This window comes from Canis lupus, chromosome 18 (assembly GCF_048164855.1).
Source record: "Canis lupus baileyi chromosome 18, mCanLup2.hap1, whole genome shotgun sequence".
Classification (NCBI taxonomy): Eukaryota; Metazoa; Chordata; class Mammalia; order Carnivora; family Canidae; genus Canis; species Canis lupus.
In genome coordinates this window covers 22,011,382-22,299,739 of record NC_132855.1, presented here as the reverse complement: position 1 = coordinate 22,299,739, position 288,358 = coordinate 22,011,382, and the positions used below count along the sequence as shown (strand labels likewise).

Here is a 288,358-nt window from a genome sequence, read left to right as displayed (position 1 = left end):
GCACTTTGGAAAGTGTAAATTGTTCTGGTAGAGTAGGATTATCACATTTCTTAGTGGCTGTGAATTAAAATTCTCACTTCAGTGGGTTCAGAACTTCTCAAAACGCTGTGCTCAGGTGCATATGAGAACACCAGAGGAACCTTAAAAATTCTGTATATAGGTTTGACCTCTCTACTTGAACTCCAGAAAGTTGGCAATGTGAACTCAGATATGTCTCCATTTCTAGAAGTACAGAGTCCAAGGCTCTTACAAAAATTGCATGTTTCTTTTCTTTTGTATTTTTGGAGTCTTAAATCACAAAAGATCACTCAGCTTCCGAAGGGAACTCGGTGAATTATGATCTTCTGTGAACTTGCTGGCAATGGGCTCTCATATTAGAAGAGTTAGTGGTTGAAGATGACTCAAGAGTTTCTCCACACTGATTTGGGAAAGCTTTCTGAAAAATACCATCACATCTCTCTCCAGCCCTGGAAATCCTTGCTGCCACGTTTTGTCTGATCCCTCTGATGTATTTAGTCCCAAGGGTGACATAATGACATCACTGAGTAAATTCTTTCTAATTAACTGCCCAAGGGTAAACATAATTGAACTCAAGTGCTCCGTATTTTGAAGGGTGTGTACTGTTATCTCTGTATGATGGTATTGGGGCAAGTGAGTTCTAAACACAAACAGATCATTCTGTGTGCTGGTTCACATCTTTGCCTCACATTACCTAATTCAACTTCAGTTACACTTCAGAGTAGAATAAATGGAAGTTCATGCTCCTAAATACACAATATGGACAGATGCACATATCAGTAGTTCATATGTTAAAATGATGCTTCTGGCATTGATAAAAATGTACCTATGTGAGAAGAACTGAGTGTCTAATTATAATTGAAATATCTACAACAGTATAGTTAACTTGGATCAATTTTAGGTGAGGGATAGGGTTCAAAACTGCTTTTAGAATTAAAAATTGGAATTTTTTTTTCTACCAGTGAAAGTTAAAACTGTGGAAATAAAGCAGTGGAGAAATAAATGATTCATCTAGTATCATTGGGGAATAGAAATGGGATTATATTTCACAGGGCTGAAATTTTGGGGGATTCTATTGTTTTCCGAAAAAAGGAAGGGTAGTTGGGTAGTTTTTTTCAAGCTCTTCCCCTAGTAACTCAGAAATTTATTAACCTGCTCATTAAAAAAAAATGATGTCTTAACAACCTAGTATTAATTAATTTATTTACTGTTATACTTCTTGGTGTCTGTCATTTTCTCTTTGCAATAGGTTCCCTAGTCAGGCCTCACTGAGTGACAAACTCAAATTTTGTAAAGACAAAATTTTTTCTTCTCCTTTATCTTATTAACTGTAACAGTTACAGCTGATGTATAGTACATCTTGAAGTCACCTGGAAATTTATTATTGTCAAGAAAATTTTCTATTAACTTGTTCAGTCTCCTGTGGTTTATCAAACTCAGGTCTCTTCAAATGAGGTGAAAACAAATTCTGATTATGAATCAACTGATACCCTCCTTTGTGTACAAGAATGACAACTGTCTCTGAGGCCAGAAAGCCTTGTTCCCACACTCCGTAAAATATGCACTGGCTGTTAGAAGGAGCTTCTTCTTCCTGTAGGGGACATGTTCCTTATAAAAGAAGGTATAGGAAGATGAAGAAGCAGAAACCCTGCCCCAGGATCTGCTGCTCTCAACCACTTTTATGTCCCACTTTTCTTCAGCAGTAAGATGTTCCACTGGTGGTCCCAGATGAACCATGCCTCCTGGTGCTCACCATTTATATATTCCTCTTCCATATTGACTCCAGACTTGGCCCATGCAACTTGACGTAGACCACTTGGCAAGTCTTATCCAAGCAGAAGCTTCATAAACACTGACATTTTACTCCCTCTTGGAACCGTGAGACCAGCATGCTGTGGGGAAGCCCGCACTAGCCTCATGAAGAGACCACATGAAGGAGAACTGAAGTCTCAGGCACTTAACCCCTGGAAAGTCATTTGAACTATCCCAGCTGAAGCCCCAGAGATTGTGGAAGAGTGGGGAGCTGTCTCTGCTGTTTTCTGCTTGTTCTCATCCAAAAATGGTGAAAAAAAACCAATCTGTATTATTTTAAGCCACTAAATTTGGAAGCGTTTTTCTGTTGCAGTAAGTAACAGACAGATTAAGTATAAAGTAGCACTTAAGGGCTGGGATTCTGAAGCCCCCTTGCCTGGGTCTGAACCCTAGCTCTGTCATGAACCTGCTCTGTGGCCTTGAGCAATTTACCTATCACTCTGTGCCTCAGGTTTGTCAGTTGCAGAGTGACACTAATAGTAGTACCTAACTACTTCATGGGTTGCTGTGAGCATTATATGGGTTTGTACATGCAAAAGCACTTAGATCACTACTTGCTACATAGCAAGCACTGTACATGTGTTAGCCGCCATGTTTCTAAAAAGAGGCTCTCAGAAAGACTGGCTCAGTCAGTAGCAGCCAAGGCATGTGAGAACAGAGGGACGTCCTCCATAACTGGCTTGTTGTGTGCAGTCACCGGAGTTGGTGCATTAATAGTGCTGTAATGAAGGGCTGTGATTCCTTCCAAGTCCCTTCCCTTTTGGAGACTGTTATGTTTCAAAGGAGGGAGACCCCTATGTGGTTTTGTTAACACGAAAAGGAAGGTACAAGGCCTGAGTCCGGGTTTGGACTTGCCCTGGTGGATTTAGCATTGTTCTGGATTAGCTCCATGGTGTTGAGTAAGTTGAGTGAGTAAGTCACTTAGCCCATGTGGACTTCAGTGTCACATCTGTTAAAAGAGCGAGGGTCAGACTTGCTGGCCTCAGAGTTCATGGTGCTCTTTTCTAATGGAATGATGATAGTTCATATGTTAGGTGGGCCTAATACCTAATGAGGAGGTATTTGGGGCAGATGAGTACCTCATACTCCTTAGATAATGTCAAAGACGCACTACAGAAACCATACCCTGCCCCCGCCCTACCCAGCATATAGAATTGCTGTCTCCTAGCCTAGCACATGCTCCTGCTTCAGCTATCCTTACATCCAACTTCAGTATCTATATCACCTCCTTGCCTGAGGCAGCAACATGCCTCATTGACCATTGTATTCTCAGGGGCATTACTTAGTAGGCACTCAGTAAAAATATTTGATAAAAGAACAAAGTAAATCACCCATGATTGTCCTGCTTCACCTCCCTTGTCTTTCTGTTGACTTTCAGGAGGCAGAAGATGCTGGGAGGAAGGTGAACAGCCCTAGAAGAGGCCTAGTAGGGCAATAAGGAATTGGAAGATAGTCCTCTGGGACTTTGAAAAAAGTGCAGATTGCTCCCACTCTTCAGAATGTTCTAGTTCTCTGTAGGTTCAAGGAAAGGTCTTTGGAGTTCTTCAAATACAGAGTTAGGGTTGATAAAAGCCCAATGTGAAGTATGTTGCAGGAGCAACCACAAAGCTTTCAAGCTCAGGTCTTTCCTCTCCCTTGTACAAGACCACATATGCAAACCTCAGCCTGATCTGGCCACAAAGAGCAGCGAGCACTTTACAGCATGTGTTCTGTTGATTGAGTTATTCTCTTTACGAAGTGTACTTTGAATGCTTCCATTCAGTAAATTTTTAATAGATACTAAGCCTCATGCTAAGGGTCTGTTAATTTATTTATTCACTTATTCATCTATTTCCAGTGTTCATAGGACTTTCGTTGGGTCTCATTGGAAAACACAGCAAAATGCTATTATGAAACTCTGCATTATTTTACCAACCTGTTCTGTCAAACTTAGTATTCCCATGTGAGAATTCCTTCTGACATTTCTTGGGACATTTATATCTTTGTCCGAATCCCCAGAAATACGCTGATTGCGTGTTATGTGTCAGGCATTTTGGTAGGCACTGGGCAAGGGCTGTAAATAAGACATTATCCTTGTTTTCACAGAGTTTGCAAAGTACGTCTTTTAACCTTCTTGATAGCGCTACATATAATTGTTCTTCCCATTTCACAGAAGAGGAAGTTGAGGCAGCAGTGGACATTGGTCTGTATGTCCTTCTTTGGTCTGTATGTCCTTTATTATCAGAGTTGGAGATAATTCAACAAGACAGCTTTTGTTTTGAATTCAATGTATACATTTCCACAGTCTAATCTGTACTCTGTGAGATAATATTCCATTTCCTCGCTGCTGGGGGGATTTGGTGCTCCAGGTCACCTGGCCAGGATGATAAGACAAGTGAGGAAAGCATGCAGTCCCAAATGATACATGTGGTGTCCCCACCCTAAGTTCTTGTTGCTAACACACCCTATGTGTTTGCTACCTAGGGAGCTTTTTGCTGAGACTTGTTCTGACAATGCTGAGCATAAGATTTGAAAAATTTATAAAATGAACATCTGTGAAATTATGAAAAAAATCTGGATTCATTTTCTGCTTGAATAAAATCCCGATGTTTTTGTTTCTTTTCATTTTGTATGAGAAAATGCGTACCATGAAATTAAGACCAAAGACAACATAAACATTCTGGGATGTTTCCCTCATCTTCTCCTGTTTGGGTAGTCAATAGACTATTTTCCAAGCCTGCTACATTAAGAGCATTATATGTGTTTTGGGAGGAGGGGGTTTGGTTTAATTTCTTCCCTATATTTGTTGAAAATATGTTACATGTAAGGCACAGTGTTCTGTGCCATAATGGATCATTCGACTTTCAGGAGAATTGGCAATGACTTTGGGGAATATTGGCAGCTCAGGTGTGTGTGAGCAGAGCCTTGAGAGCAAGTTGGCTTTCACTAGGTTGAGATTTTGTATGGATGGACACCCATTCTCAGGGCAAAGGTATGGGGCAGAAAAAATGCAGTTTGTGTCCAGACACTAGTGTAGCAGGCCTGGAGCTTCGAGGTCATGGGACTGAGGAGGAAGGGAGAGAGTCTAAGCTGATTGGGTGGCAAAGTAGACTGCATTTTGGATGACAGTTGAGGAAGGAAATGATTCTGTTACCTAGTAAAAGGGAACAGTTGCAGCAATAGCAACAAGGAAAAGGAGGAGGAGGAGGAGAAGGAGGATAAGTAGTCCTTCCTGGTTTGTAATCTCTATGGAAATGTTTACAACATCACATGAAACTCACTTTGGGGGACAAAGATTTAGAAATACAAACAAATGGAGAGTTTGCAGGACTTTCAGTTTCTAGCTTTTCCGTGGTCTCCTGGGGGTGATTCAAATGGGCTATGCATGGCCAGAAAGACCAAGAAGGTCCGGTTCAGTCCTTGGTTGGGTTTGTAAAGGCTAAGTCCTTCCTTGTTTATCACCCAGGTTTGAGCAGACGGGAGATCACTCTAGCTGGTCTCTGGTACCCAGACACTACTTTCCTGTGGTCCCATTCTGCACTGGATTTGTAGGCCCCAGCCTGAAACTGACTTCAGTTTCCCAGAGATCTGACCCACCAAGGGTCACCAAAGCTTTGCAAGGCTCTCTGAGTCAGCAGTTGTCAAACTTTTTCTGTTTCTTTTTTAGTAGCGGAACTGTTCTTTTTAAACAAACAATAAATTCTTGGAAAAAGCCAGCTATGTTAAACTGATAGATGTAGCACTGCCGGCTGAAAGTGGAGATGAGGGGCTGCACGAGTCCTACCCCTAGGCCCACTTCTGGTGTTCCCTGAGTTCAGAGGGTTCTGTGGAACATGATTTGGACCCCCTGTTCTAGTCCCAGTCTTGCCAAAATCAGCTCAGTGACCAGAATGAACTGGATCCCAATGAAGTCCCCAGAGGTTTTGGTATTAGGGAAGAAAGATGCTGTTTGTATGGGGCTAAGGGGGGGGGTGAGGGTCGGAGAGCTAGTGGTGAGGTTTAGGAGAAAAGATGGCTGATGCATCGTTTTTCCATGCTCCTTGTATTTTTGCTGGGCACCATTTGGAAATACAGCAAAGTGCTATTACGAAACTCTGCATTATTTCACTGATCTGTTTCCCCTGTCAAACCTAGTGTGTCCATGTGGGAATTCAGCTCCAGCATTTCTCAGGAAACTTATGTTTTTCTAAATCCAAAGAAAAAACTGTCAAGAAATTGGGGAAAAGGGGAAAAAGTGTAATTCCCCTGTGAGAGTTAAAATTTGGTGATCAACAGAGCAACTACTGATCAGAAGGAGTCCATGGACATCAAATTGAAAGTGAGAGCAGGAAACATTAACATGTGATTTGGAGGTTAAGGTTGACATTTCCAGGAGCCTGGTGAGGAGCATAAAGGAGAAGTGTCACAATCTAATCAGCCAGGCTTGCTTGTAGCTGAGGCCATTATCAGTATGTCTCTATGGGCCAGTCTGCTGCTAATGGTGACTCATTCTTGCAAATAAAAGAAGTATTAATAAATTTATATGCATAGTATACTTTCTACAAATCTTATGAGTGGTGTTCCAAGAAATAATGAGTTTTGGAAGCAAAATGAGATCTTAAATTGGCAATATAGACTTTGATTCTGTTTAGTGCTATTAACTTTGCTAGGAGATCTGAATGTTATTTAAATACTAACCAATAATGTTTGCTGATGTTTTCCAACATTCTAATATTTTCTATAGGCTACAGTTTTTTGTAAATGTTGCTAAAGTTAATATTTCTTATTAATTAAATAATGTTTAAGATATCCATGATAATGAGTCAAGTGTATGAGGAATTTTGAAAGGATTTGGGGAATTCCAGAGAATTCCTGCAATTCTAATTTTATATCCTGAATTCTAACTAATATCTGTAAGGAATTTGGAAACAAGTTGGTTACAATCTTGGACTTGAACTATCATTGATCATTTAAGTGGTCTCAAATCATCGAGATGGATCAAACTTGATCCATTCTATGACAGTGAATTAGCAAATATTTCTCTTTAAATCTAACTTGAAGCTTGCATGAATATTTACAATTAACTTAAGAAATAGGGATCTTTTAACTATTAAAAATGGAGGGTTCCGAGTTTTTTTTCCTGAAGAACGGATGAGTTCTGTAATACTCATAAAGCTTTCATACAAAATGAGCTCCTAAAGTCACTTGGGAAGTGTATATATTTACCTGTGATGTGTGTATGTGTGTGTGTGTATTCACAGTGTAAATAAAGACAGCCAGGCTTCTATCCATCTGAAGTCAGAAAAGCAATACTTTAAAAAAATATGTTGATTTCTCCTCAGTTCTGAGTCACAATATGGAGTTTCAACATATAAATGGTGAACATAGGAACAATTCAAGCATTGGGTTGAATTATCCTTGTGATTTGATTATAATGTGCACGTTTGAAGTAGAACATTTATCATATGTCATTGCTTTTGACTGGCTTTAAACCACAGCTCTACTAAAGGCTTTTTATTAAATAGGTTTTAGTTTGATCATAAAGCAATTCTGCTTCCTGAAATCTCATTTGTCCAGAGGAGCATCACATATTTATACTTAACATTTTGGGGTCAAACAATGGAAGGAAGGTGAATGCTTGAATTATTGCACTATTTATAATCAATGGTTGCAATAAAGCATTATCTCTAAACTTGACTATCACTGAATATGGTCTTCAAAAATATATTGGTCTGTCTGTTTTATAGCTGGGAGAGATGCTGTGTTGACTTTTGCTTCTGCCAGAAAAGGAAGGAAGAGATTTCTATGATCTAAGTTGGAGTCTGGATTAGATGGAGAGAATGAGCTTAAAAATAAATTAACTGGAACTCTGTATTTACATGACTTTTGACACCATTTGCCAAATATCCCACCAAAAGTTCTAACACTTTCAGGTCAGACTTGAGATTTAGGCTTAGTCAGCTCCTTGTATCATGCAAAAGCCAAGAATTAAACTTGGGGGGAGAATTATCCTGACTAAAGTCCGTCAAAGATGTTTCTAGATAAGGAATGGTTTTAAGACAGGGTAGAATGAGGAAAAAGTTTTACAGAACTTGCTCACTGTTACAAAGCAATAAAATAATGGTATCTTTACTATTTATTTCTTTGAAGATATGCTAGTCAATTCAACCTTTAAATGAATATGAACAGATCGTGAACAGAAATCTATTATAAATTATTAAGTATTTATTATCTATCATACCACAGCCTTTAAAAAATTTCAGTATCATCTAATTTTCAAAACAAGAGAAGGTTATATTTTGTGAACAACTTGCAATTCCTTTTGATAGTGATTGGAAAGCCCCTAAACATCCCTGGATCAGAGTAGAAAAACTTAGAGCTAAGAAATCCTTTCCGTATAGTTTGGGGTTATAGTGGGGGTGGGGATTACTCTGTTACATATTTCTGCACTTTAGATGGATGCAGTAGACCAACCTGATTCAATCTGTTTCACATGTTAGGAGGGGGGAATGGGAACTATGTTCACTGTAATAATTCTTTTTTTTTTTTTAATGACAGACTGTGGATTTCAGAGCAACTAATTTCAAATCACTAATTTACCAACAGGATATTACTTGAATGGTCAGTCAAGGACAAAAAGATGTACTCTGAGTCAAAGAGCACTCAATCACCTTCGGTTCTCTGGGGAACAATGGGAGTTGTAAATAGGCTGAGAAAGAAAGATTCAGATAGACATAGCAGATGAGGGGAACAGTACTTTTCTCCCCATTGGAGAGAAAAAACATCCAATTAGAAATAATGGAATTATGAGCTTTTTAGACCAGGAAGTAATAAGAAGCTTCATTTAATCCATTATCCCTGGAAGATGCCCAGTGGGGAAGAGTGGTACTTTCCAGGACAGGCGTGGACCTTCGTTTTGTTTTGCAAGATGGTGAGAGAGAGGAAAGAAAGGTGAACATCCTTTTTCTCTGTGTGTGGGCTCCATAGAGCTTCCAATACTCACCTCTGTTGGTGGCTGCCAGGGGCATTAATAGCATTGCTTTCAGGCTCTTGCAACCTTGAAAAAAGGGGGTCACCAGGAAACACTTTATTTCTCGGGAAGACCCAGACACCCAAACTTACAGGCCTTGCTCTTCCAATTCAGCTGTGGCTGGATATGAGTTCAGATACAATGTCAGAGTAGGCATCCAAGGATGTGGCAAAAGGGGAAAGGGACCTAAAAGTCCCTATCTCCTTGCCATAAGGCCCATTACAAAGCTACCTTAGTTTAAAAGAGAGAGTGGCAAGAGTGGTTAAAAAATCAACATGAAAATATTTTAATGATGTCAAATATGATTTAAATTAATGTCCTATCAAGATTTCAGAAGTATAAATATTTTTTCAATGAAATGCACAGCATAGTTCTCATGTTTTCCTCTCTGCCTGCTCACATAATTCTTTCACTAGGAATTATGAAAACAGGAGGAGAATTTTTTTTTTTTTTGCATTTGTTAGGTGCTAGAGATCCCTAAAACATGGGTTAGACATCTATGGATTACTTTTATAACATGAACCAGACCCACCCTTTTGATCCAAAAACACAGAGTTGGCATTTTTCCCCTCAGTCAGATACTGTACAGGCTAATCTAGAATTGAATATATCTTGGCCAATGTGACAGGCTGATGAGCTTATTTTTTGTTCTCAATGCCAACAAAGGGCAAAAAATATTTGCTAATTATATAAGTTAGGGTTCAGGGAAAGTAACTATAACCAGGAGTCCCCAAAGTGCAGCGAGTGACCTGGACCAAAGCTTTTATGATCTGGGCTGATGGGCAGTTATGCTCCATGCAGCCACTCAGACATTTATTTTAGTGCCTGTCTTATTTTTACTCTGTCAGAATGTGGGGGCATTAACTTTGTCTACTAAACCAAAGCCATGTCATAGATGTTTATATTCCAGCTAATGGGACGGAGAAAAATCAGAAAAATATCCAAGGCAAGAAATTTCCTTCCAACCAAGTGAGGCATACAAAGCCCACATCACCTTTGTTTCACATTCTTCTGACCAGTACTTAGTCACTTTCATTCCATAGATACACCTGACCACAAAGGAGGCTGGAAAATGTGATCTCTACCCAAATGAGTATATGCCTGCAAGAGAGAACAGTAGGAAACAATTATGGAGACTTTGTTGCCATTATTCTAAGGTGGCTTAGAAAGAAAAAAAGGCTTCTTTTTTTCCCCATGATAATTATTTTAAGAAAATCTTACAATAATTATGTTCTGAAGATCAGCATGATCATCTGTTTTTCCAGTTTCTCTAGGATATTTGAGCTTAGCCACCACTAATTACACCCACATACACACACACACAGACACACACACACACCAGACAACAAAACAAAAACTCACATGAAGCAAATTTGAAAACATAAAGCCATGGTGTGAGTTTGACCTTCCTTAGAAAGGAATCTAGTAGAAAGAGGCCTTGATGTGTAATCAGGATCACAAAGATTTAGATCCAGCCTTTATTCATTCGATAAGTGACCCTGAAAAAAAATAGGTGACCCTGAGTAAGTAACTTAACTTACCCAATCTTCATCTATAAAATGAAGAGATTGGACTTGATCTATTTCGGCTTTGAAGATTTCATTTACTCTTAAAAAGATGTCATGAACTCCCACATGATAATTCTTGAGCATTTAGAATCTGTTGACTGAAAAGACACAGAATGAGAAAACAGTAGGATTAATTTAGTAGCATTTTCATTTCATTCATCTATTGATGGGTGCTTAGGTTGCTTCCATATGTTGGTTATTGTAAATAATGCTGCAATAAACATAGGGATGGAGTGTATATGTCTTTTCAAATAAGTGTTTTCATTTTCTTTGGATAAGTACCCAGTAGTGAAATTTACTGGATCATATGGTATTTCTATTTTTAACGTTTTGAGGAAACTTCACATTGTTTTCCACAGAGGTTGCATCAAGTTACATTCCCCCAACAGTGCACAAGGGCTCCCTTTTCTCTCCATCCTCACCAACACTTGTTATTTCTTGTTTTTTTGATACTAGCCATTCTGACTGGTGATATATCATTGTGGTTTTGATTTGCATTTTCCTGATGATGAGTATTGACATCTTTTCATGTATTTATTGGCCATTTGTATGTCTTCTTCAGAAAAATATCTATTCAAGTCTTCTGCTCATCTTTTAATTAGATTGTTTGGGGTATTTTTATCAAGTTATATATATATATTTTTTTCCAAGTTATATAAGCACTTTATATATTTTGGATATTAACCCCCTTAATCAGATATATAATATGCAAATATCTTTTTCCATTCATTAGGTTGTCCTTTTGTTTTGTTGATGATTCCCTTTGCTGTGTAAAAACTTTTTATTTTAGTGTAGTTCCAGTAGTTTATTTTTGTTTATATTTCCCTTGCCTGTAGAGACATACTCAGAGGAAATAATTTATCCTTTGTCTCATGAAGAATCCACTGGTAAGACCTAATTCCTTAATTTTTCATAGCGTGGTTAAACCGATCCCACTTTTTTCCCATTTCCATTTTTATTTTTTTGAAATGAGTTTCTTTGAGCTCAGTAAAGTTTTGATTCATTATTTAGCTGAGTTCCCCTTTCCCTTTTGGCGTATATCAATTCTTACAGATAATTTCTGCCTTTGTGAGTTTTCTTTTGTGGCCATTATTTTTTCCAATTCCAGTTTCATGTGTCAAATTTTGCAGATCCTAATTCTGGGGAGGAAATTTAATTCCTCTATCAGTTTAAATCCATACTAGTCTTGTCTCATGCACTTTAGCATTTGCTGATTTTGATTTTGTTTTTAATATTTTTATAGACTCTTTTTGTCTTCATTTATTTAATTTTCTGAGTGTTTAAAAAGATGTGACTGTTTACTATTTTGGTCTATTTTACTGTGCAGTTTTGGCCTTTGTCAAGCTTATGTTATTCATTATGCACTGGTTAATTTTAGCATCCAAAGCTAAGATCACTGATAGAATAAAAAGGCCCAGGGTCAGGCTGCATGGTAGGATTAACATACTGCAGGCCTATGGTTGAGTCCATATATCAGGAGGGAAAGTCTTCCTTTGTAGAGTTTCACATGATCAAAATTTCTATCTCAGACCAACAAGCAATATCTTGCTAAATGTGCTATGTAGGAGACATTCCCATTAAAATCAGGAACAAGAAAATGACACACTATTCCTATTACTTATCCTTCTTCTAAAACAGGCAAAAGGATTGGTGTGATGAGATCGTGAGTTTGAAGTGCCGGTGAGCACTGAAGTGGAAGAAGTCCAAGAATCGAGGATATGCATTTTAGAGGTTGGAAAGGGAGCTGGGACAGATTTTTAAATTGGGGATTTTAGAGATAGAAACTGTTAGTGAAATCCTGAGAGATTTCAGGGATCACTCAGAGAAAGTAGAGATCCTGAGGAAGAGAGGGCCTAGGATGGAAAGCTAAGGAATTTCAACATTGATTGTTGAGACAGAGGGGACCCAGAAAGGGATTGTGAAAGAGAGATAAGAGGGAATTGAGAAAACTTGGTGTCACAGAGGAGAAGAGATTGAGGAAAGGAGTAGTGGTCAGGGGTATCGGAAGTTACAGAGAAGCCAAGAAAGGGATTGAAAGGTAATGGATTTAACATAAGAACTCTAAAAGTATTCACACCCAGAAATCCCACTCTAGGAATATGTCCTCCTAATTGAAACAAACTGGATGAAACGTTTACGTATAAGTGTTTGTTATATAGCTTTGTTTGTAATGGAAAAGAAAAATGAAAAACCTAAATGTTCAACCTCAGGAGTCTTTTAAAATCATTTTACATAGCAGTTAAAATCCTGTCTTTGAAGGCTATTCAATGGAATGTGAAATAGATATAAATATACTAAAATATTTATAGTGGTATCTGAGCATGGAGGTTATAAACGATTTTGCACTTTCTTCTTTATGCTTTTTCTGTATTTTCTATAATATGGACATATCTAATTTTTTTGACATATCTAATTTTATAATTGAAGGGTAACATTATTTAGAAAGGTTTTTTGTTTTTTGTTTTTTGTTTTTTTTTTTTTAGCAGCTAGAGGATACATTCTTGCTGACTCGACACAATAAGCTTTAATTAGTTTTTTTCTGGCAGGATAGAAACAGAAATCCAAGCTACTGAGAGAAGGACTAAGTTCAAGAAATGACTATCAATTTATGTAGTACATTATTTCTAAAGCTTAATTCTGAAGTAAGGATGGCTAGAATCTTTGATAGTATTTCTGACCTACCTGCTCCTCTCTGCTCCTTGATTTTGCCTTCTATTTGGAGAATATTTTGCTAGTTGTTCTGCAGAGTGACAAGGGCATGGTTTTCATCGATTGATGTCCCACCAACTCTTACTTATAACTGAAATCTTTGCTTATTTGCTACTGGTTCAAAACACAAATGAGAGAATTCTTGGGGTAGCCAAAATGCAGCAATCTAACTGAGCAAAGTCATACTGGTCGAAGTTGGTGTTGAAAAAGTACAACCAAAAGGTTTTCGAAATGGGGGCAGGCGAGTGGGAAATGAGAAATGTTCTCCTATATTGTTACAGCATAATGATGAATTGCTTTTGCTTTTCCAAAACCAGGCTCGAGCTCCTCTGTTCACCTCCATTATCTGCTGCTAGTCTCCAAAGGCATATTACCATATTAATTCATTGTGTTATACAATTTGGTCAACTAAATGAGCTTACCTTATGCCCTCTTAATGGCATTGGCTTTTAATGTTGGTTTCGTGGGATACATTTAACAAAACAGATGTGTCAAGGAAATGTATTTAAACTCAATTTGGTTTTAAAATGACTAGTGGTCTCTTTAATGAGCCAGGTACCGGGAGAAAAAAGAGAGAGAGAGAGAGAGAGAGAGAGAGCATTGCAGGCAACATATTGTGATAAATGTAGAGTATAAATGCTGAAATATCCCCAATGCCCAGCATGATCAGATGTGTTCTGGAAAGAAAGTCATGCACTACAAATGTGCCATTACTAGATCTAAGCCTTCTTCTTTGTGTGTGTGTGTGTGTGTGTGTGTGTGTGTGTGTGGAAAGGATAGAACACCGGTTACTTAGAAAAATTGGCCTGCATGTGAGTAAGACTGAGATTTAACTGTGTGTTGTAAATGTTGCCATGTCACTGACTCAGTGAAACAGCCCGAAAAAAAAATGTGTAATAGTGGCCTGAATGGTGAATGGCCCATGGTATTAGTTCATGCTTGTAATTCAAGTCTAACAATGTAGTAGAAATTTGAGTTTAGAGCCTCGTATACTTAGGTCGGAATTCTCACTTCTTCACTTTACAGCTAAATGATTACAAGAGAGTCAATTCACCTATTTAGACCAGTTTATTTATATCTAGAATGGGGCAATAATACTGTAACCTAGAGCTGTGAAACTTAGCAACAATGTAGGGACAATGGGGGTATATTTATACCTTTCTCTGTATGTATGTGTGTGTATAAAATCTTTCTGTAATCTCTATATCATCAATGTACCCACTTCATAACAAACCCTTGATTTTATGGAATTACTAGGCCAGTAGCTGGATTCATGAATTCTATTCCCTTTATAATCTTCAGTTGGCTCTGCACATTCAGAGTGACTGGCCACAGAAAAGCTCATCTGATTATATCTCCCAATGTGGTGGTCAGGATGGATTGCTGGCCAGTGAGGCAACCCAAGCAATTGGCCTGACCTTAAGGGGCCGCCAAGACCATTAGTCTGGACTTAAAACATCCTGATCCAATGGCTACATATTGACAAAACTAATGATCTCTACTTGGAAAAATAGCATAGTCCATGTACTTTCTAGGATGATATGATCAATATTTTTTTCTCATGGAAGTTTATAGTATCCAAGGTACATTTTACCATATTTTCTCCCTTCATTCTGACTATAAAAATTGTTTCCTAGGTGATGACATAAAAGGAACAATTCACATTTTCAACTTTTTTTTTTGGCCTCTTCTCCCATTATACATACACCTTAGGTCATTTGAACTACTCTGTCTCCTCCAGACAGCCTAAGTTTAGTTCTCACTTCTAAACTGTTATGATGCCATTCACTTATCAAAAGTATCTGCGTTTTTATGAATGCCAGACATTGTGCTAAAAGGCCGGATGATATGATGATAAACAGCATAGTTTTGCCTTCAAGGTGCTTATACACCAGGAGTGTGACACTTCTTCTTAGCAGATTTCTGCTCACTCTTTTATATGTCATTCCAACTCTTACCCATCTCTTTAAGTGCAGGTAAATTTGTGTCTCTTTAACACATTGCTGGAGGGCAAATTAGTGAATCTCTATAGAAAGCAATTGGGCAATATCTAATAAAATTAAAATGCACATACAATTTGGTCTAAGAGTTTCATCCCCAATTATTTATCCTATAAATATATTGTACAGGGTTCAAATACCTATCCACAAGGGAATTCATTGCAGGAGTGTTTGTACTAGGAAGATACTGAAAAACCATCTAAATGTCCATCAATGATTGACTAAATTATGGTGTATACATACAACACAAAATGACAGAGTCAATAGAAATAATGAAAATCTCTGTATCTACTAATGAGGAATGATCTCTAAGATCTATTGTGAAATGGAAAAGTAAAGGGCAGAAGAATATGTAGAGTGGTCACAAGCTGTCTAAGGAAAAATAAATAATATGTACGTTTGTAAATGTACAGAAAATCTTTGGGAGGTTGCAGAAGAAGCTGTTACCTGTAGCTGTCTCTGGGAAGGGAGGCTGGGCAATTATGGGACAAGACAGAGAAATGTTACTTTTCATTCTACACTCTTTTTACCTTCTGAAATTTACACTTCGTGCATATATTATCTGTTCAAAATAATACATTCAATTCAGCTGTAAAAGTTCTGACTTAAAAAAAAATCCATAAATAAACAATCCTTTTGATCTCTTCAACCTAGAAATTTCTTCCTTCCTCTTCAAGCAGGCAAAGTGGTATTTCATATTGGAATCTGTTATTTTCTGCTGTGAGAGACCTCTTTTACTGTTGGAACATTTAAAAGTGTATCAATGTTAAACAGGACTGCATACAGTATAATTTGGATTGAGTTCAGCATGGATGATGGCATTTCTGCTGGACACCATAAATGACAAGCAGGCACTGGTTCATGGAAGGGGAAGATTCTCACCTGGAAGTGGGAGGGAAATGAAGGATTCTGCAATGCAGTTGATGCCTAAGTCTCCTCCCAAAGGCCCTAAGTGGTTGCAGTGTGACCAAAGCTTCTGCATGGAAGGCAACAGAACCTTCTTAGGGAGAAGAATTGTTTTCATTCCTTTCCTGAACAGATAGTATTAATCAGGAAAATACCTTGATAACCGTATCAGGGATGGACGATGATGTTCTGAGGGCATGGATTAGAAGGAGATCACAAAGAAGTATCTAATCAGCTCTGTCTAGAAAATGAATAGGAGCTCAGAAGTAGGAAAGAGTAGGGGAAAAGGGAGGCAGAGGAAGGCAGAGAGGGATCCTGGAGCCAAGTGGCACTGGCACTACAGGAGACTGAAACTTAAGGAGAAAACGGGCCAATGGGCAATTCTTGATGCTGGGTTGATTGGAGGACCCCTGAGAACAGGAATATTTATTACTGTAACTTCAAATTGTCTTTGTTTCTGTCAGTTAAATGCCATTTGCTTTTCCAGTTGTCTGGTAAAGTGTGCTGCTACACACCAAGTGCTTTATGTCAGCAGGCTTTGGTGAAATCTGGGCAAAGGCCTGGACTCCATGACTAGATTGGGGAGTATGGGTGGGCAACACAGTAGCAGGAGACTGAGGGAGGATCAGGGTACAACAGGAGCTCACAGCCAAAAGAGACCATGAAGATTCAGTCCCTGGGAAGTCACAGAGAGCTACGTAGGGTGTCAGGCTCTGCAGGAAGGGCGATAGGAGACTTGGGACAATTTTATAGTTTTCAAAGGATACAATCTCAGTCACACATTTTATGATGTGAAAACTTCAAGTGAAAAAGAAAAAAAAAAAAAAACAGTCATCTGGAAGCCTGAGACTTTCAGGCATTTAGAAACAACCAGGAGATTGACTGCATTTTCCACTATCCATGACAACATCAAACTTGCAGGGAAACAGCCGGGAATCATGTTAGGGTTGGCTCTGGTTTAGTCTGTACTTTACCCAACAGAGAATTCCTTAACATTCTCCAACTTTGACATTTGCCTATTGCACACACCACTATGGGGAGGTAAGGTAAGTTTGTTCTGAGTTGATTCTTACTATTGTCCCAGTGTTTCTTTCATACGCTACAACACAATGTTGAGATTCTCAGATGAGCTTACATTACTTTTTGTAGAACTTTGCAAAGTAGACACCTGCATCTATCCACATATTTTGTCAAATGAAGTATTTGGACTGCTAAATGTAATATAAAATACAACAATCAATAAAAAAAAAAATCTGTTTTAAGTTCTTCCATTACTTTCTCCATGTTTCCCCAGAGTCTGTTACAAGGCCTTGATATAACTACAATCTGTAAATGCCAGTCCTACCCCCACTTTCAATAATGCCATTCATCCAAGAATCCCAAAGCGTTTTTTAATAACGGACTCATTAATCCTCATAACACTCCTTCATTTGACACATGTAACTCTCACCACATGATATGTTGGTACTTACTCTGGATTTAATTTAACAGATTTTTCCCCCCGTTGTGGGTAGTCATTTACATTGACCTCATTTTAGCTGAGTTATCGCTCAGATTTGAGCAAGTTTGAATGGCCTCATCCCAAAATGACATCTTCTGGCAGATAGAGGAAAACCATCTTAAGAAGCAATTATTATTTTTTTTTAAGGAGAGGTTTCAGCAACAAATGGCCCTATAAATAAACAACTGGGTTTTAATCATGAGCTAAGAGACTGAGACATTTTGCCATTTTATAAAAATGTGAAATTGAATGAATTTCAGAATTCACGGGAGAGAGAGAACAGGCATAGCTGAGACTGAGAGGCTCTTTGTAGCAAGAACTTAACCTCTCATCTTATCAAAGAATTTCATTTTTTCACATTTCCTTTTTTTATACTTGCCCGTTTCATCACTGTCCTTTCTGTGGTAGTTTTCTGGGGTTAAAGTCCAGCAACAGTAGCTATCCCAGGGTGAGGTGAGCTCAGGTCAATTGTCCAAGGTGTGGCTCATAGAACGGGTTTAGAGGTAGGGTCTGACATCTATTGATTCAAGTAAGGAGACAAGGTAAGTCCAAGGAGGAAAAGCATATGAATGAGAGTTGGTAGGCAAATGGGAAATTAGAGTCAAGAGATTGACAATGAGGTAGCATGTTGCTGGGGAACTCTGAGCCAACTTTCACAAGCAGCATTCTTTTGGGACATCCTCTACCCAGTGGTTATTCCTCCATCACTTTTAAAAGGCTTGACACTCTGAATGAGACCTCTCATAAGATGACTCTTTCCTGTGGCTTCAGCTATTACCTCTGTGTAGATAATTCTCAAATTTCTCATATCAGCCTCTACCTCCTAGAGCAGTGATTCTTAACCATATCAGACCCAATACCTTCCCCCCCCCTTTTAAAAATATTTTATTTATTTATTCATGAGAGACACAGACAGAGACAGAGACATAGGGAGAGAGAGAAGCAGGCTTCTCATGGGGAACCTGATGCAGAACTCGATCCCAGGACCCTGGGATCATGACTTGAGCCAAAGGCAGATGCTCAACCACTGAGCCACCCAGGTGCCCCCCAATGCCCCTTTCATAACAAATATTTTATAATGTCCTTTTTATTATTATGAAATTCACAAATAACATAAATTACCTATATACATAATTTTAAAATACATAACTCTAGTATAAAAAGTAAAGGAAAATTAATAATACAGTATGTATTTCTGCATGCAAATCCTTGCATGAAATTATACCAGAAGACAAAATAAAGTGCCAGAAGTCTGTGCCTTACCAAAAAATCAGGGATGACACAATTACGAAGCCAGAATATATGGGTGTACTATTATCAGCAACTCTAATATCATGACTAGTGTTGCCATTGGTGGTATGACTTTATGAAATGGTCCATAGATCTTGGTCAAGTTTTAAGCCAAGCAATGTACAGTCTACCACTGATTCACATGACAGCTGCATGCCAGGAAGTTGGTGTACATTAGGAGATATAAAAGTACTTTTAATTTATATATAAAACAGAATTAGATTCTAGGCTTAGATAATTGAATTTTGTCCTATGTCAGTGGTTCTCAAACTTTTTGGTCTCAGAATCTCTTTACATTCTTAATCATTATTGAGGACCCCAGGAGCATTTGCTCATGTGGGTTATATCTATTGATATTTACTCTATTAGAAATTAAAACATAAATTTTAACAGTATTTATTATTTATTCTAAAATAGCAATAAGACAATTACATGTTAAGATAAATAACATTTTATTAGAAGTAACTATATCTCCCCAGACAAAAGACAATTTGGTGTGAAGAATGGTGTGTTTGACAATTTTGCAAATCTCTGTAATATCTGGCTTATCAAACACAGCTAGACTCCCTTATCTGCTTCTGTATTCAATCTATTACAATATGATATTTTGCTTGAAGTTTTTGAAGAAAACCAAGCCTTATTCAGATATGTAGTTGGAAAAGGCAGAAGTTTGGTAGTAGACTTTTCAGGTATTTGTGGATATTTTTCTTTGATAAGACACAAAGCTCAACAAGCTATAGTTTCTTTTATTTATTTAGCAAGCTGTGGTTTCTTTTTTTTAAAATAAGATTTATTATCTGAGAGAGTGAGCAAGCAAGGGAGAGAAAGCAAGAACAGAAGGAGAGGCAGAGGGAGAGGGAGAAGCTGAGTCCCTGCTGAGCTGGGAGCGGACTCAGGCTAGGTCTTAGGACCCTGGGATCCTGGCCTGAATCAAAGGCAGATGCATAACCAACTGAGCCACCCAAGTACTCCCAAATGATGGTTTCTTAAGGGCTATTCAAAATGAGACCTGAAATCCTATCAATGATTCTTTTAAACTCTGTTATATTAAACCCCATTGATCTATCTTGCATTTTGAATGAATTTTTTTGATTTTGTAACATTGTACATTGATCATTTGTAAAGTATTGGTTCACCGAGTTACACAGATATCCAAATGTTGACACATTTTATCATACAAAATCAAAAAATCACATTCATTAATATTGCCACCAATCTCATCAGGAAGGGCTTTAAGTTTGAAAAGTTAGCAAGCTCATGGTGGCAGGTGCAAATTTCCCACAATTCTAATTCTTGCTTGAATGCTCAACTGTTATCTGTTATCACAGATAACAACTGTACTTTTTAGTTGTTTCCTTGAAAATGAAAAAATTGTTTATTTTTGAGAAAATGGTCTGCAAGATACTTATCCGAATAATCATAATTTGTCTGCCTGTTGTTTTTTCAAGTAAAACTGACATTCCATGAAAGACACGGCAACTCAAATTGTATTTTGATATGTAGCATTTTGTCAAAGTAGTTAAAAGGTATATACTCAAGAATTGAGATTTAATGAAGTTGATCAATTTTATTGCTTCAAGAACATTCTAAAGTGAAAATAGAGGGTGTTATTGTTTTTGTTTGTTTAACTGCAAGTGCATGGTGATAAAGAATGCAGTGATCATTAGTGCAATACAGGTTGATGCTATTGCCTTGATGTGTGCAAGACACCAACATTTTTATCCATCATTCCTTTTTGTCTCATCATTGCACATGTCAACTCAGAAAAACAGGCAAATAATATGATGTATGACTATGAAAATGGTTTAGACCTTGATTATCCCTATAATGGTCTAGGGGATCTCCTGGGGTCCCCAGACTGTACTCTGAGAACTATTGTCCTACATGGATATCCAGGAAAACATGTGAAAGTCACACAGGACAATTCACTATTGTGTTTGTACTGTACGCATTGTACACATCATGGTATCTCTGGTTCCTGTCCTCTAATGTCAGTAGTGCCTTGCCATCATTGTGACAACCATAAATGCCTAGAAATTTTTTCAATACCCCCTAGGGGCTGGAGTGACCCTTTAAGAACTACTTCTCTAGAGTCTTGATCTGGGTTAGCCAGTAGACCAGGAAACTTTCCATGGGAATACCAGCCTGCGTCTGACATGTACAAACCAAACTCATCATTTCTTGATAGATGCAAACATGTTACAGTTGTAAGGGCCTATAGGGTTCACTTAGGTCCACCCTTTACAAATGGAGAAACTGAGGCACAGGAGAGCTAAGTGACTTCAAGGTCATAAGAAGATTAAAAATGACCATTATGGAATGATGGTTCCATTCCATCATGTTTCAGGCATTTTATGCAGTTTCTATTGAATCTGTAGCTATTTTCAGCTTTGTTTTACAAAAGATGAAAATGAGACTCAGAGATGAATGGCTTCACAGGGTTTATGAAACTGGTAAATGGTAGAATGAAGACCTTGAAACCAGGTCTCCTGGTTCTAAGTGCAGTGCTCTTCCCTCCCTGCCATGCCTGATCTACTCTTCTGCTTTCATCATGCACATCCAGTGAGATCCTGCCTTCATTAAATTGTTCATGTTCATCCTCCATTTTCAGTGTTGTCCTTCAGTTTGTGTCCTCATTTCCCCTGATTTGGACTTACTGCTTCCTAGCAAGGCATCCTGACTCTGCTCTGTTCTCTCTTCCCTTCACCCTGGATACCTCCTCTGTGCTAAAGTCATGGATCAGGGCTGGATACCCAGAAGGGAGAATATGGAGGAGATACATGCTGAGGAACCATGAGGATAGGCGGATCTGGGGACTTGTACCATATGATTTAAGGGAAAAGGATGTCCTATGTTTTTGCATTTCATGTGTCAGCAATTCATGGGGTCAGCATTGTTACCTCATTTTAACAGGAGGAAATGGTAAAGTGAGACATGCCAAACAGCTCATGTAAGGTCACACAGCCTGCCACTGACAGCTGGGAACTTGGACCCTGACTACTTATCTCAAAAGCCCTCTTCCATTCACAATTCCCTCCAAGAAGGCATGGGGAATGATGTTCAGGAAAGCATTAGGATTCCTGCCAGGCCTAAAAGTGAGACAAATCCAAGTTGAATTCTGGCTAAGAGTTGGAGGATGTTTGTTTAGCACCCAGTTCAGCCAGAAGAGGATGAAGAGAAGATCCTGGAGCTGGTTCTCCAGGATATGTGCCAGGGAAACCAAACCTGGTTGAAAGTAAGTTAACGTTAGCTGAGCAGATCTAGAATTATGGATTTATCATGCTTCTATGTGTTTATAGAAAATTGATTTTGTTTTTTTCCTTAGTTTGCTAGGAAAACTCCCTTTGGAAAAGTCAAACACTGCCTTCCCAGCACTGAGAGGAAACAGAGTATCCCCATACCTTGGCAGGCTAGAGACGAATCTTGGGGAATCTATAGAGGCCTGCATGCTAGAGGCATCGAAAGGCAGGTCCTAAGGCAAGCAAAGCTGAAGAGGAATTGGGGGCTTTGAGATGGATCCTCCTGGGCTGGTGTTGCTGTTGACATACCCGCCACATACCTACAACGCGGGTCAACTATTTTCTTCCTCTCCTTTGCTCCAGTGATGCATACTTCCCCTGCCCCCAGCTCTCTACTTCCTCTATTTCTAGTTTTATGGGATAGATTTATAACTATTGAGTGAAAACATAATGTGTTGTTAAGCCCTTTGATTACCTCCTTTCTGTAGTCTCTTCAAAATGGACAAAAAGGCAAGAAACCATACAAATATATTTGCCCTGGTCCTTTCAAGAGAAAGAAGTGGTTAAAAAAAGTCAGTCCATCAACAGTTCAATTATTCTTAGTACACTTGGGACCTGTCCTTACCTTTCTCATACCAAAGGCTCTTCTGGAATCACATTGCCTATAGTGAGCCCACACAGGGGTTTTCATGGTAATGACTCCCATGTTTTAAAGAGCAGGGAACTTTACCTTAAGGGAGACAAGGCACTACTAGAGTTGGAAGCCCTGGTTCCATTTTCCCCAACTATTAAAAAAAAAAAAAAAAGTGTTAACTGGCCAAGAATACTATACAGACTTTCCCCTTTCTCCCTCTTCTGCTTCCTTACTTCCTTACTAGCCAGTGTTAGAGAAGCTAGACCATGAGCCAGGAAAATTGGAGTTTGACAAGCTCAAGTTATGAGGAGACTGGTGCTCAGAGCAGCAGGAGTTAATCAAGGCCCCAGAGGTCTTCTGGGTCCCATCCCTGTGCTCCTGCTGTGATGTTAGCTGCCACCAGGGTGAACAGAGATCCTGGGGCAAAGGCTCCCAGGCAGGGAGAGACAACACTGTCACATGAGGGAAGAGCTTTTCTGAAAAATATTAAAAAAAAAAAAAGAAAAGAAAAAAGAAAATGGAAGTGTGGACCATGACTTTTTCTCTGGAGAAATGAATATAACAGGTAATGGGTACATTCAATTTAACACAGCAAGCATTCACAGATCTATACTTGGGCCTGGCCCTCTGGTTAAAAATGCAGATTTCTGCGCTCTGCTTTTCCAGATTAAGGTTTAATGCACAGTTTTCCAGACAAAAAGGATCAGCTGGTGACATTTGCTAAATTGATTAAGTCCTCTGTCCCCTGGGAGCTCTGACTTAGTATGTATGTCTCAGTTGGGCTGGAAAATCTGAATCTCAACATCACAGGTGATTCTGAATTTCCAATGCCAGTGGTCCTTGAGCCCACTTTGAGAAACTATGAATTGACTTCATTCAATTACAGGCCCTTTTCAATTGTTCCCTTACCTCTGACTATGCAAACCATTTGGAGTATGTAGACATGGATTAAAAGGATCTTCTAGAAAAATCCAGAGGTGGCTATATTCAAAGATGAGAAAGGTCTGGTAGAGTGTTGGGATAAATGTAATCCCCTCTTGGCTTCACTTCAGAAGGCTTAAAAAAAAAATCTTTAACTGTCCTTCAGCGAGAATTGTTTTAAGGCCCAGAGCCGAAGCAGGAGCCCCTTATTCCAATTTGACTTGAGTTGCAGTCAGACCTCACTCTGGGCCTCAGCTCTGATTATGGGATGATGTGGTTTTAGGAACGTGTGGGATTTATAGCTTGAAAATGCCAGAAAATCAGGAATTTAAATCCCCCCCTGATTTATGCCTACCTTGTCAAAGGCTCTAGAGCTTTAGAAATGCTAAATGTTTGAGTGAAGCTCTGAAGGGTGAGCTGTGTTCTGCTTTCAGCTGATTATTATTAACAATGGTTGCTCCTAAAGCTTTAGTGGCTCTCAGCTGTAACCTTTAGACTTGGTCCATTCCTGCTTTGTGAGGTGTTATAAATTCCATGATTAAAAAAAAATTATAATAGGAACATTCTCTGACTTTTTAAAGCCAGAGACTCGTTTCCTGGGAGATGGAGGGTTAAGCATCCTTTATCTCTGCTCACATATCTGAGCTGCATTTTTGTTGAATGCTGTAAATATGCAATAAGTTTTCACTAAAGAATAATTCTTTACCCAAGAAGAGACAAATACAAGTGTATTCATTTGTTGTCTGTAATTTTGGCTGCTCATTAAGGATCCAAGAGCATTTGGTGCAGAAAACCGGACCCTCCTCCTCCACACGGTTACTGTAAATGATTTAAATCAATCCCTTTTGTGCAGCATCGGGTACAGGAAGCACAATATGTAGTGACTAAATATGCCATTTAAATTCTTCTCAGGCAAAGGTTAAAAGAGAGGTGGGCCAGGGGGAGTGTGGAAAGCTGAGATTGGCAAGGTAGCTGGATTCACATATTTTTGATAGGTTTCTAAGATACATGTGTCTTTTTCCAAAGCAAATGCATTCATGCCTGAGAAAGAAAACAAACAGGGAAAATGTTAGCTCTTAACGCTAGTGAGCTCATGAGAAATGCCAAAAGAGTTGTTTGTGCCCAGCCACAAATATCAGGGTTTCTTTATTGTTGAGCTTTGATGCTCGGCATCGGGCGGAATGTTTCCATGACAACTAATAGATGTTATGTTTATTTACTGACTGGCAGGGAATGACAGTGTCAGCAACTGACATTTTAGTTTCTTTCTCTTCTTTTTCTCCCCTGTAAAGATTTGTTTTAGTCGATGAAAACGGCAACGGCATCTTCCATTTTATTTGTCAGAGCTTCCAAGGCACAAGTAAACAGCCGTTTAATTTGATTCAGTTATGCCATGCAACATCCTTTATAGGCCCGTTGCCTTCAGGGCTTGGGAGAGTACTTCGCAGTGGACAGTAGCTGGTGAGATGATTTGCAAAGTGAAAAGCACATTTCAGGTTTTATTCACTTGAAAACGATCTAACAACCGCATTCCGAGCTGTCTAAATTCACATAGGTCTCATCAACGTTCCCGACATTGCCCATGAGCCTGTTGACTGATAGGTGCCTGCCAAGGGTCGGGAAGACTGGTAAGGGGACCAGCACCCCCCTTGGCCGCGGTACCTCGCGGGGTGCCAGTTACGCAAGACACGGTCCCTCTTACCTGCCTGTGGCTTGTCGGCCCCGTAAATTATGGGCGGTCAATTTTTAATGCTGAACCGGCTTCCTCCTACTATCCAGCTGGTGTGTGCTCGAGGGATATAAACCAGTGTTAGCATTTGCTTTAAGAAAACACAATTAGCAAGGCAAGCTGCTGCTGCGGGCAGCGGGGTGGGGTGGGGGGGAGTCCTATGACACATGCGACAGCAGAGCATTGGCTTCTTCTTGGTCCCCGTTGTGTGTTATCTGTGCTGCCCTCTGATTGATTTGAGCAATTGACACGCGCTGCGCTTCCCGCTCCCAAGAGATCTCCCAAAAGCTTTAGGGAACCAAGTCAATATGCAACTCTTAGGAGCGCTCAAGATTTTATTGCCTGAAACCCCATTCCCTGATTTCCTAGGTTTCGGGTAGAAACTAGCTTCTCTCATAGAAGCTTCATCACTTGCTTACACTTGGCTGTTGCAGACCTGCATCTCACACTAGACTGTAAGCGGCTTGAAGGCCCTGGCTGCGTCCTACTGGATTTTTGTATCCACAGCAGCTAGCACAGTTTGGGGCCCAGGAAACTTTTGGGGAACAAATGAGTAGTGAGTGAGTGAATCATCACAACCCGGCTCCTGAGTGGAGTCAGGCATCCTGTCCACTGATCAAACTGCCATCACAGCACCCCTCCCGTTATCATCTGTTTCTCGTTCTGGGGAATGAATGCATGAATTATTATTTTTTTTTTTTTTTTGTTTTTGTTTTTGTTTTTTTTTTTTTTTTTTTATTGGTGTTCAATTTACTAACATACAGAATAACACCCAGTGCCCGTCACCCATTCACTCCCACCCCCCGCCCTCCTCCCCTTCTACCACCCCTAGTTCGTTTCCCAGAGTTAGGAGTCTTTACGTTCTGTCTCCCTTTCTGATATTTCCCACACATTTCTTCTCCCTTCCCTTATTTTCCCTTTCACTATTATTTATATTCCCCAAATGAATGAGAACATATAATGTTTGTCCTTCTCCGACTGACTTACTTCACTCAGCATAATACCCTCCAGTTCCATCCACGTTGAAGCAAATGGTGGGTATTTGTCATTTCTAATAGCTGAGTAATATTCCATTGTATACATAAACCACATCTTCTTTATCCATTCATCTTTCGTTGGACACCGAGGCTCCTTCCACAGTTTGGCTATAGTGGCCATTGCTGCTAGAAACATCGGGGTGCAGGTGTCCCGGCGTTTCATTGCATTTGTATCTTTGGGGTAAATCCCCAACAGTGCAATTGCTGGGTCGTAGGGCAGGTCTATTTTTAACTGTTTGAGGAACCTCCACACAGTTTTCCAGAGTGGCTGCACCAGTTCACATTCCCACCAACAGTGTAGGAGGGTTCCCTTTTCTCCGCATCCTCTCCAACATTTGTTGTTTCCTGCCTTGTTAATTTTCCCCATTCTCACTGGTGTGAGGTGGTATCTCATTGTAGTTTTGATTTGTATTTCCCTGATGGCAAGTGATGCAGAGCATTTTCTCATATGCATGTTGGCCATGTCTATGTCTTCCTCTGTGAGATTTCTGTTCATGTCTTTTGCCCATTTCATGATTGGATTGTTTGTTTCTTTGGTGTTGAGTTTAATAAGTTCTTTATAGATCTTGGAAACTAGCCCTTTATCTGATATGTCATTTGCAAATATCTTCTCCCATTCTGTAGGTTGTCTTTGAGTTTTGTTGACTGTATCCTTTGCTGTGCAAAAGCTTCTTATCTTGATGAAGTCCCAATAGTTCATTTTTGCTTTTGTTTCTTTTGCCTTTGTGGATGTATCTTGCAAGAAGTTACTATGGCCGAGTTCAAAAAGGGTGTTGCCTGTGTTCTTCTCTAGGATTTTGATGGAATCTTGTCTCACATTTAGATCTTTCATCCATTTTGAGTTTATCTTTGTGTATGGTGAAAGAGAGTGGTCTAGTTTCATTCTTCTGCATGTGGATGTCCAATTTTCCCAGCACCATTTATTGAAGAGACTGTCTTTCTTCCAATGGATAGTCTTTCCTCCTTTATCGAATATTAGTTGCCCATAAAGTTCAGGGTCCACTTCTGGATTCTCTATTCTGTTCCACTGATCTATGTGTCTGTTTTTGTGCCAGTACCACACTGTCTTGATGACCACAGCTTTGTAGTACAACCTGAAATCTGGCATTGTGATGCCCCCAGATATGGTTTTCTTTTTTAAAATTCCCCTGGCTATTCGGGGTCTTTTCTGATTCCACACAAATCTTAAAATAATTTGTTCTAACTCTCTGAAGAAAGTCCATGGTATTTTGATAGGGATTGCCTTAAACGTGTATATTGCCCTGGGTAACATTGACATTTTCACAATATTAATTCTGCCAATCCATGAGCATGGAATATTTTTCCATCTCTTTGTGTCTTCCTCAATTTCTTTCAGAAGTGTTCTATAGTTTTGAGGGTATAGATCCTTTACATCTTTGGTGAGGTTTATTCCTAGGTATCTTATGCTTTTGGGTGCAATTGTAAATGGGATTGACTCCTTAATTTCTCTTTCTTCAGTCTCATTGTTAGTGTATAGAAATGCCACTGACTTCTGGGCATTGATTTTGTATCCTGCCACGCTACCGAATTGCTGTATGAGTTCTAGCAATCTTGGGGTGGAGACTTTTGGGTTTTCTATGTAGAGTATCATGTCATCGGCGAAGAGAGAGAGTTTGACTTCTTCTTTGCCAATTTGAATGCCTTTAATGTCTTTTTGTTGTCTGATTGCTGAGGCTAGGACTTCCAGTACTATGTTGAATAGCAGTGGTGAGAGTGGACATCCCTGTCTTGTTCCTGATCTTAGGGGAAAGGCTCCCAGTGCTTCCCCATTGAGAATGATATTTGCTGTGGGCTTTTCATAGATGGCTTTTAAGATGTCGAGGAATGTTCCCTCTATCCCTACACTCTGAAGAGTTTTAATCAGGAATGGATGCTGTATTTTGTCAAATGCTTTCTCTGCATCCAATGAGAGGATCATATGGTTCTTGGTTTTTCTCTTGCTGATATGATGAATCACATTGATTGTTTTACGGGTGTTGAACCAGCCTTGTGTCCCAGGGATAAATCCTACTTGGTCATGGTGAATAATTTTCTTAATGTACTGTTGGATCCTATTGGCCAGTATCTTGTTGAGAATTTTTGCATCCATGTTCATCAGGGATATTGGTCTGTAATTCTCCTTTTTGGCGGGGTCTTTGTCTGGCTTTGGAATTAAGGTGATGCTGGCTTCATAGAACGAATTTGGAAGTACTCCATCTCTTTCTATCTTTCCAAACAGCTTTAGGAGAATAGGTATGATTTCTTCTTTAAACGTTTGATAAAATTCTCCTGGGAAGCCATCTGGCCCTGGACTCTTGTGTCTTGGGAGGTTTTTGATGACTGCTTCAATTTCCTCCCTGGTTATTGGCCTGTTCAGGTTTTCTATTTCTTCCTGTTCCAGTTTTGGTAGTTTGTGGCTTTCCAGGAATGCGTCCATTTCTTCTAGATTGCCTAATTTATTGGCGTATAGCTGTTCATAATATGTTTTTAAAATCGTTTGTATTTCCTTGGTGTTGGTAGTGATCTCTCCTTTCTCATTCATGATTTTATTAATTTGAGTCTTCTCTCTCTTCTTTTTAATAAGGCTGGCTAATGGTTTATCTATCTTATTAATTCTTTCAAAGAACCAACTCCTGGTTCTGTTGATCTGTTCCACAGTTCTTCTGGTCTCGATTTCGTTAAGTTCTGCTCGAATCTTTATTAACTCCCTTCTTCTCTTGGGTGTAGGATCTATTTGCTGTTTTTTCTCTAGCTCCTTTATGTGTAAGGTTAGCTTTTGTATTTGAGTTCTTTCCAGTTTTTGAATGGATGCTTGTATTGCGATGTATTTCCCCCTTAGGACTGCTTTTGCTGCATCCCAAAGATTTTGAACGGTTGTATCTTCATTCTCATTAGTTTCCATGAATCTTTTTAATTCTTCCTTAATTTCCTGGTTGACCCTTTTATCTTTTAGCAGGATGGTCCTTAACCTCCATGTGTTTGAGGTCCTTCCAAACTTCTTGTTGTGATTTAGTTCTAATTTCAAGGCATTATGGTCCGAGAATATGCAGGGGACAATCCCAATCTTTTGGTATCGGTTCAGACCCGATTTGTGACCCAATATGTGGTCTATTCTGGAGAAAGTTCCATGTGCGCTTGAGAAGAATGTGTATTCAGTTGAGTTTGGATGTAAAGTTCTGTAGATATCTGTGAAATCCATCTGGTCCAGTGTATCATTTAAAGCTCTCGTTTCTTTGGAGATGTTTTGCTTAGAAGACCTATCGAGTATAGAAAGAGCTAGATTGAAGTCACCAAGTATAAGTGTATTATTATCTAAGTATTTCTTCACTTTGGTTAATAATTGATTTATATATTTGGCAGCTCCCACATTCGGAGCATATATATTGAGGATTGTTAAGTCCTCTTGTTGAATAGATCCTTTAAGTATGATATAGTGTCCCTCTTCATCTCTCACTACAGTCTTTGGGGTAAATTTTAGTTTATCTGATATAAGGATGGCTACCCCTGCTTTCTTTTGAGGACCATTCGAATGGTAAATGGTTCTCCAACCTTTTATTTTCAGGCTGTAGGTGTCCTTCTGTCTAAAATGAGTCTCTTGTAGACAGCAAATAGATGGGTCCTGCTTTTTTATCCAGTCTGAAACCCTGCGCCTTTTGATGGGGTCATTAAGCCCGTTCACATTCAGAGTTACTATTGAGAGATATGAGTTTAGTGTCATCATGATATCTATTCAGTCTTTGTTTTTGTGGACTGTTCCACTGAACTTCTTCTTAAAGGGGAATTTTAAGAGTCCCCCTTAAAATTTCTTGCAGAGCTGGTTTGGAGGTCACATATTCTTTTAGTTGCTGCCTGTCTTGGAAGCTCTTTATCTCTCCTTCCATTTTGAATGAGAGCCTTGCTGGATAAAGTATTCTTGGTTGCATGTTCTTCTCATTTAGGACCCTGAATATATCCTGCCAGCCCTTTCTGGCCTGCCAGGTCTCTGTGGAGAGGTCTGCTGTTACCCTAATACTCCTCCCCATAAAAGTCAGGGATTTCTTGTCTCTTGCTGCTTTAAGGATCTTCTCCTTATCTTTGGAATTTGCAAGCTTCACAATTAAATGTCGAGGTGTTGAACGGTTTTTATTGATTTTGGGGGGGGATCTCTCTATTTCCTGGATCTGAATGCCTGTTTCCCTTCCCAGATTAGGAAAGTTTTCAGCTAGAATTTGTTCAAATACATATTCTGGCCCTCTGTCCCTTTCGGCGCCCTCGGGAACCCCAATTAAACGTAGGTTTTTCTTCCTAAGGCTGTCGTTTATTTCCCTTAATCTATCTTCATGGTCTTTTAATTGTTTGTCTCTTTTTTCCTCAGTTTCCCTCTTTGCTATCAACTTGTCTTCTAGGTCACTCACTCGTTCTTCCACCTCGTTAACCCTCGTCGTTAGGACGTCTAGTTTGGATTGCATCTCATTCAATTGATTTTTAATTTCTGCCTGATTAGCTCTAAATTCTGCAGTCATGAAGTCTCTTGAGTCCTTTATACTTTTTTCTAGAGCCACCAGTAGCTGTATAATAGTGCTTCTGAATTGGCTTTCTGACATTGAATTGTAATCCAGATTTTGTAACTCTGTGGGAGAGAGGACTGTTTCTGATTCTTTCTTTTGAGGTGAGGTTTTCCTTCTAGTCATTTTGCTCAGTGCAGAGTGGCCAAAAGCAAGTTGTATTGGGAAAAAGAGAAAAAGAGAGGAGAGAAAGAAGGAAAGAAAAGAGAAAGAGAAAAAAAAAGGGAAGAAAAAGAAAAAAAAAAAAAGAAAAAAAAAAAGAAGAAAAAGAGAAAGAAAAAGAAAGGAGAAAAAAAGGGGGTGGGGGAAGGAAACAAATCAAAAAGCAAAACAAAATAAAAACAAAAACAAAAACAAACAAACAAAAAAAGAACCACGGGGCAGTATCTTCTGATTCTGTGTACTTTAAGTCCCTTGGCTTCCTCTGGAAGTTGTCCGTCCAGCTGGTCTTCTGGGGGAGGGGCCTGTTGTGCTGGTTTTCAGGTGTTAGCAGTTGGGGGAGCTGCTGTGCCCCTGCCTGGTGCAGGGCTCAGTGGGGGGTGTTTACCCCGTGAGGCCGCAGGAGGAACAGCCCCAGTGGCGGGGCAGCTCTGGAAACCTGGATTCAGCTCCGGCAGGAACTCCGTCTGCAGGGCCTGGAGGCTCCGGGGCGGGGCCGCTGATGTGCTCAGCTGGGGCAGGAGCGTCCTTGCTGTCCTGGGCCCTCCCGGCCTCTGCCTGTCCCGGGGGAGGCGGGATCCTGGGCTGTGTCCCGGCGCCCTGTGCTCCGGAGCCTGCGCTGGTGGATTCGCGCTCCCGGGCCGCGCAGCCCCCTCCGTGGAGCCGCCGCCCGAGCCCCTCCGAGCTGCTCCTGGAACCGCGCAGCCCCCTCCGCACGGAGCCTCCTCCTCTGCCCGAGCCCCTCCGAGCTGCTCCCGGGGCCGCGCAGCCCCCTCCGCGGAGCCGCCGCCCGAGCCCCTTCAGCTGCTCCGGGTCCCGCCGGGTCCCGCCGTGCGCGCTGCAGCCCTTAGGGAGCTCGGCGCACTCTCCTGGGCGCGCAGTTGCTGTTACTGTCCCCGGGAGCCCGAGGGCATCCCCGCCCTCCTGGGTCCTGCTCCAACTCCCCGCGAGCCCCTTTCCCCCGGGAAGGTCGGTGCAGCTCCTGCTCCTCCGGGACGGGGCTCTCCTGTCCTGGGGACACTCGGCCCGGCCTCAGCCCGGCTCCTCGCGGGCCCCTCCCCCTTGGAGGCCTTTGTTCCTTTATTTCTTTTTCCCCGTCTTCCTACCTTGATAGAAGCGCGAACTCTTCTCACTGTAGCATTCCAGCTGGTCTCTCTTTAAATCTCAGGCCGAATTCATAGATTTTCAGGATAATTTGAAGGTTTTCTAGGTAGTTTGGTGGAGACAGGTGATTTGGAGACCCTACTCTTCCGCCATCTTCTATTGCTCGAATGCATGAATTATTGTCCAACATTTGAGAGCCAACATTTCTCAAGAGGACGTTTTTCTGTTTTGTGACATGTGCGTGCACGCACATACAGAATAATCCAACAGAAAGATAGCAAGGGAAAGGAGCAGAGTCTGATGAGATCGACATCCAGCCAAGGAGATTGTGGGAGACAAGGAGAAAGATCTAGAAATTTGGGTTTTCTGTCATGAGATAGACAACATCTCTGGGTCTCATGACCTCACCTCTAAAATGAGGGGTTTTGACCAGATGAACTTTTCCCAGATTGTGTTACAGTAGACACCAATGTCTACAATATGTTAATAGCTCTTCTGGAGCAACCAAAACCCAATGGAACAAACAACTCTGTAGAGCTAAATTAAAGAAGAATACCGAGAGCCCCATGAGTAAGTGTAGACCAAGTCTGAGAGGTCTTTAAAGATATGTGACTTCTATGATTGTTCGATCAGGAATCTTCTTAGAGGGAGGCCATGGGCAAAAAATGATTTTTTTCAGCCTTATTTGATAACTAAAACAGTTTGCTTAGAGACATCTTTAGACATCCATGGGGCACTGGGGTCCTGGATGACTAGTGTGGTTCTTTCCCCAGAGGAAAATGAGTTTAGTTGATGGGAATTCTGATTCATGCTCTAATTTTGTCAAGGTGTTACTTAGATTTAAAAAAACTCATATTTCACCAACACAATAGAAATAGGGCAGAGACTTAGAAATTTGAGGCAATATTGTAGGTAATCATTAACAAAAGCCCTGCACTAGTCACTTGTAGTTTGTCTATATTTAGATTGTTCACTGATAATGGTCAGGTCACCAATTCACTGTAAGTGTAGGCCAAGTCAAACAGAGGCTTTGGATAATAGGTGATTTCTACAACATCTATGATCGTTTAGTCAGGATCCTATCAGAGGAGGCCCATGGGATCTTCAATATTAAAGGAGGAGGAAAAAGATTAAGAGTAGTGTATTTATTTATCTTCCCAGACAAATACATGGAATTTGTCAGGGAAGAGGGGAGGGAGAGGAAGGTAACTAGTATTGAGTAACTTCTACATGCTAAGCATTATTCTGAGCATTTTGCAACTGCGCTGTGAGGTATCATCCTATTCCTTTTACACATGAGAAAGCTGAGGTTCGTGATGACATGAGGGTCATTAGATAGTGAGGGGCAGAGTCTAGATTCAAACCCTGGTATGCTATGATATCAAAGTCTGTGAGCTCTCCATTTTGTTCTGCTGAGAGGAAAGGTGTAACCTGAGAGAGTTATAACTAACAATCCTTAACAGGTCCTAATGAAGTCACAGAGATGATAAGGTCATCATGGTTTGATGGTCAGGGGCAGAATCAAACAAGATGTGGGGTTTGAGCTGATTTTTGAAGAAATAGATGATCTAGAGGTGCTTTTGGAATTATGATTAAACAAAAGAGCCACACTACTTCTGGTGCTTTGCAGATCTCTGGCCACACAGTGATCTCTGAGAGAGATCAGAGAGGTAAGTAGAAGGGCTAAGTCCAGACATTCAGGGGACACGTCATAGCCAGTACAAATTCATGGTTCTCAGGATGCGGCTGCTATAGACTGAATGTTTATTCCTCTCTTTGTCCCCACCAAATCCCAGTGTTGAAACCTAATCCTTAATGTGCTGGTATTTGGAGGTGAGGCCTTTGGGAGGTGATTAGGTCATGGGATCAGTACCCTTACAAAAAGACACAGAGAGCTCCCTTGTCACTTCTTCCATGTGAGGACACAGCAAAAAAAAAAAAAAAAAAAAAAAAAAAAAAAAATGGCTATCTTGAACCAGGATACAGACTCTCACTACACACAGAATCTCCTGGAGCCTTGATCTTGGGCTTCCCAGCCTTAGAACTGTGAGAAATAAATTCCTGTTTTTTATAAGCCATCTAGCCTATTAGTGTTTTTGCTGTAGTAGCTTAAACAGACTAAGACAATAATAAAATTATAGATATCCTTGGGCTCTCTGTTGTTGTCACAACAGGCTACTTCTACTTGAGCTCTCTGTGGCAGAGTTCATGATCTGGCTATGGAGTGTCTCAAATAATAAGGTCATACGGTGAAAAATAAAGACATGGAAACTCAATTGGAAAATGGGCAAAAAGAAAGAATTGTCAAGAAAACTCTAGTAATCATACATTTTTGTCCCTTCTTGCATCTACTACAGTTTAAATTACTCCAAATGGACCCTAACCATGGCTGGTCTTACACTTAATATAGCTGAGAAGTTCTGGTGAATGCTATGGAATCCTTCCCCCCCCCCCTTGGAAACAATGTTAGCTTTATTTCCATATGAACAAAATCAATAGATTCTGGTTAAATCTAATTGCTGTCTCCCCTGTCCCCTATGTGGTACCTGTTGATTTTTCTTTTACAGTGCTTATGGTTACTCTTCCGTGACACTATTCCAGCTATCAGAGTACCATATGAATAATGTATAAAATCTTTAAGTAAGTCTCAAAGCATTTGGAATCTGAGTTTGGGGGCACAAATATTGTACTTTCAAAATGTTAAAATTTTTCCACTTTAACAGACTTCTAATCCCCTCCCTTCTTTATTGAGTGCAAATACAAATTAGCCTTAGAGTTTTTCTGAATATATATTTTTTGATGAGCATTTGGCATTACTTCCAACAGAGTCAAGGCTTGGAAATGTTGATTACATCATACTACTTTGGAAGTTGATGGGCATTTTTCAGGCAGTCTCATCCAGGGAGTTTTTAAACTGTGCCCCATGAAACCAGATGAATTATCTGGAGCTGCCTTGGAGAACTCCATGCTACTACAGAGAAGCAACTCCTACCTAACCAATTTTAGTTATTATAACTCCTTGTAAGATTTCTTTTGAAGAATGACTCCATAGCTACATGAAAGCCTGGAAATGACGCATTTAGTCTAATATCTAGTCTAACCCTTTATCCCAAGTGAGGAAAAAAAAATGAGGCCTAGAGAAGGCATATAACTTTCTTTCAAGTGGAATACTAGTAGCGAACTCTAGACTGGACCCCACTGGGCTCATTCCCCATTGTATCATTTTACTGCTTTGCAATGATGTTTATCAAAGGCCAGATTTATTGGATGTTCTTGGATCAGAGTCACACAATTTTAGACCCTAAAGGAAACTATTTTTCTCATGGTATTGTCCCAGAATAATTTGTCTTGTGCTCACATGCACTGTGAACATACTAAGCAAGATACACAGAGTAGGCTAAGATGGGCAGGAAAAGGAAAATGGTAAATGGCTGCGACTTCTAACAATTTCTATGAACTTCAGTGTGAAAAATATTATTTCTGATTTTTTAAATATCATCACCACACTCCTAAACAGTCTTCTCTGAACTGCAGGGTGACAAATCATGGCAACTGTATTTCCCAGACTCCCCTTCTGGGGTGGGTGGGGGGGTTTCAGTTACATCCCACCCAAGGGCACATTCCTCAGAGATTTGGAAGGCAGAAGGAAAGGAGAAGCTATTATCCTCTTATAAGCATGAGCAGACAGCTGATGTGAGATTTTGCTGGTGGCCATGGCTTGGTTTAGAAAATCTTCCTAAGAATCATTCTCTTCTACACTGTAGGCAGCTAAGGTAATTGGCAAGGACTTCTAACTGCATTGCACGTCTTTCTGAGAATCAATTATGTTCGTGCTGTAGAAGTGGAGACCACTGGTGATGGCTTCCCAGCAATACCATATTTCTGGATTTTCTAAAAGTGGCCTTCCTGAACTAGTCTTCTCTTCACTGTCTAATAGCTGCATATCCTCTGATTCCCTGTGTTAAACATCATCCTACTCAGAATGTCAAAAGCAGTTTCTGTTTTCTGGATTGAAGCCTTGTAGTTTCAGAAATTGATTTCTTTAAGGGAAGTGGCATGGTTGGGGGGTATTGTAAGTGGGTAGCAAGGAAGTTGATACCAGGAGCTGGAAAGAGACAGCTTCCAAATGTTGTTTCATTTCCAGGAGGCCATCCTCAGATGTGGTCAAGGGCAACAATGAACCAGGAAGAGCACTCACGGGTGGGGCCAAAGGCCCTGGAGAACAGTGGGCTGAGGACTTCATTCCAGAGAGCAGAACCTAGACTACTAGTCAAGGCACTTTGCCCACTCTAGTGTTGGGGGTCCTTTAGAATATTCGCTCCATGGGACCTCAGAATCCTTACAGTTCAGTGATTGACATGAGACTTTCCTTCTTCCTCTTCCAAATGAGAAGGTTCATTAGTGCTGTTCTCAATGTGTTTACTACCCACTGTGGGATGTATGTGGTGGTGATGGGCCAGCGGGTGAAGCAGGCAGCTTTTCCTTTTAGTTCATAGCCTTTTAGGTCTAGAGTGGTCTTGTTTAGATCTGATAGAGAAGTCTGCACATCTCTCAGAGGTTCAGTACCCCAACTTTGGACTCCGTGAGTGGATAGGACTTGAATTGCCCCTCTTGGGAGAAGTGAGTGTGAGTTGTATGTATTGGAGAAAGAATTAAATGGCTATTTGGTGACTAGAAGCTAGAACTAAGGGAGGAGTCTGCCATATGCTTAGTGATTTTATTTCATTTTGTTTTATATTTTCAGTTAAGAGAAATTCTAGTTTCTGGTTTCCTATTCAGTTTGGTTGGTACATCTGATTGGTTTCTAGATAGTGGAATGTGGGTTGAAATGATGTGAAATGATATCAATTCCATCTATTGCATAAAAATCCCTAAATAATCAATCATTCGTTCTTTCCCCTTCTTATGGCAACCATTGTGTTGCTGTTGAAAATGTTCCTGGAATGTGGGTTGAAATGATGTGAAATGATATCAATTCCATCTATTGCATAAAAATCCCTAAATAATCAATCATTTGTTCTTTCCCCTTCTTATGGCAACCATTGTGTTGCTGTTGAAAATGTTCCTCTCTTGAGACAAAAAGAATCTGGATTTTGGGACATTGTTTTAAGGAGAGCTACCTCTTAACCCACATCAGTCTGACATAAATGAGAAGAAAACCTTCATGGGGATAAGTTACCAAGGTTTTTGGATTGTTATAGCGCATAGTGTTTCTTGTCCTGATTCCTGAAGGAACTTAATAACTTAACATAATAACATAGCACAACTTTTAAGGATTTTAAAATGGAATCAGGATGAATCAGAATACCCACCACGGTCAGAAGGCCATGGCTTCATTCTTGTTTTTTTCAAGTAGGGGTTCCAAGATGTTTTAATTTTTGGATATACTGTTAATTTCCTGAGAAATCTGGAAGAAGGAGGTATTTCCTCTACTCCCAATCCCTCAAATAGATACCTTTTTTGAATTTTGATGGTGAAAGAACAGGCTTTAGAAAAGAATTCCTCTGATTATGATGGTCAGAGATCAGATGGAGAAACAAAAGAAGGACATGTTCACAGAGCTCCCAAGAATGATTGAGGTTCTTCTGTGCTAAGCGAATGTTAGTTTTGTGGACCACCACACTGCTGATGCGGACTCCAGGACACTACAGTTAAGTCCCAGCTTGAGAGAGTAAATGCAAGACTATGGGTTGAGGGGAAGCAAGGAAGAAGTGACACAGGAGGCTAGCTGGAGTTAGTGATGCAGATCTTAGGGACATTTAAAAATGTTGTGAAAATGTTGTGAAACTCACAATGGAACTTGCAGCCTAGGCATATTTTGCCTTTTACAGAACATAACATGTATGTTTTCTTTAATAATGAATGTAGTATTTTTTTGACTGTAGAAGACTAAGGAATTATAGAAGAACACAGAGTAGAAAAAAATCATAATCCCCTACCCAGAAAATAATCGCTATTATTTTGCTCTGGTTCTTACCAATCTTTTAAATTAATATACAAGTATTACACTTAAAAACAAAATTGAAGTACTTTAAGGATACTTTGTATTAATTAGTATAGGCCAGGTTCTGCTACTATAACAAAAGATCCTCAAGTCTCAGTGGCTTATAATATCAAAAGTGTATTTCTCATTCATGCTACACATCCCTTGCCTATCAGCTCCAGCTTTGCTTCATATTATCTTCATTCCAAGGACCAAGGTGAAGGAGCAGCCTCTGTTTAGAACAATCAGCTAGCAGAGAGAAAAGAGAAAATGACAGATCATGCACTGGCCCTTAAGCTTCTGCATGGAAGTGACACAGGACCTTCATTTCATTTTGGAAAACAAATGAATGGCAAAGTTTAATATCAATGGGCAAGAAACATAATCCTCACAGGCAAATATCTGTGAACAATACTACTTATGCCACTGAGCTAGTTTAATGTTCTACACTCCTTTGCAAGTATTAGAATTGTTATAAAATTAACGTGATGTTGCTTTCTTGATGTGAGAATTTTTACACATCTCCTGCCTTTGATTCTTCCCATCTTTGTTCTCATTGCCATAGGAAGGGAATGGTGGGGGATGGGTTGGAGATACTTCCACCAGTGAAGATGAATTTGTTACCAATAAATGACAACAGGATCTACGGGAAAATTTTAGAAGTTTTTAGAAGTAAACCCAAAGCATAGAAATATGACCAGAAGAAAATTTCGATTATATTCTCAATTCAAGAATTAACCTATTCAACAGAAATCTTCAATAAATGATGATCCTTACCTGGCTTCTCCACGCTGAGAGAGGGACAGTTTCCTGGCACCATGGCAGCCCTTTCTAGCAGCTGGTTCAAGGGTCCATATGTAATCAGAGCTACTGTTTTGGGTTCAGATGCCCACATCTACCTATCTCTGTCAGCCTCCCACCTTCTCTTCTCAAAGGCTCTGCCTAGGGGGTCAGGATGCAGCTTCGTAAATCTGAAATCACCTGCTCATTTTCTCGGTACCCAGCTGTTCACGGAATGGTTTAAGAACAGAAGGAAAATGTCCATTTTCTAATCCTCCAAGCGCTTCTGGCCCTTGGCTTCATGGGCATCACCTCCTGTGCGGAGGAGGGCATGAAGCTCACTCACCATCCATTATGTCCTCACTAGGGCCCACAAGTGTCTGCCCAGAGACAGGGGAACATTCATAAAACTACATGGCACCTCCTCATGTTGCCCCTGCCCCTGGTTTTCTAATTGGCATGCTGAATGCCTGGGCAGCAGAGACTATCCCTATTTTACATTCATTTTCAGTGTAGTAGAGATCCACTTATTTGCAGACAATAACAAATCATGCTTTTCCTTATCTTGCAAGTGTGGTTTGACTTCCAAGTACACCCCTGGTGTGCCCCCATGAGCCTCCTTTGCTCAACTTGTCAGGAGGTCACCTTTGTGTGGAGCCCTAGATTTGGACAGCCAACAGGCACCTCTGGCTTTGCACCATGTTTTCTTTTTAGCCTGTGTCCGTGTCCACTGTCCCTGTTGTCTTTCTTCCTAGTTGGCCTCAGGGGCTGTTTGCTTCATCTATTTATTATTCAGTAAAGAGTGTACACGTTTTGCATTTAATAAGCCACAGAACACACAAGGCTTCTTACTGAGCAGGAGTGGACTATAGATCAGCTGCCCTCTCCAGAAGGCAATGATTAGCCTTCTTGTCTCCCACTGTCTCTGCTGGACTCTCCAAAACTAAACACAGGTCTAAAACACAACAATGTCCTTTAGCACTTAGTTTTTAGTCCTAGTCCTCTAAAGAGTTTTAATATGCTTTAAATTTTTTAATATACCAGCAGCCAAAGAAAGACTTCCCAAGCTGTGTGATTTCTTGATTTGAACACAAACTCCAAAAACAGGGACAGAGTTTCTGTCCATAGTACATATCCACAAATTTGACTTTTTTCTTTTCAAATGTCCTGCCTTCAGTAAATGCAGTGAAAGAAGAGAATTCGAATAGCACTGTCTGCAAATATGGGCACTTTTTAGGGAGGCAGTAAATTTGGTGTCGATGGAAGATAGATCTGGAATTGTGTGAACATGGGCTTTAAGGATTACATAGGGTTAGCCTCAATGCATTTTATGTTACTATTCAATCCTGAGTTTTTCTGAATCTATGTACACTGTGTTGCCTTGTCAAAATGAGCTACAAAGGAAAAAACAAACGGGAGAGCAGTACCTAAGACAAATTGTTCCTTTCCCTTAGGCAGTGCTCTATTTGGTTATCTAAAGAGTAGCCTTCTGAATGCCTGGAGTTTATCTTTGGCTGCAAGACAAGCAAACACTGGGCCTGGAATCAGGAGAGTAGGAGGGGGAATAACAACAAAAAGACCCCTTGCCAGGAATGTAGAGGAGGAGACAGGCAGAGCCAGCCCCCTGACTGGCACTGTAGGGTTCTGAGGCCTGGGACAGCTGTGGAGCCCATCACCTCGGGAGGGAGGGTTTGCTCTGCCCCTGGCTTTCTGGCTCCCACCCTTTCTGCACATTTTCTCCAGCTGAGTTCATTCTTGGCTGGTCCTCATTTAAAGGCAAGAGAGCCAGGTGCTGGGGTGGAGCCATGTTAGAGACTGGAAGTTTGTCCACCTTTGTGATATTAAAGCTAAGGGAGAGAATGTGAGATGGAAAACCTAAAGGAGTCTTGATTCCATTCTGAAGTAAGCTCTGGAATGACTGGCTTTTAAAGGAATAAGATGGTAACTTCAAGAATAGTTTTTTGAAAGTTGCAATTTTGGTCTCTGCCAAGGCAACATGCCCCTGTGTATTGGTGGATGTTTGCTATTTGCTCTTCTTTGGCTGTGTGTAGGAGAAATAAACGGCTTTTGTTGCCTGAGAAAGATTTTTCAAGTTTCTTGGCCACCCTGTTGCATAAGGACTGTACTCCAGGATTTGTGTAGTTGAGAAATAGGCTTGATCTCATTAACACTGTTAGTGTAGGGGAGATAGGGAATAAAGTCATGTACTAAGCTATTATAAAACGTCAGAAGCCAAAGAGTTTACTGGTGTCACTGGAGATTTGAGAATAAGGGTCTAACCAGTTTGGATTTCTCTCTCTCTCTCCCTCTCTCTCTCTCTCTCTCAAGACTCCTAAAATGTTGCTGATTCAGGCTCTTCCCTGGCTACCAGGTTAACCAGATCTTGTCTTGACCTGCCACTGACTCCCAATAGTTAACTCTTCCCAATATAAATGAATCTATTCTCTCTGACTACTCCAGTTGGCAACTCTGCATCTTAAGCAGAACCCAAACCTAAGTACTCAGTAATCCAAGATTGTTCTTGAAAAGCTGAGTGGGAGATACACTATTTTCTATTTTTTTATAGTTGTTTTCAGGAAAAGAGAGGTATTAGTTTTATAGCAATAGTCTAGAAAGGTTGAATTAATGTAGGATTAATATTGATTATGTTAAAAAGCTCCAAGTATGGGGGAAAAAGCCATTGATTGGATTTTAATATATCCAATTAGTATAAGTAAGACAAAAGGATAGGAGTTACCGAGAGACATATTTTGTATCAAACAAAGAATAGTTTTTGATGATGGAACTGTTCCAAGATAATGGACTAATTTGGCTAATGGTGGGCTCACCTCATTCAAGGTGTTCAAGCAAAGGCTAGAAGAGTATTTGTACATTAACTAGTTTTAAGGTGTAAAAACAGCAATGAACATTTTACTTGAACTAAGGAGTTCTTAATCTGTGAACCTCACAAACATGCATATAGAATTATTTTTAGGTGCACATTTTTAGAGGAGTTTTTTTATTATAATCTCTTTCATATTACAAACCAATTAATTAACTCTCCATGTGAAGAGTTAACTTCTCTTAAGCTGTCAGGTCTTTATGGCTCCACCTTTAAACATGACTGTTCCATTAGGGATCAACAGACAATTGAGGATAAATCCTAACATGAAAGACAGAAATAGGGATCCCTGGGTGGCGCAGCAGTTTCGTGCCTGCCTTTGGCCTAGGGCGCGATCCTGGAGACCCGGTATCGAATCCCACGTCGGGCTCCCGGTGCATGGAGCCTGCTTCTCCCTCTGCCTATGTCTCTGCCTCTCTCTCTCTCACTGTGTGCCTATCATAAATAAATAAAATAAAATAAAATAAATAAAAATAAAAAAATGAAAGAAATAAAAATAAAGAATAGAGACAATAATGCAGGGAAAAGTAAAAAGAAAAAAAAAGAAACAACAACAATACATAACTCATTAGTATACGCAGAGAACTAAGAAGATATTTCATGAAACAAGGAACTGGCGACTGTATAAAAGGAATGTTTAAAAGACAAAAAGGAGCTCTTGGGCATTAAAATTCTGAGCAGACATGAAAAATTCACAAGACTTTCAAGACAAGGAAATCTTGAGAAAGTTGAAAAAGGACAAAGAAATGGAAAACAGGGAACCAAAAAATAGTGAGGATTAGTCCAGGAGAGTCAACATTTGAATAAAAGAGACCTGGATTAAATAGAGGACATTATCAAAGAAAGAATTCAAGGAAAAATTTCCAGACCCAAAGAATGTGAATTTCCAGGTAGAATGGGCTCGACAACTCTGGCCTTTGATATGTTTTTTTTTTTTAATAGATTAAAACAATACCAATGCCAAGGTTTATAAGTATAAAATTTCAGACTACTGGGTCAGAGGGAAGATCCTAAGTTTCAATAAAAAGGAAAGGAAAAGAGAGGAGAGGAGAGGAGAGGAGAGGAGAGGAAAGGAGAGGAGAAGGGAGGGGAGGGAGAGGAGGAAAGGAAGATAGAGCCAAAAAAAAAAAAAAATCCAAAAAAATAAAAAAACAAAATAAAAAAATTTAAAAAATTAAAAAATCCAAACAAACTGGAAATCATATACAAAACACTGGAAATCAGAGTGGAATTGAACTCTTGAACAATATAAATGAGTAAACCATGGATTAATGTGTTTATTCATTATAAGAGGAAACTTATTTCACCCCAGGATTTTTTGCCCAGCCAAACTATCACTTAGATAGTGGTAGGGGTGATGTGAGTGCTAAAGGTGGTAGGGGTGAGGTGAGGGCAGGAAAGTGGAGATTTTTCATATATTAAAGATACTGTCCCAACAGTGACTAATGTCTAGAGAGCATATACTCCAGGGCTGCTGAAGAGACGTTTGCTGGGGAAATTCATGGTAACAGCATCAGTAGCAGGTGTAAAGTTCTCCCTCTGCCCACCACACTTGGAGAAAGAGCACATTCTGAGCTAAATGTCAGACTGGAGAAGGTACTCAGTGGCTTGGGCTTCGGGGCTTTTAAACTGCATGATTAAGGAAGCATCAGTACATCCTTTGTGTAATTAGAGGTCAGGATATAATGGTAATAGTACTTGGCAGAAACTTATTTCCAGCCCTCTTCTGCCAAGACACTATTTTTAAGTGGAGATAGCATCAACCCCTCTGTTGGAATGATCAGGGTGCTAGGATCAAGCCTTGAGGTTGCAGCTGTATGAAGAGGCAAGTAGTGGTGGGCCTTATGTCATCAGTGTTCATGGTAGTAAAGTACCAGCCCTTCTCTAAATATTATTGAGGATCAGCATTGATTGCCCGAAGCACTAGGCTTACTCTGTTTTAACTAAGCTTTGAAGGAAGTCAGCACTTCCTGGGAGGTCAGTTTGTAGGATATCAGTCTTAGACAAATTATCCTTTTCCTCTTAGAAAAGCTCAAGGAGTTTGCTTCACATGCACCATTTCTGAGAAGACTATTGTATGATGTGCTCTACCATGTTGAGGAGGTAAACTAAGAAAGAAGACAACACACAATCCAAGAAAAAGGGGTTACATACAGGAGACGGAAAGATAATTGCAAGGATGACAGTGAAGGGATATCCCCAGAAGGACAGCTAGGAACAGCTAGAAATGTTCACATCCTGAACAGAAGTTCACAAGGGTGAAAAGGAAAAATCTATGGGTTTGGAGTTGTTTGTTTTACTGCCATTTAAAAAATAAATACATTTTTTTCTGTCTGGAGTCATGAGCCATATTTTTTTCTTTCAACTCTTAAATAGCTAACGTGAATGGAACAAAGAGGGAAAAACCAAAGTTAAATACAAATCCAGCCATATGTCAGGAGGCTCCTTTTTTGGTCCCCAAAGTTCTTAGAGCTTGTACAGACCCTTGGCTCCCTTCACAACCCAACTCCCTGAGAGGAGCTCAATATCCTTTGTAGTTACCTTTTCAAGGAAATTTGGGGAGAATGACATCAGCAAAAGAGTCAGATTAGATAATGTGAAACAGCTGCCTCTCTACCCCTTCAGATCAACTCCTTTCTGGAGTACAGGTTGCAACCTTCTGCATGCACAAAAATAATCTGGAGAAATTTTAAAAATGTATATATGTATAGATTCCTGGCCTCAATTGTAGATGGTTTAATTCAGTGAGTCTGAGTTGAAGCCCGATTGTCTGCATTTTTAACATAGAGGTGGTTCAACTATGGACTCACTTGGAGAAAACCTGCTTGAGAGATTGGGCTCCCAGGATTCAGAAGATCCACTTATGATGGAATTCCATGAACATGCTCCCTTCTCATTAATCTCACCCAGCATCATGGAACCTGCTCTCAGTGAATAAAGTTGTCATTTCCTTAAGGATAATATGGAGGTCTCCTAGTTTGGGAACAAACTTTTGAGGAAGAGAAACATCTCGTATGTCTGCTGAAGACTGTTTTATAGTCCTAGAGTAAGCCTCAAAACTATTATGCCACTCGTGTATATATATAATTTAGTGACATAAAAGCAAACAGACAGAGGGCCACCTGGGTGGCTCAGTCGGTTGAGTGTCTAACTCGGTTTCAGCTCAGGTCATGATCTCAGGGTCCTATGATGGAGCCCTGCATCAAGGTCGGGATCTGCTCTCAGAGAGAGGTCTGCTTGAGGATTCTCTCTCTCCCTCTGCGCCACACCCCCCATCACTCTCTCTAAAATAAATAAATATTTTTTTAAAAAGTGATCAAACAACATTACAAGTAGAATTCCCTGGAGAAATTATCTTGCTTACAGCCCAAGTATCTGATAATATTCATTTGGTTTCAACAGAGGGCTCAGTTTTCCTCTTGTGGGAATCTAAATCCCCCTAAACTATTTTTTTTTTTGTGGAGATCACCCCCACAGAAACCACTGCTACTACTCCCCACAGTGCCCCCAAACCTCATTCTCCCTTGGATCTTATTACTTCCGTTAAAGCACTTACTTTCTGCTTTATATAAGGGCTTTGTATGTGTGTTTGTCTAACCAGATTATAGATACCACAGGGATGGAAGATATCTTTTTAATTTGTATCAACTATAGAAAGTACCTGATGGGTGATGACCTAGCAGGTAATGTATCACTATTGACTGAGTTAAATTACATAGTTTCTACTCATTCAACCTCAAGAACTCCGGTGAATATAATTCACAGTAGTTTGATGTTTTTGTACTTTAAAATTAACATTTTTCTCTGGTTAATAGTCACAAATAACAAAGAATGGAAGTGTTTTGTTGTTGTTGTTGTTGTTTTTTACCAAGAGTAGAGTTTCAAAATGAAAATGAATTTTAGAAATAACTCCTTACAGAAACTTAACTGGATTATATCTACCCTTTCATTATGAAAAAAATGGTAATAATGAATCACTTCTCAATTTTTATTATGCTTCAAGAGTCCCTTTTCTCCACTTTTCCTAATGCAATAATAATAATATATAGAACAATATGGTATATTACTACTAATACTATATACCCAAGGTGAAATTGAGAACTGAGGAAATTAGGTAACTCATGCTTCCAAAACTTTTCTTTAGCTCCAAATATAGGGATCTTAAGTGAAAGGTGTTCTTTATTTTATTTTTTTGGCCTCAATTTTCTTTTCTGCATTAACACATCCAAAAGTTTATCATTTAATAGTCAATTCTCAACATTTATGCATATCAGACAGCCTCTTAGATGTATCTGCATGGGTTTCAACCTACTTCCTTTGTACCCTTGCACTCTCTTTCTCAGTGGAGTCACTATGGAACTACTCAGGGCTTACACATGCTTAACTAGCAGTGCAGAGTAATTAACGTCCCCTGGGACAAACTCCTGCCTCATGGAGGGTGGGAGCTGAAGCATCAATTCTTCCCTATGTTCCCCTTGAATGGGTGGTTCAGATACACCATCTATAATCCTGTGGCTGGTTATTTGGTTCTGGAGGACCAAGTCACCATTTACTCCTATGATACGTTCTTGTACTGGTATTTCTTCTTTCCTTCATCTCTCCTCTTGCCCTTCATTCTTGTTCCCAAAGATTGTATCAATCAAATGCTCACATGTATGCCTTAGTTCCAGGCTTTACTTTCTGAGGAGCCTAAGCAAGGATATGAAAGTTGAGAGGAGTGGTGGGGAGATAAATTGAAACAAAGTCCATTTGATCTTGGTTCTGGAATTGGTGATATTTTTCCTAGGCCAATATAAAAATACACTGATATTACCTAGCCATATGTACTTGGTGACAAAAACAAACAAACAAAGAAACAAACAAACAACACTTTGGATTAGAATTTTGTCCCAGAATGTTATCAGAGTGGCTAATTCACATTTAGATAATCTATGGATGACCATATTCACACTAAGGGAAGTGCTTCCTTTTTTTAAAAAAAAGATGTATTTATGTATTCATGAGAGACACAGAGAGAGACAGGCAGAGACACAGGCAGAGGAAGAAGCAGGCTCCATGCAGGGAGCCCAATGCAGGACTCCATCCCAGATTGTAGGATCCCACCCTGAGCCAAAGTCAGACACTCAACCACTGAGCCACCCAGGCATCCCAGGGAAGTTCCCTCCTAGAAAAACAAATATGTAAGATGGTAATGCAGGACCATGAACAAAGGACACAATCAAATAACCCACAAACAATTCCGTATGACTCTCGAATCTAATAAGCAGGTACTTACGAAAAAACTGCAAGGCCATTATGACACCTAACAGATTTAACAATAATGAATAACAAGATCATGCTTGCTTGTCTTACAGTTTGGATCTAAACAAGGTCCATACATTGCATTTAGTATGTCTCAGATTTCTCTTAATCTGTGTCAACCCCTTTTCTCTTTCAAATGCTATTGTTTGTTCAAGAAACAGTCATTTGTCCCAAAGAATGTCTAGATTCTGAATATGTGTGCAGTTGTCCTATTGTCTGTCCTTCAAAATAAGATGGAATACAAAAGAAAACTTCTTTAAAATATTATCGGATGACCTTTATTTTTACTTGACGAAGATTCTGTACACCCTATTCCTTTGGGGATTAGTAGTCAGTCATACTTAGTAAAAGCTGTACTTAGTAATTCAGTGATGAAATCTATATTTTCCTATTACTGGAAAGTAATAGGAAATTTTAGCTCAATCTTGACAGCTATGCATTTATAATTTTTCAATAATCTTTCTGCTCATATTTTAGAGAACCAATATTTTTTAAATCACAAATAATATGATTTTTGTTGTTGTCACCAGAATCTTAGAATCCTAGACTTAGCAATGGTTCCTGGAGGTCAACTATTCTAACACTTTTACTTTACAGGTGAATAAATGTGGGCTCAGAGAGCCAACTGAAAGCACATTAACATCACCCAGCAGGTTAAGGGCTCTGGGCCCAGAATCCTAGACTCCTGATTACCCAGTCCTATGCCCATTCTAATGGCCACTGTACTCACCCACTGGTTACAGACTTACTTGGTCTAGGTGGCAACACTTCTGAAGCCAGGATGACTCTGTCTTTCTTCTGCCCAGTGCCATTCTGTATGAAATAAGACATTAAGCATAATTCTGGGTTTAATTCACAGTTATGCTGAACTAATACTAAAATGTATCTGAAAGGTTGCTGAATTCTTGGAAGACTGACTCTTGCTTTGGGCAATACACTGTTCTTTTCATAATTATTTCAAAATATAGATAATGAACTCAGTCATTCTACCATGCTGACTTTCATCATTTCCAGTTAATATTTCTGAAGATCCATACAATTTAAGAGAGAAAAATAGGAATATGAACTACCATGAAACATGCATAAGTAATGATAATGATGATTTCATGAATAAAATAGCCTGGACTTAGAGTAAAGGTATTTTCTCTTATAGGAATTGATGGTACATCTTAAAGCCTTTGTCAGCAAACTTCTTGCTAATTTATTTGAAGTAAATTAACAAATGGGTCCTTTGGAAGGCAGCTTCAGCTGAATCCTAGTCTGGAGGCTATATCAAGGCTTCCTTATTAGTAGCAAGGATCTCTTTACCCCCACCATCTATGACATTCTGTCCTGGAAGGCTGTGCTAGGTTCAGCCTTCAGTGAGAAGTGAATCCAAGGAGAATGATGTTCTACAGAACATTCCAGTCCAAACTCTAGCTCTTTTATTTAATGATTGTATGACTTGGGACAAAAGTTTTGAAACTATTTCAAGCTTCAGTCTCCTCATCTAGAAATGAGTTTTTTTGAGAATCAAATGAAATAATGATTGTAAAACTCTCAGCATAACATCTGGCACACAGGAAATAGTCTATTACAATGAACTCTTATTACTATCGTCTCCTACAATGAATGAGACTTTTCTGCTTATTCAATTAAAATACCATGATGGCCCATTCTGGGGAGGGCTGAACAGCACTTCATTTTGACAAGCTGACATGAGAGATGAGATGCATCAAAAATAAGTACTAAGTTCATTCCCTCTCACCCCCTGAAGTATCACAGAATTAAAGAAGGGTTCTGCTGATTAAGAGGAAATATTTTAGAAGCTCATGAAGGCATATCTTTTTCCAAAGATTTATTTATTTTTTCATGAGAGACGGGGGGGGGGGGCGGTCAGAGACACAGGCAGAGGGAGAAGCAGGTTCCATGCAGAGAGCCCGACATGGGACTTGATCCTGGGTCCCCAGGATCACGCCCTGGGCTGAAGGGAGCCCTAAACCACTGAGCCACCCTGGCTGCCCCTCTATTTATATTTTATAAAGCAAGAGCTCAGAATCTACTCTTTTAAAAAATCTTAGCAAAACCTATAATCCCTACAATCATCTAAATTCGTGGGGCTATTGATTTATTTAGTTTGATTTATTGGTTTGGATTAATTAGTTGGTGAGAGTGTATTGAAAGGAGATTAATCTCTTGATAAGAACAGTGCTAATGTTAACAGATAAAATATTAGACACACACTCTTATCCATTAAGGGAAACTGGAGGAACCTGGGTGGAAGCCTATTATTTGAGGATTGAGGAGAAGCAGCAGCCCTCACTTAAAGCAACCCAGAGAACCTCATTATGGAAGAAAGAAGAAGAAAGTATGAAAGAATGAACACTAGTGATGAGTGGGTGTGTGTGTGTGGAGGGTGGTCATGAAGCCCGACCATTTATCACATGAAATATTGGACTGTACTGAGGCTGGGTAACTTTGGACAGTGCAAAGACCCTATCCTTACTCCCTGAACCTTGGGGTAATCTTTAGACATTACCATTAATTATTTAGACTCAGAAGACTGCAAAAACATCTTGATTCATTGGCAAAGTGACAAGCATATGGTGTGTTTTGCAAAGCCCTCGCTTTCTGTTGAGAGGAAGCTAACATTAATTTCTTACAAATCCTACAGGGACTTTCCAAGCCAGCCGTTGTTAACATAGTTTGACATCGAAGTTGGAGAGCTTGGAGGAGTTTTGAAAAATAAGTTAGATACAAATTAGTAGCTTTATTCAGCCTAGTGACAAGGAAGCTTCTGAGGCACCATAGCTTTCCCACAAAGAGCGACAGAGCATCGGACAGCTTTGCAGCTTGATTGATAGTCAAGGTGGCAGGTCTATTTAGTGGGTCCTACAAGATGGTACTTGGAATCTGGTGTTTCCTGCAGTGCTTGGCACTCTGACAGTCTTGGCTCAGGCAAGAGTCCCGATTCAGATTCACTAAGCATGTGGTGTGATCATGGTCAGGGCTGCCCTCTGGTTGAGGGAGGCGGGCAGCCGGCCCTCTGCCAATACACAAGCTGTTAGAGGGCAGCCTCCAGGGAAATGTGAAGGGGGGGTAGAATGAAAGGGGAGGGGTGTGGTTGTATGCAAAGAAAGATACAAAGAACTCCTCTTAGTCTGTAGCCCAGATTCTTAATGTTATTTGGATCCCCTCTGACAGGGCCTCAAATTTCTCCATGTTCTAGGGATAGATGCGTTCTATCTTCTATCCAACAATGAACTCTTTCTTAGTGACTCCCTGGGCAAATAATTCATTTGCCCTCAGCTTCTGGACTTCCTCAAACCTCCATCAGAAAGGCATGGTAACACTTGAATTTTATTTATTGAACAAATTTATACAATATAATTTGCACAAGAATTCTGTCTCTTGTGGCAATAAGGGCTTAGCAATTAAGGCACAAATAAACAGAGCTTTATTAGGAGTAACAGGAAAAAAGACTTTGATGCTACTAGCAAACAGCAGATGAAGATAATGAGCTATTTGGTTGACTCAGTCTGAAATAGAGTGGGAAAGCAAGAGGGAACGGAGTCCATTTGGCAATTCCATCTTCTCTTTAATTGGGAATTAAGGAAGAGGGTGTGAGCAGGTGTAAACAGGATTTAGGTAAAAAATATTTGTCGCAAGAGAATCTGAAGTGTCTACCATGGGCAAAAATGACCAATTCTGGATGTTCATTGACAGTTTGACCTCTCCAACCAAGGAATAAAAATTCTTCCTTGAGAAAGGGTCACTTGGTCCTTTTCAACATGCTTCAGGCAAATCCACCCATAAATTATGTCAGGGATACAAGCATAGGCATGTTTTTAAAAAGGCCTTCTTTTTTCATAGTAAAGGCTTTTGTATAGTGTGGTCATATAATCATTCTCCCATCTTCTCCAAACTGTACACTGCCAGTTTTGTTATTATTTCCCCACAAGTGCTATTTCCCAATTGTATAATCACGTGTTAGATGGATTCTCCCCATATTTCAGTCCCCTTCATATCGAAAGTCTCATACCGGATCCAGGAGATTCTAGGAAAGTGCTAACTACCAAAAGCAGGATGTCCATCCAATTCATGACTCTAATATATCAGTTTTGCTCATTTGTGCTTTATCTGTCCTGATAAACTCTCATGGGATCACTGGTACTCCTCCAGGCTCAAACTCACAGCCTTTTCACTTTTCTCATGTAGACACTGCTTTCCAGCTGCCCGAACATCTTCTTTACAAACTGGGTGCTCGCCATCATGGCAGCGGTGTTTCATGGTTCCTCTTGAGACCCTGACACACCTGTCTGACAGGTTGGGGGCCAGCAGGGAGGATGCGAAGAGTTACTCCTGGTCCCTTAATAACCATTTCCTCTTCTATGCCTTGTTCTTCTATGCCTTGTACATGCAGTTTCTTTGTCTTGGTATTTCACCCACAATCCCTTCTTCTCAATGGAAATCTCCTACTCTTCCCCGGGGACCCAGCTCAAACGTCATCTCATTAAACCTCTATGATGGATGACATACTCCTCTCTACTTTCTATGCTTGCAGATGCCCTTAATGTTTAATCCCCAAGTGGAGGTCTAAGAGGGCAACGAAAGGGCTTTATTTAATTTTTTTTTATATTCCCAGAAGTTTACAGAATCTTTGGCACGTAGTAAGTGTTTATAAATGTTCACCGAACTAATTAATCAATTAATGAAATACAGGAGTTTGGACAGAATTGAAAGTCACTAACATAGGGGTATGTTATACTGCAGGATACCACAAAAGTGGGTCAGAGAGAGAGGGGGAAAAGAGCAAGTGGCCAAGAATCCAGCCCAGAGGAAGCCTGAGAGTGTGTGTATGTGTGTGTGCATGTATGTATATGTATGTGTGTATGTATGTAGGAAGATGACTTTTGTGTGTATGTGTGTGTGTATGCATGTGGGAAGATGAGCTCTGTGTGGTATGTGTGCATGCATGTAAGAAGATGAGCCAGCAAAGGAAGCCAGGCTTTGCCGAAGTGCTTGGAAAAGCACTGCTCTGATGGGATTATTATTTTACAGATGTGGAGAAAAAGAATTTCAAGAAAGGAAAATTTTAAAAATAAAATGTAAACCCTGGAATAGGGCTCTGCATGTTCGAGCCCCTGTCCACCCATACAATTGAATATCCTGCCTCTCTTCTTCACTCATTGGCTTTCTTTCACTGCTAGCGGCATCCCAGCTCCCTCCTGGCTCACAGATTTGGTGCTCAGGGCTTCTCTGCCTGCAAAGCCCCCGTGGCCCTACTTCTCTCAGAGATCCCATTCTTATTCTGAGAGCTTCACTGAGACACCCTCCACCCAGGCTCTTCTCACCACTCTTCCTTCTGACATGAGCTCCCATTTTCCTCTCCTTTTCAGCTGCCTACTTATTTCCTTCAGTGAACTGATCAGAATTTTAATTATTTTGTTCATGTCTACGTATATTTTTTATCTGTCCCCAGCATGTGACCTCCATGAAGGATGAAGCTTAGTGAGAGAAGATAGAAAATAATAAAATAAGGCAGAAAATAAAATAAAATAAAATAAAATAAAATAAGGCAGATCTGGATCTAGCTCCCTATCAGAGCTGTGTACTTATGGCAAGAGGAGATTTCTGTGTCCACTTCACCAGTGTCCCCGCGCCCTCGCCAGTTTCCCTGCAGGGCCAGGAGGTGGGCACTATCTATTTTAGCTTCTTACTGATTTTCATAGGCCACCCTCACTACTTCTCTGCCAGGAGAGGACCCTTTCAAATCCATCTTAATCCATTAGAGATGAAGGCTCCTTCCCCTAGGAGAACTTTTTAACTGTGCCTTTTACTTCCTGTTCTTGCCCTTTTTAGTAAAGCTAAGCTGGAGGGCAAAGATCTCAAGGATGGTCCTAGCTCCAGGAGATCCCTGCAGGAAGCCGCACAACAGGGAGGCTTCACTGCTATTCTGGGCTCTGGAAATGGAATAGTGGGTTGCATCGCTTCCCCTCTGCTGCTCTGCAGGGCGCATGTAAAATCTCTGCAAACAGTCCCAGTGTGCTTATAAAACCTCAGGTCACTGACAATTGTAGTGCTCATTTGCTGTGGCCAATTTAGCACTAATAAGCTGAAACTGGGCTTCAGGGATTTGTTTCCATGGCATGTAAACTCCCTTTAGAAACACATTCCCCAAAAAAGAGATTGCAACCTAATAGATTTTTTTTTTCTTTTCCATTTTTGTAAACTGACTTGTAGCCCATTTTGGAAGCATCTCCCCATTAGCTGAATCACTGCTTCCATCTTTGTCAGTGTTTGTATTCCACAAGGGGGCAGCCTGCCTGCTGTCTGACTTGGGGATGAGGGATGGAAAAGCACCAGAGCCCCGTGTTCCTCACTGTCTGGGGAGTGTGGGGAGCGACTGTGGCTTGCTGGGCAAATCCAGTTGCTTTCACATCTGCGCAGCAGACCTGGGTGCGTGCACACAGCTCAGGCGGCTGAGGGCAAGCCCCATTCCAGGGTACCCAGGTGGGCCTTCATGCTCTTGTCTCTGGGGCCCTGTGCGGGGCTGCCCCTCGGAGAAGCCCAGCTGAGGCACACCCTGCCTCACAGATGGCTGACAGCCTCCCCCCAACTCCACCCTGCTGGGAACGAGCCCTCTTGGAAGCCATGGATCATTCCCATGGCCTTAAGTCAGAAGAAACCACTCCATTTGTGACTTGATTCCCAGTGATTTGGAGGCAGGCAACAGGCCCACAAAGCATCACACTCACTTCTCCCTCATGGTAGGAGAGCTGCTCAACCATCAGGCCTCACAGCTTCTATACATTTGGAACAAACAGAAAAGGGCTTCTCTTTCTACAAGCGTGAGTGTACCTCTCTTCCAAAAGACAGCCCATGCGGGTTTATGAGACCTTCTAGACTTATCTGGCTGCCAGCTTGAAGTTCCTCTGCAAACACTGACATGTCACATTTACCCAGAATAAGCGGTCCTGGCGTTCCTTCCAACCTCCTTCAGGCCCGGGGACGCTGAAGGAAAAGCACCCTAGTTCCAACTAAAGCAACATTTTACCAGAAATCTGGCAGGCTCATGGTCTCCCCGTCCCCATGGGCTGATTATGGAGCGCAGTCGCCTAATTGTTTGTGATCTGCCGAACCCCGTTAGGAGTTTGCTCGTACTTTGGAAGTTCTGCCAAAACTTCTCTCTAGTTCTGGGCAGAGACACCCAGAGACACCTTTGGGGCCAACTTTCTTTCATTACCTTCAGCTAAAATGCAAGCTGTCCTGAGAGAGAGCGGGGAGTGACTGGGGGAGCGGGGAGGGCCAGGCTGGGGAGGCCAAGGGATAAGTTCCAGCTGAGAGCCAGCTCCACTTTCTCAGCTTCTCTGTTAGAAAATCCCCACTTTGCAGTCTGTACTTCATTATCTAGGAAAGGTGGCTGACAGGCTCAGGGTTCAGGCGAGGCACTCAGACACCAGAAGCCATGAGGACAGTGGCCACTCATCCAGGCGCCATAGTGGTGATGGTGCCGCTGCTAAGGCATCTATTCTTCCTGGGTGGTGCTGTTCCTCTGGGATGGGAGGCTGCTATGAGATTGACAACTGCAATTTTCTTCCTAGGAGGAAGGTTCATTGAGTGTAGTGTGTGTGTGTGTGTGTGTGTGTGTGTGTGTGTGTTTGTGTGTGGTGTAGAGGTGTGCGAAAAGGAGAGAGAGAGAAAAAGAAGAGAGAGAAGAGAAAGTGTGTGTGATGTAGGGGTGTGTGAGAGAGACAGAGAAAAAGAGAAGAGAGAGAGAGAGAGATTGGTGATAATGTTGGTGTGTGAGCTGCCATGATTCTTAACCGAACCATTTCCCAGCCCCCTAAGTTTGATGCGAACTATATAGACTACACTGGAATCAAATTATTGGCGGTGGACTAACGCTGCCAGGTGTTTGGCCTCTGTCTGGTCTGAGCTTCAGGCCCCCTCTCATTGCTCACAGTCCTTATCCTCCCTCATTGGACAAACCCCCACCATGCCCAAGGCACAAGCTGCCTCTTCCTACTCTAATGAATGATAGCATGTACCGTATCCATTTATGCCCATCAAGGGCATAGCTCACATCCTGGCTGCTGCTGAAAGGGAATTGGCAAATAAAACAAACACCTGGTGGCCAGATCTCCCTTGCTGTGGTGTTGTCTCTCTGACCCAGCTGGGAGGCGGGTACTAGGTGGTTGCTGGGTGAGTGGAGAGATCCCTGCACTGAGAGGAAGGCCAAGTCCGCCCCAGGAGGTCAGGCTCTCTCCCTCTGATTCCCAGTTGCTAGACTATCTTCACATGCAGTGTGGTCTCCTGTAAGGGAGAAAGAAATCCTTCTGAGGAAGAAATTGGGAGGACTGTATGTCATTAATTCCTTGGCCACTGGCTAGCAGTGTCAGCCAGGTAAATTATTTTCCACATTTTTGTTTCATTTTTCTCCAGTTTCTGCTCTATTCCATCCCCGCTCATCTGTGAAAATGGCAGCAAACACTTCCTTATGAGAATGTGGTGAAAATGGATTATGTGGTTGGTGCATTTGGAATTCCGCAAAGGAAATGGGCTGCAAATCCAGATCTCATCACAGGGAGACCAGAGAGACAGGTAAATTCTGCTGCTGAGAGGTGACGAATTTGCTGGTTAGTCATGAAATGCTCATGAGATGAGGCTTGGCTTCATTAGGGGCCCTGGTTTTGGATGTTTTTGTATTTAAAGGGGGCCATTGGCCAAATGGCAAGAGCTAGCATGGCGAAGGGTTGGCAGCATGGCACATGGATATATTAAAGAATTTGGGGGATTTATTCTACAGAAGATGAGAGTGAGGCAGGGACCAGTGTTTGAGCTTTTGAAAGACTGCCACTTAGAAGACAGATTATAGTTGTTCTGAGTAATCCTCAGCAGGTAGAAGCTAAAAGGAGCCAAAATTTGAAACTACCTAAAGGAAGATATTTCTAACCATTAGAATTGCCCGATTGTCCAATACAATTCAAATGAATATGATCAACTGAACGCTGATCATACAAAAATGAATAAAACCTTGAGGACTATGCTTCCTAACTCAGTGATTTCCTGTGTTAAGTCCAAACCTCCCAATGATTATATTTAAATCACCACCTATCGAACAAGTAATCTCCATCTCTGCTCCTCGAGCAAATTTGTTGGGTTACCCTTCAGGCAATGTGACCGTTCTCAACACTGTTCCTATTCATTCCTCTATACTTCACCAGGAATGCCTTGCCCTTTTTGGGTATGACTTTTAGAATCTGTTTTAAAACCTTGCTTTAACCCCAGTGATCTTTTTACTTGCTCAATTTCAGCTACCTCCGTAGCCACTCTGTTCAGAGCTGCCACATCATTGATTTGATTGGTCAGCTCTATTTATTTGGAGTGCCACAGTGGAGAGGACATCTCCTGCCTGTCCCCACCTCTACACAGAGAGGGCCATCCATGAGCTGTGGCCTGTGGCTCATTCTGTAGAAACCCTGACATCCAGCTGATACAGAATCGTCAGCCTCCTAGCCATCAAAGCCATCACAAGATTTTTAGTGTTTCAAAGATTTCACTGAGGGAGGTTGCAACATGAATGCTGGATTTCACCAATTTTGATGAGTACCTAAGACCATAGCCCATTCAGATATTGGACTTAAGCCCACTTAGAATGTAGGCCAAATGAGCTGATAAATACGTATAATAAATTTAATGCATAAATAATAATCAATAAGCGATTGATGTTCTGCTTTGATCTGTTTTGATCACTCATTCAACAAATATGTACAGAATTCCTGTCACGTTTAAAGACCCGGGGCAGATTAAAAACATCATAAGACATGGCACATGCCCTGAAGAAGGGTTTGTGATATGGGCACTCCTGGAATTACTTTGGAGGTGCCATACCATAATGGATATGAAAGCTTTTTTTTTTTTTAAACTGTGAAGCATTTATAAGATGTGTCTCTTATTTATCAGTAGGAAACCCAAACCACAAAGTGTGGCATTTGTACCATTTCTGTGTTTCATTTTAAGGGGCCTTAAGTCTACTCACACAGAATTATTGTTAGTACTGCGACCACATTGGGCTTGTTGAGGGACTGAGGCTTCCTGGTTTCCTTTCCTAATATCTCCAGACCACAGAAGCATTGAAACGCACCTGAGTCTCTCTGAGACCATCACTTCTCTCGCATTAGTCACCCTTCGCTGCTTAAGCAGATGCAGGTGCAGCTCTTTCTCTGCCTGCTGTGATCATCGGTGTAGGCTCTTTCTTCTACGTCACTGAAAACGTGATGTCATTACCGGGTCCCTCTTCTACACACCGCATCCTTCTATTTCTCTAGCCAGAGGGTGTTCAGCTGGGCCTCTGCACATCGAATTTAAGTGAAGAAAACTCTGTAAACAGAACGTTGATCAAATTGCTGCAGTGTAGCTCTTAATGAACAATACGGAATAATGACATGAACACCACGCATTCCCATAAAATGTAAACACTATTTTAATGCTACCATTGCAGCCCTTCACTTTAAGACATCAGGCCCGGGGTCAGGGAGGATTCAGTCTGTCATTGAGTGACCTCTGCTGGTGATGTTGGGATAAAGTTGCATTTAAACCTTCGGATTTAAAAAGAATGCTAGGGAATTCTGAAATGATGGCCAAAGATGCAGTGGGAGGAACCTCCGCACACCCGTGTTCTCTTCTGGCACACTTGTTTGGCTCTTAGCATGTGTGCTATGGCACCATGAAAATCAACTACTCCTGGCACGACCCTGTGCAGGATTATTGGGACCATCTCAGAGAGGAGGAAAGTGACTGTCTGAGAGGTAAACAGAGGTAAACTCACTGGGTCACACAGCTAGGAAGTAGTAGAAGCAAGACTCCAACTCGGAGCCTCCTGGCACCAGCACAACCTTCCCCTGTGCTGAGAGTCCCCACCTGCCTCCAGGTGCCTTCTCTCCCTGCTCAGAGAGATGCTGGCAGGCTGAATAAGGACGCACCAATAGGTCCTCACACAAGGGGCTGCTTGGGGAAGGAAAGGTTCTACATAGAGAAGAGATGTTACTTTCCTCTTATTATCTCCATAATAAAACAAAACAAAAAATCTGCTCTTGTCTTCCTGGTGCTGTGGCCCAAGGAGCTAAGCCCCCATGTTTGCTAATGTGAACAGTTGTTCTTTATTCATTTTGGTCAGGGATTTTGGTTTCATCTCCATGGTCAATTTGGGTCAAAGTTTTGGCAGATCATCTTAGTTGTACAGCTGCAGGTATGAAACTGCATTTTCATCGCTGTGATGAATAATCATGAAAAGAAGCAAGCCAGCGACTTTTGGGGGGTGCCGTGATGGTTAGCACCTTGTGCTTGCTGGTCAGGAATTTGCAGCTCTGCAAAAGCAAGTTAAAACGGGGCGGGGGGTGGGGTGGGGTGGGGAGGAAAAACCACCAGTACTAACACTTCCCTGGTGTGGGATGAATGGGTGGTGGGCAAGGGAGGGGGTGATGGAGTCACAGAAAGGGTGAAACCTAAGTCTCCAAGAAAAGTGGGCCTTCAATAAACAGAGCAAGATGGAATGAAGAGGAAACCCGACACAGGTGGGGGCAGATGGCCTGCTGGGAGGCTGGAAGGAAAGCTAGCAGCTTGAGGTGGCAGGTTAGGTGGAGGTCCGTGGTGCTGGATGGGGAGACTGAGGCCAGACTGCAGCAGGTGGAGAACCTGGCCAGGGGTTTACCTTACTAAGATCCCTATTTTCTCATGATTTTAAGGAAAAGTGGGGAAGCTTTCTTTGTGGGACAGGAGCTGGATCTGACGTTGTCTTGCAGTCTTTGCCAACACTATGCATGTGAATTCAGATGTTTTAAAAGAAGTTAAGTAGCTGTTTTTAATAATGCCTCCCGTTATTCATTGATAGTATGTGCCAGGCACTGTGCTCAGCACTTTATAGGCATTATCTCCTTTTATTCTCCAATTTTTCTGCGAAGCAGATACCCATATTACCCTCATTTTACAGATGAGGAATTTTAACGTCCTGGAATGCACACATGTGCACTAACCATATATATGCCTAAGTTGCAAGTCTACAATGTTGGAGTTCAGCTTTTCTTCATGCCATACCCCTCTGTATTTACGAGGGGTCATTCATTCTTCAGAGGTCTAGGAAAGCATCCTCTCCAATGTGGAGTGAATCTCTCTTTTCTAGGTAGAGACAATAGTACAGGAAAAGGGTTAAATGTTACACTGAGTATTTAGGACAGTATTAGGACACTTAGGTAGACCTAACAGGTTTTTTTTTTTTTTTCTTTTTCTTTTTCCCTAAGAATGACGTTTGTGTGTAGAGCTCACATCTTTCTGAGGGAAAGGAACTTATAGCTGCCATTCTGAAAGTTTCCAGTTAGTGGCACTACTTCATCAGTGATTCCACACCCTTTCCCAGGGTTTGATGGGCTTGGGTGAAATGCAAGTTCAGAAAAGCATAATATGCACATATTTTCTGATCTATGATTTTATCAGGATCCATGATTTTTCACGACTAGATTTTATGAAGTCATACAGATCAGAATAAATCAAGAACTTAAAAAAATTAAACTGTTTTCAACAACATTCAGCTAATGTTTCAGAACTGCTCTGAAGCAATTGTTACAAATTTAAACCCCACCACAGTTTGGGGTGAATTCTCTCTTATTGGAAATGGAGTGTCATATACAACAAGATTATAATGTTGGAGCATAAGCGACAATACCAAACAAATATTTTATAGAGTAAACGGGGAAAGTTACCCCCCTCAGACCAAGTATAAAATGAACTCTAATCTTTTAAAATCAGATGAAAACTTTACTGATAAAATGAAAGCTTTCTCTTCAGATACATAGCCACAAACTTCAAGAGATTTTTCTTTTTGATTGTAGCCTTATCTTTCCCCCTGAAAGGCCTTTGAAGGGGTATCTTAGTATTCGTCATATTAGTGAAAGGACCTGATTTGGGTCCTCATACATGTTTCCAGGCCAAATGGTTAAATATTTGATGTTTTTGTACCACTGTTTCCTGAGGATCTTGCCTCTCCTTTGTTTTATTAGCAATACCCGGCATACCCATGGCCCCAGAGAAGGGGCATTGCACTGTTTATTCTCTTGGAAGCAGCACTAAAGCATTATTTCCCTCCCCAAACAATGTTTCTAAACATTCTCTCTGATTACACAAAATTTTTCGTCTGTCCAGCTAACCCATATATTTTAAGAGACATTTTCAAACAAGTATGTTCAGGAACTCAAGTGTTCAGGGACAAAATACAGCCCTCTGTGCAGCGTCTAGAAGTTAAGTTGCCTCCTAATAAATATACAGCATGTGTAACTGCGGGCTTGGGAGGTCTGTTCATATTCGTGGGAGTTAACAGCATAAATTCCAAGGGAATTCAGAGAACAGACACTTAGAATAACACAGTAAAGTCGCACTAACTGCAGTATACTCAACACAGCCTGTTTAATGTGGTGTGATTTTTATTAGGTAATGTGTTGCACATTAAGCCAGAAAACAAAAACAACTAAATAAGCAAAACTTGGGATAATCTCTTTGTAAATGTTTAATGGAAACAAAGCTGAGAAAACCACTCATCTGAATTGGATAACAAAGAGATTTTGTGTGGGGGTTTTCCCAGCCGTGCTCTGCAGTCTGATAACTGATAATCAGCAATCAGGTTTCCAGAATTCCTTGTCTACTGCTTTTAACTGACGCTCTTCACAGTCATGATGAGCACAACTCATGCCAGTGGGACACTTGCTCTCTGCCAGAGCCCCCCAGTGTCGCCCTGGGAGCAGTTTGTATTTCTTGGTGAAGGTTATCGTTATTTACCCATGTCATGGGTCAGCAGAAGAAAACCCAATGCCTTAACAGGGTATAGGGCCGTCGGCCTCTGTGACTTGCCAGTCTGGGGTTCTACAGTGGATCTTACTCTAATCAGAAGTTCGGCAGCTGCCAGGCTTTCCATGGAAATGAGGGGTGGCCTTGGTGGGCTACTTGTACTCATTGTCTCGATCAGTAAAAAAATTAAACACAGGGATATGCTTGCCTCATTTGCTTCACCGACTGAGCTGAAAAATCCAAAGTGAGTCTATGAGGAATGTATACAAAAATTCTTCTCTTTTTTGTTCTCTCCATATCCCACTCCCCTTCATTAAAAGTGACTGGGTATCCTGAAAAATGCCTTTCATTTCATGGTAAGTAGATAAAACTTTTCCACTGTTAATATTCTGCATCAAAAACCATTATCCCAGTGTCTTTTCTGGAATAAACCCTTGTAAACCTACCTCCCACGGAGAACATAAGATATTGAGATTAAAAAATATAGATAGATGGTTAACTCTACTGCATTTATTAACGAGCTCCCTATTAGATAATGAAGGAGCCTTTAAGAAGTGAGGCTCATACCCACAAAGAAAGGATAATCTTTGTAGGTACTTTAGTATGGTGTATCATTTTGTGTTCTATAATTTTTTTCGTTTAGGGAAATACTTTCTAGTAGTCAGAAATGCACTATTTACTTTTCTAATGTCCAGTTAATGCACATTATCCATAAGTGGGAAAAAAGTAACTATTAATGACACCGCTGTGAGTGGTCAAGGTGGTAGACGTTTTTACTCTTAACTGCACTGAATGGCATTCACTATCAGTGAGGTCATTATTTTGCCCTTTCAAAAGTAATCATAATAACCTGGTATAATTGCTTAAGATGCAATTATACCACACACAAAAATGCTAACGATATATTAACATCTGCAGAGGTATCTCCATGGTCCCAAAGCAGAAAATTCATGAAATCTTAAAATCTCTCAACGCGTTGCCCGCCCTTAAAGAAAGTTTATATCAGATCTCTTAACTGCTGCTGTATTTTTCCCTTACAGCTTTCACTTAAATAACTAGGGGTGGTCATCAGACAATAAATTCTCTCTGATATCCCTTCCAATTTCCTTCAAGATGGAGTGCAGCTTGCCCCTGAGAAATTTAAAACGCTTTTGTTTGTTGTGGCTTAAATTGCCTCCTGCTTTTTTTTTTTTCTGGGTAGTTGCAGCTGATAATAGTAAGAAAAAATGAGACTGCTCTAGAGAATATACCATTTAAAAATATATTTTCACCACCCTTATTCCCTTTCGAAATAATGTTTCTGTTAGTGATTAAATAAGGAGTTTAAGAGTGGGTGTCACAGTGTCTATAAATAAACTTGAGAACATGCATTATAAAGAGCCATATTTTTACGATCTCATCTCCACTAAACAAAACAATATTTTCTGGCACCTGTACACTCAGTGTTTCATGTAGTTCTTATTATGGAATTTCCTTTCTCCTTTTGAGATTGAAGATAATTACTGAATGTGATAGAAACTTTATAGCTATTAAAAATAGAACAGAAAAATGTTACCAGACGGCAAGTTGTTTAAAATAAATATGAAACAGGACTTGAGTCCTATCTCCTCAAACTCTGCCTTGCTTTGCTGGATTCCAAAAAGATGTAGGTTTCTTTCCTCTTGATTCTTAAAAAAAAAAAAAAAAAAAAAAAAAAAAATTTTTTTTTGAGAGCTTAGGAAAATGTGAGTAAATCATTGCTTACATTTGAGTTTAGTAGGAAATCTGGCTGTATGTAGTTGTTTTGTTTAAAATGGCTAAATATTAGAATTTTCAGATGGCTTAACCTGTCCTCATCCTTTTCCGACCGACTTGAGCTGTGCTATTAGTGAGATTTGGATTGGTTTAAGTAGAAGGAAGGACATCTAGAAAATAGCGGTGAAGACAATAGTCATGGGCCCCCTCTGACCTTTCTCATTTATTGCGAATTATCAATTTCTATATTACTGGATGAAAAAGATGAGATTGGAAATGAAATCAGGTGTGTGGAGCATCTGTGGGTATTTTGTTCCACTTAAGTTTGCTATGGTCTTCAAAAAATCCTGGTCCCTTATATGTTTAGTACTGGGACTGTGATAACGGTAACATGAGTGGACAAATATATCCAATTACACAAAATTGTTTACATGAATTATGTGCAGTTTTCTATATACAAACCCTATCTCAATAAAGCTAAAAAAAAAAATCCTGTTATCTTTTTCCTAAAGTTACCAAAAATGCGCAGATCTTAAAAGAATAAAAAAAGAGTGATAGCATATGGTAAATCTGCAGAAATTTTTGCAGTTTAAATCTGAATCAGATCACCTTTGATCATCTCCAAATTCATCCTTTTGTAGTTCAGAGGTAAGGCCTTTCTTTAAGGTTTCATAATAACATGGCTTTTGTTTTGTTTTGTTTTGTTTTATCAGTGTAAATATAACATCTCTGCCAATGCTTTTGTGTGATCGTTAATAGTCAATTTCAGAATTGCTATAGCAAAAGAGGGTCCAGCTCTGGTCAAGTTTTAAAATGTGCAATGTGTTCCTTTTCACCAGAGTCAATGAGCCTCAGTCTATTAAGTTTCAGATTTGGAAAATACGGGCCAAGCTGTCCTTCACCAAACACAGAAATACTTTTCTGCTTTTCTTAGCTAGCAGTCCTTGAGCATTTACTTCGTGCCAAAAGTTTGCTGAGCAATTTAAATGCAATACATCATGAAATCCTTAACAACTTGGAGTTAGAAATTAATGGTATTCCTGTTTTACAAATAAGGAAGCTGGGGCTCTAGTGCCCAAGTAACGTATTCAGTGTTGCACAGCTAGTAAGGAGTCAGAATTTCAACTCAGATTAAGGGTGACACTTGTGGGGCACTTGGGTGGCTCAGTGGTTGAGCATCTGCCTTCAGCTCAGGGCATGATCTCGGGGTCCCGGGATGGAGTCCCATATTGGGCTCCCCGTAGGGAGACTGTTTCTCCCTCTGCTTGTGTCTCTGCCTCTCTCTCTGTCTCTCATGAATAAATATATAAAATCTTAAAAAAAAAAAAAAAAGAGTGACACTTGTGCCATACTCTGTTCAGGTGATTTACCTGCATTCATCTCATTTGATCCTCAGTTGAAATGATCTCCAGAGGTGCTTTTTTATTCCCTTTTCACAGATAAGAAAACCAAAGAGAACTACCTGTGTTGGGCACCAGTGTGTACCCAACAAGCAGGGATGCAGGAGGCAACGCTTGCTTTTCTACACTCAGCAGGCATGCTCAGGGTGGAAGCATATCTCCATTTGACTTCGTGCTGCATGTTGTCATGGCCTTGTCCTGAAATGTGACTCTTACCATGGAATAAAGTGATGCAAGAACACTGGAGACTTCCAGGGGCAACTCTATGGCCTCCCCATTCAGGTCTCTACTTCCTACACCTGCTTGTCAAAACCCAGCAGCCCAGCTTGGGGACAGGTTGTGAAGTTTGGAACTCATGGGCAGGGGTATTCTTGAGGACACTGGACCTGACTCTGCCTACCGGTAAAGCTTGCAGGTCACCCACTGGTGCAGTGCTGGTGCTGCCCATAGGGTTGTGAAAGGGAAAAATGGCCCTGGGAGTTTTGCCAAATGAGGACAGCAGGAGCAGATCCTTGGCAAAAAGAAAGACCTGGGAGTGAGGGGTGGGACGGGGTGGTGGTGGGGGGGGGGGATTGGTTTTTTTGAATAATTACAGTGGCTTTCAAGAAAATGTTAGCATTTATCTTACCACAACATTTGCTTCATTGAAACTGAGCTGTTTTTCTCTTTTCAAGGAGATATTGAGGGAGCTCTGAACTCTGTGGCTAATGTTAACTTTTTAATGAAAACCCTCGCACACTGTGTCCCAAAGGCAGAGCCCGTGCGGGGCTGTTGTGGAAAGCAAGCTAAACGAACCGCTGCTCAAAATTCCAGGAGGTTAATAGGCAAATCAGCCCAGGAATGGGGAAACCAGCTGCACCCTCCTCTTTCCCTGCACTTCTCACAACTCAAGGCATCTGGGCACCATCTTAGTGCACAAATATCCCATTTTTCAACTTCTGGGGGGTTTTTGGCTAAAGGAGCCATTTGTTTTTTATTATTATTAATGGCATCCTCTTCCTGACAGGCTCCAGACAGCCTTGCCAGTTCAGACCACTGAGGTGGGCTGGGAGGTAGAAATCGTGATCCCATCCCTTTCCTGACTGAAGCCGAAAGGTCACGTCACCCCTTCATCCTGCTTCCTACCGCCAGTCTGCCAACGGGACTGGAGCACTGAAGGGGGTGAAAATCAGAGAGCTTTACTTAACAATTCAAGACCCGAGAAACACCCCAAGGTGATCAAACCATGGGTTCTCAGACTTTCCCATGGAGTAGCAGCACCAGGCAGTTTTCAAAACACTGATACTGGGTCTGCTGCTCACTCCTGACCCCCCACTCCCTGAGATTCTGATCCAGTTGGTTTGGGGTGCAGCCTGGTCGTGAGATTGGAAAGAGCTCTCGGAGGGTGGGTGCGGGGGGGGGGGACTCTAAGGTGCAGCCACGTCTGAGAACCACTGGTCAGGCCCAAAGTGAATTCTGCAGCTCTGTACGTTGATAGATATTTCCATCTCCTAAACATTACTGATCGCTCTCCACAACCCCGCACCCCAGCCTTCACCAACCCCTACCCCAAAATAAAAAACCAAAGACAGAACACCATCGGGATGGACTCGGTTAAAGATGTTTTTGTTTCCTTTGACCGCGGGATTTCTCAGAGCTTTGAATATAGTAACTCCCATTCTTAATCCTCAAGAGGGAGTAGGGGAAGGAAGTACTTCCCACATCTACTGGGCTGAATCTGAGTCACATTTTTCAGTCGAAATTTATCCCTTCAAAATTTGTAACTGTTTTACAAGTAAAGAAAAATCAACTAAATAATGATTATGAAATTTATTCATAAATAAATTAGTGAATTAGTGATCCACAGATCCCTGATCCTTGGGAAATGTTGCTTCTAATCTAAGAAATCAACCCTATACTGGGGGATTCACAGGCTCCCTGTGTACGGAGCATATATGACACCCATAGCAGAGGCCACTTTTAACACCTCGTCCTCTATATAACAAAATTACTTTCTGTAATAAACAGGGATAATCAATAATCATTACTTTGTGGTTTCTTTTTTCTTTAGTTGTAAAAACAATGATAAATTTTAGAAGGATAAATTTCAGTTGAAAAAATACGATTCAAATTCAGTGAAATCTGTTACGCTTAAACCAAACTTACCGAACAAAAGTTTTACACTTCACAACGCATACTGTTTCACACATTTTAAACAAATAAAAACTCCAAGTAATCACCTAGAATGACAGAACTGAAGTAATCAAGTTCTGTTTGTTGTCTTCAAACTCACTTGCTATTGTTGTTTATTCCAAACCTCTGTTTAGGAGTTTATAGTATCGTGGAGCTAGAGATACAGACTGAGCTCAGATCATTACAAGTCTAAATCATTACAAATATCACAAATACTCTAAGTGGGGGCACTTGAGTGGCTCAGTGAAAGGTTGAGCATCTGCCTTTGGCTCAGGTCATGATCTTGGGGTCCTGAGATCGAATCCTGTATTGGGCTCCCTGCAGGGAACCTTCTCCCTCTGCTTATGTCTCTGCCTCTCTCTTCTGTGTCTCTCATGAATAAACGTAAAATCTCAAAACAGCAAAAACAAACACTGTAAGTGATGACAAATAGTACACATATTCCAGGAGCAAATGCTAGCATGTTGTTGAATCCATGTGTGTTGGACCCGACTGTATAACTGGGCGTTTTCATATTTAACTTTCATGTAGAATGCAGTGTTTATTAAGAGGTAAGTAATAAAAATGTGCTAATTTGAAGCGTGTGTGTGATTTATTTATTTATTTATGTATTCATTCATTAAAATCAATTGCTTAGAACTTAGACCCACAAAACATTTGAGGGGGAGGAGAAGCATTTTATTGCTGACCTTGTCCAGGGTGGATGGAACATGATAACGAAAAAGTGGGCTGACTTTAATCAGTCTTGTTATTGTTTGAAATTCTCTACAGACGATGCACCACCTTAGTCCTTACCCCCAGGGCAGACGACTCACACTGCTTCATCCTTGTACATCACTCTGTCTATTCAAAGTCGCTGAATCTGACAGTGGAAATTAGAACTGAAGCCCCGATCTCCTGATTCCCACATCAGTACCTTTCTGTGTTCAACATGTTGTGAATAATACATTTGTTTCTGAGAAGGTTTCAGGAACATTAGGTTAAACTTCCAAACCACTCCATAATGAACAATAATGGCAGCATGAACTGAAATGTAAGAGTCAGCCAAAATGCCTATTAGTCCATTTGGTCCTGTGTGTATTGAGTTTCAAATCATTTCAGCTCAGAGGTCTGGGTGACATGTGTCCCTTTAGAAAATAGAGATTGCTTTAGCTTTAATAAGAAGAAAATTGTTATTTCATTTTATTAACAAGAAGCTTGTATCATACTGAAAAATTCATTGTCTGTGTTCAGCTTGAATATTGTATTCATTATGTTTCCTAATCTGTGTGATTACTACCTGTGTAATTTGATGTCTGGCATTTGCTATCGGAATTTTTTCAGTCCATTATATTTCTCATCTTTTTTTGTAATGGGGGATAAGATTGGGACATGGAAAATTGCAGCAGACTGCCTAAGGCGAATTGCAACCAGCCGGCAGCTGGATGGAGCAGCAAAAGATGCGAAGTTACGTGGGGGAATCCGAGAAAGGTGGCCTCTAGGTCTATGGTCTGCCGTGACAGCCGTAAATAGGATAGAGAATTGGCCAGTTTTCCAATGCGGTGATTGGCCGTTCCCAAATCATCTCTAATAATCTGGATTGGCCTTAGCCATTCAGTGAAATTATTAGGATAAAATATGTCGGGTGTAAGTGGGTAAATGAGGTGGCTGCTAACAGAATGTTACTTAGACTAACAGAGGTAAAAGTAGGTATTGAGACAAAACCAATAAACTTGCAGCAAATTATTTTTAGATAAATATTAAGCGTACACATACAAATCACAGAACAACAACAAAAAGGATGCAAACTATCCTTTTCTCTCCATTTTAACTATAAGCAGCCACCTCATTTAACATAATATGGGTCAAGTGGTATATCATAGTGGCAAGAGAATGAGCATTGAAACCAGATATAACTAGCTGTGAATCCTTGGTCTGATCCATACCACAGCAAATTAGAACTTGTGTTTCCTTTATGTAAAAGGGTGACTCTAATCTCTACCTCATAGAGCTATTATTAAATCACATTTTAGTAAGCTGTATATGGTTATGTGTGAAATATATCTGTCTCTCCAGACCATGGATCATAAATGCTCCTTAATAATGGATCGGAATTTTTATATCCTAGAGGCAAGCTGGACATCAGTTCCAGAGCATTTGCTTGGCAGTGCATTGTCTTATCGACATTCAAATAGAAATTTCCAAAAATCTCCTGATCAGTATGGCAATCTGGGCAGGAGTGCACCTCTTGAACCTTCTACACTTAGATTTAGACCTTGCTTTGTCTTTTCCCATCTATGACCTTGGAGATGTTCCTTAATCTTTTGAGCCTTAGATTTCCCCCACACTGCACAGTGAGGAGAATGATCGCACCTACCTTGCAGGTAAGGTATTGCTACAAGGATTAAATGGGTTCATATGTGTGAATTGCTCAGTGAAGTGCCTCATGCATATTTGTTCTCTATCATTTTAATATTATTATGTGACTGTAATGGCAGGATTTTTTTATATTGTTTTGTTTTTGTGTATTTGTTTGTTTCTTTTGATGAACTGGTTCATCCCCTCCATCCTCTGTTTAATTTGGCTGCTGGAATCCAAATAGGCCTTGTCATTAATGGCATCGGTAAGGATGCCTGTGTCTTCTGCTCTTCATTTCTCATGTTCTGCTCTTCCCCACACCTTTACTATCCTGTGTACCTTCTTTCCCTGCACATCTAGAATGTTGTTTTTCCATGATATCCAGGATTTCACAACAGATATTGGGAGAAGCAAGGAGTATTACTTTTTCTTCTACATCAAGATCACAATTTCCCACTTGCTGACCCCATGACAACGTGGGGGGCAGAGCCAAGCCTGGTTGCACCCAGGAGACCAGTTCTGGGGCCATCAGGTGAAGAGCTGCTTCTGCTTGACCTTCATTGGGAGACCCTTCCCCATTAGCAGGGGAGCCAGCCCTCTGCATGGGCCTGTGCTCTGATCTCCCACTTCCTCTCCTCCTGAAGAAAAGGGTGGGAGGAGACATGTTCCTGTTCTCTACTTAGGTCCCAACTTCTTTTAGTGAGATTGTGAAGGGTCAGCCACGTGGCCCTTTCACTCATGTGCACTCTCTTCCCCACCAAAGCCATACTCAGTCTGAGGAAGGGACCAAAATGAAGGTTTAGGAGAAGTTGGAGAGGATTTCAAATGGTGCGCTAGCACTTAGCAGCTGCATGACTCTGAGCAGACTCTATGACTCTCTGGGTTTCAGTTTCCATGGCTGTAGAAGGGAGACAATAATGCCACACACTTTCTATAGCTATTTAGGGAATTCAGTGAATAATGTATGCCATGTTTCTTGGTACATTGTCTAGATACACAGAAGGAACTTCCTTCCCTTTCTTTCCATTCTATCTACATTCTGTTTTTCACATGTTCAAGTTTCTGAAATTGGTTTATAATCAATGATCTTATGATCATTAAGACCTTACAATGGAATACAATAAAAACTACCATTTATTGGTGGCCTAATATTTGTAAATTATAGTTGGCCCTTAAGCAATGCAAGGATTGAGGCATTGACCCCTGGTGCAGTTGAAAATTCACATATAACTTTTGAGTCCCCATAAATCTAATTAGTAATAGCCTACTGTGGACCAGAAGCCTTATTGGAACATAAACAGTGGATTAACACATATTTTGTATGTAATATATATTATATGCTGTATTCTTCCAAAAAGTAAGCTAGAGAAAAGAAAATGTTATTAAGAAAATCATAAGGAAAGGAAAAGATGGGGGCATCTCGGTGGCTCAGTCTGTTAAACATCCGACTCTTGGATTTGACTCAGGTTATGATCTTGTGACCATGAGATGGAGCCCTGCATTGGGCTCTGCACTCAGAGCAGAGTCTGCTTCAGATTCCCTCTCCCTCTCCTTCTCTCTCCGCTCACTTTCTCTCATAAATAAATAAATAAATAAATAAATAAATAAATAAATAAATAAATATTTTTAAAAATAAAATACATTCACAGTAATGTACTGTGTTTATTAAAAAAATTCCATGTGTAAGTGGACCTGTGGACCTGTGCAGTTCAACCATACATTCTACATTTTATCTTATTTAATTATCCCAATAACCACATGATGCAGATATTATTCTGTTTTGTTGATGGAGATGTTGAGGTTCAGAGTGGTCAGCTAGGAAAAGGTAGTGCTACAACGGACTCTAAAGCCAATACTCTTAATGGCCCCCAATCACTCATGTCAGCATCACCAAAAATTGTAAAGCAAGGGAGACTTGTCTTTGCCAAGCCCTTACCTCTTTCACTAAAGCTCACCTGTCTCCCCTAGCAATTCTTTAGTCGAGATCAGCTGAGGTCGAGGGGCATATTGCAGCTGTTCCATATGCTCCATAAACATTCTTCATTTCCTGCTACCCATTCAACTGCATTGACCACATGCCCTGGAATCAACTGAGCTGTCACATATGGTCACTACTAACTTACCTGGTCAGAACTGAAAAAATATAATAATAAGGGCAAATATTTATGTAATACTCTGTGTTTCAAGCTCTGTTGTAAGCACTTGTCATAGAACCCATTCAACCTCTTCACAGCCCGGTGAGCTAGGCACTAATGGCACAGTGTTATAGATGAGGAGGCCGAAGCACAGAAAGGTTAATGACATGTCCTAGTCATACAGCTGGGAAGTAGTGGAGCCAGGACTGGTTCCCCATGATCTGGCTTCAGAATCCGTACTCTGAAACTACTTTCCAGACTGCTTTTCTGTCCCTTCTGAAAAGAGGATTCCTGTAGGCACAATATTTTAACCAAATATATTAATCTAAAGATGTAGTTTTCAGCCATGGGACAGGATGTAGGAAGGGGGATGTTCTCCAGAGCCATCATCTTGTATTTTAAATGGCTTTCTGTAGGAAGGCTTGGCATCCTTTAGACAGTGACATGTCTGTCCTTATCTTTGAGACATCCTGCAAGACTAGGAGCATGCTCAGGGCTAAGACCATGTGTAGGTTATCTTTTTGCCTCTCTGACACCTTACCCAGGGATCCCTCTCTAGCCACGCCCTACTACTTCAGGCTTTCGTGGTTCTCTCCTGGATCACTGCAACCATGTCCTAATTCTTGGTCCTCTCCTCATATTGCATCAACCCCTGCTTGAAAACAGCCTGCATGATGCTTTTCACAAATGCTATTAAATTATGAGGCTAATCATATCACTCTCCTCAAATTCCTCATGGTCTATAAGAGTTTCTCCAGTTGTGTTCCTCTGGACGTTATTGCTATGAGAAATATTAAGGATTTCAATAGAGAAAAAATACCATGGATAGTTTTTATGATGAAATTTGCCAATATTTCTAAAACTATGCAACACATTTGTATAGTTAGTATTATGCAATTACTTACCTTTAAGGAACATACATACCCAAGAATGTGAGGAAGGTCCATGAAAAATCCCATTACAATTACATTCCAGAGATTTGATCTAAGTGTAGGTGCCTTGACAGCATTTGTCTACTCAAAGTTGTATCAGATATGATCTATGTGGTGCTGGTAGATCTTTTACACAACTTGCCTTAAAATTTCAACATATGTTTGTGATTTTATCTAGTGAATGCTATATATGAAAGAGATCTAATAGAACTTTCTGTGATGATAGAAATTTTTTATATCTGCACTGTCCAATATAGTAGCCATTAGCTACCCTTGGCTATTGAGCACCTGAAATGTTCACAATAAAACTGAGGAATTGAATTTTAATTTAATTTAATTTTAACTAATTTAAATTTAAATAACTCTGTGGCTGATGACTGGTGTATTGGACAGCACAGCTATAATATATGAATTTTGTGAATCAACATTTGATCTTTTCTTGAAGCAACTAATTTAGCGAGGTGGCCTTTGTTTGCTGTCTTCTTTAGTCCAGGCTGATGTTCCCTTGGCAAACTAGCTTCATCTCATGTTATTTTCTGCTTTGTTTTAGTCATATTGAAGTTTTTCTTGTTTTTCATACATATTCTGTTCTTTCTTTCTTTGCTACTTTGCTCACTTCCCCATCCTCCCCCCACCCCTTTTGTTCCTACTTATCCTTGAGATTCAGCTCAGGTGTCTAAGTCATCTGCCATCACAGTACTTATTATTATTTTTTTTTTTGCATATCCCCAACTCTTAGCAGATTGTCTATTTAAACCCAAGGATAGTATTGAAATCTATACAGGAAAAGTATTTCTCTTGTGGTCCTCTTTACAATGTAGTTTTTGTTGAGCATCTTTCTTAGACGAATAGCGATAAAGTATTAGAAATTAAAACAGTTCTTTTCCTCTGCTATTTCTCCTTAGTGCTTCAGAAGAGAAAAGCTGTGTGGAATACACAATGTGTTAGTTATCTATTGGTGTGTAACAAATTAGCAAATTAAAACAGCAAACCTTTATGATCTCAGTTTCTGTGGGTCAGGAATTTGAGAACAGCTTTGCTGGGTGGTTTTGGCTCACAGTTTCTCATGAGGCTGCAGTCAAGCTATCAGTTGGGGCTGCCATCATCTGATGGTTTGGGGAAAGATCAAGTTCTAAGCTCACTCATGTGGTTGTTGAAAGGCTTCAGCTTCTCACTGACTGTTAACTACAGAACTCAGTTCCTTGCCATGGGGACCTTTCAGTAGGCTACCTGACTGTCCTCATAATGTGCAGGCTGGCTTTACTTAGAGCAAGTGATTCAAGGAAGAGAGAGAATGAGAGAACCAGGATAGAAGCCCTAGTCTTCTGTGTTTCAGAATGACATGCCATCTCTTTGGTCTTTTGCTATTGGCCACACAGACTAACCCTAGTACAATGTGAGAGGGGCTACACAAGGCTATGGATGCCAAGAGGTGGGGATCTTGGAGACTGACTACTATCCTTCTTAGTTGCACTATTACTGTATGATTCTCATTTAAGGGTCACTGGCTATTATTTTATATTATTTATATTATTATTATTATTATTATTATATTATTATTCCAATAATAATGCTGGAATTAATGAGTGAGAATGCTCCCCAATGTTTCTTGAGGTGTCAGGCCCTCAGGAACCAAACCTGTCACAGAGGCTTCTTGAGTGTGGACACAGATGAGAAACTCTCAGGCAGAGGTAGAGCTGCCCTCAGAACCCCCATATTTGTCATGAGATGACACTTCCCAGGCAGTATAACCTCTCACTGGTTCCCGTTGGCCAAAGTCATTACTCTAGCTTTCTCATCTATTAAATGGGTATGCTAATATTTCCCTAGTTACCTAACAGGGCTAGTCTGGACCCAAGGGGAGAATTTACTGGAAGTGCCTTGTTACTTGCTCAGTGTTTGACATGTTTGGTGAAACTGTGGTGGGCCTAATGCACTAATTCTGAAGACCACCCCTTGGTCCCCCTCCTCATCACACCTGCTTTCCCACCATCATGTTCCTCTCCACAGGGCCACACGTTGCTTCTACTTTAACAAATCCAACCAGACCAGCTGTTTTCTTTTGGTATTTTTTTATTGCAGTTAAAATTCCAAGGGCTGCAGGGGGAAAGCTGCTGAAAACACCACAGGCCCCGGGCCTCACTTCAAAGCAGCTTTCATCATTCTTCACACACTGTTTTCAGGACCCTCGTCTGTTCTCTCCCAGGAACCAGATTCTCCTGGAGATTTTCCTCAGTGATATCACTATTTACAGAACTCTGGCCCTGGACATCATGTTTATATCTGATTTGTACATGTCCACATGGCCCATAAAGTTTATAAGGGGGTTAGAGAGCTTTTCCTTGTTCATAAATCTTTCTCTGTGGCCTCCCTCTAGGAGTGGGAAAGAGGAGGTAGGAATGAGAGAAGAAGGGGGCATGAGACTGAGAGAGAAAATGACTAGAAGCATTAAGCTCTCCTCTTTGGTCTTCCCATCATTTCCCTTCCTTAGAATCAGTTGGATAGTAGAACAGAGATGGTGCATGTGAGGAACTGAAAGCTGGCTGCCATGGGTAGACCAAGTACGTGTTCCACATCTCCCTTTCATCATCTGTGAAGCGGAGATAATAACAGGCCTACTCATGAGGTGGTTCTGTGGATTCAACAGGGTGAGGGACATAAAGTGTTTAGCATGGGCCATAGGCAATAGCAAAAATGCAGTACATTTTAACTGAAAAAAGTGACAAGGGTCTTCAGTGCAACCCATGTACTGCTTTGTCCGTAGGCCCCAGGCATCACACACTGATAACCTAGCTGACTCTTGAGTTGTTCTCACCCTAAAAACCTGGCTGCTCAGATATTCTTCCTGCAATGGGCAATCTGACACCCCCAAGTCCCCAATAAATGTTGCTATGGAAACGACACTTTTCAGACACACTTTGTGCATTTTTGAGGCTAAGATTTGTTTTATTTCAAAGTAGATATATTATTGGGTACAACTCCATGGGTGGCTATGTGAACATTTATGAATTTTAGGAGAAAGCATTTCAAAAATTAGAAATGAACATTTCATACATACTTTCCCCCACTCCAACCCCGCTTGGAGCAGGAAATGTCTGCAGGCCAGTGAAGGTACACTGGAAGAATAATAGATCAATAATAATTCACCACTGGCCACACGAATTCCCTGGGCAGTTTCAACCAATTGGGGTTCAGGAAAGTCATTATAGGATGTGTCTACCCAGGCAAGGCAAAGGAAAAAAAATGTGAAATTATTTTTTGAATTGCCTCCATCAAAATAGGGGACTTGAACCAAAAGAAGTTTGATTCCTGAATTATTTACAATTGTCTTGACGATGTTCTCATCTCTGAAATCTAAATGCTACCTCCCCAACCCCCTAACTGCCGTTGGCTTTTATGATGTAGCAAGAGTGATCTTATGAAAATGTAAATCCTAGTAGCCAGTCCTATTTATAAACCTCAGTGGCCTCTCATTGCTCTTAGGTTAAAAACAGATCAGCCAAATGTAGTCTTCTTGACCTGATCTGACAGGGCCATGCCCACCTCTCCAGGCCCACTGCACAGCTCACCTGAGCTCCTTCCCAATTCCCAGCTTCACATGCTCTTCATTTCCTCTGTCTGCCTTCTCTCAGTCTGCAAAATTTTCTCCTTCCTCCCTTTCTCTACTTAACTCCTACTCACTGTTCAGAGCTTCTTCTAAAGACCACTTATTAAAAAAAATAACAAAATAAAATAAAGACCACTTATTACAAGAAGCCTCCCTGACATTTCTTAAGGCCCCCTAGACCACCTGGAGATTTTCCAAGTGGATTTTCCATGATCTGTTGTGTATTTATTTGTATGACATCTGTCCCTCCTATTGGAATGCAGTTTGCTGAGAACAGGGGCTTTATCTGCCTTTTTCACCCTCTCATCGCCTTGAACAGTGGGTGTCCTGAGCCAACTAGAGAAGCACTTGTTCCCCGTATCAGTGGATATCCACCCATTTCTCCATTTTGCAAGGCCTTAATAAGCAGAATGTGGTCTGCATCAAAACACTGTTAGATGCAGAAAGTCCCTAGATTGCCTAGAGTAATTGAATCAGAGCATTTTGGCAATTGAAAGGAAGTTGGATTTTATTAGTTCAACCTTTATATTATAGATGAAGAAGCTAATGAGCAAGCAAGGCTAAGATCACACAACTATCTACCTGCAAAGTTGAGACTAGGATATAGTCCTAAAAATCTTTATCATGTGTAAGTTCCATTAAGCTACTGAATCCCCCCAAAAGCCAAATAAATGCATAGTTCAGACATAGCTGTAATGGTGAATTGTCTGTGTTGCCCTCTACCCACCCCCCCCATCACTTGGCCAGCTCCTGTCCCTCCCTGAGAAGACACAAGCCTTCATTACATTATCACTCTCCCCCTGTTCTGATACCACCGAGGGCCCTTCCTTTGAACTCCGTGTTGCCATGGCAACTGCTCCTTCATGAACATCAACATCACTGCCTACAATTGCCTATGCTGAGGTGGATGGCTGCCAAGCAAATCATAGGCAATTTTTTTGAGTCAAGAGGGCCGAAAGCCTCAGATCAAGTTCAAATTATTTGGAGGATGTGTGTGTCAGGGACACTTAGCATCAGTTCTGATGGGAAGGCAGATAAAAGCTTGATTTAGTATGAGGGTAGGGGAGGCACAGGGCAGCTCAGCCTCAGAGCTTGAAGAGCTCTTCCAGAAGCTCTTTGATGTGAAGGAGATGTTGGAAGTTGCGTAATTCTTGCAGGCAGTCCAGACACAAAGGCTGTTCAAACAATGCAGAGGGGCCAACTATGCTGAGCGCGCTTGTTTTGTCCTTCCTTTCTCCCCTGCTCTCCTCCCCTTCACGCTTCCCAACAACCAGGATCCAATATGTCCCAAGGAGAGAGACATTAGTGTCACAGAAGTAAATTTACAAGGCTGTTGGACTTGGGGTGTAATAGTAGCTGTGAGGAATTCTGTATATTAAGAGAGGTGGTCACCACAGTTATAGCGACTAGTCAGGGGTAGCCTAAGGCGAGTTCTGATTGCTTGGGACGGAGATCTCCCATCTCACAAGAGAGAAACAAATGCCTTACAAATTGGTCACATCCCATTTAGCTCATATTAATTTACATCACCAACCCCCAGGGCTAGCAGGCAATATTTTTCTTCCTTTTGTTTCTCCTCCCCATCCCCCAAGTGACTTCCTCTTTTCTTTTCTCTTTCATCCAATAGTGTCGGCCTGGCTGTTTCTAGTTTGCTCCGATTTTATTTTCCTATTTAACTGTTGCGCTTGCCAACCCCCAGATCTTTCGCACTATAAAACCCGTGCTACACATGCCCCCTCGCAGCCTGCTTTCCATCAGCTTTGCCGAAATCAAGTTGCTGGATCAGTCCCGTGTGTTAGCAGGATAATAACTTTCCTTAGCAGGACAAAATGGTGCAGAGAGAGTGTTGCCTTTTCTGCTTCAAAGGCTTGAGAGATTCCTTTAACCACAAAAATGAGAATAGAACGTAATGGATATACAAGAGTCCCATGATGGCAATCTCCCTGCTGGAAATGTTCATGAATTACCTGTAATTTACCTCAAAATGTACCATATGTTGGACTGCAAGATGCACTTTTCCTTTTTTTACTTAAATGGACTGCTATTTAGAACACTCTTTTTTCCCCTTGACATGGGAATAGATGTTGGGAATAGGTTGGGGGGAAGTACCCCACAGAAGTTTCACAAATTAAAGTAGGCACATGTTATCATCTGAGTGCTTTGTACAAGGGAAAGAAAATGGAATTAGGTGCATTTCCCCCTTAATACACCATCAGCCCCATAGGGCCAGGGTGAGATTAAAGATACTTTTGGAGGGGAGAAGGCAATGAAGCACCAATTCACCAGTTCCCTTCAAGCGTTTCATGCAAAGGGACAGAAATGACAGACCCGTCCATGGCTTGATTTATGTAGTCAGGAGACCTGAGGAGCAGCTCTGCCAAGATACAGGGAGGCCCCACTTTCCAATTGCATCGGATGCCCCTGCTTTTTGCTGTGTCCCGGGCAGATTTGCCATGTGCTCTCTCTTCCATGTTCACAGTGATGGCTTATTAATATATATTTCTCAGAGTGTCAGAACTTTTGCTTCTTCAAATTGTTTGAACACCCTCAGAATCTTGGTTTCTTTTTCCTGTGAAGCTAAACAGATGTAGAGGGGAAAGAGCCAACAATGGCAAACCTTATTTTCCACCCAGAGCTGTGGCCTTGTCACTAGCCCCGCCACATCTGCGTTTTTGAAGGGAAATGTCATAATATTGCTAATCAATAGGAAGAGTGACAGGCCCATTTGTCAAAAACAAGCCAGCACTGCAGCTGTTGTCCTCCTCAGTATCTTTCTCTTGGGCTTTGCAGAGGGAAGCCCAGGGACGGGCCGGCCGTATGTCTGGCACAGCCCCCTCCTTTCCTGGGGGACAATAGGGAGCCACTGGGGGAAAACAGTAGGCCATCCTGATGCTCTGTACAAGTTGGGCAGAGTACAATGGCAAGGGCTGGAGAAGAAACGTGGAGTTTCTAACAGTGACGTGCAAAAGCAACCAGACACCCTGCAAGGGGAGAGGATCTGCTGGATCAGGAAGTCTATTGACCCTTAATCCAGGGAGTGCAGCTGTTCATGTGTTTTTTTGGAGCTGCAGATGTTTCTTGCTGGTCTGCTGGTCAGAGGGAGGAGCAGGTCATCTCAAAGGAGTGAGATGGAGGCAGGGGTGGCCTTAGGACTCAAACTTCATGACAAATTTCATCTTTGCTGTGGACGGAAGTGTAACCAGAGGGTGGAAAATGGTGGCAGGGCAGGCTGTAATCTCTGCCCCACCACACACTAGCTGTCCTGAGCTAATATAAACTTGGATGGGCAGGACTTGCCACAGCAATCAGTTCGGTCATGCGTGGGGTCTGGGTGTGTGCTGAGGTGACAGGACTGAAGTGGCCTTTCCCACCCCACCAAAATAATTTTTAAATTAGGAAATTAATCTTAATCAAGTCTTGTATCACTAGCCTTAGTTGGCTCAGATTATTGTTATGGCTTTTCATGCTTGGGGAGGTCCCCAAGACCAGTAATTTAGTTCTATTGGTACAAGGGAGCAAATGCTGATGTTAACACGGGAGACCTAAGAAACGTTTATAGCATTTCTTGCCAACTTGCACCTCGCCTCCTTGCTTCTTCTTGCCCTTTAAGGAGAGGTAATGCCCTAGAAAATGTGTCTTTTTCATAAAGTCATCCCAGTTTGGGGCATTAGTAAGCAAAAAACATCCAGTTTATTTTTTTTAATTTTTATTTATTTATGATAGGCACACAGTGAGAGAGAGAGAGAGAGAGAGAGGCAGAGACACAGGCAGAGGGAGAAGCAGGCTCCATGCACCGGGAGCCGACGTGGGATTCGATCCCAGATCTCCAGGATCGCGCCCTGGGCCAAAGGCAGGTGCCAAACCGCTGCGCCACCCAGGGATCCCAACATCCAGTTTAAAGATAAAAGTAGTATTGCCCTTCTCTTCTCTGGTATATATCATTCAGAAAAAGGTGAAAGCAAAAAGAGTATCAGGGAGGAGTATCTTGCTAATTAATAGTCCAACCCTGAAATCAGTGAATGAATATCCATGTGTTTATAAGATCTCAAGCCCAAATGCTGTTGGAAAAACTTGCTTGATTAAAAAAAAAAAAAAAAAAAGACAGGATTTAAAATTCTGTAACACATTGTTATAGACTGAATTGTGTCCTACCCCCCAAATTCATGTGTTTGAAGTCTTAACCCCCAATGTGACTATATCTGAAGATAAGATTTTTCAGAGGTAAAGTTAAATGAGGTCATAATGGCAGGGACCCTCATCTGATAGGACGTTGGCCTTATGAAAAGAGGTAAGGATCTCTCTCCCTCTCCCTCCCAGGCCCCTTTCTGTCTCCTGAGAATATAGCAAGAAGGCAGCCATCTGCAATGCAGAGAGAGCTCTCACCAGAAACTGAATTGGCTGGCATCTTAATATGAACTTCTAGCCTCCAGAACTGTGAGAAATAAATTTCTGTTGTTTAATCCACCCAGTCTATGGTATTTTATTATGGCAGTCTGAGCTGATTAATTAACAAACATTCTCCTCCAAAGTAAAGAACCCTTATAATAACATTCCAGGCATGGAAAGCTTGCAAGTGGAGACACAAGTATAGGATAATAAGATTGATTTTTAAAAAACATATGAAAATATCCATACAATTGAATGCAATTCTCTATACAGTAGTTTACTTGGAAGACCCCGTGATGCTGCCTTTGATGGAAATACTTTTGGGGAGTTTCTTTAAGAATTCAGAATCAGCAGCACAGTCTTGAATATCTTCAGTAGCGACATGTTCTTGCTTTTAAAGGTGATGGAATTTCATTTTTAAATTTATAGGTCATTCAGAACGAGTCAGGGAATCAGGCTGACAATCAGAAGTAGGTTATCATGGTTAAGTCAACAACAGGGTGTGCATGTGCACTAATAAGGCTTACACCTGTCTTGGATGATCATTCTGAAAGGGTAGCCTGAACCATGATTGGTCAGGGGAGCACTGTAGAGCAGAAGGTTGACTTCTAGGGGAACGAATCCATGCTTGTGAGTGCCTTGCTCTGGTATCTCAGGTGCTTTCAAGTTTATTTCATTGCATTTGGTCTTTACAACATCTTTGGGGGCAGATATTTTCATCCATGGAAAGGCAGCCCTGATTTTATTGGGTAAACTCTGGTAAATTTGTTCAAACAAAACAAAACCCTTGTTGATATTGATAAAATGGCAACCACACACAGGCTCTGGAGAAAGTGAATTGTTGAGTCTCAGATCAACCATTTACAGGCTTATGGGTTGTGTGATCTTGGATCAGTCACATAAGCTCTATGGCTCCTTTCCCTCATTTGTAAAATGGTGTGTGGTGGTGGAGTGCTAAGTTAAATTTGATGAAATAATGCACATAAAACACCCAGAACACTGTTGATATATGGCAGGCATTCTGTTCATGTTAGTTCCCTACTCTGTTGCCTTCATATTTAGAGAGGAGAGCTGATGTCCAGAGGCAAGGCTTACACAGTAAATAATCACAATGTCAGCTTGACAATAACCTAGAGTAAAACAGAAGGTGCTTCTATCCTACTTGTGAGATATCAAAGGGAAGGACCCTATAGTTTGTACAAATGGCATTGAATGACTTTCCTTTCTCCATGTGATAGTTCTGTCCCCATTTATTTAAAGCCACCATTTGGAAGCTTTTCCTTTTATCCTATCACTATGTTCCCACTCCTTCCCTTGCTTCCTATTAGGGAAGACAATATCGACATGGCCTTGCTTTGGATCTCTGCACTTGGAGAAGAGTTTTCAGCCTAAAGACTTCTTTCCTACTGTGCAGAGCTGACTACATTATTCTTCAAAGGAACATGTCCACGATTATGAGGTAAAGAGCGATAGGAAATAGAGTGCTGACCAAAGCAGAATGTATGCTAAGAGACAGTCTAATTTTTCTTTTGGCACTTGCTTTCTTCTTTGGATTTTTGTCTTCACACACTTGTCCCAAGTCTTATTTTCTTCTGGATTATCAAAAATAGTATATCAGTCTAACATAATTGAAGGCACCTTTTGGGTTGTCCATTCATATGTCTGGGCTCTGGCACCTAGAGCTTCTAGTAAGTGACGGTGGAGGACATAATGGCATATTGAGATCTTTGTGTGATAGAGAAGAGTGGACATTCTGAAAATAGTTCTCTTCTAGAACCTGAAGGAATATTCTCAAGTGATAGCCTATGCAATTCATACTCTCCCCTGTAGAATTCTTACCCACAAGCAAGCCCTACTGCTATATCAAGGCAATCACTGGGGAATCGTTTAAGAAGTTTTCTATGATGTGAAATCTTTCAGATTGGGAAATGAACTAAAGTTACCAACTTTTTTTCACTCACACCATCCTCTCCAAACAACTGGTGAATATTGTATTGTCAAGCACTAGGTCAATCGATATAAAGAAGATCTAGCTTAAGGAAAGAAAGGTGAGGATCCAATGTGCCACATACTCTCTAATGAGGAAAAAAATATCTGGGGGTTAAAGTGATGTGGAAGGTAGTGACATGGTACACTGTGCATGTATACACCACATTTAAACCTTGGAGTCACACAAAAATGTGAACCTCAGCACTACTGTAAGACACATCAAGACTGAGCCTCAGTCTCTCTGTGCAATAAAATAACACCTACCTATTGACCAGGACCCAGGCTGTCTCCATCAGGAAGCTGGGATGTATGCACTACTATTTTGTAATAATCCTCTATTTCCATGATGCCTGCATGGCTCCATTGGTTGAGCATCTGCTTCTTGATTTTGCCTCAGGTCATGATCTCAGGGTCTTGAGATCAAGCCTGGCCTCAGGCTCCTCACTCAGCAGGGAATCTGCTTGAGATTCTCTCACTCTCTCCCTCTGTCCCACATACCTCTCCAAAATAAATCAATCCATATTTTTAAAAAATTATTAAAATAATCATCCATTTCCCCTTAGCATGACCAATAAAATGTGGGAGACTGATGAGGCTTTGTTAGAGTAGTAGATGCCAATTTGCAGAGTCCGAAAGAGAACCTGTCATATTTATAGACCTACTTTTACAAAATTCTTTAGAAAACCAAGTTTTAAAAGAAGTGTGTATAAACCTGCAGAACTAACAAGTTGTAAGATTTTATAAGGAGCTGCTATTATTTGGAAACACGTAGTTTGCTTAAGAAATTGATGGAAAGGGATCTGTACTTGTTTTATTCTTAAGTGGAAAAATTCCCTAAAGTGCGTTTACTAGCAGACTTTTAAAGAATTAAGTTGAACTGGAGAAAATGAGCTGGGAAGTGAGACGAATGTGGGGTTAGCCATAGGGTATGCTCTGGTCTTCCTCATCAGAAAGACCAGGTTTGATACTGTTCAATTGCTTACTGGGGTTCTCTATTCATATATTCACATTTGCTGCACCCAAAGGGAAGTAAACAGTGGCCCTGAGGTCAGCAAGAGGGCTAGAGAGCTTGTTAAAAGGATGTCCACTTCCCCTTAGCCCATGTTTGTTCTTGGGCTAAGTGATCTTCCAAATGTTGGATCCCACAGCTGTTCACTCTGCCCACTGCCACAGGTGGATGCCCACCACCCAGATGTCTGACAGCCTAACTGGACACCATATTCTCCCCCGGCTATGGGAGTGTAGAAATGGTTGGATGAGGAGGTGAAAAATAAATCCTCCACCCTGATTCATCCAAATATGCCTGTCCTTTTTTTAGCTGTCAAAAGATTGTGCCAATGGTGTCCAAACTGTGCATTTTCATAAACTGGGGATCTTTTAAAAGTCCCAATGCCATGTTCAATGCCCAGGCCACACCACATACCAATTAAGTCAGATGTCTGGGGATGGAAGCCAGGCATCAGTGTCTTTTAAAAAGCCGTGGGTGGGGCAGCCCCGGTGGCTCAGCGGTTTAGCACCGCCTTCAGCCCAGGGTGTGATCCTGGAGACCCGGGATCAGGTCCCACGTCACGCTCCCTGCATGGAGCCTGCTTCTCCCTCTGCCTGTGTCTCTGTCTCTGTCTCTCTGTCTCTCTCTCATGAATAAATAAATAAAATCTTAAAAAAAAAAAAAGCCCTGGTTGGTTCTAATGTGCAGCAAAGTTTGGGAAGCATTGCACTAGGTTTTACACCCAAGATATTATCTCAAGAGGCTCATGAATGTATTTCAAGCACCCGACACATGGTAGGTATTTAATAAAAGAGAGCTCCCTTTTCTATTAGTAAAAAAGTTTGATGATGATTATGATAATAATAATAATAGTAAGCCCTTATGCATGTAGGGCACCTTATGGTCTACTCTTATGTACATTGTTTGTTTTAGCTCTCACCATTCTGCCATGAGATGAACATGAGTACATGGACACTTACCTTTTCCATCTTAAAGATAAGAAAACAAAGGCTTAAAAATGGGAAGGGACCTTCCCAGGCACAGCCTGGCCTAGAGCTGGGTCTTCTGACACCTGGTCCAGTGTTCTTCCCACAATGCAACACTGCCTCTTTGCTCAATGAGCCTCCGCTAGGTAGGGGAAGACCCATCCATGCACATAAATGCATTGAGAATGCACAGTGGGTAAAGCAATCTTCTTTTCCTCCTTCCTGGACATAGCCCATGAACCAGACAAGCAGGCACAACATGAGAAGCTGGGTAGATTAGAGAATAGACCAGACCCCCCAGAGCCTACCCCTGCTCTGTCCATTTGCTACAAGTGAGTGGAAGTACAAGTTGAGTCCACTATGCCTGGCTGCTGGGGGTAGGTAGGTCTAAAGGGCAATGCTCCTGCATTCTGCCCAGATCTACTCGGGGTGCTTCACAGTTAAGTCTGTCCCTGACCCTGAAAGACAGGTGTTTCTTCTACTCCATTGTGGAAGGGCAAGTGCAGGAGTTGAGGAAGGGACTAGAAGCACTAGTTCTCATATTATTTGCTCCCTTATAAGATGAAATGGGATCGAGTAAGCATAATGATGGGAGATAGGGTTCTCTGTGGAGAAGGTGGAATATGAATCATACCATATAAATGATATTGGAAGTTGGAGTCGTGAGGGTGAAGCTGTGAAGAGAGAGTATTGCGCTCTGAGGGAGGTTGCATGAGGGCATAAGAGCCAACTTAGGTCTGAAGAAGAAGCAGCAGGAACCAAACAGATGAAGTCTTTGGTGGAATATCTTCTGGTTCCCTGATCCAGAGTGTACGCAGTGGTTTTAGAATCTAGAGATTGGGTTGAATAAATATGATATGGCTAAGAGATTACTGGCTAATCAGGCTCAGTTAAAAATGCCTGCTTCGGGGGCAGTAATGGTAGTCCAGGATCGCAAGGATGTGTGACAGGTGCAAGCTGGCTGAACCAGCCCTTTTGAGATATGCTACTGTTTATTTGCTTCTGAAATGCTGGTGAGAATGAATACTAAAACTTTGAGGGAAAGCTTTCATCAAAAAACCATGGGAACAATGTCGGCTTGAGACAGCAAACCCTGGGCTTCAAGCTCAGCCTTGACACTTACTACGTGTGTGATCTCAGACATATGACATTGACATGTTCCCTATACAGCACAATTTCCCCCAGTAACATGTGGACAGTAGCACCCATTTTAAAATGTTGTTCTGAGGTTTAAGTGAGATAATGCATGCTTATGAGGAGTCCAGCTCCTTATGTAGAGTGCATGCTTAATAACTGCAGTCATGTTCGTTATTGTTTTTACTATTATTACTAAGACTCTGGGATTCATCCTGATGTGGAAATGTCTCTCAGTGATTTTTCAGGGTCAGAGTACCTGGCACAGGGGGATCCCCGGGTGGCTCAGCAGTTTAGCACCTGCCTTCAGAGTACCTGGCACAGAGTTGGACTCAATAAATATTTGTTGAGTTGAAATTATTAAAAATTTTTAGAAAGCCTGCTTTATAACCATTCACCTTGCCATTTGTCCATTGATCTTTCCAGTTAGGAAGGGTAACTGGAGGGGATTATCATGGAGGAAGTTTAAGCTTCATGAAACAAAGGTCAAGAGGTTATTATTCCTGAGTCTTGATGCCATCTTTCATAGAGATGGAAATAAAATGCCGAGCTATAAAATGCTGGAAAAACTGCAGTCAATTGGCATTTATGGGCCTCAGTCCTTCTACTGTGCTACCATGTGACCTTGAACAAGCTCTGAACCTCTTTGGATCTCAGTTTTTCCATTTATAAAATGAAGATGAGGGACACCTGGGTGGCTCAGCGGTTGAGGATCTGCTTTTGGCTCAGGGCGTGATTCCGGGATCTGGGATTGAGTCCCACATCGGGCTCCCTGCATGGAGCCTGCTTCTCCCTCTGCCTGTGTCTCTGCCTCTCTCTCTCTCTCTTTCTCTCTCTCTTTCTGTGTCACTCATGAATAAATAAATAAATAAAATCTTAAAAAAATAAAATGAAGGTGAACTTCCCTTTTTACTTATGATTTTTTTTTTTTTAAAGAAAGTGTAAGAGCAGCATAGGAGGACGGGCAGAGGGAGAGGAAGAGAGAGAGAATCTTAAGCAGACTCCACACCCACGGCAGAGCGCAACTCAGGACTCCATCTTACAACCTTGAGATTATGACCTGAGCCAAAATCAAGTCAGATGCTTACCGATTGAGCCAACCAGGCATCCCTTTACTTATAAATTTACGTAATTCCTGCTTCTTTATTTAAACACAATGAGGAATTTTACCATTTTTCTTTAGATTCTATCTCCCTCAAAACAATATTGAATAGATCAGAGGGGTGTTTTTAGTACTCCTACATCCCTAGGACCTTGAACAGTATCTGGCATCTAGTAGCTGCTCAATGAATACTTACTGAATAAATGAATGAACAAATATCTGCATGTAAACACAGGTTAATAATGTTGTGATATAGTTCTCAGGAATAGTTACAGACCTAGCCTTCTAAAATTTCCTATTTTTGAGAGACTCACACTAAGGTAAGATGCACAGAGAAGGCAGATATGGATAATAAAGCCTGAGCTCTGCTTCACCTTTTTCTACATTGTGATGTGCGCTGCAACAAGGGATGTCTTCTAGGTAAAGTTCATCTAAACCAGTGCAATTTATATTTTAGATGGGGCGATTTTTGCATTGCGCGCAAGTGTCCCATGTGATGTAAGAGATTTAAACGTCAGCACAAACCCCAGTCATTTGCGTCAACCAAAAATTCTCCCCCAAACACAAATATTTCTGGACACCCCCTAGGAGCAGTGCACACCCTCCCATGGAGAACCATTGATCTTTCCTCTGACTGGTTTAGTCTATGGATGGAAATTGCTGCATGTCCTCTCATCTTTACTGCAGGAATTTATAATTTAGTGATAAGTTAGCCGTAGTATTAACTCTGGTCCTTCCTTGTTGGAATGACTAGCCGCATAAAAATCATGGTCTTATGGAATGATCTGTCCTTTCTTCAATGTGAGGAGGAAAACATTACTGGAAACATCGTTGCCCTTACCCTCCCATCTCCCAGAACGGTAATGATCAAATCCAAAGTGATGAGCTTGTGCAGAAGCTACAGGAGTGTTGTAGAATTGCTGTGATTATCCATTTGATATCAACTTTGAAGCCTGAACTACCTGCGTTATGAAAACTCCATTGATGCAACATTACTGGTAAATTTTAAGCTCAGATATTCCTAATGTTGTACAGATTTTGCTTCTAAGTTGAATGGACCTCCCATTGCATCTTTTGCCATCCCAGTGGGACCTGAATATTAGGCACTAATGCTTCATCCCTAGTCCTGCTGATTTTCCATGTGGATGGAGTTTCACTAGTGTAACACTTCCAGCCAGCTCTGTAGGAGAGGTCTAGAGTGGACCAGTTGTCTCTGTGAATGTGGAATAATTATACTTAATCCTGGGTAATTGTGTTTAGTTCAGCATTGGGAAGCCAAATTGCCACAGGTATGGGCTACATATTCTCCAACTTCTGCATTATCAGCAGTTACAGTGATGTTTTTGTCTCTTTGTCTTTTACTCTTTTGTCTTATTTTCACTTGGCTCAGAATTTGGAAGAAGAAGGATCTTTAGACCCCAACACCAGATACGAAATTTTGTACTTTAGAGATCGCATCCATAAACACTCTGATTTACAAAACTTTAGGATTCTAAAGAATTCTACGTAACCCTGGCATTGTATTGGTTAGAGGTTCAGCTCCATGTTAGTGGCTTAACAAGGGTAGTTGGTATGGTAGCAATGCTCAATAATGTCTGTAGAGGTTCTGGTTCCTCCATCTTCTTACTCTGTTTTTCTCAGCAGATTACTCTCAGGTACATGGTCCAGAATGGCTTGCCACCAAGTTTGCTGTCCCAGAATGCCTGAAGAAGGAAGAAGGGAAAAGGGTGAGTTTGTCTTTCCCTTTGAGAGAGCAGTGTAGAACTTGTCCACTCATATCTCATTGAACAGAACTTAGTTATCTGGCCATACTAACTGAAAGGAAGTCTAAGAAATGTATCTTTTATTCTTGGAGACTATGCACTTAAGATAAAATTGAATCACCGTGGGAAAGGAGAATGGATATTGAGAGCTAGATGGCTCTGTGGCTGCCTCTGCCACAGAATCTTTGTCTTGAACTTCCAGATCAAACCTTGAATTCCCCGTCAATCTAGAGAGCCCTCTCCTCTTCCCAGAATCAATGGGATGTTGTTGTTTACTTTCCAGGGGGTACTCAAGAGACTTTTGCTGGAAACTCCTTTGCTTATCTTTAAGTGATTGGGTTCTCCAGGGCTCTTAAAATACCTTCACTTTTTAATTATCTTTCCCTGGATGGTCTCATCCTCTTTCATGATTTTGATTTTCGTCTGTAAGTTGATGGCCCACATTTCACTCTTCTTTCTTGCTGCATCTCTCTTACTTAGGTTTCTTTTTGGTTTAGATAAAGGTTTTTCAACAGATCATGGAATAGGGTCAGGTAGATGAGGAGCCTAGGAAGCAAAATTAAGGAGACACCCACCCTCAGGTCATGCAAGTGGCTATCTCCATGGCCATAGTCTTAATACCCATTCTCATTAGCTTTCCCTCCCATTACTGAAATAGTCTCCTACTTCATCCTTGTTTTCAGATTTTTGCCTAGTACAATTTACCCCCATGCAGCTACCAGGGTGCTCTTGCTAAAACTCAGATTTGATCATGTCTCTTCCAAACTTTAAAAAAAGTCCCTCCACACTAATCCCCCCTTATGGCTATTGATGACTTATAGAATCAAGTTTAAAATCCTTGGCTTGGCATAAAAGACCCTTCTTCACACTCTCTCCCATCATAAACAGTCATACTATTCTACTTTCTCTCACCAATGTTCATTCACTTCTAGGTCATTTGCCTTGATTTTTATTGTTTCTTTTTACCAGGAAGGCACTCTTCTCTTTCTCTATCTGGAAAACACCTATACATCCTTTAATGATTCTCTTTGAATGACACTTCTCCAGTGAAGCCTTCTTTGATCTTTCCAAGCAGAATGGCTATTCCCATAGGCCCTTGTGCATATCCCTATTATGACCTTTATGACATTGTGTTCTACTTATTTCTTTTATATGTTTCTTCCAGGAGACTTTGAGTTCCCAGAAATAAAGCATGTCTTATTTAACTCTGTGTTGCCTATTCTTAGCACAGTGCTATGTAGGAGTGACCGATGAATGCTTACTGATGGAATGGATAGATAAATGAATAACTCACTGCTTATGGAATCTATAGAATGCATTCCAAGAGGACTGGTTGAATGGATTTTTGCATCTAAAGTTTACTCATGCCCATGTTACAGTTGCCCTGATATAAATGTGATCTAGTAGATTTGGCTAGTAGTGAATTTTGATTTGAATTCAGGTCCGAGGACTTCCTCTGCTCATCAGCTTCTGCATCCTGTTTTTGTTTTTGGTGGGATGACTTGTAAGTATTATGCGGATGCTAAAATCTTTCCTGAATCCCCAGTGCTTCTTACCAAGTAGTACAAACCATTTTGCAAGGCTCACACTAGAGAAGAAAAGTAAACTTTTAAGCCAGCTTCCAGCACAGAAAAACAGACAGTCCTGGTAAAGGCTTTGAAACATGAATTGCTGACCTGCCTGCACGGAGGAATCAGATATTTAGAGCTAACAGAAGAGATGATTCATGGCACGACTTCAGTGAGAACACAGTGCTTGGAACTTCCATTTGACCACATGCACATGCAGTAAGACATAGGAACCATTAATCTGTCTTCACACCTCTTTCTCACCCCGAATGAAAATTGTTTTGCCTAGCAAAAGAGGTGGCTTGGCCAAGGGGAGACACATTGGATTATGTTTCCTGAAGAATCTATGTTGTTATAGTGAAAAGACAGCAATAACTTGCCAGGGATTCCAGGGGAGATCATAAGACCCCTCGAGTCCCACCATTCTGCTACTTTTAGTCATGGAAGTAGTGTGATGAAATTTAATAGGTGGTAGAGGGGCTCAGGTTACTCATATGTGGGACTAGTAGGGTTTTCTCTCAAAATAGGGAAATCTGCAATTTTTACACTGTCACAGAACAAATGGATCCATGACTGATGTTATACAATTTATGTAGCTGATTTCACATAATTTTCCCAGTCAGTTCACATTTATGACAGTTAAAAAGCTTTTCTCCTACTCTGAGATTTATGAGGTGGGATGGAATTTGCCCACCCACAGTCCCCAATGCTATGTTTCTACTCCCAAAGACAATTTCCTCTACTTGACCCATTTTACTGAGGAGGAAACTGAGGCTGCCAATAGTTCAGTGTCTTCATCCAAGGTCACGTAGCTGGCATGTAGCACAGTAAAAACCAAAGCCAAGTTCCACAAGCATGTTTATTCCAATAGTTAGGATTCTGCATGAAAAGTGATATGATGCCCGATTCTCCTTTTTAAATTTTTTTTTCAAAAGAAATGAGAATGTCTCCATTGCATAGTAGCCATTCTGTCACTATTGTCTATTGCCCATTTTGCATGGTAGTTGCCCACCATGGAGAGAGTTAGGGAAGCTCTGTTCATTTTCTGCAGATTGGTGGTAAACCCTTATTTCCATTCTCCAACTATCAGCACACTGGATTTTACTTGGTGGGCTGGATATCGTCCTAGCTAAGGTCAGAAAGCTTTTGATTTATCATCTGAAAAATGAAACAGCTAAAAAAAACCTATAAATTGTCTCAAATTCTGACCAGTAATAACCTGAATGTCCACCCAAGCCTATTTCACACTGAACCCAATGAGTTCTTTTCTCCCGTTCTCTAACATGGCTCTCTCAAAAGATCACATGCTGAGGTGTCTTAAGTCACATTCTCAAGAGGTAAAAGCTGAGGTGCTGATTCTTGAGCAACAGTTTCATTGAGGGACTTGCTCACAGATGAAATATGTAAGAGAATGAGGGAGGTGGTGTAAGGTAGAAACAAGCATGACAAAGATTGCAAAGTGGGCTCTTCCAGTTGTCTCACCTCAGCCTGACCCCATGGGAGGCCCCAGAGTACGAATGGTCATTCCATTTTGAGGAAACCAGGCTGGGCTTCCAAATGAATGGATCAGTCAGTTTTGGGGTTGTGATTCCTCCTAGGAAGGGGTGGTGTAGAATGTCCCAGGCGTCTCTAACTATGCTGTCCAGCTGGCTGCTGGCAAATGGCTGTAGCAGGGGAGGGTGCAGCTGTGAGTTGTTAGCGACCAATTTGTACAGCAGCTGGGGGATGGGTGCATCAGGAGAGGGATGTGGGGAGGGTACCAAGAGAATATACCAAACGTTGCTGTTCTTTCAAGGCCCTAAAGAAGAAAATTATAATTGCCCATCACCGTGCAAAACAAGATGTCAGCTTCATTCAAGATAAAGCATAATTCATGGTTTTGTTTATTCTGTGATGGCATAAAAGTCACAAACCAGACACAAAAAAACAAAGAAAACATCAAAACACCACCAATGGAGAAATATGTTGGAACCATGTCTCAATGGGAAAATAACTGTCTTATAGAACCTTGACGTTTGGGTAAAAATGGAAAATTCACTGTGAAATTCCCTCAATTCCAGAGTTCTCCTGGCTTCCTATTCCCTGTGATTCCTTTCGGCAGTGATCACAGTGACCCTGCTTTTGACTTAAATCCTGAACAAGAGCAACCTGGGACTCAGGACCTGAGCAAAGAAAGCAATCTTTGGGGAACAACTGGTTAATCTGTTCACTCTCTTGCCTCAATGGCATTATAAGGAAGGTGGCTTTGGCTCCTTGTCAAAATATGACATAAAGGAAAAACTTCTGCCCCAGAGTCCCCAAAGATGAAGAGAACCTAAGGTAGAACGTTTATGATACGTTGAGAACTGTACTAGCTGTCTTGTTCACATGGATTCATTTCATCTTCAAATAACTATTTAAAGATGAAAACCATAGAGATGAGCAGTATTTAAGAGGAGCAAGATTTATTTAAGAGCACTTCAATTTACTTATTATTTATTTAAATATTTCTTTAGGTGAGCAATAATATTGAAACAATATTTATTGACGTTCAACAATGTCAATACATACCAGTGCTCAGATCAAGCAGCAATTTTATAGTGTTTTTCTTACCTCCAATTCTTCTTTGGATATATAGTGAATGTTCTAAAAAAAAAAAAAAAAAACAAAAAAACAAAAAAAACCCTTGTAATGTAGGGAATAATACGATTTACTCGACAGGTTTGTCAGGACAACTATAATTGGTAATATTACAAATGTGATAAACTTTTGACTCTGTTAGATTTATCTACTCAAAGAAACCTCGACTTTATCCTGAGCCCCTACTCCTGCTGGTGTTAGGGGAGGAGATGGGGATGAGGAAGAAATACCACACCAATTCAAGGTTATTCAGTACCTTTTGGTTTAAGGCCATCATTTTCAGGTCAGTATTCAGCCAATATGAGTATCAGCTGCCCACTGGGGCCTTCTTCCCCTCTCGAGGGCCCTCTTTCTTAAGGCTTCTCATAGTCTACACATGATGCTAGGGTCTAGGTGTCAATGACTCTGTTCTGGAAAAGGGTGAGGGCTTCTTCGATAATGAGGCATCCTTAAAATTCCAAATAAAATTCAATTACATTTTTCTTGTCTATACAGTTGATGTATATAAAAAATATTCCTTAGGAGAATGGGAAAGCAAAAAAGCCCCCTAATTTAGTTAGTGTGGCTTTTCTTTGACCCAATTCTCTTACATGTTGGATGAATTTCTTTTGCAAATTGAATAATTTTCACAAGTCAATTACATACATTCCCTCAGCCCGTCTGAGTGTAATGAAATAGCTTAATAGAATAAAACAATAACCCCAAGATGATGATGTTGGCCATTATTAAGTATAACAATAGGAATTAATTATGACAGCAGAAGGGATAATTGATGATTTGGAAAATGGATTCTAAAGCTCTTTTCTACTGTGACTTCAGAGACATTTCAAGAGCTACTTGACTTTCTGAATGCTTTGAACAGGATTATTAATAACATGTTTTTTTCCTTAATTCTTTACATTTGGTTAGTTTGTTACAAAACACTGTCATGTACAGAATCTTGTTTCTAATTTAACCAACACTTAGATAGAGCTTGCTATGTGCCAGGCCCCATTCTGAGCACGTCACACATATTAACTCACATGATCCCCCATACTGACTCTGCTCCGTGACTCTGGTTGCTCTTTGACAAGCTGAGGAAACTGAAGTTTAGAGAGAACGGGAGCTCATGCGAAGTCCTCCAGCTGTGAGGTGATGAAGTGTGGATTTGGATCCAAACTGCTTCTTGAGTCCTTGTTCATCACCACAACAGTATCCTACCTACCTCTCAGTCTTATAACCAACCTACAAAGTTTGGTTCCATTTTCCTATAGATAAAATATTCCCTAAAATAGAAATGAAGTTATTTGCCAAGAAAGCAGAGCTAGTTAGTATATGTGAGAGCTGGAATTCAAACCCTTGCCTCTACCCCCAAATCAGTACACATCTTGAGGTGCCTTTTGAAGCAAATTTCTTGTACTCCAAGTGTTATGTACTATTTCTAGAACATGGGAACATTGTGTAAAAAATAATATTATGTTTCCTTTTTGGAAAAAAATTGGGCAGAAAATTTGGAGGGCCACTGAAAACATGTGTAATTCTTTTAAATTAGAAATACTGTTAATTTAGGAATATAGACTCAGAATGTTTGAGCTAGGGGACCAAATTGTCTCCTAGAAATTCTTATATTTACAGGGGATGAAATTCCCTGGGGGAATTTGTAGTAATGCAGGTTGTCAGGCTCTGACCCAGGGATTCTCAGTCAGGAAATCTGAAGTCTTAGGAATTGGAATTTTAACAGACATGACCAGGTGATTAATACAATTTTTTAAATGAGGGATGGAGATACAGAAGAGTGAACTCACCTGCTCTGATTTACTGAGATGCTAGGTAAATCAAGACTCTAAGGTCAATGTGCACTAAGTGTATTTTGGTTTGTTCTTAAGATGACATATATTATTTATGAAATTCAAAGATAATTTATTTTCATAAGATCACAAATTCACTGATGCAATTTATTCTTAAGTGAGTTAAAGTTTTCTTATAAATGAGGATAAAAGCTACTGAATTTTGCTAAATGTTATTGAGGTTTTGCAACTTAATGAAGTGCCAACCCTTACTCTCCACCCGCAAGTCTAGTTTGATTATATCAACTCTAATGCATGAAATAATGCATGAAATCAAATATATGCAAAATTACTTTAGAAAGACAAAATGGCTACCTAGAGATATATAGAGAGATAGACAATAGCCAAATCAATGGCAGTAGCCCCATGTCATAGAGATTATATCAACAGAAGGATGGTGTCTGCATGGAATATAAGAAATGAGAATTAGAGATACAAAAAGGCTGGAAACATTCAGAACTGTATGGTTAACAGGAAGCCCTGACTCTACTCCATTTAAGGTGACCCCCTTCCTGGTATGTCTGCCCAACCAATAGCCCCATTCTCTAAGCCCTCCCCACCCACGATGGTTGGTTCTATATTTGTGGCATACCACTTTGGCCTCCTAGATCAAAATTGTTTGGTGGGGTAGGCACTTGACACAGAACTGGTGCAACCAGATTCTCCATCATAGAAACTTGTAATGGGGATTCAAAGACTCATTAGTCTCTTCTAGTTGTTTTGTAAACTCAGGAGTTTCTGGAGCCAATGTGGAGAAAAAGGTGCCTTAAAGATAAACTTAGGAGAACATGAAATACAGCCTCTGTAATCTGTGGGCCTTGGACACTGGCTTCTGAGTCACACCTGAGAAATCTAAGGCACATGAGATTAGCTGAAGAGGTATATGGTAGCAGAATTAAGGAGTGTGGTTTGGGAAATAATAGCCCTCCCAGAATTCTTGGGAGTAAAGGATGCAAGAGTGTTGCCCAGACAAGAAGTAGACCATGGACAAGTGAGAGCCAGCATGGGGTTGTCTTATGTCCAGTCCCAAAGGGCTACCTTGAGGTATGAATAGAAAATGGAACTAGATTGCTAGCAGCTATGTCAGTTTGCTAGGGCTGCTGTAACCAAGTACCACAAACTGGATGGCTTAAGACAACAGAAGATTATTCTCTCACAGTTCTGGAAGTTAGAAGTCTGAAATCCAGGTGTCAGTAGGATCATGCTTCCTCTGAAGCCTGTAGGGAAGGATCCTTGTTTGCCTTTTCCATAACTCTACTCTCTGCCTCCATTGTCACGTGGTCATTTTCCCAGTGTGCTTCTGTGTCCAAAGTTCTCTCTTCTTATAAGAACACCATTTATACTGAATTAAGGGTCCATCAAACTCCAGTATGACCTCACCGTCACTTACCTAATTACATCTGCAGTGATTTTATTTCCAAGTAGGGTCACATTCTGAGGTTAGGAATTCAGTTTATCTTTTTTGGGAAAACACAAGTCAACCCATAAGAGATACTGAGATGCTGAGTTAGGACTCTTAAGCAACAGGCATAAGAGAGACTCTTGCCTATGTATCTTTTGTTAAGGGAACAGAATGCAGACATACTACTTCTTCTCTCCCCAACTCCATTGCCCTTAATGGTGGGGTGCTGTTATCCCCATCAATAAAAACAACAAACAGGCACCAAATAATGTTGCAGTAACTTTCCAGGAAGAGTATGCCTGCTTCCCTTATCTCTCCTCCCTTTCCCTACTCCAACACTGGAGGGTCAAACCTGCTGCTAGAAGGAGAGAAACTCATGGAGAGGAAATTGAGAAAATTTGACCCAATCTGCTTTGGACATCAGGCTTCAAGCCTGTGAGTGAGTGGAGGCTGGGGGAGGGGAGAAGTGTCAGAGTGTTGGTTATTATATGTCATTGGACATCTTCATTACTGAACTGAGACTGTGTTTTTCCATTTGAACTGACTGTAGGACTTTTTTTTTTTTTAATTTATTACTTATAAATGGCCAGAGAAGTCATTTGGCCTTTCTGAGTCTTCATCCAGGAGCAGAAGAAGAATCAGACCCATGGAATTCAGGCTTAAAGCGACAGAGAAAGACGAAAATAAAGGTAATTGATGCTTACATCTCATGAGCTATGCTTGCTTAGCATAATAGTTCCACATGGTTCTCATTTCAGTAAATACCTTTACATTCTGGCATATATTTCAGCCTTCCATGAACATGGTTAATATTTATCTTTGCTTTATTAACTGATTTATATTTGATACACTGGCAAAAATCTGGTTTTATTTTGCGTTTTTGTTTTTTTTGTTGTTATGGTCTGCAAAACTAAATAACTAGTAACTCACCCAATATAACAGGATCTATATTTAGGTGGCCTGCCAATAGGTCTTGCCCTTCTGTCTTTTTGCCTCTTCAAGTTCCAACACTAAGTAGGTAAATGTTCATTCACTTGGTCATTCCTCCAGCATGTATTGAACACCTGCTTTGGTCTATGTACCATTTCAAGCTGCTGAGAGAGGGTGGAGAGCAGAACAGACATTGTCCCTGGCGTCATAAATGGAATATTCTAGTGGAGGGAGAAACTGACAGATCAAAAACTATAGCCAGAGAGAGAACATGTCAGGTGGCAATATGGGAGCATATTAAAACAAAAGAATTATGATTTTGGAGTCAATGTCCTTTATCAAGTGAAGCAGATTAGAATACTGTCTATATAGTTGAAAATACTCAAAGACAAAAAAATAAAAAACACCAGACTTATTAAGTCTAGTATCTCCCACATAGAATCAGATGTTCTCAGTTTCTGAGCTACCATTTTTAGAAATAAATGCCTGATTTTTAACATCTTCCTGGATTTCTGAAATGCAACTATAGGCCCAGATGAAGTCTGACTTTTGTATATTGGTTACTATCTATCTTATTCTTTCTCTGGTTTCTTATTTTTATTTCAAAAGTAATAGATGTACATTAAAGAGAACCCGAGGAACGCAGAAAAGTAAAAGAGGAAATAAAAATCGCCTCTAATCTCACCTTTATATCTTTCTTGATTTCTGATATTTCCAAATTCGTACTCTCCTTCAGGGGAAAAAAAAAGAAGAAATTGAAAATGGATTGGAATCAAAATTAGCAGAGGCTGTGCCTATGCAGAATTTTTATTGTTATGTAGCAGGAGATACAGGCACTAGAGCATTCTGGTTGTTTCTGGACTTTGGATGTTTTACATTAATGCTCTGTGTGAAAATACGCTGTTGTATTCTTTTGTATTTTTTTTTAAGATTTTATTTATTTATTGGAGAGAGAGAGAGAGCACAAGCATGAGCAGGGGGAGAGGGAGGGGAAGAGCCAGAGGGACTAGCAGATTCTCCTGCTGAGCAGGGAGCCTGATGGAGGGCTCTATCCCAGGACCCTGGGATCAAGACCTGAGTCAAAGCCAGACTCTCAAACCAATTGAGCTGCCCAGGTGCCCCTGTGTTCTTCGGTATTTTGAATCATCACATCCTAATAGAACTGGAAGGATCACTGAATCTAAGAGTTTTTCATCCCCAAACAACAGTGCAAATCATTAAAGATCTAAATCATCACGTGGACTTCAAGAACAAAGGGAATGGGGAGGAGAGTGTCAAATCATAATTATTACTGTTCAGAACAGAGAGGATATGAGGAAGTCAAAAATTCAAACTGGCAGTTTGGAAATAGTTTATAATCTGGGAACCTGAGGCTGAAGACTCGAGGGGCTGGCTGCGAGTTCCAGGCTGGCTACGACCAGGAAGATGGAATGCCAGCTGCTTCAGCTTCCGATGCCTAATGACGTGCTTTGTGCTGATTACTAACTTCTAACTTCAGTACTTCATTTAAATTTTTTGTTTTCCATAGAAACAGTAACCTTTTCCAGTTCATCTTAATAAGACTTTGGAGGGCCAAAGTCCAGTCAACTCAGATGTAGTGACTTATGGGAAGTTTCATGTAGATTCACTATTGTATAGTTTCAAGAAATAATTTTGGGGCAGTAGAATCGATTATCAATATGTGATAAACATTGATCTCAACATGGGAAAATGACTTCCCGTCTGCATTTCCCTTCTCAGTATTCTCATGTGCACATTTTGTGCACGCACAAACATGCACACACATTCCTTGAGCTCTCCTTTCCTTTCCTGTTTCCTAGAAAAACATTTTAAAAGCTGAAAAAATATTTTGGTGCTTTTGGAACAATTTTCCATTTGAAATAGCTCAGCAAAAGGCCTGCTACACCTGACAGACCTTTGGAACACACTTTACTTAAATTCCAGATTTTTTAAAAAAGGTCTTACTACAAAGAAAGTGGCAAAGGCCTACGTTGATGTTAGGAGCCTGAAGACAGAATTGAGAATCTGATCTGAAAATAGCCCAGAATCAAAGCAATTGAAGCTGTTAATAAGACTAAAGATAATAATGCAATGTATAGGAATCAGACAAAAATGATTTTAAAAGGAGTTTCAGTCTTATTGTATTGAATTGTCCTCCTGTGACTGCAGCTGCTCTTATTAGGTATGAAATAAAATATGTTTTTTTTAAAAAAGCTCTTGATATTCCTTATCTTCTCAGCAGTTTAATGAAAATTGAAAAGACGACACAGACTCTCAGGTGAGTTCAGCTGTATCTCTTCCCTTTCTCTTCCCCACTCCATTCTTGGCCAGTCCAGGACATTATTAGGATATTTTATTCGATTTTCTTTCTTCACAAGCAATGCATTATGTAACTATCAAGTGATGTTTAGGAATCAATTCCTGATCTCTCCTGGAGGTCAGTCAATGACACCATCTAAATTGTCATCTCATTTCTGTCTTTAAAGAGAATCCATCTATTTCCTTTGAGCACACAGAGATTTCAGAAGCAGGTAAGATACTAAACCATTCATGAACAAGATGACATTTTTTCTCATCAAGACTGTCAGACTTTGCTTTTATGGGAAGATGGACTTAGTTATTAAAAGTGTCTCTTTCATTTAAAGTTCCAGTTAATATGCTATTAACTCATCTCACCTCTTCATTGCGAGTCTTCTTCATGTCTCTCAGTTACTTTTATTTTGGGAGTAGAGGGTATGAATGGAGTAGTAAGGAAGTAGGGGATGTAGATATGGAGAAACAGGCTTAAAATCAGTATTCTGATGTTCAAATCAGGGGAAGCTGTAAATTGCTGTATATTGCTACTGCATAAGATAGGAGGTAGATATGCTAGGAGTGCCCCAAGCAGATTTATAGGATAGAGGTAATATCCTAAAAGTTAATAGGATAAGAGTAAAACTGTAGTGGCAAAACTTTGAAATTGTGGCTCAATGATCGACAGAATACTTTAAAAGTAAAAAGTTTGAAATACTAACATATCTACCGTTAGTGCTCACAATCAAAGTGTCTTTTTTTCACGTGCACAGTCGGTTACATAAAGTTTTATTTCTCCTGAAGATCCCAAATCTTTCAGAGCCAGACTTAAGTGTTATTTTCAGAAGGTTTGGCAAAAACTTCAACAGCCGTTGCATCTTTCTGAATGCTTGTGTTTCCAATCAGCTGGGGGCCATTTTTAGGTTTCCAAATTAATAATTTGAAAAAGATGCAATGACTATACATAATGAATTTATCTTGTCTGCAGAAATGATTCAAAACAGCAGTTGCTACACACAAGTTGGTCTCATTAAGCGAGATTTTGATGCAAGAGCACAGGTACTGGTGTCAGCGCTGCTGTTGGGTAACTACTTAACTGTGGAAATAATGGCAGAGCAGAAGGTGTGAGAGAGCATTAACACTGATCGTTATTCTGCTGGGGGTTTAAGCGTCTCCACTCGATTTTCCCTTTCTTTTCCATTTGGAGCAATGTACTGCACTTAAGCAAAATTCCTCCGGGGTTGCAAGAAATGTAATTGCATTTTTTTTAAGGAAGGAATTTGCTTTACAGAACATTCTAAGGTATTTATGAAGATCTCTGTAGCCACCCTTATCTTACTCTATTGTCAGTTCCATCTCTTTGTTAAAATATCCTGATGAATGGTTTTGATATGCAAATAACAAAAAGGCAAAAAAAAATAAAATAAAATAAAATAAAATAAAATAAAATAAAATAAAATAAAAACCAACAGAACAGCCACACTCCCACCAAATAAACAAAACCTTGTAAAATATCTGGGAAGAAATAAATTTCTTTGGTGAACCTTTTCTTGATTTTAGTTAAATGTAATATTCTCTTCACCAAGTCACTGTATTAGATACCAGGCAATAACTTGATGATATGAGAAAATATACAGCAAGGCATATCCACAGGGGTTATGGAAAGAAGATCTGAAGGTCTCACTAAGACCCACATCAAGCCAGGGAGGAATTCCTGATTCTTCATGCACATTTCAGAACAGCTAGAAGCTCTGGATTTTCAGTGCCCAGAGTTATAACTGACTCTATAGACACAACCCTTGTCCTGTTTAAGTGGACAATCCAAGGGAAAGCCATTCTTGTTTTCAGGCTGATTCCACATAGGCTGTATCCTGCCACTCTCCCTTTGACCTGGTCTTTGGACACTGAAATGCAAAGGTAGCAACACCAGGCCTTCAAATCAAAAAGGCGCGGTGGCATGTAGCGGGGAGGAGTCTCCAGAAAAATTTCCCTGCTAGAAACTGCCTCATGAAATGTTGACCAGTGCTGGATGTGGTCTTGACCCTTTTTAAAATGTTTTCCTTTTATGTGATAAAATATGCATAACATAGTATTTACCATTTTGACCGTTTTTCAGTGTTGAGTTCGGTGGCATTAAGTATATTCACATGATTGCACCACTTCCACTACCATCCATCTCCAGAACTTTTTCACCTTCCCCCAACTGAAATCCCCAAATCTATTAAACACTAACTTCCCAGTGCTCCCTGCCCCTGGCAACCACCCTCCTGTCCCTATGATACTTGACTCATCTTGCCAGTGCTGCTAACTCTTAAGTATTCCTTGACTTCAGGAACTTTTTGTTGTTTATTTTAAAAACCCATCAGAGAAAATGCACAGCAGCTGGGGAAGGCAAAACCTCCAGGGATCCATTTGAAAGAATGATTATGCCAATAATAAAGCTTGTAAAAGGAGCTATCATCCCCGAATGAGGCTCACCTAGGCTATGCCAAACTTAAAGCAACGTTTCTGCTTTGAAATGGCCGGTGATAGCACATTTAGGCTGCAAACGGGGGAGGAATTCAATCACCTGCACCCAGAAAGCCAGCACAAGGAAATGGATGTCTCTCGGATCTGGCACCCGGTTGTTACCAAGAGAGGAAGCATTTGTTCTGGAGTCGTTGTGGCTCAAGTAACACGGGCCTACTGGTTCATTTATCTTGGTTTATCTAATTACCAGACCAAGGTGAAGATTTGGAATGGTTTAAAACCTAGCAATGAATCCTTCATGGGCCTTGAACTGGATGCGGTCCCAGTTCCATGAATGAAATGCAATGTTTTTCTCCATTCTGTCCTCTCCAGTCCTCCCTAGTGCCCCCACCTCCAGTAGATAAACAAAATCAGGATTAACAGCCAACTGGGAAAAGTCTGATTCCTGGAAAAATGCTATTTTCTTTGTGGCAGAAAAGGGCCATTTTACCTGAATTATCTCAATAATTATTTCAACTCACCATTTCCCTAAGCCTATGCGGCTACAACCCAAAGTAAAATTGTACTTCTGGTCCCAGGATGTCATTCTGGAAAGTCTTGCTTATAATGTATATATTTTAAAATTTTAACAAGTGTGCAGAGTTTACACAAGGAACAGAAATAAGCACATAGGGACATAGGTTTCCTGCAAAGAAAAAAGAAAAGCCTAATTCTCAGAACAATTAATTTATCAGCCCCATTGAAACATGCAGTAAACCATTTGTAGATGCTCTTCAGGGGGACTTTTCAATGACTCAGAGGGCATGAGTTCCCAAGTACATGCCAACCAAAGACAGGACATCGGTTTCTGTTCCCATGTGCAGTACTGGGAAACTTCCATTAGGGTTCTAGGGAGATTTCTTTCTTTCTTTTCTTTTTTTTTTTTTTTTTTTGAGATTTCTTTTAGGACACGAGAATAGCTGAAGATATGATTTCTTTTTACATATGGATATTGCTAAGCACTCAGGAGCTATTAAAGGAAAAAATACATCATAAAAATGAAAGACTTTGGTAGGTTTGATGTCATGTATTAAATCATCGTCTCAGCAGAGTACATTTCTCTAATAGATTGGCTGGGAATGAGACAATAGATTGATATGTTTTGATATGGGGAAGGAGTCATCCAGGTCACAGGAATGTCCCCCAGGAGGGCAGAGTCTTTGGGGGTCTGCAGTAGGGAGCATTGTTGAAAGTCGGGGTGGGGATTTAAAGTGATGAAGGGATATGGTGAGGTTTCAAGGGAAGCTATGCCCTTCTCCTCTCCTCCAACTCCAGGGCTGTGTGGCTTTGGCAAATCTTTACAAGACGCTGCTTGGACTAGTCCAGCAGGACTAATTCTGCAAGGCCACAGGAAATGGATATGTCCAGAGAACTGTGGGCATGCAGAAATCACCATGCAGAAAGGTGATTAGTTGGAAGAAAACCTGGGAACATGGGGTAGGCTGTCACTCTGAGGCCTGGTTGCCTTGGGCCCCAATTTCTCCAGCTCTGAGATGGGGTTCACAAGCAATGAGGAGAGTTCCTAAGTTTCCTTAGGAAGGATGTGAGAGAGGAGCGCCTCTCTCGTTTTGCTCTATATTGATGCTTTGTGAAGAGAGGGGTCGATGTGTATAAGTCGTGGTTCATTAGGTTGGTTTGATACCAGCCAATTGGAACAGTGGCTTCTATTGAGAGAGAACATGTCCAGGCCATGTGTGGCTGCCTTCTGGTTTGCCTCACAGTATCCCATCCAGTAGGCCTCTGCTAAAGGACCTGAGGTTTCACCCTCCTGACAACCCATGCTACATGAGTGATAGAGCTAATATGGGAAAAGGTTTGTTTAGACCACTGTCCTCCAAAATGTGTGCTTGGAAGCCTTGAGACTTATCAGATCCTTGCTTTAGGCCATCTACATATGATATAAAAGCTGGATTGCTAATTGACCTGTGTGTAAGGAAAAGGAGTGTGTGGGTTAAAAGCACAAACATGAATATGAGATAGACTTGGGTTCAATCTTTGCTTCTACTGCCTACTCAGTGTACGACCTTGAGCAGATTACTAAATGTCTCTGTGTCAAAAAAGAAAAAATGTCTGTGTCTCAGACTCCTTATCTCTAAAATAAGAATATTGTTATACTTGTGTCAGGAGATCGTTGTGAGAATTAAATGAGATAAATATGTAAAGCACTTGATACAATGCTTGGACTAGGACCTGGGAAGGCGGATATTCTTATTACCCTTATTTTATAAGAAGAAAATTGAAGCTCTGAGAAGACAATTTTTCCCAAAGAGCTACCAGGTTAAGTGTTATTATCCTCTTACCAACAGAAAGCTTTAGTTACTGGCTCATGATCACAATCTCTGGCCTTCAAAACTAGGTGTGTTAGAATGGAACTACTGAGGGCAACATCCTAAATCTTCTCTGACCTTTATGAAAATATCCACAAGCAGCATGATCCATAGGGTCCTTCTCCTCCTCTACTTTTCCACAAAGAGCCATTGTGGAAACTGAGTCCAGGCCTCCTTGCTCACAGGGCAGGACACAAGGAAGAGAAGAGAATATGGAAAATTTCAAGATACAGGCCTGATACTCAAGAATAACAGAGCCCATTGGAGCCTGTTTTTTTACATGGGCTTATTTATTAAACAAGAAATATTTATTCTGGAGAATAAATGATTAGACAAGCATCAATTCCATCCGATAAATAGATCATGCCTCACTCCTATTTGAAACTTCAGACAATCATCTGGTTTCTTTTTCTATTCAAACAAGGCAAGTGATTTTTGTAATTTTTTTCTATTGAATCGACCTTTTCTTTTTCTTGTATAACTGAATCAACCAATTGTTTCAACATCTTGAATAACAAGCCAATGTCTGAATCTCCACATGGCCTTTGTATTGACTGTCATGATACAAGTCCAACTAATGAAACATTTGCTTAGGTTGGACTTCTTCACTGAATTAGATCTTCCCACTCTCACCTCCCTCATCTCCTCTCACCCCTACATTGAGTTGACCATTTCTTTCAGTAAACCTACTAAATCAGCAGGTTGCCATGAATACAATCTTTTCCCCCCCTACTCCTCAGTAGTCACATAACCTCATCTCAATATCTCAGGTATCCTACTATCAAAATTCAAAAATTGAATTCTGTTCTTTACTTTCTATTTCAAGATAATCCTGGGAAATTAATGGGATATGTAATGCAATTGAAAAACTATAAATTCACTTCCTTAAATATGCTTCCAATATTAATTTATAATAGATATTTGTATAACAATTTAACAGTGGCACTCAATGCTTATTTGTTCTATTGATTTTCTTCTGCCACAAATGCACTGAAGTGCGAAGTATTACATACAACTTGCAGCTTGTTTTTGCAGTCTGTGCGGGAGAGAATCATAGATAGAGCTATTTAGTCTTGGGATTGGAAAAGATCTAAAAGGTGATATTGATGAGATATGAGTATTAAAATCCTGTCAATTTTCTGAAGAGGAGACCAGATAAAGGGAAAGCATTTGATTTCTAAATAAACCCATCTCCCAATACTTAGCACAGTAAAGAGAAACATATATGTTTATTAATTATAAATGCCACACAAAAGAATCTTTGGTATATGATATTAGCTGTATACACATAACATTACAATAGGGCCCCATTTGCAAAATGGTTCGGTGTACTGAACACTGTCATTTATTTCCTCACTGTGGTTAGTATGTGTACATTTTATATTTCAGAAATAGAATTCAGGGAAACTGTCCTTTCTCTATATTGTATTCACCAGTAATATTCTCATCAAAACTGCAACTTACCAAGAAGTTGTCAGAAAACATAACCAATCACCTTTCATCTTGAACACACTCCTTCAGACCTGCCCCTAAACTGCTCCTCAGAGAGCTCTGCTAGGCACAGGGTGCCTTCTTGTCTCCCACGGTGCTCACACACGAACTTTAGCACCACTGCAAAATATTTCCTGGTGTAAGTACATCATAATAAAGAGTAGTTTGAAGTGGAAATAAAACAACAACAGAGAATGGAGTCTATAGTTTAACCTTTTTCCTGTGAGATGTTTAAACATCTTTTTTCCCCCAAACATTAAAGACTTCAAAAATACAGTTTCAGGGGCGCCTGGGTGCCTCAGTGGTTGAGCTTCTGCCTTTGGCTCAGGTCGTGATCCTAGGGTCTGGGATTGAGTCCCACTTTGGGCTCCCCCATAGGGAACCTGCTTCTCCCTCTGCCTATGTCTCTGCCTCTCTCTGTGTGTCTCTCATGAATAAATAAATAAAATCTTAAAAAAAAAGTAGTTTCAAGTACTTATCCAACATGTAATGCATGGAGTCGAAGTCTGTCTTTCCTGCCCACCCTCTGCCATCCCTGCCCTGGTTCTTGCCTCAGGAGGAACCCCTTTTCTCTTTCCTATGCTCTATCCTTGTCAGGTTACTATCTTGCCAACTCTTTATTTTTGTTTTATAAGCCACTATCAGTTAAGCCTTTCTCAGAATTCATTCAAATGCCAATATTTTAAGGAAAATCAAGAGTTTTCCTATTATTACATTAATATATTTTTTCATTATAAAAATTTCAAAGCCAGAATATAGAAAGAAAATAAAAAATAATTTATTATCCTATACCCCAGAGATAACAGCTGCTCATATTTGGTGTGGATCATTCTACTTTCCAATCTATATCCTTAGCATTTTTATGCATTTTCCTGTTGTACAAAATTGGAGTTATCCTACATGTATTATATAAAGACATTTTCTCAAAACATTGCATATTTTTCCACCACAAAGACTCTAAACCTTCCCTATGCCTAAGAATCACCTGGAGAAGCTGTTTAACTGCCTCTTTTCTGCAGAGAGACCCTGACCCAATAAGTCTGGAATAGGATCCAGGAGTCTGTGATTTTAACAGGCACCCCTAGCTGATTTTGATACTGTTCTTTCTCAAACTATACTTTAAAAAAATATGGTTCCACAGCATATTTTTTTATGGCCACATGGTATTCCATTGTATAGATGTATATAAATTTCATAATTCATATTATATTAAAAATTCTCATTTCAGGTGTTGCACAGTGAAGTAGAAGTAGAGTGATAGGAGGGAAAGAAGGCTCTGAGGTCCCCAAAAACTTAAACTGGTTTTATATGTAGGTTTAACATACTCATGATATCACTTTATTCAAACTACTACCCTGGATAAATCCCAGAAATGAGCAGGTTCTCTCAGAAGTAATTTTTTGGGTGAATTCAGTTGGGGGAAATTACTTTTGAAAAATTTTATGGAAATTAAAACTTTTTGCAGAATCCAAGTGTAACTCAAATATATTTATACCAAAAAAATTTCAAGAAAATTCCATTGTTCTAAGTCCTTCTTACCTCTTTCCCTACCTAGTTCCTCATTTATGACTGACTCTTTGTACGTTCATCTGTAATAATTCCTCTTTGGATTTCTCCTTATGTATATGTCATTCCTAATGTCTGTCCAGAACTTCCTTATTCTTGATATCTCACTGTCTTATAAACTCCCCACCATTCCTCTCTACCATCATCTTTCTGTGGGTGGATGCCATCTATAACTTTTCAAGGGGTATTAAAAAACTTGACAACATAGTAAATGGGTGCTTTACCTAATGTCTGGTTGGGATAAGGGAGGATGAGATAACACCAGGAGGACCAGGAATCTGGTTTTCATGGTGGATTAAGCAGCTGACCTTTTGTTAACTTTGAAGGCCACCCATATTTCAAGTCAGCAGCCACAGAACTCTTGAGAACATTGCCTTCCAAGGGGACTCAACTGACTGGCTTAACCTCTGCCCCTAGTGGAGTTCATTGTTTACCATCTGTCTGTTATCACAGGCCTTACACAGACAGACACCGTAGGCTTAAGGATGACCCATAGCAGCTGGCAAGGCTAATGGGGGCAGCAGGTATCTGTGAGCACTGTCTATAGATGACATATTGCTAGGTTTAATCTTTGTTTTAAGCCCTTCAATTTTAAACAAATGAATTTGAGGAAAACTATTTATCTTCTTTTAATGTGTACAAAATATTCTTCAAACATAGGTATATTGGCCAAAGAAAAGACTAGAGAATACCCATAAGTCCAGACATGATGATGATGATGATGATGATGATGATGATAATGATGATGATAATGCTGATGATGATGCTGATGCTGATGACTATAGGAAGTTCCAAAGGGTTGAGATGTTTAGCCAGTTTATAGGAGAGGCTCCAACTGTCTCAAGAAGAGGCTCAGAGAATCTCAGTAAATTAGCCCTCTGAGTGGCCTGTTTCAAACATCTTTACTTTTCTGACAATGAAAGCTAATGTGCACCAGCCTTTTCTATATGACTCCACCATCTCTAGCCCATTTGTATGAGCATATTGGACCATTTGCCCTGATGCCAGACAAGGTGGCAAAGAAAGAACCAGCTATCCCAGGCATTTTGCACATGACCGCATAGCCCTGAGAGGAGGTTACATATCAGAGTGGCTTAAGGAACCTACCCAAGGTAAGACAGAGAAGGCATAACCAGAATTTGAACCCAGATCTTATCTAGCTCCCAAATCTCTCATTTTTCCATTCTCTTCTTTTGAGTCTTTCCTTTCTACACAGACAGTGTGAAATTAATGGTTTGTAACTGCTCACCACACGTTATCTTCTTTTTATAACAACAGCCTGGGTTATGTTTAGGGATTTACCTTTTCTTACTAAACACAAGCTGATGGAACTATTGATTATGATGATTTGCCCTTTCTAGGCTAATTAGATACTTCCTTCCAGAATTCAAGTTGCTTGGTGAGCAAAGCATTAAAAAGAATGGGACACAACTCATCCCCCTGCATTCCAGTTGTTGCTGTCCAGACCAATTCTCTGAATTCCCTAACATCCCTCCAATAAATACCACATTTGCTTTTGTCAGCCTGAGTCGGTTTCTGTTGCTTGCAAACTGGGAATATAAACTGAAACTTCCTTCCAACTCTGAATATGTTAAAGTAGCATGTTTTCAAAACTCATCTGATCTTGGGATTCATCTAGACAGTTATAAATAATCTAATTTGGCATTCTCAGGTTCTACCTTAGGCCCATCAAATCAGCATTTCCAAGAGTGAGGCCTAAGAAAACTGCTTTTTTACTAAGCTCCCCAAGTGATCTATTTTTTTTTCTAGAAAAATAAATTTAATTTTTGACACACTTCTCCCTGATTTTTGCATTCTCATCCATCCCCTGAATGGATCCCCTTCCCTATACTCTGCCTCTCCGATGGACCTGCCTCTCCATTTCTTACTTTTCCCATTCACTCTATTTTTGAGATCTATTTATATCAAGGTGCTGCATAGAATTTTATGATTTGCATATATTGCATTTTGTTTATTCATTCCTCTATTGATAGGGATCTATTTCCAATATTCCATTTTTTTCCCAGTACAAACAATATTATACTAGAGATCCTCCTTGGGTACTCCTATGACAGTATCCCAATGATACATATACCAAGGGTGGAAATGCTAGATTATAGGCGTATACACATACTTATCTAAATTACTCCAAACCATTTTTCAGTAAATTGCACAATTTACTATACAGGCATGAAGTTTACTGTTTCTTCCACAACTCCAATGGTGCTTCATATTATCCAACATCATTTTTTATTTTCCCAATCTAGTACATATTAATGAGATCTTATTATTTTAATTTTATTTTCTCTGTTTATTGAGTATTTGTTTACATGCTTATTGGTTATCTAGGCTTACCTGCTATGCCTACTTACATTCTTTGAACATTTCTTCTCGGTTTTCTTTTGTAGCAGACAAAAGTATATTTTCCAAAAATGGTGATAGCAATAGTTTCCATTCCATATTCACTTCCAGAACTTGGCATTTTCCAACAAGGGGTCTACTTCCCCTTCCTTGAATCTAAGTGGGACTTTATATCTACCTTGATTAATAGAATTTGGTGAAAAATTACTGCATGTGTTTAGAGGTTAGGTCATACAAAGCAATATAACCTTCTCCCCGCTTCTCTCTTATCTTTCTTTCTCTTTTCTTTTTCTCTTCTTGTCCTAGAAACCCAGCCAGCATATTGTGAGGAAGCCATACCACATGACAACACAGTGTTAGATGTTTCTACCTACATCTCTAGCTAAGAATTCAGCTGCTAGCTCTCATCAATTGCGGCAAATATGAATGACTGGGCTTTAGGATAGGGGTTGGCAAACATCTTCTCAAAGAGCTAAATAGCACATATTTAAGCCATGCTTAGTTCATGGGATGTAGAAAAAGAGGATTTGCCCTATGGGGCTATATAGTTTGCCTCCTCTTACATGGTTCCTGTACCCTAAACTTCAAGATGTTACAGCTAAAAGTGAGTGGAGCAGAGATAAACTGTTGCCATTCAGCCCTACCCAAGGTGCAAATCTATGAACAAAATAAATGTGTTATTTGAAGCCATTGAATTTGGAGGTAACATGTTTTGCAGCCATGGTAACTAGGTAACCTAGGGCTTTTTCTTGCTGATTTTAAGGAGTTCTTTATTGGCTATGGATATTAAGCATTTGTGAGTTTTACATATTGTTAATGTCTTCAATTTGTTAATTTTTTTTATCTGTGATGATCTTCCTTAAAGTAGAAATCTTCACTTTTAGGTTATCAAGATATCAAATACTAGCTGTATAATATTGGGAATATTGTTTTAGCTTTTTTACCTATTAAATTTACTTAATCTCTTCTTGTGCTGTTCATATCTATTTTGGTATCAGAGTTATATTAACCTTAAAAAATTCATTGAATATATAATCTTTCTTTCTCTCCTCTTCCCAGTATGTCTCTTGTTTTATCTGTTCTTTGAAAATTTGGGAAGCCTCTCCAAGAAAAAATGCTTTGGGAAGCGTTATATGGGATAGGGAGATAATTACTATTTCAGCCTTTGTAAATGATATCAGTTTGTTCAACTTTTCTGTTTCTTTAGGGTCACTTTTAGCATTTTATATTTTTCTTAAAAATTTGCATTTGCATCTGGGTTGTAAAATTTACTGGAGTGTGGTTGTTCATAATAATCTGCTTGTAAGATTTTTTAAATCTCTGCTTTACCTGAGGTTGTCTCTTTCTCATCCCATATTTTGTTACTTGGGTCTTTCCCTTTTCACATCATCAATTTTACAGTAAGTTTTGGTAGACATACTAGTGTTTTCAAAGACTGAATATTTATTTTTTAAAATTTAAATTTTGTTAGTTTGCTAATTTCATCAATTCTACCATTACCTTTATTTCCTTCTTTATGCTTATTCAGTTGCTTCTTTAGCTTTCTTTATTTGAACAATTACTGGTTTAGTTTATTTCTTTCTTTTTTTTTTATATTTTTAAAATTTAAATTCAATTTGCCAACATATAATATAACACCGAGGGCTTATCCATCAAGCACCTTCCTCATTGCCCATCGCCCAGTTACTCCATCCCCCATCCTCCCCTTCCACAACCCTTTGTTTATTTCCCAGAGTTAGGAGTCTCCAATGGTTTTTCTCCCTCTCTAATTTTTTCCCACTCAATTCCCATCCTTTTCCTTATAATCTCTTTCACTATTTCTTATATTCCACGTATGAGTGAAAGTCGAAGGATGTTGTGATTCCTTCCACAGAGCTGGTTTATTTTCATTTCTTTTTGTTTATGATAAGTGTATTCAGATTAATAATTTCCCTTTAAGTATCACTTTACCTGATTCCCACAAATATTAGTATATAGTGACTTCATTTATTTTAATTCTAAGTGTTTTACACTTTTTCTTGTAAATGATACTTAACTGGTTAGTGTTTACAGGCAACATCATCTGCATCTCCATAGGACACAACTTGTATGTTTAAGGGCAAAAGCCACAGAGTCTGGTTGGCCTTACCTGGGTATGCCCTTCCTGTGTCTAGAAACTCTCTTAACTCAGTAACTTCAGGTAATTGTAGGGCTCATCTCATTTGTTTTTGTTTTTGTTTTTTTCTATCAAAAATCATTGTCCTTCATTGCCTTCTTTCCAGGATCTTAAAAACTGTTGGTTTTATATATTTTATTTTGTTGTTGTTCCTATTGGTGTGTGTATTGTTTTTTGGTTTAGGCAGGAGGGTAAATCTGGTTCCTGTATTACATTTTATTTGAAAGCGAAAGCCTATTTTTTCTTTTTTTTTTTTTAAAGTTTTATTTATTTAAGTAATCTCTACACCCCATGTGAGGCTTGAAATCACCACCCCAAGATCAAAAGTCACATGCTCTACCTACTGACCCAGCAAGAATGCCCCTGCTTCTTTCAATCTGAATACTGTATAGTGTTCCTTTGTGTGACTCTTCCATAGGCTGGCCATCCTCTCTCCCATTGATGGGCTTTTGGGCTTGCATCCAAGTTTCACTACCGTTAGTAGTACTGCTTTGAGGCATTCCTGTATGTCCTTCTTGGTGTGTCTGTGAACATCTCTCCTGAGTTATAGATTTCACAGAACCCATAGACATGGTGCCCTGGTTTGGGGTGTGTGAGTTTAGGACCATCAAATTGGCCAATGAGTATTCTGCAGGAAACTTCTCATTTTCTCCTCTGGGGCTGCTTCTTCAGCCAGGGCCACATCCCACAGGTAGGGATTTGATTAACCATCTTACTGAGACTAATTGTCCTGATAGTTGAGGTACCTTCCATCAGCCCAGCCTGGAGGAGTCTTGTCCCTCCTCTCTGGCCTCACAGGGCATGTAAGGAGCCTTCTCCAATGTCAGTGGGATTGCTTTTCTGTTGCTGAGACAGAATGGGGATGGCTCATAAAGCAGTTTTACCACACACAGAGCCTTCACTCTAGCCCTTGTTCTTCCTCTGGCTCTTCCAGACATGGAAGGTAGGGGTGGGCTGGGGATCTTTGGGATCAGAAATTTGGTATCAGATTTTAAGTCTGGCACCCCAAGTTGAAATCTGACACAGGGGCAATAGACTAACCTTGTATGGGTTCACTATTTCTAAATGTTAGAGAACAAATAATAACAACAACCATTTAATTTTGGCTTTCATCTTCCTGTTCATATCTTTCTTGTTTACTTAAGCACGTAGCCTGCTGACAGCTGGCAAGCTCACAGACAGAATTAGAAGACAGACTAGCTCTGATTGCCCTGGGGTTACTTCCTTAATGAAGTCCTATAAGGAATTCCTAGCTGTCCCTAGCTGGCCTTTGCTGGAAAGCAGTTATAAAGCCTTCACATTAGCTAATGTTCAGTGTCAGCTTTGCTCTCCCCCAGCAAACCCCAGTGTACCCCCTTTCCCCACAACCACTTGAAGTATAGAGATGAAAAGCCTGAGTTCCACTACTTGCCAGTGGCATGCCTCTCAGCCATCTTCAAACTTTTCCCCATCTGTAAAATGGGTATAGTGATCATTCCTATCTCACAGTAATTTTTGGAAAGATTAAATGAGAAGCTATCTCCTATTAGCACTTAGTAGAGGAGTGGAATGTTTTAAGTGCTCAGTAATGATTAGCTCAGTGATTCTCAGCCGAGGTTGATTTTGCTCACAGGGGCATATGACAATTTTTAAAGATATTTTAAGTTCTCATACTTTAGGGAAGCAGTGCTGCTAGCATCTACTGGTTAGAGTTCAGGTATGCTACTAAATGCCCTACAATGCACAGGGCAGTACTCTCAACAAACAAGCAGATTATCCTATCTAAATATCAATAGTCCTATGATTGAGAAACACTAGGCTAGCTTCAAGTATATTATTATTTCTGTGGACATATCTCTTTAGTCTGGATTACCTTTATGGAGAGTAGACCACTAGAAATGGAAGAGATGTGAGAAATTATCAAATCTTATCAGAGTATGTTATCTAAACAAGTGGATGATCATGGAAGTGGGATCAACTTGTATACCTCTTGATCAAAATTTCCTTATTTTACCCTATAATATGTATTCAGCTTACTATCTATAAGAGTCTAGAACACTATATATAGAACACTATATATATATATATATATATATATATATATATATATATATATATATAAGCTTTATTCCTTTGATCTTACAAGGTAAACTACTGAGTCCTGAGGTTTCCCCTTTTTTAATGGATAATGTTTATGTAATTTTTTCACTTATAAAAGTAGTGCTATGAAAAAAAAAGTAGTGCTATGCAAACTTGTTACTTAAAGAATTGCAATTCACCATTCTTCTTAACTCTGCTGAGCCTAATTTCATTCAAAGTTAGACCAGATTCCATAAGCTCAGCTTGGTGAGGATGCCAACCCATTGAAAGCTTTTAATCAAGTCAATTCATATTTATTGAGCACCATCTATTGACCCTAACCATGCTAAGTGTGGAGAGATAGTAATGGATATAGTGAATACATGGCCCCAGGCTGGTGGGGGAGATGGATTGTACAACTAATTGTCAGTGTGATAAGTGTTATGAGAAGGGACAGATAATGTGGAGATTAAATGGAGTCCTAGAGGTGCAGGAATACTTGCTGAGGAAATGACATTTAAACTTGTCACATGAAGGACATGCCAAGTAAGAGCCTATGGAGACTGGAGTTGAGGAAAGGCAAATTGAAAGACACATATTAAGGGTTGTACTTGTTCTAAGTGTTCTCAATTTGGAGTTGGCCCCATGGTTGTATTGTTTACACCACTTAAGAGAAAACCCACTCGTATGCACGTCCAGCTCTGCCCAAGTTTAGATAACATTTTACGTTCAAAGAAAAATCATATATGATTAGCTCTTCCTTAAAAAGCAGAATTTTACAATCTAGCAAAATAAGAAGTAATTATGCACCCTTCTCCTGCCTTTCAAAGTCCTCAAATGTTAAATGTCTTATATCTTCCTTCTAATGGGTTTCTTGTTTTGCTTATTTTGTTCAGCATAAATCAGAGCTAACACAATCCCATTTTTAATAGCTCTCTTTCAAAGTCTGTTGATATGCCAGTTGGTATGAATTGTCCTAAATGTCCTCCCTCATGGGCAAAACTCATCTGTCAAGATCTACAAAATGATATTTCTTGCTTCTGGGAGACATCTCTGTGAAGCTGCCAAGGAGAACTCTGCTAAAGCTGCATGCTAATACACCAATGCTCTGTAATCTCATATTTCAGAATTTTTGGAAAAACACAGGTACTGCAGACTCACAATTAATAATGAAAAGCAGTTCTTTCCAGTTTGACCTAGAGGTGAGCTTTGCTATGAGTGCAGGGTTATCAAATTCAACAAATAAATATATAAGGCAAATTATTTTTTAGTATAAATATAGTCTATACATGGGATATACATACATACACTAAAAAACCATTATTTATCTGTAAACCATTATGAAGTGTTAGAAAAGTGTTCATTCATATTCACCTTTGGGTCATTGGTCAAATGTCATTTTCTCTGTGATCACTCCCTGACCACCCTATTTAAAACTGAGTGACTCCCAATCTCTCTTTCTTGCCTTTGTTCCCTCCATAATACATCAGATTATATGTATTTCATTTATTGATTGTCTTATCCTCTAGAATGTAAGCTCCTTGAAGGCATGATTTTTTTTTTAATTTTAGTTACTACAATATCTTCAGCACCTAGAACAGGCCCTGACATGGTAGGTACATAGTAAGTAGATGTTGAAATCATCCATCCATCCATCCATCCATCCATCCATCCATTCATTCATTCACTCATTCATTCATTTGTAAACTATTGTGGTTAGTAACATAGATTCTAGAAACCCATTGACTTGAGCTTGAATTCTGGCTCTACATTCTATCTGTTGTGATGTCAGATAAGTCATATTATTTTCTGTGCCTCAGAGGTTTCCTCCTCTGTAAAGTAGATTTTAGAATAGCACCCCTTGGATGGATATGCTTAAAAAAAAAGATGATGTCTGTAAAATCCCAGCATAGTGCCTAGAACATTGTAAGATTTAATAAATGAAATTTATTGCCATTTAACAAATATTTGTTGAGCATCCTTTTTATTTTACAGAATTATCTGTGTGTTGGGAGAACCACAGTAAGCAGTGCGTGGTCTTTGCCCTTGAAGAAGTAAGAACTTAGTGAGAAAATATAGAGACATACAGTTGTAATAGATTATAATAAATGCTGCAGGAGTGGTAGCAAAATGATCTATGAGAGAATTAGGAGGGCACCTGACCCAAGGTTGGCAGAATGGAGAGAATCAAAAAAGGTTTCATGGAAGAATTGGTATCTCTCTTAAAATAATATTTGTAGTTAACCAGAAGAAGATGAGACAAGGATGGGTAGATAGAGAAAATATTCCAAGAAGAGGGATCTGTAGGTATCAGAGTCCAAAAGCAAGAGCGAGCATATGACTTACATGTTGGGGAAGAACAAGTAGATCAATGTAGCTGGATCATGGAAAGAAGAATGAAGAAGGGGAGAGACAAGAAATTAGCTTGGGGACCAACAGACCAGATCATGAAAGGTCTTAGAAAACTTGTCAAGGAGTTTAGGCTCTAACCTGGGGAAAGGAGCACCTTTGAGGCCAAGATTTACAATTTAAGAATCCATCTATCTATAATATGACAATTCGAGGGATTAAAGATAAAAGGGAAGACAGTAAGGAGATTTTGAGTAGTCATCCAAAACAGGGTAGCCCAGGTGGCTCAGTGGTTTAGTGCCGCCTTCAGCCCAGGACGTGATCCTGGAGTCCCGGGATCGAGTCCCATGTCAGGCTCCCTGCATGGAGCCTGCTTCTCCCTCTGCCTGTGTCTCTGCCTGTCTCTGTGTGTCTCTCGTGAATAACTAAATAAAATGTTTAAAAAAAAAAACAGATGGGGGCCTGGAAGTTTCATAGGGGTGGGAAGAAGTGACTTAGATGATAATTAGAGGGGTAGAATAGAGAATTGGAGGATTGATTGTCTCACTGGATCTCGACATAACTTTGTAAAGGACCCCTGTTTTCTATGGATATTTTTTCTTATAATGCCATTGCCTTATTTTTGTATCAGTGGAATGCTGGCCTCATGGAATAAGTTGAGAAATATTCCATCATCTTGAATTTACTGGAGGAGTCTGTATGGAATTGTTATTATTTCTACCTTAAATGTTTTGTGGATTTCCAATGAAATCATCTGACCCTGGAGTTCTCTTTGTGAAGATGATTTTGACTACAAACTTAATTTCTTTAATAAATATGGATCATTCATTCAGTTTATATATTTTTTTTTCTTGAGTGAGCTTTGATATTTTGTGTCTCTCAAAGAATTTGTCCATTTTAGCTAAGCTGTCAAGTTTATATGTGTAATGTTGTTAGTTATATTCCCTTGTTTTCTTTTTAGTATCTGTAGAGCCTGTGATATTGCCACCTTTCTCGTTCTTGATATCGGTAATTTATCAGTCTAGCTAGAATTTAAACAGCTTTATTGATCTTCTCAAAGAACCAGGTTTTTTTCATTGATTTTCTTTATTATTCTTAATTGATTTCCGCTTTGACCCTAATTATTTCCTTTGTTTTGGTTACTTTGACTTAATTTGCTCTTCTTTGTTTAGTTTCTTTCTTTCTTTCTTTCTTTTTTTTTTTTTTTTTAATTTATGATAGTCACACAGAGAGAGAGAGAGAGAGAGGCAGAGACACAGGCAGAGGGAGAAGCAGGCTCCATGCACCGGGAGCCCGACGTGGGATTCGATCCCGGGTCTCCAGGATCGCGCCCTGGGCCAAAGGCAGGCGCTAAACCGCTGCGCCACCCAGGGATCCCCTTTATTTAGTCTCTTAAAGTAGAAACTCAGGTAATTGATTTGAAACCTCTCTTCTTTGCTACTTTGGCATGTATTATACATTTTCCTGTAAGTGCTGCTTCAACTGCTTCCCACATTCTGATATGTTGTGTTTTCATTTTCATTCAATTGAAAAAATACTTTGTAAATTCCATTTTGATTGATTTTATGAATCATGGGCTGCTTAAGAGGTGTTACTTGATTTACAAATTTTTAGAGATTTTCCAGATATCTTTGTTACAATTTCTTTTTTCTTTTTTTAATATTTACTTATTTATTTGAGAGAGAGAGAGGGAGAGAGCGTGCGTGCGCACACACGAGTGGGGGGTGGGGCAAAGGGAGAGGGAGAGAGAATCCTGTTTTATGGCTCATATTATGGGGTATCTTGGTAAATGTTATGTGTGCACTTAAAATGAATGTATTCTGCTGTTGTTGGGTGGAGTGTTCTGTATAGGTTAGTTCATGTTGGTTGACAATGTTGTTCTAATCTTTTATTTACTTGCTAATTTTGTCTAGTTGTTTTATCTATTATTGAGAAAGGGTATTGACATCTCCTATTATTGTTGAATTGTTTATTTCTTCCAATGTTTACTTCCTGTATTTTCAAGTTTTGGTAATAGGTGAATATATGTATAAATTGTTTTATATTTTAAGTGAATTGACCCTTTTATTATATAAAATGTCTCTCTTTGTTTCTAGCAATTTTTTGTCTTATATTCTGTTTTTTCTGATACTAGTAAAGCCATTCTGGCCACTGCATTGAAATACCTGAAATACAGTTACTATGACTTTTAATACCCTTATCTACTATTTCTAAAATCATTGTTGGTTCTCTGTAAGTTTCTATTAATTGATTATCCTCTTCATTATGGATAGAGTTTTTCTCCTTTTTGCATACCTGTAATTTTTTATTAGATATCATATATTATAAACTTTACTTTTTTAGGTAGAGGATATTTTTGTATTCTTACAATTTCTTGAGCAGTTCTGGAATGCAGTTAAGTTACCCAAAAACAACTTGATCCTTTTGGATTGCTTTTATGATTTATTGAGCAAATCTAGAGCAATACTCAGTCTAGGTCTAATTATCCCCCATTACTGAGGCAAGATGATCCTGAATGCTTGACCACGTGCCCCTTGAATTGTTGGTATTTTACTCTGATTGGTGGGAACAGGCACTACTCCCAACTTTGTGTGAGATGTGGGCACTATTTCCTCTTACCCTTTTGGATAGTTCTTCCCCCACCCTCAGATATTTTCCCCACATGAATACACTCACTTTTACTGTGTTGAATGCTCAAAGGAGACTCTGCATATGTCTAGGATTTTTTCCTATGCAGCTCTCTCATTTCCAGTATTTTGTCTCACCAGCAATTCTTGCTTAGAGTCTCAGCATTATCTCTTCAACTCAGGTAGTCCCTTGGATTCTCTTTGGGTTACATATTTCCTGTGCCATCATCTAGAGGCTTTTTCAATGGCAATGACAGGACTCACATATTTTTCCCCATCTCTCAGAGAAGACTGATATTTGTTGCCTGATGTCCACTGCCTTAAAAACCACTGTTACATGTGCTTTGTCTTTTTTTGGAAGAGAGAGAGTTTCAGGAAGGGGATAAATCTGACCCCTGTTACTCCATCTTGGCCAAAAGTAGAACTCCCTTATATCTTATTTTGAATCTCAAGAATTACTGTATTTTACTCATAAATACTTTAGTATATATCTGTAAATGAGGAGAATACTTTTAAAAATATACAACCACTATATCATTGTCACATCTTTTAAAAATTGATAATAATTTGTTAATATACATTGTTCAATTAGCTCACAAATGGCACTTTACTTTAACCATTTTTATGCTTGAATCAAGATCTAAACAAGGCCCACACCTTGTACCTCTTACCAATAGGTTACCCTTACATCTCCCACCCAAATCTCACACTCTCTCTGTGTTTATTTTTTGAAGGACCCAGTCTCTGCCTAGCAGAATTTCTAGCACTTGTGATTTTGCTCACTACACCCCCATATTTCTCTGTCCTTTGTATTTCCTACAAATTATTAATGGATCTAGAAGCTTGATCAGGTCCAAGATTCATGTCACTTTTTAATGTGCTTTATTAGCTCTTTATATTTGAACTATTTATGATTACATTCCTGAGAAGACTGCAGGTAAGGACTATTGTAAGTTCTACTACCCTTCCTGGGGCTCCTCAGTGCATACCTCTGTGAATCTACTTTTTTACTTACTACATCTAACCTCAGATCATTCAGTCATGTCTAAAAAGAACAATTGGATTTGGCATAAAGATTAATATGGGAAAAGATAACCCAGGAAATTTTAAAATATACTGAAAACAAAATTCTAAGTGGAGTTCCCTAGAAAGGACATAGCAAAGGAAAACTGGAGATGGCTGAGTTGAAGCTGGCCTGTGAATTTCATTTTAGATTTTATTGTCCTAATTTATACATCCATAAAAATGAAATAGGTCATTACCAAGTGCTTAATTTTCAATGTAAGTCATAAAAATATGTACACATATAATACAGCCTAAGGTAGAGTTGGGACTTTCATTCCAGTCTCAGGTGATCTGATACCCATAGGATAAGACTGGTGAAAAATACTGTTATGTTTTATTCCTTCCTTCCTTCCTTCCTATATTTACTTACCCATCACTTCATATAATTAGCCAATAACTTAGCCACACATCCATTCATGAGTGAAGGTGGTGGACACAGGCCACCACTGATGCATGGAAAGAGGGCCTTCTCCTTGTCTTGAGGAAGATGGGTGAAAAGCATACACTATCAAATGTTATAAAAGAGGATTATAAAAAATTAGTGTGGGAGTCCAAAGAATGAAGTGACTTATCTACCATGCAAACTCATGAAAGATTATCTTTTTCCCTGCTTTCCAAATTTTACTACTAAGAGCATGTATAACTTTTGATTATCTCATAAAAAAGAAAAAAAACTTAAATCTGTTTGCTGCAGATGCTCTTTATTTTCTAGTTCTAACATTTCTAAGATTCTGAGTTCTGAGATCTCAGAGATAGATTCTGTTGGTATGACATTGGTATGACAATGTTGTTAGCTCAGGGTTATAAATATTTACAGAAATGATTGTGATTCAGTGTAATTAAGAGGTGGGAAAACAAGGGAAAGCTCATAAAGGGCAGGGATGAAATGTGAAGACCTCATGGGCCATACTCAATACCCTATCCAGGAGACATTAAATCCAAGAACACAAATGTAAGATTCATCATCTGTGTGTATCCCTGAGATCAAAGACTATAGATGACATTTACTGAGCACTTACTATGTACTGTTTTAAATATTTCATTTATTAAATCCTTACAAAACCCTTTGGGGTGGTTTTTATTATTAGCTCCATTGAGTAGGTGGGGAAACTGAGGCACATGGAAGGTAAATGAGTCAGAGCTAGTATTGACAGAGATAGGATTTGAACCAGGAACATGTGATACAGGTGTCACTCCCTTATGTATATATGGAGGATGACAAGTCCCAAGAACTTCAGGTGAGGGGCTGGAAAGCTGCTAGTGTAGTTCCAGTCTGGGTCTGAAGGTCTGAGAACCAGAAGAACTGATGATGTAAGTTCCTATCTAAGAGCTGATAGGCTTGAGACCCAAGAAGAACTGATGTTTTAGTTTGAGTCTGAAGGCAGGAAAAAAAAAAATGATGTCCCAGCTGCAGGCAGTCAGACATGGAGAATTCCCTCTTATTCAATCTTTTTTGTTCTCCTCGGGCTTTCGTCTGATTAGATGAGGCCCACTCATATAAGAGAGGGCAATCTGCTCTCCTCAGTCTACTAATTCAAATCTCATCCAGAAATACCCTCACAAACACACCCAGAATAATGTTTCACCAAATATAAGGGTATCTTGTGGCCATCAAGTTGACACACAAAATTAAGCATCACAGTTGGAAATAGAATCCTCCACCATCACTGATATCCAACCACGTCCCTCTGTAATCATTAACCTAAAGTCACACCTTCTACATAATTTATAACTCTGGATTTATTGTAGCAGCAAAGGGGGTATAATTTATGGACCCTAGAACCCCACCAGCCACTTCTCAGCTCTCAGTGGGCCTACATCCTCCAGGTGAGCTGATATTGGTCCTTACCAAAGAAGTCACTATATAAATTACAACATTACATTATAGATTTTATAATTAGCCTTGATACTGTGATTTCAAAAGTCACAGGAGTCATGATTACATAATTGGTAAGGTGGTAGTAATATATTTCCTCCCAAATTTAATCACATGAAAGAGATATAAGAGTTTTAACCTGTGGAAGATATACGCATTATTTTTGTGTGTGTGTGTGTGACCATGATTAGGCTTTCAACTAGCATTTTAGTTTCAAAGCATAAACTGGCCTATGCTGTTCCAAAATCCAAAAGGAGAAGGAGAAGGAGAAGGAAGCTCTGCATACTTGAAATAAACTCACTAAGTGACATCCGGCTGCCACTTAAATTGTCAAAGTCCAAATGATGCAACCACAATGCAAATAAATTACAAAACTATAACTCAGGCAAAGACAGAGGATTTTATAAAGTAGTGACAAAAAACTGCACCTTTGAAAGGCCCTTGGCAAAAAAGAGTCTGTAAAGGGTTTCTTTAAAGTTAACAATTTTTAAAAAGAATTTATTTATTCATTCATGAGAGACACAGAGAGAGGCAGAAACACAGGCAGAGAGAGAAGCAGGCTCCATGCAGGGAGCCCAATGCAGGATTCGATCCTGGGACTCCAGGACCACATCCCAGGCCAAAGGCAGATGCTCAACTACTGAGCCACCCAGTAGTCCCTAAAGTTAACAATTTTAGAAGAGAATGGGATAGTAGCCCCAAAAGAGAATGGTTTGATGTCAAATGATTAAGATAGACCTTTGAGAGAACTGACATCCCCAAATATCTCTGCAAGAATGACCTGTTAATGATCACACTGAGAAAAAAGAATATAACTCAATGAGCCATATGGAAAAATTATATCTCTCCCTCAAAAAAAAAGAGATGACAATTGACAAATTCTTCATCTGTTCTCAAAACTTATAGTTAAAATTGTAAGATTAAATTTGATGAATACAATAAACTTACATTTTGTAGTATTTAGTTTTATTTTGAAGACAGGATCACAATCAAACCTTGAAGTTTAGATCCAGTTTAACTGGGAATTCTTTTTCTTCACCATCTAATCTTTGGATAACAAAATTCTATCAGGTGGGCCAAAATGGACACGACATTTCAATGTGCATCCCTATGTTAGGGTGGCCGCAGTGGTAACTTACTGGAAGTCAAGTGTCTGCTCGCATCTTCTAGGTCTAATAGGTAGTGATGTCTTTTTTCTCTAAATTCTTGGGAATCCTGCTTTCAACTTGGTTTATCTTACCTTGTATATTCTTATCTTATATATTCCCTGATGTATTATGGACTTTCCTCAAAAGGTCGTATTCTTTGGTTGTCCATTCCTAGTTAAGAATAAATCAGAAGAAAGGTGCCAAGAGTTCTGTGTGTAGGATGATGAACTGCTAGGTTTCTTGTGCTGGGACTCCTCCCTTCTAGTCTGGAGGGCCTTGGGGCTCACCTGTAACTCTAAATCTTTCCAAAGTGCATATACAAGTGGCAGTCCTTCCATTCTTCTGAGAAAACAAACCCAAATCTGCAGTAAAAACACTGTGTGGTTTTATTTGTCTTCTAACCTTGCCTTCTCAGACTATTACTTCCTTCTTACTGAGTTCTATGGCTTCCAAGCAATAAAAAAGCTGACCCAAAGAGCTCTGTTTCAGGCTCTGCTTCTAAGTGGCTGTGTGACCCCAGATGGGTAATTTAACTGGCCTGGACCTCAGGTTCCTTACCTGTAAAGTGTGTAGACTGGCCTAGATTTCTAATATCCTCTTCAACTCTAGAAGTCTATGATTCTGAATGAAATTCCTAAGGCATTGATAGGAGAGATTTTCCATTATAAGGTCCCCACTCCAGACACTTCAAAGTGTCATTTATTGCATGACCACCCCCTGGCATGCCTCTTCCACCCTCCTATGCTTCATTGTGAAACTGGAAGTTCCCCCCCACCTCGACCACTGTGTCCTCTTCTTCCTATTTTCCTACTCAGTGCTTTCCATTAGCTCATTCTCTGATTCTTGAAAATGATTCCATCATGCCAAACAAATTCCAAGTTTAAGCCCTCTCAAAGTCTTTTTTAAGCTTCTTACCAAAGATATAGATCTTTAGCTTCTCAGAATTCCCATGGAATTTTGTTCATAAACTTTCATTGAACCCAATAATACTTTATATTTCAAATATGGTTATTGTGAACAAAGTGCATTTCCACTTCTACATTCTAATGTCTTAGAAGGCAAGAATGTTGCTAATTTACTTTGGTGTGCCTTCTTTTTCTCCCAACCCCTAGTGTAGGGTCTAGTTTGAAGCTTAATCATGGTCCATTGAAAGAATAAATGAAGTAAGTGTGCAAATCAATAAAGAAAAAAGTGAGTCAATGCCTTTGGAAAATCATCTATAAGAGTTTGGTAAAAAAGAAAAACAAAATTAAGTCGTTACATACAGATAGAGCACAGGGAACAGGTTCGAAAAAAACCAAGAAGGTCAAAGGGGGTTTGGATTCCAGAATTTCTCTTCCTCTACTTCTCAGAGATACAAAAAGAAAATGTTAGGACCCACACTCGTGGCCAGATTGAGACCAGGTGCCAGGTCTAGGTCGGCTTGCAGTGGGTTAAAGCGACATTCAGTTTTGTCGGGAAGTCAACAAAACTATGGAGCAGGTCACGCTGAACTCTTAAGCCATTAATTCCCTTTGCTCTCTCCCTTTCATCTTCATGGGCTTAATTGTAAATTATTCCTCATTGCTGTGGGCTCTGTTTTCTTTTCTCGAGTTTGCTCCAGTGATTAGAGCCACAAACAAAAAGTACAAATGCTAAATATCTCCCTGTGAAGTTAAAAATAAGAAAGTCCAAGACGTCTCATTTAAAATAAACAAGCGTTCCTGAAAGCCACCTGGTTATTGCTGTGGTTACTGCTGGTTGGTAGTAATTTTATAAATTGCATCTCTGGGCAAATAGAGCAATAGGTTAAAAATGGCAGTAAATTAACTTCCAAGAGTTTTAATTAATAGGAGGAAAATAAAGAGCGAGATAAATACCTGGATCATTTCTATGACCTGGTGATTCAAAATAGGTATGACTCGTGTTTGGGATGGTTTGATTCCCCTTGGAAGTTTTGGAACATGTAAGTGGCAGCAGGGCAAACCTGAGGCTGAGGTCAAAATTATTATTATTATTTTTTTTTTAGTGCTTGGATGCATATAAGGCAGAGATAGCAAACAATTTTCAGAAGAGAAATCGCACAGCATTTGGCTTGGCGATCAGTGGTTCTATATAATAGCAACATCACTCACTCATAACTTTGTTTCAGTGGCTGATATTAAGAAAAATTGTTGCTTGCAATATGATGCACAAGGCTGTCAAGATCACACATACATGGCCTTTGGTGTGAAAATTATTTCGCTTTTATGGCATCAATTCAGTAGTGCAAAGTTCATAAGTTTGTATTAGGAATATGAGGGCCGCATTACATCACAAGAAGAAAGCAAAACCCTGTTACTGAGAAAATTTAGGTCCATCTTCTGAAATCGATGTCTAGGTCCAGCTCATGAGTCAATGGGAATTTTTTAGAAATCAGTGTCAGATATAGCTCATGTTTTGAAAAGGTGAGAACTTCAAAGAGGATTGATTCAATATTTCTGCTAAAGGTGATTGCCCAAGCCTCTAAAATGACAGGGACCCCTAATTGCATCCATGTAGAAAAGCTGAATGCTCTTTTGAGAAAATAATCTTGGACGAGACTGGGTAAACTGTGAGGTCCAAGATGGAGAGGCTTATCTCAGGGAGAGAGCTAGGTTATTGCTTAGAAGAAAAAAAATAAAAAAGAATGATAGTAGCATCATCAACCTAATACAATAAGTACTACTTTGAGGAGAAGTTTGAAAATAAACCAATAAAGACAAAACTGAAGCCAATCATTTCCTTATGAGAGAAAAACAAGTAGCACTAAATCCCAACACCAGTATCAGGAAAGCCATTGGGGAGAAGGTTTCTGTGTGGATGTAGTTTTGGGGTTCAGCAAGAAATCAGGAGCAGCAAGCAGATAAGTGGTGACAATTTCTTGGCATTTTGCCTCTTGATCATGTGCTGGGAAATAGCTATTTCTTTAAAAGGATCCAGCTAGAGAAGAGCTACATCCAACTCTCCACGCTCCGCCTCTCAAAGCAGAGAATGGGGAATTTTTTGTTAGATGTCCTAGGTTTCTCTTCATTTTCTTCATTGTTGAGTTGAAGAAGCCAAGGGAGTGGAATAGCTAGTCTTTTCATGGTGTAGCTGCAATTAATAAGAGCTGAATTAAAAAAAAATTCTAGATAGAAAACATACCATGCAATATTGGTTTCCGTAGTAGAATTCAGTGATTAATCACAAGTGCTCATCACAAGTGCCCTCTTAATTTATTTTTTGTTAATATTTTATTTAAATTCAACTTGCCAACATATAACACCCAGTGTTCATCTCATCAAATGCCCTCCTAAGTGCCCTCTTTAATATCAATCACCTATCTACCCCATCTCCACCCATCTCCCTCCGTCAATCCTGTTGGTTTCTATTGTTTGGAGTCTATAAGAGCTGAATTTTGAAACATACAATGAGAAATGGTGGAATCTGCAAAGAAATTGCTCTGGGTGGGGAGGGAAACCTCTCCAGTGTATCAGGCATTCTGGTCCCCAAAGCGAGATGAATCCAGAGTTGGTTTGGTTTGTTATTCTCTTTCACTTCAGAGCCAAACAACCAAGAGAGAGCTAGACCTCTCACCCTCCCATCACAATCAGCTCCTTGTCTTTCTCTTCAAGGACATAAAGCACAGCATGTGCAGACTGGACTGGGTGTGCATTTTTTTTGACCTTCCCAGTTGAGTCCTCCTGGGGCACATGGCACATCTCTCCACCTCATCTCCCTTCTCCCCAAAGTGGGAAAGATGAAAGGGACAGTGAAGACAGACTTGAAGCCTTTGTCAGCTTGGGGCCTTGTCTACTGCTTGATGGGGGCCAGCCTACTTGTTACTTGGAATCTGTCTTCAAAGTGCTGCAGGACAACGTCTCATAAAGACAAGGTTCAGCTCTGGAGGCAAAAGCTGAAATTGAATAGCTGCCTTACAGTACACACACGGAGTCCAGGAGTGCCATGGTTAGCAACTGCAACAGGTAGGCATCATTTTGATAAGAGGATCCTGAAGGCAATATAGGAATCAAGAATCTTTCTAATACTCTCAAGATGATTTCTATATGTATCTGCAGCATGTCCCCACATTCTCTTTTGAGGAATCAAAGTGTTCCAAAGTTTCATTGTCAGGCTCCTTTTATATCAACTTGAAAATGATTGAAAGATACCTGTGTGCACCAGGAAACCTGAAGTCAGTGCTATTTTTATTGTGGAAACCATGAAATTTATCCCATAGGGACATTAAGTGCAGAAGGATCTGAGAAACTTCTATTAACCCACTTTCCTTCTTCCTAACAAGAGACCCCTGAGTATAAACAAAATATCATGAATGCGGTAGAAAATGCAATTGAAATAGCAAGAGACTTCGCTCTAAGAAAACAGACCTCTTTGGTTTAATGACTGGGCAAGAGTTTTCAAGGCAGCCTCTTTTGGGTAAAGACCAGACACTTGCTTCTTGCGTCTATTCTGTGGCATCCCATTTTTAAAAAACAGAAGCACTTTTGTTTCTTGGCAGGTAGGAAAACATAGTGTATAGCTGTTATTGTTTTCATTTATGCTGCATTCCATTAACCCAACTGTTTTTTTTTTTTCTGGAAATATTAGCAGCCCATACGCGAAAGGGCTATAAGGAATCTGTAACCAGAGAAAACAAGAACATTCAGAGCTAGTCTTGTAATAGTTTTATGCAGAGTAAGGAGTGGAGAAGGATAAGCAAAGATAGAACAGAGTCTTTGATTCCAAAGAGGATATTGAGTACAACAGCCTCACTCTCCATTACATGGTCACCCATTAAACAGACTGAAGCTGACTATCCCTATTTCCCTTGTAATGCCATCAAGAGAAAATTGTACGTTCACACCTCCACTTTTCCCTACATTTTCACCTTTACCTGCCCTTCACCAACACTCACATGCTTATCTCTTAGACTAAAAGAATGGTGGCTCTACCAAACTGAGAAGCATATTGGAAATAAATTCATACAGCAGAGTATGAGATTGAGAACAAGCAACTGGCTAGGGGAAATGGACAGCCTAGACCCTCCATTCATTGTCGCAGCTCTTTCTCTGTGTGTCAGAGGGACTTGGTCTTCTTGTTTGGGGTATTTCTTTAAACTGCTGCCAAATTCACCATGCCATTTCCACAGAGATTCTAACTCATTTGTATTTCAGACTCAGAAGGGAATGCTTACCTTCCTGGGCTACCAAGGGAAAGCTGAAAGAAAGGGGGTGGTGATATACGTAGGGAGGGAACCAGAGAGCTGACTGGCCTGGTCCTTTGGGTTCTCTGCCTGCTTTCCTGTGCCATGTGCAATCACTGAAACCTGATTTTCATTTGATTGAGGCCTTTGATTTGATAAAGTCATTCACCCAGAAATGAGTTTCAACTCACACTGCTGTCTGTGATGTCATCTTGTCAATGGGTATGCAAGATCCTTAGAAGGCTTTGGGATGTAGCAGTTCTTGCTGGCATCATCTGTTCTTTGCAGAGGCATTTCTGTTACACTTTCATTTCTCAGGGAGAGCATGGTGAATATTAATAAGAAGGAGAGTAATAAGAAGGTAAAAGTAATTGCCCAATAGCCCTCAGAAATGGCAGGGTTCCATGGAAATAGGCATTCTCATCTCATATCCCAGCAGCCACAGCAAGTCTGGCACATGCCTGGAGACCACATGAGCTATATTTCCTCAAAAGGTAAAGATCCTTTGGGATGCAGGAGCATGAGTCCCCAGGTAAAAATGTAATGTCAGGATTGATGGTAGCATGGCCCCTGCTGGGAATACCAGTGAGACAGGTGCAGCCTCTGTTCCCAGTCCACTGCCCATGTTCAGTTCACATTCTAGAAATTAAGACATTTCCATTTCTCTCTGTATGTGTCACTTCCTAAGCCAAGAATAAGTATCTTTTTTTGTTTGTTTGTTTGTTTGTTTGTTTTCAAGAATAAGTATCTTATCTTGATTTCCAAAGTACACGTTCACTCCATAGCAACAAGAGAGGTCTGGGCTGGAACTCACCTCCCACTCTGTCACCGGTCTAACCTTCATATCACAGGACACACCTCTCTGTTGGCACCGATTCACTAAGATGGGCTTGGCATCCCAGTCAGTTAGTCCACAAGGGTGAATGGTCCTTTCACCTCATACAAATAACAAAATAATAAATAATAAAAGAGCACCAAGATGCCACATGTGCAAATTCCTATCCAGAGACTTCTGTCAAGGTCTGAGAACAGGTGTCGGGGAATTTCCTGAGGAACTTGGAGTCCTGGAGCCAGGTTGGATCAGCCTTGCTAGAGCAGAAAGGAAAGCCTTCCTTGCAGAGTGAATGGTGTACATTAATACACGAGATTGCTGGTGAGGTTGGTGAATGCAATGAGTGGGAATCAAGATTCACTTGAAAGTTAGTATGATCTAGTGATTCAAGAGGTTAAGAACACAGGCTGTGGCATCAAAACATGTTCTGCATGCCACTATTAGGGCAGTACTTTGATCTTGGGCCAGTTACTTAACTGCTCCAAGATCTATTTTCTTCAACTGTAAAATATGGTTACTAAGCATACTACCTCATGGGGTCAGAAAGCATATTACCTATGAATGTGAAATTTTCAGGTAGTGCCTGGCACAGGGAAGTTCTAAGTGAAAGTTAGCTGTTAATATCAGGACTTAGTATTTTCCAGTGTCTGTCTGGCCTGAGGGTGTTTTCCAGTGGATGGAAGCCAGCCCACCCCACAAAGCCTGTGATCCTTTGGGATGCAGGAACTTTATGAGTTCCTGGAGGACCTGGCTAGGTAGGAGGAAACTAGAATACTGTGTGAGGGTAAATGTTGGAGGCTTCTCGATAGCAGTCCTATGTAATGTGTAAAAAGAGAGTCAATTTCTAAGCAAGGGTTCAACAACACGCTTACAGGGATCTGCTAGGTTCTCAGAAATTAAATTATTTGTAAAGTTTTAAAAGTTGGTTGATTCCATATAAGAGCTTTTTTGGAGGGAAGGAATTACACTGATAAGGCAAGATTATTCACTTTTGTTGTAGGCTTCTTGCAAAAAAAAAAAAAAATTTTGGGACGCTTGGGTGGCTCAGCAGTTGAGCATCTGCCTTTCTGCCTTCGGCCCAGGGCATGATCTCAGAGTCTCGGGATCGAGTCCCACATCGGGATCCTTGCATGGAGCCTGCTTCTCCCTCTGCCTATGTCTCTGCCTCTCTCTTCCTCTGTATCTCATGAATAAATACATTTTAAAAATTAAAAATAAAAAAATAAAATAAATAAGCAAAAAAAAAATACCAAAAAGAAAGTGCATGACCATATTGCATTCATCATTTGAAAAGCTTTAATATGTAAATATCTTAGAGCTAATGAGGAATTTGGCTTATACATGGCTTCTGAATGATGCTGAATTATCTCACACTATCTGTTCTTTTGGGTTTATATTGATACAACTTTATTGTTTAATTTTGTTAAGAACTTCTAATTTATACATATATGTATTTGTTTTCTTCTATATGTCTGGAATAGTCCTGAAAGGATACACAAGAAACCATTAACAGTCGTAACTTCTGGCAAGAGACACAGGGAGCTTGGGGCAGAAGGGAGGTTTTTTTCTTCTTATACAACTTTGTACTATTTTCATTTTTTTTCTATGCGTGAGATTCAGTTTTCCAGTAAAAGAGAATTTATAGAAAGAACTGCATGAGAGACCAGATCACAGGAAAGCAGGAAGGACTGTTGGAATCATGAGGCCCAAATCCTGCTACTCCTTGTTGCTTATGGGTTACAGATGTTGGAACCTATGCTTAGAAATGGAGAGACTTCAGCCCTCTTTATTTCCAGGCTCAGGTAGCCTCTGGGTCAGCAGATGTCAACTGCCTTTGGAAACATGAGCCAACAGGTGTGCAAAACACAGAAGCCATGGTGGGAAGGCCCCTGCCCCAGCACATGGGGCTTGTTCCTTTAGCATTTAAGATTCTCTCTGGTCCTACCATTTGCCAGTCAAGCTGTCGGGTCAGAGAAATGTGGATGAGAGATATGTCACTGCCCCCATGGCTGCTAAGGAAATTCCAAGTTACACAAGGTTTGTTGGGAATGTGGACTTGTTTAACCTTAGGCAAGATGGCTGGGGCAGGGATTCAAGCTGAATCTGCATCCTAAGAACATAGAGTCTTCTCTCAAGCACGCTACAGAGGTAGGGCCAAGGATGTGGAAGCAGTTTGTAAGCCAAGATCACCACACAAATGCAAGGGCTTGCTCTTATTATAAAGGCTTGGGGGAAGGCAACGGGAGAGGATCTGGCCCCTATAAAAGATTTCCCCATGAACATCAAAGAATCAACAAGGGGGGTGGTGGGAGGAAGACAAAGGTAGAGCTTGGAATGTTGGCTCTTCCTCAAAGGCACTTCCTATGCATTCTCTTTGCTGAGAATCAAATCCAGAGACTCCAATGATAATGATTCTCATTTTTATTACCATTTTATTGTTTGGGGTTGGCTCAGCATTTCTTCCCCCACCCCCAAAGGCATTTGAGTGAAGATGAAAAGTGCCAAGTTAATATCTTGATAGAGCCAAGCCCTCTTTCTATAATCAGAGTCTTGGTGGACAGATGTGATGCCAGCTTGCTGTTGTAGCTCTGCCTCCATATGTCTTTGTAGCAAGGATAAAGGCATCCTGATCTTGTGGGGCCTGGCATTTCTTAGTGGAGGGACAGTGGAAAGAAATTTTTCAGTGTTTCTGTCCGCCTAATTCTGGCTGTGCTCAAAATACGTGAGGAGAAATTCCCAGAGCAGACAGGTAGTAGAGATTTTCACTAAACACACTGGAATGAACAATACTGTGCCTGATAAGGTTCATTCCTTGGATACTGGCTGAGTGTTGATGGAGAGAGTCATCTATGGCTGTGACACAAGATGTCACCACTTGATGACTGTAAACCCAAACCTGATGCTGCTTGACTAGAGGGAGGTACCATGAAAAATGGGAAAAGCAAATTAAGCAGAGAGCATTAAAAAGAAACTTACATGTTAAAAAATATAGGCACTTAATGGTCAAGGGATTCCTATTTGGTGACTACTACTACTAATAATAATGGTAAGTTACCAACAATAATAGTTGCTACAACATTTTGCAGAACAAAGGGGAGAACAACATTTACTGAATGAACAGAGGCATCATTCTGTGACCTATGGGTCATATGCGGCTCAACTGCCTGAGAATTTAGCAAAAATCTTCTATGTATTTGTAAGGCCTGCAAAATATCTGAGAAATTTGACCCAATTATGGAAAAAAGTAAACTCACTTGCAGCAGATTGAGTGTTTTCTAGTACAGAGAGGAAAGAAAGTTTTCAGTAGAATTAGTGAAATTGAAGGAAAAGTTTGCATACCATCTTCCACTTCTTCATTCATTAATACAACCACTGCTGTAAAGTTTGCAAGCCAGGATAATTCTTTTTTTTTTCAATCTTTTTTTTAAAATTTTTATTTATTTATGATAGTCACAGAGAGAGAGAGGCAGAGACACAGGCAGAGGGAGAAGCAGGCTCCATGCACTGGGAGCCCGATGTGGGATTCGATCCCGGGTCTCCAGGATTGCGCCCTGGGCCAAAGGCAGGCGCCAAACCGCTGCGCCACCCAGGGATCCCCAAGCCAGGATAATTCTATGTTAAAGTAAAGAATGTGATCCAGATTACTAATCTTCTCCCATTTGACCCTTAATCATGGCTAATTTATGGGATATTTGTCAGAAGTAAAAGCCAAGACAGTACCACAAATTTTTTTTAAACCTCTGTATGGTGAGATGGTAGAAATTTGTTGAAAAGTTTTATTTATTTGATACTCCAGACCATGAAAGTTTCAAGAATTAAAGGGTTCTGAGACAATTGACTTGTTTACCTCCAAATTTATAAGATTACTTTTTCTTGCTGAGAGGGCACAGCCTCCAGTGCTTTGACCTTGGAAGTGAAGGAAAATTAAAAGAAGTCTGAACACCTCACCTTCCTTTTATCTATCAGCCAAGTCAAATGAATGTTCGGAGAGAGCAGTTAACAACTGAGACCTAAATTCATTTCCTTACATCCTCAGCTAAGAATATCAAATAATTAGAAAGCTATTTTGTTGTTGCTCCTTATTTGCTTTTGTTAAACAAGTCACAGTTTCAGAAGAGATTCACAAATTTATGTGGCTTTGGGATTGTATTTAAATTTCTATGTCTCCTCTTGGAAACACCTCAGATTTGTCTGAATTATGAGAGTGGCAAAGTTTCAAGGAGTACGATTAAGCTAGAAATTCCCACAAAAAAGGACACGGTATCCTTGGAATTCCAGATATCAATCTATAAATGCCAGTACTACCACTCAGTGTTTGACCACATGTTCCATGTGTGGGCACTATTTGGGCTCTCTTAGCTCTGGGCAAGACTATTCTCTCATTGAGCTATGGATAGTTATGTAAATCTAGAATAAAAATTGAAATACTTTGTGCCTTGACATATGACCACGTTTTGGAGACTAGCTCCACCTGTTAAATACTAAATGTGGCACACGTTGTGGGTTGCCTATTACTGGGAAAGAGAGAGAGAGAGAGAGAGAGAAGAGGAAAGAGAATTGGATAAAGGAAAGAAGGAAGGAGAGGAAGGAAGGAAGGCATTTGGTTTTATGTTCTTGTCTTTATACTGTTTTAAAGTACTGTACCATAAAGTACTATAAAGTACTTTATACTGTTTCACTTAGTTCTTTATCATATTCATATGTATCACTTATTCAACCAGTATTTATTGAAAGTCTTCCAAATGAAGGCTTACATGGGTGTCATGGATGGGTAGCTGGGGAGTGGAACAGCAGAGAACAAAGATGAATCAAATATCTTGCCTTCAAAATGCTTGTTACCTAAAAAAAGGAGTTTATCAGTCAGCTTTTGATATGTTATGCTATTGTAACAAACAATTCCCCAACCAATGGCTTACAAAGGCGGTTTATTATTCATGCTCATATCACCTACAGATCAGCTGGTGTTTGCTTCATTCTGGGACAGGCTGAAGGAGCAGCCTCTATCCAGAGTATGGCATTTACATGTCAGGTGGAAAAGGAGAAAGAACAGAGAAGGAAAAAGGCACAGGATGGCCATTAAAGGCTATTTTCCCATCTCATTGGCCAGAGCAAGTCACATGGTAAAGTGTGATGCAAATGTGAATGTACTTCCACATAGAGGCATTCACTGCAAGTCATACAACCACAGGCTGGAACGTCTGCTCCTCTGGCAGGGCAGGCAGCAAATAATTGGGAACAACGATGCCATCTACCACGGGGAGATAAATACAAACACACGCAATGCACATATAGGATACATACACTATAGACAAACATCATATGGTAGAGAGTGGTAGGACTTTCAAGTGTAGGGGCATTCCTCAGCTCTGCCACAGAGAAACAAGCTACTTGACTCTGGAGAAGGCTCTTAACCTCTCTGAGCCTCGGTTTTGTCACCTAAGAAATTAGGATAATAGTACTTAACTCATAACTTTGTGGGAAGGATTAAAAAATTCTATTCAAGTTAGATAGCAGAGACCTTGTACAATAATTATCATTAAATTCTTTTCTCCTCCTGCGTCTTTGTATCCTCTTCTTTCACCTCATCGTTCTTGTTATTCCATTTCAGAACAACAGGGCATGCTTTGTGGGTAATGGCTTTGAATCTGAGGCTCAAAATATGGGTGTGTTTGAACAGGCAATAGGGGGATTTACTCTACTATTCAGTTTTCCATCTTTAACATGGGGATGATAATAGTAATTGCCTCTTATGGTTAGTAGGAGGGTTAAATGAGTTAATATAGAGAAACTGATGAGAACAGCACATGGCATATTGCACATATGGTAAGTGCTTTTTAGCTACAAATACACATATGAAGGGGCTGAGAGTGTTCAGGCTGACAAGACAAAAACAGCAAAAGCCAGGGCAGAGGAAAGCTTGAGGGACTCACAGGGAACAGGGTCTAGATATACTTGCTTGCGGCCCAGTATGGGTATGAAGTCAGGGGTGATAGAAGATGAGGCTGAGGAGGCACACGGGTGCCTGAGCATTTGGACTTCATTCCATTGGCAGTAGGGACATAGTTTGGGCTGTTTCAGGACAATCACTAGTGTCAGTGTGTAAGACAGGTAGAAGTAGCATACACAGGCACCTGGAAGGCCTGGAAGGAAAATGCTGGCAATCCTGGTGATGTTCAAAGACAGCTACCCTAAGGCAGAGATAGAAAGCGCGGAGAGGAAGGGCTTCAGCGTGAGGGAGCATGGCAGTGAGGCCAGCAGACCTGGGACCTGACTGGGTTGGTTGGGACTGGGTGGGCGAGCAGAATGGCATGGGGGTGGGGGAACGGAAGTGACAAAAATAAGGCTGATATTTCAAGTCCTGTTGAATAAAAAAGAGTTATTTTGTAGACAGGAGTTAAAGACAATGAATCTAGTTTGCAATATTATATTACTTGAAAGTAGATCCTTGAAGGATTCTTTGGGGTTAATAAACATCCCTTAACAAGCAACTTGGAAGTGAGTGTTAAGATGCGGCCTGTCATTTACTGATAATGTGAATATTGTCACTCAGATATCCTTCGAAGCTTGAAACAGGATCAGCTGTACTGAAGACTTTAGCCAGGAGGCTGAGAAAGGAGCTAGGTAGTGGGACAGGTGTGTGTGTGTGTGTGTGTGTGTGTGTGTGTGTGTGTGTGTGGAGGGGAGGGGAACTGTTTGGAAGTGGGACACTGGGGAGAACAGAGCAAGGCCAATGATAAAGACACAAAAGGGGAAGAGGGACTATGCCATCTTCCTGAAATATCAGCCTTTTATGTTTCCAAATGAGATGCAGATTTCTACAAAACAATGGATAATATGGCAAGAATTTTTGATAAAAAGAATCCATATTCCTAATCCTAGAAAAAAACATTAGGGCATATAATTTAATTTTTGCAGTGGTAAAATTATAGATTAAAATTCTGTTTCCCTTCATTTCCTGACTTTTTCTGCCTTGAGCATGTATTAGTTTTATAGTATAAACATTAAATAATAAATTCTATGAACAGGGGGAAAGAAACTATCCCTGCCATAAAGAACTTGAAATCTGCCCCCCGCCCCGCTTCCACAATTTATGCTATTGTTTTGTGACACTTGAAACATATATTCTAATAAAAACAGATGTGCAAACAATCTTTTGGCAAGCAACAGATTCAAAGATTGGGGACTGCCTGTAGCTGATTACATTGCCAGTGTGTCAGAACTAGGGTTTTAAGTTCAAAATGCTTGCTAACAGAAATCATTACAATACACAGGCTAGGTTGGAGGGAAATACCAGCCTAAAATTTGGATACATTTAAAAGAAAATGTTTCAATGTGTTTATATTCAAACTCAGCCTCAAAGAGGTAACCTTTCAACTTAAGAGTCATTTTGGACAACTGTTCTTGAAATTGTCTTGTATATAAAACCCAATTGGTCGTGACTATTGAAAAATACATTACTTTTTTCTTGTAGCCAGAATATGCAGCAAATGAGAGCTCTCTAAGTGATTTGGCAAAAAATTAATCTTCAGACTGCTTTAATATGGGAACTGAACTGTTTTGATTTTCCTCCTGTCTTTGATTCCTGAGAAAGGTAGACTGCAGATATTTCCTTCAAAGAGGGTTTGGAGATTAAGCCCTCCCTGCTTCTAGAAAATAAGGTTTTGGTGTTTGTTTGCTGAAGAGTCAAGGGAATTGGGTGTATAGGACACAGTGGAAGGCCTTGTAAATATGGTGGGTAGATAGGGGCTTCTCCTCAGTCAGAAAAATATTCCCTAGGGTCACAGAAAGATGTCAGTGGGTCTGGTGCAGTGAGGAAGAGGGCCCTTCTTTCTGGCAGTGTTGTGGGGAGGTGGCAGGTCTCCAAAAGGAATGGTTTGGGAAACAGGATCATAGGTCTAGGCGTTTCACAAGTATGGCTCTGAAGGAACCAAGCCAAAGGAGCCAGTGGTCTTCCTAGGGACAACCAGAATGGCCTTATTATAACCATCCCCTACTTTCCCCCTTGCCTCCAAGCCTTGACCCTGCTTATGACAATAGAAGCTAGAAATACCCCTGATGTGGAAAGAAAGCCCCATCTTCAATATTTCCTGGCAGGATAAAGACTGGGCATTGAAATTAGGTAACATCATAGTTAATATGATATTTCTTGCACATCTAACTTTGAGGACTGAGGGTGAGAAAAACAAGGACACTGTTGAATAAAGGAATGTCCAATGATTTCCTCTTTGGAATGTGCACAAGGGATTATAAAGCTATAAAAGAACACAAGTGTGATGTACCTGCTGAGACCCCATTCTGGACTTTCTCGGCTGCCAGGAGGGTTGGCCACTGAAGACACAACCGTGATCATTTCTGGGCATTGCCTTCTGCCAGAGGAAGCTGTGTTGCCCTCTTCACAGGGGCAGCCAGGGTCTAACAACTGACTGATGCAAGGATACAAAGACCCAGCCCTTGGCCTTGGAACTGTGACAACTCTGCAAGGCCATCTCAGTTCCAAAGATCCCAGTGGGATCAGTCAGCCAAGGCCTTCTGTTGCAAGTGCTTTCATTTCAACCTCTCCCTCAGCCCCATCCTGCTACCTGATATATGGTCTTCTTAAGTCTGCTCCCCAGTGAATTTCCTGCATGCAGATCTCTGCCTCAGAGTCTGAAGGCGTCTCTAGGAAACCTGACCTAGGACAATAAACTACCCTAAACCTTTCCCATCCAATAACCCTGACCAACGATAGACATATTTTGCATCATTTTTTGGTAATTATTTAAGGAAGTCGATTTTGGTATGACTTTCTTTTTAGTGAGAGGGATTCTTAGATTGTCTTAATAATGAAGAATGAGGACAAAAGTAAAAACATAAAAAAAAAAAAAAGGTAAAAACTGTGAGGTCATCGAACTTTCTTTTCTTAGGGACACAAGCCAGAATTGCATTCTAGATGCTCATTTTTAATAAGCCAATGGCCAAACAAATGTCAAACACCAAAGAAATGTACTATACAAATGAATTAATAAAATGTTGACATAATATTTTTAAATCTCCCAGTAGATCAAAAGGGATCATGTTTTCATCAGGTGTTCTTTGAGGTCACTGTGGAATTCTCTCCCATTACTCCAGGCCTATGTGAGGCTAGTCACATAGCTTCTACTGAATCCAGTAGGGGGAAAAGCAGGAAACTACAAAAAGAGAGGAGGTAGTAAGCAATTACTTATTTGCGATTCTGTATGGTGATAATTCAGTTCTTGATTTCCCCGTTTTTAAGTGATGAGTGTGGATTGACAGATTTCTAAATTCAGGAATAAAATCTTTGAAGTGTAAGAAGTAGACATTTGATTGAAATTTCCCAAATTTTAATTCTACTTCCTGTAACCCTTCCCATTTCTCCTTGAGGAAGTAAGCCAGGAATGTATAGCCTACTTGAAATAAACATGAGAATATTCATTTTTATTATAGTCAACCTTGTTTGGACATGTGCAATTTCCAAAGGCAAATGCCAACAAAAATTCATTTTCAATGGCTTGACCTAACCACCAGTCTAAAGAAGGAAGAACAAGTTGGTCCAGTTTTCATTCTATGGTTCACCTTTTTAAAGTATTTCCTTACGTAGAGTAACTGACTCTATAGCCTGAGACCATACTTCCTATTCTATCAGCAGCTATATTCACCCCCTACAAATGATGAAGGAAATACCATTTTACCATCACTAGCTGATTTGCATCCAATATTCCCAATCACTCTTTCCTTATTCCACATTATATTGTTGCAATTATTTCTCTTTTCGCTCTATGCCTCATGGTCAGCCATTTATAGGAAAACAGTGATCTGTGAAATGGGGTGGAATGTTGTAGAACTGAAGAATCAGGATTCCTAGGTTCTTATACCGATTTGTGTTGCATCACTTCACTTGCTCTCAGCTTTGTTTTCTTATCTGTAAAGCAAAAGTATGACATTGCTCTCTTTCCTGGCACTGACATTTATGGGTTTAATATACTTTGGAAAAGAACCATTCTATGGCTTATATGTAGCTAAATTCTCAAGAACATATAATGGGGAGAGGGTGATTTTTTTTAGAACTACATGATGATGATGATGATGATGATTATGTTGGGAGGTCCCCAGACTACCCCCCGCCCAGGTTCCATGATTCACTTGGAAGATTCACAAGACTCAGCATGTAGTTATATTCACAGATACGATTTATTACAGTTAAAAGAAAGGAAGGAAAAAGGCACATGGGTAATGTCCAGAGAAATTTGGCAGAAGCTTCCAAGGCTCTCTTGCAGGGGAGTCATGTGGGATGCACTTAATTCCCCCAGCAACGAATTATGACAACTAATGTACAATGCTGTCAATCTGGGAAGACTCTGTTAGAGACTCAATACCCAGGGTTTTTACTGGGCTTGGTCAATAGGCAGCCTCTGCCTGGCCTATACCCAAATTCTACCCTCCAAGAGGGAAAGCAGGTATTTAACATAAACTGTACGGTTTGTTCAAATAGTTTAAACGTCATAAGCCACTTATTTAATGGTGGTGGGAACTGCTATGGACTTGAATACATCCCTCCCAAATTTCTATGTTGAAATCTAACATCCAATGTGATGGCATTTGGAGGAGAGTACTTTGGGAAGTGCTTAGATGATGAGGGTGGAACCCTCATGAATGGGATTAGTGCCCTTATGAATGTGACCCAAGAAAGCTCCCTTGCCCCTTTGGCCATGTGACTGTACAATGAGAAGATGGCTATGCAGGAAGCAGTTTCTCACCAGACACCCAGTGATCCTGGACTTCCAGCCTCCAGAACTGTGAGAAGTAAATATCTGTCTATAGGCCACTCAGTCTCTGGCCTTTTATTACAGTATTTAAAATACACAAGGACCCTCCTGGAATCTAAGTTCCCAAGGGCCAACCCTGCAAGCAGGTTTATCACAAGGATAGCAACGAGACCTGCTGTATTGACTCTTCTCTCTCCACAGTTACATAGTATGTTGGTTTCTGAAATCACTCTTGGATATAGACACTTGTATATCCTGAGTTAAGTAAAAACCAGTATTAAGTAAAATAATGTTTCCAAATAAGGGTTTTTTTTTTCCATTGGAATACTGACATGTTTATTTTTTTAAAAACTTGGAAAATTAAAAAAGATGAAGAAAGAAAACATTACCTATATAGTAGCAATTCCTAAACATAATTAGATAATTATCTTCCAAATATTTTGGACACGATTATCATAATGCTTATTTAAATTATGGTTTGCTCTTTTCATTAGAAAAGAGAAAAAATTTCATATTATTTCAGAGCATTTTGCAGACATCAATCTGGAATGACTGTATTCCATTGTATCATAATTTACATAATCAATACCCTTTTTGTCATTTGTCTATATCATAAGTAACTCTGTGGTGAATTTCTTTGTGTGCAAGACCATTTCTGTATTTAGAATTATTCCTTAGGATGCATTCTCAGAACTGGATTTATTAAGTCAAAGGTTATGAATTTTTAAAAGACTTGCTATCTCTGGCCAAATGGCTCTTTGGGAGTTGTAACATTTGGGCATCTGCTAATGAAGTATTTCTCTCAAATGAAATGGTGCTTTCATGTGTTTTTCTCCCAATGCATATCTGTGGTATTTTTTCCTTTTCACTTTTTCTCCCCATTGACCTCCTATATTATCTAATTATCTTACCACTGGGGAACTTCTTTGGGCAAAGGCACAGCATTCATAAATGTCCTCTTTTTAAAAAAGCATTAAAAGGGATTGCCTGGAATTCCCGTCATGCATTATCACAGACTAATTCATTTGTTTTCTGAGCAGATAGAAAACAACTTCCCCAGGTTTTCCTGGGAGGCAGAGAGGAGGTGAGAGAGGAGAAGGGGAAAGTCTGGAGTCCTGGGAGATCATCTGTAGGGTGGTTGGATGGTGTACAAGATGGTACAGTAGGCCCTGGGCAAATGAGAGAGTAAAAGTTGGATTCTGAAATACAAAATTTGAAAATCTATCCAGAGATCCAGCATAAGCTTTATGATGTCTTGCTCAAGAATGGATCTGACCAGGGAGGTGGTGCAGTTCACAGAAAGTGGGCTTGGAGTTGGACAGCTGAAACTGGAGCTCTTGCGCCATTGCCTGCCAAATGTGAGCCCTCAGCATGGTATTTCATCGTTGGCCCTCGGTGTCCTCGCTGGTACAAGAGACTGTAGAACACACCCAGCCTACCTGATAAGGCTACTGGCCTCAGGTTCAAATTTGGTAATGAATGTTGAGGAAATTACTGTGCAGAGTGCCTGGTGCATGGGGGTATATTGAATCAATGATTATTGAAACCGAGGGGGAATGATGGGTGAGAAAGTCCTTTGTGAGCTTGCAGGGTGGTGAAAAAGCATAAGACTCTTCACCCCTTCCTCAGCTTGGTTGTAAGCATAAGGCAATAGTAACCATTGAAAATGGTGGTTTTTAAGTTATAGCAAATGCCATACTGTTTTCTGTTGCTAGGAGCCAAACCAAGAATTCTTCTGCTGGCAATAATCTAGTTTCATTGTGGTCAGAATATTTTCAGTTGGGAGAAAATCCTACAGCACCTTACTATTTGCAATGTTGTTGTTTATCAAAATCACATATACTCAAATGAACAAAACTCTCCTGATAAATTAACAATAATTAAGTTCATTAAGATAGTGTGTTTGTTCCCTGGTAGTGCGCATATGTGTGTTTCAGCTTTCACACAATTGCAAAAGTTACAAAATTTAGAAAACACAGAAAAGTATAAAGCATCAAAACTCCATCTCCCAAAGGCAACCACCATGAATAATTACCATTACTCCCTTCCAGCATTTTCTAAAAAATATTTTTATTTATTAATTCATGAGACACACAGAGAGAGAGAGAGAGAGAGAGAGAGAGAGGCAGACACAGGCAGAGGCAGAGAGAGAAGCAGGCCCCATGCAGGGAGCCTGATGTGGGACTCGATCCCAGGACTCCAGGATCACGCCCTGAGCTGAAGGCAGATGCTCAGCCGCTGAGCTACCCAGGCATCCCCCTTCCAGCATTTTTTAAATTCAGTTTTGAAATCATCAGTTTGTTCTCTAGGCAACATAGTAAAATAGAAATAGTGTTTTATTTTGGATTCATGCAGAGCTTGTTAAAATCTGGCCTCTGCCACCTGCTACCTATGCCATCTTAGGAAAGTCACTTAGTTTCTCTGAGGCTCATTCTCCTCATCCATAAAATGGAGATAGTGATACTTGCTTTCCAAGTCAGGGTTCATCAAAAATGTGTATAAAGAATTAAAATGCACAATGTACATAGATCAATTCATAAAACCTGTAGCACACACAAAGCTATAGACCATACCCAGAAAATAAGCTATAGTTCAAATTATTTGTAAGTAATGTAGCAAATAATTTTTATATGTAATAGATACCCATGCTTATATATATCAGCTAACACATGTGCACAGAGGGATGCTTTCTAAGCAATGATAATTCTATCATAAGTATTCAATAAAACAGTAAGGTCTGGCAGAGCTATCTCCATGCTGAACTGCTGGAGGTCAGAGGCTCAGCTGTCTGCATGTAAGAAGGAGGTGGTGTGACTATGAAAGACATCACCTCGGCAGTACTCAGGGCATATTGGAAACATAAATTTTACTTGTAAATTTATTCCCTTCCTTCCAAGAGAATTAAACGATATGGACTCTTCAATACAATTTAAAACAAGATACAGAGGGATAAAATCAAATGGAAGCATTCCTCTGACTTTACAGCATTTATTGAGCACCTACTATGTGCTAGGATAACTCTCTGGGTACTAGAGGAACAGGCAAATGAGACTGCTCTCTCCTCAGGGAGCTCCCAGGTTAGGAAATGTTTTCTCAATGTGTAACCTGAACATGCCTTGTAGAGAATCAGCTAGAGTGCTTCTGAAAAATAAAAAAAGGAAGATTGTTCATCCCTTGCCTGGGAGCCCTTCCTCATCAGAATGCTGAGGGTCTCCACAATTCACCACCTCTCTGGTCAATGGACAAGCACCATGGGGAGACAGACTTAGCTACAGCTCGTTCTGAAGAGATGTTCCAGTGTAATTACGGCTTCAGCCGTACATTACGGGGGTGTTAAGAATGCAGACTTTGGAAACCAACAGACCTGGACTGTTTTGCTGACTGGCTGGGAGTTTGGTGCAGCCTTCCAATCTCTGGGAGTCCCTATTCTATCAGTGGGTCTACCTGAGTGGTGTTGCGTTATGAGACATGACATCCTATGAGAACATGCTTATGCACAACCTCATTCATAGGATGTGCTGGAAAAGTGGTGGCCGTTGTCATCATCCACCATGAAGGCAAGTGCAGTCGCACCAAAATCTGATTCCTACTTTGCCACCAGTTAGATCCTTAGATCCCAGAGCCACAACACAGACATTTCTGGGGCCAAGGTCATTTGAGGCTCTGGCCAAAACCCTGCCCCTGGAGCCTGGCCATTAACCCACAACCACTAAGAGCTGAGTTCACAGAGACCTGGCTGGGAAGAAAGAGGTCTTGCTCTCTCTCCTTCCCTCCTTTGCCTCTTCCCCTCCCAGTTCTCCCTCCCATCCTGTTCATTGGAAATGATGCTCCGCACCCCCACCCCAGGACACTGCAGGCGCAGAAACCTGTTACCAGCTTTGTCAGATCCTGGAATGGCAGATGGATGCAGCCTGCAGCCTCTTCCTGCCTCCAAGATGTCTTCATCTGTCCTCCCAGGACCCCGGCAAAATGCTTTTGGCAAAAGCAGGCGAAAAGCATAAAAATTAAGTATAAGGTGCTGCATTCCTGGGGCTTTTATGGGTTTGGATGTGTAATGAGGGTTTAACGGCAGTCAAGAGGCAGGTAATTAGGAGCCATCGCCTCTGATCACCCCTGTACACAGCCCCAGATAGCTCCTCAACACCTCCCGAAACCTTGTTTGCTTTCTCGGAGGCAGGAATCCCACAAGGTCTGCACATTGCCAGCTGTCCCGCTAACGAACTGCCAGCGTGCTCCTGAATGGGAGCGCTCCGCCTGGCCAGGCTCCCCAGCAGCCCTCGCTGTCTTCCCCAGCCTGATTGCCTTTATCTGGCTGGTGCAGGAGCCGCTCCTAATCACGCTGCTGCTGGCCTCCGAGGGTCAGACACGGGACCATCGCTACCCAAACAAACGAGGAGGATGTCACCTTTGGGGGAGACTGATAAGCAGTTGGCAGGCTGGCCACGGGGAAGGGAAGGCGCCAGCAGCCAGCAATCTGCAAAGGCCGTAAATATGTTACGCTCTCAGCGGGGAGACGGGCGATATAGGCACCAAGAGGCCTTTGTTTAATGAGCTGTCAGAAAGCAGGCATGAAATTATGTTTGAAAACATGTGCAAGCTGCAGAGACAGAGCGGGGGCCTATAAATGGCCCTCTTCCTTCGTGCTGGATGTTTCGAGCATCTTATCAGTCTGAGAACTGTCATAGGATGAAAGCTATCATTAGCAAACTAATGGTGTTTGAAAGCTACAAATTTTTCTCTCTCTTCTCCATTTTTGACTTAAATGGATTATAGAAAAAAAAGTCTTAATGGTTTTTTTTTCTTTCTTTCTTTCCTTGGGATTTTGGTAAACATGCAAATTGGAAGAGAACCAAAAACAAACCACACACACACACAAAATATCTCTGGAAGAATGAACGAAACGGTTTTACTTGGAGTTTCTGCTCAGAACAACCAGCTTATGTGCTTCCCAATTCTGTTGAGACTCTGTTCGGAGAACTCTAATGTACCTCCAGCCAGCATTTTATTTCAATCAGACTCGTAAAAGAAAGCATAAATATAAAATAAATGGCTCTCCTCTACTCTGAGTATTAGAATTAGTGGGTAGGTATAATATCACTTCCACCATATAAGCTATCAAATAGTAGAGGATAATTTTCCAAAGACTTGAAATTATTCTTGTGGGTCACATGGCCATGAAGTTTATTTCTATTAAGGGTGACACTTAAAGACTTTAAAAAATCTGCCAAAACTGAGAGGCATCACTGATTCAGAGCATATTTGGGGCCCAGTTCTTAAATTCTGAAATGATGTATGTGGCTTGGTTGCCATATATGGATCTTTTCCTCTCAATGCACAGCAGACCTGCATTTTCTGCCTGCAGTCAAACCAGGCAGCCAGAAATGACTTGCACAAAACCCCTTTCCCCTTAAGATGCTAACCAAGGCCCCTTCAGGAGAGGTGGCCAAATTAGCAGGGACTAGTCTCCTGGGACCATATTGTCCACAGACTGGAGAGTGGCAAACTGTTGTCCTCTAGCTTTGAGAAGAAGAGGAAGGCAAGGTCTTGAGTTGGAAATCATAAAGTTAGATTGAAAAGGTCAAAAGGGAGTAAGGTTAGAGAAACAAACTAAAAAAAATAGAAAAAGAAAGAAAGAAAGAAGAAAGAAAGAAACAGGGATCAAAGCAATGCTTTTTGAGGCACATTAAACAATAACTACCATTCACATGATAATTTGTCTTCCTGTTCCTTATGCCTATCCCCAACTTGACTTGCTGATGAGAGATCAAAGAGTAATGGACCTGAAGTTTAGTGCAAGTAAAAGGTGGCAAGGGACTCAGCTCCTGACGGCCCAGAGCCTTTACTCCCACCCACTCAGAATCATCCTTGAAAGCATTCTCTAGTCCCTCTCTCTTGAGCATCCACAAAGACTCTGAGCACAGAGCCTGATGTGCACAACATACTCAATCTGAGGTCCCATGCAGGAGGGAGAGCTTCAGCCCAGAGGAGATGAGAAAATCAAGAAAAAAACAAAATGAGGAAGAGGACAGATATGTCCAGGATATGTTCTTTGTCCAGAATGGGGACTGTGAACAAAGGAAACCATCAACAAAATGAAAAGGAAGCCTATGGGATGGAAGAAGATATTTGCAAATGATATATCCAATAAGGACTTAGTATCCAACATATGTAAAGAACTTCTATAACTGAAAACCAAAACCAAAACCAAAAACAAAAACAAAATAATCTGATGAAAAATGAGCAGAGGACCTAAAGAGACATTTCTCCAAAGAAGATAACCAGATGACAAAAAGACACATTAAAGGTGCTCATCATCATTCATCATCAGGGAAATGCAAATAAAAACCAGGATATCTCCTCACCTCTGTCAGAATGGGTAGAATCAAAAAGACAAGATGAGTGAGTGTTGGTGAGGACGTGGAGAAAAAGGAACACTCGTGTGATTTTGGTGGGAATGCAAACTGGTGTGGCCACTCTGGAAAAGAGTAAGCAGGTTCTTCAAAATTTTAAAAATAGAACTACCCTATGATCCAGCAAACCTACTTCTATTTACTCAAAGAAAATGAAAACATTAATTTGAAAAGATACATACAACCCTGTGTTTATTGCAGCATTATTAACAATAGCCAAACTGTGGAAACAACCCCAAGTATCCATCCATAGATGAATGACTAAAAAAGATGGGAGGTACACACACACACACACACACACACACACACACACACACACTGGAATATCACTCAGCCATAAAAAGAATGAGATCTTGCCATTTGCCACAACATGGATGGATCTAGAGCTTATAATGCTAAGTGAAATAAGTCAGTCAGAGACAGATAAATACCATATGACTGCACTCATTTGTGAAATTTGAAAAACAAACAAATAAGGGAAAAAAGGACACAAACAGATTTTTAACTCTAGAGAACAAACTGGTCGTTGCCCGAATGGAGGTGGGTGGGGAAATTGGTGAAATAGGTGAAGGGCATTAAGAAGACACTTATGGCAATGAGCGCGGAGTAGTGTATAGAATTGTTGAATCACTGTATTATATACCTAAAACTAATGTATTAGTTACACTAGAATTAAAAAAATAATAATAATAAAATAGAAAATAAGATGACTAAGGGAAAAAAAATCACTTATGAAGCTCTTCCCCAAACTTGAAAATAAAGGGGACAGAGAACTAAATATACATTTTCCTTTCCTCCTCCTCCCCCTCCTCCTCGTCCTCGTCCTCCTCCTCCTCCTCCTCCTCCTCCTCCTCCTCCTCCTCCTTCTTCTTCTTCTTCTTCTTCTTCTTCTTCTTCTTCTTCTTCTTCTTCTTCTTCTTCTTCTCTTCTTCTTCTTCTTTTTTGGAGGGCGGGGAGAGAGAGAGAGAAAGAGAGAGAGAATCTTAAGCAAGCTTCACATGGAGCCTAAGTGGGGCTCAAACTCACAACCTTGAGATCATGACCTGAGCTGAAATCAAGAGTTGGACCCTTCACCAACTGAGACACTCAGGTGCTCTTGAATAAACATTTTTCCCAAAAAGACATACAAATGGCTACAGGTACATTAAAAGATACTCAATGTCACTAAATAGGGAAATGTTAATCAAAAGTACAATGAGATATCACTTAACATTTGTTTGAATGGCTGTCATGAAAAAGACAAGAGATAACAGTTGGGACTGATATGGAGAAACCCTGTACACTGGGGGTGGGAATGTAAACTGGTATAGCCACTATGGAAAACAATATGAAGGCATCTTGGGAAATTAAAAATAGAACTACCATATGATCCAGCAATCCCATTTCTAAGTATATATCCAAAGGAAATAAAAACAGGGTATTGATGAGATACCTGCACTCCCACATTCGTTGCAGCATTAATCACAATAGATAGAATATAGAAACAACCTAAGTGTCCCTCAGTGGGTGAATGGATACAGAAAACTTGGTACATATATATAGTAAAATTGTTTAGCCATGAGAAAGAAGGAAATCCTGCCATTTGTGGCAACATGGTTAGATTTTGAGGGTGTAATGCTAAGTGAAATAAGCCAGACAAATACTACATGGTTATTACCTATATGTGGCATCTATTGAAAAGTCAAACTCATAGAAGCAGAGTAGAAAAGTGGTTGCCAGGGCTAGGGGTTGGGGGAAAGAGCGAGAGATTGATAAAAGGGTGCAATCTTTCAGCTATAAGACAAATAACTTCTGAGAAACTTGATGTAAAGCGTGAAGACTATAGTTGATAACACTGTATTGCATAATTGAATGTTATCAGTTTCTTGAGTGTCTTTCCAAAGTTTTGTTTTGTTTTTTAGTGCATATGTAAGCAAGTGTTTAGGACTTTCATGTGTCCATCTTTTTTGACATTTAAATCTCTAATTGTCAATGGGAATTTATTCTGGTGTGAGAAACAAGATATAGATTGACCTTAATTATTTTTCTAGAATAAAATCCAGTCATTCAAACATTATTTATTATGTAATCTGTCTCCTAATGATTTCAAGTGCTACCTTAATCATAAGTACCTATAGGTGCATACGTATCCTATATGTAAGTATTTTAAATTTCTATGTGTATTTTAGACCATTTTGTTACATTAATTTTCTATTTGTATGTCAATACCATGCTCTTCTTTATTATTATCTATCTAGTTATTATAGCCTTATACTATGTTTTAATGTCTGATAGTGAGGTACTGTTTTTTTTTTCTCAGAAACATTTTCATAATTATTCTAGATATTATTGTTTGTTCATTTTTCACATAAACTATGGAATCAGCTTATCTTGTCAAAAACTATTCTAATACTTTTATTGTAATAGATTTATGAATCAACTTAAGAAAATTAATATATTAATGATATTGAGCCTCCTGTTGCCTTCCTACTAGTTGAAATCTTCTGTCTCACTCAGGATTATTTTAAAGTGTCATTCATGAGTATCTTCTAAAGTTTGTTTTTAAATATCTTTCTTACACTTGTTACTACTGGACATGAGATCTTTTATTACATCTTCTATCTGTTGCTTGTTTTTAAAAAGTCTTTTAAAATTTCTGTATGTTAACTCTGTACCTAGCCATTTTACTGATTTCTTTTATTGTTTATAATAGATTTTCAATGGATATATTTAATTTTTACAGATGTGTAATCCTATAATGGTAACTATAGTTTTACTTTCTTTTTTATTATATCTCTAATTTCTTTCTCTCACGTCATTGTATAGGTTAGTAGCCCTAGAATAATCTTACGTAACAGTAGCAAAATTGAGATGCTTGTATTGAATTTATTAAGAATGAAATTTGAATGAATACTTAATTTTATAAAATCAGATTTTTAAAACCTCTATGAGATTAATTATATTATTTTCCTCCTGGAATCTATTAATATGGTGAATAAGGAAATAGATACCTAAAAATTGAACCCTCTTTGCATTTCTAGAATAAATCCCACTTGATCATCGTGATAGAGAATTTGCAGATAGTCTTTTCATTATCTTAATTTTCAGAATATTTAATAATTTTAATTTGGCTTTCTACCTTCACCCAGATTACTTTTTTTTTCCACCCAGATTACTTAAGAAAGAATTATTAGTATGCCAGGAGTAGGAAATTTTTTTTTACTGTTAAATTCCAGTTTTATAGCATTGTGACTAGAGACTATTGTTTGCACTATTTTTTTTTAAAGATTTTATATTTAGTTTGAGAGAAAGAGCAAGTGAGAGACAGAATGAGTTGGGAGAGAGGCAGAGGGAGAAACAGACTCCCCGCTGAACAGGGAGCCCAATGCGGGCTCGATCTTAGGACTGTGGGATCATGACTTGAACTGAAGGCAGATGATTAACCAACTGAGCCACCTGTATGCTCCAGTTTGCACTATTTCTAATTTTTGGAACTGATCAGCATTGCCTTCCCTTATAGATAACTATCTCACAAACTCATAGCCCCTTAAATTTCTTACACCTTTTCTTCTCTCTTCACTCTTAGCTGATGACCTTGCTTCCCATGTCACTGGAGCACAAAATGGAAATATTTGAAAAATAAGTTCCACCAACTGCCACAACAATATCTTCCTACCTACCAGGGTCTGGACTGTATACACTGTTGCCCCTCCCCTTCATTTCTAACTCAAAGGCTTCATTTTAGCAACTGTCTCAGCTTTTTCCTATATCAACAGTTTCCCCCCTCTCCTCCCACCTCCCACCAGTGCACAACCATACTGTTATCTCTTTCATCTTAAAGACAAAATGCAAACTAAATTATCCTGTGTTTTTCTCCTCCAGGCACTGCCCTCTTTCTTTGCCTGCTTCCTCCCACCTTCCAGCAAAACTCCTTGAAAGGCATCCAGTGTCAGTGCTTCCTTTTCCTGTCCTCTTCTCATTTAAGCCAATTCAGTTGGATTTGACCTCTGTCACCCCACCAAACCTGTAGATATGGGAGAGCTTGGTTCTTGTCTCAAAGAGTCAAAGAATGATCTTGTGGACAAAGGAGAGTGAGTAAAAGGGATAGAAGTTTATTAAGCAAAGATACAGAGAAAGCTTTCACAAGTGAGAGAGGTCCCAAGAGGGTTGCCACTGAGGGCTTGTAGAGTTGGTCTTTTATTGAGAGCCTAATCGGGGAACCCAAATCCTTTTAACATTATCTACTAATATCACCATTGAGTAAGGACTGGTGATAGCATCTTAAATGCCTTAGTTCTTTGGGGTCTGGTTATTCTTTCTTGGTCACAGATGACTGTCATAAAAAAGACAACCTCTCCGCCCACACCTAGGGCAAGATGGTCTGGTTTGTTCCCTTATTTCTGGTTTCCTTACACCTCAGCATTTTTGGGATTTTTGTGAGCCTGCTTCCATGGCTCCCTACCTAGGCCTGCCTAGCCCCATTTGTCCCTAAAACTCACTGTCCTTGCCAATGACCTCTAGGTTGCTAAATCCAAATCTTGGTCCCCAATGAACTTGACTCTCAATAACACTAGCGTAATTACTCCAGCTTCATGCATGTGATTTCTTCACTTGTTCTCCAAGACGATACACACTTCACCTTCCTTCAACTCCACTGGCTGTTCCTTCTCAGTCTCCTGTAATAGTGCTTTTACCCCTTCACCTCATAGCATTGACATGTCCCTGGCTTGGTCCATGCATCTCTTAATCTCTTCCCCTCTCTCTATACTCACTCCCTGGCTGATTCTCTTCCAGTTCCATGATTTTAGATAGCATCTATTGTCAAATGATTCTGAAATGTATGCCTTCAGCTATAACCATTCCCTTAAGTATTAATTCATATACCTAACTCTCAATTCTGTATCTCCACTTGGATGTTGAATGGTTGTCTCAAATGTATCCTGCTCCAAACTGAAATCCTGATCTTCTACATCCCCGGAACTAGCTTTACCCACAGCCTTCACCATTGAGGTTAATGGCATCTCTGCCCTGGTGTCTGACAGGCCGTCAGTAATTAGAAAACATGAATTTCTATGCCTAGATGAGTGTTTACTGGAGCTATAGCAAAGGTTGTCTTATTGTCAGGAAAGGGTGGGGACTGTATCTCCATATTATAATTCTCTAAAGCATGAGCTAACTTTCACATATAGGGTCATTAAATCACCTTTTTTCAAATTCTGCTATAATACTTTGACCTGCAAAAGACCTCATCTTTGTACATTTGGGGACTATTCTCTTTCCTAATTAAAGTCAGATGGTTGGCTTGTGGTTGTTTTTTTTTTTTTTTTTTTTTTTTCTTTCCTGAGCTGCCTTTTAACAGCTGTAGTGTATTGCCAATGAGTTATCAGTGGACAGATATGAGATTCCTTTATGATGTTAAATGACATATTACAGCATTTTTTCCACAAACTACAAAAGCTGAACATCATGGACACTATTAAATCTTATGCAAGAACTCTCCTTTCTAAAAAATACATGTTGATTTCTAAAATATAGCTGTACAATGTTTTTTTGGCTATTTTCCTAACATATGCTCTATTTCATGAGAAATATTTTTATAGAATTGGATGATCTTTTTTTGTCTCAAATTTTTAGACAACAAACAACAGCAGCAAAAAATCTGACCTTAAATGCTGGAATGGAGGAACCATAACTAATTAGTTTAAAACTAAGGCCTACTAATATAATTATTGATAGGCAAGAGTCATCAACAGATGCCTTGACTGCTGGATAATATGTTGCATAGTCTCAAATTATTGTCATATAGATAACTTATGAATTACAATGGAGAGAACAGAAGGATATCACCTAACTAAGAGGTCCAAATTAACATCATTGCTGACAAGAAAGACTGTCAGTGCCTCCTGATATGGTGGGGAGGTACATAACATCATTTATTTAGTATTCTTACCAAAATGTTTAACTTGAATATAATCATGAGAAACAAAAACAAAATCCAGCAACAATGATTCTGCGGTTATATAGGAAAAAGTCCTTGCTCTTAGAAGATGCATTTAGGGTTGAAGTATCATAAGTGCAACTCACTTTCTTTTTGTAAAAAAAGATTTTATTTATTTATTTGAGAGAGAGATCAGGCAGGCAGAGGGGCAGAGGGAGAGAGAAGAGGGACAGGGGCAGAGAGAAGCCGACTCTCCACTGGGCAAAGAGCCAGATGTGGGGCTCAATGTGAGGCTCAATCCCAGGACCCCAGGATCATGACCTGAGCCAAAGGCAGACACTTAACTGAATGAGCCACCCAGGCGCCCCAAGTGTAACTCATTTTCAAATGGCTCAATAATGACAGAGACAGAGAGAGCAAGAAAGAGAGAGAGAAAGACAGAGAGAGAGAGAGAGAGAGAGAGAGAGAGAAAATGTGGCAAAATGTTGAGAGTTGTAGAATCTAAATGACGGGTATACAGGTGTTCCTTGTACTGGTCTTTGAAAAGTTCTATAGTTTCGAAATTTTTCAAAATAAAAAAGTTGGGAGTAAAAGTCATAAGTTAGTGGTTCTATAAAGTGAAGATATCAGTTGTTACAGTCCTATATCTCTGTAACCTGGACTCAAGGCAGTATCCCATTGAGATTTATTTAAAGTGACAGAAGATATGTCTATGTGAAAGCTTCTGCAACTCAATTTTTTTTTTCCAAGATGGTAGACTAAACCACTATTAAGTCTGAAGATGTTATTTGCAGTAAGGTAACAATAAACATACTCACTATCTACCTAGTCACTGAAAATAGTAGGTTCTCTGCTCCTCCTTCCTCCTGTCCTCCATCCACTAGTGACCACCAGGAAGACTCCATGTCTTCTGTACAGAACACCTTCTTTCCCTTCTCTTTCACACAACTCTCTCTTCCTTGTTCAGGGATCAGTTCAGGGGTCATATCCTCTGTGAGGTCTGGCATGGTAGGTGACTCCATCTACTGGCTCCCACTGCATTTTGTTTTTCACAAAGCACGTCTTCTAAGGAGCTATGCTGGGCTCTGGCTGAATGTTTCTGTTTGTCTTTCCACTGGATTGTAACTCAAAAATCTCTGGATCTCCTGTGCCTTGCACAGCCACAGACACATAGATGGTGTTTAATAAATGCTTGTAGGAATGAATGAGGCAACAAGTGAAGACATGATTAGCTAACTGTGAACTAAAATGGAAAATCTCATTTTGACCAAGAGACAGCTCCTACAGTTAATTATACTGATTCAAATTGTCCATTTAATCTGTTATAATTTTTTTTTAAATTTTTATTTATTTGTGATAGTCACAGAGAGAGAGAGAGAATGAGGCAGAGACACAGGCAGAGGGAGAAGCAGGCTCCATGCACCGGGAGCCCGACGTGGGATTTGATCCCGGGTCTCCAGGATCGCGCCCTGGGCCAAAGGCAGGCGCCAAACCGCTGCGCCACCCAGGGATCCCCCTGTTATAATTTTTTAAAGCCTTTTAAGGGAATCAAGACATGGCTAATTCAGTGCACTGTGAGAATGTAAAAGGAAAGCTATTTTGAATACTAGACTGTATGGAAATAAGTCTGTTACAGTGAAAAATATTCTAGTAAGTGATGGCTTGTGAGGGAATATAGGCCTTAGAGAAAGTAGGGGTGTCTGGCATGTTGGAGTTTGGAAGAAGAAAGACTGAAGAAATCTAAGAGCAGGAATGGAGGTAGTTACGGGTATCCTTTTCCAGACCAAGTCTTTGAGGTCCTTGCCCTGTGGCTGAGCAGGAGGGTGTGTGTCATAATATGTCTTGGAGTAGTCACTAGTAACAACTGGCCGTACACTATCCTTAACCACATGGGAGTGACAGGAAGCAGGATTCAAGTACTGCCACCCACGCTAGTTTAGTGTCTTAATGTATCTGGTGAAAACTCAGTTCTGTGGTGAAAAATAAAAATTCCAGAAACCTTTGTTAGCATCTTATGCAGCAGCATGTAAGGGCAGCAAAAATGGAGGGTTTTTTTTTTACAATAATATACAGGAGCAATCGGGAATGAAAACTATAACATTAAATGTCATTTACAATATGAATGGATTTTAGGATGAAGGGAGATGGGGAGTTATTATCTAATGGGTACAGAGTTTCAGTTTGGGATGATAAAAAGTTCTAGAGATGGATGGTGGTGATGGTTGCACAACAGCATGAATACACTTAATGCCACTGAACTGTACATTTAAAAATGGTTAAAATGGTAAATTTCATGTTATGTAATGTTTTACCACAATTTTTAAAAATGAAGAAGTATCTTCAGTTAATGTAAGAGGTTTGTAGCTTTGCCAAATTACAGATCTTTGAAAAGCCATTTGGGAAGCTCAGAGGGACCCTGCCACTCACCAGCCAAATTCCAATGCATTCACTTGTCCCTGGGCTTCAATGCATTTTGGGCCAGACTGGTGTATGACGTGCTGAAAGACATGGCTGTAGGCTCATATTTTAAACTTTCAGCTATGTGGAGATCTGAGGACCGCAGATACATGAGAAGATACCATGTCTCTTTGCAAGGGGTCTGATTTTACTAGCTCAAGCTGCCTGGTGTGTGACAGGCAGGATGCCTTCCACCTCCTTTTCCTCTTATCTCTCCTATCATGTTGATATAACCTCCTGTGAAGCATCCCCAGTAGATTTGAGATCCAGGAACGAGGAGTGTGCTGGGTACATGATGTCTCACACATCATGAGTGTGATTTTGTCAAATGTTGAATAAATGTGTATGTGCTTTATAGAGTTTTGCTTTAGGGCTAAAAATGTAAATCTGACTTCAGCTTCTCTTCCTGTGTGTAAGGATTTGTCAATATGTCATCTTTACTTGTAGCATAGGTATTGTGATGAAAGAAGTCTAATAAAAGTTATTGAAAAATATAGTGTGCACTTCTATCTAGCTCATTTAGAAAGAGTCTCTCCTCCTCTCCTTTGGATTTACCCAACTTTCTTCTCTGGTTCATAATGGTTTGTTTGCACTCTGAATGTTCTTGGAGAAGGGAATCCTGCCCCTTTAAGATGTGCCCCCTGGGGTTACACTCTGATCATGCACATTAAAGACCTCCAGTCATAGGCTGACATTGGGGCTTAATCACTCCTTTGCCATATTACAGAATGGATGCAAAGGGAGACATAATGATGCAGGTGTCCATTTTTGTTGGAAGAATATGTGACACGCTCTCCCATTACAGTCTAGTCTTGTAGACATAATGCAGTGGCTCCTCTCAACAAGAGCTCTCCAAGGTAGCATGACTTGCCCAGGTCTCTCTGAAGCTGTTCCGGTGCTATATGCTGCTTGAGGCTTGCTGCCTTATGTAATGGGCCCAAAATTGGTTCTGTAATTAGACAGCAGATACTCTTAGGAGTCGAGAGATCCTTCTTCCTCGGAATCCTTTCGTATTTCTCAGCCTTCTCTATGAGGATCTCATCATTCTATGACATAGAAAAGGAAGTTTAATACAAATAACATCTAAAGTACACTTTCCAGACTTCTATCAACCACAAAGAACAAAGGGGACAGAATGCTGAGAGCCATTAACATACCAAGAACACCCCCTCCACACTGTAAGAACTGGTCACACATGTCACTTAGTACTCCAAACACACTTCACAGAGTTTTTCATTTCGTTCTCCGAAGTCGCCTATTTACATGGATGGCAATAAATAACATTGTAAAGGAAATGCAATGTCAACTGGAGGGGTTAAAAATTACTTGAAAATAAAAGACAGAATGCCTGATTTATTAGGAATTAGCAGCTACTTTAATCTGAATTCCATGAATGAACTAAAATGTATCCATCTGTTTTGTCTCTCCTTTTTTTCCTTCCTTTGGCAGGAGTAAAAAGTAGGAGGAGCTTGACATTATAAAAAAATAGAATATTTAGTTTCTACAGGACATTTGGAAAGGATATATAATGTTGTACAGTATAGTAATTCAGCTGTTGGGTGTTAATGCTATATAACATTAACATACATAATGTAGTAGGACTACATTTATAACTTCAAGAGAATTTTCTCTATACATGAACACAAATCCTATTACTAGAATCCTAATAATAGATCCTAATAGTAGGACCCCAGGTTCATATCCAATGATCATCATATTAAATAAGCTTCATATTAACTGAGTTTAGCTCAATAACCATTTGAAAATTGATAATGAAAGAAACGGAACCTAGAACCTAGAACCTTCATTCTACTCTCTTCTCTGCCTCTCCTTCTGTGATCTTAGACAAGAAGACTAAATTTCCTTTAAAATATAGTGACCAAAAATGCCAATACAGACCTTCCATCTTTAATGTTAATGCTTACACCTGCACATGGGCTGAAATTATACAGCAGCAACTCTCTTTTAGTTGACCTGAGTGTTAGAAAAAGAATAAAATAATTGATGAGTTTACTCAAAGGTTCTTTTTTAAAAAGAACTTATAGGGAAAATGTGAACAGCTTGATTTGGCATCTTTTTGCCCAACTTTTAAAATAATAGCAGTACTAGGGGTGCCTGGGTGGCTCAATCCATTAAGCATCGGAGTCAGGATTTTGACTCCGACCACAATTTCAGAGTTGCAGGATTTATCCCTATATCAGCCTCCCTACTGGAGGTGGAGTCTGCTTGTGATTCTCTCTCCCTCTTTCTCTCTGTCCTTCCTACCCCCACCCTCACGCACTCGCTTGCTCTCAAATAAATAAATAAATAAATATTAACAATATTTATGATACAGATTAGCATTTATTAAGTACTGGTACTCCGAATGCTAATGCTTTGCTGGTACTCCAAATGCTAATGCTTCGCATATACCATTTCATTGATCCTTACAACATATTCATGAGGGGAATATTATCCCCCTTATTATATAATATATATGTATGTAATATATCATATATCATATATATGATATAGCTATAATCTCCCTTATTAGATGAAGAAAATGTAGAGAAATATTAAAATGTGAACAGTAATCTGGCAAATATAAGTAAAAATTTAATTCTTAAACAATTTATTATGCATATATTTCCATCTGTCATTCCTTCCCATTTAATATTATTTTTATAGTAATAAGAAAGGAAACTAAAGTGATATTTTGTGTGCTTCAAGTAGAAAAAAAGAGAGCAGTGGTTGAACCCATTTGGATTCCATTCTGTTACAGCCAATCCTTTACAGAAATGGTGTTACAATATAAATGAATGTACACTTGTACTAGAGGGAAACATATATAGTCTTTAAAGTTATTCAATTTATATTGCTACTCAATTGTGAAAGTGTTGGTGACTGTAGCATGTATATAAATATGACACTAGTGACAGCTATAAAGATAAACCTTTTATGTTGTAACTTCTCAATTTAAGCACACAAGACTAAATTTGGGGAATAAATCAGGATAACGGGTAGCTACATTTATATGAAAATGAATAAATGTCTTATACTATCAGTTTATTAACCTATAATGAGTAGATACTTCATCACCACTTTGTAGATTTTTTGAAATACCTTGGCACAGTTGTCTTATAGATAATGCAGACTCATCTGGTTGCTAAGAAATTAATTTTATTACCTAAGAAATTGATTGTCTCAGTACTCAATAGTAGATTGGACTGAAAGAATGCGTGGCTGACCCAACACATTAGCCAGCTATGTGACAAACTGAGTGGGAGTATGTTCAGTTATATTCTTCCTTTATCTGGGGGCGATAAGAAGGGATGAAGATAATATATAGGCAGGGAGGAAGATTAAAGGCAGTAAGAGCCCTCAGGGCACAGTGATGAGAAGCCTCCAGGAGCAAGTTCCCAGGATCCTGCCACATAATAGATTATGGGAATGCTTCTTATCTTGCAGGAAAAGGAGTTGCCCAAAGGCAGTGCCTCACATGGCATATTGTGGGCATTATACTACCATTTCTGCAGTATGATATGAGAGTTGACACAAAATCCTTTGGCCTCACATTTGCTACTGTGACATCCACTATTGCTTGATGGTCCCGTTATTTGGGGTTTGCCCAGAGATGAAGTCTTTAATGTCAGGAAGCTCTAAAGTGCAAATATGGAGATTTGGAAGCAAGAGGATTCTTCAAAGAATGACCCAAGACGTTCTCTGGCTTGTTGCCATGCAACAAGCTAGCTGAGACAGTGAAACCCCTTCCCTCCAGCTGGAGAGGCTGTTTCCCAACTATCAAACAACAAGAGGGACCAAGATCTCTAAAATCTAATATCTAAGTATAGCTGGCACCTGAGCCTAAAGCTTCCTGTGTAAAGATTCTCTCGTATTCACCCTAGTAAAAGGAAAAACAAGAATGGGTGGCCTCTCTTCTGGAGCACAGCCCCTCATGCACCCAGCCCACCTCTCTGCAGAATGCTGAGACAATAAAGACCTCCTGCATCATTGGGTCTTCTGCCCACACATTCCAGATAGGTTTTCTTCTTTCCTAGGAAGCAAGGTGCCTAAAGCCAAATTTGTGCTCCTCATTCCTGCCCCAATCAAATTTACAGGATTTCATGACATATATATGTTTCTTCCTACTTGTAGTCTCCCTTGTATCCTTTCCCTTTTTATCTAAAGACCTATAATACACACACACACACACACACACACACACACACACACACATTTTGGAATGTGATGGGACAAAAATTAACAAAATACAAGTTTCATTTTCATAAATATGTAAGAAAGAAGAGTCTCTCGTTATATATCCAGGGGAAGGAAAAAACCCATTTCAACCTTCAGCCTTCTAGGTACATCCAGTTAGATTAGATCCTAGTGCACACAGAGAGAGAAGGGCTGCTGTGCTGGGTTCCCAGAGAATCCGAAGGACAGAGCATTCTGAGGAAGAGCCTGGTGCTCTTGAGCAACATGTGAACAGGAGCCACATTGTGTTCCTTCTTACATTCCCATACACAGTGGTCCCAGCACATAGTAGGTACCCAATAAAAATTTGAAAAGCCTTCTTTAGAAGAAGCCTTTGCTGTGAAATGCAAAGGAATGCAGGGTGGGAAGAAGCCTGGCTTCCCCTGGAGTCTCTCCCTTACCATCCCAGTCACACTGAGCAAGTACACCTTGTCACCTGTGCACAAAAGCAGGCCGGCCTTCCAGGCAATGACTGGAAGAGTCATTGTAAGAGTGCAAGCTATTGACCAAACAATGGTCCATATCTCCTTCAGCCATCTGAAGACCCATGAGGGTGATTAACTGGAACCAACTGACTATAACTGAATTGTTTTCCCTGTTAAATTTGCAAGTAGCTCTCACCTCTTGGCATTGAACACTATAGCTAAAAGGCCTCTTTCAGAAGACATCCTGTCTGGGTTTCTGAAACTCTGAGCGAAGGCTCAGAAAACGAGCCTTGCCTTTTTGCCAGCTAACTTCCAGTACACTCAGTCTCAGCTCACTGACGTCGGCAGAATTCAGCTACAGAAGTGCAGTCAGAGGTCACTACAAATCAACCATCTCTGCACAGAGACCTTCCAAGCCGGCTGTTCCTGGCATCCATCCACATCTACCCAAAAGGATCTGTGGACAGCGTGAATGACATCTCCTGCTGCCCTTTAAAATGCTTTGGTACTGGAGCTCTCCGCATCCCCATCTTAAGCCACTCAGGTACACATGAGTCAGTCAGCAGTTCCAATTAGAGGATCAGAAAAGGAATGTGTAAGACGTCTCCCAGATGGCTTGAGCATGGGAAGTGAATGGTGTGGATCTCACTAATAGATTTTCCCTGATCTCTGGCTGAGAGGCCAGACAAGCACAAAGTGCCCATTAAAGGGCAAGTGGGCCTTACAATTCCCTGCCTTTTCATCAAGACAACTTGGCTACATATCAGCTCTGGAGCCACTCTGGTTGCTGAGCTCTCAGCTTTTATTTTTATCACCAACAAACAAGGCCCATAGTGAGCCAGTGAAATTATCTTTAGCCCTTGATCAGAATTGTGCTGTCCTCCCCCCTCCATGACACACACCCCCCCGCCCCAGCCATTCTCCACTTTGCAAGGATTTTTTTGTGAGGCGATGCCCAGAGAAGATTTGAGCATTGGTGCCAATTAGCACTGACCTTCAACCTCGGAATGCAGAGGAGCCATGCTGTGGGTAAAGGGAAAAGTGGTTTATCAGAGTGGAAAACATGTTTCGCAGCCCAAGTGGTGTCTCTTCTGGGCATTTAGTACTCACATAGTGGAAATTTTAATCCTAGGATGAAAGAGTAGAGGGAAGAAACCCCAATGGTGACTCCAGCCCTCTCCCTAATTTATTCACTAGGATCATGTTTCTTCAACCCTTTTTGGGGTAGCTGAGGCAAAAAGGAAAAGGATATTGGTAACTATATTAACTAGCTGTTCTGAGTAGCAAACCCTCTAAAACACTGTAGTTTAACCAACAACGATTAATCATCTCTTCCAAGCCTAAGGGTTGGGTAAGTGGTTCTGCAGATGGTCAGGGCTTGGCCCACCTCAGCTAGAACTTGTTCATGTTTCTGCAGCTACCTGACAGGATGACTGGGGGTCACTGATCTAGAATGGTTTCCATAGGAATTACTCTGCTATCTCCCATTTGCCTCTTATATTGCAGAAGGCCAACCCATCCTCATCCTCATGGTAGAGGCAGGGTTCCAGCAGGGAACTGAGGGCTAGGCTTGGAACTGCAGGCCAGCACCTCCAACACATTCAATTGGCCAAAGCAAGCCAAGCCATGTTCAATAGGTGGGGAAATAGATTTCACCTCTTGCTGCCATAGTTCACATGGCAAAGGGCATAGGTACAGAGATGGGTGGTGAGCTGGGGCCATCAGTGGAACCCATCTGCCATGATGGGAGAAAGCAGTGAAAGAAATAATTTGGGAAAAAGAAAGAATAGGTTAAAGGTGTCTAAAAGATTAGGCAAGCACCTAACCCTGACTGTTCTTCTCTCTCTTCTGCCATGCCTTCTCTTGAGCCTTCTCCTCAAGCTTTGGAAGGCTTAATGCATGTTCATCTAGGAAAAATTTGACTAAGTCTGACAGCCTGGGTTATATCACCCACCTCCTCTCTGAGGAATGTTGTCAGCTTCCCTCAGGCACTAGACATACATCTCAGCAGGCAGCTTCGAGGCCACGAGGAATCAAGATGGTTCCCAGGGCAAGGAGAGATGTGTGAGCTCCAGAGGATACTCACCCACTTTTACAGAGAAGGAGGAGAATCTTAGTATCACCCGAGAAGATTGGGCCCCTACCTGTCCTGTAGCATGATTGCCCACCTCCTCTTATGTGGCCCCTCCACCTGGTGTGACGAATGATCTTCAGTTCCCAAAATGTGAGATGGAAACAGCTCCCCATCTTTGCATGCACACTCCTCCTTCTGTCTGGAACAGCCCTCCCCACCCATACAATTCCACTTTACCCTCCAAGTGTCAGTGTGAAGGTCACACCTTCAGGTGCCTTGAGTAGGTGCCTCTCTTCTGTGATTCCAAAACCTACCCCAACCAGAGCACTCATCACTCTATCATAATTGTTTACTTTTCTTTCTTGTGATTCTGTCATTTCCCTTAGAGCTGCCCTCAAAAAATAAAAATAAATTAAAAAGTCTTTCGTCTTTATATTCCCAGGGTGAACCAAGTCCTTAGTCTCCATATTTCTGGAGCTTATTTCAGAGCCCAGCACAGAGAAGTGCTTAATAAACCAAACCCAGCCTCACTTTCTCCTTGGGGAACACTATATAGCTCTTATTTATGGAGCAAGGGCGGGCTTGTTTACTTTCCCAGTACCTCTGGACCAGAGCAGTCTTTTCTTATTCCAGTTTGTTTAGTTGACTTGGGCAGGTTATAACTACTTTGCCTAAAATCAACTAGCTTGCAAGTAACAGAGCAAGACCCGAAATCCCTGTCTTCCAAGTCTTAGCCCAGTCCTCCTTCTCTTCAACCACAGGTTTAAGATGGATTTATTAAACTTTTAATGCCCTTCCTTGGTCCCAGCAAAGAATTTATTCAACAGATTAAGCACCAGCCATATGTCAGGTACTATTCAATTTAAGAATATAGTGATGCATGAGACAGATCAAGTTGAGAGTTAGATGATAAAGAGTAATTATTTATTTATTTACAAAAGAAACACTTAGCCGTTGCTATTTGCACTATTTTATATGCTCTTCATTTATAGACATAGAAACTGAGCACAGACAGGTGAAAAAATTTAGGCAAGGACACATAACTAGGAAGTGGTCAAGTTGGAATATGAATCCAGTCTGGTTCCCAAGTCTGTGTTCATAACCACTCTCCCACAGGCTGCTGGTATAAAATGTTCTATAATGTTCTATAATGATAAATGTTCTAAAATAAAGTAAATAAGTAAAGCAAGATAGGAGGCAAAGGGGATCGAGGACACTGCTTTATACATGGTAGCCGGCCAGGAGTAGCCCATCTGGACAGGTGACACTGGATTAGAGGGAAAAGAAAGGGTGAGCCTTGGAGGGGAAGAGCATAGCAGGAAGAGGGAACAGCAAGTGCAAAAGCGCTGAGAAAAGAAAGTGCTTGGTGAGTGCAAGGAATAGCAGAAGGCCGATGTGAACTGGGAGAAGAGTGATGGCAAATGTATTTAGAGCGGCAATCAGGGGCAAAATGAGAGAGGTTGCTCTTTCTGGCTATAAGAGAGTTTGGATTTTATTTTAGTACGATTCGTGGAAGCTTATAGAATTACATATGATAACAAGAGTAAAAACAAAATCAAACGAGATTTAAAAATCGTGCAACACCAAGGGTAAAATTAGATATAAAATGCAGATCTTACCTGTTGCTAGTGAACGTAGGTAATTTATTTTACTACCAGTATCAGACTACAATTTGAGCTTGAGTTTCCTTGTGGTCATTGCAAAAAAGGGAAATATGGACAGTTGCTTCATAGTATCAAAAGATAAAAAAAAGAAAGATGTTTAGAAGTGCACTTTTTCCAAGTACGGAATTCTCTGGCTGGCTGAGCAAATGAGTTGGAATCCTGAACTGATTGATAGGAAAGGTAATGCATTTTGTAGAGGTATTTTGTAATTACAGTAAGATGTACAAAATTTTACTGGTTTTCCCATGGTGGAAACATTGAAACAAAACATGAAAATCTTCCTGTGTCTCTCTATATACAGTAATTCAGTCCACACAGTTTGCAAAGAACATATTTTGAGGCTTAGAACATGTCTATAGTGATAAAATATTTGATTCAAGAAATGGTTGATGCCACGGTTTAGGCCAATCCAAGGGTAGGAGGTGAGAGGCAGTATAGTCCGTCTTCTCACACTGTCGTTATGATAGTTGACAAAAAGAAGTAGACCACATAATGGCCCTCTAGAGGCCAGGCCAGGGCAAGGTGTTTCTCATTTCTGGCACACAAGAAGAGAAAGTAATTTGCTCTTTTATTGTATTCTCTTGACAATCATCACTGCAAACTAATTTTTTTCCTGCTTACTAAAAAATGGAGAAAACAGGCAGATTGGTTAATGGAGCCATGAGGGGGATGTTTCTCCACTAACCTGTGTGCTCATTAATACTCATAATACCTCCTGTGTTTTGAGCACTTATTCCATTCAGACAAGTTCCAGTTTTTTCCATGCATTCCTAAGTAAAGCTCTTTACCTTCTGGAGGCAGACACTCCATAGGATTTAATGTGATGAGGAACCTCATAAGCCTTTGGTTGTGTGCTTTAATTAAGTCTCAAAGTTTTGACGGCATAATAGAATATTTGAAAGCTGTGTAAGTTTTTCAGGCTATTCGGAAACTGCATGATATTGTAACACCAGAGTTCTGATGGGCCCTCGTGACTAAAGAAAGGCCAGGGCTGAAGATGGAGAACCTGGGATGGTGCACAGAAGTGACCACTGATGATCACTCCGAGGAAGAGAAAGAGAAAACGACCACAGGGCCATGAACAGACCCACACTCTTGATCCAATCCCTTCAGTTCCCTTTTGACCCTTTTCATTGCTTGAATCTCTGGTTCTCCCTTCATGCAGTCTTGCTCTTCTCATGGAGGAGGCAGACTGACCAAAACACCATTGGGTTTGTTGTTAGAAAGTCATGGAGCCTTTCCTGAGAGCAATTGCAGGAGCAGGAGGGGTGGGAACAGAACTCAAGAGGAGCGAGTGGTAAGGAGGTGGGGAGCGTGGAGAACTCCCCAAGAAAGTGGCACAAATGGGAGGAAGAGACCTTGCATGGTGGTTTAGAGATGTAGTGGGTCCAGAAGCTCATCTTTCTCCAAGATAGAGGAGACCAGCTGTGCATGGACTAAACGGAGAACTCCAGAGGAGAAACAAAGAAGGCCTGAGTCTAGAAGAAATGGGGAGCAGTCAGCCTTGAATTAGCCTCAGAAGGGAAACAAGGCACTTCAGAGACAGATTTGACAGAAGGGGACCCAAGAGCTATTATTTTGTGGAGGAAGGGACTCCTGCAGTGCAAGTAGCCTCATTCTTCTCTCATAAAACAGGATTGTGTGTGTGAAGGGGGAGGTCACCTGCCCAGAATGAGGGAGGAAAGATAGGATGAGGGCTGGGGGGAAATGGGGCAAAGCCAAGACAACTTCTGTCACATAAACACAGAGCTCTTAGGGAGAGTTCTCAGCCCAAATGTCCGGAGGTAGCTTGGGTAGTGTTGAAAAATTGAGAATAAAACTCAACCTTGGTTCGGTATATAAGCAAGCAGGTGTCCTCTGCTCAGGGCTCAGATATGAAGGGGGTGAGGGGGAAGGGAAGTCCTTAGCAGATTTGGAAAAAAAAAATTCAACAATCATTAATTCCAGTCAAAAGCAAAACACACAAACAAAATATACATTTCTAAACCTTCTAGCTATTCAAGTACATGATGCAATTCTCTCCAAATAATTGACTTTCTCTTCCATAAATATTTCTCACTCTATGCCTCCTTTCTATTGCCCAGTATTTATTAAGTACCATTGAACCATGGGCTGTGTGAGAGATTATATCTAATGACCTTCCTACATGTGCAGGGCACTTTCCTATTCAATTTCTTATTTGATCCTCATGAAACCCCTTAAAGGACAATAAGAAGGGCAGTTATGGCCATCTCCATTCTATGGCTGAGGAAGGAGGCTAACGATGGTCTGAAGAAAGTGACTTCTAACCACGCAGTTTGCTGTGTGCCTTCCCCAGGCCTGAACTTCCCCTTCATAACTCTATCACAGATGTAATTACTTATTTGTATAGTTATTTACCTGAAGTTTGTCTTCTCTGCTAGATTGTAGATCCTTGAGGGCAGACTGCGGGTGTCATTCACTGTCATCTTCCTGGTGAGTCCTGTTAGTCACGGAATCCTCAATGTCTAGACATGTGATTGGTAGATTTGCTGATGGAGGTGCCAATGCAATCTCTTGAACGAATCCATTTCTTTAACAAATTTACAACTTAAAAGCACTTGCAAAATTGTATAAATTCAGATTCTTGGATTTTTAACATTTCTCCCTAATATTTTTTAAACTTACTTTAACAAAAATCTGACATGTTCCAACATCTATGTAGTAGATAGTCAACAATTCTTGTTGTGGTGGAAGAGAAGTTCTGTATGTGAAAGAGTCAGGACCTGAGCCTAGGTGTTCTGACTTCGGGTTCACATTTGTTCTACCCTTCCCTGATTCCCCAGTATAACTAGAACAGTCTCTGGAACATAGTAGACAACCAATAGCTAGCCATTGAATGAACCAATGAACTAATTAATACCACTTGCTGTGGGATTGATGCCTGTGCCATGTAATTGTTTGCTGGTTTGTTGTGTTTGGATGTCTACCAATGACACCTGTGATATTTAAAGCTCATTATCACATAGCCAAGAATGATTTTGTTTATAATCGAAAAATAAGAACAATAAGAAATGGACAAAGATAATAATAAAAATGGAGCCAGAGAGCTGATAAATCTTTCCTCACTGGGGACATCATTAACTGAAGGAGAAGACTTTTGTTATCTTTGTTTCCCTTTTTGACATTAGAGAAATAAGAAAATAAATGTCTTTTTAACATTTACATAGCGTCCAATGGATTATTATGCAGCTGAAAAAAAATCGCTAAACTTTTGGGGCTTGCCACACTTTCTCCAGTTAGCCTAACTTTGCCCTACTCACTCCCTGGCTTCCATTTCCTAATCTGCAGCATGGGGATGCTGGTATTTGCATTACTTGCCTCTCTAGATCAAATGAAATGGATGTTTACTAGAAGCTGTGTGTTACCTGATGAGGTAGTACTAAAAAATTCTGTTGTTGTGTCAAAGAATCATAGGAAATCTATATACTATATACACTATTTTGGTCTAACACATATACCTGATATTCACTGACAAAACTCTACTCTAGGACATAGGCCTCTTTTTCAGTGTGGATTTGCTGATAGGGTTTTCCTATGGTCTTTCTTACTCAAATCCATTTCTTTTCTTTCCTTTTTTTTTTTTTAAAGATTATTTATTCATTTGAAAGGAGAGAGAGCGACAGAGCACAAGCGTGTGAGCATGAGCGGTGGGGGGAGGCAAAGGGGGAGGGAGAAGCAAACTCCCTACCAAGCAGGGAGCCTAACTCGGGGCTCAATCACAGGACCCTGAGATCATGACCTGAGCTGAAGGCAGATTCTTAACTGACTGAGCTGCCCAGGCGCCCCTCAAATCCATTCCTTGAAGGAAGTTATGACTTAAAGACCCTTGTAAAATTATATGAATTAATATTCCTGAATTTTTAAAATATTTTCACCGATATTTTATAGGGATCTTACCCAAACTTAATTTGATAGCACAATTATTTTTAGCAACTCACTGTATGAAATATTTCCAAATCGCTCAGCTCTATTTTTATAGAAACAACTTTCTGCCTTTTTACATTCATAGCTCATCTGCTTTAAATAAATTAAATTAGTAAAAGTACTAATATAAATTTATCAAGTACAACTGCTAAAAATAAATCTAGAAATAACTGCAGCTCTGTAAGTATGCCACACAACTGGTAGGAACAGAGGCTCATGGGTATATCAGAGCAGTAGCTTTTAAACTATATGAATGTGCATCCAGAGGGAGAAAGGCATTTGCTATTGCAGCCCAGTATGTATACACAAACACACGCACGGACACACTCATAGAAATACAAACACACACATGCCCCTCAAACAAAAACTTCAGAAAACATAGCTTACCCTTACAACGTATCATCCACTTTGATGTTTTTTCCAAAAATTTTACTCCTGTTTTGTTTTTAAATTCTGTATGGAAACTACTGAATCATTTTGATGACACGCTCATGGAGCTCAGCCTGGAGTTTGCAAAGACCTGTACTAGGGAGTCAGTTTCTAGTCAGGAGCTTTGGATATGCTGTGGTTCTTAGCCAGCGTGTCTGATGGGGGGAACGGAGAGGGTCAGTGGGCCTGGCAAGTGGATCCAGTGGAGATTAGTTAGGACAGTTTCTAGTGTCCATGGAAACGCTTTGCAATTGTATAGGAGTTCTGCAGTGTAAGGGTTGAAGGCAGGCTTGGATTTCCCCTTGATTGAAGTCCCCTGGTAATTGTTCTTAATCCTTGTGCCAGATCCCGTGGTGGTCCCAGATAATGGGGTAGGAGATAGATTTCCTCTGCCCCTCTTTTTTTTTTTTTTAAGATTTTATTTATTCATGAGAGAGAGAGAGAGAATCAGAGATACAGGCAGAGGGAGAAGCAGGCTCCATACAGGGAACTGGAGGTGGGACTCGATCCCGGGTCTCCAGGATCACGCCCTGGGCTGAAGGTGGTGCTAAACCGCTGAGCCACCTGGGCTGCCCCTCTCAGGGTAGTAGAAGTCAATCCAAATAGACACGGTGGGCTGAGGGGGGCGGGGAGGAGTTGGTGGAGAGGCCCAGGACAGCACAGGAAACAGGCCGCCAGTGTTTGATCTGTGGTGACCGGGCACTCTCCTCCTCCTGCCCACAGCAGTTCAGCAGAATCAGCTGAGATGACTGTTTATCACATGCTGAGAGGACTGTCAGTTTGGCCAGGGCCACCAACAGACCATTCACCTTTAAACCTGAAAAGTCATCAACACTGCTGGAAATGATCATTTCAGGAAAGCATGAAAGGCTCCTCTGGGGTCTGAGATGAGACCTGAAATGGAAATACTAGAAAAGACAAGATGACCCCACCTAAACCAGACTAGAGTTGTCCGACTTCCAGGCTGTCAGAGGAGCTCTTAAGGGTTATCAACTTTGGGGTGCTATACAAACATAAGCATTTTTCACTCCCAGTTTCATTGTTTGTCACTCTGAAAAGGTATGTCCATCTCAACAAGGTTTTGGACACTTGACAGAATGTGGAAACCCATCAGCTGAGGCCCCCGTGCCCTTTGATATCCAGGTATGATGGGTTGGGAACTCCATTCCACACTCCATGGCCAGTCAAGGATTTCCTTTTACATTTCTATGAATTCTAAAGAGTTAGGGGACAATTATTTTGGATTTGAGGGCTTCTTCACCTAATTATTCAGTTATGTGCATCCATATATGTGACCATGTTGACCTAGATGTACAACCGAGCCATTCCTTAATCCATAACAATCTGCCCTCACAGGCTAATTTGTGAGCAGCAGACACATCAAAAGTCTTGAGGAGGCCAAAGTGGGGTTTCACTGGAGCAGGTAACTGTGTCCAACTAATTATTAGGTAGCCTTCTTCTAATCATTTTGCCCTCTTTCACAGACCCTTGTCTTCCACCCCCCCACCCCCCCCACCAAGCATTTTTTCAGGACTTCTTTATTCCATATACTGCCTACAGCCTCACATTATCTTGCAAGCCTCCGTGCCTTTCCACACTCAGGAAACCTACCTATTTTTCTCTCCCTCTATTAATCAGAGCAGTTCCATTCTTTTTGACCCTTATCGCCCAACTCAGCTCTGGTTCTCACCTTGGCAAATCCAAATCACACCCAATATTCAATGGGGGAAGAAAAATAGGGTAATTGTGATAAAAATATTTCATTTAGGAAAGGAAAAAAACAGCAACATACAGTGGCCACTATTTAAAACTGCTGATATTTCATGCTGGATAAGAATAGCCCATCCTGGTTGCCCTGCTGGTGGACTGAGCTGTAGAATCAGTCAGTTTGGCTGCCCCCAGTTCTGCTCTCTGGAAGGCTGTCTCCTTATACTGTACACCATGTGAGAGGATCTTAGAGAAGAGCTTTCCTTCCAGAGGCTGCAATCATTCCTGTGGCAGCCCACCTTCTGTGTGTGTGGCTTTGGGACCTCTCATCTTAGGGTCTGAGCAATTAGAAGCATTTGAATGCCAGCCTCATGTTTCTTTGGCAACTCAAGTTGCTTCAAGCCATTATCCTAGCTAATAATAATCAGAGCATCTAAAATGATTACTGATGTTCGGGTGCTCTTCTGAGCTCTTTACATATATTTCTTTTTAAAGGTTTATTTATATAAGAGAGAGAGAGAGAGTGCATGGGCAGGGGAGAGGGGCAAAGGGAGAGGGAAAGAGTCTTAAGTAGTAGCTCTACTGCTGAGCATGGAGCCCCACAAGAGGCTTGGTCTTATGACCCTGAATCACAATCAGCACCCAAACCAAGACTCCTATGCTCAACTGACGTACCACTCAAGCACCCCTTAAAGCTTGAGCTTTGATGGGAATATGGTTTAAATCCCAAGGTATAGTAGGCACATCGACCATGAACGACTAAGTTGCACTACATTAACCAACATCTCTAAAGTCTCTGTGGCTGATAACTGCTAAGGCTTATTTTGTCCTCGTTTCATGCCCCTTGGTGGTCAGCAGGAGGGGTTCCACACATCATCCATGCTCAGGAATCCAGACTGATAGAGAAGCCAGCACCTTGAACATTGTTGGTTGCCATTGGTTGCCATGTGAGGGCGAGAAGTGTTCTGGAGAATCTTGCACCAGCAGTAAGTACTCAACACTACTCAAAATTTGGTTGGAATATGTAGGTCACATGGCTCCACCCAATCACAGGGGCCATAAAATTTAATTCTAACGTGTGCCTGGAAGGCAAAGAGCTGCAAATTTTGGATGAGTTACCAATGCCTAAGAGACTAAACTTTATCACCACATTTCAGGGATTACCAATTTTCCAGCCAGGAAAATGGGAAGCCTTAGCATTCCATCTTCTATCCTGACTTAATCAGTTCCATATTTTAGGTTTAATCCCTTGTAATTCCCCGCCTCTAGGTGTCAATATCTGCAACATTCAGCATTATTTTGGTTGCAAATAACAGAAAAGTACTGTAAGTTGGCTTTTGAAAAAATATGGGATTTTTTTTGTTTACACTATTAAGAAATGTAAAGCTGTGTTACTCTTTGGACATATCAGGAGCCAGCAATTCAAATGATATCTCTAGGATGCTGTCTTTCTCCATTTTTTTTCAGCTTTGCATTTCTTTATGTTGGTTTCATTCTCAAGAAGGATTTTTTTATAGGGTGGCAAAAATAGATAATCACAGCCCTAGGCTCACATCCTGTTAGTTTAGGAGATGGAGAGTGTGCATTGATTTTCCAGTAGCAATACCAGGAGTCACTGGTCCACCTTAGGCACATATACATCACCTATCTGTGGCCAAGGAAATATGGTGCTCTGATTGGCATTTTTTGGATTGGTATTTTTTAGTCTCATGCCCAATCTCAAGGCTAGAAGGAGGTGAGTTCCACCAGGACCTAACAGGCCAAGAACAGAGGAAGAACAGTTGCTGCGAAAAAAAGAGAAATGTATGATAGGTAAAAATAATAGATATTCACTATAATCATTTGCCATTTTCATCCCCATTTTCTGGTTGAAGAAACTGAGGCTTGCTACAATTAGATGTTATTTGCATCCCTATTTTATGGTTGAGGATATTGAGACTTCACAAGATTAAGTAGCAAGCCTTAGATCATGCAGTAGTAGGCTTGAAATTCAAACTTGTCTAATTACAAATGACATTTGATTATTTGCTATACTCAGTTGCCTGCTATGCATTCCTATTACTAATCTAATAACAGAAATGTATGACAAAAATATAGCATGAGTTTTTGAATTAAGGAAAAAAAATTAGATCTACAGTATTTCTTAATATTATTTAGAAAATGTTGATGAAAAACAGGACTATAAAATATGTTAGGAATCCCCAAGCTATCTAAATCTTTCTACAAATAGAAAAAAAATGATTTTTTTTAAGTTCATGATCTCCTTTAGAAAAATTAAATGGTGAAAATTAGTTAATTGATAAATACAAATTCCTTTTTAGAAAGGACACAGATTTAATATAAAATAATTGCCTCTTTATGACTGATTTATCTTAAGCCTGACTGCATTTAAATTATATCTTGCCCTTATTCAGACCTTATCTAGGGAAATAAATGAACCTTTCATTCTGGAAGGAGATAGAATGGAGAATGCCCCATGAGGAGACAAAGAAGAAATAGTCTGAGTTCTTAAAAGATGGATTGAGATCCTTTTCTCTCCTCCTGGTTGGTGAGGAAGACATACATATCCCACTGCAATAAATCGTGAGTCACTTATAAAGCAGTCCCTTGTAATATAGATCTATTAGGAATGCCTCCCCCCATCCCCCAAAGCCCACCACTGCTGTCTTGTCCATTCTGAGCCTCCTCTGGAAGGCTGATGAGCAGTTATCTCCCCCAGGGCCCATGGAGACGCCATTGTGGTAGCTGTCTGTAGAGACAGGGTGCAGCTTGCTCGTCTCCTAAGACTTCATTCTCATGCTGAGTATTTTCCTTTGAAGTAAAATATGTGACATTCTAGACTTTGGACCCTTCTCCCCAGGAAAATGAAAGGAAACACTGAGACAATCGCTCAAATCCTTCAAGGGCCAAATAGCTCCAACTGAGGCAGAAAGGATGGGGAAGGATGGGGGGAGGTGTAGAATATATCAGTTATTGTAGCTCTTTGCCTAAACAGTCTAGTTACAGGATAATTGCTGATGCACCACTTTGTATGTGTTGACCCAAACAAGTTTATATTTTCAATTAGATGGGCTCACTTATCCGATTACATCATACAGAATAGAGGCTAGACATGCAGCATTATCAAATTTGGGGACCACTTGGGCTAACTCTCCTTCCTTCCCTTTGTGATAATCTGAGTGTCTACAAATATGCTGTTTGGGTTAGGTCTCAGAAGGGCATTAGATCGCACACCTAAGGCTAAGCAAGTAGTTGTAACCAATATGGCATTCACTGGTGACCTTGATGAGAGCCTTTTCCACAGGGTGGTGGGGGTGAAACCCTGGTTGGAGTGGATTCAAAAGAGAATGAGAAGAGCTGAAATGAACACTTAGAATAAAGATATTTCTTTCAAGGCCTTTGCTATAACTGGGAGCAGAGAAATCTCACCACAGCTAGAGGGTAATATGACATGAAAAGAGTGTTCTTTGCTTTGTTTTATAGTAAATGGGATTATGGTAGGACTGTATGCTGATGGAAACATTCCAGTATATAAAGAGAAGCTGATCTTTGAGTAAAAAGAGGAGATTGCTGGGCTGCATCCTTAAGTAGAAAGAAGGAATAAGACCTGGTGCACAAGTGAAGAGATTGATCTTTGACAGTTTGCTCATCCTAAGCAGAGGGCACATAGACCCATATAGATGCAGGGAGAAGGAAGGACATGGTGATAGTAACTAGTGAATGTTCTCTTCATATTACTTCAATTTATTAATGAAATAGAAAATAAGGTATTTGGCTGAACGGGGGAGTATGGGGAGAGGGACATTGGAATTTGAGGAGGAAGGAAAAAATATGAAATAGTCATCAGATTGAATGTCAGAATGAATTACCTAGATGAATAACCCAAAGAAGTCTATTTCTGGGTTGTTAAGTGATAAACTTAAACATGACCCCACAGATTCAGGCTGTCAGTGCAGACTTTGAATTCTGATTGGAATTGTCATGTGGTGATGAAATAATGCCTGATGCGCAGTGAGGGGAGGTCAACAGGTGGTAGATTTAACCTTACAGTCTTTCAAATATTAGTCTATAAAACAAAAATATTCTCAATTAAATAAAATAAAGACAGTCTCCCTAGACAAAGACCTGATATAGTACTCTTTGGGAGATGCATTAAAAAAACATTTTAAGGGCTTGAGGAAAAATCATTGCAAGTTGAAAAGCCAAAAGATAATGCAGCTTCCAAAGGAAGAAACATAATCAATTCAGAACGTTGTGTAAATGCCAGGAGACAAAGCCCATCAAGAATGTTTTTATAGTATAATTTTGGAAGTGTAGAAGGCATTAATATTTAAAGCAACATTTATAAATAAACTTTTAAACAGAGTTTTTTTGACCTGACTTGCACACTCCCCTAGGATGGCATTCAGGTGGTATATACTTCCTAAAATTGTACACCAAATGTTGTGTGTATATGAGTACATGCGTATTTCTGGAAGGGAGCACATTACTGTCACCAAATTCTCAAAATAGATTCTGATTACAAAAGAATGACTTCCTTAAAGAAAAAAAAAAGGAATGATCTACATCAGAAAACTTGCAATATAGGCATAATACTTTACCTCAGAAAATTTCTGAAATGAAGATTAAGAACAATTTGGAATGGTAGGAAATATGATGGGCGAGGAATCAAGAGTTTGGATTCTAGACTTGGACCTAATGAGCTATCTAATTAATAGACAAATTTCCTCATTGCTAAGAACACCAGCTTCCTCCTCCACAAGAGAATGGAGCTAGAATACAATACACTACTGCTAAGCTCTCTTCCAGCTATAACATGGTATGATTCCACAGACACATGCCACACTGCATGATTTTTGTTAACAAAAATGAAGACTGTCGTTATCTAAAATAAAGACTCTGGAAGGGCTTTGTGGCTCTTCCTGGATCCTCTTTTTCTTCTCCCACTGAGTCAAAATGACTATCTACTAACTAAAGAGAAATAACAAGGTAATATCAAGAGGATACTTTGGCTGAGATGGTAGTACTAAGTGACAGTTAAGACACACTCTCAGATGCTGACCAAGAGTGAATTTCTAGCTACTTACATCTGACATAACAAAATGACAGGGTGAGGGGGTATTTTCCCATGATTAAGGAAAGGTGAAGAGGCTGTGAATAAGAGTGTTTCCACATGAGAAACACTTGAGTTCCTCCTAATCTTAAGGCTTCTCCACAGAGTATATATTATAGCAATTCTAACAAAGCACTGGATCTGATGATGGGGTATGGGTCACTGTCAACCGTCCACTGGGTCATATGTTCCTACCATATTTTTTTTTAAGATTTATTTTTTTTATTCGAGAGAAAGAGAGAGAGAGAGAGAGAGAGAGAGAGAGAGGCAGAGACACAGGCAGAGAGAGAAGCAGGCTTCATGCAGGGAGCCCGATGCAGGACTTGATCCTAGGTCTCCAGGATCACACCCTGGGCTGAAGGAGGCGCTAAACCTCTGAGCCACCCGGGCTGCCCTGTTCCTACCATCTTAAAGCACACCTCAGTTGCTATGGAAGCCAGCCTCAAAGGTGGCCCCAATGATTCTTGCCTCCACATATTCATACCTTTTATGTAAGCTCCTCCCATAATGCATCAGAGTCTGATTGTGTGACCAATAGAATATAGCAGAAGTGAGGCTATATGACTTTCAAGGCTATTTCATAAAGGCATTGCAGTTTTTTGCTTTGGTCTTTTGGATGACTCCCACTGAAGGAAGCCACCTGCCAACTCAGGCAGCTCTATGGACGCACTCAGGTGGGGAAGAAGCAAGATCTCCTGCCAACAGCCAGCACCAGTTTACTAGTGATGTGAATGAGCCATTATTGAAGCAGATTCTCCAGCCCCAGTCAAGCCTTCAAATGACTGCAGCCCCAAATGACATCTTCACAATGTCATGTATCTCATCAGAAATTCTAAGCCAAACCCTCCCAGCTAAACTGCTACCAAATTCCTGATCCTGAGAAACCATGTGTGTAATAAGTGTTTATTATATGTTCAAACCAGTAATTTTAGGGGTAATTTGTTACACAGCTATAGATAACTAGTATGCTTGCTTTACTTTTCTTAGAGTCTACAGTAAATAATACATATGATGAACAGAGAAATGGAAACAAGCAAGTTTATTGCAGAGAAATTGGTTGGTATCATAAATGACAATTCCTATAGCTCAAGCTATAGTCCCGTGTTTTCCTCTGTTTCTGAATGAACAATGCTACTGCAGACCATTCAGGCACTTCCCAAAATGAGTAGTGAGGATAATATTTCTGACACATTTAACTAATTTATTAAGCTCCTGATAATCTGTAACTCTTAGTTGCCCCAACACCTACTCCCACCCCAATTAAAACAAAAGAATTAAGCACTTCATGGAAAAAGTAGAATCACTAAAGAACAGGGAGTTCATTGCTCAACTTGGAATTTTCAAAACACTTTTTTTAAGTTTATAGTCACATGATAATCTGAAGGCATGTGCTGAAATGGTATGTTGTTGCAGACAACAGAAATTGAATCTAACTAAGCAAAAAATCAATTTATAGGAGGGATATTTGGGAGCTGATAATATCCAGAGGCAGACTGAGGAACAGATTCAGAAATCAGGGCAAGAATGAGAGTCAGTCAGGAGCTTTGCATCATTCTATGACCTAGGGGCCCAGAGTCTGCAAGAAAAAATTGAGTATCTGATATCTCAGCTCTCATAAAACTCACACCATGGAAGAACCTTGAGTCTGGTTGCAGGGAGCACCTGGTCAAGAAAGGAGAAGGAGACTCTGATGTTAAGCAGCAAGGCAAAAAAAAAAAAATGTCAATAGATACCTATCCCTTTTATTTTTGTAGGAGCCAGACTTTGTTGTGAGAAGGAGCAAAGAATGTTCTAACTCCCAAAGCTGGTTCTTTACATATCAGGGGCCAAGCCTGGTGGTATCTGATCAAGTTTGCTTGTCTAAATCATGGACTGTGGAAGGAGGATCATACATGTCAGGTAAGGAGAAAAAAGTGGCTCATATGGATGAAGGAGTTGGAGAGGGGCAGCCTTTGAGAACAGAAGACCACCAGGAGGCCAGATTGGTGTCCTCCCTTCTCTGTTTCTGTACCTGGAGGACTTCAGCAGAGAGCACTAAGGTAGATTTAAGGTTCTTTAGAGTAGAAAGCTATATTCTTTCTTTTCCTCCAGAATAGATCCCCCGAGCTGGATCCTCAGTAGGAACCACCAGCAGGCCTCAGGGAATCAGGAGAGGTGGGAGATGAGGAAACCATCAGGCTGTGAGGAGCACGTAGTCACAGGTAGATACACCAGCCTCAGTCATCAAGTGACAGATTCATTCAGTCCAAGAGAATATCTCATTGCCAGGAGGATGCATGGGCTTTCCCTGCAACTATCCAAGATGACCCCTTATATGAGAGGAGGTAGGGAAAGCCCTTAAGAGGAGGGTATGTATTCCCAAAGAGGTTATTATTATCAGTAGAGAATGATGTAGCTTGTATTGAGAAGACTATTTCCACCATCAGCAGGATTGGAGCCTCATAAGCAAATATATCTCTCCATTGAAGGCACCCCCGTGTCACAACTCTCGGTCTTATCTCTGCGATGCTCTGAGCTTCTGCTTATTTGCCACAACCTATCCTAGCTCTCAATGCTCCAGATCTTTCCAGTGGGAGCTGGAGGAGGAAGGGACTGTAAGGGGTTCTTTGAAAGTTACTGCAGTGAGTGGCCAGGTGTGATGTGTGACTGCCCTCAATCATGACTTCATCTAAAACCATAGCCAAAGAGTAACCAAACAGCATATGTGGCTGAGTCTTCACAATTGCCACTGGGTCCTTTGCACCAACCTTCTGAGCCAAGACTCAAGCTCTGCTGTTCATAGCCTGGATAACCCTTGGCAAGGCCCCTCACAGTCTTGGCTTCAGCTTCCTCATTTTTAAAATAGGATGGAAGTGATAATGGTGGGGGATGGGTGGAGGATTTTGTTTCTTTTCATTCGTTTGTTTTGCTTGCTTCGTTTTTTGATCTGAGCATGAGGAAATAGGGGAGAGGATGGGACCAGATTCAATTTCCTCAAATGATTTTTCAGCCATGAGATTCTGAGGCTTTACGTTACAGCATTTTCACATGGGAATGCTTCCAGAGACCACTGCATAATCTATAATTCAACTAATTTGTAAACATAACCTGAAAAATGTTCTGCAAATAGACCAAAGGCAAGAAAGCAACCCCTTAAACTCTAGCAGCTGATGGTCTTCACCAGTAGACAAATGAGGACACGCTTTGTTTCTAAGCACAGTTAATAAAAACTGTTACCTATAGAAATGAGCATGGATTTCTTCCTAAAAACTGGGCCCCCAGTAGCTGGTCTAATGTAATCTCATAGACCAGAAAGGCCAACAAATTGAACCCTAATTGAGTTCTCCAGTGGGTGGCCCACCCTGTCAGCTGCACCCTACAATCTAGCAGCTGTAACAACGGCCAGCCAAGCTCAGCACTCAGGTCACAGCCCATTGCAAACAAGCTCAAAGACTGTCTAAATCTTCTAAAGAAATAAAGATGAATGAAAATCAGCTGATGTTCAAACTAAAAAAAAAAAAAAATCAAAATATGGAGGTAGGAAGGAGAAGGAGCAAAATAAAATATTTTATCATTTGTGACTAAACACAATCATGTAGGAAAATATTTTTGCTATATCAATGACTAGACTTAGTAGTATGGTGTCTGTTTTAACTTTTTTTTTTTTTTTTTTGCCAGTTCTCCCAAAGGTAGTTTTATTTTGCTGAAAAGGCAAAGAAAGGGGTTAGAAAAATTAGCATTAATTAAACTTTATTTCCCTTGGCCATGGGCCACACAGTTCAAATAAAGTGCAGCCTCTAGCTGAGTTCCCTCACAAGCAAAATTCAGAATGCATGGTTTAATTCGCATATATTTTTGTTTTTCTGACAAGAAAACAGAGAAGAGAGGGAATAAGGATAGAAAAACTGAGAAGATAAACAGGAAGTATGTCTTCTGTTGGCTTCCTTTAATTTTCTGCTTTTAGAGGAAATTAATGGGAGAAGTTGGGCAGAGCAGGATGCAAAATTATGTTTCAACCATATAAAAACATATGCAAGCATATAAATAATTGGTACAATACATATCATGAACAAAAGCTCCATTCTTCCAGTGTAGGTCAAAGCCTTCCTGTTATCTTTGACCCCTGCTTCACACATGCCCCTAGACTGCTCTCAAAATGGATCCAGATCCAACCACTTCTTACCACTTCACCACTACCCAACCAATCCAAGCCACTATCGTCTCTTCTTTAGGATATCTAAATAGCCTCCTAAACTGGTGTTTCTGTTGCTTTCCAAGAATTTGTTCCCTACTAATTCTGATCTAGCTCCCTGCTACCTCCATGGCTTCACCTACTATTCTCCCCTTCACTCCTGATCCAGCCATGAGCTAGTCCTGAAGCATGCTAAGCATTCTCTCGCCTCAAGCCCTTGACAGTTCATGCTCCCTGTGCCCAGAACATTCCTTCCCTGGATTTGCTTTGTGACTTATTCCCCTATTCTTTCATTGCCCTATTGAAGACCTCAAGATACCAGAGAAGACTTTCCAGCCAGAACACTCTGCATAAAATGGCAAATCTCTGCCTAGAACTCCATAGCTCCTGTGCCCAGTTTTATTTATTTTTGTCCACAGCACATACCACCACCCAGCATACCTTTATTTACTTATTTATTATAAAAAATCTCTCCCATGAGAATTTACACTGCCTCTGTATTTATTGCTGTATCCCCAATGCCTATGATGGTGCCTGGCATATAGTTGACATTCAATAAATGTCAATTCAATAAAAGTTGAATAAACAGATGAGAGAATGGATAAATAAATAAAATAAATATATAGGAAAGAAAGTGAGGGAAGATATGGGAGAGTGCCAAGAAAAAGAGAATACATGACCTTCAAGTACATCTCTCTAATGTAATGGTATGGGTAACAATTGCATACTTTTCTCAATTTTCCTAAATGTATAAAATACAGACGTATTACTTCTGTAATAAAACTGACTAATATTTATCTTAAAACAGCTTTGTCAAATTTAAAATGTAGTTAAGATTTAAGAACAGAAAACAGGTTAGAGTTCTTCTAAATTAATGTTTCACTGTTTTAGGCAAATGGACAAGTCAAAGAGTAGGAAGCGTTCTTGAGTTGAAGGCCCAATCTGTCTAAATGGCACCATCCAAGGAGCTGTCCAAGCCAGACACACGTGCTCCTTGCCACCTCACTCTGTGTCACTGTCACCAGGGCCAGCCATCCTCTAGAGCCACCTTTCCCGCTTTCCATTCCCACTACCATCATCACCACAAACATCCAGGAGTCATTTTCACTCCTCACTCACATCCATTTTCTCTCCTCACATCCCACTTTAAAGGTCAATCAGATCCTCTCAATTTCTCTTCCTGCATTTTTCCTTCCTCTATCTCTTCTTGTCCATCCACACTGTCATTGCCTTAGGGCAGTTTGGATTCAACACCCTACACCTCATTCCTCCTCCTCAGGCAGCCTCCCCAGCACACCCCTGCTGGAGGGGCTTTTCTAAAACATAAACTTAATCACCTCATTCTCCATACATCTAAAATCCCCCAGCACACAGAGCCCCTTCTGGACCTGTCTGTCCCTCTAGCCTTCCTCCTGGGGGGCCCATTGCCCTTCATTCTAGCTCAACCAACTCCAACACTAATAGCTTTCCAAACTCCTGGGCTGTCTCCTACTTCCATGCCCTAAGCATGCCCATCTGTGTTCTTGGAATGTCAATCCTTGGCCTATTTAATGGGCACCTTCTCTTCAAAACTTACCTCTCCTGCCACCTTCCCTGGAGAGTTCTTACTGGCCCTCATTGATCTAGATGCTATTCCTCTGGGTTCTCAGAGAAATGTGTGCTCTGTTGTAGTCAATGATTTACTCACTGGGATCTTACATTAGACTGTTAACCTCCTAAGGGAAGAGCCCAGGTCTTTAACTGAATATTCACTTTGACATTTGACTCAGCATTTCACATTTATTAGTAGAAATTTAATAAATAATTGCAAGTGGAAAGGGACAGGGGAAAGAGGGAAGTCAGCTAGGTAATTAGATTGATTAAGACTATACATATGTTGGGAGAAAAGTACATAAAATCTTAAGATCATGTACACTAAGCCTCCTTCTGTGAATGTTTGCAAACCTGGGAGCTGAGATATTTGAGGCAAATAGTATATGATTATTAACAATGGACAGGCCATGTGGATTTCGGTCTCAGAGGAGCCATTTAGAAGCACATTACTTAACCAATTTGAAGCTCAGTTTCCTTATCTAGTAAATGAGAAGAATATTGTTTCCCTGATAAAACTGGTATGAGGTTAAATAGGATAATTCACGTAAAGGGCTCAGCACAGTGCCTGGAAGCAGTAAATGTTCAATAAATGTCATTAGTGATAACGATGATGATAATCATTAGGAAACAAGACACCAAAGGTTTTTAACAGAACAGTAAGAAGAGGCTCAATAATAAAACTATCCAATGTATCAAACTGGAATTGCAATCAATGGTATTTCAAAGGCCAGCCCCAAATCAAAAGCATCATATGAGGGCTTGGAGGTGCCAACCAGCTGCTCTTTACAATATACAAGCCAGCAGCACAAGAAAAGACAGCAGGCTGTTCAAATTTCTCATGATTTAACAGCAGTCTCAGTGGTTCCACAGGATGGCAATGTACGTCACATGAAATAAATGGTTTGGAATCAAATAAGATCATGAGATTTTGTAAACCAAGCCCAGCAATGGCATTTTCCATAAGACTTTTCTGAGCATCTTTGAGAAGAGGATAGCAGGATTCACCCAATGTTTTTAGTCCTAATGTCCTGTTTTACAGATCACCTCCTGAGATTTTAAAAAATGCCCCCATTTAAGGAAGTCCAAGGGTCTAGCATTTACCATCCCAGTTCAACTGGGAAAAAGGAAGAGAAGGAAGGCAGAGAAAAAACAAACAAAAAAGAACATATGAATATACAGCCTCCAGATAATAGTATGAGTGAATATTTTACACTTGTCTCAGTTTTCCTAAATGTATAAAATAAAAGAATGTCAATTCTGTTAAAAGAACAGATAACATTTGTCTTTAAATAATTTTGTCAAATTTAAGACTCAGAATAATATTTGAGAGCAAAAAATGAATCAAGAAGCTTTCTCTTAAGACAATGTTTACAATTTCAGGAGGAGAAATCTCCTATGTCTTGTGAACTAACAGAAAAACAGAAGGGCCTCATTAATGAATGCAGAGTCCCAGACTTCCCAACATAGTAGACTCAGAAGCTGAGAGGCGCTCACTCAGAGACCCCACAGAATCACATAAGCCCATCAGAACCCTCCCCTTGGCTGTGGGCATCTGCTTGTACCTGGGGAGGGGAAGGCTGGGTCTCAGCAGGTGCCTCCCGGGGCAGAGCCTCAGCAGAGAACTGGGTTGGTACTGACACTCCAGCACACCTTGACCCTTTCCCCACCTCAACTCACACAGCCTCCAGGAGGGCAACATTCCAAGGGCCTGGGGTCAGGCCATTCCAGGGCCTTGAGTTCACACTGGCCCAGCAAAAGCCAAGCCAGCTTCTCACTTCTATCACTGTTGTGGGGCCTAAGCTCTTTCTCTTGTGTTCATTTGCTTTCAAGTATATCTGGTAACTCTGGAAGTTTCTCCCTTTCATTCCAAATTGGTTTCCTGTCATTTTTATGAGAAGGAATTTATTGGTGCTTTAAAAAAAATATAAAAATGTCTTTGTGCCTAAATCTTTCCTTAACAGGCGTCTTTACAATGTTTGTTCTCTATCCTGGTTTTCTTTTCTTTTCTTTTCTTTTCTTTTTTCTTTTCTTTTCTTTTCTTTCTTTGCTTTGCTTTTTTTCTTTTCCTTTCTTTCTTTCTTTCTTTCTTTCTTTCTTTCTTTCTTTCTTTCTTTCTTTCTTTCTTTCTTTCTTTTTTTTTTTTCTGAATTCAGTGCTCCTGGGCCCAACTAAATGGAAGCAGATCTGGTAAAGGCTGAGTGCAGGTGGGGTGGGGGCAGCCAGGCCTGGGGTGGCTGTGCCAAGACCTACTACCCCTTGCTAAGGTCTATTACTCATTCAGCCACTCTGCAAGACTCTTCCCCCCGGGGCAACCCATTCCCCCTGCCCCTCTGAATAATATACACACCACGCAGGGAGCCATGACTTACACAAATTGCCTTGAGCACCTTCAGCCTACTGTTGGGCTCCTAAGAATGCAGATGTCCTAGAGAGGCAGGGGGCTCACAAGGTCAGTGGTCATCTGGAACCAGGGCTGCCCGCCCACCTCCTAGGTCAGGAACCTGCACTTAGTGCTAAGCAAGAGGTCTCCTCTGGGTCACGGCAAGTTGTAGCTCTAACACTTGTGCTGGGGCCAGAGGAAGGGGTGTTTTAGGGGAGTGCCTGCCAGTAAGCAATCCTGTGTCCACCCCTCACCTCCTTCAGGTAGACCTGGCAATTATTTATTTATTTATTTATTTATTTATTTATTTATTTATTTATAATGTAATAGAGACAGAGCATGAGCTGGAGGTAGAGAGAGGAAAAGCGAGAAGCAGACTCCCTGCTGAGCAGGGAGCCTGAAGCTGGGCTCGATCCTAGAGCCCCAAGATCATGACCTGAGCCGAAGGCAGACAGACAGTGAACTGACTGAGCCACCCAGGGGCCCCTCATGCAACAATTTAAAAGAGGAGGACTTGGGGTATAGTCTGCTCACTGATCCCACCCAGACATCACACACTCATATTTACTGAAGGCTCCTGGGAAGAAATGCATAAGGTAGGCTTAAAATTATCCTGACAGACATAGAGAAAATGCCTCCCATAGGACTAAGTGGAAAAGACTGGTTTGCAAGATTGTACATAGCACAATTTCGACTGTAAAAAAAAAAAAAAAAAAAGATACCTCTCCAATATGCACGTGAAAGACAGGAATGGACGAAACACAATGGCTTCCTGGCTTCCTCTTTAGTGGGGTTATACGTGGTATTTCTTTTTCCCTTCACACATCTGTGCATCTTCTAATTTTTCTGACAATGAGCATTCTCACTTTTAGCAACAGAAATGTCACTAAGCCATTTGTAAATCTGTTAAACACCTCTTAACAGAGTGATGATTATGAGTAAGACAGGTATGTGTGTGTGGTTATATACATATACACACCTTGCACATATACAAATAAATGTGAATAAATGTGTCTGCCCATGTGTGCCTGTGACTCTATGTATGTAGATATGAGATACCATGTTATAGCAGACATATAACATAGACATATCATGATTAACTTCAAAGACAATTGACCTACTAGGAAACCCACAGAAATATGTCAAACCCAGGAGGTCAATAGTAATTAAGACAAAGAGACACTCATTAGCTGTAATAGGGTTTGTCTTCCATTTTTTGTGGTCAAGCAACTGTTGCAAAATAATCCATTTATTTTTTGTGAAGATGGCCACCTGGGCAGGATAAAATGGGGAAGGCCCTGCCTGGAGCAGACGCTATGTGCCACTGTGGTGACAGACACCTTAAGTGATATTTCTGCTCAGGGGCAGCTTCTCTCTCTTCCTTCTCCTAAGTGAGAAACTGCACTTTACAGGAATGGAACAGGGCAGGGTAGGATGTTTTCTCTTGAGGCAGGGCAAGCTTAGGCCAGTTACAAAAGACCTTGTGTGCTCTGCTGGCCTGGCTGCCCTCCCCTGCCTATTCTGCTGTTCATCGACCACTGCTCCCTCTGACAGTAGGCCTCATGCTGTGTGGCCCCCGATGGTCCTCCATGGGGAAGAGCTTTTGGAATGCCTCAGCCGGCACTCATCCTTCCACACCTGAGAGTTTTCAGGATTGGCACCTCAGTGCATGTGCTGCTCTCACATTGATGGCTTTGTGTAGAGTAGCACAGAGCCTGTAAGAGATGAAGGGCTTCAGGGTGCATGGGTGGTTCAGTCAGTTGAGCACTCAACTCTCGATTTCGGCTCAGATCATGATCTCAAGGTCATAAGATCAAGCCCCGCATCAGGCTCTGTGCTCAGAGGGGAGTCTGCTTGAGATTCTCTCTCTCCCTCTCACCCTTCCCCTACTCTCGCCCCCTCTCTCTCTCAAATAGATAAATAAATAAATAAATCTTTTAAAAAGAGAGTGAGAGGGCAGCCCCTGTGGCACGGCGGTTTAGCGCCGCCTGCAGTCCAGGGCGTGATCCTGGAGACCCAGGATCGAGTCCCATGTCAGGCTCCCTGCATGGAGCCTGCTTCTACCTCTGCCTGTGTCTCTGCCTCTCTCGCGCGCTCTGTATCTCTCATGAGTAAATAAAATCTTTAAAAAAAATAAAAATAAAAAAATAAAAAGAGAGAGAGAGAGAGATGAAGGGTTTCATTATGTATGACCTAATCCTCAAAGACAAGAGAAGTTGGGTCCCAGAGGGAAAGGGAAAATCTAGATATGTCAATTTTCTGTCTGGAGTTTCTATATCCCTTTGGAGTTCTTAAAATTTGATGCCATCTTTGGTATTATCCATTAGGGAATCATACTTTCCCTTAAATCACATGTTAAACAATCATTCTAAATATTTTATTTAGAGAGCTTTTGCTAATTTTCCAGTTAGGCTTTTTTCTTGTAGGATAATGTTGGTGTATATGTGTGTGTTTTTGTATGGTTAAGGAAAAGAATTGTTCAATCCAATAACTCATTAGCAGAATGGAAGCCTCTAGCAGGTGCTGGATGATATCAGGAAGACTTTTAGCCCATCTGTCTGTTCAATCATTTGTTTTGTTTATTCAGAACATGTGATTTAAAGGTTAGTTGTAGGGATCCCTGGGTGGCTTAGCAGTTTAGTGCCTGCTTTCGGCCCAGGGCGTGATCCTGGAGTCCTGGGATCGAGTCCCGCATCGGGCTCCCTGCATGGAGGCTGCTTCTCCCTCTGCCTGTGTCTCTGCCTCTCTCTCTCTCTCTCTCTCTCTCTCTCTCTCTCTGGGACTATCATAAATAAATAAAAATTTAAAAAAATTAAAAAAAAATAAGTACTAGACCTTCTGGCCAAAATTTAAATCAGAGCAGACCCAATGAAAAGTCTTAGTCTTTGTCAGGACTTTAGGTAATAAGAGAGAGTAACCCAATTTCATCTGGTTTACAGCAGAGTCCACCAGTTCCCATAACTGGGGAGTCCAGGGTTATGGGATTTAAAAAGTCTGGTTCTGCTAGATCCAGGGGCTTGGGTAACATATAAGGTCAGTTGTTTTCCTCTCCTTCCCTCCCTCCCTCCCTCCCTGCCTCCCTCCCTCTCTCTCTCTCTCTCTCTCTCTTTTTTCCTGTGGCTCTTTCTCTGCAGATGGAAACTTAAAAACCATATCCTTATAGCTATTATTCCAAATGGAAGAGGCATATATGCACTCTCTCAGCATCTATGCAGAAAATCTCAAGAAAAATGACCATCTCAAACCCAATCACTGGTTTGGGAAGAGAGGACGTGGACTGGCCCATCAGGATCAAATGTCCCCTCTGCATTTGGGGGCACATGGAGTGTCAGTTGGGTGGGGTGCTGTGCAGTGGGACACAACTCTGATACTTGTAGATCTATCAGGATTCTGTGGGATAGGGGAAGCATGGTTCCCTAAAGGAAAAAGTGAGGTGTGCTTACCTGAAAGAGGCAAAGGAATACCAGATGGACAAATGATTTCTCAAGGCATCACTGTAAAGTGTGCCTGAAAAGGAATTGATCCTATTTGAAATATTTTTAGGAAACTAAAAATGAGAACAGGGAAAAAAAACTAAGATTATTGAACAACATTAAATAGAATATTATTAAGGACATATATTGACTCAAGAGAGTTTGCTTCAAAAAATACCTTCACAGTGAAATGCTAGGGATGGTGATATCTTGATTAAAATGTTTGTTTTCATAAAACAGGATCCAAACAGCCTCAGAGTCAAAACAGCTTTTCCTGGAACTGAGGTATTTTTTTCCCCCGAAGAAGTCCAAATTTAATTAAGATGGGATAAACAGCATCTGGACATTCCTGATCTTATATCTTGACATAATTTAGCCTCAGAAGCAGTCATGTTTTCTTAGAAGATGGTCCTTCCTTTCCTTCTGGTGGGCTTTGTTCTTGAGTCGGGGAGAGGGCAGGGGTTGCTAGAATTTGTCCCGCACCAGTCACCATCAGGCATCTTCTCCACTTGAGGGGGATCTGCTGGAAGCAGAGAGAAATCCAGTACTTCAGGAAGCTTTTCAAAAGGCTCTTCAAAGTCACAGGGCTCTGAAGGGGAGCGTCTGTCACCAACTGACTCTGGCTGTCCTGCTTTACACAGTTTTATGACTTCTAGTCTATTTCCATCAGTTATCCTGTTTTATGGCTGCAAATAAGATAAATTGCCTTCTTTCCCTCTCTCTTCTCTCTCTCTCTCCTGGTCTCTCCCTCCATTAGGGTCACAGATTAGAGGACTCACTGCTCATCTGTAAACCAGAATAGATCATTCCACAGGCCTCTCAGACCTCTTGTAACCTCACCCAGTAACCATTTCTGCAGGCAGAAGGTGGGACCCCAGAGCCCGTCTCAGAGGGCAGGAGACTTAGCCGGTGCCAATATCAAAATGGATTTAGCAAAGCTGGCTCCATCAGAGATCTGATCATGCCTCTGTGACAAGACCGCTCCCCCTTCCCGTCCTGTGAGGGCAATCTCCCCTCAGGCTTAAAGTCCTCAGCTGTGTGACTTGGGCAAGTCACTTCACCTGTTGGGGACCACCTATAACAGGGGCAGGCTTGACTAGGTGAATTCGGTGGCTCTGAAGGTTCTGACGCCCTGACTCTATATCCCACCACCATGATTTAGGGGACTTCTGAACCATCATAACTCTTTCTGGTGTCTCCCAGATAAAGGCCAGCCCTAACCTCACCAAGCCAGAGGGGATGTCTGCAATAATAGGAACAAAAGCAAGGACAGACAGGGGGACAGGCTTCAGCTATATTCAGATTAAAATTGCTAAGGTTAAGTCGGTAGCATCTTTAATAATGTGGCCATTTCTTTCTCCTTCTCCCCTCTGGGATTAAAGCTTGTGTGCTGACTGTTGAAAAATCAGTCATTAATGGCCAGGAAATGACTTCCCCATCCATCAGAACACTGCTCAGCCATGTTTCAGCTTTTCCCCCCTTTCCCTGTGTAATTATTCTCATCCACCACTGATTACAGTTTATAATAGCCATAATTCTCTCCGAATCAATCATTACTTTACTTTACCACGGGGTTACTGGTAGAAGCATGAGGGAATGCAGTACCCCCGGCTGGATTTTATTTTTTGGAAATTGCCTGCTTTCGTCTGGATCTCATTTAATCATCTGGATGTTCAAAGAAAAGCTAAGATTTTAATTCAAAGGCATTTTTTTTTCTACTTGACCTTAACTCTTCTTCTTCTTCTTCTTCTTCTTCTTCTTCTTCTTCTTCTTCTTTTTTTTTTTTTCTTTTTTAAGAGGAAATGATGGCTGGTTAAATAAGGCTGATTGTACAAAATCTACCAGGGTTGTTTTTTGGAGTGATTGGTAGGTGACACAGTGGGGATTCTTGTTAGGAATTCATGTGCTTCTTTGGCACTTCACCTACCTGAGTGCTATTCAGGCTATCCATCCTGCATGATTTCCCGGAAGGTTCAAGAATTGTCTTTTCTGTTCATGGACTAATTGGAGCCAACATTCCTATTGGGGGAAAACAAAGTTTTTTTCTTATACATTCTAGGAAGTATGAAAATCGGTCATTTACACCTTAGTGAGAATTTAAGACAGTTCAGCTTTATCCAGTGTCTACCAGACTTACTATGTTCAGTATACTGAGCTAGTGCTTTGGTAAGTTAAAAAAAAATGAATATGATCTAGTCCTTGCACCCTGGAGCTCACATGGTGGCTAGACGTGGTAGGAAGCTAGACATATAAATAATCATTTCAGCATTCATCGCATGTACCTTGGATTGTTGGGGTACAAAGTGCAGCAGGAGAATGAGAAAAAGAGGCTACTTCTACATTAAGGATTTTAGAATTCCTAGAGGAGTGTGATTTGAGCTGAACCTTGGCGGAGGGCAAGGACATGAACAAGTAGTCATTCCAAGAGAGGACAGCAGAAATTAATCACGAAGACCTGGTAGGGGAGGAGGAGGAGGAGACGTAGGCCTGACAGGAAAGGCCTGGAAGGGTAGTCGGACCTGGGGCCGGGGGGCGGGGGGTGGGGGGCGTTGCCCAGGGGCTGGCTGGAGCATCAGGTAACCCCCAAGAAAGCTTTGGAGAACTATCCAGGCTTCTCTCAAAGAGGTCTAGAAATATTTGCTGAGGTAGTATTAGCAAGCACAAGAAGATAGGACAAGACATCACATATTTCGAGATATATTATTAGAAATGTGACCTCATGGCTAGTGAAATTTGGGACCTGCTGGTTAAAATAATGAAAGGAGTAATTTTACAATATTGGACCCTCACACAAAAAAAAAAACTCTCTCAAGCTAGCCAACAAAACCATGTTGAAGTTGAAGCTCTAACAGAAGACGTTTTACTTAGAAATTTTTTAAATATTAGCATAGTACTTTGGAAGTGCTGAATCAGCATCAATAGCAAATGTTCCCAAAGTTATTTGCATGAAGGAAGGGTTGTATCCATGGTAGGAATGGGGACATCACCTTTACCCTGGCAGCCCTCCTTACTAGCACACGGTTGGTATATTGGGGAGACCCATCACCTCTCAAAGAGCCCCTTTTACCTTCATTTGCCATATTTGCTATATGTAGGAGACACGACATAATTTATGCAGCAAAAGTCCAGGGGTCTACAGTCTGGGGGAAAATGTTCCAGGTAGCTGCTAATCTGGAAGTTATTTTCTTTCCCTAAACCACCAGGGTGGTCCATATCAGTGGTTTCCAGCTTTCTGATTTCATGAGCCAGTAAAATTATTTTTTAAAAATTGGGTGGTAATAGGGGGAAACATGGGTTTGCCTATTTATTCTTTTGCCAAGTCAGGGCATAAAATATAACCACTTTCAGCTCCTCTCACTATTGTTTCACACACACTAAAGCACATCTTGATACCAAAAACATAAGTAAACCATAACCTCAGCAGAGAGGACAGTCCTTTCATTTGAAAGCTTTATTGAAGACAACTTTCTCCCTTGTCCTTACTTTTCTCATTTTGCAACAGAATGCTCAAAGATGCATTTTTCGAGGACATAGAGACCCAGAGAAGGTTTCTGATCGACATGAGCCCTCTCTCCTGCCGCTAGAAGACAGCTCAGGGAGACGATTCTGGGGGGGTCACTTCACCAGACACATGTGGGAAGAAAGGAAAATGAAGGCCTCATTTTCTGGCATTGTCCAAATTGATCCCGAAACAAATCGGGACTGCAGTGTCAACTCACCATGTGATGTCTGTGAGCAGCAGGAGACAGAGGCGAGGCTGAGAAGTCTGTCTTCTTAGTTAATCTATCAGGCCCGTTATGGAGGGAAGCCCATTCTGCTAGGCTTTTTGTGGACAAGGGCTTGTTGCGCATAGGAGGCCAGCCGAGTCCCCAAGATTAGGACAAGAATGTGTTCAAAGGGTGGAACAGAACCTGGCCAAAAGCATCTCCTTTTAAAGTCACTCTTGGCTAAGGTTTTCTTTAATTCCCAGCATGAAGCCAGAGGGAAAGAAAGGATTGATGGTTAGTAATAGTTATTACTGATTCCGACGATGTGCCTACTGCATACTAGGGATGTACTTATGCTGAACACCGACTCTGCTCAATGCAGAAACCTTTACTGCTACGCCACTTTATTTAATTCTTGACACATGTTTATGAAGTAGGTGTTCAACTCAACTTCTTTTTAGATGGAGAAAACAAGACTAAGAGAGGTTAGGTTCTTGATGACACAGAGGTGGGAGCAGCGCTCATGTTTGCCTGACCTGAAAGCTCACTCTGGCCGCTGTGCTGAGACCCTCCCTGCAGGATTTGTGCTTGATTTGTGCCCTACACACATGAATGGGTTGCAGTTTTACATTTAACACACTGATTAGAGTGTATTCCCTCATGTGGCTTTTCTTTTCCTTTCTTTTTTTTTTTTTTAAGATTTTATTTATTTATTTCAGAGAGAGAGAGATTGAGAGAGAGAGAGAAAGCATGAGTGGAGTAATGGGGGTAGGGGTGAGGGGCAGAGGGAGAAGCAGACTCCTGCTGAGCAGGGAGCCCAATGTGGGGCTCCATCCCAGGACCCCGGGATCTTGACTTGAGCCGAAGGCAGATGCTTAACCGACTGAGCCACCAGGTGCCCCTCATATGGCTTTTCTAAGTCTCAGTGAATCCTTTGTTATTTTTATATATGTCTCCAGACACTGTTAAGGGATAAGCCTGAGTAAATTAGATACAGATGGGGGTCTGGCATCAACAAGGCTGTCTAGGTAAGCAAGCAGGGGGCCTCCCCATACCCATCTGACTAGATGGGTGTCCTTACTCAGGACAGGACAGCTACTGATGTCAAGGGTTTGCAGAAAGCTTCACCGGTCCCATAGGCTCTAATCTCTGCCTGCCACATCTACCGGGTTGGATGCAAATTCCCAGGAACATGAATCACCTGCTCTTCTCTGGGATTTTGCTCCATCTTGGGCCCCAAATGCTTCATAGTCTCAGTGCCAGAAAGAAGCCCTGAGAGAGACGAAAGCTTGCATATTAATTCCAGTGGCGACAACATAATGAGAATTTCATTCACTTACTTTGAATTCCCTAGTGTCCCCCATCCGCCCCTTGGTTCATTAACTCTCCCTACCTTGCCCGGCTGCTGAATCTCAAGAGAACAAATGCGCTCTCCGTTCTTCCAGCAGTTTGCTTGGTCCTCTTCTCCCTGCATTTCCCCCAGGACTTCGCATACACATCTGCTGCTGCCCTTCACAGAGGTCTTTATCCAGCACAGAGTGTGCATCCTTCCTCTCCAGGAGAGGACAGCCTCCTTAGTGTGAGGGTTACTCCTAGGTTCTGCAATCCTATCAGGCTCTGCTGGGCTTCCCTTCTCTTATATTGGTTCAGCCCCTGGTTCTCAACCCCCACCCCAACATGACAAACATACTCATTTATTTCAGAGAAGGACCTCACTCAGTTGTGGTCAAAATATGATAAAATGCTTTTCCGTAATCTGAGTCTACAATTCCAGACAAAGATTTGGGAGTATGAGAATTTGTGCAGGGAAAGGGAGGGGGGTTGTGGTTTGGGGAGAAGGGGTAAGCTAGAATTTACAATCCATCCAACACAGGTTAGAGTCAAAGCTGACAGTTTCATTCTCAATTTAATGAAGAAGCAAACATGTTTTCACATTAGAAAAATCTCATTTAATCTCTGTTAACCGCTTCTGCCAGAGGGTATCTCTGAAATACCTGTCCAGGTGTGTGTGTGTGTATGTGTGTGTGCACGTGCATGTGTTAGCTGGCCCCATAAACTAGGAAATGTAGAGGAAGGCACTGTTCCTCCCCATCCTGTAGATCTGTCTGGCTGCTCTAAGGTGGCTGCAGGGCTGAGTATACTCTTCAGGCTTTTTGAGGGGCTGGGGCTGACGTCATGGGCACCACACTTGAAAGGACTTTGTACTTGGTAATGCTCTGCTGTTGCTGTCTTAAAATTCTTAGCAATTTTTAACAAGGGATCTGCATTTCTGTTTAGCACTGGGCCCTGTATATTATGCAGCTGATCTTACGGAGAAGTATATCATAGAAGAACAGCTAAAAACACCAAATATAAATTAGTTGTGTGATCTTGGGTCAGTCACTTCACCCCCTCTGAGCCTTAGCTGGGCTCAAATTTAATGGTCTTCAATGCCAGCTATAGGTCCAAATCACCAGAGGAGCTTTGGAGAAATATCAGTACACTAGAATCCATTTGGAAAGGGGACGGGCATCAGAATTGTTTAGAAGTTTCATTTGAAGTGTAGCAGGTGATTCTGATGCAAAATTATTTTACAAGCCTGGATAAATTAAGCTGTGTTTTCTTTGATCATGTATTCCTTTTCCTTGGCACCTGTTCAAATTCCCTCGACTGCTGTATTCCACCCCATAATATAATCATGCTTGTTTTAATTTAAAACTAACATTTTAAATTTGTTATTATCTAGTAAAAGGACACTCCAGGAAGATGCACTGTATTTGATTTGTGTATAACTCATGGCTTTGCTCCTCAGATGTGTGTGTAGCCCACTTTGAGAGGCCCAGGACTAGAATGACGGAGGTCTCAATGACATTTATTTCTCCAATATTCCTGGTGCCTATGACCTGGCTCCCATAGATATTTCCACAGATGGCTGTATTCATGTGAGAAATGAATTCCTTAGATGTCTGTGTTCTGCCAGGCTAACATCACCAACCCTAAGCCTTCAAGGAAGTTCAATGTCTATACTAAAGGTTAAGGTCAAAATAGGGAATGATTGGTGTAGGCTCAAGGAAGAAACCTGAATCCTCAGCTGCTCTGACAAGTTAACAAAAGAATCTCACTCTAAGTCACATTGGGAAACAGCAATACCGTTGAATAGCTGATACCAAGTTAGATCTCTCAGAGCTACCCCGGGATTACTGCAGACAAAAACATAGCAAACAGAAGTTGTTCTCTTTCATTCTCTTCAGAATCCTTCAAGGTGACCAATATACTCAAAGTGTATTCACCCAGCCAAATCAGGCCTGCCCACTAGGTGGTTAGTACATTATATGCCCCAGACCATCTTTCTTCTCTCATAGAGCTGCCCATGGAATAGGATTTGATAAACTAATTCTCGCTAAAGTGTCAATGACTGATGCCATCTCCTTAGTTCTTCCCAAGTGTAGTATATTGTAACAGGGCTGTATTTACTTAATCCAAATGAATATGGCTTTAAGGTAGAATTTTAGGCATGAATGGCAAGCAAGGAGAGGTATAGTTAGACCTAGAACAGGCTTCCTGGACTCCTCAAATAACATAGCTCCTCTGGCTGCTGGCCATATGTTTGTCATTTAAGCAACAAATAATGCTATCAGCAAGCAAGTCTTTGAACATATGAAAGCATGTATTTAAAAAATCAACCAACCAAATAAATGAAAAACTCAAGGATGTCATTTGAATTCCTACTCAAATTGCTCAAAGATGGAAAGATGAATTAAGGGTGCTTCAGTAAAACCTGGCGGATAAGCAAGGAGTTTAACTTTAAAGCTGTGAAAATGAGTGGAGAAGAAAAGGGTGAATGGCAGTTAAGAAGGATCTAAGCATAAAAGGCAAATCTCTGGTGTACCCCAAACACTTTGGATCCAAGAAACCAGCTAAGGGAGGTAAGTGAAAGATTTAGTAGAGAAACAAGCCAAGGAACCCCGAGGAAAGGGAGTAGGTGCTGACATGCAGGGCACACTCTCTCCACCAGACCCTGGGTCCTGATGCACACGGACATTCACCCAAAGGGAGCTCTTTTTTCTCATATGTCCATTTGGAGGGAATGGTGCTTTCTGATTGGTCTGTCATAAGAACACTCTCCTAATTTTCACGAAAATTTCTTATAGGCCAGCACAACCCTGGAACCAGTCCCACTTAATCTGTGGTCTGTACGCAGAAAAATTTAAAAGCAACAACAGCCAAAGGAAGCAGAATGTCACAAAAATTAAGACCTAGACCCAACAAAGTAGGCATTAAAAAAAAAAAAAAAAAGCAAGCAAGGAAAGTAATTGAAATTGGTAAAAGAAACACATTTAACGAGTCTCTGAAATGTTTCACCAGGTTAACCCCTGCCTGGAAAAGACTAAAAACAACTGACCTATCTCCCCCTTCCTGCCAGGACTGACCTATAATTTGGGAACAATGTAAAAGGAATCCCAGTGCGGGGCTCAAGGCGATGCCTCTTGAAATCTACAAGCCAAAGAAGTTGCCCTTTTTTATTTTGCTAATTTAATGTGAAAGTGAGATAGGCTCCTTTGCAATCTTGACAGCTAGCTTTCTGGGAAGGTGTCTAATATTGGACATAAAATGGAGACATGAATCGATGAGACTCATTAATATTCATAGACAGCAGATTAAGGTTGGTGGGAAAAATTATTTATGAAACTGGGGTATTGTCTTCCTCTCACCAAAAGGATTTTGTTTGGAGAGGATTGCATCGGGTGACAGGGCTATGACAGATTAGGTATGAATTTGCAGATTTCTTGGTTTATCTCCCAACGAAAAGAATCTGAAGCATTTGCAAGCAAAGAATGTGCTGGGCTGAGAGCAGTAAATGCTTCAGCACCGCGCACCGGTAGGTGTAATGAGGTTCAGACACCGCGGGCGTGATGGAAAGCACTTGGAAGGGAATGAAAGAATGGATTGAGAGTGTGGTTATGTAACAAAGGAACAGGCTGAAAGCAAAACAGGGCTCAGCTGATGGCAAGAAAGGTGGGGGGGTGGGATGAAACATAGCTCGTTCCTTTTTTATTATGCATGTGGGGGAAGGGCAATAGCACAAACCTGAATAATATGTAATTTACAATCTTTTCTCACATTAAATATGTATTTGTTGTGCTGCATAAGGAGCCTTTGTGTTATTTCTGACTGTAGTTAGTATGTGCTGTTTTATAATCTAATAAAGACAAGAGTGAAAGTCAATGAGTTAGGAAGGTGTCTCAGATCCTCAAAGAAACTCTGTTAACAGTACTCTATGCTTACACAGTTTGAGGATTTATTGCCAGTCCCTTATCTCTGTGAGCCCTTTCCTCCTTTATCTTTCTGATCCTTTACAGGCTTGTGGAAATAAGCTGTAGACATCTGCTGAAATTTTAAAGTGACAGGTGAAATTTCTTTTTTTCCAGAATTAAGCATCAAGAGTGGCAGAGTGAGAACCTTAGGATAAGACCTTGAATTGTTCCCTAGGGCGTACAACATGCCATGGATTTTTAAAAAGGAGTTTTCTGTTGATTATGCTTCAAAAAATTTAGTCCTCTATGCATGGGCCTAGCCCATCACAGTTTGGTGGTTGCTGTAGTGTCGTAAACATAATTGGAGAAGAACGAGTGGTAGTCCATTATAGATTGTTACCTATGAGGCTTAAATTAAGTTAGATCTCCAGATCAATTTTTAAAAAAATGTTTTTTTGGTGGATACAAAGAAATGAAATTTAAAAATGTGTTCCCAGGAATTTGATAGGCCAATCTTTGAGGACAAGAGACCTGGAGCCAATCTAAGCAGGGCTTTATGCAAAACAACACAGGAGAGGCTACAAGGAGGAAGAAAAATGGGGGGTTTGAAAGCTGGAAGAATTCTTAGCCATGGTCTGCTCTAATCTCTTCATTTTGAATGTGTAGAAACTAAGACTGATAAAGAATTCAGTCAAATGGATAAGCAATGTGTGGTACATCCATACGATGGAATATTATGCAGTCATAAAAAGGAATGAAGCCCTGGCACATGCTACACCACAGACAAATCCCCCAAAATATTACGCGGAGCAAAAGGAGCCTGACATAAAAGGTCACATACTTTATGGCTCCATTTATAGGCCACACTCAGACCAGATAAACCCATAGATACAGAAAGCAGATTGGTGGTTGCCAGCGGCTGGAGGGAGGGAAGTGGAGGGTGACTCCTAATAGGATGGGGCTCCTTTTAGGGGTGATGAAAATGTTCTGGAATTATGTGGTGGTAGTGATTGCATAACCTTGTCAATATGTTGAAAATCCATTGAGTTGTACACTTTAATATGGTGAATTTTATGTTATATGAATTTTATCTCAATTTTTTTTCAATTGAGAAAAAAAGGCAAAAAGAGACAAAGAGGAGGAGACTTTACAAAAATGTTTAGCAAAGATTGGAGCCCAGGCCTCCTCATCTGAAGGGAGGGTCCTTCCTATTCACAGACCCTCTTGTAGAGTCATGTTTTCAGTGTCTAAAAGGACATATAGAAAACAACAAAGAAAACAAATTGTATCAAAATGAAGTTATTAAAATATTCTTCAAAAAAACCCAAATATGTGATCTAGTACCGCATGCACTGCTAGATCGGCACATTGAAGAACACTAACCAGCACCTGGTCTGAGACCTATTGTCATTTCCAAGTCAGGATGAACGTATGTGATGTTACACAACGTCTGCAACAACTGCAATGGCATATGAAATCTGTGATTTCCATTAATGACAAAATCACAGATACTAATGCTGGTTTCTTGCTGACACAATTAAGGAAACGCTAAATTTCGGTTAGAAGGTAGTGAAAATAGAAATACATGTATTTTTTCACATCTGAGATCACAGACCCTCAAATTATATACATGGGACACGTGGGGGTTCATAGACCCGGTTAAGAATCCCTATATCGCACCACTTTGGATGGTATCCAGGAAAAAGTGCAAAGGATTCAGAATATTTAATAAGCCATTGTCGTTTAAGTATGAAATTAAGGAGGGTGGTTTCCAATCTCAGCCACTGGCGAATAGCAAAAGTAACATCTAAGGAGACTTCTTGTCATTCTTTGAAGAGCGCATAATAAACTACCCGATTTAGGAGGCAGATAAGTCCCCTAAATGCAAATAGGTTTCATTGTGTTCGTGTCAACTATCAGGTTGTAGGGAATGCTAGTGTGCTGTCTGCAGAACAATCTTGAGGTTCTGTTTCCTGTGGGGGTGTTGGTTAAGTTCTGCGACACATTAGCGTGATTATTGATGTCTGCTCCAGAGCCCAGAAAGAGGAGTGGGTGACCCCCTGATCCTATTAACTCCCAACCCTAAATGCTGAGCACTTTGTCCTAGACCTGCAAGCCTATCTCTTAATGCAATCTGTGCCACCAGGAGCCTTGATTTAGCAATTCAGTCCTCAGCAATTCTACACCAAATGTGTGATGTTAACACAGAAGGTAAATTAGCCATGCAGACATTCGGTGTGGCTTTACTTTTTAAAAACAAATCCCTTTGTTTATTAGCGTGACAATATGCTACTGATGAAATGAAGCTTATTAAGAAGCTATCATTTGGAGAACGATATTAACATGCAGAAGTACTTCAGAAAACAGGATACTTCTTGTTTAAAATACTGTTAAGCTCTGCTTTTTCATTTAGTCCAGCCCTGCAGGTCCTCTCAGAACTAATCAACACTCACAGTGAAGCTTCCAGGCACCACCAACAGCCAAGGTTGTGATCTACATTATAGCCAAGAGGCCAAGTAGCTTCCCCAGCTCTGTGGCTTCCTGCCCCAGGTGCCAGGGAGTCACGACTTACCATGAAGTGGGTTTCTGGGTATCTGACCAACAGGTGCCTGCCCTCTAATCTTGGGTCTTGGTCCACTGCCTTTGGTCCTGTTCCTTTAGTTAGTGAAGGCAAGAGTGACGCAACCCAGGCCTGCAAGGGAACCTGGCTCCTGCAGCTTGGTTCTCTGAGTCGTTCTCCCCGGTACACCACACAGATGAGGTGAACGTGATGTGTACCTTCTATATGCGTGTATACGTATAAACATGTGATGTGTTTGACCTGTATGTAATATTTATCGTGTGTGTGCGTGTGTGTGTGTGTGTGTGTGTGTGTACACATCTCCACTGTCCTTCTCCCTTTGGAATTGCTTTTCCCTCACTGTTGAGGATGAGAAGGAAAAGAGTATCCAGTGAGCTGGTGGGTAGTCATCTCAATTCCTGACCCTTAGCTTTAAGTCACTTTGACTGGACAACTGACTGTGGTCTTCTCGCTTCTACTTAACCATTCTTCAGAGACTCGATTCCCCCAAATAACGTTATTCGCACTGAATTTGACTCCTGGTGCTTCCAAAGCCTGAAATGGTAGTGTGTTTTGAGATTGCCAAGAAGCTCTCATCCATCCATTTCATCTCCCTCACTTGTGAGTCTGAGGTTCCTTTGATTTTTGGCACTCTCACCAGCTTCACGAAAAGTGAGAACACCTCCTAGGATGCAGTAAGAGAGAAGAGACACAGCCTCCCGTCCTTTCTTGCTCATCCAGGGCAGACTTCACGGACTGAACACAACACTCCTTCCCGCGAACCTCGATCTGGCCTCAGAATCCTTCCAAACACAATGGAACGCCATGGAAGTCAACAGTGGAAGTCAACACGTAAGGAGGAAACCTACTCACCAACCTGACACAGAGTCCACGTCAATGAATGTGAAGGCGTGAGGTTTGCATGACTGATAACTAGCTCATCATGCACTGAAAGGCGGTGCCCCCAGCAAACACTTTAAAGTCAATGTGTGTGCTCCCTAAGCAAGCAAGTCCGATACCCCCCGCTTAAGAGCTTCTGTTAAACCACAACAAAATATTCAGCTTGTCCATTACTATGTGTGGGAGGGCCTGATGGAGAGGACGGCTGGGGAGTGAGATGTGTTGGTGCCCTGTGTGTTGGGAAGTGTACTGTTCCGCTGGCATGCCAAGCAGGCCCTGGCACAGGACAGCCCCTGTGTCTCATTCAGGGCCCTGCCTCCCAGGCCCTGGGTTTGCCCACCCCAGCCCCATGAGCCTAGGAGTGCCAGCTCTTCCATTTCCCCTAGACCTCCCCTGCCTTCTCTGAGCATCAGAGAGCCTTCTGTGAACCGAAATCCCTCCCATCTCCCCGCTGTCTTGGGAGCAGTTACAGTTTTCTAGCACGCCAGGCATTGTTTTAATCATTAGCGGTGAATGATGTTTCTTTATTACAAAATCCCCCTTCCCTCCACTTTGCTTCTCCCTTCAGAACATTCCTGACCATCCTGTCGCCCATTGGAAGGGGTGTCTTTGCTCAATAAAGATAATCCCCTTGTTGAGCAGAGGTGCTCATTTATACTTTTGTACCCAATAACCCTCTGTCATAGATGACTCTCTCGGAGCCAAGCTCTTCTCTCCAGTTCAAAACCATGCCACAGGACAGTCTCCACCCCTGCACCATAAACCTCTTGATTGTCTGATACTTCAGGTAGCAAAGGATCAGCCCCTACTGCTGAGAGCAAGTCAGGCAGTGGGGTCAGTGCCATAAACTAATGGCCTAACTTAGCCTTGCAGCCTTGTCTTCTGCACAAAAATCTTCTCCCTTTAAGTGGTAGGCTTCTCGGGACAGGGATGAAAATAAGGAATTCATCCTCTTCCTATCAGCTTTCACCCAGGCAAAGAGGGACTCTAAATGGGAATCTGAGTCTTGGCTTCAATCTTCTGGAACACAGTTTAGGCTGGGGCCTCTTGAGCCTCCTAGCTGGTAAGCCTGACTTGGGAATCTGAGAATCCATCCGTGGGGTGCAAGAAGTACAATGGTGTGCAAAGGGTGGGGTGCCACCCCCCACGCCCCGTCCCTGCCAGTCCAGAGAGCTCAAAACAATTAGCCAAAGGGATCAACTGTCTGTTTCCCAGACATGGCTTCTGGTAAAAGCTGCAGCAAAGTACAAAGGTGCCAGGCAGCTAAGAAAAACATGGATAATCCCAAATATTCACATTTCCTCAATTTCAAAGTTTTCATAGTGTCTTTCCCACGGCTGTTATTTCAATAAGAGAGGACCAGGCCATGGAAAGGGCCCTGGCTTTGGAATGAGAAGACCAGGGTTGAACGCTGGCTCCTGCACTTGCTGGTGGTGTGACCTTGACCAAGTCCTGGCCAGAGCAATCCCGTGGAACCAAAGTGCCCCACTAAAAACAGGGAACCATTAGAATGTCTTGTTCTCTGCAGTGTTACGAGGTTCCAATAGCACGATGTAGACTTGAAAGCCAATTTTGTGCTGCAATTGGCATTAGAAAAACAAGGACTTTTTCCTTTTTCTCCATCATTCAACAGCCTATGATCCTCCCGGGAGCCTCTCCCTCCAGCTCTCCTGCCTTGCTGTATCGAGCATTTGTTGGGGCCACCCAAGGCCCGGTTAGTGGGGTGCTCAGTGGGGCGGATGGGGGGTGAATTCATGATGCCTCCATCTCTCCAATGCAGATGGGTAAGGCAGCTGAAATTAATGACATTCCGAGCCACTGCAGTGCTCATCTGCTTAACAATCCAATTTCTAGGACATTTTAGAAGTTGTTAGCTGACTGCCAAAAATGAGGATCATTAAAAATAGATTCACAGCTGTTCAGGAAGCCAGAGATATAATTTTACCTTCATTATGCCTTATTGCAGATGTTATTGATTTAATCTCATTGCATTTTACTGTGTAATATCAATTCACACTGTCTTTGACTTGGAAATTAGGAACTGTATTTATTCTTCTTATTCTCATAGCATAGATATGCTGAGCCTGACAGCCACAATGACACGGGGTTCCAAGGTGGTGGCACCATTTGGGCAAGGCCTAATTGTAGGGATGCAGAGCTAATTCAGTGTATTTGCCTGAGAGAAAAATAATCTAAAGATGGGGTCACTGTGACTTTTAAGAGTGGGCCTACCCACACAAATAATGTAAATAAATGAATAAGAACACTTGGTTTGGCTTGCATGTCACTGAAAAAGTTGGTTCAATTAATCTTTCACTTTTCTGGGAATTCTTTTATCCTGAAAATTTCACATTGAAAATTGCTAGAGTGGAATTTAATCTGAAATGAATTAGTTTACATTAGGATATTGTTTCCCAAGAGGTGATTCTCAGAACATTTGTCTTGAGATACTCTATGACTTTTTTAAAAAAGGTCCAGGGTCACCTGGGAGGTTCAATCGGTTAAGTTACCTTCGGCTCAGGTCATGATCCTGAGGTCCTAGGGATCAAACCCCAAGTCTGGCTCCCTGCTCAGCAGGGAGTCGGCTTCTCCCTCTCCCTCTGCCCCTCCCCTTGTTCATGCTCTCAAATAAATTAATTAATTAAAGTCTTTAAAATAAAATATAAAATAAAAATTTTAAAAAGGTCCAGTGCTCACTTCAGGAGCACATAAACTCAAAGTGCAATGATTCAGAGATTAGCATGGGCCCCTGCCCAAGGATGACATGCAAATTCATAAAGTGTTCCATATTTTTATATAAATAAACAAATAAAATGGGTCCTAAACCCAAAAAGTCTGAGAAAGCCTGCATGTAAGTTTTTCTTTTAAGGAGTTATAATATATGGTGGCATATTAAGGGCTCCAAGCACGAAAGAAATTTGCTTACTTTGTTTAATCCAGCATTTTCTAAACTAAAGTGATGCAGAATCATTTGTTCTCCCCATCCGTTAACGTCTCTGAGTGTTAGTGTGCTGAGGAATATTGTTTGGGAATCACTGCGTTAGGATAGTACTGGAAGAAGGAAGGCCAGCTCACTGCTAGGAAGTGCAACACTGTTGTTGATCGCCTGCATGGCCGCCACCTTGAACCTAAATGAGCCATCCCTGATTTACAAAGGTTTGGTTCGTGAACTTTTTTACCTGAGTGTCTGCTGCTCCATCTCTCTCTCTTTCCCCATTCCACTGTCTCAGCCTCCAGCCTCAGGTTCCATCCCATTCACTCCTAATTTCCAGCCTCCCTACCACCCCAGGAGAACTTGCCAAGCTCACCACCACTCACAGGTGCAGAGGGGTTCAGGAAGACCCATCCCTACTCTATTTTTACTAGATTCATCCATTTCCCCAATTAAGTAGCTCTACACAAGTGAGAAAATTTGTTTGTAACGGTGTGCTCCAAAACCTATATGACATCAAGTATAAAATGATTCAAAGTTTGTCCTATTTTTTGTGACATTAATGTTTCGTGGCCTTTAGCAACTCATTTAGCCACTCTCTCTTGATGAGCCATTGGCACGGCAAGCCTAAGGACGCCCAAGAGTCTCTGTCTATATTTATAAGGGCTTAGAAAAGAGCCCCATCTTGCCAACAATGGCATTTGAAGGGGGTTCCATATGCACCATTTGGTTTGATGAGCTCACGCTGGAGGTTTTACCAACTGCAGTGGACATCGTCAAGGAGGGTGTGGCTCAAGGAGTTTTACTCCATTTCTACCTGCTACCTTGCAGACCTAATATGTTTACGTCTATGTCATTTTCTTTTATTTCATAGCAGATATTAATTACCCCTTTGATCATGATGTCCAGCATTTGCTACTAGGTGGCAGACGATGTTAAGCAACTTCATTACCATCTCTCTCTAGCCCTTCCCTGCCCTTCCGTATTGCAACTTCGCTGATTTCCCCCTCCCCAGCCAGTCCCCAGTGATGACTTAATATCACTTCTCAGGATGACGACCGTGGGCAAAAGTTTGGGCAGGGTTTAGGCCCAAACCAGGGTTCAGAGCGCAGACCTGATCTTATTTGATACTTATTCCCAATAATTACTGACTCTCCAATAACAGACAACCTATGCCTCATCCCTAGATAGTGAGCCACCCAGTGCCTGGCCTTTTACTTCTCCACATTATCCACCATGATGACTCGCACTGACTTCCTGATTACTGATTTAGCCTCTCTCAGCCAGGAAGATGGAGCCAGGGTTGGATTCAGTCTCTCCTAGACAGATTCATCACGCTGAACCTATTCTGTCCAGAGGCTGTGATTCTACAGAGCAGTCAGCTTACTCCTCCATGGACCGACTCCATTCTCACAACAATTTCAGTCTAGTAACATAGATTGAAAAGCTAGCTGGGCCTCATAACTGTACACATTGTTGTGTCACAGAAAATTCTCCAGATTTGTTTTTTTAAGCAACATAGCTTATGCACACAGGTTCAAGAGCGGTGTTTGGGGCAGACAGGTGATGCAACTATGTTTACAAACTCATAAGGTCATACGCGTTCCAACTTGAAAGACATCTTGGAGGACATTTAGAGGAACATCCTTATTTTCGTAGTTAGGAATTTGAACTCCAACGACGGGTACAACTCAGATACACAACTAATTAAATTATGCCAGAGAATTCCTTTTTACTCTAAACTCAAATGGGAGAATTCATTTTCAATTCCTTTACGGATACCAATTTTTCTTTCCAGTATTTGAGTTATGTGACATTTTAGTAGTTCTGATGTGATACAGAATTACGTCCCTTTTAAAAATCAAAGTGAAATCTCCAACAAAACTCCAAAGGATCTGAGACAAGGACAGACCACAAAGGAAAACTCAATTTGGACTCGTACGTGAATGTCCTGAAAATTAATGCAAGAGCAAAATGTAACTAAGCTGTGCGCTGCATGGAAAATGCGGTGATGAATAACTAGTTTTACTTCCCCTCGCATCCTTATATATTATATAAGCATATGCTTATATATGACAGGCACAGACATATTTAGAAAGTAATAGAAAAAGTAAAATGTTTCTTTTTGTGTCTTAAGCTACTCCACTGACTACTACCAAACAAAGGAATAAAAAAAAAAAAGAAATTAAAAACAGACATAAGGAAAACTAGCTGAGCGGCGCCACCTAGTGTCGATAATCTGAAAAAGCAGCTGCCCTTTCCTGCGCCCTCCTGTGGTAAAATTTTCCATTCCTCGGAGGCGGGAAAGCTAATTTTATAAACATTGCTTTCTTTTCTCTGCTCTGGGTGAGAGATGGAAAGAGATAGCATCTCCACACATTTTTCTTAGCAAAGTATACCTTCATTCACTATATTTAAGGCAAAAAAAAAAACACCCTCCAGAGATCCAATTTCCCGTTGATAATACAATAGTCTTCCTTTACAGATGATTTCAAGTGAACTGTACCCATTACAATTAACCTTTAATATCTGAATAATCTGAAAAGATGTAAGCCTTTCCGTTCCCATGACATTCTGTTCAACATGAAATTCTAGGAACGCCATCCCTGTATCAACATTTTAGTAATGCTCCAAAGCCAAAACAAACTTTAATCTAAAAATAAAACCAGTTTGGAGGTGACTGTGAGAGAATATGAGCCAGAAGTAAGATTCGTCTTCCTCTGTGCCTCAGTTTACCCATCTGCAACGTGGAAATCGTTCTGATTCCAGTCTACCTACCTTCCTTAGGGGTGGGGAGAGTTGCCCTTGATGGGATTACCTGAGATTGTCCATGGATGCTGTGGAAGGGTAGAGGTATAAGATTTAGACAAAACTGAGACACCTTGTTATTTTTATCGAGAGGTGAAAATGTTGGTGTTGATCTCTAATGGCACTGCTTGGGTGAAGGAAAGTACAGTGAACGAGAGAACTAGATGAACTGTACTGCTCGCATGATTTATCCTTGGATAAGTCATTTAAGTCTGGACTCTGTTCTCCGTCGGGCGTGTTTTGGCTCTAATATCCTACAGTTAGATAATGCGATTGCAATCTCCCTGCCGCTGTCCCAGCACACACCCACGTTACCTCTTATCTGGACTATTGCAATATCTTCCTAACACATCTCTCCCAGCTCCAACCCATCCGGCCAAGTAATCAAGGAAGACAGGTATTTCTAGCATAAATCTTCCTAAAGTGTAAGTCCAATCATCCCATTCCCCTGCCTAAAGGCCTGAAATGGCTCCCCCATGGCATTTTGCAGGGCAACCAGCCTTTATCAGCATTTACTCTGTGCCAGACAGTGTAATTGGTGCTTTCTGTGCCTTGTGTCATTACATCCGTGCAATGACACTTTAGATTGGCAGGACATATGCCGTTTTCACGGGGGAGGAAGCTGAAGCTCCTAGCTGTTTGGGGAACTGATTCAACTCCCAGTGAAAGAGTGAAAAGCCTGGGATGCAAATCCAGGTCTCTGGTTCCAAAATTCGTGACCATGGTGAGCAGTTAAGGTGTAGACTTGGGAACCAGAAATGCTTGGATTGGAATCCAGGCTCAGCCAAACATGGTTACACATTGTTTGACCTTTGGAAATTTCCTAACCTCCCCATGCCTCAGTTTCCTTACCTGTGAAATGGAGCTTCATAAGTGTTTTGTGTTATGATTACCGCATTTTCTCACTGAACCAGGTATGAAGTTCCTCTCTTACCATTCGAGGTTGTTTTAAACTTGGTTCCAACTGGCTTTCCTGTTATTTCTCCTACTACTTTCCTAAGACTCCATTGCTGAATTGTTCTGATCCCTCCCCAAACACACCCTCACCCCCCATACTTGCAAGTGTATTGCCTTTCCTGGTCTCTGCTTTTGCTGCTGCTGGTGACCCTTCTTTTCAGAAAGTCTGTTTCCTCCTCTCTACCGACCCCTAGTGGTCACCACGCAATGGGATTAAGGCAAGCATGTAATAAATGTTAGGGTATTAATATCAGTATCATGGTAATTGATGGTACTATTAATAATATCCTTCAAGCCCAATTCCAAAGCCACCTCTCTTGCATGAAACCTTTTCCAATCCTCATGTGAGATGTTATCCCCTTCTGAGCCACCTGATTGTTGCCTACCTACCATTTAGCACACTCTCAGGCTATGCTGACCAATGCAGTAGCTGGCAGCCACATGTGGCTATTGCCCTTGAGATGAGGCTGGTGCAAACTGAGATCTGCTATATGTGTAAGATATATCCATATCCAGAGACTCCATATAAATAAAAAGAAGTATTAAAAAGTTTCATCAGTATTTTCATTTGTAACATCTTAATTTTTGATTACATGTTGAAATGATAATATTGAACATAGGTTAAATAAAGTGTATTATCAGAATTAACTCACCTGATTCTTTTTATTTTTAATTAAAATTGCACGTATGATTTCCATTATATTGCTATCAAAGAGCACTAGTCTAAGGTACAGTTATTTTTAATAACTGTTCTGATTAGAAAATGTAGTTCATGGTCATGGTATAAAGTTGAGAAAATATAGAAAAGCACAGGGTAGAAAATGTGGTGTATCCCACCACTCTGGAAGAAACACTAATGTAAAAAAACCCCACTAATGTAAATGAGCTAGGATTTTTATTTATAAATATATTTTTTTTGGTAAAATATATTTTTTGACAAAGCCAGGATTATAACCGAAATGTTTTGTTGCCTGCCTTTTCCATTTGCCATACTGTAAATCTCTTCTACTTCATTAAATCTTCTTCAACAGCTTCATTTTTAATGGCTGCATAAGTATCCTGTTTATGGATATAACATACTCCATTAAGTCAATCTGTGAATGTGCCAGAGATCGGCTAGATGCTCACCAATCCTGTTTCCTCTTCTTGAGCACAGTGGAAGGTTATGTTTCTCAGCATCCCTTGCAGTTCATTGTGCCACGTGACTACGTCTGGTCAATAAAATGTGGTCAGGACGATGTAAGCCATGTCCAGCCCATAACAAATCCAGGCATGCCTCTTTGCTCTTTCTCTCTTCATTCATCTATAGGGTGAATGCAGGGGTCTAGATGAGGACTTTGAGGTTCTGAAAGATAGTAGAACTACAAGGTGGAAGGAGCCAAGATCCCTAAATCACTACATGAAAAGCTACCAAACAACCACCTCCAACTGTATCATGAGTGAAAAGTAAACTTGACTGTGTTAAGCCCCTCAGATTTAATATTGTTTGTTAGAACAAGCTGGTGTTAATTTCCTTAACACCTAATATTGGGCATTTGGATTACTTCTCATTTTTGCTATTATAATCTGCAGCGTTAGGATAAATTCCTAGAAATAGAATTGCAGAGTCAAAAGATATGTACATTTGTACAGCTCTTGGAAACTATTGGCAAAATGAATAAATAAATAAAACCTTTAAAAAATTATCTTCAGACTTCTTGTATTCCTTACCAGACAGAAGCCATTTGATACATTTCATTTTGATTGCTTCTAAGAATCTAGTAGTTAATGTCTATGTGTTAAATATTAAGCAAATGTGCATATGCTCAAAGTATATGTGAAAAACAAGTACTTTCAAATAATAACTCCAAAGTATAGTTTTCAGAAATTGCATGAATTGTATAGATGCCTTTAAGAAATACAAATTATAGGGTACCTGAGTGGCTCAGTGGTTGAGCTCCCCACAGGGAGCCTGCTTCTCCCTCTGCCTATGTCTCTGCCTCTCTCTGTGTGTCCCTCATAAATAATTAAATAAATAAAATCTTAAAAAAAAAGAAAAGGAACAATACAAATTATAGAAAAATGGCAGCAAGTAACATCAATATGCTTGCCTGGGAACTTCTTTTAAAAAGAAGGTGTGGTCATTTGTAATTGTCATGGTGGAGCCATGAATAGAGTCAGCCAGTTTTGGTGTATACCTTTTTTCACCATGGGTTGCTGATATGCAGTTGGCCACTTGCAATTTGTTTTGCATGCATCTTTTTGTTGTATGAATTTTACAGATGAATCTCATTGCATATATCTGTGCTAGGCATTTTTCATGTATCACAAATGGCGATTTATTTGTAACTACATTTAGTCTTCTGAAAGACATAAATATAAGATTTGGGAGTGGTGAATTGAGACTAAATAGTTTTTAAGATTTTTTCCAAATCTAAAATTCCACGAGAGGTTCTGCAAAGAGGTGAATATAATTATCTGGTGCATGGACTCTGAAATAAATCAGAGACCAGTCTGGAGGCCAAAATTTAGTCTATCAGAAGTTTAGTTTTCTAGAAGCCCAAGCAGTGACAATAGCCTATCTTTCTTCCAACCACAAACCAATATTGTTTCTTCATGTTAAAATCATTGAAATAACTCCAACCACTCATTACCCAACAATGCAATTTTATGTCCAAAGTTCTTTCAGAGGAATACTGTTTCACTTTGAGTGGAGTTGAAGTTTTCAAGTCCTCAGGATGCTGAGAACAGCAAAAACCCAGATTTTAGTCTTCCTGTAATGAAGTAATTTGCATGCTATTCTAGTAAACACTTCTGAGTATAATGAAAAAGCATGGTACTTTCTAAATAAATGGGGCCTCATGGCCCTTGATCTTATTTCTGTAAATTTTTTTAATAGTTGAAACACAATGACCACAGAGGAATGAGAAAAAAATCCTATCACATTCTTTCTTGAAGGAAATTGGAGTTATAGACAAACTGATTCCAGAACACCCCAAGATAACAAACCAGCTGCAAGGTTAAAAATATTATCTTTCTATTTGATGCTAACAAAATTGTTGGGTTTGTTTTCTGTAGCTGAATTGACCTGACTGCCTAGCTATTTAGTGTCACAAAACCACTCCTCCTTGTGGAGGATGAGGAAGGAAATAGTATCTTGTAACACAGTGTTACGTCTCTTGCACGGGTCTGAAAGAGATGGGCTGTGGGGGAAAAAGCTGCTGGCATAAGCATTTTTTTGTGTCATTTGGACTTTTTCTGTTCGTCTGTGGTTATACGGTGTCCCTTAAACTATAAAACCATTCTCTTCTCAGACTGGCCCAATGACAGGGTTCTAGGTGATATGTGACATCGACCAACTTTCTTTGCAAACTTCCTCTTTCATACTCAGTTAAGACCAAAGTTTAAAAGGGTCCCTCCGAAGGACAAGACCCCATTGGGCCAAAGATCACTGGAGCTGAAGTGTGACACATGAGTAAAATGATGTACAAAGAACAGTTATCTTATCCTCTGCTTCGACTACCTTCCACTTCTCTGTCTCTCCTCCCAGAGTAGAAGTTCTATGAACATAGGGATCTCATTCTCTGGTGCAACGTGCCCAGCATATAGAGGATGCCCACAAATATATTTTCGAAAGGTAGAGAGGTAATAGAAGAGAGCCATGAAACTCTTACTGGGGAAAATTTTTAAGAAAGAGCAAAATTGCCAGATGTCCTAACACCTGGGTGGTCAGTATTCACTGACTACTTACAATATGCTAGATGCAGCACCCAAAATAAAAACAATAGTAGAAGCAGTAAGATTCCAATAATTTTCTTGTCCGAAGCAAGTTCCTAGCTTACATCAACTTATACCTGAGAAACTGATCTCAACAAAGGGCATGAAAATACTCACTGGCATTAAAGTAAAGCATGTGCCTTTCATTACGAGCATGCTCTCTGCTGTTTTGCATGAGTTACTTCCCCCATCTCTAAGTCAATTTATGGCATGAGAACAGTTACCCAAAATCCTAGCAAAAGACACACTCCAAATTTTCTTTGCCATTTAGTATTCATTTTAAATAATATAGGAGCATTGAAACTTTTTAAATAAGGAAAGCATTTAAGGGATCCATTTGACATCATGTTAATCATCAAGAGGATGGCTAAGCCTGGCTCGACTGGATGACTGCGGGGACAAAGAGTCTAAGGAAAGTAGAATTCTCTTTTTATTTCAAAGAGTTTTATCCATGAAAAATCACTTGGCCTTTTTTATGGCTCATGTCACGGGTGATTCCTCCTCATTCACGGATGGGCAAGTGCCCAGCACCAGGCCCTTTGTAGGTCTTCAGTAGATTCAGCATTTATTAAGTTTAACAATATCCTCCACCTCTAGGTTGACCAGCTATCCCCCACGTGCTCTCCCTACCCTTGAAACTGAGGTTTATTGCCCTTCTAGGCTCCTTTCTTTGTCCTGGTCACCTTCACTTTGGCTTTAGCTATATGCGGTACTCAGGAAAATGACTGCCCTAATCATAATCTTTAAGATCTCTACAGAAAGTGTCTATAACTGGAATTTCCTCATTACTTTAATGTCCTTCTAGTCATAGCTTCATGGGCCTATTATGTGTAAATTAGAAACACATTATTCCACCAGCAAAGCTTTTCTTTCAAATGCATAGAATTTTATAACCTGTCACAATCTATTAAATTCTGAATTGTTTGTACTGAAACTGACTTTTTTCTGTAAGAAGATGTCAAAGGATCTTAATTTCAGCTAATTCTGGCAACCAAAACGAGTCTCCTCTACTTAATAGCTGGCAGTGGTCTCTGCAGTAAAATGCTTCCAGGAACAATTGGAAATTACTAAGATAATAGTGTGTTTCTTTAGATTAGTATCACCTCTGAAATGTGAAGCTTTTGCCAATTCAAAGCTCCTTTGCTGTCTTTCTAAAACTGAATTTCCTGAAAAGTTCTTAAATATTAAGAAGAGTTGATATAAGTAGACAGGAAGACAGCAAACAGGAAAGCTAATGGACAGACTGTGAGTGACCTGTAGAGAGTTCTAGAATTTCATATGGGCTACTTCCAAATAAGGGAAAACTTGGCAGGCATGAGTTTGGAATTCTCTTTAGTTTGTCGCTCTTTTCAGAGCCTGATACTACTTTTATTACTATTGCTTTATGGCTTCATGGCCATTGACTGGAGTATTTCCAGAGATGATATGTTTTTGGGTGGGAAAAGCATCATTTCCTTCACAACCAGCTCATTAACAGCGATGTAAACTCAGCACTGGAGTGAAGACTGTGCCTGTAGTCATCTGATCTCTGACTTTGGTTGTAAACTCAAATAGCTAATACCAAGGAGCTACTGTGGAGCGAACCAAAGAGAACTCTGTGCTTCATACGTGATGAGGAGTAACTATTAATAATAGCGAACATTAATTAAATGCCAGGCATGACAATAAGTGTTTCATGGACGTTGCTTATGTGATCTGCAAAACATAAAAAAATACAAAGCCTCTGAGGCAGATTGTACTTATTCCCATTTCACAGAGGGCAACCTTAAGGCTAAAGAAGGAGAGTTAAGTTTTGAAGTCAGGTCACCCTTTAAAGTTTTGTTTTTAGAAAAGGTCATCAATTTCTCCAGTATGAAATGACCTGGATCACAAAAATGTTCCGGATACTGAAGCTTTCTTGTTGGGACTGATAGGTCTTCTTGCATTTATGTGGCCACAGAGCATTTATTTTCCATTAAGTAGAGCTGGTGTGTGTCTGAAGATATTCCTAAAGCAGGACTGGAATTGTATTCAAAACAGACATGCTAGAGACAGATTCTCAAGGCATCCCAAATGACTGGTCAATTCAGTCAATTTAGGACTGAACAGTTCAAACTGATGAGTTGTCTTAGCATTGTGCCAACAAAGTTTCAGCAAAGAATCAGTCAATTTTTGTGAACCCATCATTCCGGCTGCTTGGGCCTGTGTATACAAACTAATTGTTGGGTGTTTTTCACTTTTATCTCCTTTGTTTGTTGCATTATATGATTTCCTTGTTTAATTTTCCTATTTCTGTTTGATAAATCCTATCTGAACAACTCTGAGCTTCTCATTAGAACCATTTTAGCAATTACGCTCATGGCAATGCCAAATATGGGTGTACTTAATTTAAGTATTAATAGTGAAAATAATGACATTTCACCCAAAATAATAGCATGTGTTTGCCATGTTTCATGGGTTATAATCCTTTTATCTGGTTTTCTCTGAATGTGGCTTGCAGTAAAATTCATTCTCAGTAATAAAATCCCCCAAATGAAATTCTCTATTTTATACTACTATTTATAGACATTTGGGCAACACATCCTTTAGAAGAGATGTAATTTGAATGCATTGCACTTGAACAGAGCTGTCTTTTAGTCAGGTAACCTTTGGGTTGCAATGAACAAAAATTCACTCAATCTAGAAGAAAAACAAAACTCACTTTTGCGAGAAAGTGAAAGATTTGCCAATTGGTCAGAAAGTCAACTAATAAGAACATCCTTTCATAAAGTTCTAGCTCATCAAATTTCATTTTTTCATTTGTCCATTCATCTACTCATTCATTCCCTTAAGATCCACTGAGCATCAACAATGAACCAGGTACAGTGGACACACGGACCGGGGCTCCATGATCCTGGCTCTTGGGGAGTCTTGTCATCCTTCCTTCTGAGCATTTATGTGCATGTGCTATTGGATAGTTGCTGGAAACTGGTGCAAAAGATAGGAATGGGGTGAGGAGAAGCTGTAAAATTGAAAAGCTCACTCACTCTTGCATCTATTAAGGATTAATGATGGAAATCTAAATTGTGTGTTTGGTTAAGATGAGAATATATTTCTGTGAAGGCACTACTCATTGACTTTAGGGCAAATACATTTCAAAGCTTAAAAAAACTGAGCTCAGGGGGATCTCTGGGTGGCTCAGTGGTTTGGCACCTGCCTTTGGCCCAGGGCTCGATCCTGGAGTCCCGCGATCGAGTCCCACGTCGGTCTCCCAGCATAGAGCCTGCTTCTCCCTCCTCCTGTGTCTCTGTGCCTCTCTCTCTCTCTCTCTCTGTCTGTCTATCATAAATAAATAAATAAATAAATAAATAAATAAATAAATAAATAAATCTTTAAAAAAAAACTGAGCTCAGTAGTCATTGAAACGAACCTACCCATTTTCTTGGAATGATACATAAGGCTCTAATGGAGGAAATCTCCTAACCCAGCTGCTATTGTTAGCTCTTTCCCCTGTCCAACTGTGTGGCATCCTCACAACCACCCCAAGGGCTGGTAAAAGTCCAGATTTGTGGGCTCCATCTCCAGAATTTCTGATTCCTGAGGTGTGGGAGGGAGCTTGAGAATTTGCATTTGTAGCAACTTCCCAGGTGATGCTGGTGCTGCTGGTCCAGGGACCACATTTTGAGAAGCATTGTTGTAAATAAATGTTACTCAAAATGCCAACTGCAGAGGTGAGCGTGAACTATTCATTGCCAGTCTATGACAACATGAGTACAGAAACTGAAAGGAAGCAGTGGGAATCTTTCATAATTTGACATTGCAGTGACATCCAAGTGCATGATCAGTGGGCATATCTCATTGAATAGGGTATAGAGGAGCTCAGGGCTGTCAAATTTACATTGTGAGTCACATGTGTACAAGCTACATGCGAGATATGCACACGGAGCCCACATTTTATTCTGCAATAGACTGAAAATAAAAACACAGGCTGCTCACCATACGTGGTTTGAGAAGCCCCACTCTCTAAACCATCATGCCATACTGACTCATTTTTTAAAAAGTGGTTAACACATAAATAAGTCCGGGTCATTCCTTCTCACATAGTGTAGGGCAGGTGGGAGGAGGCCTGGTGCCCTCTGTCTGTGGAGGCCCAAAGGAAACAAACAAGGCTGTACAGATGGGCCCTGGGTGTGACACCACACATCAGTGGAGGGGGTCAACCCAGCAGCCAAGCAGATCAAGCTTTTTTGAGGCTGAAGACCTGGAAAAAGAAACTAACCAGTCAGAATTTAGGATGTCCAACCCTCTACAAGGCTCAAACCATGTAAGCAGGAAGGATGGATGCTTCCAGGTGAGATGGAATGGGTCCTTCAATTGCAGGCAGCCTAGAGGACTTGAGACCCAGCACAGGCAATTCTTTATTGTCACAGAGTCCCCTGATACCAGGTCTGGGAAATTGACTTCATGCCTGGGCTTAGAAGCTTGGGCATGACTAAGTCTGCAGGTGGAGACCAAGAGCAATCCCCATCATGGGTCCACCCTAAAGAAAAGGGAAAAGCAAAAAATCATTGCTTTATCTCAACTACTTGGGCTGACATTTTCTTTTACCTCTTCAAACATTTTTATTAATATTTCCAACGATCTGATTTTTGTCAGGATTCAGCTGTTCTTGGCCTTAAATTCTAGGATCCTCTTGGGCTGGCTAGGAGGAAACCCATGTAATGGGGCCTCCATGATTTCAAAACTTGATGAATGTGTCTCAAATTGACTTTGCTAACTGTCTTTTCAAATAGATCTCCTGATAGCTCTACGATGTTACTAGCGATGATTTATTTTTTAATATTTTGCACTTCAAGATCTGATAAATTCGATGTTCTTTCTAAGCCCTTGTACAAATTAGATTGCAGTTAGATGAAGTTTGCATTTTTCCATGTTCAATACATCAGGGCCTGAGAAGCAGGCACTGCAGCTGGCTATTTGCTTTCGTAGTCCTCACTGGAGTCTGCCCTTCTCTACAACCCTTCTTGGAGTCACCCCAAGAAGAGGTTTTCATTACCTTGTATCTAGAAATAGCCATCAGCTTTGTTTGAGTGGCTTCCAGTCACTCATTTGAAAGAGTGACCTTACCGCACCAGCTACCTCCCAGGGCCTTGGCCCTGGGGCAGGAAAGCTAACTACCCCAGAAATCCTGCAGACTGGCTGAGACACAGTGAGATTACCAGGCTGCTGATAAAGATGTGAGTTTCAAGATGCAGAAAGGAATTTAACACACAGAGTATACACCGGTCATGGGTCAGACCTGGGTTTGATTCTTGCCGTATCATTTAGAATGCTTTTGACTGCAAGTAACAGAAAAACCAAGTCAAACTGGTGTAAGAGCAAAAGAACTTTAGTGGCTCATATTGGTCCAGAGACAGAGCAGGCTTCCCAGTTGATTGTTCCTGGGGCTCAAGGACATCAGCGGCTCTTCTATCCTAGTGTTTCAGCTTCATTCTCAGACTGATTCCCTAATTCCCCTCAAGGCTGCAAAATTGGCTGCAGGTTGCGATCAGGCTTCCTCGCTGGGGGCCAGCAGGAGAAAAGGGAGACCTGTTCTCACAACCAGAGAAGGAAAAAGTCAGTCGCTTCAATGTGATTGGCTAGGGGACATGCCCTGAGCCCATTAGCTATGGCCCGGTTTACCTGAGCCAATCACTGTGCAAAAATGATAGGACTGCAAAAGTTGGCTTAAACCAATCAGAGTCACTCATTGGAGTTAGGGGTGGAGCTGATGGCTCAAAAACCAAAAGTATGTTACACCTCAGAGGAGGAAGGAATGGCCGGAAGGGGGCAACTGCCATGTTTGAGATGCTGGCCCTGCTGCTATCAACCACTTGATCTCCTCATTAACCTCTCTGAGCCTCTGTTTCCTCATCTATAGATTGAAGATAACTTTGATAGCCACCTCCTTGGTTGAGGTGGAGATTAGGAAGGAGATAAGAATAAAAAGGAGCTTTGCACTGTGCCCTGGACATGGTGAGTGCCCAGTGAAAATTATGAGGGAGAAGGTCAGAGGACCTAGGTACCCATTGTATGTGCACATTGCATGCTTTCTGGAGCTGGCTTCCAACAGCTCTCCCCCCTTAGTGGATGAGAGTGAAATGCTGTAAATGAGCAACAAACACTGTTCATTGAGAACACTTATGCTGATTTATCTGGATATTATTTAGGTGAAAAAAAAAAGCCCTCAAACTAGGCAGTTCTAATACATGCAGAGAGTATCGCTTAGTGAGTTTAAGCATAATAGTAAAAATAATATTAAGACAAAGATGAAATGAAGAAAAAGGAGAAAATGAAGACAGAAGGGAAGTAGCTAGTTTATCAAGCACTGTTGGATGTTGTCCTAGGCACTCTACACGAGTCCTGAGCCCTTGACGTTGGTTTTATTATGTCTATCTATACAGGAAAAATGGAAATTTCCCTAAGCTAAGGAGTTTGCCTGAAGAGAGTAGCCATTAAGCGACAAAACCTGGATGTGCATCCAAATTACTATGACTCCAAAGTTCATTTCATGTCTGTATTTCAAAACTTTGCAAAGGAGGGTGCCCTCATTCATTCATTCCCTCGCTCGGGCTCCCAGCAGCTGGCCCCAGAGCCCCTGACATGACTGGTGTTGGGGAAAAGACAGATGGATAGGACCCAGCGGTGCTTCCAAGAACCAGACAGTGTCCACGTCCTGGGACTCCTGGCTTATTCGAGGAATTCCCAGGGCAAGATTGTCTGGAGCAGGGTTTTGATCTTTCTCAGTCAAATGAGAACTGCTGAATCACTAATGATGATGGAGGCACAGCGTGCTCCAAGGCTTACAAGACACAGTGGGCTGCCCTCTCCCCCCAGCTCCCTCTGCCATCTGCTCTCCTCAGTGAGAGTTGAATCTTGAGCTATCCAGGGCGAAGGAGGTCTGACCATCAGAGGTCACCTTTACTCTCCATAAGGCTGCACCAAAGGAAGAATTGTTTCAGAGGAAAATGGCTGTGACCAGTCAAATTCCTCTTTATTCAGAATCTGGACTAGATGAAGAGAATGGGTCTTGGGAGTTGATATTGTTGATTCTGTTCAATTCACCCAACTGAGTTGGGATGGCCTGTGTGCTAGGGATGCAAATGAGCATCACAGTGCCTCTGGCCTATTAGACTAGAACAGTCTGGTATGGCTCAGCCTGGCTGAGCAAGTTGTTAAAGTTTCAGCAAGTGAGTCCCAACGGATCAACACGTGCTGTCCTGACTGCCCATCCACCTGCCCTGCAGTATCTGTCTTCTACCTTTTCCCCGACTCCTCCTTAAGGACCTCCTTCCCGCTCAGCAACCCCAACTTCCCCATGATCCCCAAACTTCCCCTGCCCCAGTCCCACAGGGGCCCTATGTTTTGATTTGTCTGCATCTGAGCATATCAGTTGTTGAATATTTTGAGGGTCATCTCTGAACAAAGGCACATACCATGTGCTTCCTGCGAGTCGAGGGGTGGGGAAGAAAAGTTGAACCAACCGAAGGGAGAATGCTCCCGGGGAGAACATGCGTGGGCCTTTGATCTCTGGCCACACTTCAGTCACGCTCCCCAGAACTTTCCCCACGTCTCTGCGCTTTACCCCCACCCTGCAGTCATCCTGTTTTGAGTTCCCAGGCAGCCACTTATTGCTGAGTCCGCCCAAAGGAGCAGATATGAGTCAGAAATACAGGGCTCCCACGAACGGAGGTCGGCCTCCTGGGAATCAGCTTCAGGGTCCTCTGAACTTTTATTTTGGTTTTTGTAGGAACACAGAACTCAACAACCAGATGGCTGGATCCTTTGATCTGATGATTGGAAGTCTATCCATTAGGATGCTTCTGGATAATAGTAAAAAGAAGAAAGAAAAGAAAGAAAGAAAGAAAGAAAGAAAGAAAGAAAGAAAGAAAGAAAGAAAGAAAGAAAGAAAGAAAGAAAGAAGGAAGGAAGGAAGGAAGGAAGGAAGAAGGAAGGAAGGAAGGAAGGAAAGAAAGAAAGAAAGAAAGAAAGAAAGAAAGAAAGAAAGAAAGAAAGAAAGAAAGAAAGAAAATCAAACTGGCTCAAACAAAAGGAAAAATTCACTATGGATCCCAGGCATGGTTCTATCTCAGTGTCTGAGTCGTCACAGTGACCTTGGGGTCTGGTTCTGCTGTCTTCAGTTGGCTTCAGCCTCAGTGGGCCCTTTTCATGGTTGCAAGATGGTGGGCAGCAAACCACATCAGGAAAAGGTGGTATGTTCTGGTGTTTCTGCCTTTAGAAGAAAGGGTATCTTTCCCACAGGCCTTCAATTGGCCCATCCTTCTGTCTCATCGTCAGAAATGGGTCACGTGATCACTCCTGTTCAATGGCCCACGAAGCGATGCAGCCACCGTTGCTGGCCTTTTCAACCAAGATCCCCAAGTCCTTTGCCAGCAATCAGAAATATTTGCTACTAGAACCTACTGGAAAGAGAAAGGTGGAATTGGAGAAGATGATGTTGGTCAGTGAGGTAGGGAACACGGGAGTATGTCACAGAAATCAGTTAAAAGGCAAAGGGTTTTGGAGTAAAGAAACCTGGTTTGGGATGCTAGTATTACTTAGGCCATTGTTTCAGTTGTTAATTACTATGTAGCAACCGCCCCCAAACCTGGTGGCTTAAAACAATAATCATTTATTACTTCTCACTGGTCAGTGGATCAGCTTGGTGGTTCTGCTAATCTGGACCAGGCTTATCTGGGCTCATCTGGATTCTTTCAAGCATCTTCAGGCAGCTGGCTGGTGTAGATCAGTCTCAGCTGGGATGGCTCACCTCTGTTCCACGTGGCCCCTCATCCTCTCGCAGGCTTGTCTGGGCTGGTTCGCTGGGCTGCTCACCTGAGTTCCAAGAGAAAGAGTGGAAATGTTGGAGATCCAGGCTCAGCACTGGGACACTATCAGCAAAGCCTTGTTCTGATGCCCAAAGGCAAGCCATGAAACCAGTCAAAAGCTGCAAAGCCACATTGCAGAATGTGTGCTGAGCGTGGAGCGTGGGAAAAGTGAAGGATGGTGATCACCCTGGCGATCAATCCACCACCGTGACCTTTGCAAGACATTTCTTTTCCCTGTACCACCATTTCATCACCTCTAAAAATGACACTAATAATAGTATCATCCTCAATGTCTTATTTAAGGATTAAGTGAGAAAATGCATGTCAAGTGCTTAACACAGTGGTGAGCACATAGTAAGCATTAAATGAGTACTAGCTTTTATTACACTTGTAGTGAGGATTGGAACTAGTCTTATTATCATTATTATTATCGTGGTTTTAATGATTATTATGATTTTGAGTATCTGACTGCTGGGTTATGTCTCCCCCTAGGGCACCAGCCTAGTGAACTGATTTCCAAAAAGCCCAGACTTTATGGAAATCCTCGCCGACTCCCGAGAAGCCTGCTAATCAAGGGAGGGTGATTTCCGAGAGCTCCCCATCTGCCTTCCTCCCTCTGTTTGGTGAGTGCTGTTCTGTCTGGGTTTTTGCTGTGCTGGCTGCTTGGAGCTCCCTGAGCTCTATGGCTCAGTTGGACCCCCCCAAGGAATGGTGGTGAGCTGCTATTTCAACAGAAACCACTAGTTTGTGGAGGAAGGGAGCAGGCCTCCCTCCCGGGAAGGCTGATTTTCTCTCCTTTCTGTTCCATCTGTGCCTAGTGCCGAACCCTCTAGAGGTGATGATGTAGTTCATGGTGCGCAGCGTGGGCTGGGAGGGAAGGAGAAATCCACCAGCCTCGTCTCACACTTACTCCAACCCAAGCCTCCAAGAATTAAAACCAGTTGGCAACATCCTGGAAAGGAAGATTTGTCTCTTAAATCTAGAGAAGGGAGAAGTTTTTTGTTTCATGTCTCTGAGGAGTTTTTGTGTGTGTGTGGTTTTTTTTATGGTGGTTTTGTTCACAATGGAAAAAAACCCAAACCAAAAACTTCCCCACGATGGTCCTGGTGTTTATACCCCATGCAGACTCTGAAAGCACCAAGGAGGAAAGGCACACAAGCTCGTTTCGCGAGGCAGCCTGCTAATTTCATTTGCCACCACGGTGTTCCCATCTGCTAAGGGACCGGCCCAGACAATTTTCCATGGATAATTCACAGTCCTTTGTAATTTCAGCTCAAGCAGAATCAACAGCTTGACCGAAATGCCATGGCGAGGATTCAAAGGGTGGCTACTCCCACGTTCTGTCCTTGCTTCACACCAGCGTTGGCCTGTCCCCGTGCACACCTCTCGGTCCCACTCCCGGGGTCTCTCCTTCTCTCTCCCTACCTTGTTTCACAGCCTGCCCAGTGTTTCCTGGTCTTTCTCCTGGAGCAAGTGCTGTATTTATGCCCCACAAATGCCCTGCTGATGAGGCCATCGTCGGATCATCGGGGCTCTGCTAGCTAATTGGGGCCCCCACACCCACTTCATCAGGCTGTGGCTAAGAGGGATGCTCAGTTTGCATTATTTATGTCTTTCCTCCATGTTCCAGTGATGTGCTTTTGCACAACATATGTAAAATTTAAAATTCTGCTGACATTGGGAATTCATTTGGTTTGAGATGCTCAAAAGGAGGGGCAGGAGGAGACCTGGTTTGTGTAAATTCACAAGCTATCAGACAGCTTCAGTTCCCCCCGCCCCTCCGAGAATCAGAAGATGGCTTCTCACGAGAATTCTTTGGATTACACTTGACTGTCAGGTGAGCTCTTTTGCTTAGAGACCTTTGGTTCCATTTAGGCTGTCGGTCTTCTGCCTTCAAATGGGCAGAGTGAGGGATTGAGGCCCATTTCGAAGCTCAGATGCAAACCTGTCCCTGTGTTACAACTACACCCAGAGAATATCAGAGCCGGGAGGCCTGAGAGCATCTCATTTAATCTCTTCATTTTGTAGAGGAAGCAGTTGAGGAGGAGAAATGGGGAGAGGCTCACCAAGCAGGGAACCATGGTATATCATGTGATTCGGTCCTTAAATTCCTTCCAGTAACATCGTTATAATGGAACAGGCACTCCTCTAGGCACTTGTCTCATTTAATCCCCATTAAGACTCAGACACTAGGACTTGTTGCTATCCTTCTCATTTCATAGAGGAGGACACTGAGAGGTTAAGTAGTTTGTTCAAGATCACACAGTACTAAGCAGCAGAGCTAGGACTCAAAGCCAGGGAGCCTAGCTCAAGAGTCCCTCATCTAACCACAGTGCTCCTCGGTCCTAAGGCCTCTCTGAGCTGCCCTGTTGATTATAGAAGGCTGCCCAAACCCCTCACTTTGCAACATAAGGCCTGCTAGGATCCTTCCCCTTCTGACTTTCTCAGCTTCATTTCTGATGAGAAAGTAGCCCAGTGTTGGGAAAGGCAGTCTTGTGCATGCTGTCTTTCAACCCCTGCTCGGCCACGGAGGAATGGGCCTTGGCCTGGAACATTTCCTCACCAAGACATGGGGAGCCCACACAGCCTCTAGGGGATAGCTTTCCCTGTTACAGACTCATTGCGTACTCCTTTGTACTGCTTAAGCACACACGTCAACCCCTCAGACACACCCCCCAGCGATCTGCATTTCAGATCCCAGGGGAAGGTCATTTTGTGGCAGCAGGAAATGAGGAGTGCAGTCACATTGCCCCTGTGGGCTGCAGGGTGGCTTCGTGGGCCATGGAGGACCGGACACATTGCAAGGGGCTGGATCTTCTGCACACTCAACAGAATACTCTTCATTACACCAACTTGGGCTTTCTGACGTCTCGGCTGAGCACTGTCCTAGCCCATTTTCTGATGTCATAATCACCTCTTAGGGCTCTGGTGATGGATGACAGAGCAACTGACTCCCCAGTGGCCCAGGGATCCCCAGGATGCAGGAGGAAGGACCCAAAGAAAGGGCCAGCTACTCCACCCGGGGTCAGATGGTTCTCAGGCTAAGGGCACCTGACTCAGCTTCACCTTAACCTGACTTTCCTACAATATTGGAACAAGGGCTCCATCAGATAGCCACACTAGTTGAGTATCAGGAGCCAGATATCATGGGTATTTTGAGTTTATTACTGAATAGCAAACCACTTTTTATGACTTATATTAACACACATTGCAGCATTAGTAAGAGGCAATAGTGATTTTACTAAGGAAACTCTTATAAGGAACTTAAGGGATAGTCCTTAAGTTCTATTATACAACATATTTCATTTGTAGGATTCTGACACACTTATACATCATGTTATGAGGATGTATTTAGAAACTATAAGTGATAACTATGTTCTCTAAGCCAGTTGTTTCTAAATGTCACTTCATAACGAAGCTTTCATGGACCCACAAAAATAAGGGCAAGAATATAATGTGTGTGTATAGTGTGTGTGTGTGTGTGCTTATAAATTTGTGAATGCCCTTTCTTGGGAAGCAACGTCACTTACTCAAGATTTTAGGCTCTTGTTCTTTTAAAATTATCAAGGGCAAGAGGAAAGGGAAAGAAATGTTCTTTCTTCTGTGAAATTGCAGTGTTTGTTATATTGGGAAAGTCTTGAGATACTATATTTCAATTTGTTCATTTTTTAATATTTTATTAGTTTCTTGGTTTATTTACCTTATTGAATTAATCCAAAAGCTAAGCAACATCTGTGTCACCTCACCGAGAAGATGATCCATGCCCTAAACTCTCCAGTCCAGAGTATCTGCTCGCAGCTAGTGGGGCTCAACCCTGTTAGAAGTACAGAAGGGTCCTCTCTGTCTCTGGCAACCTCCTCTTCAGAGCCCTGCCTCCACCCAGGCTCTCATGATGGGCCCATCCTGCTGTCGTCTCATGACAAGTGTCTTGTAGCCCAAATTACCCTCCACTTTTCTACTCTTCTGGCCCTGGGTCTCACCTCCTAGCTGGAGGGAAGGTATGCATAGCTCTGAGACTTCACTGCATTATTTTTCTTAGGGCTTTGGCATTATCACACACGGCACTTATTGCTCCAAAGGGTAATTTCCTATTGTGGAATTTCAGGCAATGTGGCCAAGTGTGGTGAAGAGCTCCAAGCAGCACTGGAGAGCTAGTCTTGAGCATTTCAAAAAAAATTTTTTTGAGCATTTCAAATTAGACCCCTTGGGGCCCCTCCTGAATGTCTGCCCTTGACTAAACCCGGCTGCTAGAAACACTAGAGCTCCAGGAGACTCAGCCCTTCTCATGAAGTCAGACATTAAAATCTTTTCAAATGCCTGTGGAAGAGATGTGTTGAAGGAATAATGATCATCTACTGCATTGAACCACCAATTCCCTGTCTCCTTTTATCTCTCTCGCTCCTTGTAGACCCCCATCTCCCTTTCCACGTTTCCTTCTTTATCTTCTCTTGCTACAGAATATTTTATCCAAATAGTTGAAAAATGTGTGTAGTTTGTATATCCATACACTGATATTCTCTGTAGGTTCTATGATCTCTTGTGCAATTTGGGGATGGTTTTTGGAATTCTTATAAGGAAGAACTAGCAGGAGATCAAAGACTCTCAGCTAAGAACACAAAAAAGCCTTATTAAAATAGAACTCTTTAAATTTTTCTCTTGAAAGGGCCCAAAGAAGAGGAAGTATGTGTGGTGGAAGGGATATGAAGGAAAGAACCAAGCAATATGGTTTATAGAACCCACAGAGTATCTATCAAGTTATGGTCCAGGAAATGTTTTTGTTCTGTTTAAAGTGTTCAGTTATATAATCTGAGAGAATGAATGCTTGTCTTGGGAGATGTGTGCATTTAGGACAACAGACATGTCAAGCTGTTAAGGAGATTCTAGTAGATGAGCCCATGCCCACCCCAGATATGTTTTACATGTCACCCCATCCCACAGTATGACCTTTCTATGGATTTGGGATGGCAATGCCACCATTCACTGTATACAAAAGGTCTCCTTCTACTTCATTACTTCTCAGACTTGGGGAAATCTACAGCTGGAAATAGACTAGTGTTCCTATCTCCATCCCTGCTTCTGTAGTTGGTCAGGAAGCCCTGCTTGGCAATCACAGCTGCTTTCTTCCATCACCCTGCCCATGGTCCCCCTACTCTCTGCCAGAAGCTCAACTGGATAGTTTCTTCATCCATGGGATGACCAAACCTTCCACATATGATCTGTGTGCTTCACAGCCTTACCCTCAATGGGTTGCCTCCATTTTCCGTTGCCAGGGATCATTGGTTTGAATCGTACTTGACATTATTATCTTCCATCTTTCTGATATTAAGATGTGTGCTTACCCGCCTTTGTAGCTTGGATAGAAAGGCAGATACAGACGGAAATTTAAAACCTTCAGAAAAAAAAATAAAACCTTAAGAAAGGCACACAAATGAAATATCATTGTCTAAAATAAAACATTGTTTTTATCCTATTGCCACATATGGACCTTATTTGACTTCTGATTAAACCAAAAACCTCTTCCGTCTCATTAAGAGATGAATATTCAGTAACTTTTACTTTTTGTATTTAATAATTTAAAGGAAAGTTTATAAGAATAGACTGTTATTTGTTAAACAGCAGTGGTAGAATCTTTTTTTAAATATAGCATTATAGACAGAATGAATAAAAATATCCACTTCAAATCACATACATATTTTTGTTACAAGAAAGTAAAACAGTGTTCGATAACAAGACTTTTAAGCATAAAAATACATTCTATTAGGATGAAATCATGGAGGGTGAGTAGAAAATAAATGAACAATGAAAACTGAGGAAAATAAAGAAATAAAAAATTTCAGGAATTTCTTTCCATATTTTTTTAAAAAAATAGTGAGCTGGGTATCATCTGCTCTGGTTCTTAGATTTTGTGGATACATTTAAAAGAATAATTACGCCTGAGTGGTACAGTCAGTTAAGCATCTGACTCTTATTTCAACTCAGATCATAATCTCAGGGTCCCAGGATCAAGTCTCATGTCGGGCTCTGAGCTCAGCGGGAGTCTGCTTGGGACTCTCTCTCTCCCTCTGCCCCTCCCCTCCACACGCTTCCTCTCTCTAAATAAATAAATAAAGACTTTTTTTTTTAAAGGATAATGTAACAGTTTTGTTTTTTAATGTCAATACTTAAAACATGCCAGAAGTTATGTCCCCTGTAACTGTTCCAATTTGGGACAAAACCATTCAGATGCCAACCTAACAGTGTGACAAAGGTACACAAGTTTCAAAAATCTTTCAGAGGAGACACAAGCACAAGAGTTTGAGAAGCCCTGTTAAATCCACCGCCCTGCATGCTTTTTAAACAGGAGCTCCTTTTCCTACACAGCCCTTATCTATAATCTTCAGAAGGTACTGCAGGAAGCCACCCTTAACATAGTGGCCCAGGCCTCTGCCTCCTGCCCTGCGGTGGCAGGTATGCGCTTCTCAAGAACATCTGTTCATTCTTTCACTTAATCAATGTTACTTGAGTGGGTACTTGGTTCAAAAACCTGTGCCGGGCCCTCGGGAAATAACCTCTGGAATGACATTCAATGTTAAATATTTGGGAAGGCAGGTCATTTTTCCAAAAATTGAATTCTACTCTTAATTAAAATGGCTTCTTGGTTCTCTTGCCGGGACCCTGAAAAGGGGAACAAAAAGCCAATTTATAAGGAGGTCCATGTCAGAAAATACCTCCTTATTACTTAACTGGTGAGGAAAAAAACCATATGCACAAACTCAAGTAAGACAAGCTACGGGTAATATCAATATTCCAGATCTGTCGCTCAGTGCCCCCGGACTTTGCAAATGCCCTGAAGATTATGTGTATATGGAGTTCTGATCCGGAGATGATTTACCTGCCGCAGTCTGACCAGCTCTGTTGAACAGAGTCGGCTGTATTTTTGGGGGCTTAGAAGATGACATGAATATTGCCCATATTTATCACGGAGAGGAGACACAGAGTTGCAAGCTGCGTTTCTGAGATGGGAGGGCTCAGTCTTGTTTGTGTGCTGTTCTCCGACATACATGTTAAAGCTTCTTGCAAAGAGATATTTTTACTCTCTGTCATGTACTTAAATCCACCTGCCTTCCTTAACCTACACACACTAATTTGCACACTAGTGCACACTTCAGTGTGCTTCTTGAATGCGACTCTTTCTTTTTTGATTGTTTCAAGAAAAAAAAAATCCCTGGGGATGAAAACTCATCATTCCTTCTTGAACAACATGCGAAGCCTAACTCCTCTGGGGGGTAGATTTGTGGGATGCAGTCTGCAATCTAGTTTTTTGCCTCTTTGTGTTTTATTTTGTTTTGTTTTCAGCAGTCAAAGAGCCTGTCCTTTCACAGTGACTACTTAAAGTATCAAAAAGAGATCGGGTCCAGTGGTCTTAGAAGCTGACTCTAGGCATCAGACAACCTGAGGATTTCTGTTTGTTCCCTTTATTTACTCACTCGTGCAACAAATATTTATTGACTATCTATAATATTCAGAGCCCTGGGCAAGCAGTAGGCAGAAGTATCTGTATTCCATAGATTCAAAGCCATGCATTTTTCAACATCTATATTGTCTCTGAATTTGGGCTGTTGCCATGGCAATGCTTTTTTCTCAGTGTCACCCAAAGCAACTCCATGTGCTATGACCAGTGGCCTCTTAGATTTCCTTTTCTTTTTTTTTTTAATTTAAATTCAATTAGCCAATATACAGTACATTATTAGTTTCAGATAGAGTTTTCAATAATTCATCAGTTGTGGGACACCTAGGTGGCTCAGTGGATAAGCATTTGTCTTCGGCTCCTAGAGTCCCAGGATCGAGTCCCATATCGGGCTCCCTGCATGAAGCCTGCTTCTCCCTCTGCCTATGTCTCTGCCTCTGTCTCTCTGTGTCTCTCATGAATAAATAAATAAAATCTTTTAAAAAATAATTCATCAGTTGCATATAATACCCAGTGCTTACCACATCACACAGTTACCCCATCCCCCTACCCACCTCCCCTTCAGCAACCCTCAGTTTGTTTCCCAGAGTTAAGAGTCTCTTATGGTTTGTCTCCCTGTCTAATTTCTTCCCATTTGCCTTTCCCTCCCTTTCCCTATGATCCTCTACACTGTTATATTCCATGTATAAGTGAAACCATACAGTAATTGTCTTTCTCCAATTGACTTATTTCACTCAACATAATACTCTACAGTTCCATCCACGTTGATGTAAATGGTAGGTGTTCATCTTTTATGATGACTAATATTCCATTATATATGTATGTATACATGGTACATCTTCTTTATCCATTCATCTGTTGAAGGACATCATGGCTCCTTTCATAGTTTGGCTACTATGGACACTGCTGCTATGAACATTGGGGTGCAGGTGCCCTTCGGATCACTACATCTGTGTCTTTGGGGTAAACACCCAGTAGTGCAATTGCTGGGTCATAGGGTAGCTCTGTTTTCAACTTCTTGAGGAACCTCCATACTATTTAGGCCTCTTAAATTTGGTAGGTACTACTTGTCCATGTCTTCGCTTTCAGAGAAAGGGGGATATTCAAAATAAGATAAAACTCCAAAATTGTGAGAGTTTCCACCTACCAACCGAAGAAGAAGAAGAAGAAGGAGAAGAAAGAGGAGGAGGAGGAGGAGGAGGAGGAGGAGAACAAAAAGTAGTACTAGTAGTAGTCTTGGAGCTTGTGTGATTTGAAGATGATCTGTGTGTTTCATTTACTCACACTCTCCCTGGCCTTAGAAATAGATCATAACTGAGCGTGAATTATCTGTTGTTATCCTGTGGTTCTTAAATTCACAAATGACTTTTTTATTGCCGTAGAGTGAGCATGCGTGTCTCTGTGTAGTGCCCTCCACCAGGAAACTTATTTGAAACTTGACTTTTGATCCATTGTTGAAGCCATAATTTGAGGAGATTGTTTCTATAATATTTGGCAGAAATTAGTTAGAAGTATTATTATTTTTTTTAGTTAGAATTATTTTTAATGAAGCAAAAAATGATTTTTGTTACTTTTTTAAGGTTTTATTTATTTATTCATGAGAGACACAGAGAGAGAGGCAGAGACATAGGCAGAGGAGGAAGCAGGCTCCCTGCAGGGAGCCTGATGCAGAACTTGATCCCAGGACCCTGGGATCACACCCTGAGCCCAAGGCAGATGCTCAACTACTGAGCCACCCAGGCATCCCTTTTTCATTTAAGCATTTACGGAGTCTTTGGCAAGGGCCTGACACCACAAAGCACTGTTAGGGGACAGAAACAAACGGGGTATCACTTTTGCCTTCCCAGGACTTAGTCTAAAGGAAAAGGCAAATTGGTAAACTATGAATGGTCACATAAGATAGGATGAAATGAGTCCTGTAACCAAGCCCCACGGATGCCTACATGAGACCTGTATCATTCCACAGCATTACATTGACATTTAAACATAACAAAACAGAGGTTGTTCCATTTTCTCTGAAATGCGGCTCCATCAGAAAAGAAGACCCCAGGGGGAGCTCAGGACAATGTCCCAAGGCAACCCTTCCTCGGTTGATACAGAGACAATTCCCTTCCATGGGAGAGGCGAGGTGGGGGGGGTGGTATGAGGGGGTGTGGAGAATGGCAAGGACTGCTTATTTTAGAAACTTCATAGTCAGCCAAATTTTCTGTGCCTCCTAGAACTGCTGTCACTGCTTTCTATCCCATGATAGGTCATCTCAGTGATGAGTTGATGTCCTTCCTCTCATCCCAAGAACCATGTCCCCTTCCTTTTCAGCTCAGGCTCAGCTTCATCCCTTGTTGGGAGTCTCCCTCCCAACACTCTTGATTGCTTTCAGAATCATTCACTTTTGATCTCCTCATACAACACCATCTTCCCCTTCCTTGAACTACAAGCTCCTCCAGGCAGGAACCGAGACGGTGTGGCGCAAAGCAGACCCTACAAATAAATGTGTCTGTATCCAGGTGGAAAGAAAGGAAGTGAAAGAAGGGTAGACAACCTTTCTTCTTGCATATGTGGGTTTATTAACGTGAGGAAAGTTTGGGATGGCCACAAGCAGGAAATGGTACCTTAGACAGAGGAGAAAGTTCCCCTCTGGGCTTCCCGTCCTAAGAGTATCTGGAAGCAGTGCATCTCAACCTAATCTTTTGCCCCAGCACATGTGACCATTGATTTTCACACAAATGACAAATGGTTGGGGACCTGGTCAACTTACCTGGAATCCCCAGAGGGTTGACTTTCGAGTCACTTTTCTCTCTGTCCCAGTGTGCAAGTCATTAAAGGTGAAGTTATGGAAAAGATAATATTGAATCCACTCTCACTGATGGGGGGAAAGGCCAGTCACTTGCGAATTTTGCTGTTTTTTTGTTAGTAACGAATTTCTTGAGACAACTGGTTTGTAGACTCCCAGCACCACTGGCAGCCCCCTACACAGCACACTTTCTACTGCTCTTACCTTCCACTCCCTGTCCCCCACCCCAAGCCAGACACAGAAATTAGAACCCAAAGCAGCAGGAGCATCCAAAATGGTATCCAGCTTTCTTCTTTTAACTCATAAAATACCGATAAACCTGTCAACAAAAGGTTCAGATTTATTGATATTACCTGTTTAAAAAGGAGATCACCCATTCTAAATATGTTCATCTTATTGAAAAACAAGACACACAAAACCCTTTATTTCTAATATGCTCAGGTTTAGGCTGCCTGATTTGTACACCATCTGATCCTTTAATAATTCTGGGGAAATGAACTGGCTCATAGCCCTTCACCAGTGATGTGGAGATGCTCACGTTACAGTCTCATTTTCCCACCCTTTCCAGCCACAGGCTCCCTTACCCACATACCACAGAGTGGTGGTCACTAGATACATCAGATTGCCAGAGTTAGCGAGTGAAAGTATACAAGACCTGGCTAACTTCAAGTTTCTTTTTTTTTTATTTTTTATTTTTCTTAACTTCAAGTTTCAATTAAACAACAAATACCTTGTTAGGATGTGTATGCCTTATGCAATTTTGGGACTCACGCATACAAAAAATTATTTGTTGCTTATCTGAAATCTGAATTGACTTGAGCATTTGTATTTTATCTGGCAATCTTATCACCAGACACCATTGCTTGGGATTCACCATGCACCTTTATAGCCACCATTTCTTCTGAGTAAAGGGATTTGAAGTAGTTAAGTACCTGTAATGGTAGCACCTCAAGCATTGGGCAGTTTATCAAAGGAGAAAGATGTGGGGACTTCCTAGCATCTCAGAAATCCCATATGAGCACAGATCCAACTTGCCTGTGACAAAGAAGCCAGCCATAGTAATAAAGGAGAAGAGAGGTGGTGGGCAAGGATCAAAGGAGGGGAAGAGCATCATTCGGTGAGCACAGCAGACACAATGAACCGGGATACCCTGGTATCATACCAGAAGACTCAACTCTTCCTTCCTGAGTCTCCAGGGAAGTAGAGAACATGACCCAGTTCAGTGCTTTGGAAACCATAATATTCAGACAGAAGAACCCAACTGATTTTCAGCTTTCTTCCTTTTGCATCTTGGCTCAGGACTTCGATACAAGTTCTCATAAAGGCTTGGCACGTATCTATAGGTAGGAAATGGTTAGAGATACCTTGATAAGCTCAAAGAAACAGTTAAATCTGAGTGTGGATCATTTAATCATAGTATCTGGAATATATAAACATGGCACATATTATCTCCACCCCCCCCTCCCTTTTTGTGGCCTCAAAATTTGATCCAAGTCTGGGAGTTAAAAAGTCCCATTTTGTGTAATCAGGTTCTGGTTGAACATGATTGCTGAATTATTTTAAATTGAAGACACATGTCTGGAGGCTGAGCTGTATGTATTATTTCAGGATGGTGTCCATTAGGTCTTATCCACAGGGGCTATCTTCAACTTTTGCCACATTCAATGCATTCTTTATACATCAGTATTTGCAAAATGGTGAATCATATACAAGGGAAAATTGGAGGGAATATGGTACTCGTTAAAGGGTGATTTTTTGAAATTATCTTGAATGCATTATTCAGACCCGTTTCCAGTCTCCCCCGCTAAGGGTCCCAGTGCTGGTTGGAAATTTTCTGCGGGAGGAAAAAAAAGAATATTTTAAAGACAATAACAACGCATAAATAAACAAAACCATGCAGTTGTGCAAGACCCTTTTGCAAGGCTACATCTTTGGAAACTTTACAACTGAATCAACATTTACTTTAACTCCTTGTCAGCCCCAAACACTTGAAGTATCTTAATTGCAGACCTAAATCGTTGCCGCTGCCATGGGCTTCTCCCTTTGAATATATGTGTCCCTGAACCGAGGGTTTTCAGACTTGACTTCACAAGGGCAGACAGTTGATTTTGTAAATTGTTGCATCATGTCAAGAGCTCCTGAAGGACTGGAGGGTCTCTGGTTCACCGTGAGTTGTTGAGGGGCCAAGGGAAACCCTAAGGCTAAACAGTCCCGTGGCCGATTGCACCAAACATCATTCCCCCCCAGAGATGTCCTCCATGCCAGCAGCTGGGCCATCTGCTGGGTGGTGGTTGGTTTTAGCTGATTTAGTGAGGTATTTCCGCAGCAGAGGACTCACTCATTCAAAGTGTACAGTCAATGATGAGTACATTTACAGAGTTGCGCAACCATCACCACAACCTAATTTTAGAACAATTCCATCATCCCAGAAGAAACCTTGTGTCCATTTGCAGTAGATCCTCATTCCCACGGCCAGTCTTTAGCAATCAGTAAGCTCCTTTCTGTTTCTACAGATTTGCCTTTTCTGGATATTTCGTAAAAAAAGGAACCATCTAAATATGTGTGGGTTTTTGTTTTTTTGCTCTGGCTTCTCTCACTCGGCATAACTTTTTGAGGCTCATCCATGTTGTAGTATGTATCAGTACTTCATTTTTATTGCCAAAAAAATATTCCATCATATAGATATACCAGATCTTTGTTCACCCAGTCATCAGTTGGCAGACATTTCTTTGGGTTGCTTCTACTTTCAGGTCACTATGAAAAATGCAACTGTGAATGTCTATGTAAAAAAGGGTATTTTAAAATGAATTTGAGGGATGCCTGAGTGGCTCAGCGGTTGAGCATCTGCCTTCGGCTCAGGTCATGATCCTGGTGTCCGGGATCAAGTCTCACATTGAGCTCCCTGCGGGGAGCCTGCTTCTCCCTCTGCCTAGGTCTCTGCCTCTCTCTCTGTGTGTCTCTCATGAATAATACATAAAATCTTAAAAAAAAAACATAAAATGCATTTGAAACAAATAAAATAAAATGGATTTGAATGATTGTTAGTGTCATCCACAGTAAACTATAAATTGGATTTACTCTATGCTTTTGTTCAAGTGGCCTGTCAGAACATTCCAGAATCAAGTAGGCTCCTGAGTACTTTAAGACATTTTTTTATCAGAGTGAAAACCTTAGTGATTTCAGGACATGAAGTAGTTAAGAAAAAGGGAGGATGTTTAGAAATTTTGGGACTAAAAGCCACCTTTAGGATGGCCTCAGCTCCTTCTGTGCCAGGCATGACCAGGCTTTTGAAGAGCTCAGATCCACAAATACCAGTCGCACAGCCCTTCCTTCTGGCAGCTTCAGCACATGCTGCCTGATTCTGAACGTCCTGCTGCCTTAAATAATGTGGAGGCTACTCAGGGAGAAGTGAAGTTGGAAGTGGCAGGGAGGTGAACAGGTCATAACACGGGAACAGAGTTGTCAGGCTTTGTTTATTTTCATGCCTTCTAAGACTTCAGCAACTGATAGGAGACGCTGGCAATCCTGTCATCGAGGAATGAGCATTGTACACAATGGGGAAGCAGCTATATCGAAAAGTGCCCTTGCACGTTGCTCCCAAATCACCCATGTAGAGCCGTGAAAGACCCATGTCATGCGAAATCCCTTCCCAAGAGTCATCATGAGAGCAAGCATATAAAAAGCCAAATGGTTTCTAGAATGTGGTACTGATCAAAGTCAAGCCCAGCATTCTTGTCCTGGCAAGTCACTAACCTTCTCTGTGGCCTTGGCCAGGTCACTAACCTCTCCTGGCCCTGGTTTTCTCATTGCAAAGTGAACAAGTTGACATCCTGATTCTTGCCCATGGTTTTTTTTCTATTCAATATACTGTTTCTCTGGCGACTTTGAAAATTTAGACTTTTGGAACCCACATTTAAAAAGCGAAACCAGTATTATCATCCTGTTAGCAATCAACTTACTGATGTCAAGAGACACGATCTGGAACACCAACTGGTGAATAATTAGCATTTGGAACACAATTTTTTTGAATGCCACACAGCGTCCCAGTGGCACTCCAATACTATTTGCAGATAGGAAAATTGTTGTTGATTTTTCAACATATTCTCTTGCAAGTCGTTTAGCTTCTTTTGTGTCAGAGTTGGGAATTAAACCAACATTTTAGGGCTTCCAGACCTTTATTGTATCAATTAATCCGGATTGCCTGGAAGCAAAGAAAATAATCATTCAAAGGCCTGTGTAAAATAATCCACCATTAGAAAAAAAACTCTGACTCACTGGCCCCCAAAAATGCACTTTTCCCTCTTGTTTTTGTTTTTCAGTTTAGGTTCTTATTGGGGTGGTGAGATCCTGCTGGAGAAAGGGGTTGGAAGGGGTTACATTTGACAATAGGTGGTAAGACTCTATTCTCCCAAGAAGAAAGAATGCTCCCCGCTGAGAAGAATGCCAGCCAATCTTTTACCCCTTCTTCCTTGGTTGTCTATGTCCCTCTCTCACCCAGGAAGCAATGTGACATCTGCCCAGCCCCTCAGACACACAGCCAGCTGTAGAAGGTTGACACTGCTTTCATTAGGACTTTCAAGTACATCTCTTAATGGGAGGCAGCAGGCTCTGTCCACCCCTTCATGGCAAGGATCGGCAATGGGGCCTGGAGGGTCTCCCGTCCTTTCAACTCCTCCATACACAGCATTCCAGAGCCCTGGCATTCTGATTATTCTTCAAAGCCAGTGACCAGCCCAGTAGTGAAAGAAATCTGGGGACAGATGGTATGAAATTGAAATCACATCATCACTAGCCTCTCCCAAATGCTGGCCTGTTACTTTGGCGAAGCTCCACAAAGCTCTGTGGCACTCATGCTGATCTGATGGAGGCCTGTGTCTTGAATGTGGATGCCTGAACATCAGGGCTGATAGAGAGGGGGCACATTAAAGAGGAAATTGCATTAATGTCGTGTGGTCCCTCCATGGAAATCAGAACCACATGTGCATTTGAAGAAGTCCACATGCCACCAGACAAATGAAGAGGTCTCTTTCCACTTACAGACCCATCTGTTGTAGAAGAACAATCCCATATTACTGAGAAAGCCATTCTGTGTTGGAAAGGGAGCCCAGTCCTTGAGATAAAGATGACTATAAAGGTTTGTTTTGTTTTTGTTTCCTGACTTTCATCTTTGAATTTAGCTGAAAGGTAAACTCATAAGGCCATCTAAGGCCACATGCACCGCTCCTTGAGGAGATCCCAACCTTCTCGTTTGATTGCTGTGGTTGGAATAGCAAATCATCAGGGGAGTGGAACAAAGTGAGAGGAAGAGGAAGGGCCCCTGGGGACGCTGGAGATTCACAGAGAAGCCTTCCTGGTGCTGGTCCCACTCCTTGCAATCGCTAAACTTTCATAAATGCCCCCAACAGTGTATGGAAGCTATCAGGATGCTTTGGTTGGTAGCGGCTCCTAGCCTGATGGTATTAGTTTATTTTTATGGTGAAGAAATACACTTCCTCCTCTCTTAAATATTGCAAAAACAGTATGAATATTGTATAAGACTATAAACGTAAAAGATTTTAAACGGCATATTACATTTCTTCGAGTTCTTACTCAAAAAAGCAAATGTAATTATTAAAGAGATTAATATCTTTTTCTACCCTGTTGTCATCCCAAAAGGAGGGAGAAAAGCAGGGAATTTGAGGTTTGATGGTTTGTATTTAAAAATCCCTGCCTCTCCACCTATTTCTTAGATGATTAAAAAGAGTCTGAATTTTAGCATCCTTATTTATAAAAATCAGCATAGTGACAATAATAATAATTATTATTATGGCAACTTTAATGATTATTATGAAAATGAAATGCTTTCTAAATGGTAAAGTCCTAATTGAAAGTTACTTACTATTATCCCTAAAAGGATAAAAACTCAGTAAATTCACCGAAGCATCTGGAAAAGTTTTGTCTTTCGTACAGGCTTGTCATTAGTGTGAGATGCAGAGAAAAACTCTGAAAATACCAAGATGAGAAGTGAGCTAGTTTGAACAACTTCCTTGTCTGCAGCTCTCCTTCCGATCATGTCTCCAGGACTTCCTCGCTCCTTGAGCATACTTCTGTATGCTTCATAAACGGGACAATATTGCTGTCAAAGCACTCAAAGTCATGTCAGAGAAAATCCTCCCACCATCTTGCATCTCTTCCAACACCCTTTCCTTGGAGATCAGACGCATTTTCCTGGCAAGATGTTCATTATTCAGATGTTGCTTTGCAATTTCCTTCAACTTCTGCTCTCCTGCAGGTTAGTTCGGGATACAGGGAAAACTTTGAAGAATGAGAAATCAGAGTCAATTGTGGACAAACTTCTGGAATAGTACCCGCAAAAATAGGCTTTGACAATATCATCTTCGTCATGGTTGATTGTAAGTGATTCATCACTTTATCACTCCTTTGTTATTGTAAAAAAATAAATACTGGAGTCCTGAGTTTCTAAATTAATAAAACCCCTCATCGACGACACACTCTTCCTTTAATAACTTATTCCAGACACAGACCCATTGAATGAACATGTACTGATCATATGCTTAAACGGATCACAGTACAGCATGGAATTATCCATGCCTCTGAAAGTCGGGAGTACGTTGAGGTTTTCTTTGGTTAATTCATGGGGAGAAAGTAGGAAGGATGGGACAGGGGACAAGCAGTTATGATACTAAACAGAAAAGGGATCTGAGTTTGGACAAAAGGAGCCTGAGATGGCATGCTATTTAAAGGACTCTAGCTTTCTAAGGTTACATGCTGCCAAAAATCTGTATGAAAATTACAGTCTTTGGATCGAGTTGGGCATCATATGGATAAAATAATGAGATACTCTTAAAATCTTTCATTTTCATCTGGATATTATAGAGACAAGCAGTTGTTTCTGCAACCCTGCAAGCTAAGCATTTTGAAGCTTTTCTGAAGGGGGCTGGTCAGGGAAACTTTTGAAATTTTGATAAAGATCCCTCTTCTAAGACAAAAACAAATACCAAACTTCGCTCGACAGAGGCCACAGGCATTTCATGAATTGCCTGGATTTCGTATTGCAGTTACCCGAGGCACCTCTGTACCTCCTGAATTTACTCCCTTCTTAGCTACTTTTCACATAAATTATGGACATGATAACAATGGAGGCTCTCCTGACGAAAAAAGCCACGTGTCATAAAGAAGCCTGTGATATTATTTATGTAAGCAACAGTATTGATGATTACTAAGGTCATATGCGATAAATAGTAACTTTTTGTTTCCAAAGCTTTTTCAGCCCTGAATACACAGCAGATGACAAACACATCACCCTTTTGTTACCTTCTAAATATTATCAGTTTAATACAAAATAAATCTATTTTCTGGAAATGATTCCCCAATTCTTTGCTGTCCAGAAATTCTTTACGTCTATCCATCTGTTTATTTAACTGCCAGTCACCACTGTAACAAACTCCTTCAGAGAGAAGAAACAGGTAAAATCAGCTTGGGAGAAAAATCCTAGTTAGAGAAATCCCAGATAAAGAAAAGAGCTAACACATATAGTAACTCCTTTCTGTAGCAAATGATTCTGGACTAAATCTCTTCCATAACAAACAAATTGTCCATCCAAATGAAACCTGAGTTTTATTTTTAAAGTATAGTGTTCTATTATTTTTGAATAATGATAGGAGGTGCAATGTGCCAGCATTTCTTCCCCATTTTATTGAGAATTAAGATATATCAAAACTCTTTTATAACATACATCAAAAGCACATAAAGATCTTTTAAATTTGATGAAAGGTTCTCAAATCAACTTTTTGAAAGACGTTATCTTATTCTGAAGCAAATAGTTGCATAAATTCATACTCTTTCTTATTAACAATTTTTAAAAGTATTTCTTAGAATAAAAAATTGAAAGCCTCTCCCAGCCAATTTAAATGTCGAAAATTAATTTCAAACAACCAAAAATTATATATATAAAAAAAGGCATTCTTTGGTTTTCATTTTCACCAAGCAAATTATGGTGTTGAAAATACCCGGGTCAAGGAATTTCCTCATGCCACAAAGCCTCTTGTGTTATTTACCAAAGAACCAAAAAAGAAAATAATTACATATGGGCAGGTTATATAGGTGAGAATATTGTTTAATTGTTTAAATGGAGTCTCCAAGGTGGCTGCTTTATATAAGAAAAGAGCCCACAAACATAAATTTTATAAGTGGACTGCTCTGCGTTTGTAGAGGGAATGTTTCCCTTTCAGAATTACAGATACATAAAAATCATGCGTCTCCGCTGGTGAAACCAGTAAACGTTCATGTGTTCTGTAAAAACTTAAATGCTAGAGGCCAATACTCACAAAATTTAATGATCTTTCTGCTAATAAAAGCCAACTTCTTAAAAAAAAATAAAGGTAAGGAGAAGAAACAAAACATATACATTCCAAGTGCAGTATTTCCAAATTTCGTAGAAAGGGGTGTGTGAAATCACCTATTTTATGTTTTTAGTTTGTTTATGTTTATTAAAATCAATTCTATTCATAGAAATCAATGGATGTGTGAAATAAATACTGATGTGTCTGGGTCATCTTGTCAGGCCTTGCTTTGAAGGTAACCAGCTCTTGTTGAAAAAAAAAATGACAATCAGGTAAAATAAGAATGAAGTTGGTTTTATAAAGCAAAACAAATAAAGAAAAGAGGTGGGGAGGACAAAACCTCATAACAACCCACTTTCTTTTATATATGTTTTGCCATTAAATTCAGGGATTTTATGCCCTGGGTGCATGATGTTTATCATGGACCCCTTACCGATGTGTTGTATGTTAAGTTTCTCTTTCATTATTTGGAACTCAGCATGTCTCTCTTAAAATCAAATATTCCACTGGGTGGGAGGATTCCCTGGCTGGCCCACGTAATTCAGAATAACCCACAATGTAGCTTGCTCTATGTCGAGTAGTGTTCACATGGCTATCAGGTGAAACACTTCCTATAGAAAAACTCATTCTCCATCTCATCACCGGGTATCAGTCCTACTACCATGGGGACCACAGGAGTGGCTGGGAATGAGAGGGAAAAGAGAGACACGGTGGTTAATCCTGATGACCATGGATGCCTCAGTTCTCTAGGATTATTTAAAAAGATAAAATCGTGACTCTTCTAAGAATATAAAAAGAACTTGTGTCAAAGTTTTTTTTTTTAACTCATTAGTTAATGAGGGGACATAAGATGTTTTGCCATGGGGTCAAAATTCAAGGAATCTCACATATATGGGCAATAAGGCATACTGAGATAAGTGTACATAGAATGGCAAAAGGGTCTATCCATACAGACAGCAATGATCAACTATTCCACTAGACACGAGTAATTTGCACATCTATAGATAAGAGTCATTTTCATTATTGTTAGTTTTCTACAACTTGCAGAATTATAAAAAAGCTGGAAAACAAGGAAAAACAGAGATAAATGCATGGATGCATCAGAAAGGACAGTCAGTAACTTCTCTTTCATCTGCCACAAAGTGTTTCATGATTTTTCCTGACGCTGTGTGTAACAACGGAGTCCTTCCAGGTCAGTCATATCCCTGATACTGTGAATTGGGGGGAAAAAATGCTGAATTCCAGAGAGCAATTCCCCCTCACCGTCTACTAATAAAGTCCATAGCAGGGCTGCCCAATAGAAATATAGTGCAAGCCACAAATGCAGCCGCATATGTCATTTTAAATTTGCTGGTAGCCACTAAAGGGAAGGGCCACCCAACGTCACATTTAAAAAAGAAAAAGAACCAGTTACAATTAACTTTAGTTAAAATATTTACTAAATGTATGCAATCATATCATTTCAACATGTAACATATAAAAGAATTAATAAGGTAATCTGTATTCTTTTTTTTTCCTTGCGATTACAAACTTTCAAAAGCCAGTGTATATTTTACACTTACAGCCCATCTTAATTCCAAGTAGCCACATTTCAAATGCTTTACTAGCCACATGTGGCCAGTGGCGACCAGAGAGGGCGGGTCTGTATAAATAAAAAATTCATGAGCTAGCTAGTTTTGCATTTTTCAAAATAGTAATTAAAACATTTAGGTCTATGTCGGCCCTTTCTGTCTCCATACCATTATTTTTAAGGTAGTCAGGTTCTCTGATTGCCTCATTTTGGAATGAGGCATGATCGATGCCCAGGGAAACTCTAATTTGAAGCGGTTGCCTAGTGTGGCCCTGCGAATTTTCTCATTAGCAGCCTGCACTGTTGTCTTTTCCCGGGGAGACCATACTCACCCCTGTGATGTGAGAGCGAGAGAGCGATGAGCACATGGGGACACAGCGATAACTGTAATAATAAACATAATATTGCTTTGCCTGTCACCTGAGTATGACAGCGCCTGTCAAAAAAATTAACTTTTTTATTTTCATCTCCCCCTTGTGAGGTGAAGAGAGGAGGGACATTTCTCATAATCCCTCTTTCACTGAAGAAAGACAAGACACACTTTGCTCCTGTGCAAGAGTGTAGCTAAGGTGTATCCCCACATCACATCTTGTATATTGTAGAGAGACCTCCACTGGACACAGACAGATCCCATTCAGAGTTCTCCCTCTCGAAGGCACCTCAGCACCTCATGGGCACCACAGCATCCTTGAGGCGGCTGCAGGACGGTGTCAGGGCCAGGTGGCTGGGAGCAAGAGGGAAATGGAAGGGGGGGGGCCTGCTTCTCTGTGGAGCCAGAGCAGGGATGGTGTGGGGAACCTCCCTCTTTAAACCGACATGTTCCAAATCTCTATATTTACTGACTGCTTTTTACTGGGGCTCCCCCCCCCCATGGATTTCTGAGAAAAGAATGAAAGTCCCAGGGTCAGACAACCCACTGGGATCCCTCATAAAAAACTTTATTTCAGATCGTTCTGGAGTAACATTGGAATTCTTCCTTTCCTAGCATAGTCTAGTGTTTTATAGAATCTGAGCCAGGAGACTAAGCCACGGGGCTGTGTGTGTGTGTGTGTGAGAGAGAGAGAGAGAGAGAGAAAGGCAGAGACAGAGTCAGAGACAGAGATAGAGCAAAGGAGAGACTGAGAGAGAGAGAAAAGCCAAAGGCGACTGTCCTGAAACCCCAGACTTTTTCCCCTTCCCCATTTTCTTAGGATCCAAGGAACTAAAATCAGTGCCCAGTGGCCTATGGATTGCCTTTCAATCCCTCCCCCTCGGCCCATACCCTTTCTTGAACTTTCAGAAGAGCATGCAAGTCCTTCTGCCCCCCCAACCGTCCAGTGAAGCATTTGGACTCTGGTGGCTGCCATTTGCAATCGTCACCTCCCACCCACGAGAGTGGCACCTTTGCCACCCGGGTGACAGTCATCCCATTCAACCACCAGTGTCCGTCTGTATTTAACATTAGCTGCTTAATAGTAACCTATTGAAGCTCTAGCCCTATAATGTTGGAGTAAGGAGGGGCATCGTTCAGAAGGGACGACATGTGCTGAATTCAAGAAGGGGGCTATTGCCTTCCTACTATAAACAGAAATGATTATAAAACCAGAACCCAGAAAGGTCTCCTCACCCTTCATTCTGGCGTGAGGGGGTTTCGTTTCTCTGCAAGGCCTTCTTTGAGTGCTGGCTTCTCCAGGTTTTCGCCGCATTCCAGGGAGGGAGATAGAAACCAAAGCAAACAAAGTGCCCCCAAAGGACCCTCTCCTCCCTCCAGAAAGCTTCTATTTTTAATTCTCTGCAGCTTTTAAAACAGTTGAATGGGGAGGTTTCAACAGTCTGTGGTGGAAGAGAATTCCTGCTTTCTCTAAGGACGCCCACTTTAGATAATCCCAGCTGGCCATGGGACCCAAGGGCCCGGGCTGGGCCAACGGGTTTTCTTGGCAGTTCCTTTTCAGCACACTCTGTCATCACAAAGTAACTTGTAACAACTGTGTTTTCGTCTCCACAAAGAAGTAGAAAGCGTGTTTGGAGCTGCTTGCTAACTGCATGCAAAGCCTATCTACTTTCCCCTGAGCTCTGATGCTACAAACACCTTTCACCAGTCTAGTGCCTGGTACTTCATGTGGGCACTTGACTTTCAACTGAGGATCCATAGGCTCTTTGTGGGATTTCTCATCTGCCCCACATCTAGGCCGCAAGGTGTGTGGCAAAAGGCAAGCCCATCTTTGCCATGTGGGGAAACATGGCAGACACATGGGACATGGCAAGTGGTTTCCCCCAAGCATGGACAGAGGGATGTTAGCAGCAAAAGTTAACATTCCTTGCAAGGCTCTGTCTGGTTCAGGGCCTCAGGGCCACGCATTACAGGGTGCCATCCACTAGGATCCGATGAGCACTGTTGTCCAGCCGCTGGGATACCCAGTCAGCAGACGTTTCTTGCACCCCGATTCCCAACAGTCTGTGCTATGGCCACACTGGTCCAAGGTGGGAGCAGCACTGGGCAGCCCTGAGCATGGGGACCAGGGGAAGAGCAGAATTTCTTGGGCTGTCCTTCTGTTAGCCCAGGCTGCCTCGCTTCAGCTGTCTCTATCTGCAGGGCGCCCTTTCAAAAAGACATATTTAAGGCAATTGGCCATAGAAAGTACTAGACCCAAATAACCTCTCAGGGTTCCTAAGGACAGGCCTTGCAGGGTGGAAGGAAGCGCCAAATTAGCTGCGGGTGTGAAGGTGATGAGAAGGGCTTCAGCCGAGTGGAGAGTTAGACAGCCCGGATTTCAAAGTTCTCTCTGCCTCCTAATGTTACAGCCATTAAACCAAGAATTTAAATCCTCTGCCAAAATGCTCTTTCCTAATACAGATTTCTTACTTGGCAAAATACTGCTTATAAATGTCTCCTCCTCTTCACTCCAGCTTTCAGAGCTCAACTAAAGCCCATTTTATATTAAATAAGGAACAAAGCAGTAGAGACCGAGAGAACTAATGTGCCTGGCCCATCCCCTGCCCGTTGTTTCATCTCAGCTCTGAATCCAGTGAAGCCCTATTAGTAATTCAGCCATGAACTTGCTGCATAAACTGGGGGAGATCTGGAGCATATGTTTTCAATTCATTTACACTTGACTCCTCAAAACAGGCTGCCTTTTTTAAAAGAGCTATTTGATGTTTAAGGAATTATTTCCACCTTTTAAAATAAACCTTCCAGAGTCTTTCTCCGTCCACAACGGGAAGCTGAAAGGATGCTAAAAGAATAGGGACTCAAGCACAGTAAGGTTCAGGGACGGTTCAAGACTCAGAGCCATGAATTTAGAGAGGGTTCAAAAGTTGGCAAAGTGAACCCTCTCATCCCTGCCCACAAATAATAAATAACAATCACAACAAGGAAGAGGAGAAAGGGGAAAGCCACTGGAAAGCCATAAGTTATCCTGTCTTCAGCCTTACAGCTCTCTCCAATAAAGCAGGAGTTCTTCAGAGGACTTCAGTTGTGCTGCCTGCAGGGAGCTGCGCCTGTGTCTTCTGTCGTAAATTACCTTGCCCGGGATAAGCTTTCCTCCAGGTCCAACAGACAAGCAGCTCTGCAAGACCCATCACCCAGCTCGGGGCTTCTTAAATTATCCTTCATCTGGTTGTGACATCTGAAAAGCTAGAGGGAGAACGATCACCCCCAATCTGACCTTCCCATACCGCTAGGGCTTTCTTTCTTATAAAGGACTCCACCACAAGAAATAGACACAGCAGCATCCTATTTGCAAACAGAAATAGAGCTTTCCATCCACACGATGTTTTCAAACTTGTCCACGCTAAACTAAGGATTTTTTTTTTTTCTTTTTCATTGAGCTGTGACCCTCGGTCCTTTTCCCAACTGACATAGCCATCCCGACGCTTCAAATCATGAAGCAAGGAAGTGAGGCAGGGCTGGAGGGAGATTTCAGTTTCCCTTCATTTGCACTTTGCAGTCAACAACCTGGCTGCAGCTTCCCAGCTGTATTCAGATGACTGTGCGCAGACAGCCATGTGCCCACAAACATGTGAGGACCTAGACTTTTTGAGTAAATGGCAGCAGCGCCTTGAAATGTGATCAAGCCTTGGGAACAGGTACCAGGCCAAGAGAAATAACTCTTATCCATAAACAGTTCCATAGTAAATCAAAAAGCCTTTTCTTCCATATGTCACCTGACATGTTTAATTTGTCTGCTTTGACAGGACTGTGGCAAGCAGAGCTGACCGTTGGTGAAATTAGAACGGGCCTTTGTGAAGAAGGGCAGGCCATCAGGCGTGGAAGGGCACGGTGAAGGGTGGGCATCTTAGAAAAGCTAGTGGGCTCGCCCCGTGTGATGGAGCCTGAAAGAAGGGAACAAAGATTTCAGGCATTACAGGTTTGAAACACATTCAGCCAATGGGCAGACACAGTAACGGTCCTATCATTCAAGAAATTACTTTTTTCTCTCCCGTGCTTCTGCCTAAAATTCTACCTTTATCATAAAAGCTAGGAGATAACATAGATCCATTCATTTTCATTTCAGCTTTTTACCTCTGGAACACAAGATTTACACCAGAGACGCAAAAATGTACTCTTCCCAATGTCTGCACCTCTTGAACAAGGGGGAGCCAGTGGATTTGTTAGTATCAGGTTAGCTAACATTGGATCTGGTCATACAATTTGTTGTGAAAGGACAACAAAAGGAAGAGCTCTTTATCTGGAGAAGGAACACACCTTGAACTGGCCAACAAAATGGCCTGTGAATACCTACACTTTATTTATTTAGGAAGAAGGGATCCTGGGGACCAGCTATGAAGCCAGACGCTCCCTTCCCTAAACTAGCCAGGACACCCTCATCGCCATGGTATCAAAGAAGACATTATCTTCATTTCTGAATCTCTGTGGAAAGCAGACCATTTAATCCTTCCCTGCGAAGTAGGAATCATCTATGCTCAGCTTTGCAGATGAGTAAATAGAGACCTGGACAGAGATCAAGTCATTACCCCAAAGCAACCTAGTGCCAAGAACTGCATTCAACTTGCCATCGGTGATATACATATACCTTAACTCTTTATTTTTGCCCATTTCCTCCTTTCTATTTTAATATCAGGGAAGTATGATCCACATCCATAAAAGTGCATAAATAGTCAGTTCCACAATCCAGCATCTGGATCAAGAAACAGATCATTTCTGACTCCCAAGCCTCCCTGGTGCCCTCCTTCATTACTTGCCCCCGTCAACAATTATACTCCATTTCCCGGTTCGTACCAGGGGTGCAGGGTGGGGGATACCATATTTGGTTATGAGCACGTGCTTTGGAAGCAGCCCGCCTGGGCTGGAATCCTGCCATAGCTTTGACAAGTTGCTTCACTTCTCTGTCTCAGTTTTCTCAACTTTAAAATGGGGTTGTTCACAGAACCGCCTCACAAGGTCATGGTGAAGATTAAATGCTAGTACCTCCAAAGAGCTGAGATCAAGGTAAATAGAAAAGCTCGGGGCAAACTTTGAGGACGTACCAGCTACTATTATTGCTGCAACATTTGCTCCCTCCTCTCAGAGACTGTCCATGGGAGACTGAGAATATCCGATATCAGGACAAGGGAGAGGAAGACAGATTCCAAGCAAGCATGTGCTGAATGTCAACAGAAGAAATAAACCCATCTCTAGGTTGGGGAGAGGATTAGAGCCGAACAGGGTGAGGACGAGCTAAACTAGACAGCTTTCCAGTTGCCCAGATTCAAGTTGTCTGAGTAAAACTATTATTTGAAACAATATGCTGTGTATCTGTGCAAATGCACACACCAAAGAGAAACAGGTACACATGTTGTTTTAGATCATCCATGAGCTTTCTGTGACTCTCACAGTCTAGATTTCAATGGATACTTTTAAATTTCCCGCAGCAGAAAGAAATGGGCATGGCATTTCAACCCAATTCACAGTGTAATTCCTGACATAACTTTTTAAGTGAAATAGATTCAGGCATTTTTCCATGGCACATTTTTTCTTTTTCTTTTTCTTTTTTTTTTTTTTTCGCCACTTGCAATTATTTTTACCCATTAAAGTTAGAACTTCTCAAACTTCTCTGCAGTGTAAATCAAAAGTAAATAGATTGTTTGAAGCATAGGTTCTGAGAAACCAGAAGCCTCAGGAAAACAAAAACACAAGATTGAGAACTTGCCATGCAAATTTCCTTTCTTTTTTTTTTTTTTTCCCAGCCCAAAGGGAGGCATTTACTGCAACATCTACAGATTTAATGAAATACTTAACCAAGTTATCAAAGTTAAAAAAGAAAAGATAGAGAATGGTACAAACATATGTCAAGTAATACTAAAAATGACAAGCATATAATAGCAATTTGAATGAGTTGACTACAATAAAGCATTAGCACAGTTTAGGTTTCCAACAAATGTGACAAAGATTGAGGCCTGATACATTGATTTGTGCAGTGAAGACCAAGTTCAGGAAAACTCAAAATAAATTAGGAAAGAATCATGCCTGATTCCTCTCCATCCCTGATCCACCCCTGCATCCTCACCCTCCCTCTCTTGCCTCTGGTTTTCCTTTTCATATTTGATTGTGAGATAAGCAGACCAGAGATAACTACTAAACTCTAACACTGTGCACTTTCCAGTTCTGATAGATCTTTTCAAGATCTTACAGACAATGTTACTTACAGAGCTTTTCAACAGCGTGGCCATGTGGCCGGCCAGGCCCTCTGTCGAAAAGGAACAGAACGCTTCCTTGTGGGTGGCTGACTGGAGCTGGAACAGTACATGATGTTCAAGATAAGAAAACGGAAGTTCCGAGCACTGAGCTTGTGTGGTTTAACCAAATGAGGTAAAAGAAGAAATGGAAGGACAGTGAGAAGCTGCCTTATATGCAGCTTCATGTCAGAGCCGGTGCGGGGATTTGGAGTCGGGCAGCAGCTCTCCCAGTCAGGGTGGGATGGCCTCATCCCTGCTCCTTTGCGCTGCAAAGATAAAAATATGAGATGAAGCAGCTTTGTTACCTTTTAGGGATATTGTAAATACCAAAGAGATCATTGTAAAGTGAGTTTTAATGCCCTTGAACTTGCTTGGGAAGATAAAGTAAATTGAATTTATAAATTCTAGTCCAGCTGCTGAAGACTGTGTCCACCCATTTCCAAAACCGGGGATTACTGGTTGATCCCTTAGATTCCTCCAAAGCTTTCAGCAATTGCACTCACTCTGAGCAGGATGCTGGCCACCATCACGGCCACTGCAATTGGCCTCCAGACTCTGACCCGAGCTGACCCAAAGGTGGACCGCATGACCAACTTGCCATCCAGAAGAAGCCCATATTACCACCACCTTCTTCTGAACCTTGGGTTCCTCATCTGTAAAATGAGGATGATAAATAAGATTATTGGTTCCTGCTGCATGGGGGTATTTCTGCTCCACCTGCTGTAACCTACAGGCAAGCAGGGTAATAGACCTGGCCATAGCTAGCTCTGTGACCCTTAGCAGGTCGCTTCACTCTCTGGCTGTCCATGTCCTCATCTGTAAAACAGGAAGAAGGTGAATTCAATGGCATATGAGTCTTGTTTTAACTTGGCTTCTCTCATTTTGACACATTTTTTGGTCTCTCTCTTGTTCGTGGACTTCTGACAGGAGCTAGTGATGTCCCTGGCTTCATCCTCAGCTCTTCTCCATGGATACAACTTAGATTCTCCCCTTATAGGTCAAGAGGCTCACATCAACTCAGGTCCCACCAGTCTGGCTAGAGCTCACCTCGGCCTGATCATCCCTCATCAGGGGAAGGGGAGGTGGGGGTATGAACTGACCCCCATCAGGAAGCCATTGCTAAATAAACAAAATTGGCTTCTTTCTCCTCAGCCCCTAGACTCTCCTCCTTGACTCACCCCTTATGCTATCTTCTGGGATGGTGCTTTTTGTTTTTTTCAGGTATTCTTCTCAGTAAAACATTTTTTAGCACAAACACCAATACAGATTAGATTTATACAGTATATATATCTAATGCCCTGCTGCTACGTTTTGTGCATTCTGAAAACACAAAAGCAGTTCCCAAGAGTCCAAGAGCAGGTCCCCCGGCCTGAATGAGCCCCTGTTCTCAGCACAAGAGCATCACCCAAAGTCAGGTCAGCTCTGGGCAAGTGATCTGTGTCATCAAGCAGGGCCCATGCTCAGTAGGGTCCCTTGCTTGGTTAAATCAGGTATGTCACCAACTTGAAATTCTTAAAATTTTCATCCTTAAACTCATGAGGTCCAATGGGGCAAAGGGGCATGCATGTGAACAGAGGAGATATGCACAACATAGGTGTCCCTCATCCCTTGCTCCCCTATTCACATATAGCTTTGGCAATGCCTCTCGGGCACAGCATTCTGGCGGCCCCAGCATGTGTTGGAGTTTAACGAGACTCAAACTGAGTACAAGGTAAGCGTGTTATGGAAGCCATCTGCTTCCAGAGTGTGATAGAATGTGCACGTTTCAAGACGTGAAATAAAAACAATTGAGTTAGTTTTGTGAAGTGTTTCCACTGTTCTGGTAAGAATTAAATTCATATGCATGTACGCAGTACGAAAAACAAATTGCATAATTTCAGTGATTTTGCAGACAAGTTAAGTGCTCTTCCATCCCCATTTAAAATTGGCACTCCACGATATAAAGATGAATGGTATAATTCATGCTAATAATTTAAAATTTTAATTTTTGTTTACTTAAAATGACCATCCGACAGCAAATAAAAAAGACCATGGCAAGTTAAGAAAAGACCGTGACAAGTTAAGAAAAGAAACTTTTTTCTATTTTGTGCCTCTAATGCCCTTTCTTTTGTGCTCTTTGAACAAGAAGACTCACCATCTTAAGCTGCAACCAACTTTGCCTCCAGTCCCCTGCCCCATGTCCAAATGTCCAACCTATCTTCATCTAGGGTGAGTTCACCCTACTTCCCTCTCTCACTGTAAGAAGGAGAAGATTCCGCTTCTGTTTTACCCCAGGAAGAGATCTGTCTTTCCAAGACCATGGTTAATACATTCAGTTGTTTCATGCTTCATATTTCATTCATTCAACAAATATTTGTGTGTTTATACAGTTAAAATAATGACCTGTCAAGTATCTTCCCAAGAGAGTAAGTACTTCATCCACCCTGTTTCTGACACAGCAGAGAATTCCTGCTGAAATGGAAAGATCTCAGTTCAGAAGAATACTGCTAGGAAACTTGGGGACTGAGCCTAGGTGAGCCACCCCTCAACGTTCTTCACCCACATTCAGGAGCTAATGATTTCCAGAGGTGGCCACTGCAAGGAATTCACAGGAACACGGGTCACTGTGTCAAGGATCATGTCAAGAAGAGAAGGTCACCAGTTCCAAATATTTCAGAGGTGAAAAGGTCATTCTTATAAATACCGTATCCTTCACATTCAGCACACCACGGTACATGCTTTGTCACAGTTTGGTGGGCCACCAGGTGTCACCGACAGAGCCTCCACCCAAAAGAAATCTTAGTCTTCACCAACCAGATGTCACTCTTATATCTTGGTCAAAGGCTTCTTCCAGGAGCAGGCATGGGTCAGGCTTTTGTGTTGGAATTGACTAAGTAAGTGGTTCATAAGGGGTAGCTCGGAGATCTCTGGAGATTCTGGAGACCTTTCAGTGGTTCATCCAGTTAAAACTATTTTCATAATAATACTGGAATGTTATTTGCCTTTTTTCACTCCCATTCTCTCATGAATTTATAGTGTCTTTTTCTGGAAGCCATATAAGATGAAGATTCCATTGCTCTGATAGCTAATGAATGGAATGGATATTCTTGTATTTCAAAGATGTCTCCATTCTAATTTCCAATACAGTTAATGTTTGTAAGTGTCAGCTCCCTTCGATCAACAATAATTTGGAGTCCCGAGACCAGAATGTTTGAGAAGTGCTGGACCAAGTGAAGTAGGTATTCCATTTCTCCAAAGTTGGATCTATTCTCTCCTTCCTAAGATAATTCTTTCTCACAGATCCAGCAGTTCCAGTGATCCTTATGACTCACTAAGGAGATTGCCATGTCAATGATCAATGGGCAGGTGAGTATAATTCAGCCTCAGTCAGTTTGACAAGCAGAATACTAAAGGTGGACACCTACGGGACTCTGCAAACTGACTCTTCATATGACATAAGCCACACACTATGTTTTTTGTAAGCAGGGGGATTTAAAATGTTCTTGCACAAAGAACAGTCCAGTATATATTGATTTTTAAAGTATGTTTAAAGGATATAACTACGTTTCCCCAAACCAGTTAGTTAATTAATTAATTAATTAATTAATTAATTGACAAGTTAGATAAATTGCATCCCACAAAGCATATCCCTGGAAAAGGAAATTTCTACTACTCCTAAAATGTCTTCAATACACACACACACACACACACACACACACACGAAACCTGTCATGGACACATATGGTATTTAATGTATACCTGTTACAGAGCAACCAATGCTTTTACCTTTTCATGAACTGTGAGTCATTCTGCCCCAGAGAGGGCTTTCTGAGCGTCATAAATATTGATCATACTCCCTAAATTCTAACAGGCAGTTTCCTCAAATATGACTGATACTTCTCAACTTCACTCTTTATTCTCCGTATTCAGTCACAGTGTTGACCACCATGGAGGAAAAAGACATTCCACGTAGACAGAGACTCCGGACAACTGGAGCTTAGTCACTTCAAATTCCAAGTCTGTCTGTGTGTCTTTCTTTCTTTCTTCATCCCTCCTCCCTCACTCTCTCTGGTCCATTCATTCATTCATTCATTCATTACCATTTCTGACCATGAGCCAGGAATTGTGCTGGGCCCTGAGCGCATAATAACAAATAAAGCAAAATGTGTGCCCCAAAAAGCTCACAGTCTTCTGGATGTTGAATAGAATTTGTCCCAAAATTTATCTCAATGGTCTTTAAAGTGATGTATGTGAAGAAAATATTAGAACTTCTCATTTGTTATTGTGTCTGTTTTGAGGTATAAATAATATATTAGGTTAGCATCACATGCATAAACTATAAAATATATGACTACTGAAAGTGAGTACCCCCCAAATTTTTACTGACAGGGTGTTGCAGTTAAGAAAGTTTAGAGACACAGATTGAACATGCTTTGCTAGGCCTCCTTTTTTAAAAGAAGGAGTCAGCTTATTGTCATCATGGACACTTTCTTGGCTGTTGAGTTAATCATAAAATTAGTATATGCTCTTAGCTGGTTGGTCTGTGAGGGCATTAAGAGACGATATACTAGATCGTCTCTTTTGCAGAGGCAGCGAGACCCAAAGCAGCGATTGACTTGTCTGAACCATAACCCAATTTGGTGAAGGAGTTAGCAGTGTTTTTGAAAGTGTGATTCTGAGTCACCATCACAGTGGGAGAGGCCTCGTGGAAATGCAAAATTCTGGCCTGAGGATCTGGACTTTTTTAATCCAAACCCTCCAGGGCCAGGGCCCTGGCTCTGGGCTCTGTGTTTACAACAAGCTCCCCAGGAGATCCCCGAGCACTCTGGGGGCTTCGGTGGGGGGAATGTGGAGACCAGGCCACGGTTCCTGTGCTCCCGGCACCAGGCTCTCTCTCTCAGGCAGGTTGTCATGGCTTTTAGAGCAGAAACTGTGGTGTTCAGTAACAGATGTGCTGTGCTGTTTGACCTGATATAAATGGCTGTGGAGTGCTGATTTTGCTAATTCTGGGACTGTTTCTCAGGGGCTTGTTTTTATCTCTTCCTTTGATGTCAGGCTGTTTGCCATCATTTCTTACTGCCTTTAGTGTGATCACTGCTAATCTCTCTTCCCTCCTTCCTCGTCCCCCTTCTACTTTTCTGCTTTTAATTTGTGGTGGGCTGGGAGTCTACATAAATGGGCTTGTTAGGAGTGTGTGTTAATTAAGAGTCAATTAGACATAGTTAAAGTGCATTGCTTTGTGACTGGTGTTTCCGGGGCTTCAAGCCTGCTTTGCTTCCTTCCTGCTTCTCAACAGAGTTCCAGAAGGCAGAGGTTGAGAGACGCCTGACCTCTGGGTAAGTAGGGCACTAGGATATTTACTTTCTTGTCACATTTCACTGCTGTCAAAGCTCAGAGAGTCTGGCCAGCCCCCAGAGGAGCCAGTGTGCTTAATGATTCAGGACACCTGGGTCTGACCCACTCCTCCTACGTTTCTCTGGGCTCGGGGTGATTTACAGGAAGAAGGGATGGGATCCAGGACGGAGGAGGAAGGGTGTACCCTCCGGAGTGGACCAGGAAGTAGGTATCAGCTCCTCTGAGAAACACACTAATTTCCAGTTCAAGAAGGGTCTAGGTCTGTCCCCCCTTAACAGCTGCTGGGGAATGTCAGCCGTGATACCCACAAGGGTAAATCTCTCTGGGGGTGATGGGGGGTAGAGGGCCATCTCTAGCTTAGAAGGCATAATAAATATATTCAACACTAAAGTTCTTCCCATGTGAAAATCCCACTATATTTCTTAAGACTGTCAATGGATAAAAGTATCTTTCAGGCCTAAAATTTGTCAGTGATGCTGTTGTTGAATGATGTAAAGACAAGAAGGTGGTAAAATTCTCATCTTCATCTTGTATCAGGAGATGAAAATCAGTTGTCCTCACGATGCCCCAGGATCCTTCACTCTTCCTTCATTATACATAAATATACAATATTTTGAGCAGAGACAACTCTTCTGGCTTTCCAAAGTTAAAAAAAAAATGAGAAAAATAAAAACAAAATGGGAAACCAAAGTCAATGTTATTTCACTTCATGGGGTTCTGTGCTTCTGATGAGCTAATTTCTTGTTTTTCCCAGAAAAAGTAATATCTTTAGCTAATATCCCAGGTTGAGACATGCATGACTGAAGCTTAAATGTGTGTTTATTTAAAAAAAAAAAAAGGATTTGAAAAGAGGCAAAAAGCAAAAGGTACTTGTATGCAGGGAAGGATCATCCCGATCCATTTTCAGTGCTTAATTACAAATCTGCTCTGACTAATTTCCTTATTGTGCCCACAGCTGCTGTTCTTTTGTCACCAGTTTATTTTTCTTTGAAAATCTGAAAGGCATCAAGGCTCGCCCGAAAGTCATCAGGAGCAGAACTGGTGTCCCAGATGCCTCATTACTGGTCTCGTTTACAAGCCTGTTTGGTTGTTTATGTCTTGCATTCAAATCATTTATTTTGTTCAAACCCTCTTTTGCTTTGGAAATGATTTTAGAACACCGGACTGCTTTATCACTCAACCGTTTGCCTTGCTGGGTAACAGGAACATCATGGTTTAATCAACATCGCAATTTCCCAGTAATCTCTGGGCAGGCCTTATTTGGTAAATATCAAAAAGTGTAGAGCTCCAAGGGCTCTTTCACAATGACCCCGGGGTCTGAGTGCCTTTGTTGGAAAGCAAAAACTGTTGTTCATATGAAATCATTGTGATTTTGGAAGATGTTCATCTGTAAACCTAAATGTCACGTGGGGTGGTTTAGAACTTGCAAGGGCTTTCCTCTCACAGCCAAGAAGATTGGCTGCTAAAACTAGCCAAGGCACTTGTGGAGCTGGGGTACCGTGGATATTAGGGGAATGCATTATATTGCGAGCAGCATGGCTGAGAGCTTACGTGCTGGTTCTGGAAGAGTCAGAGAGACCTAAGTTCAAATCCTAGCTTGGGCAAGTTTTCTTAACCTCTGATGCCTTAGTGATCCCAAATGTAAAAGGAAAATGAGCAGCATCTAACTGCTAGAGTTGTAATGAGAATTACATCAGTTAATGCTTGGAAAACCCTAGGCAAGAAGGTCAGTCGTGCAGTCAATTCAATAAATGCGAATTATTACTATTACTATTATTTGTTTCTTGGGAAAGCAAACAAATTGTTTGGCCAAATATTTGTCTCATTTTTTATTCATATCATATTGTGAGACACAATCTAAGCTGATGTGAAGTGAAAAATTTTATTAACTGCTTTAGATGGGTGATTATATAATTTATGATCCAAGCCGGGACACTTGAGAGTGAAAATGTGCACTCTTAGTAATTATACCAGGACGATAGGCATAAATTAGGACCATCACAGGCAAACCACAACACATGGACTCCTTGCCATAGAAACCTCAAGCCAAACATTATTAGAACTGGAAATAACCTTTTATACTTTCTGGTTCAACGCTCCAGTTTTACAGATGAGGAAAATGAAGTCCAGAGCAGTGATGTAACTTACCCAAGGTCACACAGCTAATGATGGAAACCTGAGTCTGAAATGTTAGTCCTCTCATTTTAAGTTCAGTGCCTGCCCCACAATACAGTCCTGTTTGCAAATATCTTTAGCAAGACTGGCCACTATTTTTTTCCTGATTTCTTCTACTGAAAGGGTCCCAAGCCAACCTGCTCTCTTTTCCTCCATTTTACACGGAACAGATCACAACCTGGACAGAACAATCCTCTTGTCATTCTTTTAACTGACATCCCCCGTGCTGTTGTTCAAAGTCATTTTCCCATTCTATTTATTTAGTCATGGGTTGGATGAGAAAGAGCACAACTGTTCCCTCCCTTCTTTCCATTAAGAAGTTCTTTTAGGTCGCTCCTGATTACTCTTTGTTCCCTTTTCCTTTGGGATCAGTGAGTTAACAATTAGATCTTTACCAGGATACCAGGATTTTTCTAACACATATCGCCAGGACACATTTGTCTCTAAGCGCCCCGGAAATCATGCATGTGAACATACATCTTTAATCCCTATTAATTATACCATATGTATAATGTTTACATGTCATAGATCTCGGTGGCTTTCACATGAGGTGATTTTGTTAGGTTATAGAGACGAGGCAAATACTCCATATGCAGGATTTGACTTTAAAGACACAAGGGAGCCAGCTGATCAGAAATCACACGTGTCAGGCCCTGCTAAAGGTGCCTCACCAGCCCCTCTCTTTAATGAAGACCACATTTTATAACCATGCCCCCATGCAAATGCAAATTTATGTAGATTGTTTATTTAGACCCGTGCTTTTGTACATCAATCTCCATGTACACCCGCCTCTCTTTTTTGCTTTGAAAGAGATAATGTGGTTATTCCAGTCATATCTCTCTTGGTTTTATGGGCTGGCGTGCCCATAAAGATGACAAGAGGAGCATTTCACGGGGAGCAGAAGTCTGTTCTGTGTCCAGCCAGGGAAGCACAAGGCTCAGGCAATGAGGCGGGTCAGGTGCCTCCTGGATGTGTGGTTCGCTGAGGACAAGGGCACCCCCTGGACTGTCACACGGCTGCTGGGGTCCGCTGTGGTCTCTGGGGGAGTTTCCACCAAGTAGCCTTCCCCAGCCTTCTGAGGCAGCGGGCCTCTCCCTGCTTGCGGTGTTTCACACCTGGATTTACCCCTACAGGTACCATCCGCAGGGATCTTTTCATATCTCTGATTAAAAGCCCATTTTTGGAAGAAAGAACTAGGACATGCAGATGGTGGATTGTATTTATTCAGAACCTGGTCAAAATTGAGTGAGCTCTCCAAACTATCAGGGCCAAGAGGACAGTGTAATGATTTCATTTTAGGACGAACATGAGTCACGGTTAAGGTCACTAGACCGCCATCAAATACATTTGAGGTCGAGCCCTCTCTGCATCACAGTGTGACCTTGGGCAAGTTACTTAAACGCTCTCTGCCTCAGTTTCCCCATCTGTAAGCTGGGAATGGTTAGAGGCTCGGCTTCGTGCAGTGCTATGAAGATTAAATGCTGCGAGGCACACAAGTCCCTTGGCGTAATGATTGGCACGTTGGAAGAACAAAAGAAACGGAGGCAACAAATTTATTTCTCATACAGTGCAGTGACTCAAAGGTGGCTGAAGTGTTTTGTTTTAAAAAATAGACCCCAAACTCAGGCAACAGAGAAGTTCAGAGTGTGCGGTCTCTCCCCTGCATGGAGACCTCAGACCCGTTCCCCGGCCCCGATCATCCACATCCACCCACAGAGGGATGGAAGGCCACATTTGGAGCCATGGCTCATGGTGGGCTTGGGAGACACAGAAAGTACAGGTGGCAACCCCTCTGCGTAGCCCCAGAGGCCCGACCAAGCCCCAAGCACATGTTCAGGCTCATTGTCCATTTCTCCCATATGTGGTTCCCATGACATTCTGTTCTCTCTGTTCTCTTTATCTGGACCTTTCCTTCCTATCTTTGTTTAAAACCCAAGCCATTGAAATGGCTTCTCCATGAAGGCCTTGCTTAGCACCTTTTTTTGGAGGTTAGTATTGCAAATAGGTAATAATAAAAAGCATCTCCTTTGAACTCCCCAGCTAGAAGGGGCCCATCCTCCTTCCATCCCTTCTGCAGAGCACCGACTATGACAGGTGCCCGAAGACAGGGACGGGGTGCCTTGTAGGGTAGCTACCTGTCTTCTTGTCCTGTTCTCCTCAGAAGACCAGAAACCCTACGGAGGCACGGAAGCTTGTAGATGATGTGCGAGGGATGAGGACAATGGTTTGGGGAACTGGACCACGGGCATAAGAGGAGGCAGAGACAAATGATGCTGCACATGTGTGACTCCACATAGCCAGTCAAAGGGCACAAAGGAGGATAGAACATCCTCAAAAATCCCCGGATGATCAGGATCACGCTGACTCGACCTACCGGCCAGGCTTGCCTCCAGTTTGTTATACTGACCCTTTCTCTACTTAAGGTGTTGTAACGTATCTTGTAACACATCTTGTAAAGGGTTGCCTGAGGGTTCATCAGAGACCACAGCCTCAGAACAAAGGGGAAAAGGGTCCCCTCCCAGGGCCACCAGGTATCTCTCCCTAGTGAGGCCACCAGACAGGGTGCCTGAGCCCATGCATCGAACATTCACTTTGATTCTCAGCCATAGAGAAATCGCAGCCCTGGGTCCCCGATACCTCTGGTTTTCAAGCACCCAGCCCGAAGCAGAGACAGGGCCTCCATGCCTCCAGGCTCTGCCCTCCATCCCACAGCCAGAGGGGTCGGGGCGGGCTCAGGTTTCACGGCCAGCACGGAGGCCCTGCAGGTAAATTCCAGCCTGTCCATTTGATGTGAAATCTTCCAGCTTGACCAAGAGTCACTGACCTCGAGAGCGGCAGTTTAACCTCCATTATTTGGTTTATATTGGTAATATTTACATTGGGAACTTGATTAAAGCTGACCTCTTGGTGAAAACGGAATCCAATACGTATTTGAAACCCTCCTGCTTTCTCCACCCAGTGTCAGGTGCCATCTGTTTCACTTCTCCCCTAATTGGTAGACTGGCCTCCACTCTGCCGGCATCCCCCTCCCTTGCTAACTTGTGCAATGCCTTCCGTTCATTTCTGTGTCTTCACCCCCCACCCGGGTGTCCACCAGGCGAGGGGCCGCTGCTTGGCTGAGTTTGAGGACAGCTAGTCTGTCATAAATAGGTCTTATTTATCACAAGGTACAGAAAAGACATTGAATACCACCCCCATCCCCGGTCTTTCTGTGCTAAGGAAACGTTCACCCCATGCAGCAATTCAGATATCCCCGCTCCCACCTTGACAAGGACAACTGAGCTCCCAGGGGAAGGAATGCAGTAATCATAGGTTTGGGGTAAGGCTCCTCTTCCTACATGAAAATTTTATCGGTATTGCTTTTCAGATCAATATGTCTGTAAAATTGAAGGGGAGGCTACTGATAAAATGTTTGTTCGCTGACACGTCCAGGAATTCCACCGTCGCTCAACTGGCTCAGTTCAGCAAGTATTCATCGATTGCCCCCCTTTGAACGCAAGACCACCTGCAAGCAGATATGCCTGCAAGGGATGTTAAATCTAAGGGACAGCTGTGCGTCAGGGGTGGAGACAGGGGTAGGAATCAGACATGAAAACACAGAAGTTAAATAATGTAAGACTGGGAAGTGAACACTCCGATGGCCTATGCGTCAAGAACCCAGTTTTGCCACAAGGTAGCTCAGGTGTCTTTTTGTACGTCATACAACCTCCTGGACCTCAAGGACTTTCTCCGTAAGGAGAAGCATTGACCTAGAAGGTAAATTTCAGCTTGATAAATTCATGACTCCAACAATGTAAGACAGCAACATAAGAGTATCAGAAGATTGAATGTGAGGAAATTGCACAGGCGAAGTCTATTAGAAGGAAAGTGCTGGTGCTGGAAGTGGGTCATAGAATAGAGCCTGAGTTGCCTGGGAACACTGGTCCTACAGCCCTGGGCCTATGGTTCCTGCTGCAACTTTGTGGTATGAGGCACAGATGGTGCATAGATCCTGATGGTTTGGAGATCAGAGGTCAAACTTTCAACAGGGAGTGTTTTCCTATATCTCAGGCATATGATATCATTTCATTCTTACCATAGCCCTGTGAAACTGGCCTTATTGTTCCCATTTCACAGATGAAGATGGATGCTCAGAGGGTTAATCTTCTCTGGTCATACGGAGAGTAGAAGCAGGATGTGAACCTAGCTTTATCCATCCCAAAGCCCACACCCTTCACCTGAGCCACAGTACCAGCTGTCAGCGCTCCCCACTGAGTCAGCTCAACATTTTGCCGACGTGTGCTGAGTAAAGGAGATGACCATGGCCTCACTCACCCTGAACACCACCCCCCAAGGAAAACAACAGGCACACACGGCTCACTGAGGGGCATCTGGTCTATTCTCCTGTAAAATGAAAGAGCCCAAGCTTCTCCAGAAGGTAGGAACAAAGCCAAATGCTCGGAAAGAAATAAAAACAATGCACATAACAATGAGTTAAAAGACTAGATCAAAAGAAAGGCAGGCCAGCAGCTGAAAAATGTTTGGGGAGCTGAAGCTTTTTCTTTGAATCCAGGAGAGTGTTGGGGGCACCTTACAGGATACAAAGAGGCAAGGCGATCTGGCATTAGTAGTCATTCTCAGTTTGGGCTAAACAGGCCAAAGCCTTTTGGAGGCAGAGACTCCTCTGTAAGTCAGCCTGACCACACATTCTCTGGCAAACTCCTCCCTTGGTAGGGCACCCCCGGTAGAGTTCCCAGAGCCCTGCTCTGCTGAACCTTTGGAAACTAGACTGTAAGTGTGGAACCAAGATGGCACGCACTTAGAGGTGGGCTTCGGGCACTAGAAAGCCAGTTCCACATGTCACAGAAGAGCATATCAAATTATTGGAAATAATGTGATAAATTGAAAAAAATTTTTTCAAGGTAGGGCTTTTTGTATCTAGCCAAAGAATTTCCTTCCCTTTATCTAAACAATCAGAGGATTTGGTTCTCTCAAACCCCAACCTTCTCTGTCTGTGAAGGTTATTATTGGCTTGGTTAAACAAAGTACTTGTTTATAATAGATATAATAGATGACAGAGTCATTTTGAAATTACACAGTTGGTGTAATAAAACCAGTTAAAACCTTATTTAAAAAATGTCACAGTTGGTCAAATGTATTAATGGCATATGGTTTAGTTTTCTTTCTTTTTTTTCCCCCAGAACAATATGTGCATTCTCATTTCACAGAGTAGAGGATTAATGGAGCAAGATAAACTTTCTCCTGGCTTTTCTTCTAGACAATCTACACTTTCATTAACTGACTCTAGCTTTATTTATCCCCTTTCTATGTCTTGTCTTCCCCATCTTGTCTCTCTCTTCCCACAGTACCCAACTATGGAATTCCTAAAATTCTGGGTAATGTAAGAGATAAATATTATATCATGTAGAGCATGTTTTAGACGGAAAAGTTAATGCAGAAATTACACACTACATAAACAGAATGCCCACCACTGGCAGGCACGATTATTTTCTCCTGTTGGTATTACCAACTGTAATAATAAAGTTAAAAATGTGCCTCAAAACATAATATTTCAGCTGCATGTAATTGTCATACCAGCAAAGAACATAATTGCATTATTTGTCTCCTCTCAAATCTCTCACTCATCGCTATACCTTTCCTAAGATTTCCATTTTGAGGTTCACTTGGTTATTTCTAGAGAGAATGCACTGACTGAAGTTTTGGGGTCAGGATTCACCAGCCAAGTTGTACCTGGTCGAGTGGGTCATCACCAGAGCTATGCCTGAGCTTTGCCTGGAGCTGGGAGATGCCATCTCTAATCTACAACCCTGCCATGAATTTGTTTTTTGTCATAAATGAAGCATGGGGCTGTGCTTTAATTTTCCTCACTGCCCTCTGTCAAGTAATAACCATAAATATTGTCCCGAATCATTAAGTCACAACCTGAAACGTGATCTTGCCCAGCTCCCGATCAGACGGCCATCTGGAAGATGAAAGAAGTCTATTTGGGTTTCGGAATGATCCAGACTCTAATTTGTAGTAACAGTCTTAACAGGCTGTTTCAGAGACATTAACCAGCAACTTGTCTCAGGTTCTCAAGGAAGGTCCATTATCCACAGTTGGAGGTATGTGCTTCCAGCAGAACCGTGAACTGTAACTGTTGGAAAACTACCCAGGCTTGCTGGCTTTCAATCAAATGCCACACTCTTCCACGGACACTAGATTTCTACCCAAGGGCAAGAATATATGTATAGAACAAATGCATACTAATATATCTTCAAATATTCTCTATGTCACAAAGAAAGCAAACATTACAAGAGAGGAAAACAAATTGCAGTTTCTACAAGCAAACAAAAATGCACCATGATAGATATATAATTTTTCCTATTACCCTGAGGTTACTTTTGCAGGGAAAAATAAATCCTTCTCTTATTTTGCTGTAGAAATAATCATGTAAACACAAAGAGAAAGTCATTCTCTAAAATCTGCGAAACATGCTTAAACATGAGTACACCACTGGTCAAAGGACCTATTAGCCAAGCAATTACTTTAAATATCTGCTTTTCTTGACAATTAAAGAAGGAAGCAAATCAACAGGAGATGCCTTTCCATTTCCACTTGACTTTGGATTGGAAGACCGTGTTTCTTCTCCAAGCTATACATAACATCATCTTCATGAAGGGAGTGTGTTGAATTTAAATTTTGAGCATTACAAATACACTTAGAATTAAAATGAAGATATTTATTTATAAATGCATGAAATGAGTGGTATTTTAGGCAATGAGCATGTCAGTGGTGACTCTCAGCAGAACCAAACCAATGCTAATGGCCACAAGAGCATTACGTGTTCAGGAAAGAAAATTTTGCACCAGTTTTCAACAACCTTGTCCCTTTGCCTCAAAATCTGCTTCAGTACCTCTCACTTTCAGTAATTAAATATATGTATTACTGTATGCTAGCTACACTGGAATTAAATTAAAAACTTAATAAAAATAAAAATATATATTAACTATAAAAACAACTACCATATGGTCTCACTCATATGTGGAATATAAGAAATAGTGAAAGGGACCATAAGGGAAGTGGAGGAAACTGAGTCTGGAAAAATTAGAGAGGAAGACAAACCATGAGAGACTCCTGACTCTGGGAAACAAAGGGTTGGGGAAGGGGAGGAGGGTGGGGGGATGGGGTAACTGGGTGACAGGCACTAAGGAGTGCACGTGATGGGATGAGCACTGGGTGTTATACTATGTAAGGCAAATGAATTTAAATTAAAAAATGAATGAATAAATAAATGGCATGAAAAAGATGGAGGAAAAGAAATTTAAGTGCATCTCATGGCCTTATTTAATCTTGGTTTGAAGAAACCAATTGTAAAAAAAAGAAAAAGTCCATAATTTGAGGCCATCAAGGAATCTGAACACTGGCTGAGTATTAGATAAGATTTAAAATAATTACTAATCTTGTTAGATGTAATGGTATTGTGATAATGTTTTTCCTAAGTCCTTATCTTTTAGAGATACATACTTAAGTATGAAATGACATCTCTAAGTTTGGCTTTAAAATACTCTAGAAAAAGATTAATAGTTATTGAAGAGGGGTGGTAGATAGGAATGGCTCATTACACCTTCTTTCTTTCTACTTATATGTGTGCCCGCAATTTTTTATAATAAAATATTTTTAAGAAAAAAAAATTAAAAAAATATTTTTAAGTGTATTGGTTAGCAGTCTAGAGCAGTGGTTCCCACCCAAGGATGATTTTGCTCCCCTGCTCCTCCTTGGATTCATTTGGTAAAGTCTGGAGGTATTTTTGGTTGTCACAGCTGGGAGGTAAAGTAGTACTGACATCTAATGGGTAGAGGCCAAGGTTACTGCTAGACACCCTACAATGAAGAGGACAGTAAACAACCTCCACAATAAAGAATTACCCAGCCCCAAATGTCAGTAGTGCCAAGACTGAGAAACTCTGGCCTAGGTTATGTCCTATCAATACGCAGTTGATAAATATATAAAATATATCCTCTGTTTTTATAGAGTTTATAGTCTTCCAAGGAGAACAGAACAAAAAGACAGGTAGCTATCTTACAAGGCACCCCATCCCTGTCTTCAGGCACCTGTCATAGTCGGTGCTCTGCAGAAGGGTTGGAAGGAGGATGGGCCCCTTCTAGCTGGGGAGTTCAAAGGAGATGCTTTTTATTATTACCTATTTGCAACACTAACCTCCAAAAAAAGGTGCTAAGCAAGGCCTTCATGGAGAAGCCATTTCAATGGGCTGGGTTTTAGACAAAGATAGGAAGCAAAGGTGTTCCAGATAAAGAGAACAGAGTGTAGTGGGAACCACAAATGGACAAATGGGAGAAATGGACGATGAGCCTGAACATGTGCTTGGGGCTTGGTCGGGCCTCCGGGGCTACGCAGAGGGGTTGGCACCTGTACTTTCTGTGTCTCCCAAGCCCACCCTGAGCCATGGCTCCAAATGTGGCCTTCATCCCTCTGCACATGGACGTGGATGATGGGGGCCGGGGGAACGGGCCTGAGGTCTCCGTGCGGGGGAGAGACCAGAAGCAGCAGAATGATTTGAGTGTACACAAGTGGAGACACAGATTCCCGTCCATGGAGGGCCTACTAAGTGTCAAGCCCTGCTCTAGACACACTGCGTGCAGCATCTCTTTAACTTATATAACACGAGAGAGAGAGAGAGAGAGAGAGAGAGAGAGGTGGTATTAGCCCCATCATATGGATGAAGGGGCACCAACGTGGTGAGAAGTGTGGCTTTCCCTAAGGTCCCAAGGCTCCTAAGTGGCTTAGGTGAGATTCAGAGCCAGAATTTCTGATTCTCAAACCACACAGTGAGTCTCACCTTCTCCACACTCTCTGCACCCGACAGTAGCACCCACCGTGGCAGTGAGCAGGGTGCTCCCGGCTGGAAGCAGGCTGCTGGTGGGCTGTGGAGGTGGGCGGTCCTGGGGAGAGCCTACACAGGCCGGCCGAGGCAGGTGGGCCTGGAGGGCAGTCACCACTGTTTGAAGTCAGACTCCCTGAACAAGTGGGCAGCTGGTTCTTAACTGAAGGGGGAGGGGGAGTGCACATAGCTGGGGGGGGGTGGGGGCCTGCATCCTCAGCAGCCCTGATGCTGCATCTTCAGCATCTCTGGCCCAGCAGCGCCTTGGCCGTGGGGCTTGGAGAAGCTTATGGTACTTGAGCATTTGGCCCAGGGGAGTTATCAGAAGGTAGAGAAGGAGCAGGAAGGCTGCCAACTGCATGTCAGGGTTCCCAAGTGGAGCCCAGGCTAAGGAGCCGTTTGGGTGGTCCCGAATTGGTACCTTCCCAAAACAAGCAGGGGCCGCCTACATCCCGGCTGCCTCCCGCTGCGGCCCTAATCCCCACCCCCGGCTGCTGCCTGGGCTTCCAGAGCTCGTTAGTGCGCAAGGAGAGGAAGCTGTCCCGTCTGGGCAGAGTGGGTCAGGAGAGCAGGTGGGTGGGACGAGAGAAGCTGGAAGCCACCCACTCTGAGGGACTCAACAGAGCTGGCTGCGGGCAGGGGAGGGACCCTGGAGCGGGCTGAGGGGCTCAAGGGTGCTGGCTCACCCACCATGTACATGCAGCAAATCACAAAATGCCTCACAGACAGAACAGATGTCAGTGCTATGACGTGGACTTAGGGTCAGCTAGACCTGGGTTCAAACCCCAAGGCAATTACTGGGGTGAAGAGTTCTAATTTCAGAAGACATTATGTGTCATGGGCAGCTGGCCTGCTATGCAGAGCCGACAACAGAGAACCCCTACTCACGTAAGGGGTTGGTGTTCCGACCCTCAGACCCCTCAGGATAGGGCAACAGCGTCGCCGTTCTTATATTCCTTAGCTACCAGCCTTCCCCCCACCCCGGCTGCCCATCTTGAATGGAACCTTTCTCGATGCATAGTTGTCGGACATTGCTTGGGCAGCCCGGTGAACCAGACTCGGCGTTGTGTGTCTAACCCTTCCCTGACCTCAGCACCGGGAGGCTCTGGGGGACACTGAGCAAGCCCACAATGCCCAGATTTTTGCCTCTTCAGACTTTTGCAGTCTTAGAAAGCACAGCGAGACTCTCCAGGGGGAATTGACCTCGTGGATTGTTTGTTATCCCTGCTTCCTGGGGGGCCAGCTCCAGCAGGCTCGCAGATGGCACCTCTTAGGATTACTCTCAGGCAATTGAACCCTGGATAAGGTGTAGAAGTCTGGAAAGAAAGGCCATAATGATCTGAAAATGCCTTCTTTTCATCCTGCTGAAGGTTTGGCTTAGGTTTGGGTCAAAGGTCAGGCCAATGTTGAAGTCCCTCCACTCCTGGGTCGCCCCAAGCTGAGAAGGCGGCCCTGCGCGTCTGCTTTGATGCAGCCATTGCTGGTCTCCTTGTCATCACCCCATCCTGCCCCTTTGGAGGCTGTGCTGTGCTGTTTTGCTTCTCCTGATGTTAACTGAGGCCTACGGTCACTGGCCCATTGTGGACCACCGCCCACCACATCTGTCTTTCTGTCCAGTACCCTTGTGTCCACCTTCCCAGCTCTCGGCTTGTCTGTGCCCTCAGCAGGTTTAGCTGAGCCTTGGTTCTGAGAACAATGCCTAGCACGGCCTTTCTGGGCTTTCTTTCCTCCCTCCCTCAACAGAGGTAATAATGGAGAAAGTGTTGAGGAGCTGGCTGGCACCACTGTAACATGGGGCAGCCTTCATCTGGACCAGAAGGATGGAATTAGAACCACAGCCTGCTCTGCCTACAGGAGCTCCCCATAAACATGATTCAATTCTCCAAGGTGGTTGGGAGCCGTAAGGCCCTGGAGTGAGAAGAACCACTGGGAAGGGATTTAAGTGCCTCGTGATGAATTCTAATGCTCCTGTGTGGAGTCTTTTGTCCACACGCTATACATAACAATTTATTCCAAAGACACAGCTACCACCCGCCTTCTTGGCTTGCTCATGGTTCCTGGATATTCCTTCAAACCCAACACTCAACTGACCTCAGGCTAAGCATAGTGTAGTAGGTAAGAGCAGGACTCTGGAACCAGACAGGGTGGATCTGAACCCTGCCTCTGCTGCCCAGTAGCTGTGTGGCCTCAGGCAAGTTACTCAACCTCTCTGTGCCCCCATTTCCACATCCGTATTATGAAGATGATTGTAGAACATGAGCCATTAGGTTATTATAAGAATAAAATGAGTTAACCTCTGAAGAATGCTTGTATCAGCACCTGGCATACAGTAAGTGTTAGTAAAATAAAATAAATAGGGCAGCCCTAGTGGCGTAGCAGTTTAGCGCCTCCTGCAGCCTGGGGTATGATCCTGGATAACCGGGATCGAGTCCTGCATTGGGCTCCCTGCATGGAGCCTGCTTCTCCCTCTGCCTGTCTCTCTCTCTCTCTCTCTCTCTCTCAATCTGTGTCTCTATGAATAAATAAATGAAATCTTTAAAAAAAATAAAATAAATATTCAAGGATCCAATGTCAAGTTTTCCACAGAATATATGGGTAGGTCCTAGGCAGATGCTGTCAACACTCTAGATGGTGGGGTTGAAATTCACCTCGAATATAGTGGCAAAAACAAACAAACAAAAGCCACGTGATAGCCCCAGCACCTGGAGACACCTGTGTGACACCTGTGTGCTTTGGTTACTGTAAAATAGAACAAATAGAAACCTCTACATAGAATTTCAGGTGCAGAAGGGGACGGGGAATTAAATAAAATATTTCAAATACCATAATAACATTTTCAGGAGAGTACATGGAAAAACATTCAATACATGTTTATTTGTAATTATTAATATTATTTTTACTATAGCTGAGACGGGCCAAGGAAGGAAAGGAATTGTTCTCAGTTACCTGCCCTCCAGGAGAGATTGGCTTTATCTGGTGTCATTTTTGGTTGTCGTAGTTGGGGGTTTGCTACTGGTATCTAGTGGGTAAAGCCCAGGGAAGCTGCTCAACAATGTACACTTCAGCAGCACTGACAACAAAGGATTATGCCCCCCAAACGTCCAACAGCGTCGATATTGACTATTGCCATCTAGCTAGTGCTGCGGGGCACCGCAGCCTGGACTTCTGGGAGTCCCCTTTAGAAGCAGAAATACCTCCCGCCAGACTTTCCACCAGTTGCACAGGGAAAAGGAGGATAATAACTAGGTTCACTGAATTAACCTTAGGCTTTGCAAATGGCAGAACCGGGAAGCCCAGGAAAGCAATACCGACCCCACAACCAAGCTCCTGGAACAGCTGCTTTGCTGAATACTCTCTGATGTTTGTAGGCTTGTAAGATGTGGGTTCCAGCTCCCGTGGCCCTCTCTCTTTGGCAGGCCAAACTCTCTCCCGGCTGCTGTCTTCATCACTGTGAAGGACGACACCCCCCTCCTACAGTGGCCCAAGCCTGAAACCTGGACATCATCCTCAAGGCCTTCCTCTCCTTTCTTCCCCGGATCCAGTCTGTCCTGTCGATTCGGCGTCCCGGATGTCATTCATCCCAGCCACCTCTTTCCCTTCTCACCATCAGTGCCTCAGGCTCGCTTCCACTGTCTCTCACCCACATGACGCTAAGACTACCAGTCTTCCTACCAGTCCCCCTGCCCCCAGCCCCTTCCAACTCCAATCCACCCCCACCTTACTCCAGGGAACATCTTTCCAGAACATAAATCATGTCACTCTACCTAAAATCCTCTCCACAAGTCATTGCCTCTATCACAGAGCACACGATGCAAATCCCCTTCATGATCTAGCCCCGGCCTGCTTCTCCAAACTGAGCTGGTACCCCCCACGCGGCCACTTTTTGCATTTCCCTAAACATACCACAACCGGTCAAGCCTCTCAGCCTTCCCACATGCTGTTCTTGTCATTGCCTACAACACTATTTCCAGCCTCTTCTGTGGCAGGACTCCAAGAGTCCTTGGAAGACTCGGTTCAAGCCTCACTTCCTCTAGGAAAGACTTCCTCAGATTCTCCCCAAAGGGCTGCGTTTGGGGCTTTCCTGTCCACTTTCACAATATGCACACTCTTCTCATCCCATCTTATGGTCCTGGGTTTTCCTGGTTTTCTTCCACTAGACCATCAGCTCCTTGAGATCAGCGGCTGTAACCACTTCTATTTACCAGCACCTAGGACACTGCCTTGCTCATAGTAAATGTTAATGGGATAAATAACTACTGGGACTACGATCAAAATATGATTGATGAATCAATGTGGATATCCTCAGTATACAAAGTATCTGCTTTCTTCCTTCCTTAGTTCACTTTTCAACCAACTATTATGTACCAATCACTATACAAGTCTCCGGGAATCTAGAGATAAATAAGACTTAGTCTCCTCTTTGCAAAGCTTGTAGTCTGGCTGAGGACAGAGATCCACTAATTAATCCCCTCCTGCCTCCCACCCTTAATAAGTAGCACCACCTTTCACTTTGTTGCTCAAATAAAAAAAATAGAATTCTTTATTCTTTCATTTCTTTACTCGCTCACCTCCCTCAACCCAACGGAAAGTTCCTTTACGTTTACCTCTAAATCGTAATATCCTTCATCTTGATCTTCATTTCTACCAGTATAATCCAAGCCAGCATCTTTCTCTCTGACTTACTGGTCTCCTTGCTTCCACTCTTGCTTGCCCTTTACAATCCATTCTTCCTGTTAAATGAAAACTTGTCCTTCATATTCTTAAACCCAGTTGATCTCCATCACACTCACCATGACTACCAGGATCATTGCTCTCAATACTTACTCTTTCCCTTCATAGAATTTTACAGCCAAATCCTTACTGTGGCATCGTGTTGGGAAGGATATATTTCCCTGCCCCTTAACCTTGAAACTGGTCGTGTAACTCCTTTGGCCAATGGGATGTTAGCAGACACTTTGCAAACAGAGGCTAGAAATACGTTTGGGAAGTTTGGCATGCCCCTGTCTTCCTACAGCCCACCGGAGATACTATGCCCTGGGAACTCCCAGTCTAAGGAAAATGTGTGTGGAGACATGAGAGCAAATATGAACCCAACCTGAAGCCACCTACCCACACACCTGCAAACAGAGTTGGTTCCATGGTGCTACATGACTACTGTAGCCAACTCGCAATTTCAATATTTTTGTCTTAATACTGAATCCTTTCCTACTGTAAAAATATTTCTTCCAAGTTTGATTTCTATTATCAGGATCACCCTGAAAATACACATTTTTCTGTTGGAAGATTTAGGACTTCCTACAGAAATTCAAGCATTTACAAATGAAATTTAAAGTACTCTTACAGGGGCAACTGGGTGGCTCAGTGGTTGAGCGTCTGCTTGCCTTCGGCTCAGGTCATGATCCCAGAGTCCTGGGATCGAGTCCTGCATCAAGCTCCCCACAGGGTGCCTGCCTCTTTCTCTGCCTGTGTCTCTGCCTCTCCTGTGTCTCTCATGAACAAATAAAATCTTTAAAAAATAATAATAAAATACTCTTACAGATTTGACTTAAATATGTGGAGTAGGAAAACTTCTGCTTGCATACTGATTTACTTAATAATAGCATGGTGATGGTTATGAACTTGAATATTATCAAAACTTGGCAGAATTCAATTCTATTAATAAATTGCTACAATAGCTTGTCTAGCCGTACAGAGCCCCTTGCTTAAAAGGGCCCCATGCTGGCACTAATTGCTCTCCTATTACTGTTTTGAAATTATTGATTTTTTCAATAGGACTTTACATTTTCATTTAGTTCTAGGACCCCAAATTATATAGCTGGTATCCCCAAAAATGAATACTTATTATAAATTACTGAGTTTTGCGTGGTTTTATCCATATGTTCTTCCTAGTATCTATCAACTTCTAAAATGATGCTCACTTATTTTCTTGTTACTGCTGTCTCCTTCACACAGAGTAGAAACTCCACAGCAGCAAGCACTTTGTTTGTCTTGTGTGTCTTTATAGGTTCAGGGCCTGGTGCATCATGGCCTTTCAATAAACACTTGTCAAATAAATAAGTGAACAATTTTACTAGCTTCTAAAATCAGGCAAAGAGCTGTGAGAGCTTCATGGACAAAACCATTGGTTCTCCCATAGGAAGAAGGTTTACAGAAGAAGTAAGGCTCAAGCTGTTCATTTCCCTCCCTCACCCTTTGGTATCTTTTGCCTATTCAGAATGCCCAGTACCTTAGTGAAATCCTCCAGAAATCATCTTCTAGAAATCCAGTTGAAGGAAAAGGTAAGAAAGGCTTCTTTTCTTGGGGCACCCAAGGGTAAGTTCATTAGCTCAAGGTGTGGGGGAGCACAGACTGTTCACTGTCCCCCTGATTCATTTCTTTTCTTTGAATAATGCCCAGAATTTTATCTGGGCACTGGCCACTCAGCTTGTGTCTCCCTTGCAGCTATCTGTGCCATGTGACTCGTTCCAGTCAGTAAGATAGAAGCAGAAATAAATTGTACAACAACATCCACTTTACAGAGTTGCTTTAAGAATCCAGTGAGCTGACTTTGCATGTGGAGGATGTAAAACAATATCTGACTCAGAGTGAGCACTCAATGAATGTTGGTCACAGTCATCATTACTGTTCGAATTTTTAGTTTTGTCCTCGTGCCAGGGTTAATTATGAATCTTCCACTGTTCTTACAACCATGTTGTATCATGAGTTTCTCATGATTGATTCAAGGTTGTTTCTTATTGTCATTCAGCAGAGTTCATTACCTTGGAAGAGATACTGCAATGGACTAACTAACCAGGGGCCTCCCCGTCGCATTCCAGTTCCCATGGGCAAATGTATTCCTGAGTCTTGGGAAAATGCATCCAGCTCAGATCTGATGTTAATGCTCTATGCTCTGTATGAGGCTTTACCGAGCACGGGCATTTCCCAGAGCATTTAGAGTCTTATTAGAAATGGCCAGAAGCATGCACTACTTTTTAGCGATAACTAGTTCCCTATTTGCAATATTTGCAAATCACTCCGTTGTAAAGCTGGGATCAGTTGTCAGAGAAGACAGAAAGAGACTGAACAAAAAATATTTCTCCTGGAGAGAAACTGATTTTAAGGTTGTATTGTGTATCCGCTACCCTTTCTTGCATCTTTCATGCATGGCCAAATGGTACAGGATTAGGACTTTGAGCATATGACGTTGAAGATAGATAAGCTGGATTTAAGCCCCAGCTCCATCTCTCCAAGTGGGTGACCTTGGGCAAGTCACAGGTCATCAAGTGTTTAAGTATGGAGTAATAACGCCCACCTCACGCGATTGTGGTTGACTTAAGAAATAAATGAGATGATAAATGCGAAGTATTTACCACAGCATCTGGAGCACAGTGGGCTATCCTGGTTGTTGCTGTGGCATAGTCCAGAACTAATTGGGCCCAAGTCATCTCTGCCACATAACTTTCAACAGAGCTTCCCGATGACAGATCTGGTTTCGCAAGTCACCCACAATCAACAGACCCAGTGGGCAAATCATTCCCGTTCTCCCAGAGGGATTTCAATTTCCTATTGTCCTGCTCAATTAAAGAATTCATAACTGCCTCCTGCCCGTAGTGTTCAGCATTTTAAACCATGCTCCGTAAATAGAACACATTCCATCTTCTTTTAGCCGCACCCCTCCCAGCCAGGGCCATCTTTTCCTAGAACATTCCCATCCATTTCATTGCATTTTCCCATTTAGAGGCTGGTTCATGGCCTTGGGAATCACATCCCCCAACGGTTTCTCACCGTAGGTGACTCTCTGGGAACAGGCCGCACGGAGGGCCTGACATATCTCCTGAGCTGAGATGTACGCTCAACACACTTGAAGTGGGGAGGAGTTCCCTTTGAGCCGCACAGGCGATAGCCAGGGTTCATGAGAAAGTGCTTGAATACGGGCACACTCGGGGGATTGCTCAACTTAGGAAGGGCAGGAGCAGAGCTCGTGAGAACAGGGGATGAGTTCAAGCCCCAGGCCCCACCACACGTTCAGATATTCACACCCTTCCTTGCATTTTTCTCCCAGAGAGCAGCAAAGAGCAGCATGAACTACAGCAGTGCATTGAGCCCAGGCTGGACTGAAAAAGCAAACAAAACAACTCTCTCATGGCCCCATGCTAGAGAGCTCACCTCTTGGCCAGTATAAAATATCTGTGATAATATAACTCGGGAATAAGTCATCTCATTCTCTACTAGTCTTTGCTATTGAATCAATAAAAGTTTCCCATTTTAGATATATACACCACTTTCCTGAAAATAATGCTCAGAGTATTTTAAAAATAAGAATATTCGTCAATCGCATATAACCCACCATGCAAAGAAAGCAGGAGGGATCAGGCTATCACTTGGACAGAATATAGTTGCTAGGACGTGGGTCTCAGTGGGTCTCTCAGTGTTCTTCGAGTGCAATAATGAAGGCATTAAATTACCAGGTCAGAGGCCCCAATTCACAAAGAAATAATATCAGTTTATTATTTCTAATCTTATTAAGTTAGAAAATAGTCTTGAGATGTAATGTCATCCCAGAATGGCTAAAGTATTGATTATGTGAAGCTGCATTCATGGATAATTCAAGGAGCCTGATTTCATTTAATTTCAGTAATTTTTAAAGCATTCCAACAAATTTTCTATAAAGCAAATAATCCTAAATTATTCCCATAAATAATGTAGATATATGGTCAGATTTGCTTAGTATTTACCAGTTACACACTTTGCATTGTGAGTTAGAGAAAAAGGATTATTTTTAATCCTATTTTCCCAATCCCCAGTGTCTTCCTCAAGGCAAATGGGCCTTTAAAAAAATGTATTGCAATTTTAAAAGATAAATATGGACATTATCAATATAGGACTTATGACAATCCACTGATGCTTGTCATTTTCTTGTAATTCTATTATGTCTAAAGCTGAAACCTCAATACTCTCTGATTTGAGATTATGACAGCAAGGAGAAGCATATAGCCAGGTATCACAGTGTTGCCCTACAGCAGCCGGACTTGCAGAGAACCCTTGACCTTGTCAGAGCCTCATTTTTCTCTGCCCACTGGCAAAGCTCTACCTGGAGGTAGAACCAAAAAGAAGCCTATCTCCCCAGCAGCAAACCACATTCTCCCCACACATTCCAGGAAAGCGGTCCCATGGCCCCAGAATCTGGTGGGTAGGAAAGCCCAGCTACTAGTGCCAGCAGCTTGATCCAGCATTTAATGAACACCTACTATGTTCCAAGACCCAGGCTAGGCCCTGAAGGATAAAGATTAGCCAAGCTCATATTTTCTATTTCAAGAAGTCCCCAACTTGATGTATGTTTGGATAAGAGAGGCTCAGGAAAATGATGTCTGGGAGGGGCTAAGGGCCTTTTCTCCCTGAGTGGAGATTACCAGGGGTAGCAAACTACCACCTTCTTTTGTCATCGCCACACACAGTGTCCTTTTTCTCCTGAGCATGAGCAGCTAGTTACCACCCACTAGGTACCAGTTACTGCTCTAGGTATTAGAAATATGGCCATTAGGGAGATCCAGATTGTGCTCTCCAGGGGCTTACCATTTGGTGGGGAGTCAATGAAAATGAAAATAGTACTACATGATATACTCTGTAAGAGTCAATACTTGTGGAAGACCATCTGGGGAAGATGACACTGAAGCAGTCTCTAAACACAATAATCCCATGTAAAAGGGGAGGCGGAAGTGGGGTAGGGAATTTTGGACAGAGAGGAAAAGCACATGCAAAGGCCCAGAGGTGAGAGAGAGCAACATGATGGAACTTCCCAGTGGTATGTCAGGAATACATGGTGCAAGGAGGAGAGCGAACACGAGTCCAGCTCCTAAAGGCCTAACATCTTGGATGCTGTGCTATGAGACTGGTATCATGGTTGAGTTGCTCAGCATCAACTTCAGCTCTGACCCTTCCACCAGTGTACCCTCCTTGGCCTGTGTCCCACATAGAATCTAGTGGACAGTTTCTCCTCTGTTTCTCATTCACATCCCTCCAGGTTGTTAATTAGACTTTTCCTATCTCTCTCCCCAAGATGTTGTGAGCAAGAAAGCAAAGTGCCTTCACACACAATTAATGAGCCCGGAGTCACTGATCCAAACCTGAGACTCACGTCCTCAAGAATGTTTCCTCTCAGGATATTTATTAGCCCAGAAGACATGTGTGGGCAGAGCATGTTATTTAGTGACCTGTAATGCCTGAATAATGATCACAATAAATCAGACCTCATTATTATGTGCGGGAGAGCCGGACGGCCCAACTGGCTAGGTAATGAGGTCTAATTTAATGCCCTTGTATTATTCTCCACATGTTTGCTGGGAAATCAGGGGTGGGGGCTCATTCCCATAGGTCCAGATGCCCTGGATGTGCAGCAGTTGCACAGGGAGGCTTGTGGCCCAAGCATATGTTAGGAGTCAGGAAAAGAGTGATCAACGATGCTCTGTCCCTCTGAGTGGGTTACGGCGAAGGTCTGGTCCCCTCACACACGCTGAAACAGGAAGAGCCAATAGCCAGAGCTAATTATAACAAAGAGCAGCACCCAGGATCTATTTCTTAGGAGTAAAAGGCAGGCTACCAGGGCAGGAAACACCAGCACAGACCGAGAAATCCAAATCTCCCTGAAAAGAAATATAACTGTCAGAGGGCTACCTTCATAAGCCAGGCCTCTTAGACCAGTCTATAATAGAGTCTGCTCAGAGCATCCGAGCCAGGGGAGGTGATTCTTGATCCAGCCTCCTTTGAACGTGACCAGCCCTCACTTCTTTCTTGCTGTGAGGGGCCTTTTGCAACAGCAATCCATTATTGCGCTTTTTAATTCTTCATGCGCAGCCTTTTCTCATTGATTACCTAACATCATTAGTTTGGGCTCAGCCCATCTGAAAGTCAATGGAATGATCAATTTTAACCATATGATGAACAAAAATTTGCTCTTAAAGCATCCAGAGACTGAAATCATTTATCTTTTGCCCACCAAACTGTAAATCTTTTCCTGCTATTGGTTTCTTGTTGGGTAGCAGACATAAAGAAGGAGCCAGCCAGAGACCTTTGCGAAGGTGGCCTTCTCGAGATCCCCGTGGGGCTATCATCTGCGAGACCTCCGACATCCAATGGCAGTTACAAAGTGTCATATCCGTGTGCAGCCTCAGGTGCCAGACGGGCAGCCAGCTCAGTGCTCTGTTCGCTGGAGCTCTGGCTGCTCTCTTCGCCCACTCCCAGTCCTCTCGTTGGTGGAACCTAGTTACACCCAGAAAACAGCCTGCAACCCACAAGTCTGGGGATCGTGGTGGGCAGCTCAGTCCCCACATAAAAAGCAATGTTTAGGGGTGCCCTTGTGGCACAGTTGATAGGGTGTCAGACTCTTGGTGTCAGCTCAGGTCATGACCTCAGGGTGGTGAGATTGAGCCCCAAGTGGGGCTCCAAGCTTAGCAGGAAGTCTCCTGGAGATTCTCTCTCTCTCTCTCCCTCTCCCCCTCCTCTCTCTCTTTCTCTCTCTCTCTCTCTCAAATAAATAAATCTTTTTTAAAGCAACGTTTAGTCAAGTCCTCCTTGTCCTCCATGACAGCAAAATAACTGAGTTCTCTTGCATTCTTTCTGAACAACTCAATATTTCTATGGGAAATAACACCAGAGGAAAGGTGTTCTCCATGTTAACTTTGAACTTGAATAGGATTCTTAAATCTGCCTCTATTCTGGGATCTCTGAGCTCATAATGCATCAGGAAGTCTTTTTAATAATATAAATCTGATGCAGAATGAATCATCTGAATATAGGAGGGCAACTGCTGAGAGAGACTCATTGTGTTTAAAGCTCCCAGAATAATTTTAAAAGATTATTTTTATCCCCTTCAAAAATCTGCTCTGTTGCAGGTCATCTAGCTGAATATGAAACATTTGTGGAACATTAAATGAATCTCCGGAAAGGGGCTGAGTGTGTGCTTGGCGACTGACACAGAGACTTGCTTGATTAGAAGCCAAAACAGTGAGATGGAGGGTGGGGCCTAGTGGAATAGAATCTATCTGGGCTTCAGTGTCACAATGAGAAGAAAACTGAACCATAATCGAATTATCCTCAAAAATCACTCAGCGTGGTGTTCTCAGAAAGTGGACATACCCACGGCTCAGTAAGGCTGACCCGGCTAGATTTTCTCTGGCCCTGAAATAGATGACTGTGTCTTTACTTGAGCTGGATTTGGGATTAGTTGGCATAAAAAATTCATGCCCATAAACACTAGAATGACACAGAGTATCAAAAGAGGCCGATGCCCAGAGGAGACAGGAAGGCCAAAGTCACCTTCGAGGACCAGCAAAGTTACGCCTCCTGCCCCGCGTACACGGTAGCATGGTTGTTCTTGAAACTTAGCCATCATCAGAATGGCCAGAAGCTGGCTGAAGGACCAATGGACTGATGGACCCGCTTCCAGGGTTTCTGATTCAGTAGGTCTGAGGTGGGCCTGAGAGCTGGTGTTCCTAGCGATGCTGGGGCTGAGTCAGCAAACACACTTTGAGGACCATCACTTGAGGACCTCACTTGAGGACCACACTTTGAGGACCATCACTTGAGGACCTTGTCTTGTGGACTGGTGGGGAGAACCCTCTGTACCAACCCCTTCCCTGGGCAGCTGTTCACGGTGCTTTCCTGGTACATTTGCAACTACACGTCTGTTTTCTCCAGTTCCCAAGCAGTCAACCGTCTCTGGCCAGACTTACTGCCAGCTCCGCTTCCTCTTATCATTGGTCTATTTTCACAGGCTGAGGACGAACGTGGGATGGCCTTCATAAACATCAAAAGACCTCAGTCTTTAATTCCTTGCTGATACTAGCCTGTAGGTTCCTCCATCGATTTACGAACAGTGTCTACATTTGCTGGATCACACAATATTTTCATAAAGGCAACAGTCTTCCTTTGTCCCTCTGGGCTGAGTCAGATCTTCTCACATGCACACTTTTTGTTGGCTTTTATCTATTAAAACGTACCCCCAGGAAAAGAAGCCACACCAGAGCAAATGACACATGTAGCGCAATGCACTCAACGCAGAGCCTTTTTTTAATATGGCACGCCAGTGATTTACTGGCTTATGGCAGGATTCAGGATGTGCAAGAGATGTACATATTAATCAAGTATATATATGTATATATATACATAAATGTTACATATATAACACATATATATTTTATATATATGTATGTGTAATATTTCAGAGACAAATAGTGTTAAAACTCATCAGACATTCACAGATTAGACTTCAATTCACTCTAAGAGTGCATAGGTAAAATCACATAAATTTTGTCTGATGTGTTCCATAGAATGTGTTTTTACTGTGTTTTACTCTAAGGAAAATAGAGACCACATGGTTTAGAGAAAGAAGAAAGGCAGCCACCTCCCATCTCATTCTCTCCTTGGCTCCAGAAGGGTGACATAGATAAAGTTCTGTCCCAGGCAGTGCGAGCCAATTTACACAGTGGAAAGAAAAAGAGACAGAACGAGCTTACCTAACCTATGGCCTCATCAGCACCGGAAGATCCTCTTTCCCAGAGTCCAGAACTCTCAAACTAGGAAAAAATTCAGAGTTGATTTTTGTCTTTTGCCCAGAATAATTTAAGAAATTTTGGTTTAAAAAAGGAGGGGGGGCAGCCCGGGTGGCTCAGTGGTTTAGCGCCTGTCTTCAGCCCAGGGCGTGATCCTGGGGATCCCGGATTGAGACCCATGTCGGGCTCCCTGCATAGAGCCTGCATCTCCCTCTGCCTGTGTCTGATTCTCATGAGTAAATAAATAAAATCTTTAAAAAAAAAAAAAAAAGAAAGAAATTCTGGTTAAGAATAGTTTTGTGCCTAGCTGTTTGATTTTTGTTTTTAAATAGCATGTATATATTCACTTCTTATATATCTCTAATCTTATGAGATTTAACGAACAGTTATAGTGTCTTTAAAATAAAGGCTTGTTTTCTTGATACTTTAAAGTGGAAATTTTGTGGGGCATCTGGGTGGCTCAGTCAGTTAAGTGTCCGTTTTTGGCTCAGGTCGTGATCCCAGGGTCCTGGGATCGAGCCCTGAATGGCGCTCCCTATTCAGTGGAGAGTCTGCTTCTCCCTCTTCCCTGTGCCCCTGCTCATGCTCTCTCTCTCTCTCTCATTCACTTTCTCTCTCATAAATAAATAAATAAATAAATAAATAAATAAATAAATAAATAAATAAAAAAAATCTTAAAAAAAAGAAGAAAATGGAGATTGTGTGTGTGTGTGTCTGTCTGTCTGTCTTTGAGTGTTTCAGATCTGAGGCTGGGAATAGGGAGGGCTTCATGCCATCCAAAACAGATGCCACCACATACTCAGTGACTACTTCTACAGATACTGTCTCCCAGGAGCACAAATCCTCTGGAAAAGCATTCTTGCAAATCCAAGCCCAACTTTGAGTGGCAAAGTGATACACCTAATAGAGGATCCAATTACCCAGGAAAGACTTGAGGAGGGTTCTACACTCCTAACATTGGGGTGACTCGAGTTGTTCCTTCTCCCATACCCATAATCTCCTCCCTTCAAATTCAGGAAACTGGTGAGAGTTTTTGTGAAAGCAGAACTTTCTCCCTACTTTTCTAGGAATACTGTAGCCTGGGTACTGCAACATCCCTTTTCTCTGTATATTTTTCTTCCTCCGATTCTGTAATTAAAATGTCCAGCATATAAATACTTTCCATTGTTTCCAGCTTTGCATGGGTAAAGGTTGTAATTCTGGGATATAGACTTAATTACTTACTCTATGTAGGACTCTGTGTTGGTTATAAGCTTTTCCAAGAATTTCAACGGTCTTAAGTTCTGACATTTCCCGAGTGACCATCCACAAGCATGCTTGGCTCCGGACTGCCGGGACAGATGTCAATATCTCCAAGAAGCAGGGATTTAGCGTTTGGGCTCTGACTGAGCCACACTAACTATTATTCTGCTCCTCTAGACGTTGATCTATACTAAATCTTGTGGAGGACCCGTGGTGTTTCTTCTCCCTTCTCCATCCTTTAGAAGCACCATCCTGCCTCTCCTACAGGTTATCCCTAGACCTTATTTCTTTATTGGCTTCTTCAGAAAGCTCCAACTAATGTCTGTGTTTTGTTTTGTTTTTCCCAAAGTAATGCTAACTGTTATGTTACAAGAACCCAGAAATCTCAACGGTTTAACAAACTGATTTCTCACTCATGTCACAGCCCATGTCATGTGAGACTGCTCCTCACTGGTCCCGTCCATCAGACTATTTAGGGGGGCTTTCCATGTTGGGGGGCTCAGCATCTTCATTAGGCAACTCCCAACGTTGTCCCAGAACTCACTTCCACCCTAACCAGCTGAATGGGGCAACAAGCATGGGTAACCTCCCATGGGAGGTTAAACAGGCTCAGCCTGGAGGTGGGGCAAATCACTGTGGCTCACATTGCTCTGGCCTGAGCCCCAGTATGCAGCTACCCAATTGCAAAGGAGGCTAGAAATGCAGTTATCAGCATGAGTCTGGGAGGAAGAGGAAGCAGGTTTGGGAGACTCCTCGGCAGCCTCTGCTACCATGGCTTTTAGAGTCTTTGGACAGTCTCTCCCTGATGGAAGACAGAGATAGGAAAGAGCCATGGCTGACCTGCTGTCTGCAGCCTCTCTCATTCCTGGCTTTCAGATTTTTTAGTAAGGGGAGTCCCAGGCCTACCCATGGGGAGAGTCTTCTAAGAGAAGAAAGGAAAGATGAAAGTATGACAAAATAACTACCAAGAAATCACAGCTCCTTTTGGAATAGGAAGCACAAGGTTCCTATTGACCTGTGTGCATACATTTGAAACAATTAAGCAGATACGATAGGAAGTTAGGTGTTGGCTGTGAGAAGCTCAGAGAAGTAACTGGTAGCCTGCAATGTTCTAGCACCTCGTTGGTACACAACTGGGGTGGGCCTTTTGCTAGGAAACTGTTAAGTCACCTGCTCATTATGCTTTCTTTCCCTGGTCTACAGTGCCCAAGGGAGGTTCATGTGAGGAGCTTGATTTTGCTGTGCTAGACAAAGCAATTTTTGTGTCATCCCATTTGTTAGTGACTGTGAGACATCAGCACCATGCCTAGGATGGGCCCAGGTGGCACCTGCCCAGTTGCACAGGGAGTGCAAACAACAAAACTTGTAAAGAACTGTAAGAAAGACTCTTTAGTAGTAATGGCTCTGGCTCTGTGTAATGCAAGGATCCTAGTGGGTTAATAGTCACCGAGGTCCTGGGAGTCATTTGATCTTTACCGTAAACCCTAGAAAGAGCTCTTTCCCTGCTGTTCCTATTTTTAGCATAACTTTCTCTTGTTTGGTTTTATGGACACTAAAGGCTAGAACCCCTTAACACTGAGAAAGATTTTTCAGATTTGATTTGGTCATCATTCAGCCAGATTTGTCAATCCAAACCAGATTTGAGAATCCCACCCAGGGAAAGATTCTGGAAGCTGGGAGAATGCACAAATGCAATCACCTCTTCCTCCCAAGTCACCTCGCAAAGGCCAAAGGAATGGAGATGTGTCCAGGAAAAGACTGTGTTTTCTCTTTTGGATCCAGTTTCCATTCTTAAGAGGCCCCTGAGAAAGACCATCATATGTGGGTTCACTCCTTATCTCTAAACATAGAATTAACTGGATCCCAGAAGAGACTGGAGATCTGAAGGAGTGCCTCTCTCCTGGGACTGTGGGTCCACAGCCTTCAGTCTACCTCAGATATGGTCCACTGCTCAGGTGAGAGACCTCACTAGAGGCCAACAGTCCCCCCAGGAACAAAGCATTCGCACCATTTCATGTGGTTCTTTGGATTAGAATGCCTGGTGCCATTCAAACCCTTGCAAAGATTCTCTATGACATTATTACAGCACTTGGTACAATTCAGCTGCTCCAGACCCATTTGCAGATTCGTGAGTCTTCTTGATTTGCTCTTTTCTTTTGTTCCCTGGCCTCCCACCTCATGTTCCTTTCAGGAATTATTATCTTCACAGTCAATGGGCAGCTACAGGAAATAAAAGAAGCTGTCTCCTTCTTTCAGTGACTAGAGAGGGGCCTCCTCCAGATCTTCCTTAATTTTTTCCCCAGATAGATATTTTATTCCAAGTTGATCACAAAGGTTTTAGTTTGTATGAACACCCAAATGCCAATAAAGCAGCATTAAGAAGAGTGTTGTCATCAGTGATGAGTAAGAGGGCAATTAGGGAATTTCGAGAAGCTCTACAATATGGTAGAGCTCGAGGGTGGGGGATGGGCAGGGTTTCAACAAAGTGATGAAGAGTGGAGTTGAGTGAGTAGAACTGGGGCCACCTGAAGGGCACCTGCCCTCTCTGAAGGGGCCACCCCTCTGCGGCTTCTGTTGATGGCTGCCAGCCCCAGTGTGGGCCCAGGATGCCAGATCTACCAAGTTGCAAGACAAAGTGGAAATAAATATTTCCATATGAATTATCTTAATCCTGCAATGATGAAAACCAATTTATACTTCTAAAAATCCTTAGCTGGCTCAATCAAACACATCTGATGGTGGATGCTCATGGGACCTCTGGTGTGCAACCTCTACAAGTCTACCCTTCCATAAACAATGGAGAACCAGCTATTGTTGATATGTCTCTTTTGTACATTGGTACAGTTCCAGGTCATGGGATGTCCATGTGCAAAATAAAACAACTCACATTCAGAACTTACCATTAGGTAGTGGAGAGCATTTGACTGTAGAACTTATCACACAAAAAAATATGATTTAACAAAATAGACTCAATCTTCTCACAGTGAAAAGTGAGAGTACAGGCTTTTGTGTGCTTCACCTCCTCTAAAAACAAAATATGATCTTTTCTCAGCATTTTAAATCACTCACTACTACTCGATATAATTTTCACTGAAAAGAGATCTTCATTGCCATGAAGCAGTATGAATGTACTTCATGCCACTAAACCGTACACCTAAAAATGTTTAAAATGGTAATTTTACATTATGTGCATTTTACCACAATTTAAAATAGTGGGGGTAGGGGGAGTGGATTATATCCAAGATTTTGGTCTTGGGATGCCAGGCCACAAACATGACTAATCAGCAGCCTTGGGCAGGGGTGGAGTATTCCACTGAATTAGACCTCAAAAAAGATCTGTTGATTGATTGGAAAAGGGCAAATTGCTTAAATACTACCTCAGGAGGGAAGGGAGAGAGGATTTGAATAAAGGTGCTGAAAACCTGAAAGCAAGCCAAAGTCCTATAAACAGTCTAGAGAATTGAGCAGAGCAGACAGGCCTGTCTGGTTTATGAAGGCACAGCACCTATCCGTGACCAGTTCCCATGAAAGAGGGATAAGACTTTCAACTGGAAAAATCAGTAGACATGCGAGAGCTATATGCCCATTTGGCTAAAGCTGGTTTGGCTGGGCCAGACCAGCATATAAAGGTTGGACTTTGGGGATGGATTATTTCAAACATCAAAGCCTAAACTACTGCTCACATCTTCTCATTGGAAAAAGACTTAACCTCCATCGTACCACTACCCTCCTAGGTCAATAACCATTAATACAAGTAATTGGCCCAAATTCATAGTCAGCGGACATGGTCATTGGATATCAGCTGATTTCATTGCCACATATTTTTTATATCTACTTCATTAAAGATTTTAATGAATCCAGTTCTTAATAGGCCACATCTCTTCCTAAAGCAATGGAACTGGAAAAAAAATGTTAAATACTACCAGAGAAGTCAATGATTTTTAATCATCTAAAATTCATCATAAAATTGTTTTATATCTCAGGGAAATGTAAAATCAGGTAAACACAAAACAATCCAATTCTCCTTGCCCTCATGAAATCTGCCTCTGTATTCATTTTTACTTAATTCTCAATGGAAAAAATGTTCTCCCATGGGAGAAGGCTTGTTTGCTGTCCCTCATAACCACTGCAGTAGAGCTTGAGATTCTGGGAAAGTCGGCGTTCCTGGTTCTGTGCATTGAGATCTTGAATCTTCTTAAGGTCAAAGAGAATTCTACTCCTTCTATTGTTCTTCTTGCTTGAGGTCATTACCTAAGTGCTTCTCTTTAGTTACAAAGCCTAGCGTGGGGGCACCTGGGTGGCTCGGTGGTTGAACATCTGCCTTTGGCTCAGATTGTGATCCTGGGGTCCTAGGATGGAGTTCCACACAAGCCTGTTTCTCCCTCTGCCTACGTCTCTGCCTTTCTCTGTGTATCTCTCATGAATAAATACATAAAATCTTTTAAAAAAATAAAATTTCCAAGTGGGCTTTCCAGATATGTAATTAGTAATAGTGATAACATTTTTTTTAAGTTTGCAATGGGGTAGAAAATACAGAATAATTACAACCATGTAAAAAACCAACATCCCCTTTTTAAAAATAAGTGCATAGAAAAAAGTATGAGAAATACACTAAAATATTTATAGCAATCTTCCTTAGTCATGGAAGATTTGCGATCTTTTTGCTATAGCAAATCAAAATAAAATGCTATTTAACTTCATAGAGAGCTTTTTCCCCTATTATTATGAAACCAAAAAATGAAAATTAATTAAGAGCAGTTACGGTTTTATTGGGTTCTACTTCCCTATCCTGAGCATCAATTTTTTTATAATAAGATGTATTTTATAATTGACATATTTTAAATTCATGAAGTAGGGCACGTTTGTCACCTGGTGTCAATCATCTATAGGGGAGAAGGCAGGCAGGATATTACCAAGTGACTGTCCCCCTGGTCCCTGGTGCTCCAAGTCCAGGGGGACACGGGTGCCAGCCACCAGAGTCTCTGAAGGGAATGAATGTGTTAAGAATAGTCCCCTCCACCAATTTTAGGAGCCGAGTCCCTGACTTACACAGGGGATGGGGAGTTGTGGTAGGTAGGGGTGGTGGGCAGTTTACCACATCACATTTTCACATTTTCATCTATCATAATTTTAGATCTTTATATTTCTGGAGTTGGTGATTGATAGCCTCCAAACACATAAACACTCTCCACCTGTACAAAATGCACCAGGGACTTTGCTCTCATAAAGACAGGATCAAGGAGGGAGTGAATCAAATTCTAAAACCCTCTCCTTAGCAGAAGTAAGTCCCAGGATCGGCTGTGGCTACAGAGGGTGACAGTTTCTAGATGCTGTTACTTTGCAGCAAATTGAAGTTTTGTAGTCTTATCTATTACCAGAAAAGCCCTCTAAAACACACACACACACACACACACACACACACACACACACAAACAAAAAAAAACATAGCCAGTGGGGGAGAAAGCAGGAGCCCCATCGTCTCATTTTTAACTAGGACCAGCTGAAAAACGAAGGCAAGCACCACACAAACCATCTTATGTCTGCCAATTCATTTCCTGGCCCCAAAAGAAAAAAAAAAAAAAAAACCAAACCCTCGTGTTTCCTCTCAAGCAGGCCAAACATGGCAAAGCACCAGGGGAATTCTGAATGGAATCAATTGCACTTGTTACTAACTGAGTTTTCTTTTATTCTTATATTACCAAGGGCTGGATACTCAGCTGCAAGCAATTATAATGAAGAGTTACTGAGTAATGGTTTCCAGATTGCTCCATGATGGGGCATTAATTGAAAGGGACAATTTAAGAGCTTAGGCCATGTAAATGCATTTCTTATTCTGTCAGATTGAGAAATTTCTGGATGCAAAGGGCTGAAATGCTCAGAACTGATAAAGACTTAATAATGCCCATTTAAACCAGCATTTTCAAAATGAGTTTCATGTTTTTAAGAGAACAAATAGAAAATGGTGAACTGTGGGCTTGTTCATTCAATCAGGAAAATATTCTAAATAGCACATTTGCATGCCACACTCATAGGCATATACATTATATAAGATGTTACATGATTAATCTGTCGTTGCGGTGCAAAGCCAGTTCAGATTTCAAGTAAACTTTTCTACTTCGAGTTGCATGCGATTATAATGCATGTTAAGCTCTGTGCATGTGTGTACACTTTAAAATTTGAAACAGTATTTAAAGACACATAAGTGGGTTTTATATATGTGCACATGATCTGAACATTTAAAACAGCATTTAAACAGATTTGCATGCATATGAAAATAGACCTCCACCCAAAAGTTAATCACCAAGTCCATATCAGAGAGTTTCTTTTAAGGTGGACTTTTATTAACCTGAACCGCATTAAACAGAAACATTTTCAAAGAGGTTCTTGGACATGTCACAGCAAGGACGGGCACCAGAAGAGAATAAGCGAGTTAAAGCCAGACGAGGAAAAAACAAAAAACAAAAAACAAAATGCTCCACTCCTCTAAAATAATAGTACTGGCTTGTGAGGTCTAATCTCAGACTTCTGCATTAGTACTGGTTTTATTTTTGAAAAGGAAGGAAGGAAAAAAGGAGGAAAGAAGGGAGAGAAAGGAAGGAATAGATAAAAAAAAATAGGTGATAGGTAGCTAATGGACAGATAGATGATAGATTAGATTGATCAATAGATAAATCAATAGATAGGTAGATGGATGGATGGATGGGTAATAAGTGATCGAGAGGTAGATAGATTGGTAGAAACAGAAGCAGATACATTTCAGGACCTAAATTCAAAGTTGGGGTTAGAAAGAAGGGCCATGTCTGCTACCTCGTTCTCATTCTGTTTTCTACATCTGAACTGCCATCTGAGAATTGACCTTTCACCCTTCCCTCTACCTTAAGCCTCTCTCTTTCCCCTGTCTGGCTTTGTGCAGGGGAGTAGCAGTGCTTATGGTGAGCTTTCCCTGGAGCCTTGACACAAACCATGACTTGGAAGCCAAAATAGGCAGGAGAGAGAAGTCATCACCATGGGTAAATTGAGAGCATCCAATCAAAAAGAATGAGAAGGTCAAGCCTCATTATTATTGTTATTATTGTTGCATTGCCCATTTTCATTCATCCATTCAACAGGCTATGATGTATGTGCCCCCCCCCCTTCGCCCCCATCTATCACTTCAAACGCTGGCGATGCAAAAAAACCCAGATGAAGACGTCTTACCCGTTCACAGGCTTACCATGGCTGATGGGTCCATTGATAGACTACTGCCTGGCTCAAAATCTTCTTTCTTACTGGATTAGTCAGTCATTTATAGAATAAAAGCCCTGGATTCATATGAGACTCTTCACTTTGGACTGTTGTTTATTTGATGACAGTCAACAATGAAAAAGTCTCATGGTCTCTTTTGCTCCTTCTAAAGTCAAGGCCAAGCCTCAACAGAATGCCTCAGATGGCAGTCCTTGCACTAACACACCCGAAGTGAAAAACCACTTGAACAGTGGATCTTCAGTTTGGTTCAGGAGTCGAGAACTTTTGGAAGCAATAATCTAAATAATTTTTCAAATGGAACTGTCAAGGATACAAGGTGAAATAGAGGAAAGCATATCTTTTTTTTTTTTTGCCATGAAATAAAACAGGGTACCATGCATTTGCATGGCAATCGTTAGCAAACAGCATTGTCTAGAACAGTTTCCTTTTGTCCAAAAAACACCTCCACTCTGTATCTGTCCTTTATTTTGCTCTCCTTTCTTCCTCCTAAGTTTTTCAGTCATGGAGAAATCTGAAATTTTCATTGTGAGTTTCAAAATCCCATTTACTAATTTCTAAGCTCTGAAGAGAAAAGGTCTCTTTGTAGACATTGTGAATTTAAAAATAAAGAAACTGAAGAGGAAGAAGTGGACAGTCTACCTCAATAACTCTTGTGAGTTCTCATGTTGAGGTCTGCACTGATAAATTATCCTAAATCACATCGTAATTTTGCCTAAGAAAGGCAAGCATCATGGGACCTGTTTAAAATATAAAAGTGATCTAGATAGATAGATAGATAGATAGATAGATAGATAGATAGATAGACATGGGAGCATCTTCATGCAGCCAGTCAGGGGGGTGCTGCAACTCCTGGTAGCAGCCAAGCACCCCAAAAGACCCAGGAGATTCCAGGTCAGGTGGCTCCCTTAGTGGCATATGTGGAAGAGACTGATGTGGGGAAATCATTCATTTAAAGTGCAGTTTAAGAAGTCCTTATTCTCAGTACTCCACATAACTGGGGGAAAAAAAGAGTCAGGACACACTCTCTTTAGATAACATCGTTCATGCTAAAAAAAAAAAAAAATCAATCAATTAATTAATTTTACAAAAGGTCTAGCCAGCACATGCTGGTCTTGCCTGCTTTTTGAAAGCTTGTAAGTTTGCACTATACCACTTTGCTTTTACCCAAGACCTCCATTAGTACCTGTTTTTGCTAACCAAAAGAAATCCGAAGAGGATTTTCACTTTTATACTTAAAAAAATGTGAAAAGCAAAAATAGCACTCGGTGTTGGTTTGCAGGGGGCCATTACCCTGCAGCGTGCACCCCCAGCGAGCGGCGAGAGCGGCCGGCCAGGTTCCTTCCCCGACTCCGCTCAACATCTCAGCATCTCAGCATCTCAGCATCAGGCTGCCGCAGCTCTGAACTGTCTATGAGCATCTCTGCTTTATCTCCATTTATTGTGTGTATCCATTGGCAAGATGTGTCCTAAGGTGTCAGAGAAGCCTTTCTACGAGAGGTTATATTTGGGTCTGGGAATGCTCAAAGACTTTTCCACATAAATTACTGGCACTTGCTTCTTTGCAAGAAGCCCCTGTTGCCCCTGCAACAGAGAGGGGTGATATCACCACCACCAAGGTGAAACGTTGAAGAAAATGCCCCTGAAATGCAGGGTTGGGGAGGGAGTAGAGGCAGAAACTCTTTAAGGAAAATCTCGGAGAAAAAAAAAATAAGCTTCTGTTTTAAGGAGAAACTTTAAACTGTCCGAATTTCGGCTTAGGAAAGGTTTCATAGGAACGCTCTGCTGTCAGGTAGTGAGGGGAAGCTGCACTTGCATAACAACCACACAGGTGCCCATGGCCAGTCCCCAAAAGAGCCATCATCCATAACCTTGGATCCTGAGCGTATACTTAGTTTCAACAGCTTACAAAAAAAATTTAATAGTGAATTTGTAGGTGTGCGGTGAAAGGTTTGGAAGTTGATTCGGAGGGGTTGATTTTTTTTTTTTCTAAACTGCTTCAAAGTTGCTAAAACGTGGATAGTATGCTCCACAGTCTTGATTTCCTGCATGACCAGAAAGCCAGAGTCGGCACGTTCATCCTTACACTAAGCAGCTTTGCTTGAATTGGTACCTGGGAACACTAGGATAATTCCTGTGTTTACATACTCCTTTCAAGCGGGGCAGGAGCAACATTTGAGAGGGATTAGCAATCAAAAATTGAGAATCTACCATCACCACACAAACTTGCCTTTTCATTTTGGACAGATCATAAAACACGTAACACGGGCCAGACCCTCGTCCAGCAAACGTTCGAATCCTAATTTTTAAAAATAGCTTTTATATGCGATCGCTCTCTTTTCAATAAAACAAAGATTTGTTTATAGCTGCAATTTAATTAAGAACCTTTACGAAGAGGAAGATCTGGAAACCAGGGATCTTATTTTTTTTCCTCTCTCTTTTTTTTTTTTTTTTCCACCAGAGTTGTTTGTTTATTGGTTTAATTTTCCCTGAAGTAAAAATACACTTTGAAATGTAACATGTCATTATGTAATTTGTAGTAACAAAGTGCAGGCCCTTGCACACGACAGCAAACAGGACTGCTCCGGCTCACAGACGGCCCCCACATCCATCCCCCACCCTCATCTGATTAACAGCCTGTGTAAACATTCAGCCAACCAGAACACTGGCCAGTGCAAAATTTGGTCAGCCATAAAACTGCCAGCCAAACACAGACATGGGGGGTTTGTGCAGAAATCTTAATTTGGGGGAAATGATCAAAACTAAGACGACATGGCCCCAAAGGAGATAGGGAAGGGCTGACCTTTATTTTCATTAATCCTTCCCTCTCCCTGCAACAGAGAGGGGTGATATCACCACCACCAAGGTGAGACGTTGAAGAAAATGCCCCTGAAATGTAGGGTTGGGGAGGGAATAGAGGCAGAAACTCAACCTCTTTAAGGAAAATCTCAGAGAAAAAAAATAAGCTTCTGTTTTAAGGAGAAACTTTAAACTGTCTGAATTGTTTGAAAAGGTCCTATTTTGACATATCCTGGATGGATTCCCTCCATCAGCATGCTTTCTATTGGTGCAGGGAGAACTAATATGTGTTCTGATTGTGTAGAAATTAGTGGAATTGATACACAAAGGGGTGTTTGTGAGCTTTTTTTTTTCTTTCCCACAAATCTCGTTGCTCTTGGCAAAAGACCCCTCACATAATGGAAAATTCAAAATGTTCATAGTAAAAAAAAATAAGAAACTTATTTAGATTTTTGTTTTAAAGACTACTCTTTAGCAAGATGGCTAACATTTTTTCTGGCTTAGGGCAGTATTTCATAGCTCATTTTGGAGGCCACCTGACACCTAATTTTTAACAAAATTGAGTCTTTTTTTTTAAAATTCACGTTTAAAAAAAATACACTGGTGGTAATGGCAGTGACAAAGGCAGATTGCATTAGTCTGGTTCCTTCTCCTGAATGGCTCCGGGGTTACTGATTATTATAGGGAACCGACCCTCATTGAAATTCCCTACAATTCTCACCTTTGCTCTAGTCATGCTCTTTCATTTTAAATTTCTATTTTGCTTAAAAAACAAGTATGATCAGCCATTTTATGATGCTCTCTAGGATTGTCTGCATTTTCTTTGATTTATCTGATCATGCTCATAAGTGTTTACATTTGCCTTTCACAAGAGTCTCCAAGTTTCATTCTGGGTGGTTTTATGATAAAGAAATTGATATAACTAAACATAATGTAAGCTCCAAATAGAAAAAGAAAATATATTAACATGGTGAGCCTTTTTTTTTTTTTTTTCCCAGACACTGGGTGAAGCACTTCCCAAATCATTTAATTACTCACAAAACCCTCAGTTGGGCAGGAGTATTATCACCTCTTTACAGATTTGGAAACTGAGATACAAAGGGTCTGAGTCATTTGCCCCCAGCCAGAGAGCCACAGAGCTGGAGTAGTGGCCCTGGCAGCCTAATGCAAGAGCCGGTCTAGTTCCCCTCCTCGATGTGACACCATTGCCTTGGTGGGGCAGCAGCTCTGTCTCAGAGCCTGGGACTCGCTGCAAAGAGGCAGATGGGTGGGGAGCCCTTCACAGCGCTTTCCTGGGCTAAGTAAATGAGGTGGCCTGGGGGAACTGAAGGGCCACAAGATTCAGAGTTTAAAAAACCATGATTCCTTTACAAGCTCAGCCACAGATGAATTGTACCTTGGAAATGTTTCCTCACCTCTCTAAGTCTCTGTTTCCTCATCTGTGGAGAGGAGAAAATTTTGTGCAATTTACACGAAGTAGCATTTTGTGATGCTTCACAGAAGGCTGTTGGCTCTTGATGTCTCCCTTCCACCCTCATCAGCTTACATCACCTTGCAAGAGGCTTTCATCTCTAACTCCACTAAAACAATTTCCAAAATTCCACTCCTGGCGTATAGCTTGCTGGCAAGAGTTTTTCATCCTAAGGAAAAAAGTTTCAACAGAAAATGTTTTGTTACCTTTTTGTTAAACTCATTGCCTCATACTGAGTTGCTTGCGCTCAGGGGAACAAGTTGGGTCTTCTACTCCAAGTGAGTTAAGAGGAGGCAGTTCTGCCTTCAACTCCCTAAACCAGCAAGATAATTTCTAACATTCAAGATTCAGGGATGTTCGGTTCAAATGAATGTGGTCACGGTGTGTGGGCAACAGTTTTGTCAACAGGTGAAAGAAGAGCAGAGATGTTAAAGAAACCTCCTCTTTGATGGTGCATTCACCAACTTGTGGTTGTTGGACCTTCTCTGTCCCAGCCTGCCTTCCATGAGTTCCTTCGTTGTTGGAGTCAGGGGCAAGTTCAGACAAACTACGATGCAAAAGACTTCTGATGGTTCCATGAAACATGCTTCCAATTCTGTGAGCTATTTAACTTTAATCTGTCTTGAAGACCACTAGAGATTTCCACCTTCTTGGGATGGCAGAAAGCTTGAGGCTCTTCTAAATGACCTTTACAATCTTACACATCTCTCTGAAAACATTTCAGTTTTCCCCACTTCATCTCCCGCCCTCACCTCCAGCCACCGCATGAGCGCTTGCGCAGAGTAGAACCTTAAATGCTTCCGATGATAAATTAGTTGTCAATACACAGACAAGTCACTTTTTCCGAAGCCTCCTGGACTAGAAGCACATTCTACTTCCTCTCAAAGGCCCCAGAGCTACCTGCACATTACCATGCACTGAAGAAAAATGTTATTCACATATTCAAGCTGCATTAATCTGTTGAAAGGAGGATAGATTCTTAAATGGAGTTTTAAACAATCCTCCCCTCCGAGATCATCTGTGCTCACAGCCCAGTATTTGTACAAGATGAAATGATTTACAAAATCGGGCCTGGAAAAATTAGAGGGCAACTCCAAAAGGCAAGAGCGTGTTGCAGTAGATCATTCATCCTGCCAAGGAAACTTTTGTAGTCTTCAAAAGGCTATGAGACACTGCTCTCTATCCAGGGCAAAGGACTCATCAAAAAGGCGGGAGGTATGTTGGCTACGCAGCCAGCATGGAGAGCCGGAGGTTTTGGCAGGGCACTTCCACCCTAAAAGCAGACAGAGTCCTGGAAGGATGCTCACATAAACAAAGCAGGGAGACAGCTTCAGCTCTGCAGTGAGGCTCACCCTTTCCCAGATCAAAGCCTGTGCCAGAGAGACAGCTCTGTGGAACACAGTGTCCTTTCTGGAACATCCAACTCCGGGGGAGAGACTTGAACCCGAGCCACCATCTTGCCACCTGTAGCCAATGACTTAGTGTGCAAAGGCTCTCCCAGGGTGGGGGGACTGCAGCTGCTCAAACAGCAGAAAATCAATGGAAAGATAAGACAACACAAGGGAGGGAAGTTTCCACCTCAAACTATCACAAGCTCAGATCAGCTAGTTTGTGGAAAAAATTGTATCCAGCCAACCCTGTCTATGGAGTATAGAAAGGGGATGAAAATTGGTACAGGGTCGTGGTTAAGAACACAAGTTCCAGGAGTGCCTCGGTGGCTCAGTCGGTTGAGCGTCCAACTCTTGGTTTCAGTTCAGGTCATGGTCTCAGGGTCCTGGGATGAGCCCTGGGTTGGGCTCCATGCTCAGCAGAGAGTCTGCTTATCCCTCTCCCTCTGCTCCTCCACCTGTGCTCTCTCTCTCTCTCTCATAAATAAATAAAATCTACAAAAAAAAGAATAAGAACAACAACAACAACAACAACGACAACAACAACAACACAAGTTCCAAAACCAAGTTGCTTGCCTTTGGCACTCTGTTCTGGCACTTGCTAGGTGTGTAAACTCCAGCCGATGACTGGACTTCCCTATGCCTTAGTTTTCTCACCTGCAAAATGGACCTGATAGCACCTGCTCCACAGGGTGGTTGACCCATAAGAAAGCTCTAAAAAGGTTGCAATTATTATTCGAAGTAACACAGTCCTGATTCTATACAGGTTCTGCTACTTAGTAGTTTTGTGAACTTGGAGAAACAACACAATTTGGGGGCAACTTACTCATCTGAAAATGGATTTTAATACAACGCTGGCAGTGTTGCCACAGGATTTGATTTTTATATGGCATACAGTAGATATTCAGTAAATGGAACTTCTGATTATTATTATTTTTCCTGTTTTTCAAAGGAGGGAGCTCACAGGATTCGTTAGACTGGAAGACATACGCCAGTAAAACTTAGAACCCTCTTATGCTCCCAAAGCTTTATCCATATGCAAATGAGATACGTTCCTGGGGATGCCTGGGTCCTAGGTGTTTTAATACACAACTAATTTTATTTTAAGAGAGAAAAAAGAACCTGGAAGTGTTCCCGAATTTAACATCTGCACACGGAGGGGATGACGAAATGCATTAGTCCTGAAGAATAACGTTCTCCCATCTTCTCGGAAAACATCTGGGGTATTAGCCTCCCCTGCGCTCATCCCCCTCCCCACCTCCCACCACAAAGCTGGCTCTCTGCTGACAGTTTA

At 41.3% G+C, this 288,358-nt stretch overlaps 6 long non-coding RNA genes and 1 other non-coding gene across 11 annotated transcripts in view; 4 read left to right on the top strand and 3 right to left on the bottom strand.

Moving 5' to 3' along the window:
• Nucleotides 1-3,484: 3,484 nt before the first annotated feature.
• LOC140609479 (uncharacterized) lies at nucleotides 3,485-39,251 on the bottom strand. 3 transcript variants are annotated; one of them, XR_012011304.1, is made up of 5 exons: nucleotides 38,920-39,251; nucleotides 10,360-10,484; nucleotides 9,813-9,919; nucleotides 8,792-8,845; nucleotides 3,485-4,183 (listed from the first exon to the last, which is right to left on the bottom strand). It is a non-coding gene; the product is annotated as an uncharacterized lncRNA (long non-coding RNA). The 3 variants fall into 3 exon arrangements; XR_012011305.1 differs by lacking the exon at nucleotides 3,485-4,183 and adding an exon at nucleotides 8,617-8,697; XR_012011303.1 differs by lacking the exon at nucleotides 3,485-4,183 and having other exon boundaries at nucleotides 8,617-8,845.
• A 16,098-nt stretch (nucleotides 39,252-55,349) lies between these two features.
• On the top strand, nucleotides 55,350-233,272 carry LOC140608844 (uncharacterized). The gene is made up of 4 exons (XR_012010843.1): nucleotides 55,350-55,687; nucleotides 87,466-87,548; nucleotides 216,695-216,825; nucleotides 232,712-233,272. It is a non-coding gene; the product is annotated as an uncharacterized lncRNA (long non-coding RNA).
• Nucleotides 152,222-157,207, bottom strand: LOC140609478 (uncharacterized). The gene is made up of 4 exons (XR_012011302.1): nucleotides 156,867-157,207; nucleotides 155,213-155,287; nucleotides 154,471-154,568; nucleotides 152,222-154,359 (listed from the first exon to the last, which is right to left on the bottom strand). It is a non-coding gene; the product is annotated as an uncharacterized lncRNA (long non-coding RNA).
• LOC140609648 (U6 spliceosomal RNA) lies at nucleotides 199,614-199,718 on the top strand. The gene has a single exon (XR_012011401.1). It is a non-coding gene; the product is annotated as a U6 spliceosomal RNA (small nuclear RNA).
• LOC140608843 (uncharacterized) lies at nucleotides 226,763-243,623 on the bottom strand. Of its 3 annotated transcripts, XR_012010841.1 has the most exons (6): nucleotides 243,510-243,623; nucleotides 242,977-243,272; nucleotides 240,570-240,663; nucleotides 236,685-236,736; nucleotides 230,400-230,641; nucleotides 226,763-228,274 (listed from the first exon to the last, which is right to left on the bottom strand). It is a non-coding gene; the product is annotated as an uncharacterized lncRNA (long non-coding RNA). The 3 variants fall into 3 exon arrangements; XR_012010839.1 differs by lacking the exon at nucleotides 236,685-236,736 and having other exon boundaries at nucleotides 243,510-243,617; XR_012010840.1 differs by lacking the exons at nucleotides 230,400-230,641; nucleotides 236,685-236,736 and having other exon boundaries at nucleotides 243,510-243,617.
• Nucleotides 243,624-247,474: 3,851 nt separating this feature from the next.
• Nucleotides 247,475-250,107, top strand: LOC140608842 (uncharacterized). The gene is made up of 3 exons (XR_012010838.1): nucleotides 247,475-247,886; nucleotides 248,282-248,321; nucleotides 249,296-250,107. It is a non-coding gene; the product is annotated as an uncharacterized lncRNA (long non-coding RNA).
• A 38,184-nt stretch (nucleotides 250,108-288,291) lies between these two features.
• Nucleotides 288,292-288,358, top strand: part of LOC140609476 (uncharacterized) — a 4,821-nt gene continuing 4,754 nt past the window's right edge. Inside the window, exon 1 of the long non-coding RNA XR_012011301.1 lies at nucleotides 288,292-288,358. This exon is cut by the window's right edge and continues 246 nt beyond it. This is a non-coding gene — a long non-coding RNA (uncharacterized lncRNA).